The sequence below is a fragment of the Pelodiscus sinensis genome, chromosome 28, assembly GCF_052426305.1.
Source record: "Pelodiscus sinensis isolate ZL-2025 chromosome 28, ASM5242630v1, whole genome shotgun sequence".
In the NCBI taxonomy this organism is placed as follows: Eukaryota; Metazoa; Chordata; order Testudines; family Trionychidae; genus Pelodiscus; species Pelodiscus sinensis.
This window is the reverse complement of record NC_143079.1, coordinates 6,202,100-6,439,667: the sequence shown is the minus strand read 5'-3', so window position 1 is coordinate 6,439,667 and position 237,568 is coordinate 6,202,100. Positions and strand designations below refer to the sequence as shown.

Below are 237,568 nucleotides of genomic sequence, written 5' to 3'. Positions count from 1 at the left end.
GAGTAACTGAAAAAAGAGACAAGTTCAGAGATAAAGGATAGATAGCAACTGAAATCAGTGTGAGAATTATTGATAAACTAATATCCATCTTTTAAAAATGGGGTCATTTAAACAGCTGGAAAAAAGTAATTCAAAATTAGTAAAGAAAAGAGTGAATTGCAGCAAAAAATTGCAAAAGCGAATAGCCTGAATTATGGGAGTTGCTGACTGAAAAAATTGGTACTTGGGTATCCACGATGTGGGGGGAAAAAAGTCCAGGATAGCTGGCCTATATGCAGCATAGCCAAGTTAATATTGCTCAGTGGTCTGGATGAGCATACTTGCTCTATCAAGTCACATGTCAAATTTATTTTTCAGTGTTATTTAATATGGATTTGTTCATTTAAACTTAGAATCATAGAATCCTAGGGCTGGAAGAGACCTCAGGAGGTCAAGTCCAGCCCCCTGCACAAAGCAGGACCAACCCTAATTGGGAAAGTAATCTTTAAATAAGTATCTGATTGCTTTTAAACAACATGGTCGCAACCAGACTACTGTACAAGAGCCTCACATGAGACCTTGCGTCAAAATGGACTATTACTTATTTTAAAAAAGTAAGTAGCCCAGACTCCCTTCATATCCTGGCATCCTGAAGCCCCTCTAGGGGTTTGTAAAGTTCTAATAGACAATTAGCCTGCTATACAAAGACAGTAATTTGAACATATCCCTTTAAGAAGGTGAATACTTAGAAAGTGAAACTGACAAAAGGGCACCAAACAAGCCCAAAGTATCCATTAAATGCAAGAGTGGGCATCAGTGCCACCTTCTGTTTGAAACTGAAAACTGCGATTAATGCCAGCATCCACACAAACAGGATAATCCGAAGTTATAGATGGAAAAGTCATATTATGTCATCCAATGCAGCTCTCTAATGTAGGATCCCTTCCTCCGGCCCACCCCTACTTCCCCTTTCCCTCACAGCCTAGTTTTAAACATCTGAAGTAAGGAAGCCTCGGTCTCTTCCCTAGGGAGATTATTCTGCAACCTAAACAGATCTCACTGCAGGAAAGTTCTTTAATATTCTGCCTGTGTACTGCCTTTCATCAGAATTCAATACTGTACAGAGCACACTTGCAATTCTCTCATTACAGAATAGATTTTATTTATGGAATTTTACAAATAAACTGTAGCGTTCACAAGACATAACTTATGTTCTTTGTTTCGACAAGAATTTCATACAACACCTGAGTTATTAAAATACTGAGATGGAACTTGAGTTTCTAACCAGACTTGTAAAGGGAAATATAAATAACACCACTCAGGAAATTGGTATAAGACATCTTCTCTCAACTGTTCCCCCTCCCCCACCCATTCACTTCCCTCCCCCTTCTTCCCTTAGGGAGATTTGTATTATCCTTTAATTTAACACATTGGTTACCTGCCTTCCACAGCGCAACACGTGTACTCATAGAATGTTGGACGAGAGTGTCATAAGTAACTCTCTAAAAGGAGCCTCAACTCTTTACTTCCCCCTGCAATTCACCTGAATTTCCACTCAGTTTCCTGATGAAGTCAGCTCCCAAGAACATCTCGAAGGGAAACTAGAGATTCAGGATTTCTTCAAGGGCTCAGAAAAGCCCAAAGAACATTTTGCACCAGTTCTCATCAAGTTTTACCACCACCAACAGCCAGTCTGGCAGATGGAAGGATCACGGGACAGACTCCGGCAGCAGCATCATTCCTCACTCTTATCTAGTGCCTTCCTGATCAGTACATCTCATAGCACTTTACCAAGGAAGTCAGCATTATCCCCATTTTTCAGAGGGGGAAACTGAGGCACAGAAGGGTTGGGGAGTGACTAGCCTGAGGTTACCCAGCAAGCTAGTAGCAAAGCAAGGAACTTCTGTTAGTCAACAGCCCCAAGTTCACAACCATGGGAGGCAGAATCTGAAACAATCCACGGGGGAGGGGTGCCTCATTGCATACCCAAGCCCCAGGGGCCAACATTACGGCTACGTCTACACTGCAAGGTTTTTGCGCAAAAACCCATGAAGCGTCCACACCTCAAATGCACTTTTGCGCAAGTAAATCAACAGTTAAAATGGCAGAAGAGAGGGCTTTTGCCGGTGTAGATAAGCCTCCTTTTACGAGGCATAACTCTTTTGCGTTACAGCTATTGTGCAAAAGAGGCAAGCGTGGGCGCTCCAGAGGAAAAAGCACAGGTGCTCTGATGGCCATTCTGTAAATGGCCATCAGAGCTTTCTTGAGCAAGAGCATCCATGCAGTGCGGACGCTCCCTTGCGCGAAAGCATATCGATTTGCAATGTGCTTCGAGGTGTGGCTGTGCTCTTCCGAAAGAACTTTCTGCACAAAAGCTCTTGCGCAAAAAGCATGTAGTGTAGACGTAGCCTACCAGTATGATAACAGTAAGTCAGTTCTCTTCGCGAACTGGAGGAAAGCTAGCCCAGAAGCAAAGCTCTGAAATACCTTTACCTCCCTTCCCAAAGCCTGCAGCTACCCCAGCTGGGTTCCAATTCCTCAGACTGTTCCTAGGACCCTGTGCCCTTAAGAAAAAAAGTTACAGTATTTTTTTTAAACGCTTGCAACTCAGCAGTATCGGTGTTTAAAACCAGACACCCAATTCCAAGTGAACCTGGTCACAGTGTAAGGTTCCCTCTCGCAGGCAGGCCTGAAAAACCAGCCCCAGGACTTGTGTTCCACACCGCCCCAGTCTACATGCAGCTGCCATGCGCTTTCCTTGAATTGGTGAGATCCTGCAACATCTTTGTTTCGCGGCTAAGCTCCTCCAGCTCTTAAAATGTCCCCAGATAGGGTGGAGGCCTCTTTGCAGAGAAAATGCCAAGAAAGGCAGCAATGTTTGGCTATTCTACCTCCTGGAAGCCACCCAGAAGTGTCCATTACAGTAACTCTGACCTGCAGATGCCACCGTTTAGTTCATTAAATCCCCAGGGGTAGCAGCACAACCCTCTGCCCCAGCCAGTCTGGCCACACATCAAACACTTCTGCCCGGTTGTCTTCAGTGCTGCCCGTGCGGTGAGTGGGAAGAGGCCAGAGCGCTGTGACTAACGGACTAATTATGAAGAGCAGTAAAATCACGGCTGCCTGTCCAGTTTAGCATCCATTATCTGTGCCAGGAAAGGAGAGAGTCCAGCCCAGCCACAGGAAACGTTCGTGCTCATCCCCTCTCCCTGGGCGACCTTCCCAGAGCCTCTTCATCCCTCTTTCGCACTCGGAACCTTTCCTCCTGCCTGGCCTGCTCTGCAGAGATCTAACACAGGACGCTTCCGGAGGAAGGTCTCTTGGGAGATGTTTAGATCCAAGAGGCAGGCATGCTCCCCATGCTAACGGGAAACACCAGCGACCTGCACAACCGGGACACTAGAGGCTACAAATTATGCATGGAAATACCGGGGCTGCACCATGACCCCTTTCTCTGACTCAGCTACTCCCATCCCCCACATTTCCACTGCTCTTGGAGGGACTGAGCACGAGGGATGGACGGGTACAAGCCTAAACACAGCTTCTGCTTCAGTCAAGTGGCCTCACGTCCAACACTGACATCCATCCTCAGCCATCCCCCGCCTGCAGCCACCCAAAGAGGATGGGAAGAAGGAACGTCCATGGTTGGAGCTCTCGGAAGTGGGTGATGCAGCCAAAAAGGAGCCAGGGAGCCCGTTTTCCTGATCCTCATGTGCATTGTTCCCAGGAGTCCCTCGGGTGCCGGAGAGGAGAGGAAGGGTTGCTACACTGGAAACAAGTCCTTGGATCACTTTAGATCGAGGGCAAGGAGCTTCATCAGCCCCCCCAAAAATAAATGATACAGAGTCTATGGAAGAGTTTTAGTCGTAATGCCTCTTTTCCGCAGTGTTTTTGCAATGCTGATGCCTCGTACAGCTGCCCTCCTTCCCGCAGGTGGGAAAGCCCAGCCAAGCCAGGCCCGTCCTACCCTATCTGGATCTGGCCTGAGAACATGGTGAGCAGCAACATGATGATGAATCCCGTCAGCAGCCCTGCGTTCTGGATAGCGAAGGCAATCAAGGCGCTGCCGTTCCGCTCGTCCTCCTGGCTCACTTCGTTCATCTCCGGGAACTGAGGAGAGAATTGGAACATTTCACTTGTGGAAATTCTCCACCCTCCTCATAAATTTGCACCTGCAGACCCCAGTGCTGTAGCGTGCCCCCCCCCCCAGTATTACGCATGAATTTATATAGAGCAGTTCACAATCAAGGTCAAGAGCTCTTGACCTGACCCTATCCAACCTCACTAAGCTAAGCTCTGCTAAAATTACAGCTCCAAGTGGTCTAGCTGCAGGTGAGCTACACACGCTACATTTGGTAAGCATCCTCCGTATGTTCTATTTTCACCATTCTCCCGTCCTGGCCCAGAGTCACGGATACGTCTCACTCACACAGGCCACTCAATACCCTTCCTAAAAATCACCCAGAAGCCTCGCTGTGAGAAGCCAGAAGGACACCCTGGTGTACCACACATGATGTTACATCATGTTGCCATCAGGCAAATCCTCTTAGCTCCCAGAGCCCGGCATCCTTGAGGCTTTGCAGTGTAACAATAATCCTAACAGAGGCTCATCAATGTGGATTGGCCAGTGGTCACTGCAGAAGTCCGTTTCCCACCCCCGCCCTCATCCCCCAATGCTTCAACTCCCTAGGCCAGCAGCCCTGGGCTCCCGTCGGTTTGGGATTTACCATATCAGCCAGTGCAATGTAGAGGAACATCCCGCCAGCGAGAGCAAAGATCCAGTTGGCAGAAAAGTGGCTGCCAGCCAGGATCCCAAAGGCCAGTCCTAGGTAGCAGCAGCAGGCCGAGATGAAGTTGAAGAAGAGGGCCTGCTGGATGGACATTCCGGCGTTCAGCAGGATGACAAAGTCACCTGCAAAAAGGGGGGATAACATAAGGGGAGGAGGAGACAGACGGCTACACACGGACCATCAGCGGAATGGATGCAGCCACCAACTCCTCAGTGCAGCTTCCCACTGGATAATTAATTAGACTCCCTATTCACCGAGGGGCTTAAACACATGCATGGCGTGTGAGCAGCCTCACTGAAGTCAACATCAGTGAGACTATTCAAACACTGAAATGCTCAATCGCTGCTGATTCAAGGCCTTCTATAATAATAAACAATATTACCCCTCCCTGCTCTTATAGAGTCTCTCTCCTTTCATAGACCTCAAAGTGCTTTAAAAGAGAATAGAGGATCATTCCTTTGTTTTACACCCGGGGAAGCAGAAGTACAGAGAGGGGGAAATGACGGGTCTTTGGTCACATAGTGAGCTGGCAGTGAAGCCAGGAACAGAATCCAGATCCGCACAGCCCCGCGGGGCAGTGCCCTACCCACGGTACCCACGCCTCAAGAAGCAGCTGTGTGTCAGTGCGGGTAATTACAACACGGCACCCTAGCAAAGTTTTGGTCCCCTTGTGCCACAGGCAGAATTACTGATTTGCCAGGTGCCCGAGATCCACATATCACCTTGTACGTTTAAACACATTCCAAGGAACCGGGTGTTTTACCAGATGTCTCTCAATCTAACTTTAATCACACAAACACCCGGAATTTTCAGAACAGATAACACAATGTGATTTAACAGCTTGTCTAGCCCGGTTGGTATTGCTTCTCGTACCGCCCTCCACCACATGCTTCTCTGTAAGTGACTGAGCTGTTGGTACATTTGGTTGAAGGTTAGAAGAAAATGGTGAAGTGGGTTCAATTTAAACAAGTGCTTTAAACTCTCTCCTCGAGAAAGATTTAAGCACATGCATAAATTCTTCCCTGGGTCGGGACCACATGCAGGTAAGGTGCACAGCCGCCAGGCCAAAGTACCCAGCTCGTGGGGAAACTCCTCGCAGAGAATGGCCACAGAAGTGCTGATCCCTTGGAAGACCGACACGGTGAAAGAGGCGCCGATGGCCAAGCCATCGATGAAATTGTGGAGGCCGTCACTCAGGGTGATCATCCAGGCCAGCGTGCCAATGTCGGAGTATCGCACCCCTTTCAGCCAGTAGCACGCACTCTGGGAAGCCTGCAGGTCCTGCAAGAGAGCACCCCAAAGTCACACGTGAACCCCACTGGCTGGGTCCCCGATTCCCCCCCAGGCTGCGGACAACTCCACTTATTGTGCTGCCAGCGTCACGCTCATCTTTGCAGACTAAGCCAACAGCCGTAACTCGTAACACCACCAGGACAGGCACCCACCTGGATAGACAGGGAGCCCACAATGACCTTCTCATCCACTGGAGGGCTCTTGCACTCTAGCTCACTGTTCCTGTGAGGGATCATATGATCCATGTCCCCATTCTGCAGTTTTTCAGTGACCCCTTCCTCCTGATCCTTCTTGGAGGGGAGAGTCTCCGGGCTGTAGTGGCTGTGCCCATGATGGTGCTGGAAGAACACAGAGATTTTCCACATTTGGCCATGGGCTACAGGTGGCATTCCATAACTTGTACGCTTCCAGCGCCTAATTGTCGGTGGCATGCTGATTATTTTAGCTTTCCCACAAGCAAGGACAGGAAGCCTTGCAGAGATGGTGATGCTGAAGTGACTAAAACCATTAAGAAACTAGAGTCTCTTTGGTATTATAGCCCAGCATTAGGACTGGGCCTTTTAATAGCATCTTTCCTCCCAGGGCCTCTGTTAAACGACTATACAACTTACTAGGGAAGCGAATGGTTAACCGGTTATCCATCACCCTTCGTGGGTGATGATTACCAGTTACAGTTAACCAGTGGGCTGGAGCAGCCCTCTGCCCATGGAGGCCTGGCGTAGGGGCACTCCACCCCAGCTGGAACAGCCCCCAGCCGCAGCGGGCCCAGACTGGAGCCACTTCTCGGATGGCACAGGACAGCTTTTAGCGTGGAGCAGGAGAAGGAACAAACATACAGCATCATTGCCAAGTGCCTTCTGCTTCCCCTTTTCTCACGAAACTATAACCCTCCCCCAAATGTAAAAAAGGAACCACTGATTGTTTTACAAAGATCTACGCTTCTCTATCCACACGCAGGATTTAAGAGTCAGCGTGCAGCCAGTCCACTCCAAACGGAAACAGGTTCTCGTGAAAAATGGATTTGTGAAAACGGCACCAGAATAAGTCTGTTTGGGAGCACCTTTGTGGCACTGGTCAATCCGTGCCCCCCGAGGACTAGCTCCGCCTCACCTGGTCTTTCTGCTTGAGAAGCATCTTCAGGATTTTTTCTGTGAAGAAGAACAAATAAAACCCTCCAAAGACCACTGCAGATTTGGAAACATAATAATCCTCTTGAGGGTTAAATCCAAAGGCCTGCAGACAAGGGGCAACAGAGAAAGGTTTGAGAACCGTGAACTCCAGCGGTACCCCTCATCTCCCTTACCCTTGTCTCTGGGATCTCTCACTACAGGGGCAGCAGAGCAGCACTTCAGTTAGTCTTTTCTCCCTGCAATGAATGCTTAATGCACCCAAACGTGCAATACTAGTGCATGCTAGGAGGAAAGGTCTTCTTGACCCTAGATGAAATCAGCTTGTGTGAGAACTATTCGCTCATCTCATTTTTATCTCAGATGGTGTCACTGCTGATCCTACTCACCTAAATGTCTAATACCCCTATAAATCTCACTCAGCTACTTATCTTGATATCCTGTGGCTAGGAGTTCCACAGGTTATTAAATTCCATTGCTTTAAATCTATTGGTTTTTAAATTCATTGGCCCGCTTGCCTGTGTTTATAGTGACACCTGACTTGTGAGAGAAGGACCAATGAAATCTCTTGTATAAGCCACCAGTCCCAGAAAACATCCTTAGCCGACCCCTTCATTTTGAGGGGCAGGAGAAGCAACTGCACAACTTCTACAGAGCCTGCTGCACCAACGCTCCCTGATCAGGTGTGAGGCTTTTCTGGACAGCGGCATGCCACCTTGCGCAGCACACTCATTTCTCGTGCGCACAGGTGGTGTTCTCAGCAAGTTTTAGAACACAGGCTGTGGATCCTTTCATCTCAAGCCCAGAACATCTAAGTCACTTCTCACAACAAACTCAGAGTTGTGTCGACCTGAAGCATGTCCACTCTTGGCTAGCATGAACCCTGGGAGCCAGGCAGAAGGGACGCCAACAGGCAGCACCATTTCCCTCGGCAAGGGGGCCTCTCCACCCCATCTGCTCTCTACCATAAAAGTGACCCAAGTCGAGCCTGGCTTTGTTCACACATCACAGCCACTTGCTTTATACGGCTTGAGCATAGCTCAGGCCTGGCCTACATGTCAAAGGGGGGTTACTACAGCAACATCAGCCAGGGGTGTGCAAAAAACACACTAACTATGCTAACAACCCCCAGGGTGGATGCAGCTAGGCCGACAGACAAATGCTCTTTTTGGACACAGCCACTATTGCTCAGACAGATGGCACCTACAGCCGTGGAAAAACCCTTTCCCTTGGTGAGGGGGTTATGCCAGCATAGCTATGAACCACAGTTGTACCAGCGGTCTCCATCATGTGGGCATTCTCCAAGGCTTTGAGGTCCTCTGAGCAGCGCCAGACAGCTCGCTCTGGCAGGGAAGTTAATACCATCAGCGCCATTTGAGTTAGGCACCAAGGTGGCAGGCACTGCAGGGCCCACCACGGGCAGGAGGCGCACCAGCCCGGCTGGAGCAGCCTGTCAGCGGTGGGGGGAGGAGAGCAGCCACTCCAGCCTGGCCACGGCAGGTGGGAGGAAAGGGGACCACTCAGACCAGCTGGGCTGCCTCCCCCCATCTACTGCTTCTTTAATCGGTTAACCAATTGAACATTACCTTTAGCCAATGAAACAGGACTTTACATCCCTAATGGCAACGAGCTAGGAACTTAACCCGGTCCCTCCATTTAGCCTCGCCAACGGGCCTTAAACATTTCCAGCACCATTTGCAGGCCCAGGCCAGGACTGACCATCTCTTGTCTGCCTGCAACCATCGCTCACGTTTCTCCTCAAGTTCCGCCGGCTTCTCCTCAAGCCAGGGAGCGCAGAGACAGACAGACAGACAGGCACATGCACCACAGACCCGAAGGCTCTCACCATACCTCGGGGATGAGCTGGAAGAGGGCATTGGAGTAGAGAGTTCCGATCGCTAGGGCAATGAAGAAGAGGAGCAGCCGCTTGTAAAAGGTCTTCTTCATGAAGGGCACCACGCTGGCTCCCACCAGGGAGCAGAGGGAGATGACGGTCACGCAGAGGAAACCGTAACCCCAGACTGTAGCGTGCGTGCCAACCCCACCCCAGGTGCAAAGGGTGGGAGAATCAACACAGGAGAGCAAAGAAGTGAATCCACACCAGAGAGAGAGCGAGAGAGAGAGAGGGGAAAGGGAGGAGAAAAGGGGACATTTATTAGTGATTTCATATCAATTTGGAATCGATTCAAGGAGGCCAGAATCAAACTGGTACTAGATGGCTCTGGAACTCTGGCATGCCGGCCCCTTTGGCGAGGGCAGGATCCTGGCGGGCACACAAGGAATGTGAGGCTCTCCAGCCTGCGTTCCAGGACACAGTTCCAGCGACCAGCTGCACCACAGACTGGCCTGGGAATGGATTCTCCCCTGGGGGAAGCAGAGGGTTGAGCGAAGGAACAAGATTCCTCACCCTAACAAGACCGACTTTAAAACAAACACTCCAAGGACGGAGATTAGCTTTTGGCAGGACTAGGTGAAGTCTATTTTGACAAGAGGAAAAATAAAAAAAATCAGGGTTCTGCTTCGCTTTCCTGGTGACCTTGACAGACTCTCAGTGGACACAGGCCATTCTCAGGAGCCAAAGGCCCGTTTATGGGGCAGGTGGGCATGTCAGAGTTCCAGCGTCCCATGGAGCACCTCAGTTCTATAGCCTGCACCTTGTACACTCCACCCGCATCACACAGCTGAGCCTCTTCACCCTGTGCACGGCCAGCGCACGCATCCCTGGGGTATCTGAACACCAGATAAGGTTAGAGAGGCCAAGCGTTCCCCCTGGTCTGTACGAGGCCTTTCCAAGCTCACGGATTCACTTGCATTTACGTTCCATGCTGCGGGAGTTCTACCACAAGCGTACCATGGGGGTGGAGTGTACACCATCATTTCAGTTCCCACCAGATCAGGCAGCAAGGCATTTTGTTTGGCTTTTAAGAGACAAATACAACGAAGTTACAGTTCTGGAGCTGAAAAATACCTCCCCAAGTCCCACAAACAAGAGGTCCCCTCAGACTCTGGCTTAGCGATGTGGTAACAGCCCATGGCTACATGGGATATGCAGCAATGCTAGGAGGTAGACAGACCGCCAAGCCTGGGAGACCCATCGTGAAGTGGACTAGTTTTGTTCTAGCTTGCGAGGGACCGAGAGAAACACGCACCAGTCCTGCCGTTCCCACTTCTCTCCGTTTGCCAATAGGCGGCTGACTGAAACCGCCAGGAGATTCTGGAGCGCAGGCAAAGCAAGGCAATAGCCATTTAAGATTAGATACATGGTCTTCTTCAGGGCAGTACAATGCACACACATATGCTGACGGCAAAGCGAGCCCGAGATCTCCGTGGGAGGGACGCTCCAGGGAGAAGCTGAGATTTTTATTTTTGTTCCACGACTCCTAGGCTGAACAGTTTGAGGATCTGAGGTCCATAAGCACCTGGGCCCTTCTGAGAACAACCTGCTGCCAGAAAGCAGGCTGGAGGAGGGCATGTGTGCCCAATACCTGATTGTAAAGCACCTGGGAATATTTATTTAGCTCCAGAATTGCGCAATTAAACCAAAAATTAATTCATAATGTATCTGACAAACCCATCGGGGCACCAGGAAACCTCACTTTGCAGAGATCCTTCCGGGGATTTTGCCGCCAGGAGAAATCTGGGATCCCAAGACAAGAGGGGTTCCTTCAGTGCATTTTTACCCTCTGCTCCTTCCTTCCTCATTCACACACCCTTCTCATGAGCCCTGGGACCGCTCCCCCCAGGTTCTGCCCATCAGCCCACTAATGATGCTGCAAACATGCTGTCAACCCCAGTACGGGAATGGCCAGTCCTCCTGAAGCCCCAGTGCACGCTTGGTCTGTGCTTAGCATCACTCACCACAGGCAGGCTTTGGGAAATCTCCCCACTAGCAACCAAAGGCCAATCAAAATACACCGAGCGAGGGGCCTTATTACAACCTGTTCCACAAGCAGCTAGGACCAGCCATGTTTCCAATGACTCCAACTGGGGGGGGGACCGATTGGCCACCCAGCCGGAGCCACATGGGGGAAGGAGCTCTCTTCTCCGTCTCGTGCTAGGATCGCTGCCAGCTGCCCTGCAGTGGCACTGCTGTGCTCAGAGAGGCTGCAGGCCACCAGACAGGAAGGAGGAAGCAGGCTAGGATGCCACAGGGCGACATGTGCAGCCTGAACAACCAAGTTCCACCCTGAAGAAACTACGGGATGTTTCCTGGTGCTCAGAGGAGTCAGAGGGTGCTGGGGAGCCAGCATGGAAGAGTTTCCCTTGGCGATGGAGAAATCTGTTTGGCAGGGGTGGAGCTGTAAAGGCCGGCAGGAGAGCCAGCCCTGTGAGAGACAAAGAAGGGCAGGGTGGGTTCTACTGCACCTCTGGGATCAGCTGGAAGAGCGCATTAGAGAGCAGCGTCCCGATGGAGAGCGCGATGAAATAAGTGAGGACCCGTCTGAAAAAGGCCTTGGTGGTGCAGGGCACGACGAAGACTCCAAGGAGGGAGGCCAGGTTAATCAGTGACACACTGAGAAAACCAAAGCCCCACACTGCGGAACAAGAAGAAACGAGGGATGGATTACCAAGGCGCTTTGGGGTGGGGAGGGCCTGATGCCAGCAGCTCAGGATACAGCTGGGCAAGGAAGGCCAAGGGAGTCAGGCCTCGCTCAGGCGCGGGCCTGGCCTTGACGAAGGCTCATTCCCCTCCACTGTGCTGCTTGAGATCCTTTAATGGTGGGACAGCTACAGGATGGGGAGGGTGTGGAAATAAACCTGGTTAACTCCGGGTCTCTGAATTAATTTAAAGGGCACTGGCTATTGTTATGCTCCAGGTGCGGCATTCAGCTGTACCCCATTAACAGGCCGGAAAAAGCGAGGCAGAGCCAGGAAGGAGGAGAATGCAGGCACCAGAGACGAGTTCCTGAGACAATACCCGTGTGTTGCAATAGGGGGCGCTATCACTCCAAGGAGGCCTGGGCCACTTTTGGTTGTTACCGGTCCCCTGGCGCTTGCGGGAAGTTAACCCACGTTGAGACGCTCCTCTGGGGCCGTGTTTGCACAGCGCCTGGCGCCACGGGGTTCAGGGCTGGGCTCTGCGGCTCTACGCAAAACAAACCACCCGTCCCTGAAGGAGAGTCTCATCTGAGCCACCGCACGCTGCTTCCCTGAACTCTCCCGTCACAGTGCCACGGGACGGCCGGCGTGCGAGTCCTCAGCCTGTCCCACAGCGACACGGCGTGGCCACGGAGACAGCCGCCACGGCCCATTCAGAGGTGGGCAAAATGCAATTCACCTCAATAGTCTGTAATGTGCTTGGGACGAAAGGGGCGATAGGAACACCCGTTATTTATGAACGGGATCCTCCGGTGAGAGGCAAAACAGCCTAGAACAAGTGTGAGCCTGTGTGTGTGTGTGTGTGTGTGTGTGTCTGTCTCTCTCTCACACACACACACACACAGCAGGGCCCAGACGCAGGGACTCAAACCCTACTTTCTCACTGACGGGACGCTGCTTTGCTCTATAGTGATAGGAGTGCTGATTGTGCAGGGAACTAAACTCACATGTCCCAATAGCAAACTTTCCACTCTGTATTATCAATGGCCCCATTAGCATGCTCACTGAGTCCTGCCTTGCTCTTGGTAGGGAAGGGAAGAGGAGACTCTACAGGCTTATCACAAGAGAGATGTCTCTCCCAGGAAGAGCAGTGATAGAAATGTAGCCGTGTTAGTCTGGTGCAGTCCTGTTTTTTGTTTCTCCCAGGAGGAGTCTTTGGAATGACCTAAGCAACAACAGAAAAATCCAGCTGTGGGGGGCGGACTACCCCTTACGGGAGAGTTCAGGGAAGGAGCATGAAGTGGCTCAGAGGAGCATTTCCCCAGGATGCTCGGGTGCTTGGTGGTTTTTTTGCACCTTCAGGTGTGGAGGGGTCCCTCTGGTTTCTAACAGCTGCTCAAAGCCATCACTAAGAGGACTACTATTAAGCATAGTAGCAGAGTGCGTTTCAGCAGCATCTTCCTTCCCAAAGCACCTGGCTCTTAGGTAGCCCCCCGGGGAGGGCGGGTAAGGACTGACACACAGATTGGAGAAGAGAAAACCGAGGTGGAGAATGTGTGTGTCAGTCAATGTGACTTCCCCATGGCCAAATAGCTAGCGGAGCGGCAGAGCCTGGAATAGAACCGGGGTCCCTAGTCCCAGGTCATCACCCTCAGCTGAGAATTTTTGCTTTTTTCTGTCATTTAACACAGCGGGGGGATGGGGACTCCAACCATCTGCCCCTCCACTCTGCCAGCTAGCATTAGGCGGTCCTAGCGCAGTGGGCTAGCACTTCGCAAGCAGGCCTATCATGACCGCCGGCCAGATTCCACATTCAATTTAGAGAGCAACTTCATCAGCCTAACCTGCTGGAAAAGCGATGGATTAATGTAAAAAAAGGGTCCCCCGCCTCGGATCTCTATCCTCAGTTCTCCTCTGTGCAGCCCAGGGCCGGTCTATACAGGGGTTTAGTTCACGCTGGGCTGATGGGCGGTACATGAACTGTGCCAGCAGCATGCACATGGGACAGCCGCGCCCTGTCTCAATTCACACCATTGGGTACGTACAGAAGGGCTTGGGTCACATTAAGTGGGGAGCACTCCAGGTGGGTATCCCATGCGCCTTCGCTTTGCCAAGTGAATTCTGCGCTCTCCCCGCCTGTGGGACATACAAGGAAGCAAGGGGAGTTCTAGGACTTGGGAGTCAAACTCCTCAAATCCCATGAGGCCACCCCCTCCACACCCTGGTTCCTTTCCTCCTGAGCAGGCTAGCGCCATTTCCTAATAGCTGTCAGCCGAAGACACCGCTCCGGACACGCTGCCCAGCCCCAGCGCGTGGCTCGTGCTCCGGGCCTGAGGCCAGGGCCTGCCCTGGCAGGCAAGGAGAGGGGTCGTTTCTGGTGCTATCTCCAGTCCTACAGCGGGGCTGAGAAAAAGCATCAGTGCCCTGCACTTGAGAGCGCTGCTCGGAAAACTCCCGCTTCGGTAACGCCTTGAGAGCCAACGCAGGCCCTGGCCCCCTCTCTGGGCCCGCTGGCTCTCCGTTCACCTTCTGCCGAGCTGGGCTTCCCCTCCTCCGTCTGCTCATTCTCCTCGTTCTCCAGGTTCTCCGCCGTGCACGCCTGAGACTCCAGCTGCTGCAGGATGGCCGGGCAGAACTCCTGGAACTCGCGCGGGCCGAGACGGGCCCCCTCACTCAGGTTATGGGCGGAGAAGAGCTCCGAGGAGCTGAAGCACTGGGGTGGGGAGAGAGAGACCTTGAGTAGCCCATGCCTGGGCTCTGCTGCCTGGTTCGGCAACAGGGACACCCTCAGAGGGCTCCTTGATGTGTCCTTTCCTTCCCAGGTGCTCACAGCAGCCCCTAGCTGGACTCAGGCCTATCCTGCTGCATGCAAGACCCTACCTCACCCTGCAGGTCTGAAGGGTTCCAAGAACCCCCCAGCTAGAGGGGCTGCATTACCCGCACCCTGACAGTACTCTCCACGCTCCTCCAGCCCAGCAGGGCCGGCTTTCCTCCTCCCCCCGCGGCTCCCAGCGAGCAGAACGCAGCAGGGATGGGAACACGGGGCCCAGAAGGCAGGGATCTAAGGAGAGCAAGTAGGCACAGCAGGGGCAGCCGTGGTCTCCGCAGAGCTCAAGCTGCCTCCCTGCAGACTGGCCCCCATGACTCTCCCCACTGAGACCCAGGCTCATCTCTCTATTCCAGACGAGCTTAGCGCATGGCCAGGGCCGTGGTGACCCTGCGCAAGGTGTTAATGGAGGGGACAGGAAAATGGTGTGTGAAGCCGGGGCCATCCCTCCTGAGGCGCTGCAGACGGGGCCACCCAGGAATTCACGCGGCACGTTACCCGGGAGAGGTTCCTGCGCTGCGGCTCCGACCGGGAGATGTTCTCGTGTCCCACCCCCACGTCGAGGCGGTTCAGCAGGGCCTTGAGCTGCGGCAGGGTCAGCGCCTCGCTCTCGCCGTACCGGCGCAGGAGCGCCTGCAGGAAGGAGGCTGCGGTGACGGCCGGCTGCGGCGAGAGGTCCGTGCCAGCCTGCGCCTGGCAGGAGATGCCCAGGAGGCACAGCAGCATCCCCAGAAGGGGGCAGCGGGGGCTCACGGCCAGGATCATGGTGCGCAGGCAATGCTGCAAAAGGAGACAGACGCTGCGGTTAACTTGAGTGCTCCCGGCAGCCCGGGAGTTGCCAGGGGTTACCACTCCAGGTAACGCATCTGCTTGGGTCAGGCCCGCTCCGGGAGCGCCCCTGGCTGCACAGGTGCTGGAACTCGGGGTGCTCCCCCGGGGCTTGACATGGCTTCCTTTCTAGACAGGGTTTGCAATTTGCACCCACACTGTTCCAGCACCCCGCCTGGCTGAGCTAGGTCCCCTCCTTCCAGCTGCCCCAGCCTTTACTCGGCTTCCCCACGCAGGAGGACGGGCACCCAGCGGCGAGGAGGACACGTTCCTCATGACTCCTAGAAGGGCTCGGCACCCGCCCAGCAGATTTCCTTCGCAGCCGAGCACCCCTAGACTCCAGGAGCCCAGCTGCCGTGGGGCTCTCCTTCCCCGCCACGAGGGGCCGCGACTCAGCGCGGAACGTGGACAGAAGAACTTGCCGTGGTTGCCCCGAAAGCACCGATCCCGCGGGCAGAGGAAAAGTCCGTGCGCTCTTCCCCCCCCCCGGCTGCAAATCTGCAACGGCGTCCGGCCTCAGGGGCAGCCCCACGGAGCACCAGCGAGGAATTCCCCAGGCCCGCCCTGCCGGGCGAGCAGCTCTGCCGTGGGGCCCGTTCCCGAAGGGAAAGGCTCCGCTGGCAGCGCCTGACGCACTGGAGCGGCAGGGGAGAGAGGCTGCAGTCGCGTGACTCCGGGAAGGTTAAGTCAGGTCAATATTTTTAAGAGAGGAAACCATCCTCCATGCAGATGGGCAGGAATGTCGTGCCGGGCTGGGTTTGTCCCTGGGGCTTCTCAGCAGCCCAGGCAGCCAGACAGTGCTCCCAGCTGCCACCCTCTTCCCCGGGACGGCGCTACCCCGCACAGACAGACACGAGGCAGCCAGCATTCCTGCCGACACGTGGCCTGAGGGGAAACCGAGGCACCGTGTGCCGTGCCGTGCTCCAAACGATGGAGGGAGGGAACTGTCTTTGGGAGGCTTCGGCCCCCGAGGGTTTCCCCCAGCTCTCGCCTGACGCAGAGCCCTCACCTCAGCAGGAAGGATCCGGAACAGGTGCCGGCAAGCAGGGCGTGCTGAGCGCTCGGGGCAGCAGGGCTCACCGTCTCTGCAGAGGCAAGAGGGAGGGTGGGGTTAGCAGCAGGATGCCCACCGCGATTCCTGCGGTCACAGCGCTCGGCCTGGGAGAGCGAGCAGGGAGCCCCTGAGGACCCAAGTGTTTCCTCTGCATGCTCCCTGCTGAAGCGCATTCGCCAATCAGCCAGCCCGTACTCTGTGCTCCCCCTCAAAGCGCCCAGGCCCTCAGGCCAGCAAAGCAACGCAGCAGAGCCTCCCAGGGGACGCTCTCAGTCTACAGGGCCCTGGGGGAAGGCAGCCCACGAAACATGCCTCCACCCTCCGCCAAGCCTGCCGAGCTCGCAGGGCCCGACCCATCACCACCGCCCTTGTGCAAACATGGCCCGGCTCCCTGCAGCCGCTCCACACGGCAGCCTTGACCTAGTGCTGCAAAGACGCAGTGCAACTGGAGCAGCCGGGAGGGAGGTTCAGGATGGGAGGTTCAGGAAGTTTCCTGTGACGGGCAAGGCCCAGCAGTCGCAGCTGGCCACGGCAGCTTTCACTTCCTTTGAGCAGTAGGATGCCACCTCTACTCAGGCCCCCTCCCTGCCCAGAGAGTGCAAGGGGGGGGCTCTGTGTCGACCCACGGCACCCAGGTCCAATCTCGAGCTCGGCATGGACTGATGGGTCCCATAGTGCGGAGCCCGGAGTCAGCGGAGCACAACGTTCCTGGCCGGATAGTCGCACCATGTCTGGTTTTTATCCATATCCCTCCTTTCCTCTGAATTTTCTAAGTTACAACCACCGCTCACAGCCTGCAGAGACCATGGCTAGAGACCAGCATCCCTGTGACCCAAGCCTGCCCCCTCCGGTCAGTCACCTTGACTGCCCCCATAGGGTCGTGGGTGACCCCAGGGCAAGCGTCACACACCCCAGCCAAGGCCCCTGCTCCAAGGGCTTCCGGTCTCGCTCTCACAAATCCCGCAGCCAGGAGGCATCGAACCCCCAGCACACGCAGCTTTGTGGGAACCTGGCTTCTGGGCTGCAGCGAGCGCCTCTGAGCCCTCTGGGAACCCCGGAAAAGGACGCAGCCGCTGGAGGAATAAGATGTCGTGCTCACGAGGCTGCTTTCTAACCGTGCTGCAGATTAGAAGTTGAACCACATCCCAGCGGCCTCTCCCCCAGGCAGAGATGCACATGTATTTCCGTTCACCTATTTCTAGGAGAGAAATCAGCACGATTGTATTCCAGCCGCACGCTGGGTGGCTCCCGCTCGCCATGCACGATGCCAGGAGGGCGGCCTTACCGGAGAACATGGGAATTGCCAGGCCGGATCAGACCCACCTGCGGCCAACACCAGCTGCCGAGAACCTTGCCGAAGGCAGATACGGAACAACTTGCCACCGGAGGGAGTTTCCTCCTGACCCACCCCCTCCCCATGCTAGGGATGTAAGCGACTAATCGACTATCCGATAAGCAAAAGCGCATCAAATAGTCAACATGCCAATTGACTAGTTGCTCCTCCCACCTTGCTGCCTCTCAGAAAGAGGCAGCAAGTGCGGGGAAGAGGAAGGGATGCTGAGGGGAGCCAGCTTAAAAGCCGGTTCCCCCGAGCTCCAATTCCATGGGAGGGGCAGCGTTCCACCTTTTAAACGTACAAGAGTCTCCACATGCGTTTCAAAGGCGGAACACCGCATGGCACTTCTGCCTTTGAAATGTAGCCACTTATCAAAGCAGAAGAGCCCTTATCAAAGAACTGAATAGTCAATGGAAAGTCCATCGACTATTCGATTAGTTGATCAATCTAATTTTAACATCCCTACCCCATACCTGGGGACCAGCTGATGTGATGCCCTGAAGCATGAGAATCTACATCCCTTCCAGGCTCCTCTCAAAACACATCATAAAGATTACCGACCCAGGCCAGTGTCCGGTTAGCGGAGTCACCTGCCCATGCGTAGGAGCAGGTCTCGGGCTTCTCCTCCGGATTCTAACCACAGGCTCCGAGTGCCTTGCAGTAAGCAAGGTTTCAGGTGTCCAATGACACCTCCCCAGCGTGTCCGGGGAAACAGCAGCCCTGTTAAACGGGAGCGGCAGCATCGTCTCCAGAATTTCACCTGCTGTGCTCCGCGAGGCGCATCTCTCCATCCGGAGACACGGGAAGGCCTCACGCAGCTATCCCAGCTATTCCTGCCCCAGGTGGTTCAGGGCCAGCTGTGGCCAGGAAAACAGAACCCTCTCCCCCATTCCTCAGCGGGGTCCCCTTGCAAAGGCTCCAGCACCAAACAGACCGGGACGCCTTGGCAGGGAAATGGAAGATGCTCGCCAGGACCCTGCATGCACCGGGCTTCTTGCTGCAGTCCAGGGACAAGGCCACTCTGATGGGCACTGTGGATTTGGACTGGGCGGGGAAAGTCGTGTCTCTGGGTCACAGGAACACGGCCGCACTGTGCTGCTGAGAAGGGAAACCCTGGGGTGCCAGGGAACACTGGACTCTCCCCAGGACCATCAGCTGCGCACTTCCGTAAAGTCTTGGCTTGGACTTTGCCAGATTTCTCGCCCCCTCCCCAGAGCTCAGCCATGTGCTGCTAACACAGACGTGGATACAAAGGTGGCAGCACACATACACCCCCAGTTGGTGCCCAGTATTTTAGCAAGTGCAGCATCCTTAAGCCCAAGGAAAAGCTGAGTCCAGTTGTAGGCAGTTATTTTCAGGGCTCTGGACTTCCACAAACCACTGAGAAGGCTGGCACTCTGAAAACCCAGGTTGAGTTCCCAGCTCTGGCACAGGTGTCCTGTGTGACCTTGGGCAAGTCACTTAGCCTCTGTGTGCACTGCCCTGCCGCACAGGGGGGTTGAGAGAGTAAGTGCATTGAAGACTGAAACACTCTCCAACAGACAAATGCTTGTAAGGCTTGGGGGTGGGTAATTCACTACGGGGGGCCTTTGAGGCGGTTTCTTTTATGTTCAGGGCTTCACACCAGCATTACACCCACTTAGCAGAGCAATACAACTCATCTAACACCAGGGATGTGAACTGGTAACCAGTTAACCCTTCCCAGGCGATGCTTCCCCATGAACTGTTACGCCAGAGGCCCAGTGGACTGGAAAGCCCCCTCCCTGGTCCAATTCCATTTAATCAACTTAACGTTGAGCTGGTTAACTAACTAGTTAAACGGGATTTTACATCCCTAGCTAACACCCACCCATCTGCGACCTACAGGGGAATGCAGTCCCGGCCCCCAGCCACATTCAAAACAAACTTTGCTGATGCGTTACAGACTGTGGTCTCTTCTCGGAGTGGATTTAAGGCGGCTTTGGCCCCTACCCAACCCATTATTCTGAAAATAAGAGCTTGGCTCGGCGGCCAGACCCATATTTGGACGGGCAGAGCCCTTCCCGGCGGGCCTGCGGCAAAGGGCCATCTCCCGGACTGGGGCCGGGCGGGAAAAGCAAAGCGCCTGTTGTCCCCAACTCCAGGCTAATCAGAGGCAAGCCAAACCCAGGCACCCACTGCTGTTATTCTGCCGCGTCCAAAACGTTCCCATTAAAAAGGGATCGACATTCTCAAGGGCTTACTGCAACTTTGAAATCTTTTGTGTGTGTGGTTTTTTTTAAAAGCACCAGGAATTCCTTGGAGTCCGGCTGGTCGGTGAGATTTTAGCAAGGGCTTATGAGGGATGCGTTACCGATTTAACCCCTCCCCTCCCAAATCCGGATGCAGCACAGCGCAGATTTGGGGATGGGTCAGGTTGGGGGACACACTCCCTCACTCTCCGGCTCCCCCCAAGATAGGCGTGGAATGATGGTTGGCAACCAGAGGAGAAGGGAAGAATTTCTTTTCTCCCCACGTTCCAACACTTAGTTTACCGGCTACTTCCAACCTTTCAACCCCTACTAAGCCAACTACCGCACAACACAGAAATTGCCATAGCAGATCTGCCCCAGAATCACAAGAGTGTAAAGCCCTGCAATAAACCTGCACCTCGGGGCATTTTCTTCCCAATCACCAACAGCAAGGGGCTGGTTCATCCCCTGAGGTGGGAAGGCATAAATCCCTTGGTCCAAGGCTATTCTCAGTCACAGCGATGTCTAACACTCCCTCTCCGACCTGCCCACAACGACACCCCGGTTTGTTTCTCTGAATGGGGACCGCGGCCAAGACCCCCCCATCAACAGGAGGAGTTGTTGCTTCCCACCTACCGGCAGCGAATTGCATTAGACGCCATGTGGCTAAGTCCCTCTGACGCGCCTCAGAATCCTTTAGGTTGGCATGGGGAACCTAAGGCCCAAATGTGGATCCGGCCCTCGAGGCTCAGGGCTCATCCTGCCCCAGCTCTGGGGGACCAACGATGGTGCTCCAGCCTCACCGTCCTTCCGCGGGGATGGAGCACATAAAATCCACTAGCCTGCCCCCCCACCACAGGCTCTGGTGCGTGAAGGGAATGTGGGGAGGGTCTTTCTCCTCAATCTGGGGCCACGCCAGCGAGGGGTTTTTTGTTTCCTTCTCACTTGTGTGCGGCCCCCCAACTGATTTCTCTGCAAGTCAGCAGCCCCTGAACCAAAAAGCTTCCCCTGCCCTGCTTCAGGTCTGGCTAAGCCAGGAATATTAGTCTCCACTGCAAATGCAGACACCTCTCTGTCCAACCCTTTTCCCCAGATTACCTCTGTTTACACAGCTCCGGTTCTAGCATACGCCCCATTATTAACCTCCTGCCGGGCTCCAAACGGACCAACCCAGTCATCTGCTCAGTGAATACAGTCCACGCATTATACTAACTGCAGAAGAAAATTTAAACACACACCATAAAAACACCTTCCCAGAAGCCTGAGCTGTTGGAATTCATGGAAACTCTGAGTAGGTCAGTAAGATCACACCACTCCCGGGTTTCTCTCTGCCAACTCTGCACCCTGAGGGACAAAAATAACTCTTCAAATGCAGGAAGAGTTACAGCTCTGCTCTCCCTCCAGCTTAACGAGATGCTTGCTAAGCAAAGCGTGGGGCATGGGCCTGGTCCTCACTGCTAACCCTGGCGTGTTTTCCCGTTGGTGTGAGCTGTCCCGAGGTAAAAAAACACCACACACACCAAGCCCATCACCAGGCCTCTGGCTGAGCTCAGCCACAAAGTACGTCGCAGCGAAAGTGAAATGCCTGGGCTTTAAGGAAATACTCCAGAGCCGCGGCTAGACTCGAGCACAGCTGCGCCAGAGCAGCCGAGAGAGAGAGACCCGTCCCAGCAGCGTACGAGGGTTACAGGGGGCCTTGACGGCCAAGGACCAGAGCTCGCTCTGAAGTTGCCAGTTCAAAATCGGACCATGCGGTCAGTGTTCAGAACTCGGCTCCCCTGACGCCTGGGGAAAGACCTGGCGGACTGGTGTCAGCTTCACAAGCCCTTGCTGGTGCCCAGAGACCAAAGATGGAGTGAGTCACACAGAACAAACTCCTCTCTTCCCTGAGTCTGAGAGGATCCCTTCAAGTGGAACAAACCTCTGCAGCCTTCCAGAGTAGCAAAAAAAGGCTGCAGAGCAACTCGCGGCTCTTCAGACTCAGGGGCTGCAGCATTCGGAAAGCTGCACCTTGTCGTGATAATCTAGGACATGCCGACAAAGCACAAGAGGCACCAGGAGTAGGTGATGTTGAAGCTCCTTGCAATTAGATCTAACCTAAACCAGGGATGGGGAACTGGATGCAGCCCCCAGCTTATCTGACTCTGGACCCCCGGGCTCATAGCTCCCCCTTCAGCATTGGGGAGCCAATGCACCCCCCCCCCCGCTGCTGTCCCCTCATGGGGCTGGAGCACACAAAATCTGCTAGCTCAGGCCTCCTCTAGTTGTGTGAGGGGAATGTGGGGAGCGTCTTTCTTCTCCTTCTCAGTCGGGACAGGTCAGCGAGGGTTTGTCTGTTTGTTGTTTTGCTTCTCACTTGTGTACGACCCCCGACTGACTTTTCTGCAGGTCAGCGCAGCAACCCCAGACCCCAAACCCCACCCTGTTCTAAAGCATTACAAGCAATGCAGAAAACCACCCTATTCCCCTGTGCCAAGGAGGCTCAGACTGAGTTCCTGGAGATCCAACCCTTTCCTTATAGCTCCTGAAGTGCTAGTGAAACGTCACAGGCAGGAGACCCGGTACCGAGCATGCTGGAACAGTGACACTGCAACATGTAGGAACGGGTCTACAGGGCAGGTCCCGGGCGTGGCTAGACCTCTCCCATGCTGCTGCCAGGTGACAGAGGCTAAAGAAATGCTTGGGAGCTGCCTTTCAAGATGTCTCTCTCTCTACGCTTGGAGGAATCCATCCGCACTTGCTCCTATTCACTACTTAGGGTTTTTTGGAGCCATTCAGAGAGGAGACAGGAGGCCGGTGAGCCTCTTGGGAAGAGCATGGGAGACGAAGAACAATACCATGGAATAGCCTAGGAAGAAAAGAAGCTGCGGGCCTGGAGCATCCCTATTGGAGCAGGGTGAGGAATTTCCAGTGCTTGCTGGAGACCAGAGCACTCCAGCTGCTCACGCGCAACAATCACAAGAGACTTCCCCCCACAACCAGCAGAAAACCACCACCCGTCTCCTGCTAGACTGCCTGGCATCCTGCCTGTTCCCTCTCATGTTCAATTCCCCACCCCCGCCAGACTGACCTTCGGAGGCATCCTCTGCAGCATTCAACACCGATTAGCCTCTATCAGCTCCTGCCCTCTGACCAGGAGTATTCCTGATCGAGTGGCAAAGTCCACTGGGCTTTCGCTGGAGAGGAGATTGGTGACGCTACTTTGAAACGGGGCGGGTGGGAGGCCCCAGCGAAATGACAGAGTCCAACGCAGCGTCGGGCCACGTGTGGCCTACTTGGAACGGAAGGGTGCAATATTTCGCCCTTGCATCTCCCCCCGCCTTTGGCTCAGCTGCCTCCAAACCCCAGGATGCTGGAAGGTCAGGAGGAAACACAAGGTAGTGGAGTGAGCAGAGGACTAAGAGTCCGGTGAATTGGCCATTGTCTCCGACTTACAAAGAAGGAAACTGACCCACTCCAGGGAGACCGTGAGTCCGGAGCGGAGCTAAAGACAGACCCCACTCCTTACGATAGCTACAGGGACATATGCTGCTGTCGGGAGCACAGCGAACACCTGGGCACTGCAGCAGCTACAAGAACAGAAGCGGATGCTGCTGATACACGGCAGTCTAGGCTCACGGCTTCTGTTCTTGTTCAGCCCACTTGGCTGCCTGGTCTCAGCAGGCTGTACCATTCGCAAGGGGGCTGCTCTTTAGTGCGTCAGGCAGGTGCCTGTCGGAGCCACGCTTGGTACCTGACTCCCTTGCAAAGGGAAATAAGGCCAAAAATGAAGAGCAGTCCTGCTTCGGCACCTCCTCTCCATCCAAAAGCCCTAACCCCACGTCTTGTTTTGTTTTAAGCACCGGTGAGTGTGTGCACTATCCATTTATCTAATCTGTTGGACGTGCAATGGAAATGCGAGGGATTAAACACTCCGATGCGGGAGAGCAAGCAAAGCTAGAGGGAGAAGCAACGTTTGCAAGGGCAAGTCGACACCGTGGGATGAGAAAGTGATTTTCAAGCACTCGCCTTGTCTGTGCAAACACGACCAACCAGAAAGAGGTGAGAGCATGTGGCAGCAAAGCACCCTACATCCCTTCCCCTTTCTGCCCCCCAGCAAGGTGCCTCACTATCCTCTGACAAAGCCCCTGGGACATCTCAGCATCACCTCTCCTGAACCTGGCCCACACCACAGTTCACAGACAGCACAAGACACTTGCGATGTCAACACACACAGCATTTGAAACCTCCAATGGAGGGGGCAGGAGAAGTCACTGCAGCTTTTGCTGAAACAAGGTCAAGAGGGCACATTTTCCATAAGCCTAATCATTCCCTTCATGCTTTAAGCTAAGGCTTCTCCTGACTATCTGACCCCTTCAACGCTGGTGTTTCCAAGACCACTCTGGGAGAAGTGTGACAGCCCCCAGCCCCCCAGGCTTTATGAAATTGATTTATGGACGCCAATAAACATAACGAAGATGCTTTGGACAAAATACCTCGTGTCACCGATCAATTGTAACGTCTCAGTCTGCTGGACTGTAGATCTTATTTTGGTGTCTATCATTCTTGCATGTAAAGTTAGAGCTATGGAGTAAGGCATGGTTCATGGTTTTAAATGCGCAAATGGAAGCCAGCAAGGATGTTTCTCTTAATGTCCAGGTGATCACCTGTAAAAAGCCCCCTTTGTCCTTTAAGTCTTAGCAGTGGTCAGTTTTAGGAAGCCATGTGACCTCCCTGTCAGGTACCTGAGGAGGTAATTTTCCATGAAAGGGAAGAATTTGAAACAGAGAATTCCCACCTGAAAGGGAAGCTATTGAAGATGCAAAGTTTTCAGTCTGAGTCTTTGGCTGGCATGTCGCACCCTAGAGAATGAACCAGGGACCCCAGGGAACGTCCCTGGTTTGGAGGCTTAGCTAGAATAAGCACAGTTTTAGGGTAAGCGATAGAACTAGCAATGTGTTTTTTGTTATTTTAAATTGTAATTCACTTTGCTCTGCCTGTTTTCACTTGCAACCACTTAAATCCTATATTTAAGAATAAAAATCACTTATTTACTATCAAGCCCAGTGTGAGTTCTTGTTACCTGGGGGAGCAATCTGTGTGTACAGCCTCCTTTCGTTGTTAAGGGGGCTTGCCTGAATGATTTCTTGGGGGTCCTGAGCCCATTTGGGGAGTGATTTCCCGGAAGCTGGGCCCAAAACTGCATTGGTCCTCACGGCAGGGAGGGGGTGATCTCAGCTCTGAGCCTTGGCTGGGATCTGGCCCAACAGGACAGGGTGATGAGAAGCCCCAAATAGCAAAGAGTGTCAGTGGCTGTCAGCACCCCGGGAAGCAGCCCCAGGGGTCTTCTGTGACTGCGGAACACTCACAATGGTCGTGCAACAGATCTGCGTCCCCCCCCTCCCCGCAGCCACGTTCCTCAACCCCTAAAGCCTAGTCTCTCCCCGCAACCACAAAGGGGGTGCAATATGCCACAATCTTACCCCGCAAGCACGATGGGCCAACAGTGCCCACAGAAACCACTGCATTGACTCCACCAGCAGTGCGTCTGCTCGCACCAGGCCTGCATTTAGCCTTGTCATGGTGTCCCTGTACCGCCACGGGGCAGAGGCAACCCCAGCTCAACAGTCCTTGCTTGCCTCCATCTGACCTACACGCCTTCTCTCTCAGAACGGAGAGTCCTACACCTGGCAAGGGTTAGCGGGTCTCAGTCCCGTTTGTCATAGACCGGCGTCCAGACAGCCAACACCACTGCCACCGGAGGTAATCGTTAACCCTCTGCTTGGCAGGCTCCCTGAAGGCGGCCAGGGCTGAAAGGCAAAACAGCTTCCCCTTTGCCTTGCATGCTGCTTTTCACCTACAGCAGGAATGGCAACTGGCAAACAAGAGAGGAGAGAAAACAAACCCCAAATCTGTCCACACGGCAGCAACACCCAGGAAAGTTGTGACCGGGAAATGTTTAAACGCAAGGGAAGGAGGGGGAGAGATGCGTGATTACAACATTTCTACCAATAGGCTGCACTGGGTCACAATCCATCTGTGAAGTAACCCTATCTCCAAGTGTGAGACAGAGTAAGTGACTTGCACACGCCCAAAGGAGGAGACAATGGGAGGACCAGGTTTAGAACCCAGGAGTCCTGACCCTTTGCCCTCCCACGCCCGAGAGGACCATCGTCTTGGCAACGAGAATAGCGCTACCTGGGACTAGGATACCTTCTGGGACTTATCGTATCTGGTAATATTTAGCTTCTAGCAGCATCTAGGCCTCCAGAGGAAAATGGATTCCCGACACCCATAGGTATAAGGGCATACTGAACAGCCCGCCCGTTTCGCTGGTCTCCCCAGCATGTCCCTGCCTGCCTTGCAAAGTCCTTCCATGCAACCGAGTGTCCACAAATGACTTCTGCTCCCCGTCCAGGCCTTGATATCAGCTGTCCCCAAGCCCTCTGCCTCTCTCAAAGATGCCACCATCCCTTCTGCTACCCAGGCCGAGCACAGCTCCCCCCCACCCACCCACGACAGTCTCTCTCCCCTCCCTCTGCCTACCCAGTGCCCTTCTGTCTCCTGGGCGCTTAGCTCCCCGCTGTCAGACCTGCTGCATACCAGAGACGCCCCGGTCCGAGCCCTTTCCACTGGCCTCATCGCTCCCACAGGCGGATCACCTACTCCCTGCCGCTGCGATACCCATTCCCATCACCTGCCCTAGGGGTCACTGCAGTGTCCCAAGGACCAGAGCCAGTGCCCATCACAGCAAGCGGCACGAGCATCCCAACTCTGCTGTATGGTCACACTCAGTTCACACCCCCTCAGCTGGTAACCCACCCCCCCCATTCTCCTGCACACTCACCCCACAGCCCCCACCTCTGCTGGTGGCCAAGACCCACAGATCCCCTCCAACCAGCATCCCGTTTCCGGTTCCCCCATCCAGCACCACATGACCACCCCCCAGCCCAGCACCTCCACATCCTAGCTCCCTCCCCCAGCACTTTCTGGTCCTCCGCCCCACCATGCAGCAACCCAACACCCCCAACTCCCTCTGCCCCAGCACCCCCACTGCCTGACTCCCCTGCCTAGCACCACATGCTGCCTGCCCAACTCCCAATGCCCTTACTTCAGCCTCTCCTGACCCACCCCCTCTCCTAGCCCCCCAGCACTCCTGAGCCCCCACTGACTCTGCCCAGCCCCCTGACTCCCCTGCCCAACACCTCCTGAGCCCCACTCCCTCTGCCCAGCAACCCATGCCCTACCCTCAGCAAGCCCCACTGTCTCTGCCGAGCCCCCCATACCCTGCCCCCAGACCCCCGAGTCCAACTGTCTCTGCCCAGCCCCAGGTACCCGACTCCCCTGCCCAGCACCTCCTGAGCCCCACCCCCCCGTGCCCAGCAACCCAACACACCAGTCCCCCCAAGCCCCACTGCCCAGCCCCCCCGAGCCCCACTGCCTCTGCCCAGCCCCCCCAGCCCCACAAGCCCCACTGCCTCTACCCAGCGCCCGAGCCCCACTGCCTCTGCCCAGCCCCCCAAACCCACTGCCCAGCCCCCCCAAGCCCCACTGACCCCCCGAGCCCCACTGACCCCCGAGCCCCACTGCCCAGCCCCCCCGAGCCCCACTGACCCCCCAGCCCCACTGCCTCTACCCAGATCCCGAGCCCCACTGACCAGCCCCCTAGAGCCCCCCCGCCTCTGCCCAGCCCCCCGCACGCTCTCACCCCCCCCACGCCCTGACTCCCCAGCGAACCCCGCGCGGCCCCGATCCCGGCACTCACCTGCGGCCGATCCCGGCCCGCTCCCCGCTCCGCACCCGGCCCGCGCACGCTGCGTACAAGGGGCAGCGCCCGGCGGCTCCGCCCCCCGGACACGCCTATTGGGCACAGGCCCGCGCTGATTAGCATAGCCACACCCCCTCGGAGCTTCCGGGACACGCCGCCTCGGGAAGCGGAAAGCACCACGTGGCACGTGGGGGAGGGGAGGGGAGAAGTCTTCCTTGGGGCCCAGTGACAATAGTGGGGTGGGGGGATGCACCCCCCCAATGCTCCGCCCTCCCCCCAGCTTCCTCACTAGCACGTGTGAACACACCGGGGTGGGGGGTCACAGGCCCCTCCAGAGCCAGCCCCCAACTTGGGGACTGGCTTGAAATCGGGACAGCAGTTGGGGGGAGGCTGGAGACTGACCCACGTTTGTGCTGTTCCTAGAGCCCCCAGCACAGGGAGCTCCTGGAGCCAGCCTGGGGCTGCTGCAAGACCAATATACCCAGGGGCAGGACAGGTCCAGGAGAGACTGTGCTGTTCAAAGCTAGGCCCACTCGGGGTGTGGGACAGAGAGAGGGGTGGCCGCTGGCCTGCCTGGATCTACACTTCCACCTCTGCCTGTGCTGACTGTGCCCGCACTCCCAGGCACCCGCTATACCAGGAGCAGGGAACCTTTTATGGGTCGGGGGCCGCTGTCCCACAGGAAAATCGGTTGGGGGCTGCACAAAAGTGAGAAGGAACAAAAAAAAAGACCAACTGAGAATTGGGGGGAGGGGGCAGGCTAGTAGATTTTGTGGGGGCCCCCATGCCCTGGGGTGAGGCCAAAATTGAGGCGTTCAGTGTAGGAGAGGGGGCTGAATGGAAGGGAGGATGCAGGAGTGGGATGGGGGTTGGTGGGCCTGGGAGGGTGTAGGAGCAGGCTGGGCTGGAGGTATGTGCAAGAGTGGAATCGGTGCAGAGTCTGCGCAGGAGGGTGGCGGAGGGCTGGAGCACCAGCCCAGCTCCCCAATGCTGGGGGGGGGGGGGGGGAGCTCCACGCCTTAGGAGCCAGATCCAGGCAAGCCGGGCCAGATCCAGGCAAGCTGGGCCAGATCCAGGCAAGCCCTTACATGCCCCACACTCAGCACTGCGTTTGCCAGGCAGAGGGCAGGATTAACCTGACTTGAATCACAGGCTCAGGGTAGCTGACAACATCATAACAGGGTGGAAGACTAGGGCATTAATAATAAATGAATAATAATGACCCTTTGTCCTTCTCTAGCTCCTGCCTTGTGGGACTCTCACAGCGCTTTTCAAACCTTAATGAATTCACTGCAGGCCCATGGAGCAATGTGGCTTCCGCCCTGATGTAAACAGAGGGAAGCTAAGGGATGAGAGTGTCCCACGGTCACGCACACGTCAAGGCCAGACCTGCACGTTAACCCAAAGACCATCCATTGTCTCACGCTTGGGGCCGTGTTCAGGCACTGGCCTTTTCATCCCCCTCTGCAACAACTCCCAGTTTTCCTGCAGCACTTTTCACTCATGGACCTGAAAACATTTTACAATGGTCACTATCATCCCCATTTTACAGAGGGGGAAACAGAGGCATAGGGCAGCAACGTGATTTGCCCAAGGCCACCAGCCAGGCCAGTGGCAGAGCTGGGCATGGCATTCAGGTTTCCAAGTCCCCGTTTGAGGTTCTATCCTCCAAGTCTATCGTCTCTTCCTCCTGACATCTCTGGCAGGACAGAACCAGCGCTGCTAGTGACAAACCAAAACCTTCGCTTACCTGCTTGTTTGCCCGCTGACATCAGCTACAACTTGAGCGGGTCCGCATCCTTTCGGTGGGTCGTAAGCAAATGAGCACACAGCAGGGCTATTTAACAGTGCAATGGGGAGTGTTTGAAGCCCTCCTGTTATGTGACTCCCCTGTTCTATTCCCCTAATTACACCGTTTCTTGTAAATTACCCAGCAGCGATCTCTCTCATCTCCGCATTTAGAGAGAAGGGTCATGCTTAGCGTGACCCCTTTGATAATGTAAAACAGGGTCTTTTATACAGCTGAGATAATAACCCTGTTGCTTATAATCAGCCTAGTGGGGATAGGTCTTTGTCTCATTAAAAGTGGCTGGTATGTGGAGAAATATTCACGCGCGGGCAACAGCAGGCTCCAAAAATCAAGACATCTCGTTATGTATTGTAAAAAGGAAGGCGAGGAGAGGACCCTGCCTCTGTGGGCCTGATGCAAAGTGGGTGCTGCCCACAGTCACGGACTCTCTGGAAGGATTCTCAGCCAGACCACGCGTGCTTTAAATGCCCACCTTTCTGTCGTCCTTTCCTGTCCTCACCCCCCTGCCGACCAGTCACATTTCCAGAGCATTGTTGTACCCCGCAGCCTGTGATGAAATGTTTCGGAGGCAGAAGACAGTTCATCAAGCTACCTAGAATGTGCCAAGCACTCGGAATTAATAAACCCCACACTCTTGCAAACCGGCCAGGAGATTTTTAATGATCACAAGCCGTCGAGGTTTCTGTCTGAAGCCTCATTAAATAAAAAGGCTCCTCAACAGCCTGGCTCCTCTTGGCCCCACCGGAACGAGGTCTAGTGAAGAACCAGTGAGACGTTCCAGAACAGCCTTTGAAGGGTTCAACTGCACCACAGACTGCCATAGTCAACGTTGGGAGAGCACAACCGGCCATGCAGCAAAGGAGCGGCTGAGTGCTGTGTGAGTTCTGCACCCGTACAGGCACGACACCCCGTTGTGGGCGATGCAAAGATTTGGGTGGGTGCAGACCAGAGCCTTGGCACGCCGCACACTTGTAAGGTGTCTGCTTCCGCGGGGTCCTGGCAGGTAGAACGGGTCGTGAGCTGCTGTGCCGTGTGGGGCAGGGTATGCCAGGCAGGAATCGCATCCAAAGGGCGTTAGAGGAACCGGGTGAATTAAAGCAGTGTTTCTCAACCTTTTTTAATAAAGTACCCCCCAGTAGCTACAGTTTTCAGACACACAATTTTTTTTTTCTACCATTGCAACGCATTTGTTTAAACAACCTAATTGTAGCTGGGTGGGCAAGGACATTTTTGGGTGTAAAAAGTACAAAAATAATAAAACGCTGTAAAACTTAAAACAAAAGTTCAGTTTTCTCCAAATTTCAGTTGTGCTGAAGTACCCCCCAGACGTCTCTCGAGCACCCCTAAGGGCACTTGTCTTTGTCTGGCTTTGTCTGGACCGTTAGACCTTTTCCAGATTCCTGGAGGTTGCTGTGCCTTTCCAGGACACGTGGTCCCCATAAGCCGTGGGGCATCCTAAGGGGAGAAAGCGGGACAGGAGGAGAACGGGTACAGCGGGTGACGTTTGGTGTGAGTGCTGAAAAGAGACAGGTAGCTGCGTCCCGGCACGAGGCAGCCGGGTTTGTCTGAGGCTCTTGCACCAGGGAGTTGCGAAGGAGCAGTTTGCACACAGCACCGGGGAATAGCGTGTACATGAGCCAGGGCTGGATTAAGGGGAGGGCTGCCCGGGGCGCCAACCTATGGGGGGGCGCCTGATTGAAGTGGTAAGGAGCGCTGCATCAGACACCCCCCATAGGTTGCTGCCCTGGGGCGCAGTGCCCCATACACGTCAATCAGGTGCCGTGCGCCTGGGGCGGGGCCGCGCATGTGCCGCGTGCCCACTGCCCATGGCGCAAGAATGGCTCGGGCGGAGCCCATCATCCTCTGAGAATTCCCACCTCACCGGTTTCTGCTCCAATTTGCCGCTCAGCCAGGGGCACCACTACCTAGGGGTGCAGTGGCCACGGATAGGGTTACGCGTCGGAGTGGCTAATGGGATCAAAGGGCCTGACCAGCAGGAAATGGGATCTGGGATGCATGAATAGTTTATTAGCTACCCAGTCGCCTTCTGCGCGGCGGTGGGAACCCCAGGGAGAAGCAGCACGGTGCTGCCCAGCAACAGAACCCCCTCTGCTGCAGGACAGAGCAAAGAAGCGGCTCTGGGCAGAAACCAGCGATGGCTGCTAGCTCACGTCACGATCCTCTCTCCCACTGCGCCTCTGCCTCTGTCACCTGCCCACGAGCATCCCCCAGAGCGTCGAGCAGACCCAGCGGTGCAGGAACACGACAGGGCTAGCCATCGGATTCCTAACCTGAGGGTCGGTCATGTCGCTTGCAAAGCAGGCCCCTGGTTTTGGAGGCAGAAAGCCAGTTGCTGGCTAATGGGAGCTGAAAGGCAGCCCCTTTTCCAGGCGGCGGGGGAAAGGAGGAGGTGGGGCTCACCGCAGTCCTGGGGTAAAGGACACAGCGGGCCTTGTCTCCTTACAGCGGCAATTAAGGCGGTTTATAAAAAGGAGACTTATTAGGCCAGCTGCCCTGGGAATGGAGATAATTATAAATGGAACGAACTGGGATGGAGGCAAGTACAAGCAAAACTCCAATAGTCTGGCATCCGATTGTAGGCCACTTCCCATAGTCCGGCATCAAAATGGCAAGAGCCCAGTGAGTGAGCTTTGGCAAAAAACGAGTCACAAGGCAGCAGCGGCTGAACCGAGTGAAACCGGATGGGACCAAGTCAATGTGCCACTGGCATTGTGTGACACGGGACAGTGCTTGTGCTACAATAAAAAGGGTTAAAAACACTTTATATACAGTATAGACTGTGTGTGTGTGTGTGTGTGTGTGTGTGTGTGTGTGTGTGTGTGTGTGTGTGTGTGTGTGTGTGTGTAAAAAACCCGCTTTTAGGACCTCCTGATAGTCTGGCATATCTGATAATCCGGCACCACCTAGGTCCCAAATGTTCCAGATTGTTGGAAATCTACTGTACCAAGAGACAGAGGATGTGAAGCCGGTAACGTCAGAGGGGGCAGATGAGAGCAGAGGCTCCGCGTAGAGCCCTGCATGGATACAAAATTGGTATCGGCAGCCACATCCACAAAAATGAACTGCGGCCATCCGCAGCCGCCCGTGTGTCCCCTGCCAGCCAGGCCACACATAGCAGGCGAGGGGGCTTCTTGTGTTGTTACCTGAACTAGCGACGGCAGCCTCTCTTAAGAGCCACGGGCCAGCCCTCCCGAAATGCTCCTGCAATGAAAGCGGGCTCCCTTTGTCCTGCCTCCCCACCGGCTCTTCCCTGCCTGCGTGGTCCCGGATCTCCCAGCTCCGCACAGTGGCTGAAACCAAGAGGCATCCTGCCCCAAGCAGCTGGCAAGAGCATGCCACACTCACGGAGCAGTATAGGCCATAGTCTGGAAGGGACTTCCTGGGTTATTGAGTCCAGTTCCCTGCTATCACAGGCAACCCTGCCCTCTTATATAATCTGAGGGTTGGCAGAGACTTCAGGAGTCATCGAGTCCAACCGTCAGCTACAAGCAGGACCAACCCCACCTACATCAGCCAAGCCAGGGCTCTTATAACCATCATCAGGTGGATTTGAACCGGAGACCTCAGTGTAGGAGCCTCTACAGCTTGAGCTATAAGGCACGAACGTGAAGGACTAGTCGACTAGCCGATAAGCAAGTGCTTATTGGCTAGTCGACTCAACTAGTCGCTTCTCCCCTCCCCCTCTTGCTGCCTCTATCAGCTAGAGACAGCAAGGATGGGGGGAAGAAACGGGGGGTATTTCAAAGTGGCAGTGCCGCATGGAGCCCAGGGTCAGGCTCCTCGCAGCATTTCAAAGCAGCTACGCTTCAAAGGCCGAGGTGCCCTATCGACTAATTGAATAGTCGCTGAAAAAAATGCATCGACTGTTCGATTAGTCAGTTACCCGACACTTTACATCCTTACTATAAAGCCAGCTGGCTCTCAGCTTAGGCTGTAGAGCTCCCTTGTTCTTATCTCTCACTGTGAGTGGTCTAAGTGCCACTACATGGGACAGTGAACCACACTAGGGCTATGTCTACACTCACGGCTTCTTGCGCAAGAATCTGCAGAGCGTCCACACTGCCCACCCGCTCTTGCGCAAGGAAATGTGCAGTACGGCGTGGTAAGAGGGGGCTTCTTGCGCAAGAGCTACACTCTTTTTGAACAGGTGTCAGCCCTCTTGTGCAGGAGCTCTTGTGCAAGAGGGCAGTGTGGACGCTCGGCAAGGATTTCTTGCACAAGAAAGCCCTAGGGCTAAAATGGCCGTCGGAGCTTTCTTGCACAAGAGAGCGTCCACACTGCCATGGGCCCTCTTGCGCAAAAGCACAGCTCGCACATGGCAGCGTGGACGTTTTCTTGTGCAAGACTTCTTGCACAGGAACCCTTGCGCAAGAAGCCGCGAGTGTAGACATAGCCTAGGTGTGTGGGTAACACTGTGTCAAGCCGGGACTTAAAAACCACTAGGGAAGGAGATTCCACCCCCTCCCTAGGGAACCCAGCCCAGCGCTTCCCCACCTGCCTAGGGAAAGAGTTTTTTCTAATATCCAAGCTAGACCTTGCCCATTGCAATTATCATCAGATAAGCTCAGCGTGGTAGAGGAGAGGTGTACGTCACTGCCGATTGTGCTCCCCTGGAGATAACGTACTCCGACCCCCACCACCCAAAACACACACTGACAGGTGCTACCCAAGCGCCCCAGGAGTATAGCCACTGTTCCTTAGTCACTAGTGTTTATAGACCACTGCCTGTTCTTTTAGAACACCCTTGCCGCCTGCCCTCCCCCCACAAGGTGCACCAACCTCCTGGCCCGGGGGGCATGAGGCCATGTCTAGCCCCAGTTTGCTACTCTACGTCTCGGGATGGAGCAGTTTGAGCTACGGCCCATCTCTATACTTGTGTGAGCAGCTCCTAGCACTTGGCACGCTGCGGCCTGATTGGAGTCCGCAGGGGCTACTGTCAACAGAAACAATAACACGATGCCACTACGGAAGCCAGGACAACGTAACTGGGTTGAGAGGCTCTGCCAAGGAGTTATTGCCAGTCTCGTGCTATTTGATGTTCCCATGCTTGTGAGACCCTACGCTTTCATTGCAGGAGATGTCAAGTCCAGCTAGTCACTGAGAAAAGCTTCACACCATGAACCAAGTGCAACCTACACAGCCCAGAAAGCCACCCGGTAAACAAATCTCTACCAAACCCAATGGTTTGGCTTTAAAAGTAGACTTTCCAGTGGGACTTTTAATGCCTGGATTTGGCACCACTGCTCCCCGGCCTCTTACTGGCTTGCACCAGGCTTCTGAAAATCTGGTTCTAGCAGGCGGGAATGCACTCTGTGACCGAAGGATAACAAAACACTCTGAAGAGCTCTGAGAACACTCCGGCAGAAACTGGAGAGGCCAATGCCAGGGACTTTGGTCAAGGTTGGGCCGTGGGAAGCTACTTGGATCCATGTCAGCAAGAAACACTGCTGAGTCATGGGGAGCAAAACCTAAGTGCTTGGTGGTGGCCCTGGAAGCAGTAAGTGGTGTTGGGAGGAGCAATCTATCTTTTTATGGTAGGGCATTATTACAATTAAAAAGAAGTTCAGGGTGAACAAGTTGCTGTTTGCGCACAACAGGTTTACTTTCACCTGTGTCTGTCCAGGCACTGAAATTAGGCTTCTTTCCACTACAGAAACTTTTCCTTGTTGTGTGTTTTGTGCACTACAAAGAAAAGTAACATACAGTTGCAACTTCGCTCAGACTGGAGAGAGGCTGAGTTGCAGCTGAAGCCACACATACAGGGTTGTTTTGAGTGTGACTAGGCAGAGCCAACCTGTGGAACTCCTTGCCGGAGGATGTTGAGAAGGCGTGGACTTTAACAGGGTTCCAAAAAGAGCTAGATAGATTCATGGAGGTTATGTCCATCAATGGCTATTAGCCAGGATGGGCAGAGAGGGTGTCCGAAGCTGGGAATGGGTAGCAGAGGCAGATCATTTGATGACTGTTATGTTCATTCCCTCTGAAAAACTTAAAAATTAATAAATGGTCTAGTAGCATCTTAGAGACTAACAAAACATGTAGAGGGTATTGTGAGCTTTTGTGGGTAAAACCCGCTTCTTCAGATGACTGGAGTATTAAAAGTCCAGATCTAAGAATAAATAAGGGAAGGGTGGGGAGGAGGAGGAAAAAAAGACAGTGAATAGATTGTGCAAGTAGTTATAAGAGGCTGATAAGAACAATTAGCACCTCCATTGTTTGTTTGGTTGGTTAAGTCATTAGGATGGAGACGGTAGTGTACAAGTCAGGAGAGATCTATTCTCATAAGAATCAAACTTGTAAATGAAGTTAAGTTCCAACCCTTCCCTGTGAATTTGGCTTGTGGAATTGGCCTGAAACAACACAGTGACTCAGAGATCCATTAAAGAGTGCCTGGGCAGGTTAAAGTGTTCTCCTACACTACAGGTTTCTGTGTGTTGCCTTTTCGGATATCTAATTTGTGTCCATTAATTCTTTCCCGTAGAGCAGCGTTTCCCAATTTTATTTGGCCACAGAACCCCGAGAGTTGCCTTAGAAAAAAAAAGGCCCCTGCTGCGTTTCGTTGAGCAAAAAAAAAAAAAAAGCCCTCGCCATGGCTCTGTCGGGGGGGGGGGGGGGGGGAGAATGCCGGCTCTTCGCAGAACCCTTGCTTTCGCTTCACGGATCCCCAGAGTTCCCCGGAGCACCAATTGGGAAACACTGCCGTAGAGCAATGTTTTGCAAATGGTATTCCGTGGAACCCTGGGGTTCTGCAAAGTGAAAATAATGGTTCCGCGAGAAAATTCCATTACAATCCCAGTGTATGATTTTAAAAAATAATGAACATTTAAACTTTTATGAGCTTTCTTGAAAACAATTTTCATTTGTGTTTGCCACGATACGTGTCCCTGTGTAATGCCAGCTTAGCCAGAGAGCGGGGACGATGATGTCACTACTCAGTGGAGTCAGGCAGTGATGCAATCATCTGTTCTATACCACTGCAAATCCCCATCCTCACTCTCAGGGAGCGTGGATCACGTGGGTGACTGAATACAAACACACGAGCACCGCGTCGGACAAAGGTGAAGCTTCAGCTGTCCAACCAGTTGCTTGTAGGGCAGTGCGCAGGCCGTGCTCTTGCGAATACTTTGTCAGTATCGTCCCATGATTTCTTGTATTTAAAAATGTAAACCTGCAAAATATAAATTGACTATGATCGATGAATCTATGTGCCACTCAACTAAATGTTGATCTCATGACTTTGTTTAGAATTTGCTTATTATTATCCTCACTTATTTGTGGTCTACTTTTTCAGCTCCATATATGAGACTGTTAGTAGGGGTTGCACAAAATTCTTTCAAGTTTAAAAGGGTTCCGTGGCCAGATGCAATTGGGAAACACTGCTTTAGAAAAACATCTATTCTCAATTATTCCAAGGAAGTCCTATGGCTGAAGATCAAACCAGATGGTCGCAATGGTACCTTCTAGCCTTGGACTTCATGAAACTATGAGAGACACTAAGCATGATTAAAAATGATTTATTAGGCGACCAACAAAAAAATCCAAGGTGCGAAAAGACCCCCCCCCTCTCCAAATGCAGCAAAGCTACAGCGCTGTGCAGCGCCCAAGTGAACCAAGCCACTCCCAACGCGGTTAGCTCCTCCCCTGTCTCCCCATGATCCGGCCGTGGCAGGACCTGAAACTAACGTGCAGCCCCAGCTGGAAGCACCTAGCACCCCTTGGCGCTGCACGTTGTAAAAGTGTGGCCCCAGGCTACATCTTAGCCTGTAGGGAGCGAGGCATTGCAGCAATGCAGGGAATGTCTTGTGCTCCTGGCAAGGAGAGGCGCCGCCGTTGGGCAATAGCAGACGCAGCCTTAGATGCACAAAGCGCACCTGGTGTCCGGCAGCTCCCGGGGAACGCAAAGGGGAGGTGCCGTGTGTCTCCAGCCCCCGCCGATGCTACATTGCTCAGCCAGCGTCTCGCAGACGTGGGGGAATGAGACACCCTGGTAATGGGGTCGAGTCACTGCCCGGCCGAAGCTGCCACCTGTTTGAACACTCAGCCCATGCGCTAGCCAGTCACGGCAAGCCCTCAGGTCGGCTCCCGCTAACAATAGCCTCAGCCCCAGCACGTGGTTTCACGTTCCACGGTCGCCTGTGTCCAGTGCGGCTGGGGGAACAGAACCGCAGCCTTTTGGATAAGGGCAATGTGATGGCAGCTACACCCTTCACCTGGGACCTCTGAGGCACGCTCCGAAGGATGGACTTGATCCAGCAATTATTTCCCTTCGCTGCTTCCTCTCCAGGGTCGCGTCCATGGCAGCAGCAGCCTGCAGGGCTGTGAAAGATTAATCGCTAAGCATCACCCGTAACCGTTCCGGTTAACCATCAACTGGGGGGGGGGAGCTACTCCAGCATCGGGCAACTCGGTGTCCCAACACCATGGGCAGGGGGCTGCTCTTGTATCTAGAGCCCGGGTGCCTCCGCAGGCAGGGGGCTGGAGTAGCTCCCCCACCCACTCCCTCTTAATCAGTTAACTGGTTAAACCAGTTAACCAATTCAGCAGGATTTTTACACCCCTACGAGCTTGTTTTCGTAAGAGTCTCAGAAGGGGGCTGACCTGCCTTCAAGGGACAGCTCTCCTCTCCCGGTCAAGGTGGATCTCGAGGATTGTCTAACAAAGAAGCTGGATTCAGGCAGCGCTCTCAATTCATACCCTATCGCTATTCCGGAGTAACTCTCTCTCCGACTCTCTTATTCCAGAATAAGAGCCTCTTTTCTCCAGGGTAGCATGAGCCACCGAGTGGCTGAAAAGGCATTCCTTCTGGAGTAAAAACAGCCGCCCACGGAGCTACTCCAGAATGGTGAGTGCATGAACGACCCCACAAGCCCTATTGCCTCTCCTGAAATGGGGCAGGTGGGGTGTGCGAGAGAGCCAGCCCTAGTCCCATGGTCTGCCAAAGCCCAGAGAGATCGTACGCTCACAAATCCAGGCTTAGCCCAGGGAGAGAAAGTAGACTGACCAGAAACGAACATTTACTGGACTGGAAACCCCTCCTGTATGAAACTCAGGGCCCCACACTTCCCGCTCGGAGTAGAACCTCACTGGAAATAGCAAATCAAATTCAAGAGCATTAAAACAAGTCCCTCAACATTAGTGAAATTCCTGTCAACACGAGCTTAGCTTGGGAGGGAGGGCTCCTTTTTAGGCCACCAGTTCAAATCTAACCCCCGCCAGCACGGACTGCCCCATTCTTAGGGGAGAGGTGTCTACACCACACAAAAAAACCCCAGGACAGTTGGCACAACACTGTCCCTTGTTAGTGAGCTGGATCAAAGTGGCCCAGGGAGGCTAAATGCTGCTTTCCCCTCCAGGGATGGTGGGGTCAGATCAGGGACTTTGGCAGAGTGGAGCAATAGGTGAGCCCTGTTTGGTGGAGGGATACTAGTGAACAGGGCACTTTTCACAAGTCTGAGAATGCACTTACTGGGCAAATCAATCTGAGCGAGAAATACTTAAGGGCACGGCTGTAGAATGAACAGCAGCACAGGGGTTTACTGATTTCCCCTTGTTCTTTTTTTCCCCCTCAGATGCACGGCAGTCGGTCACACCTTCTGCAGCGTTGATGAACGCTTGTGCTGTCGTGCACCATACTTGAGGCCACAGTTTTAACCCTTCAGGTTCACTCTTGACAAGAGCAAAGTGTCAGAGACAAATGAAGCAGGAAAAACTGATCGACTGGGATTTCTTCCATCCCCCGAGTTACCTCTCCGTCAGCAAGGAGCTGAGAGCACAGACCAGGGCATCACCCTCCACAGCCTGCACACTAGGCTACGTCTAGACTGGCATGATTTTCCGCAAATGCTTTTAACGGAAAAGTTTTTAATTAAAAGCATTTGTGGAAGAGAGCATCTAGATTGGCAAGGACGCTTTTCCGCAAGAGCACTTTTTGCAGAAAAGCATCAATGCCAATCTAGACGCGCTTTTGCGCAAACAAGCCCTGATCACCATTTTCGCGATCAGGGCTTTTTTGCACAAAACAAATCTGAGCTGTCTACACTGGCCCTTTTGCCCAAATGGGAGCAGCATAGTATTTCCGCAAGAAGCACTGATTTCTTACAGTAGGAAGTCAGTGTTCTTGTGGAAATTCAAGCGGCCGGTGTAGACAGCTGGCAAGTCTTGCCAGTCTAGACGCAGCCTAGGGGTACATCTGCACTACAGTTTTGTTGGGAAAATGGCCATTTTTCCGACAAAACCCAAGTTACGTCCACACTGCAATGGGTTCTTCCAAAAGTAAATCGAAAGAACACAGAGGCTTTTCCAGCGCTGGTAACTCTCTTTCTACAAGGAAGAAGCCTTTTTCTGCAAGAGCTCTTTTGGAAAAAGGCGTGTGTGGACGGGGACGAGGGAGTTCTTTCAAAAGAAGAGGGAAGAGGAAAAAGCACTGGTGCCCTGGCGGCCACTCTGCCCATAGGAATCACAGCTTACATGCGAGAGAGAGTCCGTTCAGCATGGATGCTCTCTTTTGAAAAAGCAGATCGCTTTTTTGATGCGCTTGTGTGTGTGTGGACGCTCTCTTTTAGAAGAGGTTTATTCGGAAGATTTCTTCCGAAAAAGGGTTCTTCTGAAAGAAGCCTGTAGTCTAGACATAACCTAGGAGTGGGGATAGCTGGTAGCTTGCACACAACTATTATCCGTTTCTTCTAAGGGCACTTGCCAGACAACATGCAAAGACTATCTGGATGACCAGCTTGCCTCTGGATTACAGAGCCACATCAGTCTCTCCCCCCCCCCCCCACTTCAAAAAAAATTGTAAGAGCCAACTCTGTGAAAAGCCAACTACTAGTGTTATTTCACCTTGGCGACACAAAGCACAAGACCTGACCCAATGCTGAAGGGGTGGGTGGAGGGGAGAGGACAGATGACTGGAGAATTCCACATGTACAGGCAACCCCTGCACTTACGACCTAATCGGTTCCTGGAGAATGGTCATAAGTCAGGCCATCGTAAGTCGAACCCTTATTGCCCATAGGGGCGATGTTATGAATGGGGGTCCCGTTTCTGGCCGGCTTTGCCTTCTGGGAGTTGTAGTCTTTGGGAGCCAGTGGCGCAAATGGCACCCAGAGCCGGCCAGGGGCTGTACCAGGTGGCCACCAGAGCAGGGCGGCCGTAAATGTGTGTGGGGGGGTCCTCAGGTTGGGAGGTCGTAAGTCAGGGTCACCTGTATTTCACATCAACCAAATCTCCTCTTGAGCCTCCAACTCAAAGGAATAATCTGACCAGCAGGGACTTAAATACCTGCTCCCAGGCAGGGGATTGGAGGAAGCAAAATGTCAGATCCCTTGGGTCAAGAAATCAACTGAGAATGAATGAAACCAAACTACACTCTGCTTGGCAGCAGTTACACAGAACCCTGCCCAACGCGCTGTACCAGTTCGGGAGTCTTTTGGCTTTTCTTCCTGATGCTGATCAGAACACTGGCGGTCACATTCTTCATTCAGAAATTACCTGTTAGATCTGAGGAATGTGTGTTTCTAAGGACAGGCCTGGTGAACGCACTTTGACGCCCTCCGCTTTCCCTCGCTTGTTCCACTGCGCTAGCCTAGCAAACCGCCTCTCCAAAAAGGGAGATTTTTGCCATTTCACTAGCGGTCTCACCACTTAAAATTGGTACAGTCCAATGCAAAAAACAAACACCCCAAAAACAAAACACCCCAACATTTTTCAACACAGTAAGGAAAAGACGTTTAAGAGAGTTAGGTTATAATTTTACTGAGTTTAACAGAGCTACACATTTATACAAAAGTTTTTCAACCATTCGATATTAAAACTGAGACGCGAGGCTACAAAACCAGGCATATGAGATTCTTTAATCTTCACCCAGTTTGTGGAAATCTTGAAAGGAGCAATTGGACAGAGGCAGAAACTTTTCAAATGCAGCTTCAAAATGAAATCCAATGAATTCACAGAGAAATCTTCAAGCCAACCATTGTAGACCGGCATTGCAACATATTCATAGGCAGCTTTAAAATTCTAGGGGTTTTTAGCCTCATCCCCTCACATACAAATAAAAACATGCTGAACAGTTGAAATGCACAAATGTATCTTTCCTGAGGATGCACCATGCTTACATGGCAACTGGAAAAAAAGTGGGAAACAGCTATTCCAGACTTGAGAGAAAGAATTAAAAATTATATTTCCTACAGTAACTGGTAACTTTTAAGCACGTCTGCAAAAACAAATAAAATTGTAGGATCCTGCTCTTTAAAGCATTAGGTTTTACAAAAAGGAAAAATGAAGTACAAATGTAAAAGCTTCAAATAAATTTCAGAGTGACACGGGATATTTTAGACACAGATCAGGGACTATGTTGTCTTTGGTTTCATGTAAACACTGATATTTGTAAAGCATTAAAAAAATACAACCAACCATTGAAAGTTACATTCGAAACACAGAAAGTACTATTAGGAGACACGGCAGAACGGTTCTTGTGCAAGGGGGGGGTTTTGCACAAAAATGGCAGCTCATTAAGTATGCAAATGAAGTGTGGTGATATTCACCGCTTTGCCTCATTTGCATATTCTCTTGCACAAGAGGGGGCAGTCTAAACATAGCCTGTCAGATTTTTCAAGTCCACCGAGGGCTTTGGTTTGGAAATTAGGAGAGGGACAAGAATTCAGCACAGTTACATAGGTAGGGTGTTTATTCCAGAAACAGTAATTTCTTTTTTTGGGAACATGGATTGTTTGTTGGAAACGAGCAGAAAGATCAATAATTGCTCCAGAAACGCTGCTGGGTCGCTAATCCAACAGCTCGTAAAGTACTACTGCAGAGGCATGCACTGGGGCTAACCCAATCATCTAGGTAAAGGGATATTTTAGAAGTCGCACTCCATGGTCCTTAACGGCTCAGTTCATCACCCCAACACCTTTTAAACCCACAAACCCTCGTTTTCCAGTAAACCAACATTTCCTGTGGAGAGGTTAGTCACCTGTGTTTGGGTGCCTGAAATTCTGAACCAATTGACAACTCTAAAAAGAACTTTTTCCCAGGCTGCCATGGTAATCCTGGGCCTTAGCTGACCAATACGGTTTCATACATTTCCAGAGTTTTTTGGGGTCTACTGCAAACTGTTGTGGTAAACTAGAAACTACACAAGAACAGGCGTAAAAAGCTTTAGAGAGAGGAAGTGGGGAAAAGGAAAGAACATACAACAAATGCAGTTTTTATTTAGTTACTTCCATGCCCTCTAATCCAAGGCGCTGACCAAGATTGGGGGGGGACAGGGGGGAAAGAGAGAGAGAGACACACACACACACACACAAATTATTCAGGCTTACCGTCTCATTGAAGACTTATCTTGAAGTTGGAGAATGTCCTATTTAGTGTTTTCCTTGAGCTCTGGCTTAATGCAGCTCCTACTGCAGCTGCCTCAAAACCACCCCCCAAGAAAGCAGGGATGCCTTGTGAAGATTTAACTTTCCCCACCACCTGCTGTTGCATGTCCGGGACCTACACCCCTGAAGGCTGCATTTACAGGACAAGCTCCATGCTCAAACGTTCCTAACTCTCTCCTGAGGGCTTGTCTACCCCACCTGCTTAAGTTGATGTAACTTCCGTCACTCAGGGGTGTGAAAAAGGTCACCCCTTTGGGCGACGCATGTATCGGGGACCTAAGAGCCGCCCGCCCCAGTGCTCAGACGGCGGAAAGGCACTCCCCCCCATAGCTTCTGCCCGTCGCTGTGGGGCACTCATTATGCCAAGAGGAGAGGGAGAGCCGTCTTCCATCAGCATAGTGCATCTTCACCAGACATGCTACAGCAGAGCAGCAGCCCTGGGAGCAAGGTGGGCATAAGGACTGGCCTCGACCATGTCGAAGAAGCAAGCGAGCTCAAACTCTCCCCACCATGGGACCCTGCCATCCCCTTTCCATGGGCAACCAGCTGCCTGGGAAGAGATTTAATCGCCTGCAAACTGAACACAAGACTGATCTGGTCCTGTTGCCTCCTCGCATCCCTTTGCAAATAGCTCTTAGGAGACACCTGCTCTTACGTGGGCTCTGCTAAGTACCTTCAGCCTTCGGTCAATACTGCAGGGAAGACAGGCCTACCCCCGCTGCTGGATTACTGCATCGATTTTAAAGGAGGTCGCGTTTCTGGGTCTCACCTTCCAGTGTCCTTTAAGTAACCAAGTAAAAAGCAAAACCTCAGCTATACAATTATTAAAACAAACTCAGTCTCCCTTCCCGTGGCGGTCAGAAGCCGCCGTGCGCAGTGTCCCACGAGGGACCACAGAGCAACAAAGCTCCATCCAAGAGGCTCCCTTCGCCATCGGCACTTTGAGGAGCTGGATTCTCCCCCGGCTCCTCCCAGCATCCCCGGCTACAGGAAAAAGAGCTTCTCGCTGAGCTGAATAGCAGGCTCATGGTGCAGAAACTGTCCGGAGAGAAAGGCCAGCTTGTGGGCATACTTGCAAGGGGCTGGGACTCGGATGGTGCCGGGCCAGTTCCAGTACATGTGGCAAAGCTTGAAAGTCAACCTAGAAACAGGAGGAAAAGAGAGTCCATTAGTATTCGTACCTCCCGACTTGGGACGTGGCGTATCCTACCCACAAGCGGCACCACGTGCTGAGGGATGGCTCCTTTCGAGGCCACCGGAGAGGCGCGCGTTAAGGGCCAAACCCTTCGCACTGAACGGTCGGACTGCGGCAAACCTGTAACCTCTCTCTGACGGCGGCACACGAAATGTATTTGGAACACTAGGAGTCTTCAAAGGGTATCAGCTCAACTTTATGAACCGTCTATGCATCGCAAGGGGCAAGGGATTTCCTTCTGGCCCCAGGAGCGATTTGCAAGGAGCTTCTTGCAGGAACTGGGTGAGGATTTGTCAGTGTCAATCCCCAGCAAGGAAAATTCCCTCTGCTTTGTGGAAAGCTGCATAGACCAGTCCTAGCAGGTTAAAAGGAGGCCACCAAAGCTGTGCAAAGTGACCATGTGCACCTTAGGGGGAGGTCACTCTCATTCAATCCAAGACCCAACACAGCTATAACCCATGGACCACCTCATAGCAACTGACAGAGCACAGAGGATGCATAGGGCTGTCCCGGGGTTCCTGGGTCAGACATCTAGCTCACCCATGGGGGTCTGTGAGCCCTCTGCCGTGTATCTGCACTGAAATTACGCTCTTAGAGTTAAGGCAGGTTAGCAGGAGGAGACAGATTAGAGACACCCAGAGGAAAGTAAAGGACACCGCCGACCCCCTGCCTGGCCAGTTGCATATTGTGCACCTCACACTGTGTGCCGAAGATCACACTTACCCAGGGTGAATTGAGAGATTATTCTAGAACGAGAATCAAGGGGCTTAAATTGCAACAAAGAAGGTTTAGGTTGGACATTAGGAAAAGATTCCTAACTGTCAGGGTGGTTTAAACACTGGAATAAATTGCCTAGGGAGGTTGTGGAATCTCCATCTCTGGAGATATTTAATAGCAAGTTGGACAGACACCGGTCAGGGATGATCTAGACCAGGGGGGTTCCCAACCTGGGGTACGGGGAATATTTTGTAAATAAATAGATTACCCTCATTGAAATATTCCAAAAGTAGCAGTGTTAGTGAAAAAAGTTGTGGATTCTAGAATCTATTTCCTTTCATATTGAATAGGGGGCATGGGAAGGTTTACTAAAAGCCAAGGGGGTACAGGGACCGAAAAAGGTTGGGAACCCCGATCTAGTCGGTGCTGGGTCCTGCCGTTGAGGGCAGGGGACTGGATCGGATGATCCATCAAGGTCCCTTCCAGTTCTAGTGTTCGATGATAAGTACAGGAACAAACAGCAGGAGGGTTGAGGAATTCTACCAAAATGATGTGTCTGGTATATCCTGTAATGCAAAGCGATCTCAGAGTCACACTGATCTATACCCAACAGGGCGGGGCCTGAGTAGAGGGACTTTGGGTGAGCAATACTTCCTCTAACAACGTACTGCGTTAAGTTAGTCTGGGCTCTAGAATGGATGCTAAGACTCAAGTTCATACATAATCTTTACGGACATAAAACTGGCTGGATTGTCAGGCTCAACAGGTATCAATCAACAGCTCGGTGTCTCGTCGGCAGTGCTATCAAGAGGGGTTGGTTCTGTTCAACATCTTTATTAATGACCTGGACGAGGGGATGGATTGCACCGCAGCAAGTTTGCAGATGACACTAAGCTAGGGAGAGGGGTAGATACATTGGAGGGTAGGGGCAGAGTGACCTGGACAGATTGGAGGACTGGGCCACAAGAAATCTGATGAGGTTCAACAAAGACAAGTGCAAAGTCCTGCACCTGGGACAGAAGAATCCCAAGCATTGTTACAGGCTGGGGGCCGACGGGCTAAAGTGGCTGTTGAGCAGAAAAGGACCTGGGGATTCCAGTGGATGAGAAGCTGGATACGAATCAACAGGGCGCCCTTGTAGCCAAGGAGGTTGATGGCATATTGGGCTGCATGAGGACGAGCTCTGCCAGCAGATAGAGGGACGTGATTATTCCCCTTTATTCGGCACTGGGGAGGCCACATCCAGAGTAGTGTGTCCAGTTTGGGGCCCCCTTACTACAGAAAGGATGTGAACAAATTGGAGAGATTCCAGCAGCGGGCAATGAAAATGATTAGGGGGCTGGGGAGAGGCTGAGGGAACTGGTCTGCAGAAGAGAAGAGTGAGGGGGGATTTGAGGGCAGCCTTCAACGACCTGTAGGGGGGTTCCAAAGAGGCTGGAGAGAGGCTGTTCTCAGTGGGGGCAGACGACAGAACGAGGAGCAATGGGCTCAAGTTGCAGTGGGGGAGGTCTAGGTTTGAAATGAGGAAAAACGATTCCCTAGGCGGGTGGGGAAGCACTGGGATGGGTTCCCTAGGGAGGGGGTGGAATCTCCATCCTTAGAGGTTTTTAAATTCCAGCTTGACACAGCCCTGGCTGGGATGACTGAGTTGGGGTTGGTCCTGCTTTGGGCAGGGGGCTGGACTCGATGACTCCTGAGGTCTCTTCCAGCCCTGAACTTCTGAGTCCGTGGTTTGTTTTCAAAACTTCTAGTTGCTACGACTTGACTCTCTGCTTTGCTTCATTTCACTATACACACGTCTAGTGCTGCGTGCTAAGTGGTGAGCAGAAGCTAAAGCGGGGTCGGCTGCTGCTTTGGAAGCCGCCAACTGGACTCCTCATGGAGAAGCTCGTCGGGCCTGCTGGTTGGAATGGACCCAGCGTGAACTTGCAGAGGGACAGCGGAGCCTTCAGCGGGTGAGCAGGTTGGGCTTGTCGTGCCCTGGTCCATTGGAGGTGGGGAGCTGACCCCCGGCAGGGACAGACAACACTGCCTCACGCTAAAGGCAGATGGCAGAGAGGTGCCTCGCACCCCTATGTACCCCAGTCACAATAACGCTGTGACCAAGACACCGAGGACAGGTGTTGAAGGACTCTCTTCCTAGCATGGTCTCCGTGCGGAAGACGGGCGACTGTCTGGTAAGCTGAGCCCTGCATGAAGACGTGTTCTCTGTATCGCTTTCATTCTGAAGCCCCCGTCATTCCCCAAGGAACAGAAGGGCGGGTACTGAACCGAAGACAGGCAACAGTAGCACCATGAGCTGCAACTTCAATCTTAGAGGAGACTCAAAAGACCCCGCCCCCCCCAAGAGGCTAAGGCTACAGGCCTGAGACCCTTGAAGAGGCCACAAAGGGGAAGAGAGGAGCCTGACAGCCAGCACCAGTGACTTCAGAGGAAGGTGCAAAATATCCCTACTGGACCATTATGGAGTAACTAGAAGGTTTACCCGGCCTTGCTCGGGCCCTTAACTCAAATAAGTTTTGTTTTCCTTCATGTAAACAATTATTCTGATGTGGGGTTGGGGAGGAGGGGGTCAGGACACAGGCTGCCCTGGGGAGAGAGGACAACCCGAGCCCTCTCTCACCACAGCAGCTTGGGGCCAGGTGAGAAGCGCCTCTCCATGGCTGCTGCAGCGCTAGAGGGCACAGCCAGGGGAGAGGTGCATGTCCCCCAGCTGGGGAACAGATAAACTCTCTGAAATATACTAGATAGCTGTCTTTTTCTCCACTCCTGCCCCCTGCCGGGGTTACAGACGTGCCAGTCCCCATCTCTGGCCCCTTGCTGCCCTCCTGTGGTCATTCTGCAGCACAACTGTCCCTCCTACCAGACCCTCGCCTTCCATTTTATGAGAAATAATCAAATTCCAGGCACATCCCATGGTCCTAGCACAACCAAACCCTGCCCTGGCTTTAAGAGGAAGCTAAACACCACATTTGGTGCTCCTAGCTCTTCCCCTTTAGGTGGAGTTCTTGACAAACAGGACTCTGACGGACCGACAGATGCACTTTTCTAAAATATACAGGAAGATTTATCCACAGCGGAAGTCTGTTCCTGATCCTCTCCTTAAAAAAAGCACTGACCTATTTCATGCAAACGGTGCATATGCTCATTATGCATAGATTTCTAACAGTTTTTTGAATCCTGCTCACTTATAATCGTCACGGATAGTTCCACAGGCTATGCGCTAATTATACATTGTAGAGTTTAATCACATTTACATTTTTTGTTCAATTCCATCGATTCTCCGTCCCCCTTTTGTATAATGAAAAAGGGGAAGTAGGAATGCCCAATGTGCCTTCTCTCTACCATTCATTTTTGAGTCTTTAGCACTCGGACCAATGAGCTAAAGCACGACCAGAAGTAATTTCCCCTCGTTCTTTGTAAAGGGATAGGTAAGTTGGTCTCCAGCTAGCTTCCATACAGAGAGCGTTGTGGAACAACAGGCCTTGGGGAGCGTTCCAGCTTTGCTGTTGTCTATTGCAAGATCAGTTCCCAACAGTATGTTCTGCTGGAGAACACGAGATTACAAGAAACGGCCAAACCAATCTGAGTTTGACCTCACGACTGCTGGACTTTGCCCACGGTTCCTCCATCCCCGTTCAATAATTTCCAGAATAACCCAAGCTAGTATGTTCCTGAAAAAGAGAAACAGGAAATACCATGCAAGGACACCCACGTGGCAGGCAACCCTGCCTTGCTGAGTAGGACAAATGTTGCAAGTCAAGTCAGAGTTCATTTCCAAAATGAAAACGTGCCGCGCTGGATCAGGTCACTTCACCAGTAAGTCCACCACACTGACTCTCAGCAGCAGACAGCCAATATTTCGGGGGGGTGGGAGGGGAGCAGCTGCTGAATGCACCTTAGCAATCACATCAGACAGCACAAGGGAGTAACCGGCACTTCTCTTTAGAGCAGGGTTCGGACAAAGATGTCGCAAAACACTGAGGACTTGAGGTACAGGGTGTTACAGCGTCACCTTCAGCTACTCAGCCTCTCTCTCTGCTGCGCAGTTTCGTAAAGAGGGGCCTTTGGCTCTGCGCTCTCACCTCTGCATGTGGTCGGGACTGAGGTTGGCTGTGTTAAGCACACAGATATAGTGAGTCGGGATGCCGCAGCCCTGTCGGACGTGATGCGCCAGCAAGAAAAAGTCCACCCTGAGAAGGAGAAAGAGAAACACTGTAAAGAGAGTCAAGTCGTCCGTGCGCAGACAAGAGAAAAGCCGGTGGCTGTTTCTTAAGCAGAGCGATTAAAAGCGTTTTACACCGGAGGCTGAGTTTGCTTTATCAAGGCCCCATTCTAAGTTGAAATCACTGCACGACCTCACCGCTTACACCCTCGGCGTGCCCTCCCACAGTAACATCTACCCAGCCAGGGTACAACAGCAATGCCTACGCGCTAGCGATGCAAGAGCTCTTATGCACGGCTGCCATAGCCTTGCTGTACCCCACCCCTAACGTATTTCAGTCTATATTCATGCAGCACGTTGTGTGGTGGAAAGCAACTGAAGAAATGGATGGGAAATGTAAGCAAGGACAGAGCCCAACCCCTCCTTATCAACATGCTAGGAAAATGTTTTTATCATTGCAGCTGCTGTGTTGCTCCCAGGAAAGAAGACAGAATCTCTTATTGGACCAACTTCTGTTGGTGAGACAAAGCTTTTGCACTTACTTAGAACTATTCTCCAGGGATATTGTTTCATGTACAAAGCAGACAGGGACTCTCTTTGCAAGGCCCTATGAGAAAGCATTCTAGAGCAAATGGCATTACACGGTTTACTTGCCTCAGTAGGCTGCCTTAAGCCAGGGCTACTCAACACGCGGCCTGTTTGTTTGCAGCCCGGGTTTACGTGGGGCTCAACATGCGGCCCACGGGTGGGCTCCATTGATCATGGCCTCCACTGGGGACACACTTCACAACGGCGAGGCGACTCCCAGGCGGGGTGAGCACTGAAAGACGCAAGCAGACTGGAACGCGCCTACAGGGTGTTGGCGTTTCTAGCCCCCCGGGAGGTGGTGCGGGGAGCGCCGGGGCATTGTGTGAAAAATTATTTGCATACATTTGCATGTCTATGCAACCACACTTAAGTTGCGGCCCTCGGCATGTGCTGTGAGTATCGTTGTGGCCCCCGGGGCTTCCAAAGTTGAGTAGCCCTGGCTTAAGGGCTGAACTGAACTTCTGGGGTCTAGAAAGTCTATGTATCAACTTCACTAGTGCATTCTCTGTGGCTAGAAAGGGCAATTTCCTGCCCTTTGCTCTGGAACTAAAATACGTGCTAGGTTTGCACAAGCACCCCTTTTAGTGGCAGTTACAGAGTGATGGAGGGAGGGAACATGGAGGCTGCCAAAGAACAGACTCTGTGGGTCACCTGCCACTCACCAGTCTCTGCAGGTGACAGTGTGGTCAATTACAGTCCCTGGAACAGGGCTTACAAAGTGCTCAGTGGAAGCAGAATAGAGAGTGGTGCTGATTTTCTTCTGCACCACGAAGACCACCATCTTGGGGTGGTAGTTCTCAAAAGCATCAAAGCACGTCTGGAGCTGTGGGATCTCATAGTGCGCCACAGTGGTCAGCTGGCTGTCCGACACCCCATCTCTGTAAACAGCTATCTTCTCGGGCAGACAGTGATTCACCTGAGCAGGAAACAAGACAAAGAGTGGACGCTTCTTCACTGGGGCTTTTCCAAGGGAGGCTAGATAGGCGTCGGTCTTCGATTTAGACACAACAGATTCTGAAGCTTGATGGGGGGCAGGGTTAGACTAGATGAGCTCCGTGGCCCCTCCTAACCCTATGATTGTAAGACGGTTCTAAGGTAACATGGGTGAATTTGAGGTCTTAGTGCAGTACAGCCTAATGCTGTGAAGGAGGGTGAATTATACTTGGGATTACGATCCAAGAGCCCACAAATATAAGGTCAAGTACCATCCTGGCTCTGTAAGGCTTAGTCTACACTTCAGGGTTTTTGCACAAAAAGCCTTTTGCGGACGAGTTCTTGCGCAAAAGCGCGTCCAGATCTCAAAGCACATTGCAAAAGCGATGTGCATTTGCACAAGAGAGCGTCCACACTGCATGGACACTCTTGAGCAAGAAAGCTCTGATTGGCATTCACTGAACAGCCATCAGAGCACCTGTGCTTTTTCCGATAGGGGTTTCTAGCTCAAAAACCCCTCCGGAGCATCCACACCTGCCTTTTTGCACAAGAGCTGCAGTGCAAAAAGGAGTTATTCCCCATGAGGAGAGGAATAACTCTACCGGCAAAGCCCTCTGTTCTGTGGATTTTCTTGCGCAAAAACACGCTTGAGGTGTGGACGCTCTGCCTGTTTTTGCGTAAAACCCTTGTAGTGTAGACACAGCCTAAGAGAATACCCACTGGCATCAGCGGACAGTTTGACATGGACTTTTAGTTAAAGTCACTGCTGCGTGCAGCATCACTTGGTGGGACTGAGGTCAGTAACTGTGAACCTCAACTGCTAACTCCTAACGCTCAGGATAACACAGAGAGTTAACATCCAATTTTGAAGCCGGGTTTTTCAGGCTGAGATAATGCTGCCTCAGTTTCTATCTGGAAGATTATAGCCCCAACCACACGGCCTAGAAACTTATTCTGTGAAGTGAAAGCCTGCATGCTGTGAGACACAATGGGCCACAAGCACTACACAAGCACAAAGACACACTACTGAGCCTTGTGCGTGGGGTTTCAAGGCAGTCAGTCGGCTGTTCGACACCAGTCACTGCTAATTGAACCGCAGTCCTGAAAGATGCTGGTTCATCGATCCCCATGTGAAATGAGTTGGCCGGGTCTCAGTCCAGCCCCAAGGGAACAAGTCTCCACATTCTAAAAAGCCACCACCATCACAACCAGCACCCTTTTGGGCAGTCTCATCAGAATACCATGGACTGAATGGGCCACAAACGGAATCCCCCTCCTTCCTCTACAAGCGGACTCATTCTAAAGCTCCATTAAGGCATGGTCTGAGGACAGTATCGGGAAGAGCGTGCCCCACCGCTATCTAGGAATGATCTATCCTGCATCTAGACTTCAGTTTCAGGGCTGTCAATCTGGCACCTTCCTCAAGAGATAAAAGTCCACTGTATCTAATTGATACCTTTATAAATAGGACTTCTTTTTAAATTGGTGCCTTTGCACCTCAAAGCCTGAAAGTAGACCTAACTGCAAAAAAGCCATCCTCCCAGACACGCGGACGCCCATTTTAGCTGAAAGCATATACACGATGTGCTGAAGTAGAGAAATAATCAAGCAGCAACGTAACGACCCTTACACTTTCGCATAGAGCGGACCATTCCTTTTTTGCACCGAGGGAATTTATGACGAGATAGAAGTGCTGAGGTTGTTCAAAGACAGGGGAGTCTAACCCATTAAGACAGATAGCAGCACTGATGGCGAGAAAAGCTATTCAGCAAGAGCCCCAGTTGCACAGTAGCCTTCACTGAGGTAATTAAGCAAGTCCCTGAGATAAGGAAAATCATACATGCCGTGCCAAACTAGGGGCCATTTCAGCATTTTCGATTCAAGGCGAGGTCTGCAAAGTCTCTTATTCACTCGCTTCACTTTCAATGGTTTCTGCTTTTATTTGAGACACAATAGTGGGTTAGAAGGAGTTAGGTCTGACTCGGTGGATAGAAATGTCTCCTGTGGATAGACATCAGGGTCCACTGATCCACAGGGTTGTTCTCCCAAGAGCTAGTGGCCACTAGAGAGGAGCGCGGTCCTGTTGCACCTGGGAGCCAGCACCCCCCACAAGCAGCTCCTCCCCCAGCCTGGCTGCATTACCCCCAGCCCTGCCGCCAGCAGGGTTGTACGACCCCAGAGAGGAGATGCTGTAGCTAGAGGCGTGGCTAAGTGAGGTGCAGCCCTGATGCTGGTGCTGGTTCCATGCTCCACTCCACTGACCGCGGTGTCTCTTGGGAGCAGAGCCCTGCAGATCAGCCGATCCCGACGTCCACCTGTGGATATCCGCATCTGCAGGTAGACACTGCTAACCACGCAGGGCTCTACACGGTGAGTATCGTCCATCTAACCCGCTACTCTGTCTCTGATGTGCCCAGCACTGGAGGTTTAGGAAACAGGTGCAAGATGCATACGCAGCCAGCCAATATGGGACAATCTACCCCTCACATGTAAGAGACTGGCTTAAGCCCTGAAGCACAAGGTTTCATGTTCCTTCCAAATTGTGTGTCATTAAGTAGAACTCTGGATATTCTTGATATCCCTAGAACTATCCCAGTTCTTTTTAAATCTGTAAGTGGCACCCAGAGCTCTTCATCCTAGGGTGCTGAACAGAGATGGTGCCTGCCCACCTGAATACCGCGAAGGACACGTATGTTTCTCTTTGCAGTTTCATCAATTTCTCGTAGTGGTCAGCAGGGCCTGCACATGAAGCGGGGGAAGGGTACACTTTACCAGGGCCCGGACGCCCAGGAGGCCTGGCCCAAGCAGAAATTGTGGTGTGGGCGTGGAAGGGACCCATGTTACAAATCTGTACTGGACTCAAAAAAATTTTTGCTTGGGTCCAGGCAGTCTGTGAAGTCACCCTCTACATTTCCTCACCTCGTAGAACTTCTGTAAGGCCCCGACCAGGCAAAGCTTCAAACTGTCTGCAATTTCCTGATGAGGCATCTGGAACACAACCCTAGAATACCACTTGGTGAGAACACTGGTGGCAGAAGGAGAAAGGTAAATATTACCTACAGGACGCGTGGGAGCCAAAGCCCAAAAGAGTTACACAAATCAAAACAAATTCTGCTCCGGCTTTGCATTCGTCTTTTCTCGGACTGTTTCTAAAAGGACTCAGCAATAGGAACACCATGTGATCAGAGATAACGCCGACCAGTCCTTGGCATTGGGAATTGGTGATACCAAGCAAACAAGTTATTAGACCCTGTTGAAAAGGACAGCCAAGGTTAAGTCAACATTTTTTTTTCTGTTTTAGTAAGGGCAAGGCAGTGCCATAAAGTGACAATATTGATAAAGAAAAAGTTTCGCTTCCAGTCAAGCGATGTAACTTTTCCATCACAACTGCAGCTCTCTAGCAGTTCAAACGCAGGAGAAGCACTCAAGACGAGAAAGCTTTTCATCTGGGTATGACAATGTGCAATTTCAATCACAGGCACTTCCAACAAGAGGCAGTCAAAAGCCTGGAAGAATAAGACAAACTTCCCAGAGCCTCCCGCTTTGCTATGGGCCAAGACGTATTGTGTGGCTAATTGATCAGCACCCCAGAAAGCAGCAGGAAATACATCGAGCTGGAGAAAATTGATCAAAACAGCAACTGCCCCACTTGGGACCTATCGGACCTTCACTGTGACAGAAGATTCTGGAACGTTCCATTACATAAGAACAGTCAAACTGGGTCAGACCAAAGGTCCATCTAGCCCAGTGCCCTGTCTGCCCACAGTGGCCAATGCCAGATGCCCCAGAGGGAGGGAACACAACAGGGAATCATCACATGATCCCTCTCCTGTCATCCATTTCCAGACAAACAGAGGCTAGGGACACCATTCCTACCCATCCTGGCTAATAGCCATTGATGGACGTAACCTCCATGAATCTAGCTCTTTTTTGAACCCTGTTAAAGTCCTAGTCTTTACCACATCCTCTAGCAAGGAGTTCCACAGGTTGACGGTGCGCTGAATGAAGAAAAACTTCCTTTTGTTTGTTTTAAACCTGCTGTTTTATTAAAACAGCAGATCCATCCATCTCCCCCTGCAGTCCACACCATGGGTCAGACGCTCTGCAAACATCACTGGCTCCTGTGTGAGGCACACCCCTCAGCCACACATGGAATAGCTTAGAGGCCCAAGTTTTACAGGCTGTAAACGGGCAGCCCCCACTCTAGTATAGACACCACTTACTGATTGGTGCTTGCAACGAAGCCAACCACAGAGCGCATCCCCCTGCTGGGGTCGTGGTACACATCCATGCCAATCACCATCAGCTGCTTCTGGAAAGGAGAAAGGAAGCTGAGTGCAGTGGGGATCTGCTAGGCATAGGCATAACTCACCACCTCGCTGGAAATTTTCTGAACCAGGGGTGTAGCCACGGGTGGGCCTGAGTCGGCAGGAGCTCAGGGACCCACCCACTTGTCATCCAGTCCCACCCAACCTCCTGGTCCAGCTCTGCTCCTGCACAGCCAGTCGGGGGCTCTTGCCAGGGACCGGGGCTGGTGTCAGCGCACGTGCTCCAGCTGGGGAGAGAAGATCGGGGCAGGAGGGTTCGCCCTGCTTTCCCCACTCCTGCTGAGAACTGGGATCTCAGCTTGCCCCATTCAGCCTGTCTAGTGCTCCAGCCAAGGAGCCAGGCTGGGGACTTGCTCCGCTCCTCCCACCTGGAGCCCCCAATCCCCAAGTCCCCAAGCCTATTCCCTGCGTGGAGTGCTGGGCAGGGGGCAGCACAGCTGGGGTGCACTTTGCTAAAGCCCCCCTATTTTTCCAGGACCCTGGGCCAGAGTTTCTATCATGCCCCAGGGCTGAGGGTGGACAGGTGACTCCAATAGCTCTTGCCCCAGCCTCCTGTCACGGTCTGTCCAACCAAGAGTCCCAGTCTCCCTACGCCACTGATCTGAACCCTCCCTAAAAAGCAAAATAGTAGCGCTGGATTAAACGACAAGAGGGAGGCCCCAGCGCTGGGCTTAGCTCTGATGGTCATAAAATCCCCGGAATGAATCAAAAGTGGCTAGTCACCAGCAGAGAGCCAGCCAGGCAGTTCGTTTGCTCTGTTCTTCACAAGTACGCCCGGATGGAGGGAAGTGCTACCGCACTCATTTTACAGACAGGTAATGGAGACACAGGCAGAGTTAGCACCCACACAAGAGGTCTGTACAGGGTTAGGAATACCCATGCTTTGAGTATTAGGCTAGCGTGCTGATGGCCTATAAGAGGCAGGTTGAGGGAAAGGCGTACGTTCCCCGGGAAAGAGGCAGGAAGGTGGATAGCTACCAGAGAGGCTGAACACCCCTTTCGCACTATGGACTATTCCTTGTCTATTCGATCTAGGACGAATTAATATTTGCGCATGCTTGTGGCAGGCGTGTGTGGAAAGGAACCCAAGGACGCAGGAGCGGTCACAGATGAGAGCCCTGCACCTACAGTCAAGGTGCCTCTCTTGAGGGAAAGAACTTCTGCCTGGCTTACCAATGGGATGTCCACTCCCCAGAGCTCCCCACCTAACTTGCAATTAATCTGCAGCAGAATTTTCTGTGCGATGCTCCTTAACTTGATTGGCTGGGACACGATGGTTCGAACGTTGATGACCTGCAGCAATGGGAAATATTAAAAAACCCCACAAAACCCTTAACTCCAGCGAAGTTTTTAAGATGGCAAAAGCAGGGTCTATTTTTCCTCACCCCAGACTGCATTCCTACTATACGCCAATCATAAACGTAACAGATTGTGCATGCATATTACAAGGCGTCCTTCTATACCACTTTAACAGCTGTTAAGTTTCTCCATTAGTATTTTATTTCTTCGCTTTTCCCCAAATCTCATTAAGTTTAACAAGAAGTAAAAGTTTGTATCTGTTAAAGCCTGTCTAACCAAATTCTGATCCCTGGATCTGCAAGTGTAATTCTAATTATGTCGAGAGTTTTGAATGTGCATTTAAGGGCAGAATTTGGACTTTGCTTAACAAAAGAGACACAGATGCACTGAACACAAAACCTGATGCCCATCCAGCCCTTCACCCCCCATTTCAACTAAAGCTGGCAAGTATTTATAAGAGACCTCAGTCTTATATAAAAGAACGGGTAGTCCTGTGGCACCTTAGAGACCAACTAAAATACAGAGAATCATAGGCTTTGATGGGTAAAACCCACTTCATCAGACGAATGGGAGTGGAAATACAAGAAACCAAGAGATAGATATATATAACAGAAGAAAAAGTACCTGTCAATTGTGCCCCATACATAGCTTTTGATGTGAAAACACAGATGCTAAAGGCAGGAGAAATTGGCTTGGTAACATGCCAGCCAATTAACCTCTTTGCTCAAGCCCAGGGTAACGGTGTTCAATTGGAAGATGAATTCCAGTTCTGCAGACTGTTTAGCGGTATGCAGTAAAATCATGTGGCTTATTCACGGTCCCCTTAAGAGTCAGGTGAAATGACGATGATTTTGTGTTACTGTAGGGCTTGGTTTATTTTTAAACGTGGCCAGATGAGCGTGCCTGCTCTGTTCCTTCGAGAGGTACGTTAACTCCAGAGAGAAACGTGCTGAGAAGCCTCAAATGTAGACGAGGATGAAGTGGGAAGTATTTTGTGGTCTCATTCCCGGTTAGAACTTGGAGTATGGAATCCCGTCTCCACCATCCCAACCGGTCCCAAGAAGGTCACTGCGATGTTATCGCTGACTCACCTGAGAGGGTACCGGCAACTGCACACAGCACAGCTTTTTAATGGCGCCATACAAGTCATCTCTGGTCCCGGTGATGATACAGACCACCATCTGTATCTTACCCTTCAGGAAATAAGTGCAGAGTCAGGTGTTAGCATCGCAGATTTTGCTGGTTGCTCACTGACTTCGCTCTGCCTTTGCAGTGGAATGAATGCAGCCCTCCCTGAGTAGCACTGTGGTGAAGGAAAACACACAATCCTGTCTAATAGAGCAGCAGCCACGAGCAGTACCACAGGGATCTGTCAGAATGAGCAGAATCCTCGCTAGCAGCCTATTCCTATAGCTATGCCAATATTCTTAAACATCGATTCGGGACAGTTAGACCTTCAGCATAAGAACTCTGGGCCTCAATCGTTCTTGGGCCTCCCCAGCTCCCTCTGCCTGGAGGGAGGCCTGGATTTGGGAGCCCAGGTCTTCAGCAACAGCCCCATGAACCGTGTAACCCCAATGTTCCTTTCTAGTATCTAAGCCCTTCGCTGATGGGCTGGCATCCAGCCGCCATGACATGAACAACAGCAATTAAAGCAAACCTCGTGCCTCATTTAACTGAGATAACAAGCAGCCAGGCGTTGATAGCTGCATGTTGTGAAAGATCCCATGGCACAGAAAGCTGGAAAATAATTGTTCCACAAATAACCAACGTAAACAGGCGAGCCCTTATCGCCAGGGCAGTGCAGAGGAGCATTACAAGTGCAACATCTGCATTAGATCCCAGGGACAGGATGTGGGCAGGTAGCAAAGTCTCTCAAGACCTCTGCTGATCAAGCGTCTATCTTCAAACACCACAAGCAACGTGCCGCACTGGATAGCTGTTAATATATTAATTCAAGATAAACTACTGAGAGGCTGCAGTTGGAGAGCAGAGCCAAGGCCATCCTGAGGGGAGCCCAGGCCAAACCCCACACCAGGCGTGGGACCTACCCTGCCCCAAACCCCACCCCTGCTCCCCCAAGCAATGCAGCCTGGATTACAGGGGGCCTGGTGCAGCTGCAACAGGAATCACACCCCCATACTCACCACATGGGCGGCAGGAGCTGGAGCAGCCCTGCAGCCTGCTCCACCCCGCTGCCCTCAGTTTCTCCGTGTCGACGGGCAGTGGAGAGCCCTGGAGCCAGAGCGTTCGGCTTCTTGCTGCCACAGAGAAGCCCATGCGCAGCAAGCCGGGAGAGGGTGACAAAGTGGAGTGGTGCAGGCTGCTGGGGCACTCCGGTTCCTGCCACCCATGTGCTGAATAAAGGGGGGGGCACCTCTACTGCCCCCTCCCCATGCCAGCCCTGTAATCCCCCTGGTCCCTTCTATTCATAGGATAGTTGGTATGGCCGCCATGAGGCCCCCCACAAAAGGCAGGGCCTGGGATAGCCACCCCAATTCGCCCTATGGGTGGGACAGCTCTGAGTAGAGCAACTCCACATGCAAGTCTCACACAACAGTCCACAAAGGGGAGACAGCAGCCGAGGGGGCTAAGGAGGTCTGTTCCCCACACACAGGGCCTATATAGCCCTGCAGAGATTTCCTGCTCCCCTGATTTGTATTTAGGGCATACCTGAGTCGGATGCCTTCGTGATGCTGCGAGACTGAAATAGGACCATTTACATTCTCGATTTGCCACTCAATCGATTTCAACTAGTCTTAAAGCATGTCATAGAAGGGGTCTATGGAAAGGTTACGATTTACTAAATAAGATTATCCAGTTTAAATCCGTATCTCACCCATGCAGGAGTTACCCTAGGGACAGCCTCAAGGTAGCAGACATTAGGGATGAGAAGGTTTAACCAGTTTAAGGGTGAGGCTTACCAGGTAAGGTTAAGTGACGGGGACTGCCAGGGCAGTCCCTGCCGAGGGGGGAGGGGAGAGGGAGGGATGCCCTGGCCCATTGCAGGCAGGAGGTGCTCTAGTATCCAGCTAATTAAAATCATGGCAGACCACAGATGTTGCTGGACCGGAAAGTGCTGGACTAGAGAGGTTCAACCCACACCCTTCTCTGGACATTCCAGCCATTCAGTTAACAAAAGTCTTTTCAGAGAGGTTAACTCTTGAAACCTAACCCTAATTGTGTTGCCTAGAAGGGTTAAAACCAAAGATAGTGGGTCCTAGAGAGTCTCCAGAAATGCTAGGGAAGCAGGCAGTTAGTTAACAGGAGGCCAGGACAGCCAATGGAAACAGGAGTATAGGCTTCTGAATCAGAAGCAGTGACCTTTCTGTTCCTGTCTGTGTGGGACCAGAGCAGAGCTGGACAGACATGAATTAAGCCTGGAAGCTAGGCAAGGACATCTAGCAGCATCCATGCCTAGGGAAGGACTAAATCTTGAATCTACAGATATGTGAGTCGGACAGGGACTGTTTAGTCAGACGCAATCAGGTTATTTTCTATATTTTGGACTTTTGTGCTAAGCACATGAGCCCCTTATACTGTAAACTGAATCCCCGGGAAGTATTCCTCCCCCCCCCCAGGTGGTCTATAATAGCTAGCAACAAAATAACGTCACCAAGTGTATTTTCTGTTGTTAATAATTAAAAAAAAGACAACCACCCTTTTAAAGAACATGATCTGATTCCGGTGTCCTAGAAGGCAGGAGGTCTGTGTGTACGTGCCTAAGACCGCAAGCCATACTAGTAGGATAAATTAGTTTTCCGAGCGCTCTCCAAAAGGAAGGGTTAAAGAGATTGAGTGTACCTCACAGGAAGGAACTCCCAAACGAGTCCAAGTTCTCAAAGAGGATTTTTTTGCTTTTGGGTGGTGGTGGCAAAACCAAGCCAACGCCAAAGAACCTGTGACCTTGGGGAGTTTCTAAACAGAAGCCTTTAGAGGCAGAATATTTTAGAGTCAAGTGCAGGCTCCCACCTTCTGCACTCGAAGTGCCAGAGTGGGGAACAGCCTTGATCTCTTTTAAATAGGAGTACCCAGACCCTATTCACTCTGTCCCTCCCTCCCTCTTACCTCAGTGCCCAAGATGGACTTGATAGTCCTAGCATAGGTCTCTGTTCGATCATCCTTCAATTCCACCCAGGCAGGCTGGCTTAACTTCATGCCAATGGGGCCAGAGACTTTCTCCAGCACGTTGACCAACTCGCGTGCTTGGTCCACGGCCCGTTTTGGATAAAACAATGCCCAATAATACATGGGAATCTAGGAGCAGAACCAGACAGCCAACATTATCACAGAGCTCATATGAGCGGAGACGGTGGTGATTTCACCAGAAACGTTTTACCAAGCCAACAATAAACCCTCATTACCCACCCTCTGAAATAGATGCATTTTGGTTTTACAGACAAGGAAACCATGGCCCAGAGAAATTCAGTGGGGCACCCAAAGTCAAAGGAAGAGCTGGGAAAGGATACAGAAGACCCACTGATGGAACACTTCTTTCCTTCACCTCCTGCCAAAATTTGAGGCAACACAGCCAGAAAGCAGACAAATGTACATCTGCACCACAGAGTGCACTTCCACAAGTCTTGCTCTCCTGTTGCACTTTAATCTACACAAGCTTGGGAGGAAAATTTAAAAAAAAAGTTACAATAAGTGATAAAAAAAGATTCTGAATTCTAGTTCCAGATGAAACACTTCCAAACCTCCCCTAACAGAACGCGTCCATCAGCAAGCACATTCTGAGGAAAGACTTTTCCCACCAGGTTTGATAGATCTAGTGCTTTGGAAAAAATCTAACTTCTTGTCCAGCAAGGACTGAAGCAGTCCAGGTACCAGTACAGCTTGTGCCTTCCCTAAATTAGAAATCAAAGGGGCGCTTAAAAAAAAAAAAAACAACAACAACCACCCCCAGCTGAACAGGCTGCTCCACTTTCCTGGTATTGGGAAGCAACCTGTCTGTCTGCAGCGGACTTTACCGTAGAGATGGCAGCTTCTCTCATTATTTCTTTGGTCCAGTTTAGATCCTCAGAAGTCATTAAAGAGCTGTTCCGCAGATATATTCTTTCCAAAGGGAGAATGCGCCCTTGTGTCTGAAGAGAATAAGAGACAAGCACACACAACTGTTTACACACACACTGCAAAGATACCGGGAAATGGTGCTCAAGTCCCATCTGCCACCTGTCCCCTCTGCCTTTTTAGCATGTGAGCTCTCTTCAGGCAAGTGCCAACTCAAAAGGGAAAAGGAGACTTTTCTCCCCACTGTTCTTCTGATGCAGGCTATGTAAATAGCATCAACTGACCTACATGCTGTGAGTGTGTGTCTAAACTGTGCCTTCATGCTGAACAAGGAATTCTTTTTAGTTTCTTGGTTTTGATTTTTTTTTTTTTTTTTACAAAAAGAGCCAAGTGTACTGCCATAGGGAAGAAACATTCATATTAAAGGTTTTAAGGTTGAAACTAATTGCACAGAAGTCAGGACAGCCAGAATTGAAGGATTTTACTTTTGTTTTTACACTCTGGCCCTTATGTGGAAGCATTCCAAGAGGATCTCTTATCCCACCATTTAAACACACTTTGTGTTACGATAGAAAGAGGGCAATAAACGGTGCAGTTTGGTTTTCAGCTATATGCAAAGTTGCTGGAGAACAGGGTCCAGTCAAAGTCAAGGAATTGACAGAGCACTTGAATGTGCCATATGGTGACCTCTACAAGGGTCTTTTCCATCTCCGTCAATGGGAGGACATTGTCTATGAATAAAAAAAAAAAAACTCAGCACATTCTGTAGTGCGCTATTGGCAGGTTTCCAGTAGGTGCAGCAGGAAGCCAGACAATTGTTTGTTGTGGCTGTAGGAGAAGATAGCACGGGGACCAAATGCCACATGGTCCTCTAGGCACTGCGGTACACGTGGCCATAAAAGGATAGGCCAGATCGCCACCAGTCAAAACTGGTTCTGATCTCGTGCTCAGTGGAATTCACACATGCTCTTATTAAGTCACTGCTATGGATGGATAAGATCTGCAGGGTTTGCTCTGAAGAGGAAAGATATTACAGAGCCATACAGTATCAGGGTCACTAGGTGCAGGAAGTAACTACTCCCCTTAGGGTATGTCTACATAGCAGCATTATTTCAAAATAACAGTCTGCATCTACACAGCCGACAGTTATTTCGAAATAGTGTCAAAATACTGTCAAGCTGGAGGACTTCTTACTCTGACTCCTGTAACCCTCCTTGTAGGAGGAGCAAGGGAAGTCGGAGGACGAGGGCTCTATTTCGAAATCAGTACTGTGTAGATGCTCCCCATTTCGAAATAAACAACACAATTAACGTAGCTCAAGTTGCGAAGCTAATTTCGAGTGAAGTCCTGCTGCGTAGACGCACCCTTAAAGAATCCCAAGAGGTGACAATGCTTTGCATGTCAATGACACTCTGAAGAGTGCTTACACAAGGACAGTCTCAAATAAAAACCCTTCCCCAATGAAGTAACATCATCATTTTATAGATGGGGAAAATAGACAGCAAGGTTCAAGTAACTCATCCCATGCCAGAGCAAATCAGTGGCACGGTCTGGAAGAGACTAGAACAGCCCTGTTCCCCCGTGCTCCAAGCTCTAGACAATACTAGTGTAGGACAGGAAATCTCTTACCCTATACACGTCCTTGTCCAAACATAAGCCCCACTGTGACATTTCCCTGCTGGCAGCTTTGTTCTCCTCAATCCTGTGCAGCAGATTTCTCAGAGATGCATGGTGCTGCTTCGGGCTCAAGTTGATCTGACTGGTTAGATCCTGGAGGGCATGGGTAAGACAGCAGAAGCCACATGGGAGAACGTCAGTATCCTGAGGCGGAATTGGAGCGATATCCAACCTTTACTTGTATACGCAATCAATCATTTTCAGGGTGAACAGCAAGGGGCCCTATGGCACCTTGAAGGCTAACAATCATTTGGGCACAAGTTTTTGTAGTCTAGAGCCCACGAAACCTTATGCTCAAATAAACGTGTTAGTCTTTAAGGTGTCAGAGGCACTGTTCCCTGTAAGCTGAGCACTTGGATGGACACTCGGGAGAGATTCAAATGCCGCCTAGCTGATTAGCAAAGCACCCACGACTAGGCTTTTTGTTTCTATGGGTGGTGCACATTCACATGTGCCTCTGACGCACATAAAACTTTACTGCACACGCAGATGGAAAAAAATCCACACACGAAAGGAAAAGATTAGAGGGAACACTGTCCACGGGACTCCTTGTCGTCACTGAATACTACCATGGCCACCCACCCACACACCCACACCCACCCACCACCCCCCCCCACACACACCGTACTATATAAGCAAACGCGGACAGTGATATAACAAAAAATCCAAGTACTGATCCAGTTGTTCCCAGGTAACTCCTTAGAGCAAAGGAGGAAGGACACAGATTACTGAATCCCATTTATTTGGAGCCTCATTACACTACATTTAGGGATTTGCTTACCTAAGCCAGGTCTACACTAGACCTGGAAAAGTCAGGTTAAAGAATCAGCCCCAGCTATATAAAATACATAGATGAGTGGGCTTCCCTTAATCATAGAATCATAGGACTGGAAGGGACCTCAAGAGGTCATCGAGTCCAGCCCCCCGCCCTCAAGGCAGGACCAAGCTCCGTCTACACCATCCCTGACAGATGTCTATCTAACCTGTTCTTAAATATCTCCAGAGAGGGAGATTCCACCACCTCCCTTGGCAATTTATTCCAATATTTGACCACCCTGACAGTTAGGAATTTTTTCCTAATGTCCAATCTAAACCTCCCCTGCTGCACTTTAAGCCCATTACTCCTTGTCCTGTCCTCAGAAACCAAGAGGAACAAATTTTCTCCTTCCTCCTTGTAACACCCTTTTAGATATTTGAAAACCGCTATCATGTCCCCCCTTAATCTTCTTTTTTCCAAACTAAACAAGCCCAGTTCATGAAGCCTGGCATCATAGGTCATGTTCTCTAGACCTTTAATCATTCTTGTCGCTCTTCTCTGTACCCTTTCCAATTTCTCCACATCTTTCTTGAAATGTGGCACCCAGAACTGGACACAGTACTCCAGCTGAGGCCTAACCAGTGCAGAGTAGAGCGGCAGAATGACTTCACGAGTTTTGCTTACAACACACCTGTTGATACAACCTAGAATCATATTTGCTTTTTTTGCAGCAGCATCACACTGTTGACTCATATTCAACCTGTGGTCCACTATGACCCCTAGTTTGGCCAAGTTTGGCGCCGTCTTTACGGAGGGAGGCCAACAGGAGCAAACGCTCCCATCAGCTTCCCTTCCTCCTTGCAACTGCAAAGAGTACCGGTGCCACCCTTGGCATTTGAGTTAGCGGGTCTTAAGTAGACCCACTAAGGCGAGCGCCAGAAGACTGATCTCCGGCACCACAAGGAGAGACGTGGACCCAGATGTGAATACTAATGAGTTACCAAGTACCTAGGTTCCTTACATTTATAGGCAACTAGAAGATTTACCCAGTGTTGCTCTGGTCCTTGACTCAATTGTTGTTTTTTGGAAAATAAAATGAAAAATGTCCAGGCTTCTTTGAACTATCGCTCTGGGGTGGGGCTCGGGATGAGGGGTTTTATAAGATGCGATCATATTCTGGGCAGATCCTGTTCTCCTGGCACAACCAAAGCCTGCTCTTGCTCCAAGTTATGATAAGAGGAAACTGCCTACCAGATTTGGTGGTCCTAGAGCTCTCACTGTTTAGAAGTTCTTGGCTCTCTCAAATATGCAGTGATTATAGGGCACTGCAAGCTCTTCAAACTTCCCTGTCCTGTATAGCTCGACCTCAACCCTAGGCTTCTAGCTAACCCATACCCACTCCCCAGCTACAGAATTACCTCCAATCCCCTCTGTCAAAATAAACCCATAACCCTGCCAAGGCCTGGCCAAACATCAACCTCAGGGCTCAGCCTAAGAGCTCGATGTTTGGGCTAGGGCGAAACACTGGAGGAAGAACAGGTCTGAGAAGACCAATAGCTGTGAAGTTTAATCCTCACAACTGGGCCATTCCAGCAACCCACTGTACTCCTTCCACTGGGAAGACAGAAATCAGTCAATCTGAATGTTATTGCGAGAGACGTGTAGCGCGATCCGGTCCAGTGAACTGGATCTTAGATCCACCTCCTGCGCACCAGTTTGCAAGTCTTGGGAGAGGGAGCAGAGGACATAAGCAAAGAGAAACATCTGCTCAGGGGGGCTCAAGACCTGCCCTGCGGCGGCAATGCTCCAACCTTCATGGCTCTGAAGTCCTTCCTCATCTTCTCAGGGATCCCGGTCATGTAGGAGAGCTCGGGCAGCAGCAGAATCTCACCCCTCTGAAGCTGAAGGGAAACGGGAGCCAGGACATATTAACAGACTGCCAGCTGGGTTCTTCCCAGCCATGCTGGGCACATGAAAGATGCAACCAGCCCTTGAAACCGCTTAAAAAAGGGGGGAAGCTTGAACTGCCAAAAAGAGAGACTGGAATCAGAAACAGCATGGGGCTGTTTCTGTCACTACTGGTATCCCAGTTACTTTTGACGGGGCTCAAAAGGGCACCTGAGGAGGCATTCTGCATGGCCTCATTGGTTCCTTCCCAGCGAACACTCGCGACCTTATGACTTTGTCGAGTTGCAAAGCAATTTGCTTCTGGCCATGGGAAGGGCCCGCACCAAGTGCAACCGACCCTGAACACCGGGCGGTTGAAAGAAGCCACGGAAGAGCGGCAGGCGGAGAGCCGGCTGGCTGAGAGGACTGGCAACGAGGCGTTTTCAGCACAGCGACCAACGCTGCCTTATCAAACAGGTTGGATGGTTAGATGGGAGGACCTGGGGGAGGGAGTGTCTAAGATGCCACCACATTGGGCACTAAATGCCCTCAGCAGAGAGGTCAAAGGCCGGTTAGGACAAGGGGACAGAATCCCTCTGCCACCTAGAAGTGGCCCCTTCCAGGGCAGGATTATGGCACGTGGACTACAAGGGAAGCTGTTGCCTTTGAGCAGACAGCTTCACAAACCAAGGCTGCCAGCTGTTCACTGGGAATCGAGTGCTGAAAAATCCCACTACCCAGGCTTTCCAGCTGCAAAACCGACTCACCTTCCCTTGGGGAGTCTGCTTTTCCCTGGGTCTATGGATCAGCAGCGGCTGGTCCGCCTCCCTGACGGTTATCCCATAATTTTTGCTGAAAAAGAAGTCAGGGAAGATTTTTTTAAAGCAGCACTTTCCTCATCCCAGGGCAACCAGCTCAGCTCCCGGCTTGCGGAAGAGACTCTCATACAAAACTAGAGAAGAGAAACTCAGGGCTCGGACTACATCTGCATTAAAGTTAAAGTACGGGCAATGTTCCAGAATGGAGCCCAAGCTAAGCCTGGCTGTTGAACGTTGGTTGCCCATCAGATTTCTTCTTCTTCCCGCACCACCTCCCTCGGTACAGAAGCGTCTACCTGTAATAGTCCAGGAAGGTGATCTCTGTCCCATCTGACATGGTGAAACTGTCCTTCGGCGTCTTGTTCCAGTCAATGTCATCAATAAGGTACGTGTGATTATTATACCGGGTAATGACGATATTGCCAATTACATACTTGGTGCACTCGTCCTGAAAGTTGTCACTGCTCTGCTGGTAGATTGCATTCCTTTGTGGAGAGGGATGGATAAAAGCCCTCAGATTTCAGCCACCTTCTTACACAAGGAAGAACTACAATTATAAGATTCCCTAGGTCAAAGTGGGCAATAATTTTCAAAGGGGGCACCCAGAAGGGGCGGAGCCATGAAACTTCCATACTCCCCAGACCTGGGGCGGGGGAGCAGCAGGGTGTTCATAGGCCGGATCAAACTGCTTGACGGGCTGGATCCGGCCCACAGAGGCTCTCTTGCCCACCCCTGCCCTAGGTCGTGGATAAATTGCACTAACGAGACAGCATGGGGGAATCTTGCATTATCTGTGCTGTAACTGCTCTGCAGTGAAAGAAAAGATTCAAACAACAATGCTTAGACTCCCCACTCAGTTGCACTTCCCTGAAGCTTTGTGGTGGTTCAGAGGATAACGCTATGGGATCACCACATTCCCCCTTTCAGAGAACTACTCCTCATGGCACACTTACGGAAACAGCAGTTCTCTGTAAGCCCCATCCCTGTTTCCTGAGCCCACTAGAGGTTTAATTCTCACATCTTCTCTTACTCACATGACATCCAGGACAGAGTCATTTCGGATAACCTTGTGGGAGACGTCTGCCAACAGGAAGAGACCTCCATCTGTCCTCCGGATGCTGGCTGAGTAACCTGGCCAGATCTGCAACCTGTGGGAAAGCAGATTGCCTGTGTATCGGCGTGCTCATCCAAAACTCCAGTATCTGAGCTGTTCTGCCAGTGAAACTGTACAGCAAACACAAGGCAAGCGTGGCACAGGGAATACATTTAACACAGCCAGCAGCTAGAATCTCAGCTAATGTTTCTGAACCGCATGTCAGATTTTTTCAGGTTACAACGACCAAACTGGCACCTCAGAATTCAGACAAGGCACATGACAAAGGGCTGAGTTTCTAGAATGGAGGTGCACAGGTACAATGGCGAGAGGCCTATACACGCAAATCAATAGCACAAGCTGACCCCTGAGATCTCAAGATCCAAAAGCACCAACTAGGCCTGGAGCCATTCGCTCAGAGGCAGCATCAGCCTCAAACCTCTGCGAGTGGTTTAGCCGCTAGTAAGAGACAGACGCCATTATCCTGGCTTATGCGCCCTGAAGGAGGATAGAGATTAACGAAGGGTTCTGCATGGCACGACTGCCGTGGGACTTGCCTTTTGCTCACAAGGAGCTGGGAGACAAAATGTGAGTCAACCACCACTCTTCTCACTTTGTCCGCTGGCTTCTTTTTGCTTGCACAGACAGTGCACTTAGCCGCAGGGACCATATTTACCTCGAAATCTGTAGTCTTCGGACCATCATTACAACAGAGCCCCAATCCTGGCTGAAGCCTCTGTGTACTACCACGGTGTAGGGATGCTACATTTCGCTTAATCAGCTAATCGAATAGTCGATGCAATTTGCTTCGACTATTCGATAGGGCACCTCCACCTTTGAAGTGTAGCAACAGCTGGGGCCGGTTGGGGGACTCAAACCGTCCCCGTGCTCCCCGCAGCATTAGGAAGTGGCAGTGTTGCATGGAGTCCAGGGTCAGCTGGGGACTCAGCTGCCGCTTTGAGGTACCACCTCCTCTTCCTCCCGCCCTTGCTGCCTCTATCAGAAAGAGGGAGCAAAGGGGTGGAACGACTCGTCGTTCACATCCCTGCCACAGTGCGAATAATCATCTGTTAATGGCTTGGGAGCCAGTAGCAGAGAGATTTTCTCTTTGTCCTGGTGGAACATAACGGACTGGACATTTCCAAAGTCCAGCATCCTCCCCTTGCCAGGTTAATTGGCAGGATCAAGCCAAGGTCTTCTCCTACCCAACCCATTCCGGCCAGCAGCCCACAACTACAGGGCTTACTCTCCGCAAAACAGGCCGTTAGAATGTGAAACATTTGCACACCACCAGCAGCTTGTTTAGACTAACATATTGAAAGGACAGGCTCATCTCCCTCAGCACTGCAAGATGCCTGGAGATCATGCCAATAAGCACAGAGACAAATAATAGTACTAACCTATACTGCTGCAGCACTGTAGGATTGGTGGGGTCATAGAAATTTCTCCCAACAAGTTTCAAATCTAACATTCTCATCACCCTAGAATAGAAAAGCAGGGTAATTACAAGATTCAGGGGGCGGGGGCAGATAAATGTCACCATTAAAGTTGCATTGCATCGCTCACACCGTTAGGGAGACACTACAAAATAGTTTTTAAGAATCTGATCTGTGAGGTGCTTCATACCCTCAACATACAACAGAGCCAATACGAATGGAGAAAACTCAGCATTTTGTAGGATTGGCTCCTCTGTGCACTAAAAAAGGAAAGTAATAGTCTGCTAGGAGAAAGACCATCTAAGGTACGTGCCCTTTTCCCTTTTGACGCATGACAGCTGAAACAGGTTTCAACTTGATTTTAAACTTTTTCCTCCTGGTTTGTTTTTCTAGCTTAATATCCCGGGAATGCCATCTCTCCTGTTTTTGTTGAAGTTCCCAGACCTCAGCTGAGGACACGGGGAGGGGAGAGTTGCTGAATCTTGAACAGTTCTTTCCTACAGCAAGTTTGTCGGTGTTTGAGTTAAACTAAGTGTCAACAACAACAAGAAATTTAAGAACAGAGATTAGGATCCATCTCTCCATTGCTCTGGTTCAGGTCTCATTTCCTGCTGTACCATAATCTAAGAGTTCTCTAGTTACCCACAGAAGACAGAGCAGTAAAGCAGAACAGTTCCGTAAAGACTGAGCACACAAGGCCTGAATTTCCAATATAAAATCTTTTCCGAAAACAAAAATAAACAAACTTCAGGCTTTTATCAGAAAGCAAACAAAGCATTCCCTTCTCCAAGAACCCCCCCAAAAAACATTTCCCCTCCCTTTGCAGGTCCCCTTTTAGAATTGCTTGTGCACAGAAAAACTAGCCTTTTAAGTCATTGTATTCATTTGTTTAAACACTATCAGATTAGTCTGTACGTTTGTGGATCTACCACCACCTGAGATTAAATATCTCTCTCTCTCATAGAACTGGAAGGGACCTTGAGAGGTCATCGAGTCCAGTCCCCTGCCCTCACAGCAGGACCAAGCCCCATCCCGGACAGATTTGCCCCAGATCCCTAAATGGCCTCCTCAAGGATTGACCTCAAATTGAAACCATTTCAAAATCTAATCTACATTTCACCAATAAACTGCCTTTTACTTGTGCATTTCTCACAACCAGGGCAATGAAAACAGATTAGCTGGCTTCACTTTCAGGTTCTCCTGAACCGGCCCAAAGGTGCAATGTTTGTAACACAGTAGAAGAGAAAAGTTGAAATCCAACACAAAAGCTTAAGTGACTTGTTTAAGTGTTCGTGAGAGCATTGTAGTCATTAGGTTTTTACAGTTTTCCCACACCCAATACCAAAAAAAATCTTAAAAATTAACATAAGTTACCAATGTTGACCATTTAAATAAAAAATATTTTACTCATTTTAAAGAGCTTGAAAAACTCAAAGAAAATTGGAGAATAGAAACAGAGCCTTCCGGAAAAAACAAAACCCTATGCAACTTCAACATGGAAGAAAAAATAAAGTAATCGGACAAACACAGATGCATTCGATTTCTCTATGAGCCAAAATATGGTTCTTGGTATTGTGTCTCACCACTCTCCCAGTGTGGAAAAAAAATAAAATGGTTGCTCCTGTGTTTAACAGTTAATTTCTCCAGCTCTCCGTCCGTCTTGATCTTGCACACACTGAAGTCAATGACAATCATGCAGGATCAGGATCAGAGAGCTCTTACCAAAAATGAGTGTTCCTTAAAACAAAGCAAAGAAAGTGGAAGAACATTTGCTTATAAGTCAATCTGCCTGAATGAACTCTATACACCATGCCCTGGAAATGGAGTATAGCGATACAGTACAGTAAAAACTAAAATAGATGTTCTAATGCAAGACAAGAAAGACTCTCCTGGATTTGTTTGAAACAGGACTGAAACCTGCCACGTCCCAGATGACACATGCAAAGTGTGTGAATTCTTGCAAGAGATTCTGGCTTTCATAATAAGGCAAGCCAGATGGTTAGGCTAAGTACCTAAACAGCTGATGAGGTGACCGACCATGGTTCAGGATAAGCAGACAGATTTTAGATTAGAATGCAGGTGTCTGCAAAAATTACTCTGTAGCAATAGGGTACTGGTATATGTACAGTAGCTCCCTCCCTCATCCCCGAATCTAGCTTGGAAGAGTCAAACTTCTTCCCTTTATATTTTTTGAAGAATTCCCTCTCCACAACCCCTCCTCCCCTATGCATCAGTGGTGCGACCAGGGCAACTAGCAAAGGGAGGGCCACCCAGAAGAATAGGGGGACATTTGGGGGCACCCCATTTAGCAATTAAAGTTTTGGTGCAAGTACGGGGACCAGTGCCCCTCCTGTGTGTTGTCACAAGTCACCTATGGATACAACTGCTTAGAAACTTGAGTAAAAATGGAGCACAGGCATTACACGGCTGGGACGCCTTGTCAACTAGCTGGCAGCCACACACACACACAAGTCAAAGGTTAAGCATCCTGACAAGTCAAATTTTCCTCACCTCCTGAAGACCACGTTATAAAACGGAATGCACAGGTCTGAGCTGGGCTCTAGAATTCTAGTCATCTGCAGCTTTATGCTGATTTCCGCTCCATCCGTCTTTCTCTGACACGTCAGCTCAACCGTCTAGTGCAGGGATGAAGGCATCTTAGTAGCAGCAAGAAGTGAAACGACTCAGACCATTAAAATTGAAACCCCCGTTGGAGCCACCTTGCAGCTGAGAATGCCCTTCCTGCTGCCCCAAAGGATTCATCTCTGCATCACATGAGAGCATCCAGCATCTTCCAAGCAGGAGCTCCTCCGTACAAAAATATCCCCACTAGGGAGGCCAACTTTTTGGGGAGATGCAAGTATTGGATTTCAGCACGTTACTCCACCTGAAGCATGGCTGGCAAAATCACAGCACCCTTCTCCCGCATCCAGTCCCTGAGACAGATGGGGGTCCACATCTTCATCTTTATTCTGACCCACTAGACACAGAGATATGTAGGGATGCAGTCTTGAAACTTCCAAGACCTAGTTATATTGGTAAATCTCTGTGCACACTGCCTGCTGGTGAATCAGTTTTGTGTTCCTGAAAGGTTAGTGCCAACAGGCACTGTGCAAAATTCCTGCATGTCACTCTGCTAAAAATACACCAATTTGAACATGCCAGACCCTCATCTATTCTAGTCCTGCGTCCCCCAAACTGCCAATTGTGCAGCCACTCTACAAAGTGGAGAAAAAATGGTACCAAAGTCACAATCCCCTGCCATATGCTCCAAGTTGACCAGTTACACATCCTAGGTGCCTTTCCGAATCTCTATCTGTTAAAGTGGCAGACGATTCCTCTCTCTCGTCCCGGAAACGTATGGGGAACATACACTTCTCTTTACTTGGGAATAAGGAGAAAAGCCATTTAAAGCAATTGATGTCCTCAGCTGTTTCAAGGCTAACAAGAATGTCACAGATATTCAGTGGATTATGGAAATCCAACCAGGGCCCTAAGAATGACTGGTTTAGGATATGCCAGTCACAGGATAAAACACCTGCACTTTTTACTTATAAGTTTCACTTGCACATTTCAAAAAAGCCATGTTCTGGAATGTTATAATCTGGCCCCTTATAATAGCTGAAACCACGTGGCACCATGCAAGAGTCAGGCTGTGTATCTTCTGCACCGGTATCACGTCTTACCTGAGGCAACTTGACAGGCAGGTAGAGGATAGAACCATCAAATGCAGTAACGTCTCCCGTCACAGACCTATGCTCCTTCATCATCCCAAAGCGCATACTCTTGCATTCCACATTAGGGCTGCAAATCAAGAAATAAAGGAGAAGGGGGGAGGGGGGAGAATGCTTTATAATGTCTGCAATAGCCTTTTACTATGCATTCCATTTCTAATTTATGCTACTGTCATGATTACAGGCTCTCAGAGGGCTCTAGTATTACACCACACAATCCTGCCACAGCCAGAACCCAAACACGAGCCCATAAAGCCGCAATAGAAGAAAAAAAAGTCAATGCCATGTGCAGATTCATATCAAGGCACAAGAAGAAAACTAGAGTTCAAATCAACTCTCTATTGACATAGATGCCACAGGGTAAGGATTGTGTCTTATTGCCATGAAGACTTACAATAGCACGTGATATTGTGACTCGCCCCACCTAGTGGCTATTCCCGAGTATCTATTAACACTCACGGTAGGATCTTAATGCTTTATGCCAGCGGGTTTCACGCTTATTTTCTCATGACCCCGTTAAAGAAAAGGGTAGATGCTGCGACCCAACATGATTTGACTGGAGTGCGGGTTCCAGGGTGGGGCTGAGGTGGGGTGTAGGAGGATGCTCCAGATGTGGGGGAATGGAGGGAAGGTCACAGCTGGGGCAGGAGGGGCTTGAGGGGTTCCTGGTCCATGGTGCAGTGGGGGGGGGGGGAGGAGAGAGAGGGGGCTAAGGCAGCTTCCTGCCTCTCCTAGCACCACAGACCAGGCTGAGCCCCAGAAGCGGCCAGCAGCAGGTTCCCAGCCAATGGGAGTGAGGAGCTGGTGCTCGGGGCAGGGGCAGTGCACAGAGCCCTGAGCGTTCTCTCCGTCCTCCGTCCATCTAGGTGCTGGGCCTGCTGCCAGCTGCTTCTGAGACGCAGCACAGTCTGCAATGCCAGGACTGGCTGGTATCTGCCTTAGCTTCCCCCACTGCTCACCTCCATCCCCCTGCATCCACGAGACTCAGGGCCTTACATTCTGCGACCCAGTCTTGGATCACGACCCGTCGTTTGAAAACCCCTGGGCTACGTCTACACTGGCCCCTTTTCCGGAAGGGGCATGTAAATTTCACTAGTCGTCGTAGGGAAATCCGCAGGGGATTTAAATATCCCCCGCGGCATTTAAATAAAAATGTCCGCCGCTTTTTTCCGGCTTTTAAAAAAGCCGGAAAAGAGCGTCTAGACTGGCCCCGATCCTCCGGAAAAAGTGCCCTTTTCCGGAGGGTCTTATTCCTACTTTGAATAAGGAATAAGACTTTGAAGTAGGAATAAGACCCTCCGGAAAAGGGCACTTTTTCCGGAGGATCGGGGCCAGTCTAGACGCTCTTTTCCGGCTTTTTTAAAAGCCGGAAAAAAGCGGCGGACATTTTTATTTAAATGCCGCGGGGGATATTTAAATCCCCCGCGGATTTCCCTACGACGACTAGTGAAATTTACATGCCCCTTCCGGAAAAGGGGCCAGTGTAGACGTAGCCCTGCTTTATGCCAAGAAAAAGAGTTTGTATTGTGTCACACCTGCAGGATAGTTGTGTGACCACCAAAAGGATTCTGAAAGAACTGTTACCATACACTCCTCTAATTAAATCCAGATGTGCAGAGGGCAGTATCTTCCCCAATGCTTAATTTCAGGATTTGTGAAATTTTAAATTAATAATGTTTTCCCTGGGCACTCTGTCCTCCAAATCTCCACAGGAATTGCTTAAAAAAATTCTGAGAAGCAAGTTCATGGATGTCACATTAATCCCACTGCTTATTTCAACACCGCTACAAATCTCACTATAAATTGAGATACAAGTTGAACTGTGCAAAGCGCCACTACCTGAAAGTCACGTGGTATTGGTAAACAGCTTCATTTTTGCAGTGTATTTTAATTAGATTCAATCCTAAGGGAAAAGCTGTTCCTTTGGATCCTTGCTTCATTACCGGTTCTCTGTAAAAATACAAAGGGAAGGAAGACAAAGGCCATACAATAGCTTCTCTATGCGAAGAGGCAAAACAGGATGACAGCATTAGCTGAGGATTTGGTGAAAAAAAAAAAGTCTAAGTGCGTCAACACCACTCCTTGACCTCTTCTATACTTTACACCTGTGTAACAGTTAGTAGGCACTGAGAACATCTCATGAATACTTTCCACATGCACAGCTCAAAGCCGTTTATAAATGTTCAACTCCCACCCTCCACTGTAAGGCAGGAAATATTGCATCCATTTTACAGATGGGCAAACTAAGGAAAGAGTGGACTTTAAGCGATCTACCCAAGTTTGTTCAGTGACTACGTGTGTTCTTATCACACTGTCTGTTTAAAAAAATATTAATTTTAAGAGATAAGTTCCAGCTTGGCTTTGCAACACTGTTGATTCAGACTGTGTGAAGTTTGTGTAGAATTTGGAAGGGTCTTCCTGAAGGTCACTAGTATTGTCCCCTCCCTTTGCAGCATGACCCATGTTACTCGTCCGAAAATAAGTCAGGGAGCCAGATAGCTGGTCTATTTTACAATATATTCAACATGGCTCCCCCTGCTGTACAATCAGCAAATTAGTGTAAGACAGCAGCTGCAAAAAGCCTTACACAGGCTGCGTTTCAAAGAACTGCTGCTGCGATGCTGAAGTGAGCCCAAGTGTTTTCATGGCACCTAAGAAATCCTCCCCTCACAGAATTTTGCTCTTCCTCTGTGGTTTCCACTCTGCACCGGGTCCTACTTCTTTGTTAACCCAAGACCAAAGCCACAGCTCAGAAGAGATCGATGCACAATATGAGGGGTAGATATTTGCATCCTCTCCCCCCAATAGCATACAAGAATCTGCAGCAATGAGCCCGACAGGTGCCAAGCCAGACCACTGAACAGCAGGTTTACTTTAAGGTTTTCTAGAGCACACATGGCTACAGTAGCCACTTACGGTATCTACGTCCCCGCTGATTGAAGAGAGGTCTAGCAATGGGTATGGCAAGTTGCTCACTTACTTTCTCTCCATCTGTTCAACAAGGGGCGGTGGAGGACTTTCTGGCTGGGGTGTAAGCTGGGGGGCTGACAGCAGTGGCGGTGAGCGTGGAGGCGGAAGCATGGCTGGGCGCAGGAAAGGCGAGTCCGTAGGAGCTTTGTACAACATCCTGCCAAGCGGGATGGCTGTTCTTCCAAGAGGGACAGGTGGCGATTCCATTAGCCCACGGCCAAGAATTCTGAATCCAGAGGCAAGAATGAAAAGGAAAGATGTTAATCCTTCCCCTGCTTTAGGCCCCTCCCCTCCCCCCGCATTATAATGGAGATTACTTGACTGGTGTGGACGCAGGTTATGTTTAACACACATTTTGATCGGTTTTTACTTCACTCCTTCAGTTTTGAGGCTGAAGCTTGTTGAAAACCAAGATTCACACGCAATGACATCCATCCAAGAACCAGACTGCTGCCAGACTCATCACACATCTGCGAGCTGCATCTGTTCTTTCTTCAGATTTGTCCTTCACCAAATGGCACAGCTATGTCTTTAGACCCCAAGAGCTCCCCAGTATCCCCGTTCAAGAGCCCAAACCCTTCAAAAGTAGCATGCCCGTGACACCTCGTTCTTTCACAGGGAGTTTTAGGAGAGAGGCACAGACATTGTAGATGGACGAGTGCTGTTAAAAAGTTCCACCTACGCCTTCCCCACGAGCCAGTAAAAGACAATTCCCTGTGTTACATTCTTATTTGTAATTTGTACTGGATTTACCTGGCGTTGCTCCGGTCCTTAACTCAAATCGGTTTTCTTTTTCTTAATTGAAATAGTTTTTCTGGGGTGGGGGTGGGGGAGAGGGGTTGAGTATATAGGCTGCCCCAGGGAGAGAGAACCACCCCAGCTTGGGACCGGATGAGAAGCGCCTGTCCATGGCTGCTACAGCGGCCACAGCTGGAGGAGGGGCGCCTGTCCCCCAGCTGGGGGGCAGAGACACACACAGACACAAATCTTTACAATATATAGCAGATCACTGACCCTTTCTCCAACCCTGCTCCCCAGCAGCCCCTGTTCGCAGCAGCCAGGGCTGGCCACAGGCAGGGGCTGTTTTTCAGCTGGCTCCCCCCAGCACTGGCTCCTGTCCCCTCCCTCGTGCCTTTCAGAGGCAGCGGGGGGGGGGGGGGGGGGAGGGGCACTGCAGAGAGCATGGGTGAGCAGGGACTGCTTGAGTTCCCCCTCACCCCATGTTCCCTGCAGCACTTCTGCTTTTGAAATGTACAAGAGCCCCAGAGGGCTCTTGTACATTTCAAAAGCAGCAGCACAGGCTGTGGGAACCACAAGCACCGTTTCCCCACTGTGCCTCTGCCTCTCCTGCCCCCCGCAGAGCCAGTGCTGGGGGGAACCAGTTCCTGCTCCTCCCGCACATGCGTGCATACGTGCGTGTGTGCGCGCGTGGGGGAAGTGACTTGTCAAGTGGCTACTCAACTATCCGATAAGCATTTGCTTATCAGATAGTCGACTAGTCACTAGCATCCCTACCCACCACGTGGCAAACAACATCACTCGATCTACCTGCCCTGGCAAAATAAGAGATTGAGTCAATTTTGCCAGGATTCAACCTTTGCTGCTAAGGAGCATTCATATTTCAAGCCTGATGTTTAGCTCATTAAGCCATCTCCATTATCTGTGATGTCCATGGATGTGAGAGTATAACTGTACACAGTTAAGCGATGAGCACATGGGTACATGAGGAGCTGCCTGCCCACCCCGCGCTACTGCATCTGAATCAGCAATGCAGATGTGTGTGGGCGGGGGGGGGGGGGGCAGTACATGCAGGAAGCTGGCTTTAAAGCCGACTCCCTGCATGCACCAGCTCGCAGGGAGCCAACTGCCACCTTCATGTAACCTCTGCAATTTTCCACAGTTACACGGTTAATTACTTACATTTTACTATTCCTACTACATACACTGCACACCTGCAGCACGCCAGCCTAGCTCACTGCTAGGTAAAAGCTTCTGCCAACTAAGCATCACATGCATAGCTCTTTCTGAACGAAGGGTTTGGCTCAGACCCACGTTTTACTCACGTGCCAGGAGCAAGCGGCATTCTCTCCACCTTGCTGTCCCCAGCTGGCATTACATTTGGTGACGGAAAGCTGGGTCGCAGTGGCATGACGGCTTTAGGTTTGACCTCCATATCACCCATTCCCCTGCCCAGGATGCCTCGACCTAAACGGACAGATTCAAAACGTGCCTGAAGAAACCTCCCAACATAGCAGGGAGGTTAAAATACTACACCACAAAGCAGCCTTTACAGGAACAGAAGAGAAACTTGTAGAAGACTGAGATAACTTACCCCAAGGGAGAACTGTCTGTCCCATGGCTGATCTTGGGATTGTCTCAACACCAAGTCCTTGGAACATGGAAGGCAGACTTGTGACAGATGCAAGAGGCTCCTGCCAAAAGCCAAAGGAGAACAATGTAAAGAATAGAGAGAGAAACCTAAGGGAACAACAGTCTCAATGTTGCTGTACTTCCAAGAGATGTATCATGCAAGAAACTCTCTCTTGGGTGCTCAAGTATAACTACAAAGTAAGGAAAGTCTCTATACGGAACTCTTAAGGGGGCAGTTGATTTGACAGCAGTGTTTCCAGGCAACCCAGGTGGACCAAAAGCAGAGTTTTCTTAGCTTCTCCCCCCCCCCCCCCCGCCCCGCCCCACAGATCCACTTACTGCAGCTGTAAATTTTCCCTACAGAGATTTGTAGGCTACAGACCTCAAGTTACACATTTACAACGGCCAGGCAGCAATTCATTCTAAAGCTAAAGATTTTAAATTTAAAATTAGTTGGCTGCTGTACCTTCATAAAGTGAGGGAAGATGGCCAGGCCTCTTAAGAGCAAGAGAAGGAACACTCAGACACCACCCATGCTGCAGTGAGCACAGTCAGTTTATTTTACTAATCCAGTGGTGGACAACCTGCAGCCTGAGAGCCACACCGGCCCATTGGGGTTCTACGTATGGTCCACGACACACTCGTGCGGCCCCCTCCTTAGCCTGCGCTAATGCTGATATCATCAGACACAGCAATAAGAACAGCTATTTAGTTGCAATTATTTAGGTCAGTGTTTCTCAACCAGTAGTACGAGTACCCTTGGGGGTACTTGAGAGAAGTTGGGGGGGGGTACGTCAACTGAAATCTGGAGAAAACTGAATTTTTGTTTTAAGTTTTACAGCACTGTATTATTTTTGTACGTTTTACACCCCAAAATTTCATCGCCCACCTGGGTATGATTAAGTTATTTAAACAAATGTATTGCAATGGCAGAAAAAAAATGTATGTGTCTGAAAACTGTAGGTACTGCTACTTATAATTTTTTTTGAAAAAGGGGTACTTTATTAAAAAAAGGTCGAGAAACACTGGCTTAGGTTAACACTAAACAATATTCTCTGCTAGAACAAAGACACTAAAATATTTGCTACAATTATTTCCTAAGCAACTGCAGCGTTATCACGGATGTGTAGGCACCTAACCAGAGACAGTCCGCCCTGGAGAGCTTACAGTCTAAGAATAAAGTTGCCATAGCAGGTCTCCTACTTACAGACTGTTACATTAAGAACTAGAAGATTTACCCAGCTTTGCTCAGACCCTTAACCAATTCATTTTTGTTATACGCTTTCAAACATATAGTAGATGTGTTGCATTTTTTGCCAGTAGATGGCTCTCTACTCCACCAAACAAAGTCCCCGTTGCTCAGGTCCTTAATCAATGTATGTTTTTCTTCATTTAAATCATTGCTCTGGGGTGAGGCTGGGGAGGAGGGGGTCAGGATGTAGGCTGCCCTGGGGAGAGGGGAAAAACCCAACCTTCTCTCACCCCAGCAGGTTGGGGCCAAGTGAGAAGCACCTCTCCATGGCCACTGCAGCCCCAGCAGGCACAGCCGGCAGAGGGGTGCATGTCCCCCGACTGGGGCAGGACCAAATTCATCTGCCCCCTGCATTCCCCAGCCAGAGTGAGGAATGCAGCAAACGGGGCACTTTCCCCTTGCTTCCTGATGAAGGGGAACAGCCAGCAATGTCCCCCTACAAATGGAGGCAGAGGGAGCTTCAGCCTGGAGGGTGGGAGATTTGGGGTTGGGGCAGTCCCAGGCAGGAGGGCATGCTCCCAGCCAGCACTTTCACCTGCCTGGTGATTGTGTCTCTTTTCTGGATGGTTTTATGAGATGTAATCCCATTCCAGGCACTTCCCATTGTCCTGGCACAACCAAACCCTGACCTTGCTTTAAGTTATGAGAAGAGGAAGCTGCCTGCCGAATTTGGTGGTCCTAGCTCGTACTGTTTAGGAGGAGTTCTTGAACAGAGACAAGCACACAGACAGACACACTCAAATATATGGCAGATTAAAAATATCAAAAGAGTCAGATTTTGCTACTCTTCTTCCCATTAAGGTCGTCTTTAAGAAGGTATAGTTCTGAAATGGGGGGAGGGGGAGAGGTGGTTATATGGCTCTCTTTAAGGAGGGGAGCAAAAATATGCTTCTACCAATCCTGCCCAAGAGGTCTCCTTGCAAACAAAACATTTTACACTGGAGTTGAAATGACCCAGAGCAATTAAGTGAAATTTATGGTTTTTTACAGGGAAAGGGAGAGCGTGAGAGCCAATCAATTTAAAAAAGATAGTTCCATACCTCAGGCCTCCCAGACAACTACTACAACTTTTATGATTTTAAAAACCTGCTTTTTCCTTCCGCTTGTTGCTACAAGAATAACTCACATCACGGGAGATATTTAAGAGCAGGCTAGACAGACACCTGTCAGGAATGGTCTAGATCAGGGGTTCCCAAACTTTTCGGCATCACGCCCCCTTTTTGATTTTTGAGAAACCCTCTCCCTCTCCCCCCCACCAGCAGCAAAACTTGTTGAGAAAATAAAAGGAACTTACCGAGGCCAAAAAACAAAAATAGCAGCAAAACTTAGCGGGTGGGGAGGGGATTGACAGGCGGGGGCTGAGTTACCTTGCGCCCTCCCCCCCCCCCGGAATTTCTTCATGCCTCCCCCCCCCCCCAGTTTGGGAACCCATGGACTCTAGATGGTGCTTAGTCCTGCTGTGAGGGAAGGGGACTGGACTACCTCTCCAGATCCCTCTCAGTTCTAGGATTCACAATCACAGTAAGAAGACTGACTCTACACAGGATCAGTGCAAAGTACAATGGACCTAGAATGCGTAATTTACAGCTTACACAGATACACCTGTGCTAGCTCTGACCAAGCTAGCATAGATGTATAGCTGTAGTAGCATTAGGGACACCCAAGTCCCACTACCCAAGTACATAACCAGGATCCCTCATGGGTTGTACTTGGGACGGGACTAGTCCATCCTGCTGCTCATGTTGCCACATCGACATGGTTATGTTTAGCATGTCAGCTAAGACACTTTTCACTTGACAAACACGCCCCAAAAGAGATCAACATCTTCCATTTGGGAATCCCAGGCGTCCGCTGGCTCAACCAATCTATGCAGCACCTAGGGGCTGCGAGCAGGTTCTGTAAATGAGCCCCAGGACTTCTACGCAGCACAGTCATACCAATAAAGAAATGAATAAGCAAGATGTTCCCAGAGAAACACATGGACCGTGCCCCCCGCGGAACGTTTACCTCCTGGACCAGCCCCACCGGCTGCCCCGGCTCTTCCGACGCCCTCTGCATCCTGCTGGTATGTGGCACAGACGCTGCCCTGCCTCGGACCAAATATTCAGGCGGCGGCGGCGGCGGCGGCTGCTGAGGCCCGAGCAGGCGGGACCCACAGGGCATGCGAAAGGGCGCAGCGCCCTGGAAAGGAGGCCTTCGGGGATCCATGGCGAGGCTGCCGGAGAGAAAACACTCGTGCTGTGCAGGCATGTACAAGTGGGCAGGGGGGGGTCACCCACAGGCCGGGGACCTGGGGGAAACCCCTGCTTGACATCCAGGGGGGCAGCTCAGGGATGCCTCTCCCCAGGGCCAGGCTCCATGTACGGCATGCACAGCGCCCATCGCGGTATCGCCAGTGCCAGCCCTGAGCAGGGGCCCTCGCTGCTAGAACCCCTGGGGGAAGAGACCCTCTGCCTGCCCACCCCTAACCAGGGAGGGACCCCCTGCTAGAATCCCCATGGGAGGCCCCCCTGCCTGCCCCTGTTAGCTCCCCCCACCCCAGGGAGGGGGTCCCCCTTCTAAAACCCCCAAGGGAGGGGCCCCCTGCCTGTCCCCCACCCCAGAGAGGGGACCCCCCCCTCCTAGAACCCCCCACGGGAGGGGCCCCCCTGCCTGCCCCCCACCCCAGAGAGGGGCCCCCCCTCCTAGAACCCCCCACGGGAGGGGCCCCCCTGCCTGCCCCCCACCCCAGAGAGGGGCCCCCCCTCCTAGAACCCCCCACGGGAGGGGCCCCCCTGCCTGCCCCCCACCCCAGAGAGGGGCCCCCCCTCCTAGAACCCCCCACGGGAGGGGCCCCCCTGTCTGCCCCCCACCCCAGAGAGGGGCCCCCCCTCCTAGAACCCCCCACGGGAGGGGCCCCCCTGCCTGCCCCCCACCCCAGAGAGGGGCCCCCCCTCCTAGAACCCCCCACGGGAGGGGCCCCCCTGTCTGCCCCCCCCCACCCCCCCCCCAGAGAGGGGCCCCCCCCCTCCTAGAACCCCCCCCCCCCCCCCACGGGAGGGGCCCCCCTGCCTGCCCCCCACCCCAGAGAGGGGCCCCCCCTCCTAGAACCCCCCACGGGAGGGGCCCCCCTGCCTGCCCCCCACCCCAGAGAGGGGCCCCCCCTCCTAGAACCCCCCACGGGAGGGGCCCCCCTGCCTGCCCCCCCGAGGGCCCCCCCCGAACCCCCCACGGGAGGGGCCCCCGGGAGGTGGCTGCCCTCACCGGGCCGGACACGACGCTCCGCACCAGCCTCAACTTCCCGCCCCCACGGCCAAGCCCCAGCACCTCGCCCTGACGCCTGGCGCTCCCACGGCTTTCCCATTGGCCCTCGCCTCTGCCTGTCACTCAACGCCGGCCTCCCATTGGGACTATCCCGGCAAGGTCCCGCCCAGGCGACCAAAATGGAGGGGAAAGGGGGAGTGCGCAGTAGTGCAGACCACGTGATCAAGCCCTAGCACCCCCCCGCGCAGTGAATGGTGCCTTCCATGTGCTCTCTGTCCCCGCAGGGTGGTGGGTGCAGCCCACGTGGCGCGTGGCCCGAGCAGGCTCCTGCAATTGTTCAAGTCCAATTAACAGCAGCTCAATTACGAATGTCACGCGGCCTCCTTTTCCTGCGGAGTGACACAGCGGGGGCAAAGGAGAGACCAACAACAAGAGCAGCAACACAACCCTCCCCAAAATGCAAATGCAAATGTTGGCTTTTCCATGCTTGTTTTTATCATTTTAAAAAATTAAAACCCCACAAAAGTCTGAATGAATAAAATTGCAATCATCACAGGATTTCCGAGGGCTGGAAAACATGTGTCGGTTGACTCTCACAACCCCTATGGGTGCTAGGCACTATTACTAGCAAGTCAGGGAACTGAGGCGGAGTGAAGTCCAGCGTCATCCATTTTCTTAGCTAGTGAACTATTTGTGTCAGGGGCTGTATTGGTTCAGTGTTTGTAGAGGCCCAGCACAATGACAGCCTCTCCTAGGAGCAGCTGCAGAGCTGGAAGGGAAACCAGCAGGGGTCACAATAGGTGGAGAGGGGAGGACTACAGGCATTTCTAAGCCAGGTAGAACTCATTCTCTCCGCCCTGGTTTCCATCCGGAGAGCAGGATGCTTCCATGTGTGAGTGTGCTGCTCACCTTTCCCCGGGGATGAGCGGGGTAGAGGGAGTAATAGGATTCCATGGTGTGGAGTCTTTCCTGGAGGAGGGGGTGATGCATTTGCAGTAGGGTTGATTCCTTTTGGTGGCTGTTGAGTCCCTGAGCACCAGGAACAGTAACCCTGGGACTCCGCCCCCCCCCCCCCCCATTCATGAACCCTGTTTTTGGCTGGGATTTCTCACTGAGAAGCCCAATCCCACAGCTTCCTTTCTCCCTCCTTCCATGTGCCTCACTCTGTCTCTGAAATCCGCCTCTTTGCTTCCCCCCTGCTTCTTAGAACTGACTGCTGTCTGCGTCTTTCCTCTGTGCGGCCGATCTAGCTCCCAGCCTGGGAAGCTGCAGCACACGGAGGTGTAGTTTAGGGAGATCTCCAAAGACCTCTTATGGTCTTTGGGGCTACCACCTAGTACAGCATCAAGTGAGTCCCAGATGCCCTGGACCCCACTCAGAAACAGAGGAAGCACCTAAAAGAAGGTATGGAGCACCAGGGGCCATGCAAATAGGTATGAAGGTGAGGGAAGGAGGGGTACCTCTTAGAGAGACAGAGAGTCACCTACAGAGGATATCTGGGGAATTTCCTGGAATGTAATTCCATTTTCACATAGCCTTAAGCCTCCATCTCCCATTCTATATAAAGATGCTCGTGGACTCCTTACTGAAGGACATTTTCTTCAATGGCCAAACACAATAGAATAATATAGGAGTCAAACCAGTGGTCCATCTAGTCCAGTGCCCTGTTTCCAGCAGGGACTAGTAACAGATCCAGGAGTACAAACCGGGTCTCCTGAATCCAGGGCCAGTATTCTAGACCACACTACCTCACAGATAGCAGCCTACAGAAAATGTAGTACACCACAAAATTTAATTTCTGAAGAGATTAACGCAATATTAATTTTTAATATGTAATTAAAGCAACGTTTTAGAGACTCTGAAACAGAAAGCTGCAGAAACCAGAGGCACTTGCCAATTTTAGACCAATCTTATCATAGAAAGAGCAGTCTCATAAACTGTGCTTAAGAAGCATGATTTAGGGTCTGTAGGCGATCTACAAGCTTGTGAGCAGTGAAGGAACCAAACACCCATTTTTTTGCACCTTAAAAGCTCAAAGAAAGCAATTTTATGTAGCTAAGTGGCAGTGAGATTTTCACTCTCATTTCAAGGTCACACTGAAGTCTGCCAAAATGTGAGGTAAGAAAAAAAGTGAAAACTTGCACCATGAGAGTGTAGTTACTTCCAATGACTACACAGAAAAGGTAAAACATAGATAATGAAATTAAACTCAATGCTAACAAAATTTGGCAGAAGTTTATCAAATTCCTTTTTATTTAACCAAAGACAGAACTGAAACAATAGCTGAATGTATATATTTCATTTGATTACATTAATATCAATACATTAATAAATAAGGAGCTATAGAAAGCAAAGTAAATTGATATGACAAATCTGTTAATTTAGCATGGAATATTCTAATTTTTATTAAGCAGGTATAATCAAATTTAGTTAATTCATTTCACACATCATGAAGTAGCAATATTAGCAAAAACTTAAAAAACAACAAATAGTCTGGTAGCACTTAAAGTGCTACCAGACTGTTGTTTTTTAAGATTGTCCTGTACAGACTAACTCGGCTGCCCTCTGAAGCTTCTCAATATTAGCAAGATCATCTGAATAAAACATTTCATAAATAAAAAGATTTCAAACCCACTTTGTATCACATGCTCTCCCAAACACACCTGTACCAAACAAAGGGGGGATCTTCCCAGAACAGAACAGGTCACTCCACCCACAGTGTTAAATTTGACCAAGACTAGAACCCTGATTACTGTGTAGTGACCTGAACTAAGGAACGTAATCACAGAAGCCAATTTGAAACCTGAACTCTGATTATGGGGCAGTCATACTCTGAAAGGGCCTAAAATAATCCCTTATAAAGGAGAGGGATTCGATCAGCACTCCAATTACAGGGAAGTCACTTAATTAGAAAGGTAAAAGTGCATAATGCCAGGGAGCAAAAAGCAGAGACCCAAACCCAAATTACAGGGCGGTCATGCTCAAAAGGTATTAAAGAGCAAAGTATTTCCCATACATCTGCGCGATGTGAGGTGCATCCCAATTCACGCTGACTACACTGCTAGCAGGACACGAGGCCAAAACTGCAAGAAGGCAGAAACCTAACCCTGAATTATAGGGAGGTGAGTCACACTGCTCCAGGTTGCAATGCACTCAGGGGAACGTGACTTGCCCCCCGGATTACAGGGCAGGCACTCTTACTAACCAGCTAATGGAGCAAATAACGTCAAAAACACAGAACAGCACAGACCTGGACCCCACTTACAGGGCTGTCACGCTGCTGAAGGTATTAAAAGACTCGAGATCCCCATGCCGTGTAATGACATTGTCAAACATACATCTTTGGGTTTCTATGTAAAAGACAAAGGAACCCAAAGATGTATGTTTGACATACTCTGTAGGGACATACACCTTTACCCAGTTCCTAGGGCTCAAGGTGCGACCCTACAGTGCGGAAGGGATAGAGAAATTTGTGCAGGTAACAACATGATTTGATTACTGGGAAGTAACTGTGCCCAGAATCCCTTTTCTTCCCTTCCGTCCCCAGTATCTTGTTTTGCTTCATCTTAGCCTGACGATTCTCCGACGCTTCGTTTTGTTTCTGCTTGGAAGTTCTGGAAATAGACCCAAGGAGGAAGGCAGATGGTAGCACACGTCCCAAGTCCTCTCCCCAGAAATCAATTCTTTAATTAGTCCTGTGAAAAACCTTCTAGTCACTCATTAATTGGACATTTATTGAGTGTGAGACGCTCCTAGGAACGGCTATATTTCAATTTTCCTAACGTCTGTGCAGATAGCGTTCACTCTAAGTGAGCTATGGAAAAACATCAGCACTGACTTGGGTGCAGCTAGACTGGCAAGATTTTGCGCAATTGCACAAAAACTTGCCAGCTGTCTACACTGTACAAAATCAGTGCTTCTTGCTCAAACAGTTTCATGCTCCCACTCAGGGATAAGCCCTCTTGCGCAAGAGGGCCAGTGTAGACAGGCAACTTCATTTTTTGCGCAAGAAAGCCCGATGGCTAAAATGGCCATCGGAGCTTTCTTGCGCAAAAGCGCATCTAGATGGGCATGGATGCTTTTGCGCAAAAACACTTTTTGCGCAAAAGCATCCTTGCCAATCTAGATGCGCTTTTACGGAAATACTTTTAACAGAAAAACTTTTCCGTTAAAAGTATTTCTGCAAAATCATGCCAGTCTAGACGCAGCCACTGAGTTTAGATACCCCTCTTCCAGGGTTAACTCAGTCTCTTCCCTCTCTGGACCCACAATAAAGGAGCAGCAGCATGCTGAGAGGGGCAGATGAGATAGAGGAGGGGTAATGTCCCCACATATAATCAATAATGAATTACCCACACATTATTTAACCCACTTACCAGCTCTTCTTGCTCATCTATAACCATCCGTTTGGAAAGAACTCGGTATCTTTAAAAACAGATAAATGATAAAGCGACATTGCAGCCAGGGCCGACTTATCCATCAGGCACAGTGCCTAGGGCCCACACTACTTTTAGGGGCCCACGAAAATGTTTTAATTTCTTTTAAAATCAGAAGAAAAAAAATGAATTTTAGGGTCAAGGAAAATGTTTTAATTTTTTTCCTCGCATCAGAAAAAAATGAAACTTTTAGGGCCCACGAAAATCTATTAAATTTTGCCTAAAACAGAAAAAAATGTTGAAGTATTTAAAGCTATATCAAAAATAATTTTTAATATTTTTTTTTAATGGAGGAAGGGGCCCACGAAGGCAAGAGCGCCTAGGGCCCATGAAAGTCATAATGCGGCCCTGATTGCAGCTGTCTATGGGGAGAGGTACATTAATTGGTTAGGGGGCTAGTGAGGGAGAGAGGGCCAGGATGTGTAGGGGGAGGGAGAGGACAATGCAAAATTCCCCCCAACCAGAGGAGCAGGGGAGATGGGCAAGCAACGATGACCGTACCCCAGGCATCAAGCAATGGGAAGGAGTCACTCAGTGCTCCCACACCAGCGTCTGTACGCTGCCCTGGGCTGAGCAAGAACGGCCGCCTATGCAGGCGGATGCTTCCCCAGCAGAAGCATCACCAGGCTGGTCCTTCGGGTTCTGCGCCCTTCAGGAAAAGACCCACCTCGGCCTGCGGAGCAGTGTTCCCCGGAAGCTGGGCGCTTCCACTCAGGAGAGACTCCGGTGCCGCCTACCTGTTTAGCAGAGCCCCCACAGCCGTATTTGCTTCTACTGGCCGTGCACATGCACATGCCTCAGTGCACATCAAATTATTCCACACGTGGATGGAAGCGATGAGAGGGAACATTGCTGCTGACGCACATTCCCTCCAAGTGAGAAGCAAAGCCCCTGCCCAACCGCCCCCCCAAAACGTGGCCCCCGACGCAGGAGAAAGATGCTCCCCACATTGTCCTTGCACACCAGAGACTAGGGAGGCCCAGGGTATAGTAGATTTTGTGGACCACCCTAGGCCCTGAGGTGGGACCAACAGGGGTTCAGTGTGTGGGAGAGGGCTGCTGGGAAGTGGGCTTGGCGTGGGAGGGAGTTGGGGGGTCGGGGAGGGTGCAGGAGCAGGCTGGAGGTGGGAGGGCTGGGCAGGAGGTAGCTGGGGGTGCTGCAGGGCAGGAGCGCCAGCGATGGCTCCCTGATGCTGGGCGAGGGGCGGGGGGGGAAGGGGACTCTGAGCCTCAGGGTCCAGATCCAGGCAAGGGCTGGATTTGGTCCCCAGGCCATCGGTTCAGAATCCCAGCGGAAGCTACCTGCTCTGGGCAGCAGGGCCCCCTCTCTCTGGCATCACCGCTTGGGTTGGCCCCTCCCTAGCTGCCTTGGCCAGCCACACCTCTCTCCCTTACGGGATCTGGCTGAGCTTGCTTCCGGAGCCAATACTCTTTTTCTCATCTCAGTTGGTGTTTCGGCCCAGACCCCGTTGCTTCCAGTCCCCAGGGGACGTGCCGCTGCCTCCCGGGGTACATCAGAGCCCTACACAAACCCCTTTGCCCAGAGAGCGAGGCCGCAGGGGGCACTGGCAGATGGCACCAGCCTGCAAAGGTTGCCGGGGAGGAACACAGCTATTGCCCTGTTGCTGGGGTGGGGAACCTACGGCCCAGGGGCCGGAGCTGCATGTGCATGGCTGCAGTGCTGGGACCACGTATGTAGGGGGACCGGTCCCTATCCTGCCATAGAGACCCTGCCTTTATGGGCATATTGCTCTGGCCCAGCGGGGGAGAACCGCACCGGTCCTCTATGCTCATCCCAGTCCTTAACGACAGCACTTCCCTGGGAGATCGATTCCTATGCTCAGAGGCACTGGCCTCAGGACCCTCTCGTGGGAGCTTTCCGCAATGGGCAGTTTCCACTTTGAGTCTTGTGCTGCCCGGGAGAGAGCCGGGGCTCAGAGACCGACCCTGTGGGTGTGGAAATATTTCACGCCCCCCTCCAGCCTCACGGCCAACCCCAGGTCGCAGCAGCGTGCAGGCCGCTTGTGCGAGAGGCCCGAGCCTTTCTGCAGCAGGCGTCTCCCGGGATGGGGTCAACCTTCCCCGTTGCTAATAAACCACCCGCCAGGAGGCAACAGGCCAGCAGGAGGCAAGGAAGAAAGGGCACGGCCAAGCACTTTCCTCCCTCTCCCCGGCTTGCAACTCAGCCCTCTGTGGGGAGCAGCTACTTCAGCCCCTGGGGAAGGGCGAGAGGCTCCCACTTCCCCCCTGCGCCCTCCCTGTCTGGTGCCACGGCTGGAGAAAGTGGCTCCCGCCGCTTACACCAGAGGGCGCGTTCACACCATTAGCTCCAAGCCAGCGCCAGAGCTGCTGCTGCCTGAAGAGCCCAGGCCCTGCCGTCTCCTCAGCTGAGCTATTTCGCTCCACTTCTGTGGTGCCGGCTGCGGGTATCCCCCCCGGGGAAGCAGCCGTAAGAACAGCAGAGGCGTAATAACGTAATCGGTGAAAACAAGATTGGTGTAGCCAGTGGCAACTAGCGCCTGCGGGTGGAGAGAGGGCTGCCCCGAGGGGCAGGGAGGGGACAAGTGGGGGCACCCCATTGACAATTAAAAGTTTGGCAGGGGCTTAGGGGGGGCTGTGCACCTCCCACCTGTCTCATACGGGTGTAGCTCCAATGTGCGTTTCTCACACAGGGGGGCTGATTTTGCCCAGCCCTGGGCAAGGTGGGAGGAGGTAGCTCTGGGTAGAAGGAGCAGGAGCAGGAGCAGGAGCAGGAGCAGGAGCAGGCGCAGGGAGGGGTGGAGGCTGGTCCCCCCCAGCCGGTCCATGGTGCATGTGGCCTAGAGCTCTGGGGGTGGCTGTTGCCACGGTAGCAATGGCTGGACCCCAGGGCACCTGCCCTCTTTGCCCCGCCAGGCCCTGGAGCAGCTGCCTCCTTCCCCCCTCGTGAGCGGGCCCCCAGACGTTAGCTCGAGAGAAGGGCTCACCTCACCCGCCTTGCCTAGGTGATATGGAGGCAGTGAGCAAATGCCTCCTCTCCAGCCTCTATTTCCGTTTGTAAATTCTGCTTTTCTTCTTGCAGAACAGCTTCATGCTCTCTCCTTCCCCCGGCCGGGCTCCCCCACTCAGCTGCCCCGGCCACAGGTGCACTGGTTGTCACCCCAGGCCTGCGTATCTGAGCAGGGGAAACTGAGGCAGGGGGCAGTAATGCCCAAACGGACGAGGGGGCAGCCCTGTAAGCTGGAGGACATTAGGGTGGAAGGGCTGGCGGTCTCTGGGGCAGTGGTCCTTACAGAATAAGCCTCAAATTAAAATAGCTGCTCTGGGGCAGTGGCTTTCAAAACAACAGGTCGCAGCCCGGTACTGGGCCCTGGAATGTCAGGCGCTGGGTCTCCTGGCTGGAGGGGGGGGCAGGTGAGCAGTGGGGGGGCTAAGGAAGCTACCAGCCTGTCCTGGCACCGCAGACTGCACGGCTGGGGAGAGAGCGCGCACGGCTGGGGAGAGAGCGCGCACGGCTGGGGAGAGAGCGCGCACGGCTCCCCACACTGCCGCTGCCCCGAGCACTAGCCCTGCACTCCCATGGGCTGGGAACCTGCTGCCGGCTGCTTCCAGGGTGCAGCAGGGTCTGCGGTGCCAGGAGAGGCAGGAAGCTGCCTTAGCTCCTCCGCTGCCCGGGTGCCGCTCGAGGTCAGCCCCTCCTGCCCCAGCCCTGGCCCCCCCCAAACTGGAGTCCCCTCCTCCGCTCCAAAGCTCAGCCCCAGTCCAGTCAAATTATCTTGGGTCATGAGAATGGACAATTTTCTTCATCCGGGTCATGAGAAAAAAAAAAGTTTGAACCCCGCTGCTCTAGCAGTGCCGGCTGGGAAGGAGGAACGCAGCCGCCGAGGAGGAAGGCCTGACAATTCCATCAGTGCGTGTGTTCCCCCACGCAGAGCACAAGGAAAAAACGGTTAAGGAGAGTCCTGCAGCCACAGCAACGGACGCACCAACTGCTCAGACCGACATCGGTTAGGGGACACTGTGACATCACAAGGAGACACGACTTCATTGTTGTCCTAGCACTCGCTGGTTTCCAGAGTTGAGCTCAGAAGCCATGGAGGGCAGCTAAGCCCCCACACCCACGGGCCAGCTGCTTAGGGCATCACGGGTGGGGGTTGCTTGGTGCAGAGAACACCCACAGCAGGATCTCGGCGTCTGGAAGTCCGGCGTGTAAGTCTCGTTTGGTGAGCACTAGGGATTTACGTGGGGCTCGGGAGGAAGCGCACAATGTCCCAGTAGACGGAGCCTCTCCCTCCGCTTGGCCTGAGATAAGCCATTCCCTCACGGACAGAGACTGCATGGGCGGAACGTGGCGGTTCGAGCAAGGGGCCTCCTTACCCTGCGCCAAGTGAAGAGGAACTTTCCTCCCCCCCTTCCCGGGTCAGCGGCATAGACTGCTCCCCGCCCCACAGGATGTCAGGCTGGCAGGAGTACGTCAGCAGCTCCATGAGAGACGGGTTGTGCTGCGATGCAGCGGTGATCTCCGTGGCTCACCAGCAGCTGCTGGCGGCCCACCCCGGCGGGGTTCTGGCAAACGTGAGCCAGCAGGAGATCCAAGCCCTCCTGGGCCGGAACAGAGATGCCCTGCTCACCAGGGGAGCCACGCTGGGCGGGCTCAGGTGTCTGGTGATCCGGGACAATCTCTATGCAGACGACACCCACAATTACACCATGGACCTCCGGACCAAACAGCAGGAGAACAGTGACGCCTACACCCATGCTGTCACAGTCGCCCTGGCCAGCCCCGTGTGCCTCATTCTTGTGGGCAAGAAGGGGATCCAGGGAGGGACGCTGAACATGAAGGCCTTCAAGATGGCGCGTTACATCAAGAGCAGACTGCACCAATAAAGACAAACCCTGAGCGACCTCCAACCCTGGCCCTGCGTTCCTCTTTTCCCCGGTACCTGCAGAGTACCACATCGCCACTCGGGTCTAACGCTGCCCTTAGAGCACCCTGTTACCGCTAGAGGTGGGAGCATTCTACGGCCGCTCTGGCCCAATGGAACATTTGATCTATAGGGCAACGCTCCAGGGTTGTGTCTACACTGGCAAGTTATTCCAGAAAATCAGCCGCTTTTCCGGAAAAACTTGCCAGCTGTCTACACTGGCCGCTTGAATTTCCGGAAAAGCACTGACGATCTCATGTAAAATCATCAGTGCTTTTCCGGAAAAACTATGCTGCTCCCGTTCGGGCAAAAGTTTTTTTTCCGGAAAACTGTTCCGGAAAAGGGCCACTGTAGACAGCACAGTAGTTTTCCGCAAAAAAGCCCCAATCGCAAAAATGGCAATCGGGGCTTTTTTGCGGAAAAGCACGTCTAGATTGGCCACAGACGCTTTTCTGCAAGAAGTGCTTTTCCGGAAAAGCGTCCTGCCAATCTAGACGCGCTTTTCCAAAAATGCTTTTAACAGAAAACTTCTCCGTTAAAAGCATTTCCGGAAAATCATGCCAGTGTAGACGTAAGTCCAGGTGTATTTGGCCAAATCCATCTGCTTGGCAAAGCAACAGCCAATTGGCCAATAAAAAGGGAGGGGGAACATACAGCACACTAAAGATCTGAGAGCCTGGACCCCCCTCCAAGAGGATTTGCTTTTGGCTCCATGCTCTTCCAATATCCTCACAAAGGACAAAGCAATAGCTAGTCGCTAGACGGCCACGACTCTTATATTTTGACATGTAAGAGACACGAGTTGCCAGCACAGACGGTACCCACCTTCAGAGGATTAAGAGCCTTTTTGTAAAGATCCGCAACAACCAGGCTTTTCTAATAACAAAGACCTTTCTGGCCACTGAGTTAGGCAGAGCAGTTCTCAGGGACCGGCGCCTGACCCCAAGATGTCCCTGACACTGTTGGCAAGCTGGGTCACCGAAAGGTTGTGCTACACCCGTGTTTCTCATCAAAGCCATAACTGTGCGGGGGGGTTGCATCTGAAGCCAGCCAAACTGCTAGAAGCAAATTGGGCTTACCAAGACCGGCCCTTTCCACCTTATTTTACCCTCCTTTGAGTCAAGGGACATAAAACCGTGGAACCCAACCCAAAGAACAACAGTGATGGGCAACCTGGCCATCAGCCTTAGCCATCGCAGCTAGACATCCCTCTCACGCCCTTGCCTGCCGCAGTGTGCAGACCCAGATTTCAGTGCTAATAAAGCGGATTATCTGGATGAGTGAGATGTTGCTACTACCTCCTGAACAGCGGAGTGGGAGGTTTGATGGTAACGTCAGATAATGCCTGGAGATTTCACAAGGTTTCTATCAAAATTGCAGCAGCCCCAGGAGGGGCGGTTGGTTTTAACTGGTGTGAATATTTACTGAATGACTCTCCTAGAGAGGTATCGGTAGATGTTCCACAAGGGTTAGGGACGGAGCAGACGAGGGTACCAAACCCTTCCCACACAGCAGGTTTGGAGGGCAGGGTGGAGAAGAAACAAACCCCACAGACACTGCCCAGAATCAGTCTCAGTTGACCCAACTTGTGACAATTTGTCAGAGACCGAGGGTAGGCAAAAAAGATGCTTCTGAGGGAAGGTGCAACGGTGCAGGGAGCTAGGAGGGCAAAAGGTGACCTCGAGGATGCCAAGATGTAGGAAACTGCAGGAAGGACGGGCAGATTCCCAAACGCTGGGGGAGGGGAAGGGAGCAGTGAGTTTCAGGGCGAGAGCGCACACAAGACGCTAAGTACAGAGAGGATGCGCTGCAGCCAGCCAGGAATAAACTGTAGCCCACACACATCCCACATGGGCACTCAGAAGCAGTTTTATTCCACTTGGATTGCCACACAAAACGCTGCTGGTAGAGTCCAGCAGCCTTCCCGCCACACTGCGGCGAGGGCAGCTCTCTCTGGCTCTCCCACCGCGTCAAGTGCAGAGGTCTTCTGAGAGCGACCGCCCCAGTGGGAATCCGCTGCCTCGGCGCAAGCCGCCGGGGAGGTCGACGGCTCTCGTCAGCTGCTCACACCAACGGGCGAGGAATTCGGGGCGGCTGAAGTCTCAGCGGAAGAGGTGGAACGAAGTAGTTTCTGTGGAGTCCTCCAGAACCTAGCGGCCATTGTACACAAGTGGACTTGGCCTATTCCTCCACAGCCTCAATAATACAATGAACGCACTGGGCCCATCAGCAACCAGCCAGATTTTGGGATTGGGAGAAACAGGGGCCGGGAGGAGCTTGAAGGGCACTGACTGGATTTGGGACCTAGGCCACATTTTAATGTTCGACTCCTCTCAACAGCATGACGAGCCGTGGGTGAAGTTAATGGCACATTCTCCAATGGTTCCCCAGCAGGGCGGGCTGGAAAATTTAAACAGGCCCATCCCACTTAGGAGTTCAAAGTGACTTTGGCAAACAGGGCTCCTCCCCTTCACTCCTTGGTGCGGATTCACCCACAAGGCCGAATCGCACCCTGACCGGCACAGGGCCTAGCCTTTTTAAGGGACACAAGCAGGGACACGAGGCAGTGCGTCTCTCTGGGGGGCAGTGAAAGCAAGGCACTGAATGGCTGCACAGAACAGAATTGCCTCGGGGCACGTCTACACTGCAAAGAAAAACCCGGGGCTGGCCCGGGCCAGCTGGCTCCAGCTGTTTGGCATCAGCGTAGATTTGCAGGCTCAGGCCGAAGCCCGGCCTCCGGGACCTTGACAGCGGGTCTCGGCAGAGCTGCGCCGCAATTAAACACCCCCTACGTGGGAGCCGGAGCCAGCTAGCATGGGCCTGCTGCGTCTGACTGCAGCCTAGGGAGAGAGGCAGGATTCCAGCCTGGGCGTGGGGACAGGCAGGGCCGCGAGCGGGCAGGAACAGCTCCCTTGGTAGCTCAGCCCAAAGGGGAAACACTGGCGAAAGCGTAACTGTCCCCAGGCTCGGCTCGTGGGCTCTCCCCAGCAGGGCGTGGGAGGGCGGCAGAGGCAGCTCACTCAATGGCAGGGACGTTGCTTGAGGGGCTTTGTCACGGGCGCTGGCTGGGTGAGGGACTCGGGCAGGGCAAGGCAGTGGATATGGGAAGACACTGCAAGCTCATACAGAACCCAGAGGGCTGAAGGGAAGCCCCCCACAGGGGTACTGGGCAGGCTACGCCGCACCCACCCGAACCCCGATTGTCTCCGATCCGCAGCTAGGCCCCCAGGCAGAGTAGAAGTTACTCGGGCTTTGCTACATGCACAGGGTGGGAAGAGTTCATCTACACACGGAATAGACATGTGCAGGCTTGTGCCAGGCGGGACAGGAACGCACCTGTCCCCTGTAATTATAGCTACCGCTGGAGGGGAGGAGCCCTCCTCATGCCTCTTGCTCAGAGCTCAGCCAGCAAAGAACCCGGAGAAGAGGCCTCTCCGTGCCAGATGCCCGTGGGCGATGTAGCAGCACAGAGGGCATCGCACGGCCACGGGCAAGCCTCCTGGGGGACGCGCCTGCTTCCCGCAGCCAGAACGGCGCCGGAGCTGCGCTGGGGGTCCCGGGCGGGTGGGAGGAGCAGCCCAGCTGGGAGATTCCGAGTCGCTGCCGCTTGTCCTGAACCTTCACAAAGGAGAGGAGAAAGCCAGAGAACTCCCCCCTGCCCCCGCACTTCTCGCCTCTCGCCTATCGATGCTTGTGCTCCAGCAGGGACTCGAAGTCTGGGGAACACACCAGCTTGTGCTTGACGTGCCCCAGGACGATCATCTCGCCAGTCCTGCTGTCGCCGATGCCCACGGATACCAGCTCCTTTCAACAAGACAGGAGACACCATTATACACAGCGAGAGCTGCCCCTGTGGACAGGCCTGTCCATGAGTAACTAGCGCCCATCCCCTGGGATTCTGGGCTCAGGAAAACACATCTTCACGACTCCTTGAGAGCGCAACGCTCTAGCGTCATGCCCGGGCCCTCAGTCATCGCAGGAGCGAGTTACGCTCCCATCAAACACCCATTTTCAGTGCTCCGTCGTGGGGGCGGGGGGGGGGGGGAAGAGGGCGGGGGAGCGGTTCCTGTCCAGCTGGGAGAGCCAAACCCAGTAGATCATCTGCTAGCTGCCTGGGCACCTAGATCCCCTTTGTGCAGGTTACAGACCCAGCTAGGTGACTAGAGTAGGCAAAATCCTTGCTCAACTGCAGGCTCCCCACCCCACTTCTTTGCAAGTGAGCTGAACTTCTCTCCTCCAGCCCCCGTCTCTAAGATAAATCCCCCCACTGCCAGTGCTGGGGAGTAGATGCAACACACCCTCATGTCATGGGGCCTCCTTCTGGCCCCCAATAAGACAGCAGCAGCAGCTCTTCTCATTCCCCGCAGGGCACAGCAAGCGGATGGCTTGGGAAAACGAGATGTAACATCCCTAGTATCTACATTTAGTTTAATCAACTAGTCGATAAACAGTTCCCAGCCGCAGTTCCCAGCCTGGGAGCTAACCCTGCTGCGGCTCTGCCTTTAAAATGCATAAAATACATTTAAGGGGCTGGTGCGCAGCAGGAGGGACCCGGCGTGAGCCTGCCGGCTCTTAATACATTGAAGGGACTAAAGCGCAGCAGGAAGGACCCAGCACGAGCCGAGAATCAGCTGTCCCAGCTCGCACTGGGTCCCCCCCCCCGGCTACGCTCCTAATTTTTAAATGTATTTATTGAGAGCCTACTGGCTCTTAATACATTTCAAAAGCAGAGGGGCAGTGTCTGGGACTGGGCGCGAGCCGGGAATCAGCTTGCGCCCAGTCCCCGCGACTTTCCCCTGCACTGTCTTTCTGGAACCGGCTTTTAAGCTAGCTCCTCCCGGTACCCGCTCCTGCTCCTCACCCTGCTGCCTCCAATACTAGTCGCTTACATCCCTAGTAGCTACAGAACCTTGCACCTCTGGGGCACTGGCTGAAGTCAGGCCCAGGTGGAGAGCGGAGGAAAGGCGCTGCTACCCGGGGGCTGCTGAGGGGAGCCTCAGACCAATCCCTAGCAGCTAGGGCTCCAGACGATGGTGTTCAGGTGCCACGGAGACAGGCATCGCGGGTCACAGAATCTGGTACGACAGCTACTCTCACTAGCCATCTTAGTCAAGAGACCCCAGACTGAATGGGCCCCGGACAGGGAATGCTCCTCCAACCACAGAGGGGCCCCTTCAGGCCAGGTCAGCCCTGAAACACAAGGCACAGGGCTGCAAATGCACAGCGGCGGTGGAGGAATCATTCCCCAGGCTGGCAATGCCTCCCCCTCCCCCTCAGCGGGGCCAGGACGAGGCGCTGGCCCTGCCTGCCGGCCGCTGAGCGAGCGGTTACCTGCAGAAAGGAGCAGGGCGTCCCCATGGTCACGTCCAGAGTCACTCTGCCCAGCGCCAGCTGCACCCTCCCTGATTTGCGGATCAGCAGCTTCCCCACCTGCCCTTCCGGCAGGTCCGCCAGGGTGCAGATGTGATCAGCCTGCTTGCCCTCCTGTGGAGAGACACGGGCGGGGTTCGCGTGGTCCAGCACCTTGGCCCCGGGCTCTTCTCCAGCCAGGAGCTGGGATGCACGTGTGCCCCCCCGCATAGTGTCTCTCCGGAGAGGAGCAAAAGAGCCCGCAGGACGTGCCGCCTCCTCCATGCAGCAAGGCTCACGTGTGCCGTGTCACTGGGGAGACGCTAGCTGCCTCTTTCAGGATTTGGTGCCAGCTCCAGCAGGGTCTACCACCCCCGAGCCTTGTGAGGCTGCAAGCGGATCTGCCACCTGGCCCGAGCTGCCAGGATGCCACAGGCCAACAGACTGGGATCCTGGCTGGGGGAACTGGGCATGATCACAAGCCAACACATGGACGGAGCTGCCTGCACACGTGGCACTGATGAAATCCTGGGGGTTTTCTGGGTGTGTGTGAAGGACTCAGGGAAGGGGTTTGGGGAGCACTGTTCAAATTGCCTCTGGGCCCCCATCCCACCCCAGAGATGTCACTGCAGGACACAGCCAGCCCCCCAGAAATGCCAACACAGACTCCATCCCTTGTGGCGTTGCTCCTCCTCCTCCCATTGCACATGCACACCAGGGAGCTGCCATCGGACAGGGCTCGGCTCTTTGCTAGGTTTTACCCACAATCCCAAGCCTCGTGCTTCTCTAGCGCCCAGCCCCAACCGGTGCATATAGCTCCCCCGATGTGCAGCAAGCTGCCCTTTGCTGCAACGTCCATCTCATTCCCCTCCCTATGGGGCCTCCTACCTGGCTCTTCTCCTGCATCACCACCATCAGCTGCCCCTCCTCGTTCTGCACCTCTGTTTTGATGGGTTTGGTGTCCTGCGTGAGCGGCTGCCCGGGGAGCGTGTCCGGCAGCTGCAAAAAGACCAGCTCCTCCTCCTTGCTCAGGCTGAGCTGCTGCAGCATCTCTGCCACGGAGATCTCTTGGGGGTAGCTGGGAGGTGCCTTTGCCGGAGCTGGCTTGGCGACCGCCAGCGGCTGCTCCGAGTCCTCCTCGTCGCGGGGCTCCTCTTTCACTAAGAGCAGAGACAAGGTTGCAGGCTCCCCGTGCGGGGCGATCACCACTGCCCCGCAACCCAACCGGCCCACGCGCCGGGAGTGCCCGCGTCACTGTGCGGGGGCTGTAGCCACTGCAGCAGGACAGCCGGGGGTGCAGGAAGAAAGCTGGGCTCTAGCACCCTCGCCTCCTGCTGGAGTTGGTGGGAATCGAGGTTCTCAGCACCGTGCAGACCGGGACCTCAGTGACTGGGAGGGTAACGTCACACCCAGTGAAAGCTGGGGCTACCCTGGAATCAACCCTTGATTCCGGGGGGACGGGGAGGAGGCGTCTCTGTCTTCTCAAGGGCTGGAGACAAGAACTATCGTGGGTCAGAGCTAACTACACTGTACCTTTTGGGCTGCTGTCAATGGTCCAGCATACTAACTGGTCATGGTCACATCCCCATGGGGTTTCCCTCCATCCCATGCAACTTCTGGACCTCACTGCTCTCCAATCAGGGAAGCCCTGATGTGCCTCTGCTCCCTACAACGGGGTAAGGAGCTAGAAATGGAAGGGCCAGAGCAAACGTACTAGACCTGCCAAGGAGGTCGTCTCCTGGCCAAGAGCCAGTAGCCTCAGCTTTAATGCTTGCACTTTGGGAGTTCACTGCCACCAACCAGCTCCGGGTTCCCCTACTCAGGCATCCAAGCTGCGAGGCTGCAACTAGGACTGGTGAAAGCTCAGCCCTGGGACGTATCCCCCTTGGGATCGCAGCAGAGTCCGACCACGATGGGTTCGGAGCTGACACCTTTCACTGCAGGCAAATCCACTTCCATCTTCTCTTCCTTGATGTCGGTGCTGGAGACCCAGGGCTTGACGTCTTCCTGGTCATCCCCCTCTTCCTTGAACAGCCAGCCCGAGTGGGCCAGCGGCAGCTGAACCGGCTTGTTCCGGATGTCGTTCCTCAAGCGCGGGTCGTCAAGGAACTGGCGGGGGAAAGGCAGAGAGGGGGAAAGAGTAAAAAAGCAGAACATCCCTCAGCGGCAGAGAGAGGAGAGAGCTACGCCAGCCATCCTCATTTCTTTCTTTTCAGTGGAACAATCCTGGAGTAGGGTTGCCAGACGGTTGAAACAAAAATACGGAAATCCCCCCCCCCCCCAAAAAAAACACAACCACCAGGAAAAAATTCTGTTGAAGGGAGAGAAAAAAAAAGGGGGGGGGGGGAGTTGAGGGGGAAAAACAAACAAACAAAAAAAAACCCAGCATGTCCCCTTTAAGCGTGAGTGCATGGATAGGAACAGGGGAGCGATTGAGCACTAAGACCCAGGGCATTGCTTCCCCTAGGTCTTTTGGCCGGCAGCCATTTTGTGCCGGCAGCTTTGGGGAACCAGGTAAGCATGGGGGCTGGGGGTGTTGGGGGCTGGGGGGGAACTCGAGGGGGGTGGGGAGGCCAGGCACTGAGTGTGTGTAGGGTTGCCAGGTGCCCGGCATTTTCGCCTCTGGCCAGGGAAATATTCAGAAAATACCGGATATCTTAGGTGTCCGGTATTCTCTGAATTTTTTTAACCGGACAAGAGGTGAAAATACCGGACTGTCCGGGTGAATACTGGACACCTGGCAACCCTATCCTGGAGTGAGCTCCTCTGTTCCAGCTGGCTGGAGAACGCTAGCCCTGCCCCCTCCCTCCCAGCCTTGCGTACGTCATCCTTTTCCAGCATACGCAGGATCTGCTTGGTCTCCTCGTCCGTTTCCCTCTTCTCTTTCTTTATGTTGATGATGTGGGAAGGGCCGAAGTCGGTCATGTCCACAGTCTTGTCCCAGGTGCCTGGGTGGAAGAGGACAGCGCGGGGTGAAGGTTTGGAACAGGGATCACCCCTTTGCTGAGCGCCGGACGTCAACCCCCCCCTTCTCCTGGAGTGGCTCTGGATTCAGAGGCCAGCAGACGGAGGTCCCCTCCTTCAACTCTAGAACAAGCTTCTCGCCTGCCAATGTGCCTCCAGCCTGGCCTAGGGGAATTGCACCTCTGGTGGGGCGGGGGAGCTCAGGGCTGGGTTTCTCCACAAGGCGTTCTCTCAAGCCACTACACGAGTTAGCGCCGCTTGCGCGAGCGCAGTCCAGGTGCAAAACACACACGTCTTGCCGAGTGACTGGCTCAGCAGCTGACGAGTTAGAATTTCGGCTGCCGCATCCCCGTGGCATTAGGAGCTCGAACTTGATCATCAACCCCTCCACCCCACACAGCTCAGCTCGCTAGACTTGAAAGTGCCACTTTGACTGAGCCAGCATCTAGGCAGCACCAGCGTCCGTCAACCCGGGGGCATCGCTGTTCAGCCCAAAGGGCTTTTGCAGTCCAAGATACATATAAGCGGGACCCAGGGATCCTTCTCACCACCACCCAAATGCAGCCATCTCTATCCCTGGCCTTAGCTGTGAGTTACCTCCACGGAGGAGAAGCAAAGCAGGAGAGAGACTCTGGGGAAAGTGGCTTCTGCAACACCCTCCCGCCCACAAGGGATGTCCCAACCCCTGCTAATGGTACCCTTCTTCTTCATCATTTCTGCTGGGCCTTGCTCAAAGATGGAGTGGGACTGAATGACCTCTGGCCTCCCTCTGCCTCGCCCGTGGCCATCTCGCTGCCGATCCCGATCTCTCTCTTTCTTCTCTTTCTTGATGGAGACAGCCTCTTTCGGCCTGAAGGAAAAGAGCAGAGGGCGTACGGTTTGAAACGCTCCCGCTAAACCCTAGCACGCTTGACGCAACCCTCGCGCACATCTTCTAACAATAACATACACGCAGAAGATGCCAGAATATTTTACAAACTGTCTAGCACGACTGCTGCCATGCGGCCAGCTCTGGGGTGGAACCTGCAGGCTGTTTAATCGTGCACAGCCACCAATACACATTAGTTTTAGATCATCACATTCCACTCCACTGAGATACGGCATAAGCCGGCCACTTACTCCTCTTTGATCTTCCTGCTAATTATGTTGGGGGTGAACGTTTTCTGCAAAACAAAACAAAAACCAGATTGAGATGCTTGTTCAGAAAGTGCAAATATAAGCCACAGAAACCAAACAGGGGCTATTGGGTGGCCCCACCATCTGCTGCTGAGCTTAGTAACATTGTGTTAGATCCTAAGAGGGGCAAGTTTTGGACCCTGGATGTAACTCCTGCCTTCGGGAGGTGCTCTGCATCAGTTTTATCATGGTTCTGCCCATGGGTGTGGCTGTTTACAAGCCGTCTTACGCACCGGCACCTGACTGTCCACCTAGGCCCGGATTAGTCCAGTATCTGTGCATGATGCTTTACAAACAAGAGCTTGGTTCTGTGCCAGGCTTCCTATCGGACTGTATTACAAACTGAGGCAGTGCAGCATGTCCTGTTACCTCTACAGAAGGTACAAGCTCCAACTACACATATTGCCCACGAGGCACTGGGACAGGTTAGAGGGCAGCCTTTAAAAGAAGAGGCCACAGAGGAGATGGCAACACCCAGAGATTGGCAAGATCACGCCTAGGCTGAGAATGCCTGAATAATGCTGTTGATTGAAGGCAGGGTGGGGAACATTTTTTGGGTCAGGGGCCACTGACCCACAGAAAAATCAGTTGGGGGGCCACACAAAAGAAGCCCCCCCCCCAAAAAAAAGAGGACCCCACCCCTCTGATGTGGTCCCTGACTGACCAGAAAGACACACTCGCATGCCCAGGGGGCTGGGGTTAGACTAGATCTGGGGTAGAGCCAAGAATGAGATGCCTTATGGGCTGGATCCAGGCAAGCCAGGGGCCTCATCCGGTCCCCAGAGCTTAGGTTCCCCACCCCTAATCTAAGACTTGTTTTCTGACTTCTCTTCAGACATTAATTGATTGACCCTCACACCCAGCCCTATAAGGCAAGTAGACAAGCGTTCCCCCACTTTCCAGATGGGAAAAGGAAACAGAAAGTGCCAAGGCCTCAGAACGAGTTAGTGTCAGAGAAGCGTTCTGATCGCTCCAACAACTATTCTGCACAGGAATTGGCATATCAGATCACAGCAAGAGTCAACATAGCATCGTCTCCTCCTCATCAGATGCTGCACAGGAAGGCGTGAGCCATTCCAAAACAGACAACTTACTTTTTAACCCAAGCAGTTTGTGTTTAGCGTACGCCCCTTCCTCCAGGCAGCAAGATACAAAGCACAAGTGGACACAAACTATTGTAATAAAAAAAAATTGGGTCTCTAAGCTCTTGCGTGTCAGTAGGAGGCAGCTTTTGTTAGACTCTGAAAATGAGCCAAGAACAATTAGCAGCATCCTTCAGAGAAGTGTCTGCGCAACAGGATTTAAGCAGGTCTGTTGAGGGGGGCAAACCCTTTGGAGCAGTGACTATGTATTTTCGATCATTAGTACAGCCCCAAATCATGGATATTACAGGCTAGATCCAGCACTTGGTAAAGTCAGTGGTACTGATCCCGGGGGGTGCAGGATAAGGTCTTATAAATTGAGATCAAATGCATTCTACGGGCCACTCATTTGGTTAAAGAAAGTCAGGAGAGGAGTCTCGTCTGGGCAATCGGGGACACTTACCTTTTTTACGCCTCCGAGGGTAAGGTCTCGGGAACGGATGGAGGGGAGGCGCCCAGGCGTAATTGGGGTGGCAGGTCTCCTCCCTATCAGCCCTCGTGCCCCAGGGAGTCCAGGCCGGAGGCTGCCTGGGTTGCCAGCATCGTTGCCTGAACTCCCCTCCGACATCCTTTCCAGTTACCTGGGCAGGAGAGAGATCAGTGGGAACGTGGCTGAAACGTCCAGCAGCCCAAAGAGCTGATCCCTAGAAACCCATTTCCTGAGCAGCTTTCATGATTCCTTCACTCTCCAGACACCGTGCAGTCAGGAGGAGGAACTGGTTGCAATTGAGAGAAAAGGGAATAAGGATAACTGCTAGGACAATGCATTAACAAGCACAAGAGACAAAGGGGACCCAAGATACCCAGGGGATGACTAATTGAAGGGCCCGGGTGGGGAGGGGCAGGGAAGGTGTATTGATCACAGGACAGCCTGAGCTCTGTAGGTGATCTGCCTTTTGCTGACTTGGGGACCAGCTCCCCCACAGGGGATCAGAAATAAGGGCCCACACACCGAGGCCTCACTATATCAGGGCTCAGAGCCACCTCCCACCTGGAACCTTTGCTGTACTGGGACGGAGACCCCCACCCTGTCACATGGGCTTGGACACCTTTCCTTCTCCCCACAGGCAGGGGCCCAGTGACCTTCCAGAGCCCATGCTAAAAGGGAACACGCCTTCCCCGCAGCAGGAGGAGCTGCCCCTGTCTTCAGACCCCCCACTATAGGAGTTCAACACCCACCAGCAAAGGGCTCAGACCCATCCCTTTCAAGGCTTACCCCATCTCTACGCACGTTCCCATAGGGAGCTCTGACCCCACCCATCGTCAGGCTCAAACCCCCCTCCCAGCCTCCAAACCCACTCCCATAGGAAGCTCAATCCCTCCTCCAGGTGAACACCCCCCCTGGGCTCAGTGCCCCCCAGTCCAGATCCCCCCAGGGCTCAGCCTCCCAGCTCAGGCTGTCCTTTTTCTGTAGGTGATCTGCCTTTTGCTGGCTTGGGGATCAGCTCCCCCCCAGGGCTCAGCCCCCCCTCTCCAGTCCAGACCCCACCAGGACTCAGCCCCTCTCCCCGGGCTCAGCCCCCCAGTCCAGATCCCCCCACAGGGCTCATCCTCCCCCCATCCAGACACCCTCCCCCCGGGGCTCAGACCCCCCACATCCCCCAGTCCAGTTTCCCTCCCCCCGGGCTCAGCCCCTCCCCCCAGTCCAGACTCCCTCCCCCCCGGCTCAGCCCCCCCCCAGTCCAGACTCCCTCCCCCCCGGGCTCAGCCCCCCCCCAGTCCAGACTCCCTCCCCCCGGGCTCAGCCCCCCCCCCCAGTCCAGACTCCCCCCCCCCGGGCTCAGCCCCCCCCCCAGTCCAGACTCCCCCCCCGGGCTCAGTCCCCCCGGGCTCAGCCCCCCCTCCAGTCCAGATTCCCGCCCCCCCCCCCGTCTCCTACCCCGGCCTCGCCCAGCAGCAGCCAGGAGGACGCCTGGCCCCAGCCTGGACCTTTCAACTCCAGCGCGCACGCGCACGCCGGCCCGCCGCCATTTTTGTGCGGGGCAGCGAAAACCGGAAGGACTCCGGCCGCGCCGCCATCTTTGTGCAGGGCGCACTTGCGCCGGGGGGGGAAAACCGAGCGGGCCGCCATCTTGGTGAGGGGCGACCTCTGGCCTGGGAGGAAGGGGCCGCCATCTTGGTGAGGGGCGCTCCCCCTCCCCCACTCCCTGGGGACAAGGGAGCTGCTAGTGGGCAGGGAGGGAAACTGAGGCAGGGTGCTAAAGGCAATGAGTGGGCCCATCCAGCAGAGGACCCAGGAGTCCAGACTCTTCTGTCCTGCATAAGTGGTGCTGCTGGCCCCACCGTCCCCCTGCCAGCCCCCCGGAGCACCCTAGGCCATGAGGATGCCCCAGGATGGGGGAAGCTGCTAGACGCTGACCCTGTGTTGCGAGTTGGGTTTTAAGCAGAGTCCGGCCAGGGCCTGGATTGCAGAGCCTTTCTTTCCCTTTGGGGGCTTCGTCAGCTGGGAGCAAACTCTCACGTTGACCTGCGAGCCCCGGATGCCCCTCTTCTCATTCTTTGCAAGGGTGTTGCCAACTCTTGTGGTTTTTATTGCCAGGCATGAGCAACGCTCCCCCTTTTTAGCCACCCACGTGCAGGATAAATGTTGTTACGTGCACCCAAGCATGTGTGGATGTGCACCACCAGTAGACACGCACCCTGCCAGCTGTGGGAGTAACCACACTAAGGCTGCATCTAGACTGGCATGATTTTGCGCAAATACTTTTAACGGAAAAATTTTTCCATTAAAAGTATTTGCGCAAGAGAGCGTCTATACTGGCATGTGCCTCTGCGCAAAAGATTTGCTTTTGCACAAAAGCATCCATGCCAGCGTAGAAGCTCTCTTGCGCAGGAAAGCTCCGATGGCCATTTTAGCCATCGGGCTTTCTTGCGCAAGAAATTAACTTGGCTGTCTACACTGGCCCTCTTGCACAAAAACAGTTGCGCAAGAGGGCTTATCCCTGAGCGGGAGCGTCGGAGTATTTGCGCAAGAACCACTGATTTTGTACAGTACAAAGTCAGTGTTCTTGCGCAAATACTCGCGGCCGGTGTAGGCAGGTGGCAAGATTTTGCGCAAAAGCAGGTGCTTTTGCGCAAAATCTTGCCAGTCTAGACACAGCTTCGGTGTGTGGTTATTCTCCGCTTCAGAGATCCTAGGTTCAAATCCGCCTTGTGGCGGTTACATGGGCTATCTGCTAATCAGCTGGGCAGCATTTGAATCTTTCCTAGGTGGCTGCACAGCTTAAAGGGAAGATTGGTCTTGAGCTATTTATTGTTTTTCTTACACACCCCAGCTTCTGGAGGATACTAGTTACATAAGATTTCAATAATTGATTTTAAGTTTAAAGAAAAAATACCTTTCAAGCTCTCATTTTGGAGAAAAGCTTGACAACGTAACCTGAATGCAACCCAAAAACTCAGAAACCAAAACATCTTTAAAAAAAAATCTCCTGATTTTCTCCAGGGACTGGCTCATGATTTTCAAATGCTTGGGGTTGCAAATACTTGCAATTTTACACCCATACAGCTCTATGCTCAGACACAATTTTGCAAACCCACACGCTTCACAGATTACCTGGTTTCCAGGAGGCAGCCAAGCAGCTATCTGTTGAAGTCTGGTACATCGAATTATTTGACCCCATAAAACTGGGCCTGTAATTATTTGCTGGAGAAAAGCCCAAAGTTGCTTTTCAAAATCAAGCCCCAGCTTTGTAATTATCCTTGACGCCTTGCTAGGAAACAGCCTCAGGTATCACCTCACTAGTGCTAAGTGAAAATAGAAAAATCTCTAGTGTTTCGGGGCTTTAATTTAACACCTCTGCAGGAGAGGAGGGAGGGAGGCAATGCAAGAGGGCTCTCCAGGCCTAAGGGAAAATCCCGCTAGCTGAAATTGTTGCTATCGTATTCATTTTCACACATAAAGAGAAAGGTGTTTTTTAAACCAGCCTCTCAGAAAAGCAGAGCTCCTTCATTACATCTGTTGTGCCATAAAACTGCAGTAATGGAGCATGTTAACACTTGAGGCGAAGAGCGGAAAGTTGAAGATGGATGCTGATTTTTCCTGCAGTTTCCACACCATCCCTGCTAGGGTTGCCAGATGGTTTCAACAAAAATACCGGACACTCTTGACATTACATCACAGTCTACATTGCATCTTATTTAGAAAACACCGGGCAGTTCTATTTTCTCATTTCTATTTTCTCAATTTGTTTCCCAAACAGAAAGCTCAAATACTGGGCTGTCCGGTTCAAAACCAGACACCTGGCAACCCAAGTCTCTGCAGCCACAGTGAACCCCTGAACATGCCCTTAACAGGAGGGAAGGGAGAACTCATTTGGCCCAAATTGGAGCCCCTGTTCTAGCTTTAGAAAAGGATTTCTGAGGCTCTGCTTATTAGCTGTGGCCAAACACAAATTGGGGACTGTTGTATGATTTCCTTTGTTAAATCTTGTTTTGTAAGAGGCCTAGAAGCCCGTCGAGAATTATTTTCAAATAAGAATCTGTATTATCTGCGTAGCACAAGCTTATAATTAGAAATAGATGCCTGGAGTTACACTTTGATTTCACGGTTCCTTGTGTAAATCTGGAGTAACTCCACTGAAACAAATAGAGAGATCCTGTGTTGACACCGGTGTAAAGGAGAACAGCGTCGCTCATCCTTTTCAGTAAGAGTTTTCTTGGAAAATCAAGGTATGATAAGACCTGCTCAATGGAGCTTTATGCTGATTTGCATCAGCTGAAAATCTGCCCACGGGTGCCTAGTTAGAGAAGGGACGTTTTGCAAAACTCTCAAAAGTTTCACAGAGCCACACCTACAAAAAAGCTTCCCAGAGCAGTGTTTCCCAAATGCATTTTCCATGGAACCCTTTTCAGCTTAAAAGAATTTCAAGGAACCCCTAGGGTTGCCAGGGTAAAATTTGTCAAGCAAAAAAAAGACCCACCAGAATTGGTCGAGAAAAAAAACAACAACTGCAAAATAGACTCCGTCTCTTTAAGAAGGGGCGGGGGAGTGTCTCTTTTTTGCGGAACCCTTACTTTCCCTTCATGGAACCCCAGGGTTCCACGGAGCACCAATTGGGACACACTGTCCTAGAGGTTTGATGGGCTCTCATACCCCTCTAATTAGCCTCCATTTCCATTATGCCCTGTTGGTGGGGGACAGAACACAGAGAGGAAATGTCAGGTTTACAGAACCATCACATTTGCTCCACAGGCGAATTCTCCCCTGTGCTGCAGGCCAGTCCAAGGTCCGTGAACCACTTTGGGTCTCCTTGGTATGAATGAATGAAACTAAAAGGGCAGCAGGTTTAAAATAAAATAAAAGGAAGTTCTTCTTCACACAGTGCATAGTCAATCTGTGGAACTCCTTGCCTGAGGAGGCTGTGAAGGCTCGGACTATCACAGGGTTTAAAAGAGAACTAGATACATTCATGGAGGTTAAGTCCATTCATGGCTATTAGCCAGTATGGGTAAGGAATGGTGTCCCTGGCTTCTGTTTGTCAGAGGGTGGAGATGGATGGCAGGAGAGAGATCGCTTGATCATTTCCTGTTTGGTTCACTCCCTCTGGGGTATCTGCCATTGGCCACTGTGGGCAGACAGGATACTGGGCTGGATGGACCTTTGGTCTGACCCAGTCTGGCCGTTCTTATGTTCTTATGTAATGAATGGGTCACTTTCACCCATCCAGAAGCGTGATAGAAATGTAGCCGTGTTAGTCTGGTGTAGCTGAAACAAAACACAGGACTATGTCGCACTTTAAAGACTAACAAGATGGTTTATTAGGTGAGGAGCTTCCGTGGGCCAGACCCACTTCCTCAGATCAAATAGTGGAAGAAATTGTCACAACTAAATATACTAAAGGGATACAATTAAAAAAATTAACACATATGAAAAGGACAAATCAAATTTCAGAACAGAAGGGGGATGGGGGATCCTACCCATTACATAGATAGCTTCCCCAATTATCACCTCTAATATCATTAGCTCACAGACATTTACCTTCCCCCCCCATCCCATCCCCCTTCTGTTCTGAAATGTGATTTGTCCTTTTCATATGTGTTCATTTTTTTCATTGTATCCTTTGGTATATATGGTTGTGACAATTTTCTTCCACTATTCAATCTGAGGAAGTGGGTCTGGCCCACGGAAGCTCCTCACCTAATAAACCATCTTGTTAGTCTTTAAAGTGCTGCATAGTCCTGTGTTTTGCTTCACCATCCAGAAGAGAGAGTCAGCTGTACCCGATGGTCCCTGGACTTGTGCTCTGTCAGCCTGAGGCAGGGGGAGGGAGTTCCAGGTCCAGAGCCCTCTGCTGAAAACACCCACCCCCCAGGTCTTACATGAACCCATCTGGGCACGCAGGGACGCAGCCGATCTCAATTGTGCACACGCAGAGAGCCGGTGCTCTGACCCTACGTCCCAAATCAACGTAAATGGACGCTGATCCAGCTCCTTCCCTACTCCAGCGGAGATTCACACGCAACTCGCTCACTGCAGTGACCATTCACAGATGCACCTCTCCCCCCCCCCCCGCACCTCCCTGCCCCGTCTGTTCCCTGGCCGTGAGCCCAGGGCTAGGGGAAGCCCCAGGCTTGGGGAGGTGAATTCTCTTTTGGCAGCCTTGCAAGTGCCACCGTGCTCTGGCCGCGACGGAGGGGACAGTGACAAAGAGCATTCATTAAGGGCTTTGCCGGGCAGCTGTGGCCGCATCCTGTCTAGCCAGGTGCCCTTGACAACGAGATGGATGATGTAATTACCAGCATATCCGTTACCTCTACTCAACCCGCTGCCAAGCAGGTCCCAGCAGCAGCCCAGGGGACGGTGTTTCGGGACTCGATGGGGCAGCTGTGAGGTCGGGGAAGGGAATGGAGAGATTCCCATTCAGCCTGAAATCCCTTCACTTGACCGTCCGATTTTCTATACAAGCCACTGACAACGGGAGGGAAAGTCAAGCATCCATGGCCCTCCTCTGCTCCCTGCGATTTCGCTGCAAGGTTTGGTTCAGGGGCCTTCATGCGGAGGAGCTCCAAGTGGTAGATCAGACTGGCGGCCATTCTGGGAGACATGGCTTAGCCAGAAACAATGTACTGAGCTCCATACAGTGAAGCTTAGTGGCCTGTGAGCATCCGCGGTGGGTGAAGGTAGGGTTGGGGGACGCAAGCCCCCAGCCCCGCCTCTTCTGCCCAGGCCCCGCCCCCACAGGAGCCAAGCCGCACCCCCAAGCACCATGGGCAGGTGGGGCGGCACGTGGTCCCAGCCTCTGAGGCCTCAATGCACAAAGAGGGCGGGCACCCAGGGGCAACAACACTCCACCCCCAGTCTGCCTAGAGTAGGCGTTCTGGGGGTGGAGAGTGGGCGGGGTCAGGCTGGTGGTTTGGGAAGGCAACGCCTCCTCCTGCCTCGTGTACCCGCTGCCCCTGCCTGTGAGCAAGACGAGGGCAGCCCAGCTAATCTCATGCTCCCTTCTGGCCTTGCACTCTGTGCATCAGAACTGGGAGTGGGATCCAGGAATCCTGACACACACACACACACACACACACACACACACACACACACACACACACACACACACACACACACACACACACACACACACACACACACTCAATACATCTCTTATTCTTATAGTATATATCAGGGGACTATGAACAATTTTTGACTTGGTCACCAGCTGGAAAAGGCTGAGAGTCCAACAAACGCAGCCCCCTCCCAGGTAATCAGTAAGCATCCAGGAAGGAATAGGATGTCAGCAGGCTGTAGCCATGCAAGCACGGGCGCCTAACGCTGCTCAAATACATGCCTGCTGCCAACCTTGCCAAACCAGTGTCTGAGTCCGGCCCATTCTTCCAAAAGTTTCTGATGAGTCAACGTTGCTTGGTGACCGCCCGACTCTCCCCATGTTTTGGCACCAGGCGGTAATGCACGGCCCGCTTCTGCACCCATCCCGAGGCCGCAGTCCCCTCCCTCCCCCACGCCCGTGCGTGCTGTGACTCCCCACCCTCCACCCGGCCGAAGTCTCTGTAATTTCACAGTGCTGTCCCTGCACAGCTGAGGATGCAGCTTGAGGAAGCTAGGCAGGGAACGGGGCTGCTCATCACCTGATGCTTTGCAGCCTGAGACCCGATTGGCGGAGAAGAGCTGTATATTTTTTTTTTTCTCCTGCATGCTGCTGTGATTTTTTTCTCTCCTCTTCGGTAGGGTGTCTGCTGTTTCCTAGCGTTTGCAAGAGTCTGGGCAGCAGCAGCAGCCGGAGGCTGAGGAGCAGCGTCAGCCCAGAAGGAGGCAAGGGACTGCATGGGAGGCAGCAGCACCTAGCTGGAGCGACTGCTTTTGCAGCCAAGTTTCTGCAAATCAGAAACCTCCCCCCCGCGTGCCTGACACACATTTAATACACAAAGGCAGCCACACTAACTTCTCAGCCGCCCTCAGAGGTTCCCTGTGGAGACAGGTAAGGTGCTTTTTAACCTTGTACTCGGGGATGGTGAGTGTGTGGTTCTGAGTGCCCAACCAGGTGCCAGGAACACTTGAGTTCCGAGCCCTGCTCTGACACTGACTCACTGCGTGGCCTTGGGCAAGTCACTTATGCCTTTGTTTCCTCATCTGTAAAATGGGAGCAAAAAAACCCCTCCCTTCCAGGGATTAAGTCTGGTGAAGTGCATGAAGGGCAGATAGTGCTAGGTATGAGTTACTATTGAGGATGGAGCTTTAGAAGCCCTTAGGCAGGAAAAGCCCCTTATATATAAGCCGAGAAGGGAGGTTAAATAGCCCAGGCACGGGCCCCATCTGCAAATCTCTCCAAGCCCTGGCATCGGTTTCAAGGGCTTGAGGAGACAGCTGTACCTGCCACGTTGCTTTTCACCGTCCCCAAGGAAACGACCTTCTTCTTTCTTCACGACACTGCCGATCGGAACGGGGAAGATTGGAGAACTTTAAGTGGGTTTCTGTGAACGGGGGATAATGGGCCACACACCTCTGACAGCCTGAAGTCCCATGCTGTTAAAAGGCTTACACTGGTGGCCAGATTGGGGTGTCTTGTGCATGTGTAGGACGTCCACAGATGTAGGAAGGAGGTGTACATATGTGTGTGAGTTAGTGGGTGTCTGAGAGGCTGGGTCGGCTTGCATGATGTATGTGAGTATGAAGTGCACAGGGAATCTGTGAATGGCTGTGCATGCGCCGCATGTGCATGGCTTATATGGTCTGTATGCAAGTCTACAGGAGTGGGATGGACGGAGGTTCATGTACGGGATGATGCATGCACATGGATGATTGTCTCTCTGTTTGCATGAATGCACATGCCTGTGGCGGTATGTATTTGTACATGAACGGGGATGTGTTGTATGTACGTATCGATAGGGGTGTGTATGTACTGTGTGTACACGGCTGCGAGCGGATGCCCTAATGTTTGTGGGTATATGTGTGTGGAGATGCATAATACGCATGTGCTTGTGGCTGGATGATTGTGACTATATGTGGCTGAGCTAGTGGGTGTGTATGCAGGCATATGTGTTTGTGTGCCTGAACTTGTGCGTATGCACTTAGAAATGGCCGGGTGTGGTTGTGTAACCTAATGTGAATTGGTGTATTAGCAGGCCCGTAGTTATGTATGTGTCTTTAGGCGTGTGTGTGTATGTGTGTGTGTGTGTGTACTCTTACGTGTGTGTGTGTGTGTGTGTGTGTGTGTGTACTCTGCTGTCTGAGTGGCTGGGGGTGCCTGTTTGTGTAAGCATGTGCTTGTGCATGGGCAGTGGGGTGTGCATGCACGTGTCACAAGCGTGTGAGGAGGTCTGCGTGGGGGTGTAAGGGCTGTGTGCGCGGAGGGGCTGCATGTGAGCAGGGGGGGGGCGAGATTGCAAGTTGCACCCGACCGTGCTGCCTTTGTGACCTTGGCTCTCTACAGCTCAGTTTCTTAGCCCTTGGCAGGCTCTGCTGGGGGAATTTCTCTGCCTGCAATAGCCTAGGGGATGTGGGAGGGGGCATTGCTTTCAGCCACCTTGAACAGCAGGGAGCCCATCTCTTCCAACCCCGCTCTGGCTCCATCCCCCTGGCTTGGCTCAGACAGGTGAAAACGGAGCTTGCTGTTCCGAGGGTGGGGGAGAGGGGCTGGAAGGAGATGACGTGGGTGAGATCCGAGGAAAGGGCCCGTAGTTTAAAGGGACCGGAATGCAGGAGCTCGGGATTGTCTCCTAGCCGGAGACAGGGGATTTGGGACAGGCGAGGTTTGCTGCCCACGTCCCTGGCCCTTCCTTTGGAGCGGCATTCACATCAGAGCTAGGCTGCTAGGCTTGTTCTGCATCAGTCCCTGCGGAGCCCAGCGCCCTCCCCACTCCTCCCACACACATTCTGCTTTCCCCTGGCTCTCTCCAGGCCCTGCCTTGGATCCGGGCTGTCCGCGTGGGAGCTGCTTCTCTCGAGCGCTGGCCCAGGCGCTGCGTTCCCCTGTAGTCAAGTGGCTTTTCATTTGCAAATCGGAGGTTGGAAATGGAGCGCTCTTTGCTTGAGGGATGTGTGCGCGTGAAAAGGACGTGCACAATTTTACACGAGCGTGCGGATGCTCGTGTGCATCCGTGGGCACACCCCACTCCAGGTCTTCCTCTGCCCATGCAGAGCGTGGGTGACGTGTTCCTTTGAGCGTCTCTTCACGACAGTGTCTTTGTCGCTGGATGTTTCTTTCTCTGAACGTACGCAGAAAGCATGACAGCTGCCTTCCTCTAGCTCTCTGGGCCTCCGTGTGCACCTCACACATGCGCCTGCCTCGTCATACATGTCACTGTGTGTTATTCCCCGGCCATGCATTTAAAGCTCCACCTGGGTGCATCCATACGTCTTCCCATTTCTGGATGTGCCTGGATGTCTTTTTTGCACATGCACCGTGGCACCACTCTTCGGCCACATACACAAATCAGATGATAACGCAACATGTGTGTGCTTCCATCTGCCACATGCTTGCATGTCATCACCCTTTCTTTGTGCGTGCACGTGCAGCAGCAAAGCAATAGCTTCACACAGCAGCAGCTCCCTGCGTATGCATGTTTTCTTCCCCGGCCCTGGACATACCTGTGGCAGGCTAGTCACTTGTTCCTTGCTTTACCATGCACATGTGCATGTTTTTTTCAGTGACAGTCACACACACAGAGTTGTGTGTATCTCTCTGGGCAGGGGTTGCTGTCACTATTCATGCATGTGCAATCACAATTGCATATGTGTCTCCAGCTTATCATTTCCTGTAACAGAGACAAACCAATTGCTGACACACGTGTGTATCTGCACACACTTGTGTCTGTTCATACATGTGCTTCACCATTCATGTACGGGCCTCAGTATACTGGTGCATAATAGTGTGTCATGGTGTGCTGTTTCTCCGCATGTCTTCATGTCTGGGCGCTACATGCATGTTCTCGCTTTTTGCTCACTTCTCTGTGTCTGAGCAGGCAGCTTGCGGTCCCTGTAGGAATCACGCCATCTGCACATACATCTTTCCCTCTCTCCCTCCCTTTGTGGATCGCCACACATGCCTTCACGCCTCTGCGTGCGTAGGAGATCTGCATGCACTCATGACTAAATTCGCAAGAGCCTGTGTGCATCAGAGAAGCCACGCAGCCTGCTATGTATTCTTCCAACACCGGGTATTAATTGGACCTAAAAATGGATTGGAACATTATGCCAATTACTGGCAGGGAATGATTTGCGCTGGCCATCCGGATCTCCTCCCTGTGACCTGTTGCCAAGTCTGGGTAATAAAAACACATGGACACATTGCACCGGATTAGACCACAGGGCTGCAGATTAGACTTTGTGTGGTGGTACCCAAGCATGATGAGATGGGGTGTGTGTGTGGGGGGGAGGGTATGTGGGGGTGTGTGTGTCTGTGTGTAGGGTGTGTGTTCTCCCTTCCAAAAACACAGCTTTTCCATATATACCATAGTAATAGAGAGAGAGCCGTGTTAGTCTGATCTTGCGAAAACAAAAGGAAACACTATGTAGCTCTTTAAAGACTAACAAGATGGTTTCATAGGTGATGAGCTTTCGTGGGCCAGACCCACTTCCTCAGATCATATGCACCGTGTCAGGGTTCCCCCGACCTCTGGATTGTGCTGTGCTACCGCTGGGGACTCCAGGGCTCGCCCCGCTAGAGGGTACATCAGAAACACCCTCGTCCCAAGCGCACGGCTGACAGCCCGTGTCCCCGGCTGCGCACGCACACCACCCTCCACAGCAACTGCCACTTGGACGTCCAGTGCAGGCCAAGGCCCGTCCTGGGAATGGCAGCTGAGTGACTTCCAAAGGCGCCTGGGGGCAGCCGGATCCCCGGGGGCGGAGAGCAGCAGGCACTTGCTCCTTTGGGCATTTTGGGCTTTGCCGAGGGGAGGTGGGTCACCGGGCCAGCCAGGTGCCGCCACCTCCCTGTGTGGCAGTGGCCGTGGTACATTTGACTTCTGCTCATGCCTCCAGCTCCTGGCCCGGCGTTACTGGGCTGTCAGCCCTCGGAGTTCTGGACTGCGCGTCGGCCACGCGCCGCTCACATACCTCATCAGGGCACATGGGAAGCCCAGTGTCTGTTCCCCATCTGCCCTCCCTCCTCGGCCTCATTCACCGCCTCCTCCTCTCTCTCCATCTGCTCCTGAGCTCCAGGCTCCACGCCTAACCCAGCTTCCCTCCCGCTCCGGCTGGATTCCTGGCAGGGCTCCCCCCTGACACCAGGAAGGCCACACAGCCACGCCACAGAGCCACAGAGTTTTCGCCTTGCGTATGGCTGCCATTGCCCTCCATCCCCGCTACGCCCGAGGAAAGGCTGAGAATTATCCGCCGGGGCCCTTTTCTCCCCAAGTTCTTCCTCTTGCACTCTCTGCCACCCTGAGCAGAGCCGGGCTGACGGGCTGAGCTGTCAGCCTACCTGCTGCCGCTGCTTCGAAGCCACACGAAGCACCCTTCCTGGAACTGGATTCTGCTGCAGAGAGAGCTGCCTCTCTCCCCAAGGCGCTGGAGGAAAACGGCCGTTGTGCGCTGGATGGGTGAATCATACAGAGTTTCTCAACGAGCCACGGCGGCCACTGCAAACCCACTGGCCACGACAGCTCCCTCCTCTTCCTTTGCCAGCAGCCTCCGCACGGAGGCCGAAGACAGACTGCAGCATGGAAGCTGGGCTCCCGTGGCCCTAGAGAGGGTCGGCCATCGGACGTCGGGCCCTCGGTCTTCCCCCATTGGCCCGCCGGACGAGTATCGTCACAGTTGCATCCACCTGAGAAAAGTGTCAAGGAGAAGAGAGAAATACCAGGATCGTCTGGGGGTGCTGAGGGAGTGGTCCCCATGCCGGAGCCGAGCCGGGCTGGAAAGGTGCCCGTGAATTGCTTCTTGGAACTCGCATCGGCCCCTTAGCCACGGTCACAAGCAGGGTTCTCTGAAAGCCAGGTGCGTGTGCGGCCGCTTAGGAGAGATTCCAATGCTTCCCTGCTGATTAGCAGAGTGCCCGCCGCTCGGTTTTGTTTTTCCTGGTGGTGCACATTCACACCTGCTTTGGTGCATGTAGCAAAATTTATTCCTCACATGGATGAAAAAATTCCGCACGTGGATGGAAAAGCTTAGAGTGAACGCTGGTCAAAAGGCACAGCTCTGTTCATGAAACCAAACAGCTCTCTGTTGGGTTGACTGCAGCTGATCCAAAGGACAGTGTTACTAGTCCCACCGGATCCCCAAGGATTGGTCTCTAAGCAAACCAGAGGATCGGTCTCGGAGCAGACCAGCAGCAACCACTGGCTTTTTATCAGCAGCTGCTTCCCACGGATTGGGCTTGAAGCTGTGGCTTGAAGAGCTTTCTGCCCCTACCAGGGTGGTTGGCAGGAGAATGCAGCCAGCAGAGAGTTGGCGATTATCTCCCAGTCAGTTGCTAACAGCACCATAGCCACAGCAGGCTCAGCCTGCCTCTCCTGACGCCCACCCTTGTGCACAATGGTTTGGTACGAGTGTTGGTCTAATGCCGACAGGGGAAACTGAACCTGGGACCTCTGGAGCCTAGTGCATCCACGGCTCGAGCTAACAGCCAGCCAGCTCAGTGTTCAGACTGTAGAGCAGTGTTTCTTTAACTGTGTTCCAAGGCACACCAGTGTGCCGCGAAGCAGTCAGAGGTGTTCCGCGGAGAACAACAGAATTCAAAATGGCCACCCTTAAAGGGGCAGACTACTTTTTTTTTTTTTTGCTCAATAACTTTCCCCCGATTCCTTTTCCCACCAACCTTTTTTTTTTCCCCTCAACAAAAAATCCTTGATGTTCTTCATAAAAAAAATTCTTCTTTGGTGTTCTTCGGTCTTAAAAAGTTTAAGAAACTCTGCGGTCGAGCAAACTCATTATTCTCTCTGCAAGTGGTCTCAGTGCCACTCCATGGGCCAGTGAACACCACCCAGCAGGTGTGTGGGTTACCTAGGCACACGCCGGCCTGTGCACACCAGCAGGTTACTACTGTAGGGTGGCTCACAGGTGCAGGGTGTGTTGGCTGGTGGTGGTTGTGGATTTCCTCTTGGGTTGTGCACTCTGGTTGGTGGTTGCCGTAGGGTTCTTCGCAAGGGCTCGGCACACTGATTGGTGGTTGTTCTCGAGTTGCTTTGCACACCGGTTGGTTAGTATCGCCGGGCTGTGCGTTCTGGTTGGTTGTTGTTCTCAAATTGCCTTGCTCACCAGCTGGTTATTATTATAGGGTTGCTTATAGGATCCAAGCGGGGGGCCGTTTGGTTTTGCCACATGCAGATATAGGCAAACAAAGGAGACCCCACGCAGGTCCTAGTGAGCTGTGGCCCTGATCCTTTAACAAGCCTGTCACCCTGGTAACCGCGGGGACTCGATTTCCGAAGACAGCCTTCCCCCTCCGCTCAGGCCTGTTGCAATTCCCCTCCCTATGGTGGGAGAGCTCGAGTCCTCGCAGGGTTAAGTTCTGAGCTGCTGAATTCTGAGCGCTCGCAACAAACCCCAAAGCTGTGGGCTGTTCGTGTGGCAGCAGCTATAAATAAAAGCACCTGCTTCCCCAACACAAAGGAGCCATCACGGCAGGGGGGGAAGAGAAGAAAGACAATTAGGAAAATCTGACATGAAACCAACTGCGATCCTGCTGCAGGGGCCGGGGCCCATGAGAGAGAGCCGGAGAGGAGGAGGAGGGGGAGAGAAAAGACCCATTTGCAGATCTGTCTTTCTAAAGGCCCTGCCAGATCCCTCCCAGAGTCTGATCTTGCGGATGGAAGAACCACCCAGGGATTTGGGATGACCACAGCAGCGTAGATTTTACAACTCGCCTGAGAGCAGCTTTTCAAAACAGACTCCAAGCAGCCTAGGCTGACTTACCAGCGGCTCGGCCCAAGCTCTCAGAGCAAAGGGAAGGTAAATTAGCAACTACTGATTACCCAGTGCCCCTCCCTAGGTGAGCACAGGTGCTCAGACCTGTTCTCTCCAGGCAGAGCCTCACCCCGTTGAAACCGATTGCTCACTTGTTTATAAAGAAGCCAGAGAAAAGCGTGAATGGAAAACTCACCAGAGCCAACTCAGTCGGCCCCCAGGGGTGCCTGACCTCCCTCCCTCCCCTTTCATCCTGCGCCCATGAAACAGAGCTGTCGCCGCTATCCCTATTGTACGGAGTGGGAAACTGAGGCACAGGCTGGGAGAATTGACTTGCCTAAGGTCAAAGAGCAAATCGGTGGCAGGGACAGACTGCAGACTCAACCCCAGAGGCCGGCTGGGCCGTAGGTATAAAGCAGGCGTTCCTCGGAGCACCAAGAGCTGGTGCCGGACAACACTGCCCCAACTCGAAGTCCTTGCTGTTGCTGTTTTCCAGCCTGCCCCCCTCCCGCAAAGCCTTGAGCAAAGACAGCGCCGTCCCTTTAAAGAGAAACACCCAGCTGAGACGGGTCCCTTCCTGGCAGGACTCCTTCCCCTCCTCCCAGGGCCCACTGCAGGGGGAAAAGCCTCCCCAAGTCACATCTGATCTCTCCCTCCCAGCCTGTGCCGGGCGGGTGGAAGTGAAATCCCTCTGCCTGGGAGCTTTAGAGCCTCATGCCTCGCTCCCCCTCATGGAAAATACCCCAGCCAGCCTCATAATGCTCCAAGGAGCTGCCGCTGCACTCAGCCCTCGGCTCTCCTGCCGTTTGCATCTTAAGCAGTCCTCACCCCAGCACTGCCGGCGTCTGGGAAGGTCGAAGACGTGGGTAACGTCATGCAGCCCTGCCAGGCCTCGGCCCCAGGCTCCAAGTGCGGGGCAGATGTCAGGTTTTTCTGAGCGCTGCGGCTCCCAGGATCCCCGGGGGAGCGGCTGGGTGCCGAGTGCATTTGCAAACCTGCAACGCTGGGTGAAATTCTGCCCATGTGCCGCTCAGCTTCCTGCAAGCCCCCAAGCTGGCAGGACACGGCAGAGCTCACTCTGTTAGCAGGGCTCAGACCCACCGTAAATCTCCCTGTTTTACCAAGTCACCCGGCGCCCTTTTGCACAAACACACGTGTTGTATGAACATCCCCATGTTCCATCCATGCCACCTGTACCCATGGGTTCTGCCCGCTGCACACAGTCAACACATACTGATGTCACATGAACCCCGACCTCTGCTCACGCATGACACTGCACATATGTGGCACGTGCATATTACAAACACACAATCACGTCCCCTACACATCCTTCTGTGCGCTACCTGCACCCATTCACCCCCATTCTTTGCACATACATGCACCTTGAACACACCCTCTTGGCATTCTCATATCCTGGCATAGCCAGGCAAGTGTTCCTGTAAGCTGGGTGCTTGCGCAGATGCTCAGGAGAGATTCCAGTGCCTCCCAGCTGATTAGACAAATGCCCACAGCTGGGTTTGTATTTATTGTGGTGGTGCACATCCACACACTCTTGGGAGCACATAACAAAATTTATTCTGCACATGGATGGAAAAATCCACACATAGAAAAGCTTAGAGGGAACATGGACCTGGGCCCTTCCCCCAGAGCTCTCCCTGCCTTTCAAACCAACAACAACAAAAAAAATCCTCAAATCCTTCCTTCTTTCCTGCCTTTGGCCCGGAGCCCCTTCCCTCCCCAGCACCATCTGCTCCGAATCTGTCCCATTCAAGGCTGGCAGTAGACGCGCTGGCACCGACACCTGCAAGGTGCCGGCTGCGCTGTCAAACCTCCGAGTGGGCTGACACCCGCTCTTCAGCTGGTACCGTGGATGCAGATGGAATTAATTAGGGCTCGGAGGAGAGGGACACAGCGAGCGAGCGCGACCGAAGCGGAGGCATCGCTGCCTAAGTTACAGCTCGCTGGGAAGGGCAATATTCTGTCCCAGGCTCTCCAGTCCAGATCGGTGCCCGTTGGGCTAGGCCCCACACAGGCACAGAAGCAGAGACAATCCCTGCCCCACACAGCTCACCAGTGCCCCTCCTTTGACAGCGAAGAACCGAAGCGCAGAGCAGCGAGGGGTCAGGTTTCCAAGGGCTCACGGCCGGGGCCATTCTCCAAAGCGCTCAGCCGGGCACACGCTGGCAGCCTGGCACCCATCCAGGACGCATGCACAGCCCAGCCCTTTCGGAAATCTGGCTGGAAGTGACCTACCTGCACCACGCAGGGAGGCTAGGATGGAATCCAGCCCCCCACACCCTAAGTTCTGAGCTAGCCTTAACCAGATCAGCCTGCCCTTGCGTTCCCCTGACGGCACCAATTCCCCGCATCCCTGCTTTTAGGGACGGGTGTTTTCCATGCCGTGGTGGCCGGGCTCTGCTCACAGCAGCCACGGGCGCATCCTGCTATAAGCAAAAAACTCCATGCAGTGCTGGGAGAGGGGCTGCCACAGAGCACCCCCAAATTCTCCCACCAAGAATGGGGAGCTGCAACGGAGTCCAGGGCTGGGGGAGGAGGGCGGGGCTCTGCCGTGGGGGCCACGCAGAGGGCGGGAGGCTAAACCCACTCTGGCCAAGGGAACGTCTTTCTGTGGTTTGGTGTTGAAGCCACTTGGTTTTACACCTCGTGGTTCCTCCCCCCCCCTTCTCATCCCCTCCCTGTGCCTAGGAGCCAGGCGGGTTGGACCATGGAGCTGCTCTCCACTCCCCGCAGCATCGAGATCAACAACATCACCTGCGACTCGTTCCGGATCTCCTGGGCCATGGACGGGGGCGACCTGGAGAGAGTCACCCACTACTTCATTGACCTCAACAAGAAGGAGAACAAGAACTCCAACAAATTCAAGCACAGGGTGAGCCGGAGGGGCAGGGTTGGGGGGCACGGTGGGGCACGTGGGCGTGTTCTCCTTTGCACGCTCAGCCCCACCTGGAGTCACTCCCCGGGTAGCCCAGTGGCTGCCATCTCGTCCCGGCTGCACGGCTGCCTCTTTACATCCTCCAAAGTAGGCCCCTTGGCTGGCTGCTTCCGTAGAGGACTCATGGCACGTGTCCTGTGGAGCGTGGAAAATCAGTGGGAACAGCCCAGGGTGGACGGGGTGTGTGTGTGGGCGCTGTGCCTGCTGCCTCTGTAGGTAACTAAAAGAGTCAGGTTCAAATCCAGCTCCCGCTGCGGTCAAAATCCTTCAGCGGGATCTGAGCCCCTCGGCCTCTCAGCCCACCGGTGCCCCCCCAGCCTGAGACACCTGAACCAGGCAGCACATGGAGAAAGAACCTCCTTCCCCGCCCCCTAGGTCTCCTGAGAGAATGGGTGCGAGGGGTCGGAGCAGCAGGGAGTCCTGGGAGATTTCAGGCCTGTTCCCACGAAGCAGTGGGAGGATGGGCAGGGAGGCAGCTGTACCCCCCAAATCAGTATGGACCCTCCAAAGCAAAGCCCGAGGAGCCGTGGAGTGAATCACTCCCTCTGGAACGCAGTCACCGATTCAGGATCCGTTCCGCAGGATGGTTACCACGGTGATGCTATTTAATGTGAAACGTTATTTTTTTTCCCCTCCCCAATAATAAGCTTCTTTTTTTCCCCCATGTCTCCTGACTCTCCAGCATTTGCTGTTGCCACAGAAACGGCACCGCGCGGCACAGGCTTTTTGGTGGCCCATTGACACGGCAATTTGTGCCTTAAAAGAAAGGTTTTCAGGCCACCCCAGAGCTAGTTTGGCTGTTTCCAGGGCCCCGGGAGGTTGCTTTCCCCGTCTTGCTTGCAAGAGGGGGGTGGGCAAAACCTTTGTGGAGCGGGGCCGGCCGTACATTGGGGCCTTAGCGGTGAAACGCAGAGGGCACCGTCTCAGCTGTTGCTCATACCGAAAAAGAATACATGTTCCATAGGACTGAATACCGGGGACGGGCACTACAGCATGCTGTAGAATACTGTAGTACTGTTACTGCCGAAACAAATGCCACGGCAACACAGTATTAGGCAGCATCGAATCCCATAGCAATAATTACAGCAGTGACCTGTACTCAAGCACGACAGTATTCCACTGCAGCCAGTATCGTGCATAAATACATCGTCCGCAGTGACCGGTATGACAACAGGCAAGACTCAATTGTTCAATTGCTCTGCAATAATAAGTAACAGAGTATTCCCCCGATATTAATACCATACTAATGAGTACTATAATGCTCTGCAGTAACAGATACAATAGTATTCTACTTCGGTAGGCACTTCGGCTCCATATCCCCTAGTAACAGCTGTCACCACCCTGCAGCGTACTACAGTACGAGACGCTAGGGTGAAGCTAGAACGCAGTGGCTGTCGGTGGCGTTCTCTGTCAATTTGCCCTATGCGAGAGCAACTTACCGGCAGAGCCCTGCACATGGGCGGGTGTCGGCTTCCTACCTGCGGGCAGCCCCGTCCGCAGAGGCTGAGAGCCGCGGCTCATTCTGTACCCGGGCAGGGCGCGGCTTGCGAGTAGCGACGGTTGTTTGGGTAGCCCCAAGCCTGTCCGGCACCGCTTGCCGGCCGGCCGATTGGGAGCTCGGCTGCCGTTGCTGTTATAGATGAGGGTGGCTGCTAAGAAGGGTTCGGCGGGCTCCGACAGGCATGCCCGTCTCGGGGAGCGGCTCTGTAAGGCCATCGGCAGACAGGCAGCTGGAGGGCCCGGCTTGATCACCTTTGTGCAGTGCTGGGAGGCTGTTCCCGGGTGGGCGCTGTGCTTCCCAGGGTCTCAAGGCCTGGGGGTCCCGCTGCTCATGGGGGGAGGCTGTGGGGGGAGCCCTAGTCACCCTGCATCAGTCCCCGGCCTGGTTTCTCTTTGCATGTGTGGCACGGCGCTCACCCTGGAACAGGATGTCCCCACCAAGCTGGTGGCCAAGGCGGTCCCGCTGCCCATGACCGTGAGGGGCCACTGGTTCCTGAGCCCCCGGACCGAGTACAGCGTGGCCGTGCAGACGGCCGTCAAGCAGACCGACGGGGAGTACCTGGTGTCCGGCTGGAGCGAGACTGTGGAGTTCTGCACGGGGGGTGAGTGCGCACGGAGGAGTCGGGAGCCACGGCCGGTTGGGGAACCTCGGCTGCATGGTCTGGGGGCCCACCTGGCATGGGGACCCCTGGGGACCCTGGTGGCCTTTCCTGGGAAGGGCATCTCCAGTCTGCTGCCCCACACGGGGGGGTTGGTTTTCAGAGCTGAGCTCATTGCACCGGAGCTGCCTGGAGGAAAAATAACTCTGTCATGTTCTGCCACTTACGCAGGGTCTGGGGCGTTCATGCTGCTTGTGCAAGCCCTGAGCATGGGTTTCACGCTGCTTGTGAGAACCCTGAGTATGGGTTTCACACTGCTCGTGTGAGCCCTGAACATGGGTTTCACATTCCTTGTGTGAGCCCTAGGCATGGGTTTCACACGGCTCGTGAGAGCCCTGAGCATGGGTTTCACACTGCTCGTGCGAGCCCTAGGCATGGGTTTCACACTGCTTGTGAGAGCCCTGAGCATGGGTTTCACACTGCTCATGAGAGCCCTGAGCATGGGTTTCACACTGCTCGTGCAAGCCCTAGGCATGGGTTTCACACTGCTTGTGAGAGCCCTGGGCATGGGTTTCACACTGCTCGTGCGAGGCCTAGGCGGGGGGTTCACGCTTCCTAAGTATGAAAAGAGAACGGGGCTGTCCATAGGTTGCCTCTTGGGCTCCAGCGGCCTGAGACGAGCTGCTGGGAACTGGCGCCCTCGGCAATACACGTGATCGGCACCCCCACCTCCACAGCCCTCAACGGACGTTTATCTTGGCACCCTCGGTGGCCGCCTAGGTGGCCTGGATTGACGGGCTGCCACTGCTCTTTGGGCAGCCATTTGTCTTAGTCTGCAACCGTACTCTGTGGGGCCCACTGCCAGGCCGTGGGGGGCTGCACGTCTCCTTCCTTTCTCCTGCATTCGCTGGGGTGGGCGTGGAGGGGGGTTGCTGTGCTGTGCCCCTGCTTTGCTCTCAGGTGGGGGCCCACCCCACCTCCACGGGGGCTTTGTGAGTATCCCTGCCCCCCACAATTGACAGGGAGTCCCTGTTCCCTGCCCATCCCTCATCCTCTCAGCACCAGGAGACAATGGTGCTGCCGAGGGGCATCCCGTGCAGTCAGAGACCCCCTGGGGCTGGAGCCTGTGGCAGGCTGCGGGTGCTCACATGAAGGGGACCGAGGGGGGGCTGGGTGCATGGCAGCCCAGGAGGGGACGGGGTGTCCTGTGCGAAAGGCACAGAAACAGCCACGAGCAGAGGCTGCTGGGAACGCGGGGGCGCGAGGGCGAGTGAACCCCAGTCTGGTGGCCGTGAGGGAGCCAGTGGAGGGGAAAGGGCAGGAAAGACAATAAAGCAGAGGAGCCGGCTGCAGCCATAGGAGGCAGAAACACGAGGGGGGGGGGGGGGGAGCTGGTTGGCTGTCTCGCGTGCAGAGGGGGAGCGAGCTGGCTAGCGGTGGGGGAACCAGGCTGAGCTGCGGAGGGGGGAGCTGGCTGCAGTGAGGTACATGATGGCGAACGTTCCCCCCCCCCCCCCGCAGACTACGCCAAAGAGCACCTGGCCCAGCTGCAGGAGAAGGCCGAGCTCATAGCGGGCCGGATGCTCCGATTCTCTGTCTTCTATCGGAACCAGCACAAGGAATATTTCCAGCACGTCAGGTAACACCCCCGCCCTCCCCCAGCTCCCGCTGCTTTCCTGGCCTAGGAAGAGACCACAGAGCTGGCCTGCCCTCCGTCAAACGCACTCCCCGCCCTGGGACTAGACCCCCCGCCCCCTGTTTTAACCCCAGGGCCCATCCCTCTCCCACGGCGGGGAACAGAGCCCCCAACGCCTGCCTCTTAGTCCCGCCCCCTGCTCTACCCACTAGTCCATACTGCCCAGCTGGTGTTAGCCCCACATCAGTAGCCGAGCCCTGCTGTCATGAGGGCCTGCTGGGGTAACCCGGAGGAGCTGTGGGTCTCTAGCAGGGCAGATGGAGCCCGGACCGGCTCTGCTGGTTGGCATCCAGGGGTCCCTGTGCGCTGAGCACTTGGGCGGTCGCCCAGGAGAGAGTCAGGTGCTGCCTAGCTGATCAGCAGCTCGCCCCCTGCTGGCAGCTGGTGTTTCTCTGGGTGGTGCACATCCCCTCATGCCTCGGTGCACATATTATTCCGCACCCGGCGGGGAAAACGAGCGGGCGCACGGGCCGACTCTCTGCGGCTCTCTTCCCCTCAGGGTGCACTGTGGGAACGCGATGAAGCCCTCCCTGAAGGACAACAGCGGGAGCCACGGCTCCCCCACCAGCGGCATGCTGCACGGGATCTTCTTCAGCTGCAACACCGAGTTCAACACGGGCCAGCCCCCGCAGGACTCGCCCTACGGCCGCTACCGCTTCCAGATCCCCGCCCAGCGCCTCTTCAGCCCCAGCACCAACCTCTACTTTGCGGACTTCTACTGCATGTACACCGCCTACCACTACGTCATCCTGGTGCTGGCCCCCAAGGGCTCCCCGGGCGACCACTTCTGCCGGGAGCGCCTGCCCCAGCTGGACATTTCCTGCAACAAGTTCCTGACGTGCTGCACGGAGGATGGCGAGCTGGTCTATCGCCACGCCCAGGACGTCATCCTGGAGCTCATCTACACCGAGCCGGTCGACCTCAGCCTGGGCGTGCTGGGGGAGATCAGCGGCCACCAGCTGATGAGCCTCTCCACCGCCGACGCCAAAAAGGACCCCAGCTGCAAGACGTGCAACATCAGCGTGGGGCGCTAGTGACTGGGGGAGGGGGCGGCGGGTGGGGGGGCATGCATGAGGCAGGACTGTACGGCTCGGAGGCGCTCTGCAGCCGACGGGGCTTGGGGCGGGGTGGAAAGCTGGACACGGAAGGGCCTGGTGGACGCGGGATTTCCGCTCTCTCGGCGCCCGGCCTCGCCCTCCAGGTCGCTGAGGACGTGGCCGGATCCCGGCTGCGGCAGGACAGGACCACGGGGGTTGCTCCAGCGGGATCGTGGCCTCCGCTGGCTCTTCATTGACTGTGACAGGCGCGTTGCTGCTGTCAGCCCGAGGGGACGTACCGGAGCTGGCGGCTCATCAGACTCACGCCAAGGTGGAACGACCTGCCCCCGTCTGCCCTCGCCCCCAGGACGTGGGAGTTCCAGCCCGTTCGGGACCAAGCTGCCCTCTTGGTGTCGTTTTCAAGCTGGGAAGAAGCTTTGGGTTGAGCTGGAAATGGCCCCGGGGGAACCCGGAGCTCCCCCTCCCCGCTAGGAGCCCCCCTTCCCCTGGGTCTGCCCTCCCGCCCCACCTCCCCCTGTCAATTTAGTGAGTCCCCCCCCCTTCTACGATGCCCTCCCACCCTGCCTTTGGCTCAGACAAGTCCTCACCTGCAACCTGCTCCCCCCCGGCCCCGGGGCACCCCAAGGGTGGGTCACACTGACCCTGGGAGCCAGCCTCCTAGCCCGGGACAGACGTGTGCTGGGGGCTTGTGAGCCCGGCGTGCACGTACCCACCCAGCCCCCGGGTGTGGCCGAGCTTAGACAGCCACGTGGGAACCTGCAGCCGGCTGGTTTGGCCTGGCTGGGCCTCCCCGCGGGCGGGGGCGTTGCGGGCTCCGGGCAGAGCGTGCAGCGGCCGCTCCCGCGGTCCGGGCTCTGTCACGGCGCCAGGCTGCGCCCTGGCTGAGCATGTGGGCTGCGTGCGCGGCCCCACGGCAGGTCCCGGCAGGCCCCGTGGCACTCCGGGGGCGGGCTGGGATTGCTGGGGGTGGCGGCAGCGTGACGATGCCCGGGCTGCTCCCCTGTCGCGGCCCCGGCTGGGTGGGGAGAGGAATGCAGCGTCCCTGCTGGCGGCCTCAGCCGCGTCCTGGAGCGACCTGCCTGCGGGGGCGGGGGGCGGGGAGATTTCTGCCTCTCTTCCTCTTGCCCCCCCCTTGCCCGCTCCCATCGCCAAGCACGGCTCTGTTGCCCCCTGCCCCCATGCACCAGGGTTACTGGCATGCTGGGTCTCCTTGCTGCGCCCACGCTACGGCCACCGATGTGTTGCTCCCCAGAGGGGTCTTTCTGCAGGTGCTGGGAGGAGAGTGGCATGGCTAGCGCCCCAGCCTCCTGGCCCACTGTCCACGCCAATCCTGCAGAACGTCCCTCCGCTTCTGCCCCACTCACCTCCTGTGTTTCCTCCCCTGGAGAGATTCCAACGCCGCCCCACCGACGAGCAGCGCGCCCACAGCCGGCTGCCTGTGTTTCTCCTGGTGGTGCACATCCGCACGTGCCTTGGTGCACATAAAATTTATTCTGCGCAGGGGGTGGGAAAAGCGAGAGGGCACTTCGCCCGCCTCCTCCCCGGCTGGGCCTCTCTGCCTCCTCTTTATAAATAGTGCTGGTCTTTCTGTGCTACGTGAAAGCTTTAGCTCTCCCGGGGAGCCGGCCGGCTCCCCGTTACACATGGTGTGAAGCACCCGTCAGCCTTCGGGCTGCCCTGGGCCCCGACATGGGGGGGGCACCGCCGAAGCTGGAAGAGCCACGAGCTGTCTGCTCTTTCACCGCATCCCGCTGCAGTCTGGGGCCAGAGTCTGGAGCACAGAGGCAACGGGGACGTTGTGTGGGGAGAGGTTTTTCGGAAATCCGACCAGACCCACACAAGGCGCTTGTGGGCCTCCCAAGCAGCAGGTCCCAGCAAACGAACTAAGGACTCTGAGCCCAGCCCCCTAGAATTGCGATGGCCTGGCCCTTTGCCCACAGGGGTCTTGAACCCAGAGGCCGCCAGCTGGAAAAGCCTGAACTGCTGCTGTGTGAGCTAACAGGCCGAGCCCCCCTGCTGGCAGCAGTCGTAGAGTCACCAATTTTCTGTAGACCAGCCACGGGGAGGCGCTGGCTGGGAACGTGTCCGCCAGAGGGGAGCAGACCTCTGCTGGGACCTGCTCGCTGTCCCTGGGGGGCAGGCAATTCCACACCCGCAGGTATCCCGGACCGTGCCTCGCAAGCATAGCCCCAGCGATCTATCAGCGCCATGTCCCCACTGCCCAGAGAAGGAGAGCAGGGCCTTGATTATCCTAAGAACGGCCACACTGGGTCAGACCAAAGGTCCATGTATCCCAGTGTCCTGTCTGCCGGCAGTGGCCAATGCCAGATGCCCCAGAGGGAGGGATCACAACAGGTAATCCTCTCATGATCCCTCCCCTCTCACTCGCCTCCAGAGAAACAGAGGCCATTCCTACCCATCCTGGCTAAGAGCCATTGATGGACGTAACCTCCATGAATCTATCTAGCTCTTTTTGAACCCTGTTAATGTTCTAGCCTTCACTGCATCCTCTGGCAAGGAGTTCCACAGGTTAACCGTGTGCTGAGTGACGAAAAACTTCCTTTTGTTTGTTTTAAACGATCAGGCAGTCACTAAGTTCACCCTTCAAGGGAGCAGGAAGTGTCAAGCGCTGGCGAGGGTGCCAGGCAGGGAGGCCTGGCTCTGGCGGGCCCAGCAGCGTTTTCATTCTCAGTGGCATTCGGGGTGCAGGAGCCTCTGGCTATGCAGTGTTTGCTGTGTGCCGTCACCGTATTGTGCTTGTAAAGCTGTGGCCAGGAAGTGCTAGGGACCGTGGCTGTTTTTCCACAAGCTTTGGATTTTCTCTCCGATTGCAAACTCCAGCCATGATACCCGACAAAACAAATATCCACGCCTCTATTGGGACGTGGCTGGGCAGAGGTTGCTGCTGGCCCTGGGCAGGGCTGGCCTCTGGCGAAGACCATGGTTCCCACAGCTGCGGCATCCTCACGAGCTTCTACAAGCAGTGGTTTTGAGAGCTCATGCCAGCAAGGAGGACACACTTTGCAGGACCATGTGCCGTTGCTCATGGCAGTGTGGAATAGTGGTCAGTGCAGGCAGGGACTGGTAGGGGTGACAGTTAGCCTTCCTGAGGGACCAGCAGAGGAGGGTGGGGGTCTAAACTTAGACTAAGGGCCTAAAAGGGTGTTACAAGGAGGAGGGAGAAAAATTGTTCTTCTGGGCATCTGTGAACAGGACAAGGAGCAATGGGCTTAAACTGCAGCAAGGGAGGTTTAGGTTGGACATTAGGAAAAGCTTCCTCACCGTTCGGGCATGTCTACACTAGGAAATTATTTCAAAATAATTCAATTCCAACTAATAACTCCCAAAATAACATCGAACTAGCGTGTCCTCACTGCGGGGCAACCTCGAAATGAGTCCGAGGAGGCTCCGTTCTTGTGGGCGCGCTACCTCGACTTAGCGCTCCAGGAAGCCCTGGGGGAGTCATGACTTCAAATGACTCTGGGGAGTCGATATTTCAAAGTAGCAGCGGCGGCGCGTCCACACGGCTGCTATTCCGAAAGAAGCGGTATTCCCCGGGGAAAGCAGGAGCACAGATTTCCAAATAACCGGCCTGGGATTTCGAAATAACAGGCTTGGTCGGGTGGATGCTCCGCTTGTTATTTTGAAATAACTCCCTAGTGTCGACCAGGCCTTAGAGTGGCTAAGCCCTGGAATGAGCTGCCTAGAGAGACTGTGGCATCTCCATCATTGGAGGTATTTAAGAGCAGGTTCGATTAGTATCTGTCAAGGATGATCTAGATCAGGGCTACTCAACACGCAGCCTATTTGTTTGCGACCTGCGGTGCGGTTCGGGTTTACTCACGGCTCAACAGGTGGGATCCTTTGGACAAGGCCTCCACTGGGAACGTGCTCCACCACGGCGAGGCGTCTCCCAGGCAGTGAGCATTGAAAGTCGCAAGCGGACGGGCCGGCTGAAACAGACGGGTACAGGGTGTCGGCGTTTCTAGTCCCCAGGGAGGAGGTGCCGGGAGCGCCATGGCTTTGTGTGAAAGAAGCTATTTGCATATATATATATGTTCATGTATATGCAACCACACTTCAGTTGTGGCCCTTGGCATGCGCTGTATCATTGTGGCTTCCAAAGCTGAGTAGCCCTGATCTAGATGGTGCTTGGTCCTGCCATGAGGGCAAGACTGGACTTGATGGCCTTTTGAGGTCCCTTCCAGTTCTATTGTCCTAGGATTCTACGTCCAGAGCTTTCAGCCTGCGTTGGAGCAGCCACGCTGCAATTTTTTTAGCAGCCTGAGCCCAAGTCAGCTGATGGAAGGTCTGCAACACCGGGGGCCCACAGATGGTTTTATCACAGTGAAGATCTACCCCAGAGCCTTCCCTGGAGACAGAAGGAGGAGGGGGCCGGTGTCAAGCGGCCCTGCCTAGAGACAGCTGGAAGTGGGAGGTGGTACGGGGGATTGACAGCTTTGCTAGCGACCAGAGGTGCTGGTGTGTCACAGCCGAATGTGACCTCATTGAGGACGTGGGCCCAGCACCACGGTGTTGTGTGAGGAGGCGGTAAAGTGCCCATTGGCAGTGGGTGGGTCGAGGCGGGTGTAATGCACACGTGGGGGCAGGAGGTAGATGGGACTTTGACTCCGTCGGCGCCTCCGGGAGACCCGGAGGGGATGGAAGCCCTCGGCTGGGAGCGTGTCCAGCACAGGGGGGCAGATCTCTGCTTGGGAATGGCTTTAAAGACAGATGCGGGCCAGCTTTCCCTTTCCGCAGCAGCCGGGTGGGCGCCGGACGGGGCCACGCCTTTTCTGAGAGGCGCCACCCCCCACCCTCTGCGCCCCGCATGTGGCCGAGAACCGCAGCATGGCGCTTGCGTGGCACCATCCGCACCATCCTGGGCCGGATGCGGTGCTTGTCCAGTCTCTGTGATCGATGCACGCTGTAAAGACAACCCCTTCCAAATCTGTGCTGTGCTGACAGTGTGTATCAATAAACTAATAACCTGTGTGCCGCCCTGCCTGCTGCTCGCATTGGCGCCCTGGTGTGTGTGTACCAGGGACGTCTTTTATATGTGGGGGGGAGTGCGGCAGTGGGAAACTTGCGGGAGCTGGTCCATTATGGAGACTCCTGGAGATCAGTGTAGGACCCTGGGTGAATAGGGCCCCATAAAACACACTAAGCAGAGGACAGAATGGGCCACGGCTGCCACCCACAACTGCAATGGGATGGATGGAGGGTGCCTTGAACCCATGCCACTGATCCTGTGAGTGTCTCCACATGACACAGGGCCAGGTTTGGGGGGGTTGGCTTTGGCATTGAGCCAGGATGTTAGGGGATCCTGACCCTGTCGGGGCTGAGCCAGGACTGCTACCCCACGTTCAGGAATTGCTGCCCTTGCCCCTAGGAATGGGTCCAGAGAGCCCGACACGGCACTGCCGCTCCACATGGTTGAATACTCCCACGCTCACCCCAGAACAATGCTCCACAACAATGAATGCCCTTTGCTACAGTTAATACGACCGCAGAACTCCATGGTAACACAGAGAGCATCGCGGCTAGGCTGTAATCCGTACTATACAAAACCCCATAATAGTATCCCACGCGCAAGCACTTTACACACGCGTTTCTACTCGGCTAATTCTGCAGCCCTTGACTTTGCGCGAGCGAGGATGGTGGAGCGGGGCCGGCCTTGCTTCGGGTGATCCCGACAGAACACTGCAGGGTTTCTCCCTGCCAAGGTGGAGAGAGGATCTTGCAGCCCGAGAGGTTCATTTCCTTCCTCCCCGGCTGCCCTGAGATTACTCCAGCGCCTCCGAAACCTCGCAAGCAGCTCTGCTGCGCTTGGCTAACGCTCTGCCTTCGGAATGGGGCACAGAGGCTCGGGTTGCCAAAGGTGTTTAGGCACCTAGCTCCCAAGGGAATCAGGCGCCTCGGTCTCTCTGAGGATCTGTGCCCAATGTGCCTGCAGACCTAAGGAAAAGAGTTGGCGAAAGCAGTAGGAGGTTCTGGATTCAGAGCGTAGAGCTCACAGCCAGTCTAGTTGGGAATCTTGTCTTGGTCTGCGCTAAGAGAGACCAGTGCCCTCTCTCACGGTCTTCATCTGCAGCGTGGAATCCTGCCTCCAGCTGTACCGGGACACACGAACGGTCCACCTAGGCTGGGCTCCTGTCTGTCATCCCTAAGAAAAGCCAGATGGTACAGGGGAGGCCAGAACAAAAAAATACCCCCTCCCCTCCACTTCTAGTGCGGCGCGTTCCAAGCCATGGCAGTTGCAATGCCTGTGATTTCGCAGATGTTGCCAATGAGATGTTTTAAATTAGTCATCGCAAATGCTGCAAAACTCATCTCCACAAGAACAAGGCGCGTCAGTAGCTGCCTGGCAATTAATCCAGAAAGAGGGCACGTCTGCATTACGCTCCTGGCCAGCTGTGCAGCAGCAGGCTAGGCAGGGCTGAGAGGGCAGGTTTCCTCCTGACCGCCGGCTGGTGGGCAGCCCGTACCGGGGAGCATGAGGATGGATGACCCACGTCATTTTTAACCCAGCAAGTGTCACCGCAGAGGCTGTTCTTGATGTCAGTGTCTGGTATTATTAAATAATATATGAAAAGATCCTATTCACACACAAGTTCCCTTTGCAAATTAGGCAAGCTACAGTGAGCGAGAGAACATTGCTAAAAAAGATCCTAACTGGCAATTAACATGCAATTACCCATCATGCTTTGCACTATTATCCCACTCGTATCATTAGCATGAAACACAGACCAAGAAAAGAAAACTTGCCCATTTGGTTGCCCATCCCTTCCTCCTGGAGCAGGGGCAAGGACCAGCTGCCTATCAGGGATCTAGCGGTGACTCCCAGATGAAGGTTTTATCCCAAGGGGTATTCAGCTTTCTTACCTGCAATTTGCAACAAGCCTGGAGATTGTGCACAGAGTAGACGCAGCACGGACAGAGGCAGGCAGGGCAAATTTTTCCCTACTCTCCTGCTCATCCCAAATACAGGAGGCCCCCGGCTTGCAACGTGATTGGTTCCAGGGGAAGCGTCGTAACTCGAACCGGCATTTACGGTAGCAGCGTGCGCCATCATAAATGCAGGGTGAGGACATAAGTCAGGGGTTTCTGGCCCCTTTTGCACTTACAAAAATGTCTGTAAGTGCGGGGGGGTTGGAACTTGGGCGGTTGCAAGTCGGGAGCCTCCTGTAAGAGCGTCTACCTCTGTCGTGTTTGTCATCAGTAGATTCCCCAAGAGCTTGATAAATGAGGGCAGCCTAATTATCCCCATTTTACAGATGGGAAAACTGATGCATAGAGAGGGGTCAGTGGCAGAACTAGGTAGCCATTGTTTTTTGATGTTGATGCTCGCCCAGCTGGGCCAAGACCTGGCAAACGCATTTCACATGGGCCACTGGGCTCCACTCAGTCAGAGGCCAAATGACTTAAAACTATTCCCCCACCCTCTCATGAACAGAAAATATTATTTTTTGGAGCGTTCCACAACCACAATCAGAGATCACTAACAAGTCTGCCTGGGAACAGGTGCCCTTGCTGTTATGTTCCTTGGCAACAGACGCCTTCCCAAAGCTCCTAGCATTGGCTGCCCTCGCAATGCCATCTCCCCAGCAGCACCATCCTCTCCCACCCCGCCCCCATTCCCTGCTACTCACTGCTGCTCCTCCCAGATAATAGACGCCACTTGACACTTAGAGCGAACCAGCCTCTGAGAAAATGCTGACACCCCATCTACCCAGCTTAGTCCCATCCCTGGGGATTACAGCGGATGAGAAGCTGGAGATGAGTCAACAGGGCGCCCTGGCAGCCAAGGAGGCTAACGGCGTATTGGGCTGCATTAGGAGGAGCATGGCCGGCAGATCTAGGGAAGGGATCATTCCCCTTTATTCGGCCACATCTGGAGTCTTGCGTCCAGTTCTGGCACCCCCGTTACAGAAAGGATGTGGATGCATTGGAGAGGGTCCAGCGGAGGGCAACACAAATGATGAGGGGGCTGGAGCACATGACTTACGAGGAGAGGCTGAGGGATTTGGGCTTATTTAGCCTACAGAAGAGGGAGGGGGGATTTGAGAGCAGACTTCAGCTACCTGAAGGGGGGTTCCAAAGAGGATGGAGAGAGGCTGTTCTCAGGGGTGGCAGATGGCAGAACAAGGAGCAATGGGCTCAAGTTGCTGTGCGGGAGGTCTAGGTCAGAGAGTAGGAAAAACTCTTTCCCTGGGAGGGTGGGGAAGCACTGGGCTGGGTTCTCTAGGGAGGGGGTGGAATCTCCATTCCTAGAGGTGTTTAAGTCCTGGCTTGACAAAGCCCTGGATGGGATGATTGGGGTTGGGGTTGGCCCTGCTTTGGGCCGGGGGTTGTATAATTCTGTCATTGTATGCTCACTAGCTTGTTTGGTCACAAGAGGGAGCTGCGGAGCTGTCTTGTTTCTGAAACGGCACAGACCTGTGCAAAGTCCCAGAGCCTCGGCGCATGGAGGTGTTAGTCTACGTCCCGTCTGCTCCTCCTTCGGGGAGTGTGTCTCACATTTTAGACCCAGACTCACCTTCGATAGCCCATGTGGACCGGGGGATATTACACGTCTCGGTGCTAAAAATGGCTGCCCATGGCCACTGCAGAATGCAGAATCCTGACTCCAGGCTCCCAGGCAATGTAAGCTGCAAAACTGGATCTCTTTGCACCATTTCAATTGCCTTCCCCTGCTCTGTTCTCTAGGGTCTCAGCCCCACACTATGGGTGTGTCTAGACGACAGGGTTTTGTCTACAGACTTTTGTCGACAAAACTATTCCTGCGTCTACACTACCGCCGAGTTCTGTCGACATAACGTCGACAGAACTCGGCAGTTTTGTTGACAGCGGTAAACTTCATTCTACGAGGAATAACGCCTTTTGTCGACAGAGTTCTGTCCACAGAAGGCGTTATTGCATCTACACTGCCCTTTGCGTCTACACTCCCATGTCGACAAAGCGGCTTGCTTTGTCGACAGAACTGGATGTCGTCTAGACGCTCTTTGTCGACAGAAGCTTTGTCGACAGTACCTGTCGACAAAGCCTCTGTCGACAAAAGCCTGTAGTCTAGACGTACCCTATGTCCTGTCCTTTGCCCCCGCCACGGTGACATCAGTGCTTAGGAACACCGTGCGTGGTGCTTTGGGAGCTGGGTTCACCTCTCCTCTGCCTCTCAGACCACATGTGAACCCCCGGACGGGAGCTGCCTGGTAAGCAGAAGGACTGGAGTGAAGCTGTCCAGTTACGGCATCGCCCTGCAAATCACTTCTCCCTGCTTATCGTGGTTTGTGAGCCCCAGCCGAAAGGCGCCGTGAAACAAAGCCCCGCTGGGTTTATGTGGCACGCCACGGCTGCTCGCAACGCTGCGGCGAGATCAGCCGAGGGAGAACTCACTCGTGGCTACTGCAAAAGCACAAGCCACTGCCACTTGGTCCAGGGTGTTTGCTGCATTCTGATCCCGGCGCTATCCTGTGCGGAGGGATCAAATGGGTGACAGGACTTTCCGCTCCATGGGTCCCAATCAAGGGCGGTGCAGTAGAATTCACGCATGGAGAGCTTCCACCCCCAGTGATGGGCAACCACATCCACCAGGCTCAGTCCATGCATAATTTCATGAGTCAGCTGAAATGGGCTCCGGGTTTGCTCTCCCCACTCCGTCTCCACTTAACAGTTGGCCCAATGAGCACAGGGCGGATCGGCGGCTACTGAAAGGACCGGGCGAACTAGTGGGAATCAGGCTGCAGGCTGCCCAGGCGGCCCTTTCTGTCCATGCAGCCCAGGGAGCAGACAGGCGCCCCTGATGTGACAGCGCCGGGGTTGCTGAAACGTTAATTGCTGGCAGGGCATCAATACAAAGACAGCGCGAGGGCCAACGCAGATTGAATCCAGACGCGAGCTGGGCAGATGGAAGGGAGTCACGGAAAGGGAAGAAGGAGGCCAACATTCCCCGCAGCTGTCGGCACCTAAATCAAAGCGGCCTGTCATCCGGAGGGTCCGAGGAGCTGCAATTGCAAGAGAGACCCGAGCTGGAGGGGAGTTTCCCAACCCAGGGTCTTTTCACCAGAAGAGGCCAATTGGCTGGGGCCGGAGCTGTTGGTGGGAGAGGGTCCGTTCGGGTAGCTCCCCCCGCACACAGCCCGAAAAAGGACAAGTTCTGAAATGGCAAAGCTTTGACACTACCGAAAGGAGCTGTTCCGATTTCTGCCGCAAAGCAACATTCAGCGCAGCCATGTTAGCGAATTTACTCTCAAAAAGGGCTTCAAAGAATGTGGCGTGTGTGTAAGTGTGGGTGGGTGTGTGTCTGGGTGTGGGGGTGTGTGACGGCGCGTTGGGGGTCCCCCGTCTCCTGCACCCCGAAATGGCACAAACAGACCGCACCAGCCGGTGGAATAGAGGAAGTTTATTGCCTCTCCAGGATACAGCACAGCACAGATGGAATCTGGTCACAGAGCTGGGCTAGGATGCCTCAGGCCCCCTTGAGATGGGGGAGACTGGGCCCCTAAACTCCAGCCCCTTTCCCTAGGCTGTCTCCTCCATGCTCCCAGACAGAAACTCACTAACACTCTTCCAGCCCTGCCCCCCAGCCAGGGCAGCATTCCCCCTCCCTTTGTTCCTCTCCATGGGGGGTGTCTGGCCATACCGGTTTGCATAGTGACTCATCCTGTTTTGCTGGGTCATGGTACCCACAGCAGCCAGTGGGGGTTACCCCAGAGCCAGCAGCATAGAAACCAGCCAGGTACCCCCACTACGTCACAGGGTGTGGGTGTCTGTGTGTGTGTGTGCATTTGAAACTGAAACAAAGTTACCAAAGCAAACCATTCTTCTGAGCTGCAAGTCACCAATTTTTTTGGAGATGGGAAAAATAGATTGGGATGGGAAAAAAGTTGCACCTCTCAACAACCCTGCCAGGACAGAGAACTGTCCTCCACCCAGCTCGACTTGAGATACTTTTCAGATAGTGTTTATTACCCACTCAGCTGCCTCCCCTCCCTGCTAGGCCCTGCTGGACCCCTAAAATCAGAGGGACTCTCCCAGAATAGCGTGATTTTAGGCCAGCCCCTGCCTGAGCAAGCTGCCTGCCGGGTGTTGGGGCTGTGGCCAGGGACCAGATAATGGCCTGATCCCAGGATGTAAGATGCTCAGCAGATGGTGGTGAACAAGGACCCAATTACAAGCCCAGGGAAGTCAGCATAGAGACTTCGGTGGCTTTAAAACAGGCCCTCAAAGCCAGACTCTCCTGCAGCTCACAGCTGGCGCCCTGCAAGTGTTCCCAGCCCATTGTGACGCCCCTGGTCCCTGGCTCAGCACTCTGAGGTTATGTCTACACTGGGGAGCTTTGGAGACACAAGTGCCGCCGACGCGCAACAGTCACCGAAAGTGAGAACCGGTCAAGCTGGTTTTTCTGCCTCCCATTGTCGACAGTTCTTGGCCACATGGCTAGCTCCCCTGTTGACAGATAGAGCAAAGCATTCTGGGTAAGTGTCCCACAGGGCAGTGTGGTGGGAAGGCAGAGCTGATCCCTGCATTTCTTGGATTCCCTCGGAGCTCTGGGAGCTCTCTGTGCTGAGGAATGTCCAAGCAGCACAGCAACCCTTGCCAGCCATTCCCCGGCAGCAGCAGCCCCCCTGCCGCTGGGTTCCTAGCAGGGCAGAACAGGAGCAGTCCAATGATTTGCTCTTTGTTCCCCAAACAGAGCAGCTCACTCAGCTGTCAGACACTTTCCAGAGCTTTGAAAGGGGGAGGGGCACATGCCTGCAGGGCAGCAGAGATCACAAAACACTGAGCACAGCCATCTGTGCAGGCCTTGTGGGATACTGGGGGAAGCCGGTTTTCTCGACAAAACAAACAGCAAGAGTCCACACTGGCTCTTTGTTGACAAGAAAGGGAGGGGAAAAGCCAAAAGTCTCGGGCAAGGCTGGAAGTTTTTTGTTGTCAAAACTGGGTGTTTTTCCCAACAAAAGCCGCATGGGCGGTGCAAATGCTCTCACAGTTTTGTCACCAAAAGGCAGTTTTGGGCGACCAAACGTGCCAGTGTAGACAAGCCCTTAGTGTGCTCCCATTGGGGACCAAGGAAGCATTAGCAAACAGGAAAGGGTCTGGCTGGGAGAGCTAGGACTTTATTATATTTTCCAAACACATTCCGAAGGACAGCAGCCAGTTTTGGAGCTTTTCCCACCGCCCAGAGCCAGCACACTGCTTGCTGCTGGCTGCCGGGACCTCGCCTACTGTTGGATCAGGCCCATGGTCAGAGGCGATCTCTTCAGGGACCGGAGCCACCTTCTCCCCTGGGCTCTCAGCCACTGTCTTGGATGCAGCTGCAGCCCACTGCTGGGTCCTGGATTCGCCCTCGCCACAAGAAGAATCGGTTTGGTAGCTGCCTCCTGCCACTAGCTCGGTGGTGCACATGGAAGGCACTTGGACAGCAACGCCTTTGTTTCTCCGCTTCCTGCCAGCTTGTCTCTCCTCTCCTTTCACTGCCCACGTGCCCCATTCATCCTCCAGGTAGATGGTCAATGGTACATCCAGAAAGAGGCTGATGGGAATTTCTCTACCTCGGTCCTGGCAGGGCAGCGTGGGAGGCACACAAGCGAGGGGGTTTCTTGCCCTTTGGCGTCTCCTGCTCATGGCTCTTTTTCTCCTTTTCACACGTGGTCTCCTCCTTGTCTTCCTTCCTTTGGAAAGTTTTGCTTTTCTCGCAGGTCTCAGGTAGCCTCTTCCCCTGGCGGAGGATGTGGAGGGGCCATCAGCGTCGCTCACGTCCTCCTTTCGGGACTTGGCCCAGGAGTAATATCGCGAGGCGATGAGAAGAGAAGGCGCATCCGAGTCCCCGCTGTTCCTGGCTCCCCTCCCGCCCTTGGCACTGGATGCCAACGGAGCCTCCCTGTCACTCGTCTCCTCCTTCGCTTCCCCCTTTGCTCTGCTGCAAGATGTCAAGGACACGCCAGCACGTTGGCCCCTGGTCCTGACATAACAGGTGCACTGGGCCTTACACACAGTCCCGTGGGGCTTTCTGGGAGTTGGCTGCAGGTGGGCGACACGTTGGCCGGCTCTGGGGTGGCGTGGCCGGCGATAGCTCTGCACTATGAACTGGGCCATGGAGTAGGTGACTCCGATCTTCTTGGAAAGCTGCCGAGGGGTGTAGTGCATGTCCTGCCATTTCTCTTTCTTGAGCCTCATACCACTCCCTTCCCGCTCACTTGGCCCATCTCCGTATCATCTTCACTCCAGAGCCGCGCGCCAGCTGTCTATGACATCAGCGGCTGCCCGGGTGATGTCATAAGCACCCTTCATACCGAGGCTGGCAGCAGAGACTGTCAGGAAGCGGACTGCAGGTTAGTCACTTTCCGGAGAAAGTTCGGAGACCTGTTTCCTGGACTCCTTAAACGCCTGGATTCGCCAGAGGGGCGCTGTGATCTGGCATGTGGAGTGTGTGTGTGTGTGTGTGTAAGTGTGAGTGTGTGTGTGTGTACTTCCTGCCCTTCTCACTTTGTTCAATGGGGACGGGTCCCAGCTTAGTCCTGGCTAGAGGAGCGATGGACAATGTCAGTGATAACTAAGCTAGCCACGCTATTTAATCTAGGTCATCCAGCATCACAGTATATAGCAGGGCTGGGCAGGATGCAGCCCGGGGGCCGGATCCGGCCCACCTCACGCTTTGATCCAGCCCTCGTATTGCATCTGGCCACTTTCTACGTCTGTCCTGCTGCCTCTGCCACTGAATTTCCAGGCAGTGGCTCAGGCCGCAAGATCCTATTTAAATGGCTCACGGTTGCCAGTCGCGGTGCTCCCCCTGCATAGGCCGGAGCCACGATCTCTTTAAATAGCAACCGCAGGCAATGCGGTAGCGGTGGGGCTAGGAGTCGCGAGCCCTTTGCTGTGTTTTTCATTCAAAGCCTCCAGCCCCAGACAACTTTAGAGGGAAGATAGTCCCCAGCTCCGCCCCTTCCACTCCAGGTCCCGCCCCTTCTGGGGAGGGAGCCGGCTTGTGACCGCATCTCAAAATGCATTAAGTGGCCCCCCTGTGAGAACGATTACCGACCCCCGGCCTATGGGTACTTTTCTCTTTTTCTAGCACCCCTGGGCCGAGGAAAGAGCAAAAGAGAAACTCCAGCCTCAGAGCCACGCCGAACGGAGCAGTTTGCTCAGCACGGGAATCGCCACAGACACGCGGGAACTGATGGAAAGAACAGCGCAAGTCCTGAGGCCCGTACTCAGCTTCTACCCCCTCTGCCCTGAATGGGGAAACGCTCGTTGGAGTCATTGGCAGCGCTGCTGAACGAGGCCTGCCCCACGACGGAGCCTCGGCTGTGCGGGGCTCTGGTGGCGCTTAGTGCATCTCTGTTAACCCTTCCCAGGGAGCTGAAGTGGGGCCCCTGGCAATGTCTTTTGGAGCAGGCGGACGTCCCAGTTCCTCTGTAAAGACATCCGGGGCACCTGGTGCTGGCCACTGTCGGCAGACAGGCGACTGGGCTAGATGGACCTTTGGCCGTTCTTATGTTCTTATTCAATATTTTGACGCAGTGTTTTTGCTGTGTCCTCCAGTTTCCCACCGCCCTGTATCCTAGCTGTCCACCGCGCAGTCACCCCACCCCAGGGCAAAGGTCCCGCAGGGGTGCTAAGCCCCCAGGATGGGCTCCCTGGGTGCTTTGGGACCCTTCGGGAGGAGAAACGCTGCAGAAACGTAAGACAGGACAGGCAGACCCACAGGCGAGAGTCCCAGCGACTCATGCAGAGAGACACAGGACAGGAGAGGGACAGAGGCAGGATCACACTTCTTGGGCTGGAGCGAGGAGGAGAGAGGAGTTTGGGAAGGCTGAGGGCGAACGTTTCCAGCGCTTGGCTTCCCTTCCCAGGTGCCTCCCGCAAACCCACAACAGAGCCGGCAACTCCCCTGCCCGACCAGGACTCTGCCCACTATTTGGGCTGAGGATGGAGAGTGGGATCCAGGCATCTGGATTTTCCCCTGGACAGGACCAGGAGCTCTCCCTATTTGTCTCGAGCCTCTGTCCAAAGGCTCCTCTGCTGCAAAATGGCTCTTGCAGTCTGAGCGGGACCCCTGGGCACCATTCAGGCCTGACTCTGATCTGTCCTGAAGCTCTGGAGTTTGGGATCGGACCCATCTCTGGGTCAGAGACAGGCTCGTGTGCGAACGCTGTTCTCATTGCACCTGGCACCTCCTGGCAAATGTGCCGGCACCTGAGCATTTCAGAGACCCAGCCTCGTTGGGGTTCACACCCAGGACAGACCAGTGATCCCTGTAAGCCGAGTGCTTGGGCGGCCACCCAGCAGAGGGACAAAGGCCGCTCCGCTAATTATCAGAGCGCCCCCAGCCGGTAGCATGTCTGTCTCCTGGTGGTGCACATCCTCACATGCATCGGTGCATGGAACAAAATTTATTCTGCACACGGATAGAAAAGAATTAGAGGAAACATTGTCCAAGACTCTGCTCCTTGCTGACTCTAAGTGCCCCTCTGACCTTACAGGTTTCTCTTGTGTCTAATTACTCTGTAACAGTTTCCTGCTATTCCCCTTAGCACATGGCGTGAGGGGAAAAGTGATTGGAATACAAAAACATGTACAAAAAGTACTTCTTAATAATGCACAATCAAGCCCATCCTCTCCTCTGCAACTCCCCGTATCAGCAAAGCACCGATGCGCTTCTTGACACGTAACACTGATGTGCTTGCTTCACTGCTTTCCTGCCTCCAGACCCAGATAGAGTGGGCCTTTTTCAGTCTCATTCACCATACACTGGAGACACTCCATGGGCACCACTAGAATTCCTCCACCTTAAGATGTGCGCGAAAGGAGAATCAGACCCACGGGAGATGGAGACAGCGCAGAAAAGGGCCCACAAAAGAGAGAGCTCAGCTGGAAACATCTGGAGAGCACCACTACCGCAAGAGCCCCGCAAGAAACGGAGGAGCTGGACACGGAAGGCGAGCCGGCAGGAGTACAGGACCCAGGAGATTAGTGTCCCTCCCAAGAGGGAGACCCAATGGGACTGTGGCAAAGAAGGACCCCCCCCCCCAAAAGAGTCAGCACGGCCAGAGACCACCGGCAGGTGGCAGAGGACAAAAGAGGATCCCCAAAAGAAGGGACACAGCAGGGAATACCTGGTGGGCAGGCGCATGCCAGCGAGGACTCCAGGCGGGTTCGTTTGCAACACGTTCCGTTTATTAGATTCAGACCTTCCAACTGGGGCCGATGGAACTCCTTCCCGCAGTTGCTTTGGGGCGGTCTCTAGATCGACCGATGGGTCGTGAGAGAGGACGACGCTCCAACCGGCGATCAGGCATTTAAGAACATTGGGGGGGGGGGGAAGGCCCCCGGCACATTAGGTTTCTCTCAGAAAAGCACCACGACAACAAACTCCGCAAAGAGCGGAGAGTTAAAAAGGCCAACGGCCTGACAAGACCGAGTATTTATTACACTGTTACAACAGGCGGGCGTGCTGGGCTCTTCGCTCCTGTGGGGTCTGGACGTTCAGGGAGCTGAGCCGATACCTGCTTTGTCAAGTTTATAAAGGCAAAGACCTGCCACACGATTGGGCTTTCCCGCATTAAGCGATACCTCCTGGAGGGTGGGGGGGGGGGGGGGGGGGGGGACCAGGGGAGTTGGGGATACAATCGATTAATCAACGGTAGTTGCAAAGTGGTTAAAAAGAACATTTGCTTCCGGCTTGGAGGGGCTGCCCTGCTTCATCAAACAAAGAGGCCCAGGAATGGGTATTTAAAGAGATAAAAGACCCCTTCCCCCCCCCCCCGCAAAAAAAAAAAATCTGCTCTATGCCAGCAGCTGACTGCACCTTGGCCACTGTGTGAGTGTGTCTTAGTGCTGAGGTTCGCGGTGTGTTTCTCAGTCCAGTCTGTCTGTCTGCCTGTGTGGCCCCCCCGCCCCGCGCATGCGGTTGTTGTATGCAGAAAAGAACCGTCCCTCCAGCGGGGGGGTGGCGAGGGGCCCCGGTGGCTGTGGCCCCTCACTTCCTTGAGTGAAGCGTGTCCTGGAATTTGGTGCTGGTGTACCGCAGGTGGAAACCCTTCTTGTTGATAGTGTCGTCCGAGTGGAACTTGATCATCACCGAGTCTCCGGCGGAGCAGACCTCTTCCGGGGGCTGGCGGGAGGCAATGGAGTGGAGAGACGGTCAGGGCCCCGTTTCTCCCCCCACAGGGCAAGACTGCAGGGGTCTGAGAGTCTACAACAGCGGTGGGCAACCTACGGCCCTAGGGCCACATCCGGCCCATCGGGGTTCTGTGAGCGGCCTGCGAGACATTTTGGTTACGATGCCCCTGCGCAGGGCTGCCAGACTCCGCTGGTTTCCGTCCACTTCGTCTTTTCCTACCAGTGTTACTAAAATGACACATAAAGCCAGGGCTCCTGCACATTCTAGGTACACCAGCACAGTGAGCAAAACTGCCCGATCCCCACAGATGGGCGTGTAGGGTTGCCAGGTGTCCGGTAATTGCGTCTTCTGCCAGTTACAAAAAAACAGAAAATACCGGTGCACGTAAAATGTCGGGTGTTTTCTGTTTTTCTCGGACGGAAGGCCGGTGGGTACATTTTCCTCCTGCCGCATCTAGCCGGGGGAACAGGGGAATTTAAAGGTGCAGCAACCTTTTTTTCCCCCTCTCGAGTATGGTCTCCCCCTTTTTTTTCCTCACTCAACCAATTTTTGCCCCGCCATGTTCGGGATTTTTTGTGAAGGCATCTGGCAACCCTACTTGGTTGCAACAGTCTTGCGGCCCACTGAGATGAAGGAGGCCAACTCCTGCGGCAAATGCACAGCCTGGGTTGCCCATCGCTGGTGTGCAGACTCCCTGGGGCAAACAAGGGGAACCTTGTTTAATGTTCCCCTTCCCCCAGTGCAGCTCAGTGGGTCGCAGGAAGGGGCTTGTCCGTTGCGACTGAGAGAGGTCAGCAGCAAACCACCACCAGCTCTGAAGCAAGGAGGGGGCAGGGCGAAGGCCTGGGGGGCTGAGAGTCACGGATGAATCTCGGGACACGTCGTGGGATGGGGCAGTTTACACCCCACCGCGGAAGGGGCGTAGCAGCTTAATGTTTATTTATGCACCAGTCTGAACTGGGTTAATTCAGCGGACACGGATGCTGGGTGGACACTGATTTCGGCTTGGCTTACCTCCCCCTTTCCTTTTGGGCCCAACCCCCGCTCCCCCCGGGAGGGTAGGTGTTTCCCCCTCTCCTCCAACGGGCTTGCTGGGCTTTGCATTATAATCGGTTATTCTGTTCTCTATTGGGCCTTACCCTGTGCGCATCCCCCAGTAGCTAATGCTGGGCCAGGCCGTTTTTCAGGGAAGAGTCTATTTGCCAAAAAATGGCATTTTTCAGTCCAACCTCTCCCCAGTGAACAGTGTCATCCAAAAACAAATGGGAAAAAAACCCCCAAAAGTAAAAAATGGTCCATTTTTGACATTTTCAAAACAAACGTTTTCGACTTTTTGTTTAGAAATGTGGCTAGACTGGCTTACATTTAAAAAATAAATGGGTGAAGAAAGACCACCCCCCAAAATGTTGAAAAAAAAACTTGGAAAAAATCCATTTGGGATCAAACAAAACATTTTGTCTCCCGCCTGAATTTTTCGGTTCAGCCACCAAACCGAATGATCAATCATTGCAGGGGGTGAGGAACCTCAGGCTCAGGTGCTGGATCCGGCCCCCGAGGCTCAGGGGTACCCCTTGCATTTGGGAGCCCATGTTGGTGTAACTCATGCACCTAGTGTGGTTCACTGGCCCATGCAGTGGCACCTAGAGCACAGCAACAGTGAAGACCAAGAGACCTCTACAGTAGGGGCTAGGAGGCAGCTGGTGTTTAGCTTGGAGGGTAAAGGCTCCTCTACTAAGGTCCTAGGTTCAAATCCACCTGGTGGGGGTTAGATTGGCACTCCAGCCCCCTGCCACTTCCCTGTGGGGCTGGAGCACACAAAATCTACTAGGGTGGGCCTCCCTAGTGTCTGAAAGCAAGGGTCTCCTTCTTAGTCGGGGGCCACAACCGTGAGGGTTCTCACTTGTGTCATGCTGCTGCCTGATTTTTCTGTGGGTCAGCGGCTCCTGAGCCAAAAAAAATGGTTCTCTGCCCCGGAATTCCTGGCTTGGGGGCTGCTGTTTTGCTCCCAAATGTGGGTGTGCAACATGCACAGAGTTTCACTCGGGTGTGGCCCCGATCTCCCCTCCTTCGGAAGCTGACCGGGGAAGGAAGGAAGAGAGCACAGTTGAGGAGCTTACCCCGGATCCACAGTAGCGCCCCAGGCGTGGCGCGGTCCCGTCATAACCGTCGAAGAGCTCAATGTAGTCGTAACCGCAGTCGGCCTCCTCCTCGATCTCAAAGGTCTGGAAGATGAGCTCCACCCCGTAGCCTTCCTCCGCCACAATCACCCACTCGCAGTCCGAGCCCCCGGGGTAGTTGTTGTCTCCGAACTGGGCGTGCGAGTACAGGTCCTTGGTTTTCACCTCAGCTCGCAGCTGGCCCCCGCACACTGGAGGCAGAGCACACGGGCACGGCCGGGAGGTGAAGGACAAGCAGCTATTGCCAGAGAGCGCCGTCGCCCGCTCCGTGTTCTAACGCCTTCTCTCGGCCACCACCGTGGGCCTCATCCACCTCCAGAGCTCACCCCACGCCCATCCCACCCCACCTGTGTGGCATGGTAGGCGTGGGAGTGAGACTCGGCCTCTGGCCCCTTCCAGCCTTTGGCCTCTCTGCTACGTCGGCAAACGTGGGCGTTTTGTGAATGCTGGACAATAGCCCCAGACCCAGCCAACCCATTTTGCACTGAGCAGCGCTGAGATGGGTGGCCAAAGGGGCCACGCAGAAGCGCCCCATCCCGAGTCCCACCGACTTCCCAAAGAAACTGGGCGGCAGCTTTGCTTGTGTAACCCACACACCTGCTGGGTGCGGGGCCTGTCCCAGGCAGTGGCACGGAGACCACGTACAGAGAGAGAGGACTAATTTGCTCTCCAGCAGCGTTTCTTAAAGTGCGTTCCGAGGAGAGAACAGAATTCAAAATGGCTGCCCTTAAAGGGCAAGCCTCCTTTTTTTTCTTTTTTTTTTTTTGGCTCAACAACTTTTCCCTGGGGGCTTTTTTTTTCCCCTCAGCAAAAAAAGTCTTTGGTGTTTCTTAGTCTTAAAAAGTTTAAGAAACAGTGCTCTACAGTCTTAGCTGAGAGCCAGTTGGCTTCTAGCTTAAGTGGTAGAGCAGGGGCAGGAAACTTAAGGCCTGGGGGCCAGGTGCGGCCCCCAGCTTGCCTGGATCTGGCCCCCGAGACTTGGGGTTCCCCCCCAGCATTGGGAAGCCTGTGCTGGCACTCCAGCCCCACCCCACCGTCCCACTGTGGGGCTGGCGGAAACAATCTACTAGCTTGGGCCTCCCTAGGATCTGCTGTCTGAGGGGAAGGAGGGGAGATGTGGGGAGTGTCGTTCTCTCTCTCAGTCGGGAGCCACGTCAGTGAGTTCTTCTTTTTTAGCTTCTCACTCGTGTGAGGCCCCTGACCCAAAAAGGTTCCCCACCCCCGCAGCAGAGGCTCACGCACCAAGCTCCAGAGGTCCCAGGTAGGGATGTTAAGTTTAGATTAACCGGTTAATCGACTAATCGATGCAATTTGCAATTAGTCATAAGGGCGCCTCGGCCTTTGAACAGCCCCAGGGCTGTTGCTACACTTGAAAGGCGAAAGTGCTGTGGGGCGCACAGGGCCAGCTGGGGACTCAAGCAGCCCCGTGCTGGCCCCATACTCCCCCTCGCACCCCTGTTTCAAAGTGGCAGCTCCGCATGGACCCTGGGATCAGCTGGGGTCAGCTTTGAAGCCCCCCCCCCCCCGCATGACTGCCTCTTTCGGACTAGTCGATAAGCATTGGCTTGTCAACTAGTTGTTCCCATCCCTCGTCCCAGGTTCCAATCCGCCCTCCGGCAGTACACTGGCTCCTCTCCATGTTGCTCCGCTGTCACCTGTTGACCCAAGTTTCTCTGCTCTTCTCCTACCTTGCCCCTCTCCATACATTTAACACAAGGATGGAGTCCCTAAAGCCTCCATGTTCCCAGGGAGATGTGGGGGGAAGGAGGGACATGACAACACCTGGCCTGATTTTGCCACGACCCTCTGGAGGTTTTAGGTACCTGCCACTCACCCAAGCCTCAAGCTGTCAAAAGCCCAGTTACCTGTGGAATAGGTGGCCTGGAAGCCCTTCTTCTGGACGGAGTTATCGGAGAAGAATTTGAGGAACAGCTTGTTGCCGGTGGAGATGACAGGATCTGGTTCCTTAGCCCCACAGAACCTGCCCAGGACTGGGGCCTTGGCATCTTTCCCATTGTAAACCTCCAGGTGGTCGTAAGTGCATTCCTGATGGCCTTCTACATCCAGCTCCGTGAAGGTCTGGGAAGAGGGGAGGAGATGGAAGGACACTTACAATGACAGTAGGTGGCAAAGCCCAGAAGTCTGGCTCTCAAGGTACTATGGTGATGGGGGACCATTACGCTCTGCTCTGCATGGATTAGACCTCAGTTGGAGTCTTGTGTCCAGTTCTGGGAGCCACGTTTCTGGAAGAGGTGGGGAAATTGGAGAGGGTCCAGAGAAGAGCAATAAAAATGATTAACGGTCTAGAACAGTGGCGAGGAGTCCTGTGGCACCTTATAGACTAACTGAAATGTTGGAGCATGAGCTTTCGTGGGCAAAGACCCACTTCGTCAGATGCATGTAGTGGAAATTTCCAGAGGCAGGTATAAATATGCAGGCCAGAATCAGGCTGGAGATGAAGAGGTGGATCCAATCAGGGAGGATGAGGCCCACTTCTAGCAGCTGATCTGGAGGTGTGAATTCCAAGAGAGGAGAAGCTGCTTTTGTAGTTAGCGAGCCATTCACAGTCTTTGTCTAGAACAGTGTTTCTCAATCTTTTTTTTTTATAAAGCACCCCTTTTTAAAAAAAAGTTATAAATACCCCCAATACCTACAGGTTTCAGACACACCATTTTTTTCCCTACTGTTGCAACACATTTGTTTAAACAACTTAACTGTAGTCAGGCGGGCGATGACATTTTTGGGTGTAAAAAGTACAAAAGTAATAAAACGCTGTAAAACAAAAATCCAGTTTTCTCCAAATTTCAGTTGTGTTGATGTACTCCCCAGACCTCTCTCGAGTACCCCAAGGGTACTCGTATCACTGGCTGAGAAACACTGGTCTAGAAAACATGAGCTAGAAGGGAAGACTGAAAGAATTGGGCTTGTTTAGTTTAGAAAAGAGAAAACAGAGAGGGGACGTGCTAGCAGTTTTCAAGTATCTAAAAGGGTGTTACAAGAAGGAGGGAGAAAAATTGTTCCCCTTGGCCTCTAAGGATAGAACAAGCAAGGAGCTTAAATTGCAGAAGCAAGAAGCAATGGGCTAAAATTGCAGCAAGGGAGGTTTAGGTTGGACATTAGGAAAAACTTCCTGCCTGTCAGGGTGGTGAAGCACCGGAATAAATTGCCTACGGGGGTTGTGGAATCTCCATCACTGGAGATATTCAAGAGCAGGTTAGACAGACAGACCTCTCGAGGACCCTCCCAGTTCTAGTGTTCTGTGACTCTATGATTCCAAGTCATGTCTCTGGCCGTTCTATGAGGAGCCACGTTCGTCCGACTGCAGCTGGAAGGCTCTGTGCAGAGGTGTCTGCAATCTACTCCCTCCCCTTTGCCCGCTCGCCGAGGAACAGGAACAAGAAATGCCCCGTGGGGATGTTACTACCTAACTGTTCCCTTCCTCCGCCACGTGCCACGGCTCCATCGGCCATCCATGGACGGTGGCCACAGGTGGAGAGAGGACAATGGGCTACGTGGATCAGTGGTCTGAGGTGGACTGTTTACTTCATATGAGGACCGGGAGGGTCGGTCATTATATTGTGTTTTTCTGTTGCTGACCCCTTGCCCTATACGTTACCAGTTTGACGCGGTGCCCAGGCGTGGTGGTGATCGCCCATGTGCATTCTTTCTTGCTCGGGTATTTATCGGGCCAGTTAGGGCTGGTGATGGTCCCCGTGATGGACGTCACCTTGTGATCACAGCCGGCTGCAGGAAGAGGATCCCAAAGGAGGAGTCAGTCGGGGGCTCATTTCTCCCCCCTCCTTTCCCCAAACTCACTCACCCGCCCCTCCCAAAGGCTTATCCCAGAGGAAGAGCTGAGGAAAGCAAAGAATCGGGCAGCGAGCCTTTCAGAGCAACGAGCAGCCCAGCCAGACGGTCGGACCTTCCCTGCCATCCGGGGGACCCGCCTACCTTCCTTGCAGTCGTGCTTGTTGTCGTGCAGCACGAAGCCGCTGCGGCACTGGCACTGGTAGCTGCCGAAGGTGTTCAGGCAGTCGTGCTGGCAACCCCCGTTATCCTTGGAGCATTCGTCTTTGTCTAAGGGGAGAAGAAGCAGGCCTCGGGTTAGCTGGGCCCGACACTGCTCCCTGCCGGGGCAACGGCCAACCCTTCTCGACAGGGCGAAAGCTGGGTCAGAAAGAGGCAGGCTCCCCCTCGGGGCTCGCTCGTAAGGCGGCACAGACCCCCACGGAACGACCGCGAGGGAAGCGCAGCCGACGGAACCGGAGTCCCCGGCATCGCCTGCTCGAGCGCCAGTGTCTTCCAAGGAGACACGCTGTGCCGGGGAAGTGCTGAAATCACTCCCTCTCTCTTCCCCGCCTCTGGGGGCTCGGCTGCTGGAAGTCCCAGGCCCTGGCCTCGAAAGGTTTAGCTGTCAGAGAAGGAATCTCTCAGACAAGCCAGTTCGTCGGCCACCAGAGCGATGGGCCTGCTCTCACGGCCACCAGCGACGGACGCACAAGAGTGCAAGCGAGAGGAGACTCAAACTCCGTGTCTGTAAAGCGTGCCCAGTGCTCGCTCCCTAGGGACCTCCGTTCAGTATGCGAGGGACACAACCATTACCTGCTTACGGTATCGACGGGTCGGCCGAAAAACACACACAAGGACAACCAAAGATGCAAGGAAGACCAGGGCACGGAGTCCCTCTTTACTCATCAACAGGAAATGTCACAGACACAATAAAAAAGGGGAAATAAAGGTCGGCCGGACAACGCCAAACCAGAGAAGTCTAAAAACAATGGCGAATTAAAAAAACATAATAAGGCCGGCAACCAGTTCTGTCAAGCAAGGGATTTGGGGCTTGGGCCGCCCTCGGGGTGAGGTGCCGAGCTAGGACAGGATGGGAGGACATTGGCTCCCTGGTCCCTGGATCCTTTGGAGGGGCAGAGGGGTTCCTGAGGGGCCGACCGGAGGATGGGCCTTGTTCCTTTCGGGGCTCGTAGTCTTTTCTGCAGGCGGAATTTCAAGCCGGGGGGGCGAGATTTTGGGGGCGGCAGCAGCGGCTGCTTCGTCTCTGGAACGACAGAGAGAGGGAGAGAGAAAGAGAGAGAGAAAATGAACGCCAACCCGGGCCGCGGTGTCAGGAAGGGCAGCTGGACCCCCTGGACTGGGAGCCAAGCCAAGGGCTGAGGGCAGGGGAAGGGGGCGGGCGGCATGCAGAGAGCCGGGGCCGTACTCAGCAAGCCGAACGGGAGGGGAAGCGCAGACACAGCGACTGCTGCAGAACTACAGGAGAGGCGCAGCACAAAGGGAAAGTCGTAAGAACCCCACAAACCCCCTGAAACACCCGCCACCCTCCCCAAGGCTTCTGAAAGCAAACTTCCCTTCCCAGGGGCGGCTGGGCCGGGAGGGTCTGACGCAGCCCTCGGAGGGAGTGTTCAAGGTGGACGGGGAACCTCTTGTCCCATGTTATCCTGGCCTTGCTGGCTCCAGGTCGGCACAGGGGACAATGCAAGGGGGCAGAGACAGGCTGGCAGACTCCAGCCAGGTCTGAGACAAGGGAGTATTGGGAGCCAATTGGACCTTTCAAGCTAACGGTCAAATAAAGTCTTTGCTAGGCTTGGCCTGCTAAAAGCCAATTCCACATCATCCCGGGGAGGCAGCTCTCGGCACAGATCCCAGAGGGCGGGAGAGCGGCCCACGGTGTGCAGCGTGTGAATTTGGGGGAGTTCTGGGAGACCACACTTGAGGGATCACAGTGCGCACTCTGGTGTGTGGAGGAGATCGGAGGAGGCAAAGTCCTCCCACGTGCCCACTTACCTCCACTCCGCTGCACCCTGGCTCAACCGTTACGGGAAGGACTTGCCCCGGCACACGGCAGAACCGCCCTGAAACGCGGGGTCCTCTCAAGGCGGTGGAGGATGGGTAGGGTTCCCAGGGCTTCCAGCTGGGAAGGTTAGATGATCTTTACGGGCAATTTCTTTGGCTGGGGGGGCAGGTCAAGAGGCAGCGGGGTGATGCAGATATGGCATGGGACTGGCAGCCAGGAGACTCGGATTCTATTTGCCAGCTCTGCTACTGACCTGTTAGTGTGACCCTGGGCAAGTCACTTCTCCTCTCTTGGCTGGTTTCCTCTCCCTCCCTTTGTCAGCTGTGTCTGGGTGAAGAGCTTTGTGCGGGGACGCTTGCGCACGATGTGTTTGTGCGGCCCTGATCTCAGCTGTGGCCTCGAGGTGCCAGCGTAACCCAAATAACAATAATCCCAGAATCATAGAAGAGTGGGGCTAGCCTCAGGAATCATCAAGTCCAGCCCCTGCTCAGGCAGAACCAACCCCAACTCAATCATCATCCCAGCCAGGGCTTTGTCAAACTGGGACTTAAAAAACCTCCAGGGGATGGAGATTCCACCCCCTGGAGATTCCACCCCTCCCTAGGAAAAGAGGTTTTCTTAGTATCCAACCTAAGCCTTGCCCCCTACAACTTGAGCCCATTGCTCCTCCTTGTTCTGCCACCACTGAGAACAGCCTCTCTCTGTCCTCTTCGGAACCCCCTTCAGGGAGTTGAAGGCTGCTCTCAGATCCCCCCTTGCTCTTCGCTTCTGGAGACTAACTAAGCCCAAATCCCTCAGCCTCTCCTCATAGGTCATGTGCTTCAGCCCTCTAATAACAGGACAGTTAAGCCTACACCTATGGCGCTCTCCACTCGGCAGATCCTGACTCCAGGGACAGACAAGTCAGCCCCAGCAGGAAGCTCGCGAGTGCAAGCCCCCAGGGGCAGCGAGCCCTGTACAGCACCAAGCACACCGTCAGGTGCTTGCCAAGCAGGAGTGACTGGTCTGCGAGGAGCGGCCATTTCAAACCCTGTGGGATGCAGGAACCTGACAGTGCTTCCACACGTTTCATGGAGTTACGGCCGAACTCAGGAAAGGCCGGCTGGGCTTGTGGCTGAGGCCTCATGCAATCGGGGCTCACCATCCAGACTCTCCATGTGGCCAGTCACTTCCGTGCCTCATCGGTAGGACAAGGGTGTAATCTAGCTCACAGAGCTGGCAGGGACCTGGAGGGTCATCAAGTGCAATCCCCTGCTCTCCCGGCAGGACCGGGTACCATCCCTGACAGATTTGCCCCACATCCCTAAATGGCCCCCTTGAGGCTTGAAGTCACAACCCTGGGTTTAGCAGGCCAACGCTCAAACCACTGAGCTATCCCTCCCCCAGTCTGTCTATTTAGATTGTCAACTCCACAGGGCCGGGCCAAGTCCCTTACTCGGGGCCTGAGCGCCTGATCACAGTGAGAGCCAGTGGGCGTGCTCCTAGGACTCTGCGACCAGCCAGGCATCTTCAGGACCCTCTTTCATAGACATGCCCATGGGGCTCTGTGTAGCACGGTGCATGGGCCTGGAGCCCCGATGAGCCTGGCTGTGGCTAAGAATGGGGAGACGTGCAGTAACAAGCCCCGTGTGCAACCTCCCCCCTTGTTCTAATCAGCCACTGCTGCATGTGACCAGAGCTTTTCATGGTGTGTGTGTGTGTGTGTGTGTGTGTGTGTGTGTGTGCATGTGACCAGAGCTTTTCATGGTGTGTGTGTGTGTGTGCATGTGACCAGAGCTTTTCATGGTGTGTGTGTGTGTGTGCATGTGACCAGAGCTTTTCATGGTGTGTGTGTGTGTGTGTGTGTGTGTGTGCGCATGTGACCAGAGCTTTTCATGGTGTGTGTGTGTGTGTGTGTGTGTGTGTGTAACACCTAACTCGGCCATGAGCAGGATATGGCCCGGGGGCTGGCTGTTTTTATTTATATGCTACTGTCTGTGCCACCCAACTTCCCGCCGGCGGCTCAGGCCGCAGAATCCTATTTAAACAGCTCACGGTCGCGGCGCTACCCCGGCAGAGGCGGGAGCTGCGAGCCCTTTAAATAGCCAGAGCAACCCTGGGAGCTGCGAGCCCTCTGTTGTGTTTTTCATTCAAATCCTCCAGTCCCAGACAACTCTAGGGAGTGGCCAGTCCCCAGCCCCGCCCCTTCTGTCCCAGCCCCGCCCCTTCCGCCCAGACCCCGCCTCTTCTGGGGGGGTGGAGCCAACCCATGACCATGTATCAAAATTCATTAAGTGGCCTCCCCGGTGAAAATTATTAGCTGGCCCTGGCCTAACCGGACAGGCAGCAAACAGAGCAGAAGGGGAGCGTTTCAGTCGAGGCTGGGGTGTTGCCGTGTAATAAAGCCCCACCAGGAAGGACTCTTGGGATAGGGAGACAAAGAGAATTTGCATAGGAAAGGAGCTGTCTTTAGCAACCGTTTATTCTAGCAACTCGTTCACTGAAAAGAATGCGTTATAGCGATACCGGCTGACACGTATCCCGCCGGTTCCCAAAGCATCTGCCACATTGCAGGCCTGAGGCTGCTTTCCACCTGCACCACACATGCCCACTGCAATCAAGCAATGCAGGACTGGGCCGGACAGCCCCGTGGGCATGGCCCTGACTCCCGAAAGCTCCCCGTTGGCCAAAGCACGCGCTGCCTTCACCGAGACGCGAGCGCCGCAGCGCGAAGTGTGCACTGCGGTGCTTTCCGGGAGCAGGCCCCCCTGGAGTGGGGATGGAATGCAGCCACTGCTGGGGTGGAGGGCAACTGCCCGGCAGATAACACTGCCCAGTTGGAAGGAAGGGCCAGAAAGAGACCGAAGAGGGACCGGACTTGCTGTCTGAATCACACACACATACAGCTGGGACGCAATGTGCCGGTGTGGAAGGGACATTACCAGGGGAGCTTACCTGAGTGCTGATACGGGTAGATCCAGCAGAAATGGGTCCTTAAGCGTGGTTAGACACCACCAAGAATCGGCAGCTCCTGCTAAGGAACAGGGCATTCCGGCCAACGTCTTGGTGGACACGGTGCACAGCTGCGGTTCCACCCCATCTCGGTCTCTTTCTGATCTTGTTCACTGGGCTCACAGCCCCCCACCTTAACCTGTGGTGTTAGCTCCGTTCTCAGCCAGCGCTCTCTCAGCAGCCCCCGATTATCCCCTACGGAGCCCCGGAGACGAGGAACGTGACTCAGACACGAAGGCAGGAGGGTTCCTCCCCATGCAACAGGACAACAGGGAGATGGTTTTGCTTCCTGCCTGAGCCTGGAGTACAAATGGCCCAAGGACTCCAGAGATGACCCCGGGAACAGGAAGGCATTGAGAGAGGAAGCCAGCCAAGGGAACGTCGGAGAGATGCCCATGATTGGCCCTGCCTGGTGCTGGGCTGCAACAAGAGAATACTCTGGGGGTAAAGAAGGGTGATGGGCCAGAGGGAGACTCCAGTTCTGTTTGTGTCCTCCAGCTCTACCTTGCTGCTGGGAACCGGCCATGACCTGCGTGAGAAGACAGAAGGGATATTTTTAAGGCCTCGTTAGCAGTGGGCACCCTGGGAATTCTCAGCCTGAGGTTCCCGCGAGCAGCGCTGGGACAGACTGGGGGCCCCCGAGAAGTCGCCCACGGTTACCCGGGGCCACACAATGCAAGCCAGGGTGTGTCGAGAACTGTTCTGGGGGTGGCTCGGCAGTTATTCAGGAAGCCTTTGGGGAAGGACTGCGTGTCCACAACGGGGCCAGGAACACACACGGCACGTCAGCAGGCCGAGGAAGACCCAAGTCGGGGCCTGATCCTGCAGCTCCGAGCCACCCAAGCGGTGCCGCTAGAACCAACGGGCGCCACCCTGTCCCTACTGAAGTCAGTGACAAAATTTTTGTGGTGGCTTCAGCGGATTTCACCCATCTAGGTGAGTGAAGTCCCCAGAGCAGGCTCTAAAGCTAGGAAGCTGAGGAGAATCGGAGACTTACCCGGACGCCTCGGCAATGTAGCTGGCTGCGTATCAATGGTGGTTCTTTGGTGGCTGGTGGCGATTCTTGCCGCCTGGGCCTGGCTGGGTTTTCACGCCTCGTTTTCATTGACAGAAATAAAGCCAATGCATGGTCCGCGAGGCCGGCCTATTGGCTCGCTGGCCATTCCAGCCGCCGCAGGCCTCGATCAACAAGCAATGCGATGGTGCTGGAGAAGCTGCCGGAGCCCTGTTGGGTGGGTTCTTGGGAACGTCTCCGGTGGCTGCATGGGCGTGGGGCAGGGCGCCCACGGAGCCATAGGAAATTCGCTGAGCGTTGAGGGCAAAACGGCTCAGGCAGAAGGCCTGAGAGGGCCAGGACCCTGAGGAATCCACTGGAGCCTCAAGGAATTTGATATCACTGCTCTACTTTCTTTGGCCTATACTCGGGAATGCCCTACGGCATAGGCTTAAACCCGTTCCTCTGCAGAATAGCATGTGCTTCCCCTTCACACGGGTCCTTCCATCGCCTGCCCTTCCCTGGGATTTCAGCGCCTGCTTAGAGCTAACCATGTTCCTACACATGCATGAAAAGCATGAGATGCGTCGCAGCAGTAACGTCATTAAGGAACCTCAGGACCAAACCTGGCCAGCCCTAAAACCCCACCCCAAACCCAAATGCTTCGGGGTCCCGGAGCCAGCCTCTCAGCTGGGCTCCTGCAAAGCGACGCTGTTCTCCATCGGCTGGAAGAGATCGCCCGCGAGGGCGGCGGATAAAGAGTCTTCCACAAGCTAACGCTGATCTGAGGCTTCGGAGGGGGGAAGAAGAGAAAGACACAGACCACACGGGAAATAAGCAGGTAATGGTTTTCAGTGACCTGTCCCCACATTCCTTGTCCGGTTCAAAGGACGGAGACCCAAGCTAGACGTATCAGAGACTTCACCTCCACCGCAGCATTAAGGGACAAATCCTGCCGAGACTTAACCCCCCCGCAATGCCTAGATTTAGACCCAAGGCAGTCCCACTGCTGCATTAGGTATAAGCCGGGGATGCAGATGACCCTGCATAGGCAAGACACCAGGACAGGTCAATATCTCCCTGCTGCTACCAGCCTAGGGAAGGAGGGGGAGGTTTGAGCACATCCCGGCCGGAGGAGGAAGGGAGGGGCCCCCTCGAGCAGAGACGGCGCGCCCCAGCGCGGCAGGAAGAGGGACACGCAGCCACGGCACCGAGCAGACAGTGGCATTGTCAAAGCAGAGCCAAGACGCGCGGCGGGGGGGCAGGCAAAGCGGAGGAGGCGACACCCGTGGCCAAGCTGGGACAGCTCAGGAAGCTGTTATGCCACAAGAATGCCAGAGAATGCAGTGCCCTGGGGAGGGAAGGGCAGCGCCAAGGGCAGGCGGGGCCAGGGCACCTCATGGCTTGCCCTGGAGCTGTCCCTTTGCATGGAGGCCAACGAATCCGACCCCTTGGGGCGGGGCCGGTCTTCCTGTTCTGTGCCTGTACAGCGCCTGGCCCAACGGGGCGCCGGGCACTCCTGCAATTCTAGGGCAGTCCTAAGGTATCTGGGGCCTGTTCCTCAGAGGCGCCGAGCGCCAGCACGCCGGACCTCTGGGGGCTCGGCGCCTTTTAAAGCCAGGCAGGCAGCGCCGCCGGCCTAAGCAGCCGTATGCTGGTGGTTCGATGCCTAAACGCTGCCATTTGCGCAGGCAGTTTTGCACCGCTAATGGGCTGCAGGCTTAGAGGCTGCTCTTGAGACTCAGCCTCGCACGTGGGCGCGTCTGTGCACGGACCTGGAGCGTGGCAAGCCGACACTGCCCGCAGCAGCGTCACAGAGCCCTAGGGGGATGTTTGGGCCCGGTCGCAGGGGCCCCGGGGCCCCGTAGCGCCCGGCAGGGGGTGGAGTCCCTCCTGTGCGGGCCACGCACTCAGTCTGTGTATAGACAAGCCCTACTTGCATCAGGTCCCCCAAAAGCGGGGATCAGACAACGCCTGGCCTTCCGGCACTGGAGGAAGAGTCAGAGGGGCAATTTGTCTAACCAACGAAGGCCCACAGGCGTGAGGCCGTGTTGGCTGCACGTATCCCTCGCTTAGGGCTTGTCATCCCGACTGCAGCGCGGCTACAGTCACACACAGGGATCGAGAGGAGCTGGGCCCATGCTGCAGACAGACCCCCCGGGAATGGTGCTGCTTTCTGTGTCTGCCGAACTCGGCCTGGAGGCACCCCTGGGGCTGCCTCTGACCATCCCCTGGGGCTGCCTCTGACCATCCCCTGGGGCTGCCTCTGACCATCCCCTGGGGGGGCCTCTGACCATCCCTGGCTGTATCTGACCCACATGAGGCTGGATTCCGCTGCCCTCCCTTCTGGTGAGTCCTGCCCTTGTGCTACTGGCTGCCACAGGACACGGGGCGCAAGCAAGGGGGGCAGAGTCGGGGCCAGAGCGAGCAGCGAGACCCAGATCCTCCAAGTTAGTCCTGCTCCGAGCTCCCTGCGCTTTCACCAGAACGGCAGCACCTGAGGGTCTGGGCCTAAGCCCCATCTCCGTGACGTTGGAGCAGGTTCACTTCAGCATCTTCTGGATTTACACCTATACCAGGGGGCCGACTGCAGACCGTGCCCGGAACGTGCCCCATAGTGCACAGCGGCACCAGAGGAACAAACTCCGGCCCTACAACTGACAGGTCTCCCTCCGCCCTTCTTTTCCTGTTATAAATTCTGGGTTCCTGCTTTCCCTCCCCAGCTCATCCAAGGAAGTGGGTTTTGCCCAGGAAAGCTCATGCTACTCTCTCTACATTTTGTTAGTCTCTAAGGTGCCACAGGACTACTCGTTGCGTTTATCGCTACAGACTCACGCGGCGACCCCTCTGAGACGCTAGCAGGACAGAGATTTTTGCCTATTCAATGGAGAGTTTTGTAAATGGCTTTAGTAGCGGGTTTGGGTTTTTTTTTTAATTTCCTTAAGCAGGGGCCTTTTGAGAGTCTGGCTGGGATTTTGGTCTAAATCTCCAGCTGGTGTGAATCAGTGCAGCACCGAAGCTGGTTCACACCAGCTGAGAATGCGGCTGGGAAGAGCGGAAGAAACTCCAAGGGGTCCCCCCCGGCAGAAACTCCAAGGGGTTTCCCCCCCCAACACAGCTGCAGATGGGAAGGTGTCTGCAGAGAACTTCCCGGAGGCTGCACAGCGCCCTCCGGTGGGCAGGGCTGGGGACTGCACCCTCTCGGCATCGGGAAGTGTTTGGAAGTGGTTAGCAGTGGGGTGCGGGGCAAAGGACGCCCATGCTGCCGGCGGGAGGGTCTACCTGAGAAGAAATGGGCTTTGAAGCCCTTCTTGGAGACGGTGTTGTCGGACTTGAACTCGATCCTCATGTTGTTGTACTGGGAAGTGATGACTTCCGGCTTCTCCGCGCCGCAGAACTTGCCGTGCAGCTTGGAGTCGGCCGACAGCCCACTGCGCACCTCCACAAAGTCGTACTTGCACACCTGCTGGGGGACAGGAGGAGGAGCCCGGCTGAGACGGGGTGAGGAGAGGCGGCCGGCTCTCGGGGCCTAGAGCCCAGAGCGTGTCTCCGCTGCTCCTACCCGCCAGTGTAAACGTGCTGCAGAAAGTGTCTGGCCGCGGGGAGGGGTCACGATTTACAGCGGCGTGCACGTGCCCACGTGAGATTTGCACCAATGCATCTGCACTAGTTAGACGGTGGTGCCTGGGAGCTGACACTAGGCAAATTCAAGCTGGAAATAGGGTGTACGTTTCCCACAGCGAGGCTAACTTTAACACCGAGATGGGCTGTGTTTCTAAAAGATTTGCTCTGGTTCACAATCACAATTCACAATCACACAATCACAATCACAATCACACAATCACAATCACAATCTGGGAATTGACTTCAGGGAAGGTCTCTGGCCAGACGAGTCGATCGCCAAGGTCCCTTCTGACCGCGGTGTCTATGAATCTCGTGCGACAAACACCCTGGTGCAGAAAGTCCCTCATTTCCTCAGACAGCCCCTGCTACCTGGGCTTTGACCCACGGCGCTCCCAGGCTGTCAGAAACCAACATCGGGCCTCCCTCTGCAGCCAGGCCTCCCCGCCAGTCCAGACCGCGCCCGCAGGGGCTGGCGACTCTGTGGGGACCCGCAGCAAAGCGGGCGGGGGCGAGGCGTGAACGCGGGAGGCGCCGTGGGACTCACGTCATTCCCCTCGGTCTCGAAGAATTCGAACTGCAGGGAGATGCGGTACTGGGAGGGCGCCACCAGATGCCAGACGCAGTCCTTGTTCGGGGGGTATTCCTTGGGCCAGCCCGGGCTGGTGATGGAGCCGTTGAGTCTGGTGAGGAGGCCTCCGCAGGCGGCTGCAGGGGGTCAAGCACAGGGAGCATTGCCCACGCTTCCCTCAACACCCCGCTCCCCGAGGCCGGGCTGTGGGAGACTTCGACTGTCCTAGAGCATGCCGGGGGGGGGGGGGGGGGCTGGGTGCTGGAGCAACGGGGGGCAAGGTGAGCAGGGGGAAAAGGAGTCACAGCTTTGGAGCCCTCAGCAGGTTAGGAAGCCCCCCCCCCGGAGATACTGACCTTCACAGCGGCGCTTGTCCAAAGCCAGTTCATAGCCGGGGTCGCAGGCGCACCGGTAGCTGCCCAGGGTGTTGACGCAGCGCTGTTCACACCCGCCGTTGTTGGCCTGTGAGCACTCGTCTACCTCTGTCAGGGGACAAAAGCAGAGAAAGGCCCTGGTTTGGGGGAGCACGAATGTTGTGGGGGCAGGCCAGCCCCCGGCTCCCCCGAAGGGGTGGGGCCTGTGGCAGAAGGGGCGGGACTGAGGGCTGCAGAGAGAAACCACGAGAGCGAGGGAGTGTGAAAGAGAGACACTGTGTGTGTGAGAGAGAGACTTGGTGACACAGATGGAGTGTGTGTGTGACCATGACTGGGTGCGGGGTGCAGAGCGTGTGTGGTGCAGACTCGGGGTGTGTGTGACAGCGACACAGTGTGTGTGTGTCTCTGCACTCTTCTGAGTCACTGACCATCCGTGCTAGAGACTGGAGCAGCTCCGCTGTGGGTCTCCCGCCCCCTGCTCTGCAGAGATGGGGTACAGGGGCAGGGGGACACCCTGACTTCAGCGCTCCCTGCTCCCCTCCACGCCCCTGCTCAGCTCACAGGAGAATCTGGGAGCAGCCAGGCTCAGGACGGAGCAAGGCATGTGGGGGGGAGGCTGAACACACGCTGCAGGCTGTAAATATGCACGCTCTGCTAATCAGCTGCGTCTCGGTGCTGGCCAGCAGGGGGCGCAGTGCCACTCCGGGAGGCCCCCTGGAGGACAGGAACGCAGCAGGGCTGGGGACTGCAGGAGCACAGGGAGAAAGCCTGGGGAGAAGTGGCTCAGCTTGTCCCTGCCCCGCTACGCGGCCCTGAACGCAGCCCTTGCACCAAGAGGCTCACGTCAGCTCCAGGCGAGGCTGGCGGGGGAGAGGCCGAAGGAGGCTCCGGTACCTTTGAAGAAGTTGACGGCGAAGCCAGCCTTGTTGATGGAGCCGTCCGAGACAAACTTCATCCACAGCTTGTTGGACGTGCTCTTGATGTCGTCGGGCTTGTCATAGCCGCAGTACCGGCCGATCAGGCTGCTCGACTCGGTGCTGCCGTCCCGGATCTCCAGGTAGTCGTAGGCACAGCTGTCGTGCCGCTCGATCTGGGATGGGGGGGGGGGCAGGCAAGACAGCAGGTCACCCGAAGTCTCCCGAGGATCCATCAGCTGCCCAGCGGCCAGATGGCAACTTAGCCTGCTGAGGTTAACTCCCCAGCCCAGGAGCAGTGGCCCAAACCGTTGTGGTTTCACTTGGCACTAGCGCTCCTGTCAGCTAATAATCCCAACGCAATTAAACAGGCAGGGGCGGGACCACAGCCCCCACTGTAAAATTTGGGAAACTGAGGCATGGAACCTGGAAGGGACTTGCCCAAGGTCACCCTGCAGGTCAGTGGCAGAGCATGGAGTGGGACCCAGGGAGCTGCCCTGAAGGAGATGCATTGCACGTTCAGTGCAAGTGTGAGCAGTCGAACACCCTAGGACACAGACATGCCTGAGAGGGGCAAACCGTGTGTATGAGCAGGGATTATGCTACAGACAGAAGTTGGGGATGCAGGGTCTGAGTTTACTTTCACTTGAACCACGTTTCTCGTGGTGCGAGCCACGGCCTCCAGCAGTGATGCCAGCTTTACCCCCCCGCGAAAGCACAGGCAAGCCCATAATGGGCACGTAAAGAGCCTGGAGGGGCATGTCTGAGCTGCACACAAGGAGTCACTGCCGTACGCATAACACGGGGGCTTGCTCGAAAGCACGCAGAAGACACGGCTGCAGGGCTAGCAGCTCACACAAGCCCTGCTCAGATCCCAGCTATGCACTCAGATGGGCTGCTCGCTTCGCTCCCGTTTCCACTGCAATTTTTAGCGCGTGAGCCCAATCAAAGCTCGCGCAAGGATGGCCACCGAGCTGCAGTCAGGCCATCTCCACGGCCATGCCCACGGCCCTTCCCACAATCCCTTGCAGCCTTCCTCCAGCCGGGGCTGCGGAGCTGAGCTGGGCAGAAACCCACTCGTTACTGCGGGAAAGCCTCCGGCGCGAAGGCATCCGCACGGTTTGCGAGGACGTGCCGAGGCGATAGATCGTTTAGATGGGAAAACTTTCGGCAGGCTTTGTTTCACAGAGAGCGGCACGCCGCATTGCGCTGCAGATCAAGGAGTCAAACCGCGTCGCTTCCCGACTGAGCACCGCGACCGGGCGGTGTCAAGAGAAGCCCCGAGCCGTGGCCACGTGGGTGCGTGGGAATGTTTGGAAATGCCGACTGGCCGTTCTGATTTCAGGCCACAGGAAATTTCGCCACGTCGGGCGGGAAGTTCTGAGCGTGGGCAGGCGAGGTTGCCAGTAGGTTTCTCGGTTAGCAGGAATGCTGCTGTAATGGGAAGAGCCCGGGGTGTGTGTATGTGTGTGTGTGACTCCGGATGACTCAAGTTTGTGGGTTCGCTTATGGCCTGTGATGACTCCAGGGAGCCTGTTGCTGTGCAGTTGGGCAAGAGGGGATTGTGAAAAGGCGGGAGGGGATGCGTTTGCTGCAGCCTGCTGGGAATTGCTGTTAACACGAGTGAGGCATGATGCAGGACTCAGACTGCCAGTGCTGCCAAAGGCATTCCAAAGGGGTTTGCACACCGGGCAGGGAATGAAGCAATCTGCACTGTAATCCCGACACTGAGCCACTGAGTAACCTTGGCCAAGTTACTTCCCCTCTCTAACAGCTCTACTATGGGGAATAGGGCAATACTCAACTCTTACCTGGGGCTTTTCCTCCAGGAAGCTTAAAGGATCATTACTCCCACACGGGGACACTGAGGAACAGAGAGGGAAAAGTGACTTGTCCAAGGTCAGTCGCAGCACAGCCATGAAAAGCAATTAAGCCTCACCCAGTGCTCTATCCACTTGGCAATGCTGCCCCTTCACCCAGCAGCTGGGAAGATTAACTAATTAGTGCATCCGAGGGGCTTAGAGATCATCACGGCCAAATCCCAGGAGGCACTGGGCTCAGTCCCAGAAGCTCGGCATGTCTGAGGATCGGGGCCGCTGGGAGAGTCAAGGCTCCGTGCCCCCTAACTGGGGTGCTACCCCAGCCCCTGCGCACACTCACAGCCCGTACCTCGAACGACTGGAAAGTGAGGCCGACGTGGTAGCCCTCGGAGATTGTGATCTTCCAGGTGCACACCTTGTTGGGCCGGTATTCATCAGGGTAGTTGGGAGACTGGATGTGGCCGTTGTCTTTCTTCATTTCTCCCCCGCAGATGGCTGCAAGGGAAGGGGGGGATGGTGTTTCCTGGCAGGAGAGGGGACGCTGTGCTGGGGCCTGGCCCGGGGAGCCCACTGGGAGAAAGTTATTTGGGAGGCCCATTCCCAAGAGCAAAATTCTCATCCGCCCTCTCCAAAGAAAAGGGACCTTGGAGACCTCCCCCTGCTCCGCCCGGCCCCCTCCCACCCCGCGCGACCCCTCCGGGCCCCCGGTACCTTCGTAGACAGCGAAGAACCCTTTGCCGACCCAGTTGCTGCTGCTGCGGAACTCGATCCAGAGGCGGCTGTCGGTGGAGATGATGGGCTCGGGGAGCTTATTCCCGCAGAACCTGCCTGGAGAAGGACACGTGCTTGACGGGGTCTCTCGCCGCAGCACGTCCTGCGGGCCGGCAGTGGCGCGGGCCCTCTGCTGCCTGCACCGCCCGTGGGGAGCAAAACAGTTGGCAAGGCAACCTCGCTTTCCCACAAGGCCTGGCGGACACGGGCACGCTGCCAGTTTGGATGGGCGTCCGGCCGTTCCTGGTGTTTCCAGCGGGGGACGTGGCAAGTAGCGTTCTGGTTTGTGCAGACATAAGCTGGAGCCAGCCATTTTTAAAGGCAGTGCAGGCTAATGGTCAAGCAGGAAACTAGCGATCAGGAACTCCTGGGCCCCGTTCCCAGCACTGGCTCACTGTGTGATCCTCAGCAAGTCTCCGAGTGGCAGGTTTCTCCAAAGAGTTTTGAACGCTAGGGGGTGGAAAATCTGGCCCGTCATGCCTCGGTGTGAGCCGCTCTGTCCCAAAAAGGGGAGACTGCCCCGCCTGCCTGCCAGATGGGGCGTGTGGATGAATAGGGTCATTTGCAATTGGTCACATGCAGGGGTCACTCCAATGCTGCATGTGCTCATTTGCCAAGCACTTGGAAGATGCGGGTGAACATGGGGGAAGGATCTGGTTAGACTAGGGTAGGTAAGATACGCCCCTGGCTGAATCCGGCATGCCAAGCCATTTGATCTGGCCCGCTGTCCATCCTGCTGCTCTCCCACCCCCAGGCCAATCAAAACCGGGGGGGGGGGGGTGCATAAACGCATTTTGTGTTCAAAGCAGCCGGTGGCTCCCTCCCCCGCTAAGGATGCACGGCGCCTAGAGGGTGCCACCAGCCACTCTGAATAGCGAATGACTTTGTGCACTTCCCTGCCTCTAGGTCCCGATTGGCTTAGGGGCGGGGGGAGCGCATAAAATCTCCTCCCCCTGCCTGTGGTACCTAGAGGGAGCCGCCCCTTTCTGCATGAGGCCCCGCCCCTTCTGGGGAGGGTGGGCCTGGCCCGTGACCATGCACCAAAATTCATGAAGTGGTCCCCCTGCAAAACTTATTGCCCACCCTGGGTCAGACGAACACCCGTCGGAGGTGATCTAGATAGATCGAACGCTGCCTCGGCTCTCGGGACGGACTACTCGGCGTTTCTCAACCTTTTTGATACCAGGGACCGGCCGGCTACCTTCCTGAACTGTGAGGGAGATCTCAGGTCTCATAGACTCATAGACTTTAAGGTCAGAAGGGACCATTATGATCATCTAGTCTGACCCCCTGCACAGTGCAGGCCACAGAATCTCACCCACCCCCTCCTAGAATAATCCTCTCACCTATATCTCAGATATTGAAGCCTTCAAATAGTTTGAAGACCCCAAGATGCAGAGAATCCTCCAGCCGTGATCTGTACCCCATGCTACAGAGGAAGGCGAAAAACCTCCAGGTCCACAGACCGGTCGCGGAGAAATACTGCCACAGGCAACCCTTTGATATTCCTTCCAGCGTTATGTCGCTATGATTCTCCGGTTGCGTTTCTTATCTCACACTCATGTCAATGGGGATTAACCCCATTTACCCCACCGGGGTGAGAAAGAGGAAAAAGAAGCCCAAAACACTAATTACTCTGCCCGCTCTGGCTGACAGCGTGACCACCACTCAGCATCACTGCGGAAACTTCCTTGCCACAAGCAAATAAAGCAGAAAAGGCGGAGAACGCGGGCAGGGAGAGCTGGGAGTTAATGGTGGAGGAAGAGGTTATTATAGAGATTGAGTTCCAGCAGCACAACATAGGGCCTAAAAGATTCTTGCTGGTTACCTCGCTGTGTGGCCTTTCTCCAGAACCCGTCTCTCACCTCCACGTAATCATACCAGCATAGCCGGCTTCGGTATAGATCCATGGTCGTGAAGTTCAGGATGATCTGAGAGAGAAAACAAGCAGAGGTTAAACACCCCCTGTGCAAGGACCCAAGGATAACACACAGGCTAAGTGAGTGCCTCCTCCCCCTCTGATAGCTAGGTTAGGACAGGATAAAAGCCTACTACTGGTGCCAGCTCAGAGTTACCTCTATAACGGATGTAGTGTTAGCCTGTACCCAGCTCCCAGGTTCAAACCCATCCGGGGTTCGTTATGCCATTCCATCCATGTCCTTCCGACAGGCTTTGAGGGTGGGTGACTGAACCCAAGAGCAGCAGTAGGGCTTTCCACTAGAGATGCCGAAGTTTAACCAGTTAACTGACTAGATGATGCTGGTTGGTCCCGGTTAAAGGTTAAACTCCCACGAGGCTGAGCTTGCTGGTCTCGTGTAACTGATTTCATTGTAATCAGTTACACGATTACTATTTTTTAGGAGTTTTTACCTCCCTACGTTCCGCTTGGTGGAGTCACGAACCCATCGCGTCCTCTGCTCAGCCGAGGCTCTTTCCACCATCTCAGATGTCTAGAGGACGTCAGTGCCCGGAAGCCACTTTGATCCAAGACCTGCCCATTTCCAGAAGCAACTAGACACCCTCTGCCCAATGTGCAGAAGGGGGGTGCTCACTACGGCGTGAAAACTGTGGCCCATGAAGGCACTTCCAGTTAGGAAGCTCACAAGTCAGGCAGCCCAAATCCCCAGTGGGTTGTGATCAGAAGGCCCAAACTTTGGAAAGCTGCACCTCTGCACCGCAGCAAGAACGAGGCCCCTCTGCTACTGCCAGCATCCCTGGCAAGTTCCACCGCCGGCTGGGGAAAGCTGTCAATCAACTCAGGCCAGTGTCCAAAGGGGACCGCACATTCGGGGTTTAGCTTTGGACTTTGGGTGGAAATAAAGGACAGAAACACAAACTGAACCCTGGCTGGCGTAGAGTTTCCTTTGAGTTTGAGGTGGGGACTACCGGTTAAACGCTCTGGTCCTGCAACCTCGGGACTGGACCGGCATCCAGAATTTGCCGATCCACCGGAGATCAATATTGTCTAGCAGCATTCCCAGCACTTTCACTGCTTACTGGGCTCTTGGAAGTTAAATTAGAGTTAAATAACAGCACAGAACGCTGGGAGCCAGGCCTGTGGCTATAAACAAACTTTATGGGGCTGTGAGAAACTGGGCCACACCCATGCTAAGTGGACATGAGATGAACTAAAATCATGCCGGACCATGGATGTTACCGGATCAGAGAGTGCCGGGCTAGAGAGGTTCTCCTGGATGCATTGGAGAGGGTCCAGCGGAGGGCAACCAAAATGATGAGGGAGCTGGAGCATATGACCTACGAGGAGAGGCTGAGGGACTTGGGTCTGTTTAGTCTGCAGAAGCGAAGAGTGAGGGGGGATTTGAGGGCAGCCTTCAACTTCCTGAAGGGAGGTTCCAAAGAGGACGGAGAGAGGCTGTTCTCAGTAGTGACAGGTGGCAGAACAAGGAGCAATGGTCTCAAGTTGTGGTGGGAGAGGTCCAGGTTGGATATTAGGAAAAACTATTTCCCTAGGAGGGTGGGGAAGCACTCGGGTGGGTTCCCTAGGGAAGTAGTGGAGTCTCCATCCCTAGAGGTGTTTAAGTCTCGGCTTGACAAAGCCCTGGCTGGGTTGATTTAGTTGGGATTGGTCCTGCTTAGGGCAGGGGCTGGACTTGATGACTCCTGAGGTCTCTTCCAGCTCTACGGTTCTATGATTCTATAAGCCCCCCAGGAAAGCAAAGGTTCCCGTGAGAGGACTGCGAGAGGCTGGAATGAAACGCAGGCAATCATGACTTTGCATCAAGCTCTGCTGATTAACTCCTCCGGCTAGAAAAGGGCCCCGACGGCAGAGCCTGGCTCCAGATCTCACCGCACCCCCCGCACAGGCAGTGTCGGAGCTGGGTTCCTCTCCAAAGTCCCGCAAAGCTCTGCCTTGCGAGACGGCAGCTAGAGGCACTGACGAGGTAGAGCAAGGAGCCTGCCTCGCTGCTGACGTGGGAAAGCCGAGAGAGCCGTCGGCTGGCATGAGCCAAAGGCAGGCGAGTGGGGGAGGGAGGCTCTAGATGGGTCTAAGAGCAAGAGTTGAACCAGGAGAGGAGCACCAAGGACTCGATCTAACACTCATTGAGCATCTTGGGAGCCTGCCCAGGGACGTCAGCGGGGCTCTGGATTGGCTCATTCGGCAGATCACTGGGGGGGGGGGATCTTTCCAAGTCCCCCTCCACGGATGTGCGGGGAGCCCCATAGACTGGAGCAGCCATGGGGAAAAATCGCAGGGGCTCAGTGCCCATTGACTGCCCATCGCCTGCCTCCCCCCCAGCACCTCTCACCTGCCGGCAGCCCTGCGAACAGCTGTGTCCCCCCGGCCCGCGGGAGATTTCCCACGGGCTGGCAAGGCCCCCGGGAACTGCCCACACAGCTGTGCTAGCCCCTGCTGGGGGTGGCCCACGAGGCCGGTTTGGTCCCCAGCTGGTGTAGACGTGGGGCTATCCCAGGAGCGGCTGTGCTGTGGGCAACGAGCGGCACATGGCCGGGCGGGGTGGGGGCTGAACCGCCCTGCCCGGCTCCTCGGGCCTGAGGCTACAGGGCAGAACCCCAATCTAGCTGGGATCCCTTGTTGGCAGTGTGGAAAAGGGTCTCAACCACGCTGGACAGGCCTTTCCCATCCCAAGCTGCTTGGGACCTGGTGAAACCTGAGGGCATAAGACTCAAGAAGGGGCTAACGTCCCCCCGGGCCAGGGTGGGCGACAACGAGCAGGTACCTTTTCCCCGGGGGTGACCGATATCCTCCAGATGCAGTGCATGTGTGCAGGGTATCCGTTGGGGAACTCCGGGGAGGAGAAATTCCCCTGGCTGTCCTGGAGGGTCTCTCCACAGGCTGGGAACAACAGGAAAAGGAAGAGGGTTAAACCCAGCAGGAAAGCCACCCATGCCCCCAGCAACCTGCCAGGCGAGGGGGTGAGAGGCAGAGGGTTTGGGGGGCAAGGCATCCAAATGGGAGAGAGAAAAGAACCTTATCCCAGTCTTCCCCCAATTCCAGCCCCAGGAAGGCCCCGCACAGAGGACCTAGCAGAGATGAAGCTACAGATCCAAGCCACTTGCACCTAACGCATCGCTACCCGGGCCAGCACCACCTGCCTCCCCAAAGCCACGCCTTGATCCTTCCACCTGCAGCCCTCCGAGAGCAGGGTCCAGGCCGGCGGACTGAGTGTCTCGCCTGGTCACAGCAGAGGCACGCAGGGACGTGTTACTGTTACCGGCATGGATTCGGAAGGGGCACCACGAGCCAAGGCTTGGAAACGGGGTGGAAGTGGAGGAGCTGGGTGGGCGGACGGGGAGGAGGAGGCTGGGGACCGCTAGCAGCAGCAGGTGGATCGATGAGTAGGGATGTTAAATATCGGTTAACGGAATAGTCGAGTAACCTCATGAATTCTTATCGGTTAGGCGACTATTCTCCAGCCCCCGGGGGTGGGGCCGGCAGCCAGTGCGCTCCGGCACTCCCGAGGAGCCCTCAGCCACTTCGCGCTGCTGCCTTTGGATCAGTGCAGGGTGCCAGGAAGGAGCTGGTCCATGAGGGGAGCCCGTTTAAAAACCAGCTCCCCTCATAGACCGGCTGCCTGTCACCTTGTGTTGCTGCCTCTGATAAAGAGGCAGCAGCGTAGGGTGGCAGCAGCCCCTGTATGGGGGGGGATCTGAGCTCCCAGACTTGGCATGAGCCAAAACTGACTCCGATTGCCTGCATGCTCGGTTCCTAACACACTTTAAATGCAGAGCCACAGTGGGGGTAGGTCCCAGACATGGCATGAGCCGAAACTGAGTCAGATTGCCTGGCCGCCTGGCTCCTAGTACACGTTACATGCAGAACCGCAGCGGGGGTAGGTCCCAGACCCATTGCAAGCCAGGAGTGAGCCAGGCTGTTGGCCAGCCTGCTGAAAAATTTAGTGGCAAGGGAGGCGGGGGGGAAGGGAAATGCGTGTAGTCTGTAGCATTCTCCTATAAGCTTTTGCTTCTCGGTTAATCGACTTCATCATCACAACCCTCGTTCAGAGAGGCTAGGTTCGTACAGGGAGGAAGAGCAGCCGTGGAGTGGGTGGAGGGCAGAGCTGGAGTCGAGGTGCGGGAGTAACAGCTTGGTGCGAGAGGACAGTGGCCGCAGGGCTGGGGGCGGTTGGGAGACAGGAAGGGGATTAGAGCTGTAAGGAGCCTCAGAAACCCCCAGCCTGCTTGGGCTCTGTCTCTGAGCATTCTGACCCGTCGGTGGTCCTGCTGCAAAACCGCACCTGTGTGCCAGGAACACCCCAAAGCTTTTGCACCGCTGCCCTGGGGGCACCAGCCTCCTTCGGCGGGCCCAGCAGCTCTTGACAGTCTGCAGGGCCGTCCGTAGGATTTATGGGGCCCTACGCAGCCCGGCTGAACTGGTGCCCCTGTGCCCGATGGCAGCGGGGACGTTTTGGAGAGATGGGATTTTATCATCTTCCAATGGCATCTTGTGAAAGCAAATGAAACGAGCTCCTCTCCGGAGGAAGCGGCGCCACAGAGCAGGGAGAGGAAGAGGCGGGTGTGTGGACATGAAGACCCAGCGGTGCCCCAAATTTGCAGGTCCCCAAGCAGCTGTGCATGGGTAAAGACGGCTCCTGAGGCCGTGATGGGACAGGAAGCTCCTTTCGACCCCGAGTCCCATTCCAAGGGAGCACAAGGCGAGGGAGACCAATGGCTCAATGGACCAACAAGCACTGAAGATGGGCTGATCCCGGGGACAAGGACAGGGCCCTCTCTGCAGGGCCACACAGCCCATCACCGCACGCTCCCAGGAACTGCAGACACGCGTCTCCGGCATGCTCAAAGCAGCGCGCGCTGCCCCATGGTAGCTTTCACGGACGCCGGCGTCCCACGGCTGCCGAGTTCAGCTCTGAATGCAAAGTTCCGGGAGGCTTGGACCAGGCTCAACCACCAGCGGCTTTCAAAGATCCCATCCCTCCAGACAGCACATCGCACAGGGGCAATTTATCCCCCTTAGCCGGCCTCCGTCACCTGGGGTGGGCGCTGACCCTGCATCCCTGCACAGGTTAGTACTTGCAAACCTGATGCTGAACATCCCCCCCCCCCCCACCCCGGCTCCCAACCCCTCTGGCTGTTGTCGCTCCAAGTGAAATCTCCCTCTTGTGTCTCTGGGTTGCAATCTGAGTGATACGCAGCAGCGCTGGCTTTTTAAGAGGCCTCTCCAATTAAATCAATAGCCGGGACTGAGGCGCCCAAGTAGCCATGGAAACCCAACCTGGTGCCCTGTTGCCACAGCAACTGAAGTTCCGACTTTAGGATGGAAAATGAAACCTTACGAGAGTTTTCGTGTCGCGGTCCCTCCCCAGCCTCCTCTCTGCCTCTCACTCCGATCTCGGCCTTTCCAGCAAAGCAGTTCTCCCAGGAACAATTCCCCCGCCTTCCAGTTCCAATAGCCACCAAGCTAGAGCCGCAAACCAGGGCCAGCCCACAACATTATGGCACCTGAGGCGGGGAGCTCAAATGACGCCCCCGTGCGCCCATTTCTCCTGCCTGCCTGTTCCGTCTCTTGTGCCCTCCTTCCTCCAGCCCAGCACTCCCCCATCTCCGTGCATCGAGAGCAGAGAGGATACATCTGCACCAGCACAGACACAATGTTCTACACTCGGGGTCCTAGTGACGCCCCCCGCAGTCCGGCACCTGAGGCCTCATGGTCAGGCCAGCCCTGCCGCAAACCCAGCCAGGTGTGAGCTACATCCAAATGCCAGTTAAGGCGTCCCAGGGACTGCATCCGTACTAGTGCCCCCGTGGTGGCTGTCAATCCCGTCCCGCCTCCCTCCGGGCAGGAATCTTGCCCCCCCACTCTGCCACTCCCTGCAGCTGGGCCCGTGACAGGTTTAGTGCTTAGCACTGTCTGGAGCTAGCCCAGTGTTCCCATCTGGAAGCCACATCACCCAGTCAGCTGTGGTGAAGCTTAGAGGCCTTTCAATATCACGGTTCGTGGGCCAAGACAGCCTCCCTGGGTGTGAAGCCAGCCTGGGGGCGTGCCTCCAAGGAGCAAGGAGCAAGGTGAAATGTAAAAATCATTTCAAAATTGGGGAAGAGGGAAGCTGAGGCTCTTTTTAATAATCACGTTCCCTGCTGGGTTTCTAACCTTAGAAATACTGGCCATGTTGACCAATGTTCCGTCTAACTTTTTTCCATTCGTGGGCAGAATAAACCTCCTTGCAGGCTTCTGTCTCCACGATAAAGGAGCAAAAGTGGCAAAAATAAGCCACGTGCTTCGTTTTATTCCACGATACAGCTTATCTCTAAGCAGCAGGGATTTCTTCGGGGTCTGCTCTTGTCCCAAGGCACGGTCTGTGTTGATTTCTGGCTCTCGGTCTGTTCTCTGCAGGGTACTTAGATATTACACCCATTTGCAACGCCTCGGTCACTATAGCACCTGTTCTGTAAATACATTACCTGTTTCTAGCAACGTTGCCCTTTGGATCCTGGAGCACTTTGCACACATGGATGAATTCTGCCTTGCAACCTGCTCCCTTCAGCCCAAACATCTGGGTATTACCCTCATGTCCTAGATGGGGAAACTGAGGCACGCTGGAATGAGCAGCTCATACCCAGCCAGTGACAGGCAGGAATAGAACCCAGGCAATCCAGCTCCTACACAGCCTCATTCTTTGGCTCACTGGGCCAAGTTCAGACCTCAGGCTGCACTGGGGGTAACTCTACTGACTGTGTGTCTCAGCTCCCCATCTGTACAATGGGGGGGGGGTCTTAATTGTTCCTTTGCCTTGTCTATTGACCTTGTGAGCCCCTTGTGAGGCAGGGACCGCCTCTTGTGTGTACGTACAGCTCCATGCGCAATGAGGGCAACAGGTTTAAAACAAATAAAAGGAAGTTCTTCTTCACACGGTGCACAGTCAACCTGTGGAACTCCTTGCCTGAGGAGGCTGTGAAGGCTAGGACTATAACAGGGTTTAAAAGAGAACTAGATACATTCATGGAGGTTAAGTCCATCAATGGCTGTTAGCCAGGATGGGTAAGGAATGGTGTCCCCAGCCTCTGTTTGTCAGAGTGTGGAGATGGATGGCAGAAGAGAGATCGCTTGATCATTACCTGGTCGGTTCACGCCCTCTGGGACACCTGGCATTGGCCACTGTCGGCAGACAGGATACTGGGCTGGACGGACCTTTGGTCTGAACCCGTGTGGCCGATCTTATGGTCTTATGAGGCAGCTGATTAGAACTCGTTAGGAGATTTCCCGGTGTCTACCCCAGCCTCCTCCTCACGGCTGCCAAAGCCTCTGCAGAACAAAGCTCGGATGGCTGATCGCTGATCGCACCAGGGATGTCAGGGAAACCAGATGGAAGACACTTGCTCTGAAGCCTGCGGGAAGCCCCAGCGGCAGACTGGAGACTGACTGTTCTTCGCCAGCCGATCTTCCCCATCAACAAAAGTGTGGCCTTGTAGCCAAGGAGGCTGATGGCATCTTTGGGTGCATTAGGAAGAGTATTTCCAGCAGATCTAGAGAAGTGATTATTCCCCTTTATTCGGCACTGGGGAGGCCACATCTGGAGTCTTGTGTCCAGTTCTGGGCCTCCCCACTACAGAAAGGATGTGGACGCATTGGAGAGGGTCCAGTGGAGGGCGACCAAAATGATTAGGGGGCTGAAGCACATGACCTGGGAGGGGCGGCTGAGGGATCTGGGCTTGTTTAGCCTGCAGAAGAGAAGAGTGAGGGGGATTTGAGAGCAGCCTGCAACTTTCTGAAGGGGGGTTCCAAAGAGGATGGAGAGAGGCTGTTCTCAGTGGTGGCCGATGGCAGAACAAGGAGCAATGGGCTCAAGTTACAGAGGGGGACGTCTAGGTTGGAGATTAGGAAAAACTCTTTCCCTAGGCGGGTGGGGAAGCGCTGGGATGGGTTCCCTAGGGAGGGGGTGGAATCTCCATCCCTGGAGGTTTTGAAGTCCTGACTTGACAAAGCCCTGGCTGGGATGACTGAGTTGGTTGGTCCTGCCTTGGGGAGGGGGCTGGACTCGCTGCCCTGAGGTCTCTTCCAGCCCTGGGATTCGATGATTCTAACACCCTTTAACTGGGGTTGGGGGAGGAAACTGTCGCTTGGCATGTGTCTCCTTGGCTGGTTTTTGCAGGCGGCACTCCAGAGCCGCGTTCTGTTTGCCTCACAGGTGCTTTGGTTCTCCATGAAATCCTCTGTCTGCAGCCACCGGTAAGGGGCAATGGGGAAGGATTATAACAGAGCTTGTCGACTTTGGGGTCCAGAGACAGCTGCAGAAAAAGCCCATCTGGGGGAAACTCGGCAGATTCGTATCCTCTTTATTTTCATCCTGGTGTTGACAGTATTTAGGGGAGACTGAGTGGTCCCCAAAAGTGATCAGCACCAGCGAGAGCCAGGCAAAATAAGAGGGAGACGCCAGTTTCCTACACACAAATCGGCCGGCACACCTGCAGCCTTTCCCGGCTCTCCGAGCTCTGTGCTTCCCACGCCCGCAACTCCGCCAGTGCTACCGTATCCCTCGGCACTGACTCATCATTCCCGTCAGAAACACTCCCTCTGCAATGCCTGGACTCCTCGGGGGAAAACAAGCCTATTCTGTTTACAAGCCTTCATCCTCTCCGTGACCACAGAGACTGAGGGAGGCTGGGGGGCGGGGGGGGGAGGTGTCTGGCATCTCCAGGCCAGAAAAGGACTCGGGAGTCAAATGGGAACCAGAAGTTTCACACACTGCGGCCCTTCTCTTGACTATTTCTCCCTGCCTTCGTGTTGGATATCTCTTTCATTGCCGCAGCCAGTGATGGCTGGGTGGTCCCCCAAGCCTTGATGAGGCTGGGAGCAGTCAGCCCAGACAGGGCTCTCAGACTTGGGCTACGTCATGCTATTTCCATACACACAGCAGTGGGAAACCCTCAGCTCCGAGCATGATGTCAGAACCAGGGGAATAACACGCAAGGACAGGGCTGGAGCGCCGGGATCAGCTTATGGAGGTTGTGAGTCTGCTCCCAGAGGGTCACTGACTCATTCCCTGCCCTCTGAACTCCCTTCTGAGTCTGCCTCGCCAGACATGTTTCAGTCATGCAGCTAGGAGACAAACCAAATAGGCATGTGGGTGTGCTAGAATAAAACAACACCGGTACTGCGTGCCCCATTTGAAGCGGAGTCACGGCTTCTGCAGAGCCCTGCGCGGATACAAAACGTATGTCTGTATTCACACCCACATCCGCAAAAACGAGCCATGGATGCCCGCATCCATATTAGCAGATAGAAAGCAGATATCTGCAAATGTGCAGGGTGCTAGGTACCAAATTTGCATCCACAGCCAGACCTGCAAAAACGAGCCCCAGATATCTGCAGATTTGCAGGGCTCTGTGTGTATTTGAGCTGGGCTTTAGGTTTTTTCAATCTCTTTCTATAAAAACGAGTCTCATGGCACCTTAAAGCTTAAAAATTATTAGGGCTAGTGAGTTGTAGCTCACAAAAGCTTACGCCCTCATTCATTCGTTAGTCTTTCAAGTGCCACCGGTCTCCTCGCTGTTTTTGCTGAAACACGGCTACTCCTCTGAAAACACTCTCTAACCATTCATTTTCCCTTTGGGTTTACTATTTACTTGTGTTTCAACCTTTGCCAACATTTTGAAAACATTAAAAAAAAAAAGAAATCTGTCAGGATCGATTGAAACCAGGGAGAATTGGTGGGGGGAAAATGATCGTTTTTTTCTGTCAAAAATTTGAAATTCAGATGATTTTTTGTTTGGGTGGAAATCTCAAAATTTGAACCATTTCAACCAGCAGGGTCATGGAGTTAAGGCCTTCTGGGGTCAAAAAGGCTCAACTCTTGCGCTCGCTGGGGGGGCCTTGCTGTACTTTGCTTCGCTTGCTGTAAAGGGGGGCATAATCATCCCCATTTTCCAACTCTTTGTCTGCCTCATCTATTTAGACTGCAAACTCTTTAAGGCAGGCCCTGGCTTATACATATGTACCGCACCTAGTGCCCTCACTTGGGCTCTTGAATGCTGTTGGAATACCAGTAATAATACGAATGTATCAGGGCAGGCTAGTATATCTGGCTTCTATGTTGTCCTTTTCCCCTTGATCCTTAGGCATCATTAAAGAGAATAAGCCAGAATATCTTATTGCCTCTATATAAATCCATGGCACGCCCACATCCTGAATACTGCGTACAGATGTGGTCGCCTCATCTCCAAAAAGATATCTTGGCACTGGAAAAGGTTCAGAAAAAGGCAGCAAAAATGATTAAGGGTTTGGAACAGGTCCCATATGAAGAGAGATTAAAACGACGTGGACTTTTCAGCATAACACAGAGGAGACAAAGGGGTAATGTGACAGAGGTTTATAAAATTGTGGACTGATGAGAAAGTGAATAAGGAAAAGTTATTTACTTGTTCCCATAACATAAGAACTCAGGGTCACCAAGGGCGTGTCTAGACGACAGGGTTTTGTCGACAAAAGTGGACTTTTGTCGACAAAACTATACCCGCGTCTACACTACCGTCGAGTTCTGTCAAAATAACGTCGACAGAACTCAGCAGTTTTGTCAATGGCGGTAAACCTCATTCTACAAGGAATAACGCCTTTTGTCGACAGAGTTCTGTCCACAGAAGGCGATATTGCATCTACACTGTGCTTTGCGTCTACACTCTCATGTTGACAAAGCAGCTTGCTTTGTCAACAGAACTGGATGTTGTCTAGACGCTCTGGGTACATCTAGATTACATGCCTCCGTCGACGGAGGCATGTAGATTAGCCAGATCGGCAGAGGGAAATGAAGCCGCGATTAAAATAATCGCGGCTTCATTTAAATTTAAATGGCTGCCCTGCTCTGCCGATCAGCTGTTTGTCGGCAGATCGGGGCAGTCTGGACGCGCCGCGCCGACAAAGAAGCCTTTTTTGATCGGCACAGGTATGCCTCGTGAAACCAGGTTTACCTGTGCCGATCAAGAAAGGCTTCTTTGTCGGCGCGGCGCGTCCAGACTGCCCCAATCTGCCGACAAACAGCTGATCGGCAGAGCGGGGCAGCCATTTAAATTTAAATGAAGCCGCGATTATTTTAATTGCGGCTTCATTTCCCTCTGCCGATCTGGCTAATCTATATGCCTCCGTCGACGGAGGCATGTAGTCTAGACACACCCTCTTTGTCTACAGAAGCTTTGTCGACAGTATCTGTCGACAAAAGCCTGTAGTCTAGACATACCCCAAAGGAACTTAATAGGTCACAGGTTTAAAAGAAACAAAAGAAAGTATTTCTTCACATGGTACATAGTCAACCTGTGGAACTCCTTGCCAGAGGATGTTGTGAAGGCTAGGACTTTAACAGGGTTCAAAAAAGAACCAGGTAAATTCATGGAGGTTAGGTCCATCAATATAGCCAGGGTGGGTAGGAATTGTGTCCCTAGCTGCTGCTTGTCAGAGGCTGGGAATTGGTGACAGTGGATAGATCACTGGATGATTCCCTGTTCCATTCACTCCCTCTGGGGCATCTGGCATTGGCCACTGTCAGCAGACAGGACACTGGGGTAGATGGACCTTCCTTCATCTGACCCAGTCTGGCCGTTCTTATCCCAGCAGCCAGGTGTTCTGCATCTCCCCTGCCCCCACCTTGGATGCCGAGCTGCCAGTGAGCCTTACCTGGACACCTGTAGAGTTTGCGCGCCTGGTCGATGTCCCCTTTGCTCAACCGAGTGCGCTGGCCGATGTGGGGCACCACCCCGTTCACACTGTATTTGGGCTTGATGGTGTCAAGGAAAACCCCCCTGGAACAAGAGCAGAGAATGGATGATGCCAGCCACTCAGGTCCCTCCATGGCAAAACAGCACCCGGGGCAGAATGTTACATTTCGTGGGCTCCACCCAGGGCTCCCCTCCGCCTCAAAGTGGAAGCAGAGGGAGGAAGGTCCTTGCCCCCCTCTCTGAGTCTCTGCTGCACCCCCAGGCTCAATCTGAGACCTAAGTGAGATTCGGCGGGCCTGGCTCAGCCGTTCCAGCGAGTCCCAGTGTGCTTGTGGTTTGAGTGCTCAAACCGTGCTCACGACTCCTGGGGAGATGCTGGAGTCAGCGGGGTTCAAATGCTGCCCGGAGGACTGGCAGAACACCCCCAGCTGGCGGCATGTGTTTCTGCTGGTGGTGTACATCTGCACATGCCTCGGTGCACATAAAATTTATTCCGCACATGGACGGAAAAATTAGAGGGAACATGGGTGGGGTTACCCCAGAAATGAACAGGGCCACACAGTTAAAGAAGGTGCCACAAAAATTCAGCACAATTATTTCCTGGAATGACTGGCAGAGCGAAGGGAGAGGAAGTATATAAGTCACCCTTGCGGACTGGAAGGAAAAGCATTCAGTAAGGACAGAAAAGCAGGACTCTTATCACAGAATCATACAGTAACGTCCCCAGAGGCAGCCGGGACACCACACTAGCACTGTTACTATATGGCTATGTCTACACTGCAGGCTTCTTGTGCAAGAATTGTTTTTGCACAAGAGTTATTGTGCAAAAGGTCTTGCACGAGAGCACATCCACACTACCATGTGCTTTTACGCAAGAGCACCCATGGCAGTGTGGACGCTCTATTGTGCAAGAAACCTCTGACGGCCATTTTAGCCATTGAGGTTTCTTGCGCAAGAAACCCCTGTTGCCCGTCCACACTGCCTTCTTGTGCAAGAGCTCTTGTGCAGGAGGGCTTATTCCTTGAGGGGAGAGGAAATTCTCTTGCGCAAGAAGCCCTCTGTTCTGACGTCTTACTGTACATTTACTTGCGCAAGAAGGCACATGCAGTGTAGACACGCCGCAAGTTTTGACGCAAGAACGGTGTTCTTGTGCAAAAAGCCTGCAGTGTAGACATAGCCTATTAGTATTAGTAGTGCAGTATCACAAGGAGCACTGCATGTGAGAACTAGGATGAATTAACATATGAGTATGAGATGCGATAACAGCAGCATTAATACTCGTATCAAAAGTATTGAAACCTATTAGAAATGTTAAGTGGCATTACAGGTTGAACCTCTCTAATTCGGAACTCTCTGGTTTGGCTCCCTCCACGGTCCGGCATGAGTTTAGTGAGCCGGATTCCACTTATCATGGATGTGGCCAAGTGTCCCGCGGTCCCATAAAGTGTGTTTACAGCCACCAGGCCTGGCTCTCTGTGCGCTGTGCTGTTTAAGCTCTCATTTACCCCTCAATGTATGCTAAGAGCCCAGCAAGCAGTGGCAGTGTTGATAATGCTCCCATGGGTCGGTAAATTCTCTGGTTGGGCACCGGTCAGGTCCCAAGGGTGCCGGACTAGAGAGGTTCAAACCTGTACTACATCTGTAGTACCAATACTAGCAGGAGAGACAAGGAGTCCTGTGGCACCTTATAGACTAAGGGTATGTCTACACTAGCTCGCTAATTTGAGCTAGGTAGGCAAATCAGGGAACCGGAGTTGCAAATGAAGCCTGGGATTTAAATATCCTGGGCTTTATTTGCATGTTCCCATCCAGCCGTCATTTTTAAATCCCCCTTAGTCCGAACGAACTGCTCGCGGCTACACGCAGCAGTTTAAAGTTAATCCAAACTAAGTCCTTAGTTCGGATTAACTGTTACTCCTCATTCCACTAGTGTAGACATACCCCAACAGATTTATTGGAGCATAAGCTTTTGTGGGCAAAGCCCCACTTCGTCAGATGCATGTAGTGGAAATTCCAGGGGCAGGTATAAATATACAGGCATAAGAAAAGAGTACCAATCAAGAGTGAGGCGGGAGATAACATGGCTACCCCTCTAATACTAACAGGAATGTTACTAGCTGTTTTTCTACAACTGTTCTACAACTATTGCTAGTTGTATTGTTGCAACAGTGTTGTGATAGCTCTGCCGAGCTGTGTGTTTTCTTAGCATTGCTGCAGCCAGCAGTATTGTTGGTTATTGCTGCAGCCAGCAGTACTGTTGGTTATCAGCCAGAGGGAAGTTTGCTTTGATCCCAGAACCTTGATGGAGCCGGGGCGGCAGCTTGGGACCAACGTTCCGGGGGAGCTGCGCCACTTTGCATGCGGGCGGGAGGCAGCAACAAATCCACGGATTTAAATCAGCCATCCCGATTGTGTGCGGAAGGGTGCCGACGGGAGGGGACTGAAACTGGAGCAGAGAAGAGCAGCTGCACTCTGAGCTCTGCGCGACTAGGGGACTGGTCATCTGGCCTGCCTTGTGGGGAGCGTATCAAAGCAGACGAACGGGAACGGTGTAATATGCAGGCTGGCTTCCTCCCCTGGGGCGCAGGGTGGGCGTCAGACACCGCGCCCTGGAGAGGGTGGCAGGGCTGTAAAATTCCAGGCGCGATCAGCCCTGTTCCAGGGGAACAGGGGCAAGCTGCTAATACCAGCTCACGGGGCCCCTGTAATTAACGTGCACCTTGTATACATGACGGAGAGTGAGTCGACCAGGCCGGAAGCCCGCACCGGTGGAAGAACAGGACTGCATGCAGCCGGTGGGGGGAGAGGGGCACATAGCTCAGGCCTGAGGGTGTCCTCTGCCAGTCAGAGATTGGGACTTGGGGTGCAGTGGGAGCAGCAAGGCTAATCTTTCAATTAGTACGGGTCTCGGGAGGGGACTGCGGTCTAGTGGTTAGAGCAGAAGAGGTTTAGAGTGAGGACTCTTGGATATTATTTTAGCTCTGGGAGGGGAGTGGGGTTTAGTGGTTAGAGCAGAAGAGGTTCAGAGTGAGGACTCTTAGATATTATTTTAGCTCTGGGAGGGGAGTGGGGTCTAGTGGTTAGAGCAGAAGAGGTTTAGAGTGAGGACTCGGATATTATTTTAGCTCTGGGAGGGGAGTGGGGTCTAGTGGTTAGAGCAGAAGAGGTTTGAAGTGAGGACTCCTGGGTATTATCTTAGCTCTGGGAGGGACCTGGGGCCTAGTGGTAGAGCAGAGGAGGTTTGAAGTGAGGACTGCTGGGTATTGGCTTAGCTCTGGGGGCCGGGGGACTGGGGGCTAGTAGTGAGAGCAGAGGAGGTCCTGGCTAACACGGACCGGATGGAACATGTGCCTTTGGAGTGACCCCATGCATCACCCTGACCAGCCAGCGGCAGCTGTGCAGAGCAGGGCAGCTGTCCATGGCCTTTGGGTGTTTCACCACCCAACACGAAAACACCGACATGTAAACAAAAGTGCAGCGCTGTCACGGAAACGCAGCCCCCAGCGGGCAGGGTGGCCCTCCAGGGCCGGTGGTCTCTGTCCTCACCAGAGACCGAAACCACAGGGGAGGGGACGCATTATCCCACCCACTCGGAGCTCAGAGGGGGTCAGGGAAGAGGTTTCCCTCCCCATCCCCTAGGGAAATTCCACCGGGGCCTGGGACGCCCACGGTATCTCCACCAGTGAAGGCAGCATCTTCCCCACAGACACATGGTCCCAAGGGGCCAGGCTCCCCCCCAGGACACCTCGCGAGGCCCAAACCTAAGAGCTGAGCTCCCCCAAGTCCCAATACGCCAGTGCGCCTGGTCCTCCTGCCAGGGAGACCCCGCACTGGCCCATCCTCCTCGCAGTGTCTGGGTGTCTCTTTCTTGCCTCTTCTCACAAGCCAGCAAAACAGGCAGCAAATTCCACGGTGCCGGCCGGGTGTGTGTAGGGTTGCTAGGTGCCCGGTATTCTACCGGACGGTCCGGTATTTGCACTTTGTCCGGTAAAAAAAAAAATCGGAAAATACCGGACACGTGCAATGTGCGGTATTCTCTGATTTTTCCGACTGCGCACCGGATGGAAGCCTGGCGTGGGCGGGGGCAGCGGCTGGAAGGCGGGGCCACCATCGGCGCTGGGAGCCTGTGATTGCGCAGAAGTTTGGCGGAGGCGGGGGGAGTGGCTGGGACTCCCCTGCCAGGCTTCCGCGCAATCACAGGCCCCCAGCGCCGATGGCGGCTCCGCCTCCCAGCCTGGAAGTCTGGGGTTGCGATCGCCGCTCTGGGCGTGTCAGAACGGGGGGTGGGGTGTGTGTGTGTGTGTGTGTGTGTCTGCGTTCCTTTTTTTTTTTTTTTGCGCTCGACAAAAATACCGCGTGTCTGGTATTTTTTGGGAGACCATCTGGCGACCCGAGGTGTGTGGGAGGGAGGAAATGAAACAGGGGGAGAGAAAACGAGTGAGAACGTGTGTGGAAGAGGAACCGAGGGCTGGTCTGCAGAGGGGACCCACCTCAGCCCCGCTACGTCTCTGGGGGGCCGGGAGGGGGTGTGTGTGAAAAACCCAGAACTCGGAGAGCTCGGGCTTCACGGACCTAACACTTGGGGCAGACGGCGCTAGGCTGAAGGAAGCGTTCTCCAGTGACTTAGCTACAGCCTCGGGGAGGTACATTCACAGAACTGTCGTCACCTCTCCGAGAGGCCGGCTTGATTACGCCCCTCAGGGCTTTTTCACACCCAGACCAGGGTCACTAAACCAGCCTCCTTCTCCAGAGCAGGCCCGGAGCGCTGCAGCTGTGTAGACGCACCCAGAGAGCGGGAGAAGGGAAGGGACGGAGAGCAAGGGGAATGGAAGAAAATGGAAAAGCACGAGAAAGGGAGATGCTGTGCCAGCAGCACTAGCTCCCCGGCTCGGGTCGGGAATCTGTTGCTAATTAATGGAATCTTCCCCCGCTCCTGTTACCATATGGACGTGTTTAAATCTGGAAGGGGAGCACGGGGCGGGGGGAGGGGCAGGTTTATTTCTCTATAGTTTCCATCCCTGTCCTCGTGAGCGATCTGCAGGCGCGCTTCCCTGGCCCCGCGCTGTCATTCTTACACACTTCACCCAGTTGGCAGGGACTCCCTTCTGGCTGCCAGGGCGAAGACGGGAGCAGCCACAGAATTCAAACGAGCAGCTGAGATATTCCCCCCCCCCCCACTCCCATCCTCCACAGCAGCAGCGCCGTGTGCTGCAGACCGTCCCTGAGGATGCCCCAGATCGGCCTTTCCCTCCTCAAAAGGCTTTGGCTGGAGATGGAAAATAAGCGGTGACATTTCAGGGCCGGCTCTACCGCGGTAACCCTGCGGCGAGTTGCCAATGACCCCGGGAGCAGCCCACCAGCCCACGTCCCATATCCAGCCTCCAGCTTTCACGAAATCACAGGGCAGGGTGGAAATGCCAAAAAAAAATTTATTTAAAAAAAAAAAAAATACAGCCAAGCAGCCGTGACTACGGAAAGTTCTCGATGGAGGCCCAGGATCTCTCGGTGGTCGGGGCTGCTGGCTCTGCAGATGCCACTTCACCCAGCTACAGGCAGATGTACAGCGCCCCAGATCAAAAATGACCCCACCTTTTGGATGGCTGACAGTTTGGGGTCCAACCAGTGCCACAGTCTGCAGAATTGGCCTGGAATTTCCACCCTGTCCTGGTTTAGAGGAGGTGGGTACATGCCTCCCCTCGGCCCTCGCTTGGAGCTGAGAATGACCAACACCTCTGCAAGGAAGGGTCCCGAGTTGGACACCCAAAGCCAAAGGCATCTCAAATTATTCTGGAAGCACCTAACAACTGGGGCACCCTTGTGCTGGGGAGATGCACACACCTAGCCAGCTTCGGAAGAGCTGCAATCAAATAAGAAAGGTGAGATAGAGAGGTGAAGTGACATGCCCCCGACCACCCAATCGGTCAGTGGCAGAGTGGGAGAGAGCCCCAAGACCACTCCTATTGGTTCAGGAGGAGCCAGCGTTTAGTTAGGATGCTGCTGGATCTGATTCAGCAAAGCACTTAAGCCCCTGCCCGGCATGCCCAGGGCATGGTGAATCGAGATTCTGACTAGTCTCACAGAATCTGCCAACACCCTGCTAACGCAGGCCTGACTCTGTATCTGGCCCCCTGGCCTGTGATAGTCCCTGGTGAGTAGCCAGAAGGACCCTGTCTCCATGACGGGTAACCAGGCGGGCTCAAGCCATTCCTGCGCCCCGGCCAGCGGGACACATGTGCGGCTCCACCCCCGGGCGCACGGCGCATGCACGGCCTTGCCCCCCAATGCGCTGCGCACCTTACAGCTGCCATCAGGCGCCCCCATAGGTTGGCACCCCGGGGCAGCTGCCCCGCTAGCCACCCCATTAATCCGGCCCTCAGGGTAACAGGTGGGTTGGGCAGGTTTGGTTCAGGCCACCTGGGGAACACAGTGTATCTCTTACGAAAGCAAAACCCAGCGTCATGTCCCTGCCAGCGGGGCTGACGCTGGCAAGGGAGCCTGGTGAAACCCGCCAGGCAGATCACGGAGAAACTGCACCAGCTGCACCTTCGTAGCCTGCAGTGACAGGCGTCTGCCGAGCGCGCACCGACGGGAATTCACAGCCCCCCCCCCGCCGAGCCAACCTCCCCTGGGAGAAGACTGACAAACCCCGAGAGCGGCAGCACAAGGAGGAATCCCGCGGAGCGCCCCTGGCTCAGCAGAGAACACCGTCAGCTCTCTGCAACCCGGCCGACCCAGCGGCGGTGCGGCTGGCTCGCGCCCAGCGATTCTGAGATATCCTAATTAGCCATTTGCATTTTCAAAGCCCTTTCCCCGGCTGCAGCTGCCTCAGAAACTTCTCCTGAGGGGATTTCTCATGCCTCTGATCAGGATTCCAATGCGGCTCGGGGCAAGGGAGAATCCATTCGGGGCGTCTCTCTCTGCGCCAAGGCCCCTCGGGGGGAGCCCAGCATGGCTGCTGCCAGCACTGGAGGGGGCAGGAGAAACCGTGGGATGAGATGCACCTGGCTGGCAGGAACTGGGGCTGAAGGAAACGTTTGGTAACCAGGAAGTGCCTCATGAGTCGAGGAATTAAATTCCTAGCGGAAGGGTCGGACGCCTCAGCAACTGGACCCTTGAAATCCAGACGGGACAAACCCTGTTGGGAGCAGGCTGCGTTGGCAAGGGAAGAGGCCATAGGAGACGCTTTCAAAGGCTGTCTTGGAGCTGGGATAACAGATCATCATTCCCGTCCTCCCTCTCTCCATGCGAATACCTAGGCGCCCTGTTCTCTGGCTTTCCCCAACCGCGGTGGATAAAGAATGGCTGAATCAGGGAGGAAGACGGGAATTGTGGGAGGCAGGGCTGTGCAGCCTGGGCGAGCAAAGCCTTCTCCCTCCCCATGGCAACGCAGGGTTTTCCAGGCCGGGCCCCACATTTCTCAGGTAAACGCTCAGCGTGGGCCCGGCCAAAGAGTCTATGGGGCCCACGGTGGCCATGGACAGCGGCTGTGCCGTGCAGCCGGGCGGTTCCCAGCCAGGGCAGTGGGGCCCTAGGAACCGCTTTGCCCCAAAGCCGGGCCTGACTCAGCTCCAGCTGCCATAGAGCCTATTTTGACCGAGTGGTTTGCTGGGCCTGCCCTAGCGATGGGCTTTTAATGGGGAGCTAGCTCGGGCTGATTCGGGAGCTGCTCTCAGGTGCCCCTCTGGCACCGGCCCCTGTGGGACGCAGCCCGAACATGGGGCCTGTCTGTGCTCACCTGCCCCCAGCCTTCCCTCTGAGGGAGGAAACGGGGGGCCTGCCTCGAGGCGCAGCTGGCCCAGCGCCCGGCGCACCCACACAAGGGGTGTCAGTGGAGAGACGTCTGCAATGAACTGGGCTGGGGGGGGGTCTCATTTTCATAGAATCCTAGACCACTAGAACTGGAAGGGACCTCGACAGGTCATCGAGTCCAGTCCCCTGCCCTCACGGCAGGACCAAGCAGCTCTCCAGGAGCTACTCACCCACCGAAGCCTGAGTCAAGGGATTTTCTCTGCCTCCTCCTGCGCATTCCCTCCCAAACCCCCACACTCCAAGCCAGGAGTCTGGATCCAGAGCAGCAGGGACAATTATCCTCGTCCGAGCTGGCCAACAAGCCAGCGCCTTGCGAGGACTTTCACCCTAGCCAGTATGTCTTGCACAGCGGGCCAGGCTCAGCTCTGGGGCAGTTCCAGGGTGCATCGGCCCAGGCGTGGCTGTCACAGAGCAGCTGCGGGGGGGAGAGGCCAGGTGCGCACGCGTGGGCTGAGCAAGTGAATGAAGCAACCTCTCCGTGGGCTCCTACCTGGAGAAGGTGTTCCTGGCGTAGTGCATGATGCTGTCAAAATCGTACGTCTCCCCCAGGGACTCCACCTCCTCGGGCTCCATCTTCAAGAAGTTATACTCCTGCCCTGCGGAAAGCGGGGGAGACAGAGGCACAAATAAGACGAGGCCAGGCAACAGTCCCTCTAACGCGTTTTTCTATCCATTTGCGGAATAAATTTTGTTATATGCACCAAGGCATGTGTCGATGTGCACCACCCATAGAAACACATGCTGTGGGCAACTGTTCCAATCAGCTTGGCAGCAGCTGAATCTCTCCTGGGTGGCCACCCAAGCACCCAACTTACAGGATAAACTGACCCCAGGTGGGGAAAATCTTAGGAACCCGGATAAGCCACACGTGTCCTTGATCTAGCTCTCTCCCCTCGAGCGTGGGCCGACTGCTGCCATCCTCAAGGGTGGCAGGTGTGGGGAGGAAGGAGAGGGGAGGGCAGTGGAAAGGAATGGAGGAGAGAGGCGTGCAGGGGCCTTTACCTGGCTGGATGTTCTCCCGGACGATGGAGACGTGGTCGTCCCGGTCTGGGCGTGTGTGCTCGTGCCAGAAGCCGATGACGTGGCCCAGCTCGTGAACCACGATGCCAAACTTGTCGCAGTTCTTGCCAATGGAGATGGCCTGAGGTCCCCCTCCTCTGTGGCCCACGTAGGAGCAGCACCTGGGGGTGGGGAAGGGGGAATCAGAGCCCCATCCAACCCCATGCGTAGCAGGAGTGAGAAATCTGCCAGCCAATCAGCAACACTCCTTGGTGCTCAGGGGCAGAGGCCAATATGCCAGTCTCCGAAGGGTTAATGCTCTTAAAGGTACACACCTCCCCTGGGGCTAACTGGTCTGGGATTAGACTTAGGTTCCATCCATCATCCCTGCATGGGCAGGACGCTGCCACCGCACAATAGCGCGGCAGCACCTCCGCCGGAGGCAGCACATATGGGAAAGCGTTACTCCGTGGAAACTTTTCATGGCCTGCCCGTGCTTTATTTCAATGAAAGCCCCTGCAGCTCCAACTCCAGTAGGGGCCCCGTCGGAAACCGGGGAGACTCAGCCAGGGCTGCAGCTGCCTGAGGGATGGAAAAGTGAAAGCTGGAAAAGCGAAAGTGGGGGGAGGGGTGCGAGAAGCTGCTCCAGGTGGGGATGGGGGAACGTTAGGATGGAGTAAGACCTGGCCTGGATCTTTGCCTGGAACTAGCCTGGGGTTAACTCCTAAGAGCAATCGTGTTTCCTCTCTGCAGCCCTGCGCTCAGGCCAGGACTGGACGTGGACGAGCCAAAATACCATCAGGAAAGCTCCTTGGCCAGGCTGCAGGGACTCCGAGAGCCCCGACAAGAGCTCACCTCTGGGGCTAGACTCATTCCAGCTCAGAACCAACCCCCTGCAGTCACTGGACACACCCTGGGCTAGACCCGCAGGACAGCAAATTTTTATAATTAACATAGATGCATTGGAGAGGGTCCAGCGGAGGGCAACCAAAATGATGAGGGGGCTGGAGCACATGACTTATGAGGAGAGGCTGAGGGAGTTGGGTCTGTTTAGTCTGCAGAAGAGAAGAGTGAGGGGGGATTTGAGAGCAGCCTGCAACTTCCTGAAGGGGGGTTCCAAAGAGGACGGAGAGAGGCTGTTCTCAGTGGGGACAGATGGCAGAACAAGGAGCAATGGTCTCAAGTTACAGTGGGGGAGGTCTAGGTTGGATATTAGGAAAATCTATTTCACTAGGAGGGTGGGGAAGCGCTGGGATGGGTTCCCTAGGGAAGTAGTGGAGTCTCCATCCCTAGAGGTGTTTAAGTCTTGGCTTGACAAAGCCCTGGCCAGGTTGATTTAGTTGGGATTGGTCCTGCCTAGAGCAGGGGGCTGGACTTGATGACCTTCTGAGGTCTCTTCCAGCTCTATGGTTCTATGTTATAATTCTTAATCCAACCCCCCCCCCCAATCCCTTCCATGAGAGGATCTCAAAGCACGTCACACAATAAGCCCCCTTAGTCCCTTGCGGGAGCAGGTCCGTGTTGTTACCACCACTGTGCAATATGGAAATGGAGGCCCAGGGGTGCAAAGTGATCTGCCCAAGGTCACCCAGCGAATCAGCGGCGGAGTAGAGCACAAGTGTGCTTTCCCATGGCTGTGCTTTCATCTCTAGGCATGGGGCGCTTCAGCTCTGCACGCAGCCTTTTAGGCTGGGGTTTCCCAAGAGGCCCTATGGGAGTCAGGTGCTCCTATTGTGTTTCCAAGTAAAGCAAGTACCTAACTCCCCTAGGCTGCTTTGCAAAGTCTCAGTCTTAGTTCCCAGCTTGCGCAACTCTGCTCCCACCTTGGCTCTGGGGAACAGGGTCCCCAGCCCCACTCACCCACAAGGCCTGTGCGTGAACACGATGTAGCTCTCTTCGGTATTGCGCTCCAAAAACGTCACGCAGGTGTGCTTCTCCCAGTGGCGCATGGCCTGCCGGAAAATCGCCCGCTGGCTCCCTGCACGAGAGGCAGGAGGAGACCAGTTACTGAGACGCTAAGCCCCGTGGGGTGTTTGTTCTCTGAATGTACAGCACCTAGCACCAGGGGACCCGGGTCCATAACTAGTGCTCCTAGGTGCTACGGTAATACCGATCATCATCACAACAGGCCCTGCAGAGGTGGGTGAGGGGCACGGAACCCTATTGCACCTGCGAGAGCATCGTGCTCAACAATCTTTCACTCTTACGTGGAAATGTGGAACTGCAGGGCCAGATTTTCCAAAGAGCCCTGCACCCAGCAGCTGTGTTCACAATCTACAGGCCTCTTACCAAAAGAGGCAAGAGTCATCACTGGCGTCCGATCACATTCACAGCCGGGAAAAATGCATCACAGACCGTGACATCTGATCTCCCCTGTGAAACGTGGCCTCTCGTGTACGTGTTCCCGATAGGATGCTCATTTCACCAGCATTTTTCAAACTTTTGTCCTGACTCAAAAGGAGGGCACAGCGGGGTGGGGGCTTGCAAGGGTAATGTAGGAAGGTCGCAGTGCTCCTCTCTTATTTCTGTGCTACCTTCAAAGCTGGAGAGCAACAGCTGCTGGCTGGGCACCCAGCAGCTCTGAAGGCAGCCCAGCTCTGAAGGCAGCAGCCTGCCAGCAGCAGGGCAGAAGTACCAGACCAGGGTATCCTGACTTCTGTGCTGGTGCCTTCAGAGCTGGGTGGCCGGAAAGCAGCAGCTGATGGGCCAGAGAGAGCCCTGATCTGAAGGCAGCAGCACAAAAGGAAAGGGGACAATGTCATACCAGGCCATCCTGACATCTGTGCTGCTGCTGGCGACCACTCCGCCTTCAGAGCTGGGCTCCCAGCCAGCAGCCATCGCTAAATTAACTTTATTCCCCACCACCACCTCTTTTAGGTCAGGGCCCCTGCAGTTACACCATCAAGACATTTCAGGTGCAGATATCTGAAATCATGACATTCATTATTTTTAAAAAATCCTATGACCATAAATTGGGTAGGGTCCGAGTCATCATTATCCTCATTTTAAAAGCTGGGGAAACTGAGGCACAAAGCTGCTCATATACAGCCCCACAGCAAGTCTGGGGCAGAGCTAGGAAGAGAACTCAGGTGTCTAGGCTCCCAATCCCCTGCTGTAACCACTGGGCCACATTGCTGCCACGTAGGAGCACAGCTTGGCAATGAAACTTGCTCCCTGCGGGCCCAGCCAATCGCCCCCACTCACCACTGAAGTTCCCGCTGATCACGTAGGGAATGACCCCGTCCGGCCACACCCTCTCATGGCGGGAGGTGGCTGCACGGCGGCTCCGAGACCGCACCTGTCTCCATTGTCTCTTCCGCTGCCGCCTGGCCGCCAGGCTGGTGCTGATCCCTAGGGGCATGAGAGCAGCGACGGCAGAGGTGTGACCATCTCCTATAGTCCAGGGGACCCTCACCGTCCCAGGCCAAATCCCCCTGGTGTAACACCACCGCCTTCGGTTACACCAGCGACGGACCCAGCCCAACCAACCCCACACCCCAGGCCAATCACTAATCCACCCGCCCTTCCATCCGTTCTGGGGTGATGGCTCCGAGGCCCAGCGTGAGGGTCATGATATAGGGACTAAGCTGAGACCATCAAACTCATTCACGAATGCGTCTGCGTCACACTGGAACCCAGCACTTCACAGTGGAAACCCAGGCTGGACCCCAGAGCTAGCCCAGATTATAGGCAAAATGAACATAAGAACGGCCGTACTGGGTCAGACCAAAGGTCCATCTAGCCCAGTATCCTGTCTGCCGACAGTGGCCAGCACCAGGTACCCCAGAGAGGGTGGACCGAAGACAATGATCAAGCAATTTGTCTCCTGCCATCCCTCTCCAGCCTCTGACAAACAGAGGCCAAGGACACCATTTTATCCCCTGGCTAATAGCCTTTTATGGACCTAACCTCCATGAAATTATCTAGCTTCTCTTTAAACTCTATTATAGTCTTAGCCTTCACAGCCTCCTCTGGCAAGGAGTTCCACAGGTTGACTACACGCTGTGTGAAGAAGAACTTTCTTTTATTAGTTTTAAACCTGCTACCCATTAATTTCATCTGGTGTCCTCTAGTTCTTCTATTTAGAGAACTAATAAATAACTTTTCTTTATCGGCCCTCTCCACACCACTCATGATTTTATAGACCTCTATCCTATCCCCCCTCAGTCTCCTCTTTTCTAAACTGAAAAGTCCCAGTCGCTTTAACCTCTCCTCATATGGGACCCGTTCCAAACCCCTAATGGACTAATCCAGGGGTGGGCAATAATTTTGGAGGGGGCCACACCAAGAATTTGGTGGGTGGGCAAGAGCCACACTCTTCCATGATATTAATGCAGGAGGGGCGGCGTCTGGGACGGAGCCTAGGTGCAGAGCAGAGATTGGGGTAGGGGATTAGGGTTTAGGAGTAGGTGCGGGGGTTGGGAGGGATCTTGAGCTTGGGGGTTGGGAGATTCGGTGTGGAGGTTGGGGGTGAAGGAGGGCCACTCAAATAGGCCAGCTGTGTCTCCATGCCCCACGCGCCCCTACAGGGAGGACCCTCCGTGCGCTGCCTGTACTGCAAGCATGGCCCAGGCAGCTCCCATTGGCCAGATTCTGACCAATAGGAGCTGTGCGATGGTGCTGGGGGCGGGGACAGTGACGCACCCCCGGGGGTACGCAGCATGCAGAGATGCACAAGGCCCCTGTAGCCGGGCGTGCTGAGCGGTGTGCGGGAGCGTGGCAGGCAGGCCCATGTGGGTTCCGTGTGTGGCTCATGACACAGTTTGTTGACTGCTGCCCACACGCGGGGTGGCCAGGTTCTGCTGGGTTTTGTCCGTGTATTTTTTTCCCTACTGATATTACTACAGTGACCCACCCGTAAAGCCAGGGCCCGTGAAGGGAGGGGCGGGCGGATCGCGCACACAATGCCTGTGAGAGCCGTGCGCCCCCCGAACCCAGTCCCAGCGCTGCCACGGTTCCGTCAGTGCCCCCTCCACTTTCTAGGAACGCCAACGCAGTGAGCAAAATCGTGTGGCCCACGGAGATGAAGGAAGGCCACTCATGCAGCTCACTCACTAGCGTAGGTTGCCTCTTGCTTAGCCTGGGTCTAAATAACTCCCCTTATTCTGAAATAACAAGGCGAGCGTCCACACTACCACGCCTGTTACTTCGCAATAACAACTCCTGCTTGCGAAGAGCGATAACGCTTTGGGGATGTCGAGACTACATTGTTTTTTCGAAAAAACTGCCCCCTTTTCGAAAAAACTTCACCTGCGTCCACACTGCAATCGCGTTCTTTCGAAATTAAATCGAGAGAATGCAGGGGTTTTTCCGACATTGGTAAACCTCAGGTTACGAGGAAGAATGCCTTCTTTGAAAGAGCTCTTTCGCAAAAAGGCGTGCGTGGACGCAGAACAATTTTCGAAAGAGGAGGCAATCGAAAAAAGCCCCGGTGGCCATTCTGTGCATAGCAATCCAGGCTTTCTCGAGAGAGGGTCCATGCAGTCTGGATGCGCTCTTTCGAAAAAGCTGATGGTTTTTTCGATCCGGTTTTGAGGTGCGGATGCTCTTTCGGAAGAAGCTTGCAGTCTAGACATACCCTTAGCTAGCAATTGTTATTTTGGGCGTGGTTATTTCAAAACCAGTGATTTTGAAATCATTTCCCAGCGTAGACATGCCCTCCTATAGGCGCTGGGGTTATGCGGGGGCCGTATTTGGCCCAGGGATCCCTCGCTGGTGCACAGGAGGAGATTTTCATGAGTGATTTGGGGTGCCCAAGTCGAGGCCCTAAAGGAGAGCGTCTCGGCCGGAACGCACCACGGTGCCCACTTTGTCTGAGGCATGATGGCGCATGAGGTAGGAGAACCACTGATGGAGAAAAGCTGCTAGCTCCCCAAGGGTCTGTCCCTCCGTGGCCCGTGGCAGGACTTTGCCCTCTGGCCTCTCCCCTCGCACGCTGCCGAGCCCAGCTAGGACCGTCTCATGCCACGGGGGCGTCTGCTCTTCTCCGTGGGGAGCGTCTCCCTGCGGCCCAACAGACCCCACCACCAGGGAGACAGCAAGACTCGTGGAGAGATCCCCAGCAACTCCAGCCCAGCCCGGGGAATGCGAGCGGTTAAACAGCTCAGCAGGGTGGGAACTGGCCCCCGGGTGCTGGGGCGCCTTTGTCTTCTCCCAACCGGACACGCCGCCTGCAAATATTGGCCGTGGAGCCCTGCCAGCAGGGGCTGCCCCCTTTTCAGCCTCTCTCAGCTGAGCTAACAGTGGCACAGCTTGCGGGGAGACGGGGTCTGTGCAACCCTCCAGCCCTGGCCAGGCTGTTCTGTTTGTCTTCAGTGCAGGGGGGACAGAGAGCGGGGAGAAAGGCAGGAGAGCGGGGCTGGGGAGTCCAGCTGTGCCAAATGGCTCCCGTGCACAAGCCAGAGCAGGAGGACGTCTCAGTGCAAGAGGGTCTGGGACTGGCAGGCAACACAGAAAGAGACCCATGGGGATGGGGAAGTGAGCTTCCTATCCGTGGCTCTGGGGGCTAAACCCACGAGCTCCACGGCCTGGGCTCTCAGGCGCTACGGGTCTACAAACAATCCTGATAAACTTGCATCGGAAGCCGAGAGGGGGCAAATTAAACCTCTTCTCCGGTCCCTGCTGCATCTTGCTCCTTCTGAGAGAGCGACTAGACCAGCCCCGCCGGAGACAACCAGGGAATGAATAAGAAGCATCCATGCTTGCCATCCCTGGTGCTCCAGGGCCTGTGTTGTGCTCTCCATTTCCAGGCAGCGTCAAGCAGACAAAGTGACTCACCCAAGGCCACACAGCATAGCAGTGGCAGAGCCAGGAACGTGGGGCCTCCTGACGCTCAGGCCAGTGCCTTACCACTGGGTCAGGAGCTCCCTTCTTACAGCGACCTGTTACAGTGACCTTTTATATAGAGGTTTATAAAATCATGAGTGGCGTGGAGAAAGTGAATCAGGAAAAGTTATTTACTTGTTCCCATAATCTAAGAACCAGGGGCCATCAAATGAAATTAATGGGCAGCAGGTTTAAAACAAATAAAAGGAAATTCTTCACACAGCGCATAGTCAATCTGTGGAACTCCTTGCCTGAGGAGGTTGTGAAGGCTAGGACTATAACGGTTTAAAAGCGAACTAGATAACCTCCATGAATTTAAGTCCATAAATGGCTATTAGCCAGGATGGGTAAGGAATGGTGTCTGTGACCGTGCCCCTTCGGTCTGGTCCGGGGGCCGGCCAGCTTCTCTTTAAATGGGGTGGTCTTACCCCTCACGTTGGGGTTTTGGTTGTATTTTCCTTCTCGGGCGGGGGAAGGAAGGGGGGCCCGGGCCCGCCCTCACTCTTGGGCCCCAGCCCAGGGCCCTAAGGACTGAGACTGTGCCCCAGTCTCGGTCCGGCTGACGGGGTCGTGCCTCTAAACGTGTCAGCCCACGGGCTGTTTCGCCGCCCTGCCCTGGGCTACTTCCTTCCTCCCCCCCGCTCCTCCTCAGGACCGTCGGTACTCACGGCGTCTGGGCGCCCCGGAGAGGCAATCACGGGAGTGTCCACGTCTCGCTTCTCTCTGGCGAGTCCGTGCCGTCTGCGAGCCTCCCCCCCCTCTCCGGCAGCCGGCAGGGTTTTAAAGTTCCCGCCGGGCCGGGGGTTTTACGTGCCCCGCCCCCACGTCGTCCGCCCCGGTGCGCCACGCCTCCCCGTCTCACCGGCGGGGCTGGGGTGGGCTCAGCTGAGCCACAGCTCGGGAGCAGCTGGCACATGGCCGGTACTCGTCCCACAGCCTCTCTGAGAGGGCGCAGGTTCCCTGGTGCAGGGTGCGGGGTCTCTGTTACCGTCACAGTGTCCCTGGCCTCTGTTTGCCAGAGGGTGGAGATGGATGGCAGGAGACAGATCGCTTGATCATGATCTGTTCAATTATCTGCCCTCTGGGGCACTTGGCATTGGCCACTGTGGGCAGACAGGATACTGGGCTGGATGGACCTTTGGTCTGACCCAGTACAGCCGTTCTTATGACCTGCAGCCAGGCGGGTGTTCCCCAGTACCGAACTCTGGGCTAACAATGCAGGATGGAGTTTTCAAAGGTGCTTTCGGGGAGCTGCTCTCCCAAGTCCCGCTAACTTTCCCGTCAGGACCCTTTGAAAGCTCCAGTCCGTGATACCTGTCCCATTACGCAGCAGGACATGCCCGCCGGGAATCGCTTAGACATGTGACCATGGGAACCATTCCCGCAGCCCAGGTTCAGCAGCAGCCGCCATAGCTGGGCAGAAACAGCCCTCTGCTTTGCAGCTTGGGGGTGCTGATTAATCTTAACCAACAGCGGGAAGTCGGGAAGGCTTTGGCCTCCTCACTTGTCTCCGCCCACCTGCGCATGGAGGCATGGGAAAGAGACCGGAACAAAGCGTCCTGGCAGCTGAGCAGTCCCTGCCACGCCGACGGTGCTGCCGTACCTGAGGTGGTGTTGGCTGGTTTCTCAAAGGTGCGGCGTCTGAGGTCTGCGAGTTGGTCCAACTGGAACAGCTTGAGGTCTTCCTCGTCCAAGGCGATGTCTCCCAGGAAGGCAACTGGAAAACAGAAAAGGGGACAGGCCGGTGAAGGGGCGGGAGTCGGCGGGGTTTAATTCAGCTGCCTTCCCGGGGTGGGCGGTTCGTAAGGGGCACCCTGGAGTTTGCAGTCAGGGGATGTCATGCAACGTGGGAAGAACCGAGAAAAAGAAGAAACACTCAGGGCTGGGTTTTCACGTGTCCTGCAGCTGCGGCGGAGCCAGATTTTCAAGAGCTCAGTTCCCTTTGGAACAGTTCGGGGTGAAATTTCCCAGTCTGTGGCCTTATGCAGCCCTTACGTCCCACCGAAGGGAGAAAACAGGGTCTTTCAGGGTTTCGGGGATGCATGGGGTTTGTTCTGCCCTCTGTCAACAGGAAGGCTCTGACTGGCATCTAGCTGCCAGGGCAGTCACTGCTCCAGAGACCTGTCCTTGCTAATAGTGTGAGGGGGCTTTGGGGTCTTGGTGCCAGGGTCCTGCATGGCACCATAACACAGCCCCAGTAGGAGGGGCAGGAGCAGCGACTTATAGGCATCGCTAGACTGCAGTGCTGCTAGCTCTTGTGATTTTGTAGTGAGTGGCGCTACGCAGGTTGAACCTCGTTAGGCCGGCACTCTTGGGATACGACTGGTGCAAAGCCAGACAATTTGCCGAATCACAGGAGGTCAATATTGTCTAGCAGCATTGCTTCCTGGGCTTCTAGAAGACATTTCAGGGCAAATTAAAGCTAAATAACATCACAGAGCACTGAGAACCAGGCCTGGTGGGTGTAAACAAACTTTATGGGACCGCGGGAAACTTGGCCACACCCATGATAAGTGGCCATCTGGAGAACTAACATCATGCTGGACCACGGAAGTTGCCAAACCAGAGAGGTTCAACCTGTATTTGGTCCGTTTCTCAAGGCACTTTCTGAGCGCAGCTGCACATGGCGAGGTGAGAATCTCAAGGTTCGTACGGTTGCCGAGAAAAACTGGAACACCGGCCCGGGGTGCACCCGAAAGGCCTGGACGTGAGGCGGGAAAGCATCTAGCAGCAGCTCGTTTCTGTGTCCCCAATCTCCTGACCGGGAAGCCAGTCCCAGGATGTGCGGAATATGACTCATGATTTGTCCAGGCTCGGCATTAGCAAGACTGCCAGGGTCGGTTTATTCTTCAAGCCACACCAGAGGCGTCCCAGCCATTGCTAGTGAGACAGGTTGACCGGATGCCTTGATGAGTGGCTCTAATGCGGAATCTGGTCCTCATCACCAGGGGCCCAGCACCAGGCCTAATCTGCACGCCAGCCCCATTGACGGCGGAGTCCTTGTCGCAGCCCCACTGCGTAGGAGTGAATTTCACTCATGCGGTTTGCAGTCTCCAAAGCAGACCTTTCCACCTGGGACCAATTAGTAGAGCCCTAAAAACCCGCGGATATCCGCTGTATATCCAGGGATAGGGACGCAGATCTCTGCAGCTCATTTTTGCGGATACAGCATTTTGTATCCACGTAGGGCTCTACCAAGCAGGAGCATCCGGAAAAGCCGGAGGCTGCTCTCTATCTGCAGTGTGAATCTGGACCAAGCCAGTAGCTCCCAAAAGATGCTATCGACATTAGAGTGCAGTTTCCCCTTCGGTAGCTGTGTGGCACAGTGAGGGCTGTCAATCAATCGCCATTAACATGACACGGGCTATGTCTAGACTGGCAAGTTTTTCTGGAAAATCAGCCGCTTTTCCGGAAAAACTTGCCAGCTGTCTACACTGGCCGCTTGAATTTCCGGAAAAGCACTGACGATCTCATGTAAGATTGTCAGTGCTTTTCCGGAAATACTATGCTGCTCCCGTTCGGGCAAAAGTCTTTTTCCGAAAGACTTTTGCGCAAAAGGGCCAGTGTAAACAGCACAGTACTGTTTTCCGCAAAAAAGCCCCGATCGCGAAAATGGCGATCGGGGCTTTTTTTGCGGAAAAACACGTCTAGATTGGCCACGGACGCTTTTCCACAAAAAGTGCTTTTGCGGAAAAGCGTCCGTGCCAATCTAGATGCTCTTTTCCGAAAATGCTTTTAACGGAAAAACTTTTCCGTTAAAAGCATTTCCAGAAAATCATGCCAGTGTAGACGTAGCCAAAAAGAATGCAATTGCCCCAAATTAATCACGGTTCTTGGCCATTTCAATTGCACTGGTAAACAATAACACAATACCATCTATTTAAATGTTTGCGATGTTCTTCTGTCTTTCCAAATATATTGATTTCAGTTGCCACACAGAATACAAAACGTACCAGGCTCACTTTGCATTATGATTTCGGATTACAAATATTTGCACTGTAAAAAAGATAAAAGAAACAATATTTTCCAGTTAACCGCATACAAGCAATATAGCGCAGTGGTTCTCAACCAGAGGCACAGGTACTACTGGGTGAACACAGGTCTTCCATGAATAGTAAATATCAGCTAGATATTTGCCTCGCTTTATAGCAGACTGCAGAAAAAGCACTAGCAAAGTCAGTATAAGCTAAAATGCCATACCGACTATGACTTGTTTACACTGCCCTATAGCAGTGTTTCTCAACTTTTTGTTTTATACAGTACCCTTTAAAAAAATATATAAGTACCCCCAGTACCAACAGTTTTCAGACACACATTTTTTTCTCTACGGTTGCAACAGATTTGTTTAAACAACTTAATTGTAGTCAGGTGGGTGATGAAATTTTTGGGCGTAAAAAGTACAAAAATAATAAAACGCTGTAAAACTTAAAACAAAAATCCAGTTTTCTCCAAATTTCAGTTGTGTTGACGGACCCCCACAGACTTCTCTCCAGTACCCCTAAGGGTACTCGTATCACTGGCTGAGAAACACTGCGCTATACAATGAAATGCAAAGTACAATATTTATATTCCAATTGATTTACTTTATAAACTATATTAGAAGATTTCACTAGTGTTGCTCAGGTCCCTAATTTTCGTTTTACTCTCTCAGATAGATAGTAGATGTGTTGCAAGCTTTTGCCAGCAGAAGGTTCCCTTCTTCACCAAATAAGATTCCCGTTGCTCGGGTCCTTAATTAACGTTTGTTTTTATTCATTTAAATCATTGCTCTGGGGTGGGGCTGAGGAGGAGGGGGTCAGGAAGCAGGCTGCCTGGGGGAGAGGGGACAACCCCAGCTCTCTCTCACCTCAGCAGGTTGGGGCCAGGTGAGAAGCGCCTCTCCATGGCCGCTGCAGCTCCAGCGGGCACAGCCGGGGGAGGGGAGCATATCCTCTAGATGGGGCAAGTCAAGGTTCGTCTGCCCCCCTGCGCTCCCCAGCCAGAGTGAGGAATGCAGCAAACGGGGCACTTTCCTCTCGCAGCATGATGAAGGGGAACAGCCAGCAATGTTCCCGGACAAATTGTGGGAGGAGCTTCAGCCTCCCCTCCCCCCCAATCTCCCTAAAGAGCATCTGTGGGGTGGGAAGCTCAGGCCTGGGGCAGTCCCAGACAGAATGGGTGGGGGACACTCCCAGCCAGCCTTTTCCACTCGCCTGGTGATTCTGTCTATTTTCCGTATGGTTTTATGAGCAGCAATCCCATTCCAGGCACATCCCATTGTCCTGGCACAACCAAACCCTGGCCTTGCTTTAAGTGATGATAAAAGGAAGCTGCCTGCCGAATTTGTTGTTCCTAGTTCTTATTGTTTAGTAGGGGCTCTTGAACAGACAGACCGACCGACAGACTCTCTCAAATAAATAGATTTTGGAAGCAAGTCGTTTTTAAGTGGGGTGAAATTTTGGGAGCACCTGACAAATCAGACTCCTGAAAGGAGTAAAGTAGTCTGGAAAGGTTGAGAACCACCACTGTAGTGCAATATCTTGATTGTGAAATACACACAATATTTACAAATATGGGTTTTTTTTGGTTACATAACTACACTGGAAAACAAAACAATGTGACACTTTAGCACCTACAAGTCCACTCAGTCCTACTCTTTGTTCAGCCAATTGCTCAGACAGACAAGTTGGCTAACATTTGTGAGAGAGAATGCAGCCCTCTTACTGGCGCAGTCACTTGAAAGGGAGAATAGGTATTTGCATGGCACTTTGGTAGCTGCCCGGGCAAAATGTGGCACGCCAGATGTGCTAAACGTTTTGTTTGCCCCTTCATGCTTGGGCCACCTTCCACAGGACAGGCTTCCATTCTATTATCGTTTCACAGTGCGATTAAAACGGCGATTAATCACGATTTAAAAAAAAAATCGTTTGACAGCCCTCGGAATAGCTATGACTCGTTGGGGCTAACGGGTGCCTCTATGCGCAGCCTGAGAAGAGGCCAAGGGTGGTCCCTCAGATGCTCTTCTTGACTTTAGAAAGGATCCCTTGTATGTCACAGGGGAAGCACATACCTTGCTGGGAAGAGTTTGCCCTGCCCTGCCTGCTCCACGGACAAACAGAAGAGCCTGTTCTTCAGGCTGTCGCGGCAGAACATTCCTCCAGTGCAAGGAGGTGTCAAATGTTACCCTTCGGCATTCGACTGCACGAGGTGGAGGCCAATGTGGGCCCACACCCCCGGATGTGCCTTATGGATAGAGATTCCAGGGCTGGACGGGATCACGGGGCGAATCCCAGGGCAGCAAATTCCACCCGTAGCTGGGTGAGTTAGGAACCCCAGGCGCACTCCAATCTGTTGGGTTCTCATTGCCACCAGCACACGAAGCTCAGCTCAGCTGAATTTCCTTGGTCACACTGCAGCTGCAGTGCCCTGGGCATGTTTGCTAGCTCATGAGGGGCCCTGATAATCACAGCACGCGATAGGGGAGGTTAGGGGGCAACATCCGCTCTCTCGTGACCTTCCCATGGATTCAAGCGTGCACAAGCATAGCGGGTCATGTCACAATCCCAGATAACCAACCTTAGAACCCGCAGCGCCAGGGCAAAGTGCGGCCCCAGCCAGGGATCTCACCTGCACCTTGGAAAGAATGCAGCAGGCTTTGGAAAGGGTTCAGAAAAGGGCAACTAAAACGATTAGGGGTTTGGAACGGGTCCCATATGAGGAGAAGTTAAAGCGACTGGGACTTTTCAGTTTAGAAAAGAGGAGACTGAGGGGGGATAGGATAGAGGTCTATAAAATCATGAGTGGTGTGGAGAGGGCCGATAACGAAAAGTTATTTATTAGTTCCCTAAATAGAAGAACTAGAGGACACCAAATGAAATTAATGGGGAGCAGGTTTAAAACTAATAAAAGAAAGTTCTTCTTCACACAGCGTGTAGTCAACCTGTGGAACTCCTTGCCAGAGGAGGCTGTGAAGGCTAGGACTATAACAGAGTTTAAAGAGAAGCTAGATAATTTCATGGAGGTTAGGTCCATAAAAGGCTATTAGCCAGAGGATAAAATGGTGTCCTTGGCCTCTGTTTGTCAGAGGCTGAAGAAGGATGGCAGGAGACAAATGGCTTGATCATTGTCTTCGGTCCACCCTCTCTGGGGCACCTGGTGCTGGCCACTGTGGGCAGACAGGATACTGGGCTAGAAGGTCCTTTGGTCTGACCCAGTACGGCCGTTCTTATGTTCTTTGCCTCTCCTCCCTGCCCCTTCCCAGGGAAAGCAATCAAGATGGATGCAGATGGAACAGCCACTGGCGTTCTGTGCCCGTCACCGCTGTGTCAGTTCTCCAGCTCCACTGGCAGCAGTCGTGCTGGTTTGGATACAACAGGCCTTGGGGCTTTTTTTTTATTACTTATTATTACCCAAATTGTTTTAACCTGGAACTCCTTTTGCAAAACACACACACCAGTCGACAGCCAAGGGATACTCACATAACCTCAGCTTCATCGGCCAAAGAGAATATAAACCATATGCTACAACTGGGCCTCGGCCTCCCCCCTTCCCCACAGAGAGCCGGACTCAGCGCCTTCGCGGGACGGCCACTGCTGACCGCGGAGCCAGAGTATCCAGGGACGCTCTCGCGGGGGGCTGCTGGGAGGAGAGGCCAGGGCAGCGGCTGGGCGGCTCCAACATCCAAAGGGCAGATGGAGATGGGGCCTCCAGCTGCAACGTCTGGATTCAGATTTTAAACACATTGGAAGCTTGGATCTCGGTTTGGGGCTGTCCTGGTAGAAAGATTAGTGGCCCAAGTGCATTGTGCAGATCTGGGATCCGAGCCAGGGACTTGGTTCGGGTCCATCAGCAGCTGGGAGCCAACTCCGGAGCGCGCAGCTCGGGCCTCCGTCAGGCAAACCTCACTACAGCCACGGGGAGTTTCACCGGACTAAGGGCGGCCCTGAAGATTTGTCTCCATGGGGACCATGAAATTCAGCCCTGTGCAGAAGGCCAAGTACCACTAGCCCTTAAATTGGGCCAGGCTCTGTGTGTGTGTGTGTGTGTGTGTGCGCGCGTGCGCGTGTGTGTGCAAGTACCACTAGCCCTTAAATTGGGCCAGGCTGTGTGTGTGTGTGTGTGTGTGTGTGTGTGTGTGTGCGCGCGCAAGTAGCACTAGCCCTTAAATTGCGCCAGGCTGTGTGTGTGTGTGTGCAAGTACCACTAGCTCTTAAATTGGGCCAGGTTCTGTGTGTGTGTGTGTGTGTCTCACTAGCTCTTAAATTGGGTCAGGCTCTGTCTGTGTGTGTGTGTGTGTCTCTCTCTCTGGCTATGTCTAGACTACAGAGTTTTGTCGGAAAAACGGCCGTTTTCCTGACACAACCTGAGTTACGTCCACACACTGCAAGCGACACTAAACCGAAAGAACAGAGGGCTTTTCACGCAATTGGTAATCCTCATTCTACGAGGAAGAAGCCTTTTTGCGAAAGAGCTCTTTTGCAAAAAGGCGTGTGTGGACAGGGAAGAGGGAGTTTTTTCGGAAGAAGAGGGAAGAGGAAAAAGCCCAGGTGCCCTGGCAATCACAGCTTCCATGTGAGATAGTGTCCAGGCAGTCTGGATGCTCTCTTTCGAAAAAGCGCATCGCAGTGTGGATGCTCTCTTTCGCAAGAAGTTTTAAGCGTCTTGAGCAAGAAGCCTGTGGCCTAGACATAGCCTCTGTGTGTGTGTCTCTCTCTGTGTATCTGTGTGTGTCTGTCTGTGTGTATCTGCGTGCATCTGTGTGTGTGTGTGTGTCTCTCTGTGTATCTGTGTGCGTCTGTGTGTATCTGCGTGCATCTGTGTGTGTGTCTCTCTCTGTGTATCTGCGTGCGTCTGTGTGTGTATCTACGTGCATCTGTGTGTGTGTGTGTCTCTCTGTGTATCTGTGTGCGTCTGTGTGTATCTGCGTGCATCTGTGTGTGTGTCTCTCTCTGTGTATCTGCGTGCGTCTGTGTGTGTATCTACGTGCATCTGTGTGTGTGTGTCTCTCTCTGTGTATCTGCATGCATCTGTGCGTGTGCGTCTCTCTCTCTCTCTTTCTCTCTCTAATTTGACCCCAGAGAAGACAGAGTATCCAGCCTTCTCGTTACATGGGCAATTCTACAGCCACGTGCTCCCCCAGCACGGCCGCAGAGCCAGCTCTGGGTGGCTAAGGACTATGCGGGGCCATGCAAGCGGATAATGCAGAACGCACCGAGAATGGAAACCACAGAGAAATGGTGGAACGGTGCCAGAACAGGCCAGCAGAGTTCAGAATGGGCTCACCTCCCGCAGCGGTGGGCAGCCTCCCGCCCAAGAGCCGCATCCAGCCCCTCAGGGTGCTGCGTGAGGCCCGGGAGACATTTTGTCGACTGTGGCCCACACGCAGGGTTGCCAGATTCTGCTGGTTTCCACACACGCTCCCTCTGCTGCCAGGCCCAGCGCTGCTGCGGTTCCGTCGGCGCCCCCCGCACGTTCTAGGGACGTCGGTAAAACCGCCCTCTCCTGGGAGACCGTCTTGATGGCCACAATCTTGCGGCTCGCTTAGACGAAGGAGGCCAACTCCTGCGGCCCACGCACCAGCCTCGACTGCCCCCCACTCACCCCACACGTGCGGCAGGAGACAGCAGGGGAGGGAATTCTGAACTCCCGCTGGCATTATTAATCATGTTTCTTAGGGTAGCGCTGAGGGACCAAAGAGAACGGGGCCCTGTTGTGCGAGGGGTGGAGCAATCAGCCCGAGAGCCAGGTCAGAACGATCCTTTGCGGTCGCCCACCTCGTGCCTCTCTCTGCTCCTCTCCCGTCCCTCGCTGGCCTCCTTCCTACCCTCCAGACAGACTCACCCGCCCTAGTGACCGGCGACGGAGAGCTGGAATCTCCAGAGGGAACAAAGTCTGTGCATACGGCAGCATACAGGGGGACTATGGGGGCGACTGGAAGGATAAAACTTGCATTGCCACAGGGGGAAAACACAGGGCTAAAAAGGAACAGGGAAGTTTTGGGCCAAAGAAGACTGAGAAAGAACCCCCCAGACTTAACAACTGGCTTGGCAGTGGTTTCTACCTCCTCCCTCCCTTTCCTTCCTCTGGAAAAGCCATCTAGCGTCCCCTCTTCGCTGTATAGATGGAATCCACATGCAACCCCGGGGAGGGGGGCTGCCACTCGGAGACCCCCCGTCCACATGCAGCCAGCCATGGAATGGTGATTCAGCTCAGAGTTACAGGAATTTGGCTCAGCCGCCTGGCTTGGGGGGCCCAGACTTTCACTGAAACACCCTCAGGCAGGCATGGTGCGGGGGAGGGAGGGTTAGGTCATTCTGTGCTCCCATAATGAGAGCCGGGTGTCGAAAGACATGCATGGATTGCAGGGTCCCTGGGGCAGAGACCTTCCACCCCTGGGTGGGTTTGCATGGTCCGTGACGGGGGAGCTGCAGACTGGATGAGGCAGTGTCTTGCTCTCTGCTCTGCAGTCCCTGCGCCGCCAGGATCATGCAAAGGGAAAGCAGCCAGCACAGTGGGATGCCAGCAGGAGCCTGGGGTTCCTCTGTGAAACAAGCCACCCCCTCCTGCATTTCCACCTCACTGCCATTTTCTGGCTCCAAGGAAGAGGTGGAGGGGAGAGTCATAAAAAGGAAAAGGAAATCAGGCGACAGGACCAGCTAACCCGCAAGGAAAGGTGCCGCCAAGTCCCTGCTTTGATGCAATTCAATTTAATTAGGTCTTAGTTATGAAAACGAGGCAGGACGATTAGGGTGACGGCAGAAAACAAAACGCCTTTGAAATGTCGGTCTCGAATCCGAAACCGACCCAGAGATGAACATGGTACCGGGCCCCTTTTGCAACAGCTGACCTGCCCCCCCCCAGCTCTGACCACACGTGGAGACGTCTGGCTCCGGACTTCCGAGTTCAGGCCTGTCTCCAGCCGTCCCAGCAAGGGATGTAAGATTCTGTTCCATCAGTTCAGCGGTGAATCGTTACGTTGAACTGGTGAATCGCTTAAACAGGGGCGGGCAGGGGCGGCTCCACCCCCAGCCTGTGGCATGGTGCAGCGGGCCCAGACAGGCTGGCATGCCCGCAGTCACCGAGCGGTAAACGAGCACCCCCCTTCACGGCACTGTGGGCCCAGCTGGGCTGCTAGTTAACCGTAACCGGTCAGCATCATCCGGGAAGAGTGATGCTTCCGGGTTAACCCGGCACTAATCACAGCGAGGGCCGGGTACACCCCACCATTGGCAACACTAATGTCGTTCGGGGGGGTGAACTCCCCCCCCGCTCCGCTGACGTAAGTGGCAGCGTGCACCCCGCTCTCTCCCGCCGACACCGCTACCACCACTCACGAGGGTTGGTTTGATTATGCCGACGGGAGAGCACTTCCCCCAAGCCTAGAGCAGCTCCGGGAGAGATCCGACAGCGGCGCAGCTGCATTGCCGGAAGCTCTGCAGGGCAGGCGCAGCCGGTATCTCAACACACCTCCCCCGAAGGGCAAGCTTGCTCCCTGTTTTACAGCTGAACCGAACCAGAGGGGAGTCCAGGAGCAGGCGCTGGACGAGGCCGGGCCGCGGTGTCTGGGCTCCCTGCTTGGCACACGGCAGCGAGCGGCAACCTAGGCTAGTGTGTGGGCCGCACGAGTGACCTTCCGGGATCTCAGCGGGCTGCAAGATTGTAATCGAGTCGGCCTCCCGGGGTAGGGCGCTTTCACTCACTGCGCTTGCATCCCTAGAATCTGCAGGGTACCGGTTGAGCCGTAGCAGCGCTGTGATTGGCTGCAGAGGGGGGCGCCCGGCTCTCACTGTCGGTGTTGTGTGCGATCCGCTCGCCCCCTCCCTTCCCGTGCCCTCACTGTACGTGTGTGTCACTTCAGTAACACGGGTAAGAAAAAAAAATGATGCAGCTAGAAACCAGCGGAATCTGGCCCTCCTGCGTATCGCCGACAGACAGAACCAAACCTGGGACCTCCGTGCACGAGCCTCTACTGTGTAAGCTAAAAGCCAGCTGGCTCGCGTCTAAGGCTGTAGAACAGGGCTGCCCAAGGGCCACAGGTAGCCCGCGGCCCATTTGTTTGCGGTCCGCGGTACGGTCTGAGTTTACATGGGACTCAGCACACATCCCGCAGGTGGGATCCTTTGGACAAGGCCTCCACTGGGAACACGCGCCAAAGGGCGAGGCATCTCCCAAGTGGGGTGAGCACTGAAAGACGCAAGCGGACAGGCTGGCTGGAACAGATGGGTACAGGGGGTCAGCGTTTGTAGCCCCCAGGGAGGTGCCGGGAGTGCTGTGTGAAAGAAGCTATTTGCATATATTTGCATATATATTTGCATGTATATGCAACCGCGCTTAAGTTGTGGCCCTTTGCATGTGCTGTGAGTATCCTTGTGGCCCCCGGGGCTTCCAAAGTTGAGTAGCCCTAATCTAGAGCAATCTCATTCTCTCTCTCTACAAGAGGTTTAAGTGCCGCTCCACGGGACAGCGCCCACACCCAGCAGGTGTGCAAGCTACACCTGCCCAAGGGGTATGGTAAACAACATGTCTCATGGGCCCCCCGGAGCACCCCGATGGGCCGTATGCCTGGGCCACAGGCTGTCCACCACGGAGATCTACTGCCTCGTGCAGCTAGAGAAAGGAACGCGGCTATGAAGAGCGTAACGCTTGGAATAACTATCCGACCGTGAGGGCAAGGAGGCGTCCGAGTGTAATAAATACATTGACAGTAATATTTACAACGTCATGAAGAACACGGCTTTTAGGGAACATGCCAGAACCCGCAACATCTGCAGGGACGGCAGGAGCTTTGATACTAGCCCGGCTTAGGCAGTGCCAAGAAGCGCACAGGGCGAGTAAACTCGCCGGAGGAGGAGCCAGGCTAGGAACGCAGCCAGGAGCCGTACATTAAGAGAAGCCAGAGAACCCACACGGGGAGACTTATGGTGTGTGAAAGACCCAGGGCGACTACACTGCAACTATTTTAGCACCAGATTCTCAGCCTCATTCCATTGTCTTCAGTGACTGACCAATAAAGGCATCTCCTCCGAAAAGGGACGCAGGCGTCCAACCCTGCCATGCTGATTTAGCGCCGCGATGGGTCTGGCTCATTGGAGCTGGGCGTTACCTTAAATGAAGGTGGCTTTGTGTGTTTTGAAGAGGCAATGGATTCGAATAGCCACTTGGGTGGAAAACACGACGGCGGAAGGCCATGCTCTGCTGCCCTTTAATGGGCTGGTTGGCAGAGGGGATCAATGCAGACAAACTGCATGCTTAGGATCTGGAAAAGTTCCTTGTTTCCCCCCCGCAGCAGGAACAAAACAGAACAAATCGGCCACCGCAACAAGGTGGGAGAAGCACCGTCTAAAATCCGCCCTCTTCACCACGCTCCGGAAGGCTCCAGCTGGAAACAGGACGCCAAGCACTATGACTGTGTCTTTAAACATTCCGCAAAACCAAGGCAGCAAAGTATCCCTGGTGAGCGCCTGCCATCAGCACTTTCAGAGACCTTAGCTACTCATGTACGGACACGACTGCAGTGCGTCATGGGTTATTTGTGTGGGAGGATCTCTGCAGGTCAGGGAATGGCGGGGAGAGCAGTTTTCTCTATAAAATCATGGCTGGTGAGGAGAAGGTGAAGACAGAAATGTTATTTACTTGTTCCCATCACATAAGAACTAGGGGTCGCCAAATGAAGTGAATAGGCAGCAGGTTTAAAACAAACAAAAGGAAGTAGTTCTTCATACAGCGCACAGGCAACCTGTGGAACTCCTTGCCAGAGGAGGTTATGAAGACCAGGGCTTTAACAGGGTTCAAAAAATAACTAGATAAATTCATGGAGAATTGGTCCATCATTGCTTATTAGCCAGGATGGGCAGGAATGGTGTCTTAGCCTCTGTTTGTCAGAGGCTGGAAATGGGCGACAGGGGAAGGATCACTAGATGATTCCCTGTTCTGTTCACTCCCTCTAGGGCACCTGGCATTGGCCACTGTCAGAAGACAAGATACTGGGGTAGATGGACCTTTGGTCTGACCCAGCGTGGCTGTTCTCATGTTATGTCTCTACCAAAGCTAATCTCCCCCACCCCCCCCGGCTATCACCATATCACCTCCAACTGTTTTTTACTGAACCTGTCTAGCACAAGCCTAAGTGATGTGGTGGTTAAAAAGTCAGTAGTCATTGGCACCAATGTTCCCTCTAATTTTGTCCATCTGTTGCAGAATAAATTTTGTTTTGCGCACCAAGCCATGTACAGATGTGCACCACCGTACAAACAGTGGTGCTGATTGGGGGTGCCTTGCCAAATCAGCTGGGTGGCATTAGAATCTCTTTGCATCGTCCCCTCTTTGGTACCACTGGCAGAGCTGAAAGGCTACTGCAAACATGCCCAGTGGGTGTATGGCCCCAAAGAGGCACAAGTATTTATATCATGGGACTAAGAACCAGGACTCTGGGTTCTAGCCTGACTCTGGGGGGGCTTGTGGTCCTGTGCCTAGTGGGAATAGGACAGCTGGGTTCCTTTGGCAGAGAGCAAGTGCTCTTTACTGAGCACAAGATGCAACTGGGTGTCAGTACTTGTGGGGTTTATTCCCAGGTTGCCATTGACTTGCCATGTGTCCTTCGGGTAGGGCCAAAGCTTGATGACAGCTGGAACGTGGCTGCAATGGGTGCCACGTAGCGTCCTTGCGCATCACCTGCCCCCAAGTGGGTGATGAGATGTGTCTATCTTACAGCGGGTTGTGAGACTGAATTAATTGCTGTCTGCACAGTGCTTTGATCCTCCCCCACAGGGGCACCAGGGGATTAGAAATGAACAGAGCTGGTCAGACAACGGTAACGATTTTCCAGGAAAAATGTCATAACAAAATAAAATGGCTACGTCTAGATTGCATCCTTTTTTTGTAAAAGGGATGCAAATCCCTTAAAATAAGGGATAAGGGATCTTTCGTAAAAGGCTTTATTTTCCGAAAGATCCGCGTCCAGACTGGCGCTTTTTTCCGGCAAAGCTCCGTGCCGAAAAAAAGCGGCAGCCATTTTCATGCTAATGAAGTGGGAGAAATTTAAATCCCCGCTTCATTAGCAATTGTGATACGTCTAATTTGCATCCCTTTTACAAAAAAGAGATGTAATCTAGACATAGCCAACGTGTTTTGGAAGTAAACCATGAACATTTTTCAGTGTTTCATCGTTTTCAATGTTACATTTAAACACATACATTCTTTTTGCACTGAAAAAAAATATCCCAAACAGATAATGTCACAAGAAACAAACATTTTTTTTCCGACTGTATATCTGAGAGAGTTTGTCTGTCGGTCTGTCTGCCTGTTCGAGAACTCCTCCCAAACAGTACGAGCAAGAACCATCATATTTAGCATACACCTTCCTCTAATCATCACTTAAAGCAGGGTCAGGGGTTGGTTGTGCCAGGACAATGGGACGTGCCTGGAGTAGGATTGTTCCTCATCAAACCAAACCAAAAGGAGAATCATCAGACAGGTGAAAAGGGCTGGCTGGAGGTGCCCACCCCATCTGAGACTGCCCCCGCCCTGAGTCTCCTACCCCCACTCCCGTTAGGGAGGGCAGAAAGGGGTGAATCTGCCCCCACCCCCAGATTCGTACAGGGACATTGCTGGCTGTTCCTCTTGATCACTGTCAGGAAGCGGGGGAAAGTGCCCAGTTTGCTGCATTCCTCACTCTGGCTGGGGAGCGCAGGGGGCCGACGAGCTGTGCACTTTGCTCTCGCTCCCTGACAGGAAGGGGTGGAGGAAGAAGCCTTGATACAAACTTTCCTTTTATTTAAAAGAAATGAATTAAATTAAGGCCCAGCGCGACGTCGGGTAAACAAGCTAGTCCAAATATTTTTCCAAGCAAAATATTTCCACGAATGCCATAAAACGATCCCCTGGACTTTCCTGAGTCACCCCCCCAGACAAATAAGTCGAGGCGCTAGAGGAGTGCTCGACCCATTCCCAGCGATTCCCAAGCCACTTTTAATTTCTCTCGGTGCATTGACTTGAACTGATTTTATGTCCTGGTGAGTTTCAGCGCGCACTAGTCCCCAAAGCTCCAGCAGACGGTGGGACACAGCCATACAGAGCTGCCAGACAGAAGGGAAAACTGGTCTCCGGGACAGCTCCTCTTCTGATCCTGCTGTCAGGTGGAGGAAACTGGCTTAGCACACAGGCTGCAAATCTCTGTGGGGTTCAAGTAGCGACTTGTGTCTGAACAAACCAGGAAGGGGCTTCCGCCAATTATCCAGTGTCCCAGGCTGCTGCTGACGGGGCCAAGTTCCCAATTTTGTCATGCGCCTGGTGACATCTGGTGCTTTTCTTCTAGCCTCAGCTCCTGGAGTCATGTGAATACCGGAGAATGGGAGCTTCCCTTGTGGGTTTTTTTTAAAGTTTCTGGCCCATCATGCTTGCAGAAATGAGCTTGAAAATGGAGACCTGCTCCCCTGAAAAAGGCTCAAAAGCCAGAAGGCAAATTTTAAAAAAAAGAACCCCGCCACGTGGAAAAATCTCATGTGTAAAGCCGTTAAAAAACTCATGGGTCACCACGTCCTGAGTTTTGAGCATGGAGGATTGGCAATAGAACGTCGGCATCCCTCAGAGGCCTTGCTCCAGAGAGGGGTTTGCACAAAGCTCTGTGCCATTTGGAGGTGGCATATGAATAACGTTAACATGTGCATTGCTGCACACTGCAGAAAGGAAAGAGAGTATGGTCTAGCGGGTAGAGCATAGCTGGTGAATCAGGCGATCTGAGGTCTATCTTTGGTTTTGCTTCTGACTTGCTCCGTGACCTTGAAGCAAGTCCGATCACCTTCCTCCCTTTGTCTGTCTTGTGTGTACGTCGACTATAAAAACTCTTCTGGGCGGGGCTGTCTCTCACCAGATGTTTGTACAGTGCCTAGCACAAAGGTGTCCTGATCTTGGCTGTCCATTTTTGTCTAGGTCCGAATTTCTTGGCCAAGATATAGTAATGATCAATGTTCCCTCTAATCTTTTTCATGCATGTGTGGATTTTTCCCAGCTATGCACGGAATGCATTTTATGTGTGTGCACTGAGGCATGTGCGAATGTGCACCACCAGTAGAAACAAACCGAGCTGTGGGCGTTCTGCAGATCAGCTGGGTGGCATTGGGATCTCTCCTGAGCGGACGGATAAGAGCACAGCTTACAGGGAACACAGGTCAAGGTCCAGATTCCAGAGAAAACAATAAAAACATACAAGAAATGATAAAAGAAAAGAAAAAGGGAAAAGAAGACGTAAACAAAGATTTGGGGTCCATTCTGAAGCATCTAGGATCAGGATGTGGTCCACAGTCTATTGACTAACTCCGTTCTAGACACAACTGCCACATACATAATCTATTTCAGGGCTTCATACAGCCACCCATCACCATGGTATCTGAGCAAAAGCAAGATTAATGCAGCACGTTGCGCTCACTCTACACCGGTGTACACGACCCTCCAAGACGCAAGGCAGGGATGGGTCAGGCTTACGGCGCCTGCCCAGAAGAGCTCACAATACAACACACAAGCTACAGCCCTCTGCACGGTGTTGTTTTTTACACCCTGACGTGACCCCGTGTGAACCAGCGGAACTCTTTTAAGATCGACAAGCTGAGACCGGCCTGGGTTTAACGGTTCCTGAACAGGTTTGGGGCTGGCCTGCGTATTTCTCCAAACGGATTTTACCTGGACATGTCAATTTGCTCGTTTTTGTCTGGTGACAAAGTTCCTCGATATGCTGAGCACACACCATAAACCACAATCGCCGGGCTGCCTTATAGGTCTCAATGATCTCCCTGGGAACAAGCCAGCCTAACTGGCTGGAAACCTCCGAGGGTGCTAATAAAAGTCAGGGGCACAGGCCTGGTTGTGAACTGAAAAGGCGGCTCACTTTTTTGCAGGAAGGCAGCAGCAGGCAGAGCGGTATGGGAATGGCAGCCTTGGAAGATGCAGCTCTGTCATTGTAGGCGCTCAGATACCCAGATTAGTCTCGCCAGGAGGCGGGTGGATGTCTCATGGGGGCGGGGGGCCTCTCAAAACTCATGATCCCATCTACATGTTTTGTTAGTCTTTAAAGTGCTACCAGACTGTTTGTTGTTTTTTAAGTTTATCCTGTACAGACTAATTTGGCTACCCCTCTGAAGCTTCAGATCACGGAGTCACCCCCATCCTCTGAGACTTGACCTCCTTTGAAAAGGGCCAGGGAGGTGAGATTTTGCATCTCCAGCTTGAAGGCGCCGAAATGGGGCCTGGTTTCAACTGGTGGGTGTCCAGCACTGTCCAGAAATCAGGCCTTTTTAAGGGGCCGGAAGCTGGGCAGCCACCAGCTGAGTGCCTCCAAGTCATCCGGGGCGTTCGAGCCCCTTGGCCGGAAAGCGCTACCTGTGCGGAAGCACGAAGCGCGGCTATTCGTGCGGGCGGAGGCCTCGGTCCAGTCCCCCGAGCAATGGCCAACATCATCAAAAGCCGCCCCTGCAGGCAGCCATGAGCAACACGGCCCAGCTCACAGGCAAAGGACCAGCAAGAGATCCTGTCTCAGCAATGCACCTCGTCAGGCCAGCACAGTGCAATAGGAAACAGACCCTGTTCCTCCATAGCGGGGTCTGATGGACGCCACGTTCCCAGAAACTCCAGGGGTCCCTACCCAGCCCCACACCCCGTTATTCGGAATCCCTTGGGGGCGCCTCTCAAGCCCAGCGGTATAGTCACTGTTACCCAGAATCCCACAGGGCTCCTGCCACGCCCAGCGTCCCAGTGAGTCACCCCAAGACTCCAGGGGCTCCAGCCCAACATGCATCGGATTACCCAGAAATCTTAGGGTTGGCTCCTCCGCCCCATACCGTGTTCTCTCTTGGCCTTTCAGCCCGGGGCTGCGCCAGGACTTTATTTTGAAATAACCCTCCCCAGCGTCGAATTAATCAGCGGCGCGTCCACACTGCCAAGCCGCTTATTTTGAAAGGAGTAACGCCAATTCTGAAACAGTCGTTTCGAAATAGTGGTCGTGTGGACCCGCCGGTGCCGCTATTTCGAAATAACTGCTCCCCAGAGTCGTTCGAACTCGGTACTCCCTAGGGTGCTAAGTCCGAGTGGCGCCTCCACATTCACGGAGCCTACCTTGGGCTCGTTTCGAGGCTACCCTGTAGTGTGAACACACTAATTCGAATTTGTTAAATCCAGAGTTACTAAGTCCAATTTACTAACTTGGAAAGAGAGTTCCCTAGTGTAGCCGTGGCCTTATCGACCTGCTGAACCCCACAGCCGATGGCACCGCCCGCTCGCCGTCCCTACGGCCAGGATGCCCTGGATCGGGGGAGCAGAGAGGAGAGCTCGCTAGCTACCAAGCCGTCTGCCCCCCGACTGCATGTGTTCGCCCATTCTCCCAAAGCAACGGCCCGTGGACTGCGAGATGAACTCTGGCCACACACCGAAGGTCCTGGAGCAACGAGCCAGGAGGCCACGGCTCGGGATATTAATTGAACAGTCAAGCAACCTCAAGAATTCTTATCGGTTACTCGACTATTCGATGGTCCCCGGAGGCGGGGCCGGCAGCCAGTGCGCTCCGGCCTCACTCCCGAGGAGCCCCCGGCTACTCCGCGCTGCTGCCTCTGTATCAGAGGCAGCAGCGCAGGGTGCCAGGCGGGTGCTGGTCCACGAGGGGAGCCGGTCTGCCCGTCGCCCTGTGCTGCTACCTCTGATAAAGAGACAGCAGCGGCGGGGCGGCAGCAGCCCCCGTCTAGGGGGGGATGTGAGCTTCTGGTCCCAGCACGAGCTGGAACTGAGCCGGGCCGCCTGCCCAGCTGGCTCCTAATACACTTTAAATGCAGAGCTGCGGAGGGGGTAGGTCCCGGTCCCATTATAAACCAGGACTGAGCCGGGCTGCTGGCCAGTCTGCTCAACAATTTACTGGCACGGGGAGGGAAATGCGTGTCGTCTATAGCATTAACCGATAAGCGTTTGCTTAATCGACTCCACTATTAATCGATTAATATTACATCCCTAGCCGGGGCTTGGCATATCCGGCTCTGTGCGCTGGGACCTTGAGCTTAGGGAAAAGTCCCACAGAAGTGAACAGAAGCCAGAGCACATTGGTCTACCGCAAAGCCACATGGGGCCAGACCTTCAATTGGTGTCAAAAGTCAATGGGACGGTGAGCTAAGGATCCGGCCCGTGGAATGTAACAAGGGGCGATGGCTGACCCATCCCAGAGGGGGGGGGGGGACATTTCTTTGGTTCCGCAAGGGGAGGGTGTCTCAGCGCTGCCTCCCTCAGGGCTGCCCGTCCACCTCCCCAGCTGTGCTCATGGCAAGCACCTCCCTGCTGTAACTCTTCCACCGCTGGGAACGCCACTGCAAAGGGGAGAGACTCGGGGAAGGGGAGGAGGGGGAGGGACACCAGGCCAGGGGCAGGCAGCTCAGACTCGCTGGGTTCTATCCCAGAGTTGTGCAGTGGCCTGTCGGCACTTGGGGAGTAGGGGCTGGGGCCCGGCTTGCTGTGGAAGCCCCCACCGGGAAGGCCTGGAAGAGGCGCAGACACCAAATCGCTCAGCAACAGCCGCAAGTGCACGAGGAACACTAGGAGCCGGGGCAGGCTGTGGGATATGCAACATCACCAAATCATAGAACACTAGAACTGGAAGGGACTTCAGGCAGCCATCAAGTCCAGGCCCCTGCCCTCATGGCAGAGCCAAGTACCATATAGACCATCCCTGATAGATGTCTATCCACCCTGCTCTTAAATATCACCAATGCTGGAGATTCCACAACCCCCCTAAGCAATTTATTCCAGTGTTCACCATCCTGATAGGAACTTTTTCCTCATGTCCAACCTAAACCTATCTTGTTGCAGTTTAAGCCCATTGCTGCTTGCCCTGTCCTCAGAGGCCAAGGAGAACAATTTGTCTCCCTCCTCTTTATAACACCCTTTTAGATACTTGAAAACGGCTATCACGTCCCCTCTCAGTCTTCCCTTTTCCAAACTAAACAAGCCCATTTCTTTCAGTCTTCCCTCCTGGGTCATATCTAGACCTTTAATCATTTTTATTGCTCTTCTCTGGACCCTCTCCAATTTTCCCACCTCTTTCCCACACCGTGGCTCCCAGAACAGGACACAATACTCCAGCTGAGGTCTAATCAGCGCAGAGTAGAGCGGAAGAATGACTCCTCGTGTCTTGCTCACAACACCCCCGTTAATGCCTCCCAGAATCATGCTGGCTTTTTTTGCGGCCGTGTCACACTGTGACTCATATTCAGCTTGTGGTCCACTCTGACCCCTAGATCCGTTTCTGCAGGGCTCCTTCCTAGACAGTCGCTTCCCATTCTAAAACGGATTGTTCCTCCCTCAGGCTGTGTCTAGACTGCAGGGTTTTTTCAAAAAAAGTAGCCTTTTTTCGAAAAAACTTCACCTGCGTCTAGACTACAGCAGCGTTCTTTCGAAATTAAATCGAAAGAATTCGGCTTTTCTTTCGACGGCGGTACTCCTCATTTCACGAGGAAGAACGCCTTTTTTCGAAAGTGCTCTTTCGAAAAAAAGGCGCTCTGTAATGCAAACGGTGCTTTTTCGAAAGAGAGCATCCAGACTGCCTGGGTGCTCTCTGTCGGAAAAGCAGCTTGCTTTTTCGAAAGTACTGATTGTCGTCTAGATGCTCTTTTTCGAAAGAAGCTTTTTCGAAAGTATCTTTCGAAAAAGCCTCTTTCGAAAGAGGCTTGCAGTCTAGACGTAGCCTAAGTGGAGCACTTTGCATTTGTCCCTATTAAACATCCCCAGAGGACAGACGGGAGAGGTCTCAGCCACAGCAGCGGGGCCGTGGGGGCGGAGAGGCAGGGTCACACTAGGGAGGCCCCTGCCCTGAAGATAGAGTCGAGTCCTGAGCTCTCTCGGTAGGACTGAGAGCAGTGGACTGCGTCAATTTCATCAGCATTCCCAGTGAGCTGATGCATAATGCAGCTGGGCTGCAAGTGTCCGGCAACCCTGCCAGCCAGCCCCAAAACCTGCCCGTTTTCCTCACTGGAAAAAGACGAGTCCCTTAGGGCTTCCGCCAGATCTTTGCCCTTTAACGCCACTTCCCTCCGCAGGCTCCATTTCGTTTACATGGGCGCCTGGTGCCTCCAGCCAGGTTTATCTCCGCTTGGCTCTGCCGGGGCCTGTTTTGTCTATTTCAGAAACGGGGCCTTATCTGGGCGAGCCCGGGATCGACCCGAGCGCAGGGCGGGCAGCAGGGAGACACAACAACAGCTCAGCAGCTCAGGCCTGGGCTGCAGCCAGAGGAGGGAGAGGATGCAGCAATCTCCAGCAGGGGCAGGTTGAAGGGCAGCGGTTTGGGGCGGCTGTGTGTTTCCCAGTACTGTAACTGACCTAGCTCTCATTTGCAGTCACTGAGCAGAGGAAGGGCAGGGAAAGGAAAGACATTGTGAAAATGAACTGGAAAGAAAGAAAGAAAGAAAGAAAGAAAGAAAGAAAGAAAGAAAGAAAGAAAGAAAGAAAGAAAGAAAGAAAGAAAGAAAGAAAGAAAGAAAGAAAGAAAGAAAGAAAGAAAGAAAGAAAGAAAGAAAGAAAGAAAGAAAGAAAGAAAGAAAGAAAGAAAGAAAGAAAGGAAAGAAAGAAAGAAAGGAAAGAAAGAAAGAAGAGTCTTATCAAGATGGTCATTAGGATTTGCTCTCAGGATAACGGCCTGCAAATATGTCTCTTATCAGCATAGCCATGAGCTCTCCAGCTGTTTCTGTCTCCAGTGCAGTGGAAACCACTGAGGGCCTGCTGATGGGCACTAGGAGCTTCCACTTGATCAGTGCCGCGCCCCTCTCTCCCTGTGCTGTACCACAGCAGCTAGAGCTCAAGGTCGGATCACCCGGGGGCCAGCATGCAGGGCTGCACTGGTGAAGGGGCTGTGCCATTTGCTTCCTCTACTGGCTTGTCCAAGCCAAGACTGCGCATCAGCTTCGGTGCCTACTTGCTTTCCCAGGCTGTCGCTAGGGTGGGAGGGGATGCGGGTGCGGGAATGTAGGGGCTGGGCTAATTAGTGCCACCAGTAACACAATCACCTAGTGATGATGGAGTTTGATCTCGTAGGTCAGAGCCCCAGAGCGCCCACTGCCTTAATTGCAGGTGCCCTGCTCAGTACCCCGACAGTCAAGCCTGGGGTAGACAGAGCATGGTGGAAACCCAATGGACAGATCACTCTCAAGTGAGAGCTCTTTGCGGCAGGATCTTTCATCGCTCACCTGTACAGACCCACGGCTAGGGACCCCATTCCTACCCATCCTGGCTAATAGCCATTGATGGACCAAACCGCCATGAATCTACCCACCTCTTTTTTTGAACTCTGTTAAAGTCCTAGTTTTCACAACATCCTCTGGCAAGGAGTTCCACAGGTTCACTCAGCACACAGTCAAGAAAAACTTCCTTTTGTTTGTTTTAAACCTACTGCCTATTAATACTACTACTACTAAAAAAATATGGGGAAAGCAGCACTTTTCTTCAACCAAGTTCCAAAGCTGTAGAAAGTCAATGTTCAGGTGTAAACGCTAGGAAGCGCCACCGTAACGGTATGCTGAGAGTTACCAACGCTCCCGAGGTGGTTGTGACTTGGAAGTTCTACCATAAGTGACAGATCAGTTTGGGATTGTTAGAACAGTTGTAGAGGGGAGCAGTGGATTGGATGGGCTCACTTCTCACAAACGGTAAACAAAAACCCGACAAACAACTGGGTGTGGCCAGGAAGAATCCGGGGAGTTGCTCTCTTTTCATTCATTCAACGCTAAAAATCAGGCTCCCATTTCTCAGGTCACACTCCTAACACGTAGGAAGAGAACCTGAGACACCAGCCCTCGTATCAGAGGCCTGGTGTGAGGCAGCAGCTGCACACAGAAACTGGCAAGAACAGGGCAGATTTTGCAGAAATGCCCATTCCTAAGAAGCATTAGTCACAGAACATTGACGCAAACCCATCCCTAGAGCAAGTGGTACCAGCACAACCCTGTGTGCAGGATGGGACAAACCATTCCCCGCGGATAAATGGATCACAGTGACCACTTCTTACAGATGAGGTCAGGATGACAGCATGTAATAGGGTTGTTTTGATAGAACTAGACTGTGCAAGATGAGAGGGTGGTAACTAACTATGTTACAGAACTGTACTGATTTATTTTTATGGGGGTATAAAGATGCATCTCAGAGGAAGTATCAGTGTGTGGCCGAGGGAGGAATGGAAAGTCCTGCCGTTCTCTGAGCCAGTCCATGTTATGGGCATACATGGATTAGTGGTCCGGTGGAGTGTGTGGGATACTACTGCCATGCGTTGTCTACAAGAAACCTGGCTGGGCGCCTTTGTCCCTTAATGGATCTTGTGGTCATTGGGCGGTTCGCTCAAGATCTGCCGTGCCAGCTGTCTGCAGGGCGGGGGGCGGCATACAGATGGAAAATACACACACACAGAGCCAAACATCTAACAACATCTCCTTGCACCATACACCCAAAGTGGTGGCTTCTTTTGACTATTTTAGCTTTCAACCCTCCGTGCCTCGGTTTCCCCATCAGTAATGTTGGGACAATATTGATGGACTCCCCCTTGATCCCTCCCGAAAGGAAGCAAATCAGTTCCTGTTTCTGAAAGGCTTAGAATACACTCTCCTCTGTGCAGTGGGCCAGCCCGGAGTCTACGCCCCATGAAGCCCTACTCAAGCTGAAGCACGTGGTGCTTGAGCTCAAACTCTCGCGAGAAGGGGAAGGTACCAGAGAGCAGCTCAGCATCGGCAGCGTTCTTCTGACTGGGTCACACGTTAGTGCTGCTGCATCACAGCGGCTCAGAATTCTCACGGGGGCAAAAGCCCTGGCTTAGCCGGCTTTTTCCAACAGCTGGACAATAACTTGATACTCAGCCGGTTGACGTTGACTCTCTTGCTTTTGATTCTTGGAATGCTGATGTAATTCCAGGGCTGGGCTTTGTACAAACAAGGCTCTTATTATGACACATGCCAGTCCCTGGAGCAGCCAGTCCCCAACCTGCAAGAGGCACGCTCCTTCCCCGGCTCACCTTTCACCTTCACCAGTCCCCAGTGCCCTACTACGCTAAAGATCTCCAGCAGGCCAGATGACTTGTTTTGGCAAACCAGAGACTTGGGTAGCTGGGTAGCCTTCCGGTAGCTCCTCGCAGTTGGAAATATCCCACAGGGCTTATTAAAAGAATATCGTTTCCCCGATCAGTTGCAGCAGTCACTTCTAGATGAGTTACACAGACCCCACCGCCGCACGGAACAGGCCAGGCAGGTGGAGCAGCAGGCGAACGGGGAGCCATGGGACTGAGAGAGAGGGGTCATGCACACAAAAAGGGAACGTGATGTTCTCCTGAGCCAGCAAGAACAAACAGGGGGAATGACAGTGGCAAAGGAGGGTCATGCAGATAAAACAGAAGTAGATCCTATCGCAGCTCAACCCGGGGGAACTGACCCTCCATGCAGAGCCGAATTAAGTCCTCTGCACCACATCAGTCCCGTTTAAGCTCTCAAAATAGTCTCCCTTTGCAACAGTCCCTGGGGAGATGCCCCAAGAGATCAGGGCCCCTGTTCTGAATTTGGGCTGTGAAACAATGTAGAAAATTAATCGGATTAATCTCCATTTTAATCACACTGTGAATCAATAGAATATCAACTTAGATTTGTTATAAGCAGTGAGGCTGTTTTTCTACCTCTATTATATTTTTGAGACGCTGGCTGGCTGTCTTATTGAAGATCTCCTCCTAAATGGTGAGAGCCAGGACCACCAAATTCAGTAGACCGCCTCCTTTTAGAATCATAGAACCATAGAGCTGGAAGAGACCTCAGAAGGTCATCAAGTCCAGCCCCCTGCCCAAGGCAGGACCAATCCCAACTAAATCAACCCAGCCAGGGCTTTGTCAAGCCGACACTTAAAAATCTCTAGGGATGGAGACTCCACTACTTCCCTAGGGAACCCATTCCAGGGCTTCACCACCCTCCTAGGGAAAAAGTTTTTCCTAATATCCAACCTGGACCTCTCCCACTGCAACTTAAGACCATTGCTCCTTGTTCTGCCATCTGTCACTACTGAGAACAGCCTCTCTCCATCCTCTTTGGAACCTCCCTTCAGGAAGTTGAAGGCTGCTATCAAATCCCCCCTCACTCTTCGCTTCTGCAGACTAAACAGACCCAACTCCCTCAGTCTTTCCTTATAGGTCATATGCTCCAGCCCCCTAATCATTTTGGTTGCCCTCCGCTGGACTCTCTCCAATGTGTCCACATCCTTTTTGTAGTGGGGGCCCCAGAACTGGACACAATACTCCAGATGTGGCCTCACCAAAGCCGAATAAAGGGGAATGATGACATCTCTGGATCTGCTGGCAATGCTCCTCTTAATGCAACTTAATATGCCATTAGCCTTCTTGGCTACAAGGGCACACTGTTGACTCATATCTAGCTTCTCATCCACTGTAACCCCCAGGTCCTTTTCTGCAGAACTACTACTTAGCCAGTCGGTCCCCAGCCTGCAACAATTCTTGGGATTCTTTCATCCCACATGCAGGACTCTGCACTTGTCCTTGCTGAAGCTCATCAGATTTCTTGTGGCCCAATCCTCCAATTTGTCTAAGTCACTCTGGACCCTATCTCTGCCCTCTTAACTTAAAGCCACATAAGGGTTTGGTTACGTCAGGAAAACAGGAGGTGCCTGAAATGAGATGGCTCCTCATAAAACCAAACAGAAACGAGACAATCACCAAACCAAGCCATTGACATAGCTGAGCGAATGCTGAAAGAGACTGAACTGAGATGAGCCAGAAAAATAGGATGATCCTGGAAGAGGAGAGCTTCTTCAACGGAGAAATTTGAAGTAGTGCTCTGGCTTAGCCCGGCTAAATCAACGCTTAAGGTTTGAAAACGAGATGAAAATGTTACTGGAAACCAAATGGATTACAGCCCTTTTTTGTTACAACATAGTGAACGATAAGGCTGTGTCTACATTGGCGCGATCTTGCGCTAAAGTGGCCGCTTTTGCGTAAAAACATGCTGCCTGTCTACACTGGTGGGGAGTTCTTGCACAAGAACACTGACGTTCTAATGTGTGAAATCAGGGCTTCTTGCGCAAGAACTATGATGCTCCCGCTCAGGAATAAGCCCTCTTGTGCAACTGTTCTTGCACAAGAGGCCAGTGTAGACCGGCAACATGAATTTCTTGCGCAAGAAAGCCCGAAGGTTAAAATGGCCATCGGAACTTTCTTGTGCAAGAGAGTGTCTACACTGGCATGGATGCTGTTGTGCAAAAGCACATCTCTTGTGCAAAGGCACATGCCAGTGTAGATGCTCTCTTGCGCAAATACTCTAACGCCAAAACTCTTGCGTTAAAGAGTATTTGCGCAAAATCTTGCCAATGTAGATGTAGCCTAAGAGTTTATAGGGACGAAGAAACAAAACACACTTCGTTCCTTTTCCTGGGATTCCCTTCGTCCCTATTCCTGGGATTCCTGAATTACAGATCCAAGCAACCCCCGGTAAATCTGCTAGTTTATAATACATTTAAACTGGCATTCTGTTAACAGAACAATTCAAACTGATTAATCCCGATTAACTTTTTAAACCATGAGTTAATTTGTTTTGAGTTCATTGCTCGAGCTAACTGTGATTAATTGCCAGCTCTATACTGAATGTATTTCCAAGAGCAGCGAATTGCAATTCAAGGAGAGGACAGACTCAAAACAGGCTCAGGAGATAAGAGAATGACCGGGGGAGGGAGACATCCTCTTGTCCATGCTAGCCAGGGAGTCAGACTAGATAATCACAATGGGCTATTCTGGCCTCAAACAGTCCAGATCAGGATAAAAGGGAAGAAAAACAAAGGAGAAACCACACTGGGCATTTTCTCCAGCTGGGAGACAGGGAGAGCAAACAGCACAACCAGGCCAGCTCTCCAGATACTTAAAGCTGCAGGACGCCACACAAGAGTGACTTAACTATCCAGACGTCTATCGGATAATAAACACAGCTGGGCACACCCGACCAAAGAGACTGCTGTGGGATGGAGAGGAAGCAGTTTTATGCTCTAGCAAGTCTTGACCAGAGGAAAAGCTCTTTCTTTGATCTACCGCCAAGCCGCCACCTGGGTTGTGGGTCCGGTTGAATCTCTCTGGTCCGGGACTCGCTGGTCCAGCAGGGCCATCGATGTGGCTGGGCCAGAGAGCCCCAGCGGCTGGGAGTCCAGTGGCAAAGAGACGGATCGTTGGGAGCCTGGCAGATGGGAGCAGGCCAAGCCAGCGGCTGGCAGTGTAGCTGGACTGGGGGTACAGCTGGGCAGGGAGCGGGAGCCAGGCCGGCAGCAGGAGAGCTGGCAGCAAGGGAGCTCGAACGGGGCCGGGAGAAGAGTCTGGCGGCCAGGGCCAACGGGAACCTGGCGGCCAGGAGGGGAGACCAGCTGGGAGGCTGGAGGCCCTTTGGGAGAACGTGCTGACTGCAGAGGGAACAACATTGACCTCCCTTGGTCTGGCAAGCCCCATTCAGGACCAGTCAGGTCCCAAGGATGCCAGAGCAGGGATGCTCAACTGTATCAGGAATTGAACACGGGACCTCTGGCTAAGTGCCTCTGAGCTTAACTGCAGGGCTGTGCGGCGCAATGGAAAGTGTGATCAACTTCTAAGCTGTGTTGGTTTGTGTGAGCCTGGCCAGCCATTCAGGGGAAGGTCTAGGTTGGATATTAGGAAAAACGATTTCACTAGGAGGGCGGTGAAGCACTGGGATGGGTTTCCTAGGGAGGGGTGGAATCTCCATTTCTAGGACTACGTCTACACTGCAGGGTCTTTGCGCAAAAACCCGCGGAGCATCCACATCTCAAGCGCACCTTTGCACAAGTAAATGGACAGTAAAATGGCAGAACAGAGGCTTTTTGCCACCGTCTATGAGCTGTTGCACAAAAAGGCCGGTGTGGACGCTCTGCAGGGGTTTCTTGCACAAATAGAGCCTACCCGAAAAAGCACAGATGCCCCGGTGGCCATTCTGTGAACGGCCATCAGCGCTTTCTTGTGCAAGAGCGTCCATGCAGTGTGGACACTCTCTTGTGCAAAAGCGATGCCCTTTGAGGTGTGGACGAGCTTTTGCGTAAGATGTTTTTGCTCAAGATCTCTTCCACAAAAGACTTCTTGCACAAAACCCCTGGGCTGCATCTAGATTGGCAAATTTTTCTGCAAAAGCAGCTGCTTTTGTGGAAAAACTTGCCAGCTGTCTACACTGGCCGCTTGAATTTGCGCAAGAACACTGACGATCTAATGTAAGATTGTCAGTGTTCTTGCGCAAATACTATGATGTTCCCACTCAGGGATAAGCCCTCTTGCGCAAATGCTTTTGCGCAAGAGGGCCAGTGTAGACAGGTAAAAACTGTTTTGCGCAAAAAAGCCCTGATGGCGAAAATGGCAATCGGGGCTTTCTTGCACAAAACCGCGCCTAGATTGGCACGGACGCTTTTCCGCAAAAAGTGCTTATGCGCAAAAGCATCCGTGCCAATCTAGATGCTCTTTTCTGCAAATGCTTTTAACAGAAAAACTTTTCCGTTAAAAGCATTTGCGGAAAATCATGCCAGTCTAGACGTAGCCCTGCAGCGTAGACATAGCCTGGAGGCTTTGAAGTCCCGGCTTGACACAGTCCTAGCTGGGGTGATTGAGTTGGGGTTGGTCCTGCTTCGGGCAGGGGGCTGGAGTCGATGACTCCTGAGGTCTCTGCCATCCCTGGGATTCTAGGAAAGAAACAACCCTGCAACACCCTTCGAGAGGGCCGTTCTGCGTTACCGCGTCAGCGAACCGACTCCACCAAAGTTGCGAAGACACCCCATGCAATGTAAGTGGCACTGACTTAAAGAGCTGTCTGCCCCGAGGTAGCTAGTGAAGAGACTCCCCTGTAGACACAGCTACATGGGGGGATTTCCAACAAGACCCGAAACAATCCTAGGAAACAGAGAGCAAGGAAGACTCCTGCAAGAAAACTTCAGCTGCCTGATCACTGATCAACTCCGGGGCTTCTTGCGCTTTCCTCGGAAGCATCTGGATTTGGTGATGCTTGCTGGAGACGGGCCTGGCTGGACGACGGGCCTGAGCCAGCGTGAGAAGACATCTCATGTTCCAAACTCTTTGGGGGTGGGGGTGGGGGAGCTGGGATCTAAAACGATCTTTTCCAAACCTCGACGTGGATTCCTGCGCCCACCTGGAACGGGCTTGACGGGCAGCCCCCCCAGGCGCAGACCACCAGAAGGGATTCTGGGTTTACTCAGAACAGGAAGGCGGCGGCGTGGAAGGAGGGGACGTAGATCCAGGACAGCTGCTGATCTGGCAAATAACAGCCTCAGCTTCAACAGCTCAGCATCCTACTTCCATCCCAAAGTTGTTAACTATGCCAGGAATGTCCCCCCTCCCCCTCACTAGCTCAGGCCAGCCTGGCGCTGCACACAGAGCACGCTACGCTCCCAGCAAAGACAAGCTGAAAAGAGAATTCAGCCAGTCCCGCACTTCCCCCTCCCCCCCAAAATACTGGAGCCGGGTGACACACAGACAGGAGCATAGCGGGCTGGGCGGGGGTTGGGGAGAAGCACAATTCTGCACAGCTAGCACTGGCCAAGGAAAAACAATGAAACCAAACCAACCCCCCAAGCTTGATCATTTTCCAGTAGGAGCAAAAAATCTGCAGGCTTCCTTCTCGGGGAGGGAGTTTAGCCCTGGTGTAAGCCACAGGCCTTAACAACGCTGCAGGCACATGGACGGCACCAGAACCCAAAGTGATCTGAAACCAAGACACCTTTTTACTCCAGCGCAGGATTTTGCACCAGTGTAAATAGCAACTGGGTGTGGACCAGCCCCTGGCTTCTTCTGAGGCTACTGCATAGGTTTGGTTCAGTGGGTACCGGGATGTAACATAGGGGGTCAGGCAATGATCCCTCTACTCTTTTCCATCCATGTAGGGATTTTTTCCATCCATGTGCAGAATAATTTTTAATGTGCACTGAGGCAAGTGTGAGTGTGCACCACCCGTAGCAACAAAAGCTCTGCTAATTCGCTGGGCAGCATTTGAATCTCTCCTGAGTGACTGCACGTGGGCACAACCGACAGGGGGAGAGGGAGAGAGAGTGAGAGAGAGAGAGAGAGAGAGAGAGGCACTTGTAGCCCCCCATCACCTCAGCAGTTGTGAGGTAGGGCAGTGCTGTTATCCCCACACCACAGGTAGGAAACAAAGGGGCTTACCTAAAAGTCTGGCACAGGGCAGATAATTGAATTGAGGACCCCAAAGTCTCAGGCTAGCATCTTAACTCCTGGCCCATCCTTCCTGTCTGTCTGTCTGTCTGTCTCTCTCTCACACACACACACATACACTCTCCCTCCCCCCTTCATCCCCTCCCCTTCATTCCTGGTCTGGGGAGGAACCTGTGATCCCCTTTCTAGCCCTCTGGGTCCACCCAGTCCCCAGACTGACTCTTCTCTGGGAACCCCAGTAGAGACGGAAGTCGTGCAAACGGGACCCCCGTAGCGCGACTGAGGAAGTGCACCCTGCTTGTGCCACGGCGGATGGAGTGGTCATGGGGCCACACAACCCCCACCCGGGTACCTCACCATTGCACCAGGGGGAAAAGGTTCTGCTCCTCCGATCAGCAGCGTGACCCCACAGTGCTGTGCACTCTGTCCGTGAAGAGGAGCGTGCACCACCCACGCTAGCAGGCCCGGGCAGTACCGTGCCCCTCTCTGGTCAGGGCTAGCACCCCAGATACAAGATAAAGAGCAAGAGTAAGGGCTGAGTGGAGCATGAGGCCCGACCCCCGTGTTCCTCATGTGACCAGTCCAGAGTCCTTCCTGTGTCTAACCTCACCGGGCAGGAGCGTTTATCTGGCCTGCGGCAATCGCTCAGCTCGGAGGCAGGTGCTCGTTCCCCAGTGAGAGATTAAAAAAATGGGGGCTTTTCAGTTTAGAAAAGAGGAGACTCGGGGGGAATATGCCAGAGGTCTATAAAATCATGGCTGGCGTGGAGAAAGTGAATAAGAAAAAGTCATTTACTTGTTCCCATAGCATAAGCACTAGGGGTCACTCAATGAAATGAATAGGTAGCAGGTTTAAAACAAACAAAAGGAAGGCTTTTTTTCCACGCAGCGCACAGTCAACTGGTGGAACTCCTTGCCAGAGGATGTCGTGAAGACCAGGACTTGAACAGAGTTCAAAAAAGAACTAGATAATTCATGGAGGTCAGAGCCACCAAAATTTATTAGCAAGGATGGTGTCCCTAGCCTCTGTTTGTCGGGGGGTGAAGGGGGAATGGGTGACAGGGGAGGGATCACTGGATGATTCCCTGTTCTGTTCACTCCCTCTGGGGCACCTGGCACTGGCCACTGTGGGCAGACAGGCTACTGGGCTGGATGGACCTTTGGTCTGACCCAGTACGGCCGCTCTTATATTTTTATGTTCATCACACACACAGTGGAGAAATTCAGCTCCATAACCTGTGCTATGGGGCAGGTCAGTCTCGCTGACCCTGTTAAATGGGGGGGAAACGGAGGCACTGGGCCAGGAAGCGTCTGGCCAGGGAGCGAGCCATCAGCAGAGTTGGCGGGTCTGAGGTAACGGTACGCTGCTGGGGAAGGGCTGGAGCCCTGGGGGATTCTGGGGAGCAGAGGTACGGTGTCAGGGCGGGGCAAAGGCCTGGGGGATTCTGGGGAGCAGAGGTACGGTGTCGGGGCGGGGCAAAGGCCTGGGGGATTCTGGGGAGCAGAGGTACGGTGTCGGGGCGGGGCAAAGGCCTGGGGGATTCTGGGGAGCAGAGGTACGGTGTCGGGGCGGGGCAAAGGCCTGGGGGATTCTGGGGAGCAGAGGTACGGTGTCGGGGTGGGGCAAAGGCCTGCGGGATTCTGGGCAACAAGGTAGGGAGCCGGGTAGTCGCATGAAGAAGTTGAGGGTTCTTTCTTGGTCATGCACCCAGGGGCGTCTGGCATAATAGGTAGGGGGGAGGTCCCAAACCGGCAACCTGGCCCCACCCACACCGTGCTCGGGGGAGGCCCACCCGCCCTCCTCCCCTGTGGTGGGGGGGGCAGGGCAGGGAGGCGGTTTGACTCTTACGGGGGGCAGGGCCACAGCAGAAGGGGGGCGGAGCTTGCTTCCCCCAGCCCTACCTTCACCGACCACCCAGGCGTGCACCCCCTCAGTGCACCCCGGTACCCCTTCACCTTGCCCCTGGGGGACCCGCGTTAGTCCTGCCGCACGTCCCTCTCTGCATTCCTCAAGCTCCAGTCAATGTCTGAGGAGGGGCCCCTGCCTCTGGGAGGAGCCCTGCTGCTCCCCACCTCAACCTCCTGGCTGTGCGAACGGTCCCGGGCGGGCGGGCCGAGGGGGTGCGTGGGGAGAACGCCCCGCGCCGAGGCACGGCGACGGCAGCCAGCGCAGGGACCGGAGGGGGCGAGGCGCAGAGAAAACGCAGGAAGTGGGCTAGAGAAGGAATGAGGTACAGTAACGGAGGAGAAGTCAGGGATGCCGCGCCAGGCTGGGGCTCTCCCCAGGCCTCTAGCTGCCAGGGGAACAAGGGGTGAATCACTTGGTAATTGCCCTGTTCTTTTCATCCCTTCTGGGGCACCTGGCACTGGCCACTGTGGGGAGACAGGATGCTCAGCGAGCCGGACCAGCGTGGCTCTCCTCGTGTTCTTTCCCTGTTGCGGGAGCCAATCAGAAAAGGGAGGGAGCCGCTCGATCTTTGGGAACAGAGACACGTCTTTGGGTTAGTGCTTTCGATACGGGGAAGGGAGGATTCTGGAAGGGGTTAGAGAAGAAATGGCCTTTGTCTATCTGGGCATTAGGCAAGCAGGATGGATTATTGGGAAAGCAAACAGAGCACGCCGGGCCTGTCGTGTGACCTTCACAAAGGCTCCTCCCTCTGTGGACCTCAGTTTCCCCTCCTGCCCTTTGTCTGTGCTGAGGAGCCTAAAGGCTAAACATGCAAGACAGTTACTAGGTACAGGGTTGGTGGTATTCTTCCCTTTTTACAGATGGGGAAACTGAGGCACAGAGCAGGGCGGTGGCGTGCAGAGCTGGGAACAGAACCCAGTCGCCTGCCTGGGGACAGAGACTGCTCGGTGGGATGCTGGTGCAGTCTCTGTCCGTTGGGAGCTTGGGCCCCCTGCGGACAGGGGCTGCTGCTGCCTCTGATCCAGAGGCAGCAGCGCGGGATGGCAGGGAGCTCCCTGGGTGCGGGACCAGGAGCGCACCAGTTGCCAGCCCTGCCCGGGAACTATCCAATAGTCGTGTAACAGCTACATTTGGATGCGGTTACACGATTGTTCAATTACACGCTCTCCACCAGCCCTAGTCCGCACCCGTCGCACACACCCCGCGCGCAGGAGACACCGGGGCAATTGGGCTCCTGGATGGCAGGGCGGGTGGAGACGTTAGCCCCGTCCGTCCGTGCCAGGGGGAGGCTGCTTAGGGAGCATCTCAGGGCTGGGACAGGGCCCGGGCAGCTTTGGGCCTCATTTTGTAAATCTCCGAGGGTGGGACCCGCAATACATCTGGAGCCCACAACGTCTGGGGCGGGGCAGGTGGAAAAATGCGTCTGACGTGGCGCTCGCTGCTTGACCAGAGCCCGTTCAGGAACGAGGGGTGCTCAGCTGAGCCCTGGCCCCATTAGAATTGCGGCCCAGTGCTGGGATGCCGGGCGCTGAGTCTCGTGGCTGCAGGGGGATCAGCTGAGCAGCGGGGGGCCTGATGCAGCTCCCAGCCTGTCCTGGCACCGCAGACTGCGCTGCACCCCAGAAGCAGCCGACAACAGGCCCTGGGAGGGGGAGGCACCGCCCCTGCCCTGAGCACTAGCTCCACACTCCCACTGGCTGGGAACCTGCTGCCGGCTGCTTCTGGGGCACAGCAGGGTCTGCAGGGCCAGGAGAGGCAGGAAGCTGCCTTAGCTCCCCCGCTGCACCACTGACTGGGAGCTGCTTGAGGTCAGCCCCTCCCGCCCCAGCCTTGACACCAGCCAGAGCTCCCTTGTGCACCCCAAACCTCTCACCCTCAGCCCCGCCCCGGAGCCCACACTCCAGTCAAATAACGTTGGGCTGCGGGCGTAACCGTTTTCTTCAGCTGGGACATGAGAAAAAAAGTTTGAACCCCGCTGCTCCAGAGCCCTGCGCCATGCACTGCGGCCGGTTCTTGGGGCCAGTGGAGGGCCGTCCAGCGCGCTGGCTGTTCCAGCCCCATCCCTTCCATGAGCACAGAGCATCCCCCCCGCGCCTCCCACACACTGCCCGGGGCCCGACGATCCTGCCAGCTCCCCTGATGCTCAGCCATGGGTCCCAGGCAGGATCCGATCGCCCCAAAGGGAGGCGGCAGAACACGCCTTCCTACTGCTCCTGCTCCGTTACGCCCTGCAGAAGAGATGCTTCTGCAAGGGCCCCAGGGCAGCTGAGGAAGCAGGGCAAGGAATCAAGCCTAACGCCTGCCAAGGCCTCTCTGGAAGCAAGCGGAAGAGAAGGGATATTTATTCAACAGAGAACGCTGCACGGGGCTGCTGGGGGAAAACACACACAGACACAGACACACACACACACCTCCTCCTCCTCCATTTGCAAATGCAAGTCAACTATGAAAACAGGGCTGGAGCCAGCGGAGTCCGTCACTTACTGAAAGAAGAGCTGCTGGAAAGAAAAATATTTGGAAACGGTGCAGCAGGGGGACCAGGTTATTTTTTTAATCCTGCCCCGGTTCTTCGTGATCAAGGTCATTCACATGGAAACGGGCTCTCCCGAGGCGAGCGAGCCGTGGAGGAGGAAGAGTGTTTGCGGTTCATTGGCAGGACGGGGAGAAGGGGCTGCTGGGAGGTGTTCCTGGATTGGCCCTCAGATTGCTGCCTGCACGTGGGGTGGAGAACACTGACCTGTTGTGCAGATGGAGAAACTGAGGCAGAGAGGAGGCGTGGCCTGTTTAACCACACACAGCCAGTCAGTGGCAGAGACCGCGATACAGCCTCCAGTCATGGCTCCCGAGCCTGCCTCTTCTAACTGAAAGGCTGGGAAACAACCCAGGAGTCCTGACTCTGGAATCCTTTGCTCTAACCACTAGGGAACCACTACATCACTGCTTGGCTGCTCACAGATCATGCCACACCACACCCCCGACCAACAGAACTTTGCCAGCAAAATTCAACCAGGCCTGAATCTCTTGAGGCCTCAGTTTTCCTATCTCTTAAATGGGGAGAAGAGCAGCGGCTTGCCTCACAGGGGTCTTGTGTCAGTCACCAGGCTAGCACACCTTGGACTTCGTATGGTCCCTCCACGGGCATCACCTCTCAGGCCGTCTCCTCTCTCAGGGCGGAATCACACCGTCCTCTCACCCGGATTGCATCCCCGGATGCTAACCAGGATTACCTCAGCAGGCTGGCTCTTCTTCAGTGCTTCTGCTCTGCTCCCTCTGGTAGCTAGTGCCCAAATAGCCTCCTTCAAGCAACATGCTGTTTATTTACCCTCCTCGAGTTTCCCAGGTGGCTCTTCGTCTTCCGCAGGAACTCAGTGGATCTAAACTCCCTACAGACACTTCAAGGGTTTCAGGGTGGGGTGGGGGGACGACTCTGTCACAGGCGATGTTCCCTGCCTTCATCACAGAGCATGCCTTGAAATCCTGCTCTCTTTTGATCCTCCCTTCCCCGGGATCGAATCCCTTTTTAACCACCTCCAGCCCTTTGCTGGGTCACCTCCTAGCCCGGGAAAAATAAACCTCCTGAGGATCGGCCAAGCGAGCAGCCGTCCCCGCTGCCTTCCAAGCGCGGGCTGGGACGTTCTTCTCCCGGAGCGAGTGTCTTCTCCGGCTGTAGCCCACGTGGGATTGACACCAAACCCGGGCACGAACACGCCGCTCTCCGAATACAGCCGCCATCCATCTCGCTCAATGACTAGGTCACGGGCCTCGTCCTAAAGCTATTCTCGATGCTTCTCCTCGTTAGCACCTACTCGATCCCTGCCAGGAAGGCCCTGGGCCAAGCAGCATCCGCTCGCAGCTCCGCAGGAATCTGAAGCCACTGGGAAAGGGAGCGATGCGATCCGAGCACGCAGGGATTTCCTCTCGGAGGGGAAGGACTCAGGCCGGAGTTTCCGTCTGGCTCGCTAGCTCCCCAGCCCCGGGCTGGGGCACAGAGGACATCTGCTCGTCTTCCCCAAGAGCTTCCTTCTTCCTGCCCATGATGCTGCCAGCTCCCGGGCCCTCCTCTCCCAGCCCGAGACTGTTTGCATGTGTGGCTGACCCCAGGAGACCTCCTCATGAGTCAGTGCCCTCCTCGGCCTCGAGTCAGGGAAGCGCTGGGGCCGTCTCCTCCGGCTGGGAGAGAATCACATCTTCCACCGGTCAGCCTGGGTCACTGCTTGGACGGGAGGCCTGCCGAGAGCGCGCACGGCAGCGGACAGACCGGGAGGGGGCCTTCCCTCCTGCAAAGCCAGGACCCTCAATCCCCTGTGAATCTAGGCTAGAGCGGGCAATAATTTTTGATGGGGGGGGGCACTCCAAGATTCTGGAAAGTTGCGGCACTTTTCGATGGAGGGGTTTGGGACGGGGGCTGGGTGGAGAAGGGAGCTCGGGGTAGGGGACTGGGGCGCAGGAGAGGGGGAGTGGGAGTTTGGGTGAAGTAAGGGGCAGGAGATGGGGGCGCAGGGTCCAGGAGGGAGCAGGGCTGCAGGAGTGACGTTCTCCCTGGGCGAGGGGAGGGGGACAGGGTCTGGGAGGGATTTGTAACCTGGGGAGGCAGGCGTGTGCGGAGGATTTGGGTGGTGACCTGGGGCAGGGAGCTGGGAAGCGGGAGGGGCTGGGGTGTCCAGAGGCAGGCTCAGGCCGGGAGTCACTTCCCTTAGGTGGCTCCCGGCCAGCAGCCCAGCAGGGTCCGAGGTGCAGGCTCCCTCTTGCAGCAGCCCCAGGCTGCTCAAGGAAGTTTCCTCCGTGTCCTGCACAGGGCTACGTCCCCAGGGGGGCGAGAGACTTCGCACGCTCCCCAGCTCCCCAGGCCAATCCCTCACTGTTTAATACGGCTGGCAGCTCCCTCTAGGTGCTGGGTGCCCTGGCGGAGGGGAGCCACCAGCCGTTTTGAACAGCCTCGGGGGCTCAAACGGCTCCGGGGGCCAGATCCGGCACGCCCCTGTGCTAGCTGCCTTAAAGATCACAGTGGGTAAGAAATGCAGTACTCGGGCAGTGATCCCTTGACAAAACTGGCCCTTTCCTCTTCCGTTCAGACAGCTCTTTGAGCCAAACGCCCCTTCAACTCTTCCCAGCCTAGTTTCTCTTGCTCAGCTCTCCCCTCCTGCTTGTGCTGCCTCCCGGATGCTTGGCTCTCTCCTCCCCTTCTCTGCCAGAGAGGAATCCGCAGGGAGTTTGGGTCCCACTCCTCTCGAGCAGCCTCCTGCCCGTTGGAGTGCCCTGCCTCTGCTCCCTGTTTCCGCACAGCGGCAGCGCGGCTTGATAAGCCTAGGGAAGTCCTGCATGCTGTGTGACCTGGCATGAATCCACGGCAGAAGGATTACCCAGGCTGCTGGCAGCACCTACAGAAGGGCAGATGGGAGGTGCCGCCGAGCCAGGCAGGCAGCCCTGTGTCTCGCCATGGGAAATCCCGCCAGCTCGCCCCCGGGATTAAAACCCTCGGGATCCCAATTCAGCACGCGACCAAAGCTTGCCTGCTATAAGCCGTCCCCATGCCCTGCCAAAGCTGCAGGGTGGGAGCCGACCTCTCGCCGACTGGCTTATTATAGAATTGCGGCAACGTAGAGCTGGAAGGAAACTCACGAGATCTTCCCCGCAATTCCCCGCCCTCCCCCAAGGCCAGAGAGCCCCTCCCGGACAGGTGTCTCATTGCAGTGAGCTGCAGCGGGGCATGAGCTGCCCCATGCACTGACCCACAAAATCCAATGCCATGGGGGTGGGAGTCACAAGACCTAGTCACCGCTTTACATCTGTGCACGATGCACGGACGGAGGAGAGATGGAAGTCAAGGTGTAACAAAGGTCTGTGCTTTGTGTCTCCCAGCAAACGCCGCATGCTGGCAGCTGCTCACAGGCCACATCTATACAACTATGACAAGCAGCTGTAGCGAGTAGGCTGAAGCTTGCGTCCCTGCAACCAGGTGTGCACGGCAGAGACACCCCAGGTATGATCTGGGGAGCTCTTACATAGGAGGATCATCTGTAAACACTTGGAAGGTGGCAAGGAGATAGGGAACAGCCAGCATGGATTTGTAAAGTACATCATTTCCAACCAATCTGATAGCTTTCTTTGATAGGATAACGAGTCTTGTAGATAAGGGAGAAGTGGTAGATGTGGTATACCTAGACTTTAGTAAGGCGTTTGATACGGTCTCGCATGATATTTTTATCAATAAACTAGGCAAATATAACTTAGATGGGGCTACTATAAGGTGGGTGCATAACTGGCTGGATAACCGTACTCAGAGAGTAGTTATTAATGGTTCACAATCCTGCTGGAAAGGTATAACCAGTGGGGTTCCACAGGGGTCTGTTTTGGGACCAGCTCTGTTCAGTATCTTCATCAACGATTTAGATATTGGCATAGAAAGTACGCTTATTAAGTTTGCAGATGATACCAAGCTGGGAGGAGTTGCAAGTGCTTTGGAGGAGAGGGTCATAATTCAAAATGATCTGGACAAATTGGAGAAATGGTTGGAGGTAAACAGGATGAAGTTTAATAAAGACAAATGCAAAGTGCTTCACTTAGGAAGGAACAATCAGTTTCACACATACAGAATGGGAAGCGACTGTCTAGGAAGGAGGACGGCAGAAAGGGATCTAGGGGTTATAGTGAATATGAGTCAGCAGTATGATGCTGTTGCAAAAAAAGCAAACATGATTCTAGGATGCATTAACAGGAGTGTTGTGAGCAAGACACGAGAGTCATTCTTCTGCTCTACTCTGCGCTGGTTAGGCCTCAGTTGGAGTATTGCGTCCAGTTCTGGGCACCGCATTTCAAGAAAGATGTGGAGAAACTGGAGAAGGTCCAAAGAAGAGCAACAAGAATATGAAAGGTCTAGAGAACATGACCTATGAGGGAAGGCTGAAAGAACTGGGTTTGTTTAGTTTAGAAAAGAGAAGACTGAGAGGGGACATGAGAGCCGTTTTCAGGTAACTAAAAGGGTCTCATAAGGAGGAGGGAGAAAACTTGTTCATCTTGGCCTCTGAGGATAGAATAAGAAGCAATGGGCTTAAACTGCAGCAAGGGAGGTTTAGGTTGGACATTAGGAAATAGTTCCTGTCAGTGTGGTCAAACACTGGAATAAATTGCCCAGGGAGGTTGTGGACTCTCCATCTCTGGAGATATTGAAGAGTAGGTTAGAGAAATGTCTGTCAGGGATGGTCTAGACAGGACTGGGTTCTGCCACGAGGGCAGGGGACTGGACTTGATAACTTCTCGAGGTCCCTTCCAGTCCTAGTATTCTATGATTCTATGATGGTGAAGCTGAATAATTAGCCCAGTTATTCAGGGACAGCCCCACTCTTATTCCAGGTGATCCTGTATCCCACACACCGCTCTCCCGGATGCGCAGAGATCCAGAAATCAGGCCACACCGGAAGGATGTTTGGACCAGCAAAGCATCCGGACCATCCTCCCGGAGCCAAACACCCTACACCTCACAATGGGAAGGTCCAAATCATTCCTGGGGGGGGGGGGGGGCGGTGGGGATCCAAAATCAGGATCCACATTTTTCAGCTCCCTCCTCCCCCCCAAAATGTCACCTGACAGAGGCACAATTACTGCAGCAGCTCGCCAAGCTGAGAGGAAGCAGCAATTCACACAGGGCTAAGCCCATAGCTGCTGGCCTTCTCTCATGGCTCAGGGCGGGGGGGACACCTGGGAGTTTGTTTCCATTGTTGAAGAGCTCAACAAGTTTATTTTAATCTCCCAAGGACAATGCAAGCACAAACACAAGCTGTGCGTGCTGGGTTAGCCCTTAGGAGGCCTTTGCCTTCTCAAAGCTCGGTGCAAATGTTAACTCGGCCGTGTTCATCCCAAGCCAGGGAGGTGGGTCCGTGTCCATATCTCCATTTCACAGTGGGGGAAACTGAGGCACGGAGCGGCGTTGGCCCCAGAGTGCACAGCAAGTCATTGTCAGAATTGGGAACAGAATTCAGCTCCCCTATGTGCTAGTCTAGCCACTAGGCCACACTTCCCTCCCAGAGCTGGGATTAGCCCCTCTCTCCCTCCTCAACACTAACTATAAGATCACACTTCTTATGAAAGTGAACCCAGGTGGCCTGCCAGCCACATTCCTGCAGCCCACCGTGATCGACAGTAACCAAAGCGCTAATTAGCGGATTTATAAACGCGAGCTGCCACAAAAGATTGACTCAGAGACAGAAAACCGGCTCAGCCAGCTGCCTACCCAAAGACTTGCCAACTCCCTGGGCAAGCCACCCACTCAATACAGCAACTGTCCACAGCAGCACGTGCAGAGACAGACAAAAATCAAAACCCGGACACCTCAATGCACAAGCAAGACACGGCCCTGGAGCGCTTAATGCAACTGGATGGTGCTGCAGATACACAGGTGATGAGGGCAGAAGGAAAATCTGTAGTCAGAGATCTGGATCTACGGAAATAGCAATTCCCTGGCTGGGGTTGGTCGGGGGAGGGAGGGAAAACTAGGGTGACCTCCTGGCGTTTCTTCCCAGCCTCATCTTCTATGATTCAGTAACACAGACTAGGTGGACGCTGTCCTCCGGGCCCCGGCAGGGGAGTGAAAGCCGCACAGGGCTTCCTTCTCGGAGCTGCCACCCCCAGAGTTGCAATCGTGGGGGTGTTTGCCAGGATCCCCACGCTGCAGGCAGAACTCACAGCACACACGGACTTGGAGGCAGCCATCGGCCCTGCAATCTACCCAGGGGCCCCTCGGCGCTGGGGAGTCTGAACTGCTAAGGCGGTAGCCACCGCGGCGGCCTTGGTTCAGAGCTGGGGAGGTTTATTTTGACAGCGGGGGAGGAGATGGCTGCAGGACGAGGAGAACCGCCCATTGCTTTCATCTAGGGAGTGGGCACCACTGTGATGTGGGCACTCGAATAACAGCGCGGGCAGGACCACAAGCCTGGATGCGTTGCTCAGGAAAACGCCTCTTGGCACGACAGCCGGGTCTGGGCCAGCACCGCCCTGGGTCGGGCGGAGGGGGAGAGAGGGCAAGGGGGAAGGTGGGAGCAGCAGGGAGTTACCCCTGGTGGGTAGGCGGCCACGGGATACCCAGGGCATTGAGCTGTGCAGTGAAACCCAAGCCCCGTTCTTGGCTATTCCCTCTGCCCCTCCTCCATGTGGAACTTAAGGGAGCCACGGAATAAATCCACTGTGCCAAGGAGTCAGCTGTTTCCGGCTGCTCTTAAAGTCCTAGAAAACTTATTGCAGCTGGTGCCTTGAAAACACACACACACACACGCACACGCACACGCACACACACACACACACACACACTCTCTCTCTCTCTCTCTCTTCCCACCCCCCCTTTCCCCAGAGCTTTGTGGGAGATGTAGTTGGCCAGGCCAGTCTTAGCAGAACAACTCCACGTAGGAACGGTTTCCCCGTCCCGTAAGAAGCGACAGCCCTGCCCTGATCCCGAGTTACGCCCAAAGCTCATCAGGCGATGAGGATCTTCAGGACACGGCCGGTGCTCGTGCCTATCCAACGGACCCCGATCCAGACTGGGGACTCCTATCACGGCCGCCATACATTTGAATGAGCCACATATGGATCCAATCAAGGTGGGGGGCAGGGCTCCAGTGTGCCACTCCGCGTGTCTCAGACACACAATGGACCAGCAAGCACAGTCCCAGGGAACTCCCCGGGAACCTCCCTTTGTCCATCCTGACCACCACTAAATTAATCCACAATTAAAGTCCCTTCCCCCTCCCACAGAAACGCAAGGTGAAGAAGTGGAGGCTGAAGAGAGCAGATTTAGATGGACAAGGCACAAAGATCCAAAGCACAAGATTAGGCTCTCCCAAGACCTGATCTGCTGTGTCACTTTGGGCAACTCACGGCCGCTCTCTGGGCCTCAGTTTCCCCTCCCAGCACTCTTGTCTTGATTGCAGGCTCTTTAGGGGCAGAGAGTGTCTCTCATGAAATACAGCACCTGGCACAACAGAGCCTTGATTTCCGGGGGGAGGGGAGGCGGTAGATGCTGCTAGTTTTAATACCAGCCCCTGGAACGGCTTGCTCACGGAGGATAACAAGCATCACTCGGATACAATCAGAAGATGCTTTGTACCATCCTGGTGGTACAAACACAAGTCCAGGTCCCACTCCTGCAATCTCAGCGGCCCAGCCGGGCCCCCAGCACCTTTAGATTTTAAACTCCCACGCTGGCCACTAGCAACGCATCCTGCTGGACTGATTAATCCGTTTACTTTTCCGGCCCTTTTCTCAGCATCAGCGCTTTGCAAAAGTGTCCCCATTTCACATATGGGGAAACTGAGGCACAGAGCAGTGATGTGACTTGCCCACGGACACCCAAGTGTCTCCCCAAGGCGCTGATCACATAACGTGCAATAATCACTAACTGAGCTGCACACCCCAAATCCCTCTTTGTAAATCTTACTCCCCACCCCCCCACAAAAAAAAATTCCCACTGTTGCTTGCAGCGGTGTATTCAGCTGCGGGGAGGGAGGAAAAACAACAAAACTTTTGCAAACTCTTTAGGACCCGATTCTCCTCTCGCTTATGGCCCGATCCTGCCCCGCTGAGCTCTGGAGCAGAAGCCCTCCCCTTCACCCCGGAGTGAGACCGCTGGGTCTGTCGTGCCGGGGCCGCGGGGGGGGGGGGGGGGGGGTAACACGGGCTCCATTGGGGCGGGAAGTGTTCGCCTGCTGCTTTGACAGCTCCGGCTGGGGGCGAGCCGAGCCCGTTCGAGCCCCGTCCGCCCTTCCACGTCCGAAGTCTAAACAGAGGGATGGACCCCCCCCCCCGGTAATCTCGTGGCAGTGGGTCTGGCCCACGAAAGCTCATCATCTAATAAACCATCTTGTTAGTCTTTAAAGTGCTACATTGTCCTGCATTTTGCTTCCTTCCCCGTCTCCCTCGCAGGCGGTACGCCCCCCCCCCCCCGCCACCCCCAGGTAGACAACCCCCCCCCCCAGAAACCCACAACTCCGGGCGGAGGGGGGGGCAACCCTCCTGGGGGGGGGGGCTGGAAAAGTTTCTTGCAACACAAAGGGGGGGGCCCACAACCCCGGCCACACACGGCGCTTCCCTTTTGTCTGCCCCGCCGGCCCGGCAGCCTGACCCGGGCTCCCCCGGCCCCTGCCCTGCAGCGGCTCCCGGCCGGCGGCTGCCAGCGCCCCGCGGCCCTACCCGCTTTGCACGGATCCTTGTAGTCGATGGGCTCCGCGTCCTCCTCCTCCTCCAGCCCCTCGGGGTAGTCGGGGAAGTCCAGGGCCGGCCCCAGCACGGCGAAGGAGAGCAGCAGCCAGCCCGCCCGGAGACCGGACATGCTGGCGGGCGGGCGAGCCCGGGAGCGCAGGGCGAAGCGGCGCGGGCAGGCGGGGGCCGCGGAGCAGTGGCAGGAGACCGGAGGGCTCCCCCCCCCTCTTTTTTTTTAGGGAAATGGGAGCTGGCGGGGGCGGGTTCAGGCCGGGAGCTCGGCCCCTCCAGCCGGCAGCACGCAGCCCTGCTGGGCACCGGGCCAGCGGGGTGGGGGAGACGCGGCTGCCGGGGCGGCTTAGCAGCGCCGCGGCCCCCCTGGGGCGGGCAGCCCCCGCCGGGCTCCCTGCTGCCTGCCCGCAGCGCCCCGTGGCGGGGGCAGGTTCCTGCGGCGGGGGGGGGGGGGCTGCAAACCCGGGGCTCCCTGCAGCGAAGCCGGGAGAAAGGGGCAGCCCCGGCGGGCGGGGCTCCCAGCTGCCCCAGGGCAACTCGGAAATCCTGCCCCCTCCCTCGTGGCCCTTGCTCTGTGCAATGGGGGAGGGGAAGATCTTTACCCTCCCCCCCCCGCTGGTCTATGGGATGCCATAGACCCCAACCCGCTCCGGCTTGGGAAGGCCACTGGGGAGGGACCAGCCTCCTGGGTGAGCGTGCACCCCCAGACAGGCCTAGGGCCAGCCACCCCCAGGATGTGAGCACCCCAGGGCTCCCGGCCTCTGGCTGCATGTGCTAGGCTGCTGGTGGAGAGAGAGGCCAGTCCCGGGGGGCTGGAGTCTGCCTGGCTTTGCACAGGTGTTAAGGGCTCCGGCCCCCCGTGCTGGGGTAGGGAACCTCGCTGTCCCTAGTGTCAGAGGAACCGCCCGGGGCGGGGCTGTGCCCCAGTGATGTCCCCCTGCCGGAATCTCGCCTCCCTCCCAAGTCCCATGGGAGGGGCTGAACCTGTCTCACCCCAGGCCCTGGCCTTGGACCAGTGAGTTCATGAGAGTCTGAGTGGGCCGGGGTGAACCCGGGGCCAGGAGCGGCTGGGGGCGGAGCCCTTGTGCAACGCTGGCCCCACCTCTCGTTTTCTAGCAGCCCTTCTCCACCATGAATTCATGCGGGTGGGATGTGCTGGCCTGGCAGCCTGCAGAGGGAGGCCCTGTCTCATTCCAGGGCAGAGACGGGGGTCCGCATCCCGTATGCATGCGCTGGGCCCCCCAGTGCGCTCAGCAGCCTACTCGCTCCTGGACCTGTCTGCGGATGCTGTCCAGTGGGACTGCAGCAGGGTGTTACCTGCCCCCCAGGAACCCACCTGCACATCCCA

At 54.2% G+C, this 237,568-nt stretch overlaps 5 protein-coding genes, 1 long non-coding RNA gene and 1 pseudogene across 15 annotated transcripts; 2 read left to right on the top strand and 5 right to left on the bottom strand.

The window, feature by feature from the left end:
- Window positions 1-1,124: 1,124 nt before the first annotated feature.
- On the bottom strand, window positions 1,125-27,866 carry SLC39A14 (solute carrier family 39 member 14). 8 transcript variants are annotated; one of them, XM_075911081.2, is made up of 10 exons: window positions 27,728-27,866; window positions 16,393-16,468; window positions 15,054-15,335; window positions 14,255-14,441; window positions 9,041-9,210; window positions 7,173-7,295; window positions 6,215-6,400; window positions 5,843-6,050; window positions 4,707-4,891; window positions 1,125-4,089 (listed from the first exon to the last, which is right to left on the bottom strand). In XM_075911081.2, the coding sequence occupies exons 3-10, from the start codon at window positions 15,318-15,320 to the stop codon at window positions 3,943-3,945; spliced, it is 1,473 nt and encodes a 490-aa protein (XP_075767196.1). In that variant the 5' UTR covers window positions 15,321-15,335; window positions 16,393-16,468; window positions 27,728-27,866; the 3' UTR covers window positions 1,125-3,942. The 8 variants fall into 8 exon arrangements, with proteins under 8 accessions (XP_075767196.1, XP_075767197.1, XP_075767199.1 ...); XM_075911082.2 differs by lacking the exon at window positions 27,728-27,866 and adding an exon at window positions 26,509-26,758; XM_075911084.2 differs by lacking the exon at window positions 27,728-27,866 and adding an exon at window positions 26,566-26,758.
- Window positions 27,867-41,291: 13,425 nt separating this feature from the next.
- Window positions 41,292-82,624, bottom strand: PIWIL2 (piwi like RNA-mediated gene silencing 2). 2 transcript variants are annotated; one of them, XM_075910751.2, is made up of 23 exons: window positions 82,476-82,624; window positions 81,177-81,384; window positions 77,880-77,979; window positions 77,611-77,752; window positions 75,558-75,773; window positions 74,417-74,527; window positions 72,530-72,647; window positions 71,355-71,479; window positions 68,808-68,888; window positions 67,349-67,462; window positions 66,611-66,799; window positions 66,264-66,348; window positions 65,421-65,510; window positions 62,805-62,945; window positions 61,136-61,249; window positions 60,231-60,419; window positions 57,254-57,355; window positions 56,037-56,156; window positions 54,759-54,847; window positions 53,455-53,560; window positions 50,265-50,518; window positions 48,935-49,042; window positions 41,292-44,078 (listed from the first exon to the last, which is right to left on the bottom strand). In XM_075910751.2, exons 2-23 carry the CDS (start codon window positions 81,375-81,377, stop codon window positions 43,922-43,924), a joined length of 2,952 nt encoding a protein of 983 aa, XP_075766866.2. In that variant the 5' UTR covers window positions 81,378-81,384; window positions 82,476-82,624; the 3' UTR covers window positions 41,292-43,921. The 2 variants fall into 2 exon arrangements, with proteins under 2 accessions (XP_075766866.2, XP_075766865.2); XM_075910750.2 differs by having other exon boundaries at window positions 82,413-82,493.
- An 8,654-nt stretch (window positions 82,625-91,278) lies between these two features.
- On the top strand, window positions 91,279-91,713 carry LOC102446484 (profilin-2 pseudogene; annotated as a pseudogene).
- Window positions 91,714-93,597: 1,884 nt separating this feature from the next.
- Window positions 93,598-104,415, bottom strand: POLR3D (RNA polymerase III subunit D). The gene is made up of 9 exons (XM_075910660.2): window positions 104,262-104,415; window positions 102,786-102,963; window positions 101,184-101,227; window positions 100,763-100,914; window positions 99,924-100,048; window positions 99,032-99,209; window positions 97,989-98,260; window positions 97,083-97,235; window positions 93,598-95,555 (listed from the first exon to the last, which is right to left on the bottom strand). The coding sequence occupies exons 2-9, from the start codon at window positions 102,948-102,950 to the stop codon at window positions 95,433-95,435; spliced, it is 1,212 nt and encodes a 403-aa protein (XP_075766775.2). The 5' UTR covers window positions 102,951-102,963; window positions 104,262-104,415; the 3' UTR covers window positions 93,598-95,432.
- Window positions 104,416-110,368: 5,953 nt separating this feature from the next.
- On the top strand, window positions 110,369-126,151 carry PHYHIP (phytanoyl-CoA 2-hydroxylase interacting protein). The gene is made up of 5 exons (XM_006135563.4): window positions 110,369-110,811; window positions 120,387-120,570; window positions 122,561-122,735; window positions 124,254-124,371; window positions 124,928-126,151. Exons 2-5 carry the CDS (start codon window positions 120,406-120,408, stop codon window positions 125,460-125,462), a joined length of 993 nt encoding a protein of 330 aa, XP_006135625.3. The 5' UTR covers window positions 110,369-110,811; window positions 120,387-120,405; the 3' UTR covers window positions 125,463-126,151.
- An 11,434-nt stretch (window positions 126,152-137,585) lies between these two features.
- Window positions 137,586-236,629, bottom strand: BMP1 (bone morphogenetic protein 1). 2 transcript variants are annotated; one of them, XM_075910889.2, is made up of 20 exons: window positions 236,200-236,629; window positions 193,531-193,644; window positions 188,307-188,453; window positions 186,963-187,080; window positions 185,106-185,284; window positions 184,594-184,699; window positions 176,254-176,378; window positions 167,354-167,469; window positions 164,482-164,584; window positions 162,594-162,710; window positions 162,232-162,377; window positions 160,043-160,238; window positions 159,131-159,256; window positions 158,751-158,911; window positions 157,865-158,048; window positions 148,740-148,865; window positions 148,405-148,532; window positions 146,654-146,867; window positions 144,729-144,979; window positions 137,586-142,602 (listed from the first exon to the last, which is right to left on the bottom strand). In XM_075910889.2, the coding sequence occupies exons 1-20, from the start codon at window positions 236,336-236,338 to the stop codon at window positions 142,468-142,470; spliced, it is 2,931 nt and encodes a 976-aa protein (XP_075767004.1). In that variant the 5' UTR covers window positions 236,339-236,629; the 3' UTR covers window positions 137,586-142,467. The 2 variants fall into 2 exon arrangements, with proteins under 2 accessions (XP_075767004.1, XP_075767005.1); XM_075910890.2 differs by having other exon boundaries at window positions 157,865-158,045; window positions 236,200-236,628.
- Window positions 152,290-157,857, bottom strand: LOC149521325 (uncharacterized). The gene is made up of 2 exons (XR_016348015.1): window positions 154,586-157,857; window positions 152,290-154,117 (listed from the first exon to the last, which is right to left on the bottom strand). It is a non-coding gene; the product is annotated as an uncharacterized LOC149521325 (long non-coding RNA).
- Window positions 236,630-237,568: the final 939 nt, after the last annotated feature.

What these genes read in the sequence shown, in the direction of transcription:
- PHYHIP (XM_006135563.4), top strand. Translation starts at nt 120,406, where the DNA reads ATGGAGCTGCTCTCCACTCCCCGCAGCATCGAGATCAACAACATCACC. An exon ending in CCAACAAATTCAAGCACAGG is followed by an intron (nt 120,571 to 122,560) that starts GTGAGCCGGAGG and finishes ACCCTGGAACAG; the next exon opens with GATGTCCCCACCAAGCTGGT. An exon ending in TGTGGAGTTCTGCACGGGGG is followed by an intron (nt 122,736 to 124,253) that starts GTGAGTGCGCAC and finishes CCCCCCCCGCAG; the next exon opens with ACTACGCCAAAGAGCACCTG.
- BMP1 (XM_075910889.2), bottom strand. Translation starts at nt 236,338, where the DNA reads ATGTCCGGTCTCCGGGCGGGCTGGCTGCTGCTCTCCTTCGCCGTGCTG. An exon ending in CAAGGATCCGTGCAAAGCGG is followed by an intron (nt 193,645 to 236,199) that starts GTAGGGCCGCGG and finishes TCTGTTTTCCAG; the next exon opens with TTGCCTTCCTGGGAGACATC. An exon ending in TCGAGACCGAGGGGAATGAC is followed by an intron (nt 158,049 to 158,750) that starts GTGAGTCCCACG and finishes CCTGTCCCCCAG; the next exon opens with CAGGTGTGCAAGTACGACTT.
- PIWIL2 (XM_075910751.2), bottom strand. Translation starts at nt 81,377, where the DNA reads ATGGATCCCCGAAGGCCTCCTTTCCAGGGCGCTGCGCCCTTTCGCATG. An exon ending in GACTCTGTCCTGGATGTCAT is followed by an intron (nt 66,800 to 67,348) that starts GTGAGTAAGAGA and finishes CTCTCCACAAAG; the next exon opens with GAATGCAATCTACCAGCAGA. An exon ending in ACCTTCCTGGACTATTACAG is followed by an intron (nt 66,349 to 66,610) that starts GTAGACGCTTCT and finishes CTTCTTTTTCAG; the next exon opens with CAAAAATTATGGGATAACCG.
- SLC39A14 (XM_075911079.2), bottom strand. Translation starts at nt 21,161, where the DNA reads ATGACTGGGTTGGTCCGTTTGGAGCCCGGCAGGAGGTTAATAATGGGG. An exon ending in TCCGGATCCTTCCTGCTGAG is followed by an intron (nt 15,336 to 16,392) that starts GTGAGGGCTCTG and finishes CTCCTTTTGCAG; the next exon opens with CATTGCCTGCGCACCATGAT. An exon ending in TCTTCCAGCTCATCCCCGAG is followed by an intron (nt 7,296 to 9,040) that starts GTATGGTGAGAG and finishes CCTTGTCTGCAG; the next exon opens with GCCTTTGGATTTAACCCTCA.
- POLR3D (XM_075910660.2), bottom strand. Translation starts at nt 102,950, where the DNA reads ATGTCGGAGGGGAGTTCAGGCAACGATGCTGGCAACCCAGGCAGCCTC. An exon ending in AGCAGGAAGATCAAAGAGGA is followed by an intron (nt 100,915 to 101,183) that starts GTAAGTGGCCGG and finishes CTTTTCCTTCAG; the next exon opens with GCCGAAAGAGGCTGTCTCCA. An exon ending in CGCCCTGCTCCTTTCTGCAG is followed by an intron (nt 95,556 to 97,082) that starts GTAACCGCTCGC and finishes TCTTGTTGAAAG; the next exon opens with GAGCTGGTATCCGTGGGCAT.